Genomic DNA, 275,468 nt, shown 5'->3' with positions numbered 1-275,468 from the left:
CTGGAGCATATCAGTTTGATCCTCCAGTAGCCTCAGCATTGCATCCTGCCTCCTCTCATCATGCTGCTGCCACCTATCATCTTGCTCCCACCACCTCTTCTCTCGCGAGGTCCTTCCTGTCCTCACGTTCATTTTGTGCTTTCCTGGACTCTGACATTGCTTGCCTCCACACATTCTGCTGAGCTCTTTCAGTGTGGGAGGACTGCATGACCTCAGAGAACATTTCATCGCGAGTGCGTGTTTTTCACCTTCTTATCTGCGCTAGCCTCTGCGACGGAGATGATAGGGGGAGTGTGGAAACATTTGCAGCTGCGGGAGGAAAAAAAGGGAGAGCAGTATTTAAAAAGACACATTTTAGAGAATAATGGGTAGACTCTTTCACGGTGAACCAAGCTGTTAACATTACATAGCACATGTGCTTTCGGTACAAGGTTGCCCCCACAACACACACACACACCCAATTCTCTGGGATGATCGCTTCACTCCTCCCCGAACCGCATGCCTAACAGAGGGGATGATTTCTTTTCAGCCACAGACAAACAGCCCAGCAGGAACGGCCACCTCTGAATGTCCCCTTAATAAAATTCCCCTATTTCAACCAGGTGACCAGATGAATGATATCACTCTCCTGAGGATAACACAGAGAGATAAAGAACAGATGTTGCTTGAATGCCAGCAAATACTGGAAACATACACTGCCATGCTTTGTTATGCAATGATTCCAGACTACGTGCTACTGGCCTGGCATGGTAAAGTGTCCTACCATGGAAGACAGGATAAGGCTGCCCTCCCCAGAAACCTTTTGCAAAGGCTTTGGGAGTACCTCCAGGAGAGCTTCATTGAGATGTCCCTGGAGGACTTCTGCTCTATCCCCAGATTTAACAGACTTTTCCCGTAGCTGTCTTGGCCGCGAATGCATCCCAAGTTTTCAGGGCAAATTAATCATTAAACACGCTTGCTTTTAAACCATGTATTATATTTACAAAGGTACACTAACCAGAGGTGCCTTCTCCGCCTTCAAGGTCCTGGAGCCCACCTTGGGAGGGTTGGGAGTGTACTGGCTCCAGGGTGATAAACAGTTCCTAGCTGTCGGGGAGAATGGGTTTCATCCTCATCATCATCATCTTCCTCGTCTTCAAAATCCTCATCCCTGTTGCATGAGACTCCCCCCTTGCAGGAGTCCACGTACAGGGATGGGGTAGTGGTAGGGGCACCACCTAGAACTGCATGCAGCTCATCATAGAAGTGGCATATCTGGGGATCTGACTTGGAGCGTCCGTTTGCCTCTGGATTTTTGGTAGGCTTGCCTGAACTCCTTAAGTTTCACTCGGTACTGCTGCATGTCCCTGTTATAGCCTCTGTCCTTCATGCCCTTGGAGATTTTTTCAAATATTTTGGCATTTTGTCTTTTGGAACGGCGGTCTGATAGCATGGATTCGTCTCCCCATACAGCGATCAGATCCAGTGTCTCTCATTAGATCCATGCTGGAGCTCTTTTGCAATTCTGGGACTCCATGGTCACCTGTGCTGATGAGCTCTGCATGGTCACCTCTGCTGATGAGCTAGCCACACAGGCCAAACAGGAAATGAAATTCAAAAGTTCCCAGTGCTTTTCCTGTCTACCTGCCTAGCGCATCTGAGTTGAAAGTGCTGTCCAAAGCAGTCACAATGGAGCACTCTGGGTTAGCTCCTGGAGGCCAGTACCATCGAATTGCATCCACACTACCCCAAATTCGACCTGGCGATGTCGATTTCAGCGCTAATCCCCTTGTCGGGGAGGAGTACAGAAATAGATTTTGAGAGCCCTTTAAGTCGACAAAAGTGGCTTCATAGTGTGGATGGGTGAAGGGTTAAATTGATCTAATGCTGCTAAATTCGACCTAAACCCGTAGTGTAGATCAGGGTTCATTCTAATGGGTAACAGTTCCATTGTTCCAGTAGAATGGAGCTATGATAGTTAGTCATGGTTGCTGACAGGGAGGCAGTTCCTCAGGTATCCTGGGCCAGAAACATGGAGGGCTTGGAATATCAGGAACAAGGGTGAAATCCTGGCCCACTGAAGTCAATGGAAGTTTTGCCTTGGGTTCAGTGAAGCTAGGATTTCACTCTGAGATCTTTAATTTTAATCTTAGACTGTATCCCACAGGGAACCACAGCAGAGCAAAGTCCTCGGGGAAATGTGCTCTCAGTGGGCCCCTGTGCTGCTAAGTGGGCAGCAGCTTCTGCATTCTGAACCAAGTGGACCTTTTCCAAGGGTGGCCATTGCATTCCTAAGTATAATTAATTTTAAATCATCAAGTCTCAGGGTCGCGAATATGTGGATCACTATGGCCAAATCCGAGTCCAATAGGATAGGTCTCAGGCCATGCATAGAAGTTGCTGTTTTTAGTGAGCATAGCTGTTTGGATGTCTAAAAGCAATGTAGCCTTCCTCAAGCCACTTGAGCCTGAGGTCCTGAAAGGAATTTACACCTGAGTTTCCACATTCTTCCCTACAAGATTCCCTTATCTTAAAGGAATGGAGTAGGAAGTCAGACTTCTTGCATCTTATCCCCAGGATGTTTCTAGAAGTTTATTGGGGAATTTGGGGTGGGGAGTGCTATCTAAAGTGACATGCAGTTGCCTTATCCAACACCCTCATCCTCTCTAACTGGAGCCTCTACCTCTGTGTGTCTATGGCTACCACCCCTTTTACATGACCATTTCATGTCTACCAGCAACCCCTTCTCCTGGTTTATGAGGCCCACAGCCTCCAGTGACCTCCTTGCTTAGATGGGAAAGTCATCTGTATAGCCAAAAACAACTTTTCAAACAGGAGGAATTAGGAAATTCAAAGCAGCATGGCTCATTGCACCACACTCAGATAAGGATTTGAAATGGGACTTTGGCTGGGAGGGAGGGGATGTGCATCTGGTGCAGAGCCCCTTGAAGACTGGGGTGTGATGTGATCACATAAGCCAATAGCTGAAATTGCCTCCCTGTGAAAATTTCTGTGGCCGCAGCAAACCTTGGAAGCTCATAGTATCTCAGAAGCAACTTGTTAAACATGTTGCTGTAAGTGCGAAGCCTGATAATAGTGTAAGTCCACAGGGACACCACATGGTGGCACTATCTACCTATAGCATTTCAATCTGAACAGCTCCCTCCGACTTCCTTTACTAGAAGCAATGTCTGGGTTGCGACAGAAAAATTGTTTTTCACTGTTTAAGTGTCCCAAATCCATTTGAATGGTGAATGACCAGGAATGTCATTCAACAGAAGCACAACAGTGAATTATATAAGCAGGTAGATTATATTTGATCATTTATGATGCTACAGAACATTAGTAATTAAACGCAACCCTCCAAACCACGGCACAGAGCAGGGAGTTAGATGGTACTTTGCCTAAAAGAGTTTGTCAATAATTCGCTACTGTCATCACTGCATTTTGTACCCCAGAGAACAATGTCACAAGGCTTTCCTGTAGCTGCTGCTGCTTGGATCCACCAGCTATTCCCCCGACCCTGCAAAAGGGGCACTGTTTGTTCAGATCCCATGAAGGGTACTCCAATCCTTAACCACAGTAGATTCCATTGCTGCAGCTCTGGCCTGGGGGAGGATTTTGTCTATCCAGGGCATGGCATGGCTGGATTTGGGATTTAAATTTTTGATAGAAGTACTGCTGACAGAACATCTTCCTTTAATTAAGCAGGCACCCTGGAAGTGAAGTCGTAGGTCCCAAACTACCAGTGATATGTGTTTGTTTTATTTTCTAAGAAGATATTTTGGTAGTTGAATTTCTACCAAAAAGCATGATGGTAAAGGAGCTGGAATGACTGTGCTGAGGTCACGCCCTCTGGGACCTGGCAGAGCCACCTGGATGCTATCACTGGGACTTTTTCTTTTATAATTTTTCTTTCTTCCATCATATTTATCTACTTCTGTGATGTTTCAGGGCCCTGCCAAGAAGAGATGCAGGACAATAGTGCCACCAGCCTGCAGTCACAGCTCCTATTGACAGCGATGTTAGTGGAAGATACAAAGGCACCTTTGACTAAGGTGGAGCTGGGGAAAGTGTTAAACCCAGAGAATGCAACTGCAGTATGCAGAAGATGTCAGGGCCTCAGAGAAGTCTATGGTGAAGCACTCAAAAATCTTGTGGGGCAAGGTGTCTGAGAGAGGCTAGGGGTTAAGAATTGGGGCATTTTGCTGATGTAGCCGTGGAACCAGAAGGGAACCTGAATGGGGAGATGACAGGAAAACTTGGGAAAAATGAACTTAAGGGACAGCATGTGAGGTAGAGAGAGCATCTCAGGGGTATCTGAAGAGAGCAGGGAGGCCTGACCAGCAAGCTATCTCTGCCTGCTCTTTGGTGGGACCGGAGCACTATGAGAACACAGCCTGGAAGTGCTGCTCTGACTCATCCCAGGACACAGTTCTGCAAGGACAGTAGAAAAGGAGAAGTAACTGCTGAGCCCTGAATGAGGGGGGAGGGAGGTGGGCCCATGGAAGCTCAAAACAGGGAATTTTAGTCTTACTCATCATATTATTTTTATATTTGGTTTTTCATATGTAAACCTCAGTGTTTCTGTCAGCATGTTAACTCTGTGTGCACCACAGGGCCAGCTGCTCCCTTACTCCTTGTTCCATAAATATATGCAGTATCTCCAGTCTGGAACTCAGCTCAGCCAGCTGCTTACTGGATGTTTGTAAGGAGCAGTTGGGCAGCCTGTTCTTCTTGCACTCAGCAGACTGCAGTGCCTTGTAGGAAAGGAAACGGGAGGGTGGGCCCGGGCTGAGAAAGATTCAGCAGCTGTCAGGAGGAGGCAGAGGGGCTGAAATAAGTTAGAGGTGAGGAGTGAATATGTGAGAGATTCAGTAAGGGTTCAGCCTGAGAAAGTGCTGCTCTTAGCTTCAATCCCTAGTGAAATGGAACAAATATGAGAAAAAAAATGTTATCAGGAGCATATGTGGCCATGAGCTGGGAGAAGGACTGGGGGCTCATAAAGATTAGATCTACCAGACCAGCTCATTTCTTTCTTTGCCAAAGTTACAGAAGGAGAGGGTGTAGAGGCTGCAGTACCATGTAACAGAGCTGGACATTAGTAATACATTTGACACAGGATCTCTCAAAATCTCACAGAATTAATTACAACTGTCTTGGTTCTGAGCATGGCAAAAAGGTATCCTTTTGGGCTCACTGCATCCCTCCTCTAAGGCTAGGATCACCCTGCCCCAATTTCTACACACTCCAGACAGTTTTCTCCTGGGCTACAGAGTGAAGCCTGAACAGTGTTGCCTGCACTTTCAATTCACAGAGCACAGGCTGGAATCCCACAGATGTACTTCTGCACAAATGCTGCGGACATGAATATTATAGAGCCAAGAGTACGGTTCCCTCTAAGCTGTGTGTGTGTGCGCACGCACACAGATCCTAAACCCCGCGCACACGGCGAAACACAGCGCACAAAAATTTGCACAGAAGAAATTTTTTGTGCACAGAAGCCTGTCAAATATTAGAGGGAACACTGGCCAAGAGTCACACATTCAGACTCTGAGTGCCGTAATATCTACGCCTCCTCCCTGCCCAAGTACAGTGAGATCCATACCCCCGAGTGCACGTGCCAGCAGCACCCACATACCAGGACAATAGGGTCAGGACTCACACTCCCAGACTCCAAGTGCAGTAGGATTTAACCTAAAGGATACTAATTTTAGGGTTCACCTTTCTGGCCTGTGAATGCACAAGGATCTGTAACCCAAAGCACAAGTGCTGTGATTCAGAAGGCACTCTACCTCAGACCATGAGGGCCAGAACTCATTGCCCAGCCTCTTAGTGCAGCAAGATCCACATCGTTTGGTATTATCCTCTCAAATTTCAGGTGCATGACAATTTACACTTCAGTGTACTAGGGTCTACAATCTGGCTCTCCACCTCTACAGAGGACAAGGTGGAGCAGTATTCAGTGATTTACGTTCCTGCCCTACAGCCCTGAGTTGAAGTCCTCCTTGGGTCACAAGTAAGAGTGCTCTCAGTCGAGTCTCCATTTAGGTAGATGACAGAACTACCCAATAATTTGCCACCATTAGCACTTATGGGAGAAGAAAAAGGAGGACATTCCTGCCAGAAACAGACTGTTTGAAAAAGACATTCTCTAGAATGGAATATTTCTCAAAGGTGGGAGTAGGCCCTAGGCCTTGGGCCTTTCCACATCTCTCTATTTCATTGCTTGTTTGAAGTAGTAGTAGTCAGGGCTGACTCCAGGCACCAGCTTTCCAAGCAAGTGCTTGGGGCGGCATTTAAAATGGGGTGGCAGTCCGTGTCCCGCGCAGGCAATTTGGCGGCAGCTCCGCCGCTCTTCCCGCCATTGCAGCTTGTGGCGGTGGCAATTCAGCGGTGACTGCTTGGGGCGGCAAAATTGGTAGAGCCGCCCCTGGTAGCAGTGAAATAAACCTGGAATTAAAATTAGAGCATTTGGATGAGAAGCTCATCTGAGAAGTTTTAAAGTGAGTGAAACAAATCTTTTTTCTTTTCTCGTTAGAAAAGAACCCCAGGACTGGATAGCAGGGCGTGGTGTAAGTCAAGATTAAAGTGCATTGGCAAAGAGGTGAATGGAGGGGGGCCTAGAACAAGAATAGCAGGGAGTACTGTAGGTCAGAATTGAGGCACATTAATTATTATTCATTGAACTACAGCAGGGTACTCAGTGCTGTACAATACATTTAGGCCCAGTCTATACTTAAAATGTAGGTCAACATAGCTATGGTGCTCAGAAGTATAAAAAAATCACTCCACTGACCGTCGTAGCTATGCCAACCTAACCCCAGTGTGGACGCCGCTAGATCGACGGAGGAATGCTTCAGTTGACCTAATTACCCTTGCTTGCAGAAGTGATGTTCCTACAGCAACGGGAAAACCCCTTCCATCGTTGTAGGCTGCGTCTACACTACAGGGTTATGCTGGCATAGCTATGGCACCCTAACTGGGCCACTCTAGTCCCCCGTACTGTAGACGTGGCCTTAGGAGGACATAGTGCTTGCTCCAAGATGTGTGTAGTCTTGAGGTGTGTCTGTACGGCAATCAGAGGCGTGACTACAGCGCAGGCAGCCACGCCCAAGCTAGCTTTGAGATATAGTTGGATCAAATAACAATAGCAAAGTCACACGGCAATATGGGCGGCAGCAGTGCAGGCTAGCTGCCTGAAGACGCACACAGGGTCCCAGGCAGGCTTGCGCAGCCTGTGCTGCCGTGGCCTCCCAGCTATTGCTATTTGAGCTTAGCTAGATCAACGCTACCTTGGGTCTGTCTACACCGGGCTGCAGTCACACCTCTGATTAGGGACTATTCAAGCTGGGTAATTTGCAGCTGGAGGAGACATGGGTGTCTCTTTGAGCTGTGAATCACACCCACAGCTTGAAGTGTAGGCACACCTGTTGGTCAGACAAACAGTACCATGCACATGCAATATTCAAGGTGATCAGTCTCAACCCAGCAGTTTTTTTCCCATTGTTATGATCATTGTTGGAAGGTTTCACACAAAAGTACATTTACCAGAGATATCTTAATGAAAACAGGGAGGAAATTCTAAGTGTAGGAGGCCTCATGGAAGAAAGAACAAAGCAGCCAGTGGGAAAAAGCTATGAAGAGAGATATGAGGAGAGAGGTTCAGGAGGAGGAAATGAGCAGGAAAAAGGGGCAGAGAAGCCTTGAAGATGAGGACTGACAATTGAGCTTAATGTAGTTTCATGTCAAAGGTGAGGGGAGACAGCAAAGGGATCTGAATACGGAAAAACACAGTCAGAATGGAAGGAAGGGAAAGTGATGTTAGCTACAGTATTTTGGATGGACAAGAGACACTCATATAGCGATGGACAGAAGACAGACAGGGAGGAGCAAAGCCTGTTGCCAACTCTCATGATTCTATCATGAATCTCACAATATTTGGTATTTTTCTTAAAGCTCTAGCTCCTGGAGTCATGAAGTTATGTGAGGAGCTCAGCTTTCATTTTTAAAAAACATTGCAGCCCTAATGCTTGTGGAGAAAAGCTTCAAAATGTAACCCCTAAAAATTGAAAAAGCAAAGACAAATAATAATAATCCACAATTACTTTAAAAGCCACTGATGATTTTTTGAGAGTTGTCTTTGGAATGCTTAGGGTTGACAGTACTGTGAGAGGCAGGGAGGTTGGAGAGGAGGAGCTAGCAGGAGTTAAGACATATTATTATTTTTACTACATTGAGTCCCCATTATGTTGGGTGCTACACAAGTAAACAGTAAGAAACATGCCCTGTGTGGAAGAATTCACATTCTAGATTAAGACAGGCTCTAGCACTTGCATTCACAAGCCCTGACCAAGTGCATCCACGCAGCAGAGTCTGTTCTGCAAAACCCCTGACCCCAAAGATCACGGCTTCTGAAGCTGAGAGCTTATCTACAGCCCCCAAGTCTCAGCATTGCCACAGACCCTGTCTGCACTCTGGGGCCTGACTCCCCTAACACTGGGCTTGTTCTACACAGCTGCCCACCCCTGATAACACAGCTGGGGAGCCCAGAGGAAGTTGTACAAGACTCTTTTGTCGACACTCTTTCCCACACAGACCATCTCCTGTCTCCCTTCTTACTGTAAATTGACATCAGAGCTGCTGAATCATGAAATGGGAGTCACAAAAATGTTATTTATGCTGAAGAAACAAGGCGTCCTCCCACTCATCGTTTCCAGCCTGCCTCAAAGTTTAGCCCCTGACTTTTGTCCTTCTAGCCTCTCTGGCTCCTGCACTTGGGCTATAGCAGGCTGAGTTCCCCTCATTTGCCCCAGGATGTAATGTAGAGTTCAACTGCCACCAAGGGTCGAGACAGTCCTGCACTGGCCTGCTAGAAGATTGCCCTGAGCAGCAGATAGTGCCTGGGCAGCTACTCATGAGGAACCATGTTAAATGGAACCAGGCTTTGAGATATTCATCTGACAAAGGCAGAGGCCTGCACTATGAGGTGGCCTCCCACACTCTGGCTCTATCTGCACTATAAAAATATTTTGTTAGAGTTCCTAGTTATACCATGCTTCAGTCTTGAGCTTGTAGATGGGACTGAACCATGGCATGGCTTTGCAGTGTTGTAACTGGATCCCCTAACACAGTCATTTTGGAGGAACTAGGGAAGACAGAGTGGTGCATGGGAAAGGGGGCAAGGAACAGAAAGGTATGAAAGATACTAGGGACGACAGAAGGACAGAAGCAGGGAGGCAGGAAGGGCATGAAAGAGAGTCCCAGAGATAAGGAGGCCATGGAGAATAGAATTGGAGGCAGGAGTTAAGAAGTTATGGAAAGAGGGGGGCATGTTGAGAGTGTGCAGGGGAATAGGGTGGGTCACCGCAGGGGGATGAGGGGACCAGAGAGGTACGGGAAGGAACAGGGAATGGCAGAGTTTTTTATCTATATGAAAACTTTAGAATGGTTAAAATTTTCTGGAAATAAAACTATAAACATTAAAAGTTTTTCAGGAGGATAAAAGCCTTCCTCCTAGCCAAGTATCCCACCCAAGTATAACTTCTGTACCCCTAACAGCAATACCTCTCTTAGGGATTTACTATGGTCTGCAAGAGGGCCTGCTTTGATTATCCTCATAAGATCTGTAAGAGCAGAGCTTCTACCAGTGGACCTTATATACCAACCTGATTTAAACCTTTGGTGCTAATTAAAAAATTCCAGGGAAATTCACAAACAAAAAGAGCTAAGGTTGATATTTTGTTTCAATAGAGACTAGCTACCTTCCAGATACTTCTGCCCCAACAAATACTTTCTCTCCAAAAAATCTTGGAAGAAAATGTGGAAAAAGGTTAAAGGATCCAGCCAGTTTTCTATTGACATACAATGCTTTATCATTCACCATCACCCCACATGACCCACAGTGTCTACACATCCTTAGCACCCTAATATTTGCATAATATATGCAAAAGTCATAATAAATTACTATGTGATTATGAAATTCTATTTCCTAGACAAATAATCTATTTCCAACATATTATCACACTAACATTTATTATTTTTATTATTTTTATTATTGCAGTAGCCCCCAATTAGGATGGGAGCCTGATTATGGTGGGCACTATATAAAACACACAGGAAGATATGGTCCCTGACCCAAAAACCTTGCTATCTAATTTGAATTAAAATGCAACAAGTGAATGAAACAAATGAGGAGGAAAGGTGAGAGAAAGGATGCGGGTAACAGTAATAAGATCATGCAGTTATATAGGTGAGTGACATGCACAACTTGATGGTTCAAATAATATTAAAGTTTTATTTTTTTAAATAAATCTACCTCTTCTGAGATGCAACTCAATCTGGCTGTCATTGGTTGGCTGACTCCTTATAGGCTAACAGCATACTACATTACTCTCTACAAAAATAAAAATATCTACATATGTTAGTTACTATGCAATCTAGTTAAAAATAAAGTTGAAACTCTGCACAGACTTCACCATCTTGTAATCTACCTATTACAGAGCACCAAACAGATCAATCGTTCCAATTCTATTTATAAAATATTCTTACTCCAACGAATTATCACACTTCATGTGCCCTTAGACTATATGTCTTCTGAACTCTTTACTGCACACTTAGACTATGTATAAAATAAGTATTCCACTGAAACATAATTTCAACCTTGACATTTTTCTTTGTGATAATACTGCTTTAGTACTTATACAGATGTTTTATCCATAGATCTGAAAGCATTTTGCCTTTCTTTGAAAGCAGCACTATCTCCATGTTACAGATGGGGAACCAAGTCACAGAGAGGACCATACCCTCTTATATTAACATTTACAGTTTTATTTCCTTTTACAAAAACCTAGCTTTCCATAATGTGTGTAATTGGGAAACTGCTCCACAGAGACAACATAGGAGGAGGGAGAGAAAGAGATGCTAGTAATCAAGGTGATCTCTCTGCAGTGATGTGAGGGGCAAAGGGAAGAGAGAACAGTTTCTCTATAGAGTGGGAGTGGGGAAAGTAGTGCATTAGAGTGGCCTTACTGCAAAGAAGGGGAAAGGCAGAGCAAAATGGTGGGGTGATTTTGTTTTGGAAAGTGGTTTTGCTGGAGGCAGCAGATCAGTCTCTGTGTGGGGGAGAAGTTATTTATAGCTTCCTGCCTCCCACCTGGGTTGCTTGAGCTGGAGACACATTGTTCTCTGCACTTGGCAAGTGAATAGGTTTGAGGGGGAGGAGGATGGGCTTAAGAACAACACAAGATAATGAATACAGTAAAACCTGCCAGCAGCGATCACTCATGGGAATTAGCAAAAGTGGTTGCTTGTAAGAGGTGGTCTCTCTTCAAAGGTCTGCTGTAAAATGGGCACTTTTATGATGTACAGAAAGGCTACTATTGTTTCATGTTTAATTTTAATCGCCTTTTAAATAAACATTACATACAGTATACAATACAGTATAGTACTGTATTTAAAACCCCTCAGTGGGTTTATTAATACAGTAGTACAGTATACAAAAGTACACAGCATTTATCAAACTGGGGGTGTGACCCAAAAGAGGGCCACGAGCCTACTGTAGGGGGATTGTGGTATTGCCACCCTTACTTCTGCGCTGCTTTCAGAGCTGGGCGGCCAGAGAGCAGCAGCTGCTGGCTGAGCAGCCAGTTCTGAAGGCAGCACTGCCACCAGTAGGGTTGCCAACTTTCTAATTGCACAGAACTGAACACCTGAGCCCTGCCCCTTCCCCAAGGCCAAGACCCCTGTCCCGCTCCTTCTCCAAGGCCTTGCCCCCTGCTCACTACATTCCCCCTTCCTCGGTGGCTCACTCTCCCCCACCCTTACTCACTTTCACTGGGCTGGGGCAGGGGGTTGGGGTGCAGGAGAGGGTGAGGGCTCTAACTGGGGGTGCGGACTCTGTGGTGGGGCCAGAAATGAGTGGTTCAGGGTGAAGGAGGGGGCTCCATGCTGGAGGAAGGGGTCAGGGTGTGGGAGGGAGTAAGGGCTCCAGCTGGGAGTGCAGACTTTGGGGTGGGGCAGGGGATGAGGGGTTTGGGGTGCAGGAGGGGGCTCCAGGCTGGAGGGTGGGGCAGAGGGGTTCAGGGTGTGGGAGAGGGCTCTGGGCTGGGGCAGGGGGTTAGGGTGCAGGGGGGGTGAGGGCTCCATCTGAGGGTACAGGCTCTGGTGTGGGGCCGGGGTGAGGGATTTGGGGTATAGGAGGGGGCTCTGGGTTTGTGGGGGCTCAGGGCTGGGGCAGGGGTTGGTGCTCGGGGTTGGGGTGCGGGCTTACCTCTGGCGGCTCCCCATCAGTGGCGCACCAGGGGGTCTAAGGCAGGTTTCCTACCTGTCCTGACTCCGTGCTGCGCCCCGGAAGTGGCCAGCCAGTCCGGCTCCTAGGTGGAGGTGCAGCAGGCAGCTCTGCACACTGCTTTCGCCTGCAGGCACCATCCCCACAGCTCTCATTGGCCGCGGTTCCCGGCCAATGGGAGTGCAGAGCCGGTACTTGGGGCAGGGGCAGCACACAGAGCCCCGGGGCTCCCCCGCCTGGGAGCTGGACCAGCTGGCTTCTTCCAGGGCGGAGCATGGAGCCAGGACAGGTAGGGACTAGCCTGCCTTAGCTCCGCAGCACCACTGACTGGACTTTTAACGGCCCAGTCGGCGGTGCTGACTGGATCCGCCAGGGTCCTTTTCAACCAGGTGTTCTGGTCACCCTAGCTATCAGCAGCAGCTCAGAAGTAAGGAAGATCGGTTTCTCCTACAGGTTTGTTTTTATGCATAGGAGTAAGAAAATGTGGTTGCTGGTCACAGATGACAGGTTGTCGCTCTTCACAGTTAAATTATAGAGGAAAAACATTCCGTGGCCTCTGCAAGTAGTCACTTGTGACAGGTGGTCTCTCTTCAGAGGCAGTTGCTAAGGCATGTTTTACTGTAACATATTTGTCAAGACAGTCTGTAATGTCCAATCATGGCTCTTTAAAGATTTCCGTCAAGTGCCTTCATAGTTTACAGTTTAACAAATTGACTGTTCCTGTTTTTTTGCCAGAGAAGTTTTGGACACCAAATGGGCATGAGCTTTACCCAGCCACACACAGGGCAGCCCACATCTTGAATCATGTCCTTGGAACTGATTTGAAATGAGTTAGTTCATCAGCGGGGATATTTTGAGGTCAAGATGACCCAGGTGTTGGCCTGCAATACAACATCTAAAACGTGGGCTTGTCTTTCTCAGCCTTGTGATCCACTCCCATCTCTAGACATTGTGAGAAATTAAAAATGGACCATAAAGCAGGACTAGAATTCTGAGAGCTTAGAAGGGAGCTTTATCCCTTAAGAGACAATCTGGGATGGTAAATTAACTGAAACTGCTGTAGAGCTACAAAGAAGGCCTTATTAGAGCAAGCCATTGTTCTGGGTGATATAGGTCCAACAAAACCTAAACATTTCTTGCAAACACAGTAATGTATTGCTAACTATGTGGAATCTAGATGATGTAAACTTCTCTGCCTGTGAACCCAGTTCTATTACAGGATGGGCCAAAGGTCAGATTTGCAATAATGAGATTCAGAGAGGCTTCTTCCCTTTTAGGGCATTTGGGGAGCACCAGTATCAAAGCATTCAAGTCTAACATGAAGGAGTCTCTTTTGAAGAGCCTGCTAAAAGGGGGCTGGCCCTGCCAACAGGCAGGGAGATGGTCTCAATGCACTAATGGTTCTTTCCATCTAAGTTTCCTGTGCATGTCACAGCTGTTGGTTTGTGCAGCTGTCTCAGTATGTTTCTCTGCCTGCCCCACATGGTATACATAAACAGCTTATCATTTTATGAACCAGACTCCAGTGACCATGTCTCCTTGGTCTGCTTTACAAGAAATAAGCAATGCTACTCCAATATCCCTCAGGATATTTTTGTTAGTAATTACTAAGAATTAAAATACTCATTACTCCTTGCCCTGCATGGGCCACTTTTAAAGAGACAGGCCCAACCAGTCAGGCCAAGACTCAACCCACTTCAGATGGGATGGGTGGGGAAGAAAGATAAAAAAAGCCATTTTCTGCAGTTTCCTATTAATTAAAAACAGTATATATCAACTTAAAGGAACAGTTTGTACCATATATGGATCAAAAGCCTCCCCCATCCACCACATTTCTCCTCACCCCTGCAGGCAACCTCCATGAGTACCCCCTTCTCCCAAGCTTTAGATTTTGTATTACCTACACCTGTTTCATATTTATTCCAGCCACATAGGTTCAGGAATCTCCCCTGAATCCATAGTATTGGAAGGCCTCACTCTCCTACGAACTCCAACAGCCCCCAGACCCTCCCCTTTATGGGGATCCTTTGCAGGAAGCCAAAGAGGAACGCATCAGAGTTTCCTTGCCTCACTGTCCCCTTCCAACAGATTTCTCATCAGAAATCTGAGGGGAGGGGGTAATGTGACCTCATGGTGAAGGAGCTCTCTCCCAACCTCCATGCATTATGGGTACGCCTCTTCCCAGCAGCTGGGGATATTCCTTTGGGTCATGAGTGACTTCAGACAAGCTGAGAAAGCTGCCAACACCTCTTCACTCAAGCTCATTCCTTGTATTTCATTCGGCACAACCTCCTCTCGCCATCCAAAGATTAATGCAACACACTAAAAAAAAAGAAATTACAGACTGGAACCCTGTTCCAGATACCCCCCAGAACCCACAAGCCCCAGTATGAAGTAGATTGGAATTGGTTCACAAGAGCTTCACCCCATAATTCCCTGTCCCCATTCTGCACACTGATCACGTGTCCATGTCCCCTCCCCTCCTGTGTATGCCCTTTGGGTGGACAGACCTCAGTTGCTAAGTGTTGCCTCAGTGTAAAGCAGCATTTGGTGCTTGTGGTGAGGGGAGGAAGCTGGCTGTGAGAGATAAAGGCTGAGGTTAGGAGCAGACTGACTGTTATGCTTCTGGGGATTTGCTGCTCTTTGTATAACCTCTGTGTGGCTGAGTGATACAAATCGGCATTAACTATTCTGATAAAATCCTTCCACCAGGGACAACCAGCAATCGCATCTCCAAATCCTATATTGAATTAAGTTATTACTGCCCTGACATTCCAGTAAAACCTCCCAAGGGGGAAGCATTAATTTTCACAGTGATATTACTGGGAGAGGAAGAAACAGTCTTCATGACTCCTCTGTCTTGGGACTCAAAGATTGATGAGAAGAAAGGATTGGGCCAGTAATTCAGAAGTGCTGAAGGAAACAGCAGACTTCTGGGAAATCCCAGGATTTCCTCAGAGAAGAAGAGTCAATGAGAGTGTGTGTGTGAAAGCACCATTTTCTCCCTCCTTCCCACAAGGGTCAGTGCCACTCACTGTGAAAGAGAAAGGCTCAGAGAACCAGAAGCAACCCATTTAGCTGTCCCTCTGCTGTGCCCCAAGGTCCTCCTTCACTCAAACCAACCAGCAGAGTAGAAATGCCTAAGTCATGACATTTATTATTTGAGAAAACATAGTTCTATGTGGGGATTGGACTGGCACACACTGGAACAAATGCATGACAGAAATGCTTTGGCTACAGAAGCAGAATTCTCCTGTTTTTCTGCAAACCTTAATGATTTGCCTCCTCAGGGAAAAAAAACCCCCAACTTGTCTCCCACCTGCAAATGGGTAAGAGAAGACGGGAGTGAAAATAAGGCTAAGCCTGACAGCACTGACTTCTTTAAGCTCCCCTCTTCCAGGCTGCTTTGGAGCACCCTAGTGCCATTTTGTTCCATGGAAGGTGCAGTGGAAGAGGAAGGACTCTCTGAAATAAATGATTTTCTCTTTGAATATCCTATAAAAATCTGCATCCTCTGTGGAAGACAAAGTGGCATAAATGTCAGGGAAATCAGAAACCTTGGACTCTCATGTTAGGGGTACTGAGAATGGCTTGAACCTGAGGGCTTTAAAGGAGGAACATCAAAACTTACAAGATCCTTAACCAAAAAGGAGGCTTAACCCTTAGTGGAAATAAATCAGAAAACACTGGAGAACCAGATGAGGGTTCGAATTGGCTTCCTCAGTTAGGGTTATGGAAAAGCTTCTTCTTGAACACCTGAAAACTGATACCACTGAGGAGTCTATTTATGTTCAAGGGACCTATTAGAATCCCATGTGTAAGAAAGGGAGAACCATAATTGTATCTAATTGTAATCTTTGACAAAAATAATTTTAAAGATGGCTAAAACTGCAGGAGACTTCACCTAACAGGGAAACCAAATCCTAATCTGTCCTGATTTGAGTCCCATCACACATGCCTGACATAAGGCATTTGTTCCCTTCAAGAGAGAATTTGGTAGCAAGAATAGAATTATTTATACTGTGAAAAGCTCTATGTCATTCACAAGCTTTTGGGATGCTAAATTTGCTAAGGCTTTGTTCTAAACAATCTATAACATTTATGTAGGATGTAGACTGCACCAGAAAAATGTAAATTATTTTGTTCAGTGAGGCAGCTGCAACAATAGTACTGGTGATGTAAACTGTAGCAAGCACCATGCACAATTCTGAGTAAGCTTAGACAGCATGCTGGTAAAGCGTCTGCTACCAAGGGAAGCATCAACATCACTTCTTACACCCTAAGTTTCTGATTTTCAGAGATGCTGAACACCAATAACTGCAGCTGAAGTCAATGATAGCAGAAGGTGCTCAGCATCTCTGACAATCAAGCCCTAACTCTCAGAAGAGGGCTGACGTGTTTTCTTTATCCCCTATACACGTTATGGCTTGGTCTACACTAGCAATTTATCCACACCCCTGAGCGATGGAGTTATACTGATCTAACTCCCAGTGTAGACAGTGGGAGGTGGATTATCTACGCTGACAGGAGGGCTTCTCCTGTCGACATAGCTAGCGCCTCTCCCGTTAGTGTAAGCAGCATCTTCACTGAAGTGCTTCAGCAGCGCAGCTGCACCGCAGCAGCCTTTAAAGTGTAGACAAGCCCTGTGAGATAATAGCAGTGATAACAGATCACAAAATCTCTAGCCACCCCCTACTCAAATCATGGACAGACTTACTATCCATCCTCTTGAAATGATTGTTTTATTTTTCTCTCATTGTTATACTAGCTCTAAATCAGGGGTGGGCAAACTATGGCCTAGGGGCCGCATCCAGCCCTTCAGATGTTTTAATCTGGCCCTTGAGCTCCCACTGGGTAGTGGGGTCCAGGCCTTGCCCTGCTCCATCACTCCAGCCAGGGAGTGGGATTGGGGGCTTGCCCCACTCTGTGTGTGCAGTGGCTCCGCGCGGCTCCCGGAAGCAGCGGCATGTCCCCCCTCCAGCTCCTACATGTAGGGGCAGCCAGGGGGCTCCGCATGCAGCCCCTGCCCCAAGCACCACCCCCGCAGCTCCCACTGGCCTAAGTTCCCAGCCAATGGGAGCTGCAGGGGGGGGTTGCCTGCGGATGGGGAAGCGTGCAGAGCCGCCTGGCTGCGACACCGCATAGGAGTTGGAGGGTTGACATGCCGCTTCTTCCAGGAGCTGCTCGAGGTAAGTGCCGCCCGGAGCCTGCACCCCTGACCCCTACCCGAGCCCCAACCCTCTCCCCCAGCCCTGATCCCCCTCCCACCCTCTGACCCCCTCAGTCCCAGCCCGGAGCACCCTCCTGTACCCCCAACCCCTCATACCCAGTCCCACTCCAGAGCCCGCACCCCCCAGCCAGAGCCCTCACCCACTCCTGCACCCCAACCCCGTATTTCGTGAGCATTCATGGCCGGCCAAACAATTTCCATACCCAGATGTGGCCCTTGGGCCAAAAAGTTTGCCCACCCCTGCTCTAAATAATACTGTACTCCAACTGAAATAGGAGAATATTGTTTCTTTGGACCTAAATTTTTTTTTTCTTAAGGCAGAATCAATAAACTGACCTAATTTCCTGAAATATCATTGTTATTATGCTAGCCTTTAATTGTAGTTATTGAAATTGGCAAGGCTGTACTTGCTTCTAAAACTGCATGCATGTCTTAAACCTTAACTGTATTCCACTCTTTTCTGCTTTTTATTGCATTTCCTTTTCCTGTATGTCTATCAATAAACACACTCACATACAAATGACCTCTCTATTATGGAGTGAGTCCTAATATAAAAGAGTTTGAGCTTAGTAGGAATTAAGTGATAAGTGGGAAATGAAAGTAGTGACTACCAGAAGTGAATTACAAAACACAGAACAATCAAAATGATTAGCTGAACAGTGATCAGAAGACAACAAATGGAGTTTCAGAGAGGGAGGGTTACAGAGTGACTTCCTATTTTCAACTAGAAGCAAATAAACATCTTTGAAGCAAACAATAGATGGACTATAGAATGGCTTAGCAGAGCTGCAGTAGTGCAAGCCAGCCCCATGACTTCCACCAGGGTTCTGGGTGGGTTTTTAGAGCAGCTTGTTTCTTGCTGCTCAGTCACAGTTGCAAAGTTTCTCACCTTGTACATATGGCAACAAGTTATAGAGCAAATCCATCTAACCACCTTAGGGCTCCTGATTCTTTCCTGGTTGTTGATTTATATCTTCCCTTCTAGAAATGCAGGTAACTACTACTAAAATTAGGCTTTTAAACATTTCAACCAAGGAACTCCTGCTGCCTCATTAGGCCTAATTACTTGTTTAGTAGAAGGCAGAACCTCAGGTGGCTGTTTCCCTCTACAATCCCAGAAAAACTTACTGAGGTTCCTGACTTCCTCAACAAGGGTTTTAACCCCTTTTTCCTGGCATGGTATGGAGTTTATCTGCACACGTGCCATCAGACCTTCCACGCTTATGGAAGGCCCAACAATAGACTCCATTCTTACATCCAGCTGAACGACAGCCCCCTCACCTACAGTGAGATGATGAACAAACACAAAAGAGTGGCTCTAGACCCAGATTTTGCAGAGGGGTGTTCTGTCAGCCAACCTCTTGATTTATTTTTTTAGAAGTCTGAAAATGACCAGCAGCCAGTACACACCAGAGAGGGGTATTAAACCAGCACAAAAAGAAAAGAGATGTGTTAGTATTGAAACCAGTCATACTGTTGCTCTTTGAACACACTTGAAATTAAAACTTATCCATAGTAAGGGAAAAAACCAAACAGTTATGAGCTTTAGAAAAATTCCAATGTGTGTGCTGTTAAGAGAGTTAACGTAATGAGGGGAGTTACAGGGCAAACTGAAGTCCTGCTGAATGACTGTACAAAACGGAAACAATCTGTATAAAATGAATTACATTTACTTCAAACAACAACCTGCACTGAAAGGCATCTCAGAACTATTATACATTTCTCAACACTGCAAGCAATAGTCTAGCTAGAGGACAGAAGCCCAGGCAGAGGACAGAACCAAATTATGAAGTGGTAAAGTGTTGCTGAATTTTCTGTGGCCAAATCCCATTTTCCTGTCTCCATATTATAAGAGGAATGGAAATGAGAAAAAAAGAGATGACCCAGCATCCAGGGCAGAGAGATGTGAGTATTACCCGCAGTGCTGTTTACCATGTTCCTTGGTTATGTCCAGGTCAGATTGCTCAAAGGGATTCTGCACCTAACTTTACTACCCAAGTGAAATCACTCCTTCTACCTGGGGATTTTTCTCCCATGTTATATTTATATTGATCCCAACTCTCTAGTTACCTTCCATATAGGATTCTTAGGACTCCAGTAATATGGATTTCTCCATCCTCCATTCTCCATTGGTGTTGATGACACCACCATTCTCCTTGTCTCACAATCTAGATATCTGGGGATCATCTTAATCTCTTCCCTCTCCTATTCCCCATACATCTAGGCCATGTCCAAATCTCACCATTTCTTTCTCCACAACATTTTAAGAATCTGACTTCTTCTCTGTCCTGACAACTAAAACACTTCTTCTAGCCCTGATCATCTTCCACCTTGATTACTGCAACTTCTTCCACTGAAGCTTTCTCAGTCCCCACATCACCCCCAGTGCATTCAAAATACAACCACTAAAATAATTTCATTTGCCCACTACCCCATCCCTGTACTGGCTCCTCTCTGACCTGCAGATCAAATTTAAATGGCTTCTGATCATTTCCAAGATCCACATTCAGCTACCACTCAGCCTACATTTTGGATCCTTTCCTGATCATGTCCCTCCTGTCCCTTTGCTTGTCACATGATGCCAGCCTTGATAATGTTCCATTCATCTCCTTCACCCATCTCTGACTCCATGTCTTTTTCCACACCACTCCCTATGGATGGAATGCCCTGCTCAATGTAATTCATTAAGCCACGAACCCCCTCCTCATGTGTGTCCCTCCTAAAAAACCCCACTTCTTCCATGTCCCATAAAGAGCAAGTTAATCATTACAATTACAAGTATAAAAAAAGACAAACAATACTCTCTGTCTTCTTCATTTCTGTCTTTTATGTTGTCAGTCCTTCAGACAAGGGGCTGTCTCACTGTTTGTCTTGTACAAAACTGAGCACATTGTTAGGATGAAACAAAATAATGGACAATAATAATAGTCTCCAGAATCCTAGTAATATCATCTCAGTATAGGACATTCAAGCAATAATAATACAGAGGAATAACATTTCCTGGCTGTTAATGACCAGTTAGGTAATGGGCGTGAGAAACTGAAAGCCAGGAATTGCACAGACATAAAGGGGTCAGCAGATTTCTTGTATCTTTCTTGCTGTAGCCTGCAAAGTGTTCTGTTAACATTTTGCAATAAGCTCAGCGGCTCAGTGTTTTGGGGTGGGTGTACGAACGCACCACTTCCTGTGGTGGCCGTTGTGCTTCCTGTTTTCTCAAGACTGATGGAGACAAGCTGGCGGGGCTGCTGATTTTGAAACAGGGGCAGCTGCATGATTGTCTTGTGAGAGGTGGGAATGAATCACCACTCCATCCTTATAAAAATCCCAATTTTTTCTGAAGTTGGAACGCTAACTCTGTAGGGTTTGGGCTACCTGGTTATGCATTAAAAATGGAGGTGGGGAATGCCTGCCAACATCAAGAATTCAAAAATAATGTGTCACACCTCAAAAGATCATAAGATTGGCTTAAAAATCATGAGATGTTTTGAAAAATAATTTTGGGTTTCATTTTATTTGTCTTCTGTTTTTTGAGCTCTTAGGGTGCATATGAGTCACGTGTTCAAGCTTTTCTTCACAACCATAAGAGGTAAAAACTTTTTTTTAATAAGAAAAACAAATATCATATCTCATGATAAAATAATAAGTGTTGGCCACATTGGATATGGGGGTGGGTGGTTAGTGGAGCAGAAATCCACCCTGATATATTCTCTTGACCAGTGATTGGCTTGTCTGCTAAAGAGCACCAGGCTGTTACTACAAATCTGGATTTAAAAACAACTTTGGTAGAAAGTTGATTGTATTGTGGTGTCCAGCACAAACAGAGCCTAGAAAATGTGCAATGAGATACAGTACACATTTGTCAGCTTGTTGGTGAAAGAGGGGAACTACCCTGTACTCCTATCCACTGGAATTGTCCCGAAAATAAACATTGTTCCGTGGGTGCAAGGATAAAAGATGTGCACTTGTCTTGCTGCCACTCTCTCCAGTGATTATAATTAAAGTTTTAGTCCATATAAGATACGTTCCTTGTTCCTATACAGTGGACTTCCACAAATTGTATGTATTTGCAAATAATAGAGCTGGCCTGTGAGGGAGGCCCTCAAAACTGAAATGAACATTTGGGTCAACATGTGCATGAAGGAGGAGAGGGAAGAAACAATTACACTCATACTGTATACCCAGCTCCAGAGACATCCCCATGGCCTTGTCTAGATTACGATTTTGAAATGTGATGTTAGCACTTGTTAGCTAACAAGAGCTCAGGCTGAGTTCATACCTACAGGTAAAGTGGGATTATACTCAAGTGACTAACCTAAAGTGCTGCAGCCACACTGCTATTTTTAGGTGCTCACTCAAGCAGAGCTAGCACGTGTATGTCTACCTGAGCTGGGAATTACATCTCCCTGCTGCTGTGTAGATATATCCTAACTCAGCCATCTTTGCACATGTTAAAGACTTTTGAAACAAGCTAACATCATACCTTTTAATCCTACACTAGACATGGCCCAGGCTCACAATCAACTCCTCAGTTTCATACCCAGAGCCTATGTCAGTACTGCTGGGCCCACAACCAGATCTAGAAGCACCACTAGGGCTGTGGACTGTTCCAGATCTTAGGAGGCACCATCAGGGCTGCGGCCAGTTTTACTGGCACCTCTTGGCTCACTTGTGTTTCTGCTAATATTTTTTACCGTGTGTGGAAAGCATGTTGCCGAAGCCTAAGTTTAAATGAATGCAGCCTCTCTACATCCCCCGTCTCTGAGTGCAGACTCTTCTGTGCCAATCCCCTCCCCCTTACTCTGACCCCACCTTTAGTCCATCTAACTGTCCTTCACTCATTCCCTCCACCTCCTCCCTCTGTACTGCCTCACTCTCCCTCCTCAATCATTTAATACCCCACATCCAGGGCAGTAGCTTTGTCAGCGGGAGAGTATCTCCCGCCGACAAAGCGCTGTCCACACTGGCACTTTTTGTCGTTAAAACTTTTGTTGGTCCAAGGTGTGGTTTTTTCACACCCCTGACCGACAAAAGTTTTAATGACAAAAGTGCAGTGTAGATATAGCTTAAGCCTCTTCCTTTTCCCATCCCCCACATTCTCTCTCTCTCTTTCACTGTGTAGTCCAGTCTAGGCTAGGTTAAGATTGCGTTCTCAAAATACCACTTAAGACCTAGTGTAGATGCCGTTTAGCACCTTTAAAACCAGGTGAATTGACAGGGGTCAATCCTAGATTTCCACCTAGAGTCAACTGATCAACTAACCTGGTTTTAAAAGTATTAAACTGGTCCTAAGTGATGTTTCAAATGGGTACCAAATAATATCTAAAATGTTTTTAAATAATTTTTTTTTTACTTTCTGTAGGCAAGGCCTGTGTGCATGAAAGAAAGAGAAGAAAGGAAAGGAGGAATAGGGGAAAGGGAGTTCCAAATCACTCTTCCTTCTGGCTGGAAGGAGCAGCAGTGAAAGGGAGTCATGGGGCTCCTTTCCTTCCCACCCCTTGATGTGCTCCCTCTAGAGGCTAGCCCCTGATAGGATAAGAGCCTGCTACTTACATCTACTACTTCTTGGTCCTATGATAAGGTCTTGTGCTTTAGGTGCTGATGGTCCTATATTCAATCCTGCTGATGATCATGGTATTCATATGTATGTTGCTGAGGATCTGTTTAACATCAGAGTAGAATGCTCCTTGTACTTCCCACTATGAAGGGAAGATACAGCATAGGCATCTGCTTGCACAAAATCAGTCTGAAGCATAAGCTACGCATCCATTTTTAAAAATGTTCCCAAATACTTGCATGTCAAGTCCTACTCCCTGCACCTCACCTGTCTTACCTCCTGCTCCTCCCCAGCTTTTAGTTATAAAATCTTTGACTGCAATTAATGTGGCGGAATGTCCACTTTTCTGAACTTGTATCATGGGCCTCTCCTTTTCATGGGGAAGTGAATATGAAAGAGAAGCTTTGGCTTTCTTTCCAGGCACTGCATTTGTTTCACTTTCTCCTCACCTACTGAGACAACCAGAAGCTGCCTAAACCCAGATGGGGGTCCCTAAGCTCCCATCGTATGGGATGGGGACTTCAGATCCATGAAGAGAAGTGCAGGAAATAAATCTGTTAGAGAGATAAAGTTGCAGTGATAGTGTTTCCCATGGAACTTTTGCTTTAAAAATTCATGACACTGCACACAAAGGCTGTATTTGTGAGAAGAGGATACAGGAATGGGCAAGAGATACAGACAAAATGAATTAGGTACACAGGGATTCATTCCCATTTACACTAGGGCCACTTACCACTGCTTCTGAACAGCAAAAAGGGGCTTGACAGGAAATGAAAATCAGTCCCTGTGTGTCTGACTCATTCTGTTTGTGTCTCTTGCCCATCCCACCTGAGGTAGGCACACAGGCACTGATCCCCATTTATGCTCAGGAGCAGTGTAAAGCAGCCTTAGTGTAAATGAGAATCAGACCCACAATTTCCATATTTGGAATAAAACTGAAAGTCAGTGCAAAAGACAAGAGTTGGATGAAACCAGTGAGAGCTGCCCTACTTGTGTACACTGTAAAAACGATAATACTGCTTCTTTAAAACAGGTTCCCTTCTTATCTCACTCTCATTCTGACTCTGCTGGCTTCCCTCCTTACCAAAACTGGCACTGGCAGAGGACAAGTAATATGCTGCCAATATTTAAAACGGGGCGCCCACAAAATATTCACTCTTAGCCTGTGATAAATCTCTTGTACCACAGGCTTGTGTGTGCTACTAACATGCATAGTGAGGGACCAGGAAATCTATTCATTTGCTTTCCTATTCAAATGCTTTTTTATAAGCAGAACCAAGATGTGAGGGAGCATAATTCAGCACCAAATTGATGAAAAATGCATTTGTTGGCAATATTTATAAATTTTATACTGAAACATAAACAGAGGATACAGGGGAAACAATGTTTCACTTGTGTAATTAGAAGGTTCTGGATCTGAGGAGAATCCTTCTCAAGAAATATTTTTGAAAATACCTACCATTTGGTGCAACCTAATCCATTACACAGAAAATACATTTTCTATCCAAAAGTTTTTATGAGCCCCAAGGATATGTAATTTCTGGCAGGGATGATTTATCAGTATCCCAGGAGAGAATGAGTCTATCAGAGGAAGGGGAAAAACAGTTAGTCACCTGTGCAGTAACCATGGACTTATCTAAATGGAGAGTTAGTGCGCAGCAAGCTGGGATGTAAATCTAGAGCACTTTAGCCTGCTGTGCACTATTTGGTTGTGTGGACATTGCTACTGTGCACTAAAAGTTCTGTAATGTGCTGTGAAGCAGTAGATCAAAGCACATTATGGAAGTTCTAGTGCACAGGAGCAGGGTCCACACAGCCAGTTAGTGTGCAGCAAACTACTGCACTGTAGGTTTACATCCCAGCTTGCTGCGCACTAACTCTCCATTTAGACAAGTCCTATGAGTCTTTAAGATGTTTGGTCCATGTGGATGCCACTCATGGTATGTGCATGGGTTTGGAACCTTTGGCCAGTAGTGTCTGTTGGGGCAGTGCTTGCACCTTGTCTACACTTGCACTCGCTGCCCAAAGAAATAAAAGAGATGTGCAATCCCAACTGCCACTCAGTTCCAAAAACTGATCCAGAATCCCAGAGGAGAAAGGAACACCAAAGTTGTGCAGAAGGAAAGAAGTTCATGAGATCCATGTGGACAAAACATCTAATAGAACCAGTTACTGCACAGGTGAGTAACCATTTTCACATCAAGTATTTGTCTATGTGGATCCCAGTCATGGTGACTAGCTAGCAGTTTCTAACCATTAGGAGAGTCAGAAGAATTCTAGCTAAAGAGATTGTAGGAATACTCTACTGAATCTGGCATTAGATCTAGCAGACAGGTCAAGGAGTAATGTGGTGTAAATGTGTGCACTGATCTCCAAGTTGTAGCCCTACAAATATCTATTACAGGGACGTTTCCAAGGCACGCTGAGTAGACTGCCATAGCCCTGGTGGAATGGGCGTTGATTCCTATAGGAAGGACCTGCTAACTGAGAGCACTCATTAATATATTACCTGATCTACTTAAATAACCTCTGGGTGCAGACAGGTTGCCCTTGACATGTATCCCCTTGTTCCAAAAACAAATAGAGTGACTTCCTGAATTGTCTAGTCCTATCCAGAAGGAGAAAGCCCTCATGATATCTAAGGTGAGCAATTTAGCTTCATCTAAATTGGAACGAGACAGGAAAAAACAGTTTTATGGACTGGTTGAGGTGAAAGTTGGTGGCCACTTTAGTTAAGAATTTTACATGGGGTTTTAACATCACTTTATTCCTATAGGCCATCACACAGGGAGGATCTGCCACTGGAGCTTCTATTTCACTGACCCTCTTTGCCGAGGTGATAGCCACAAGGAATGCAATTTTAATGGAAAGGTGGCATAGCAAATAGTCTTTCACAGGTGTGAACTGATGACCCATCAGGTCATTCAGAACTATATTAAGGTCTCTAATAGGAAGGAAACCATGAACCAGCCCTTTGAAGAATTTGCTGACTGTAGGGTATAAGCTTTCAATGGGAGAATAAGATTGATATCACAGCTAAGTGAACTCTAACAGAGCTGATGGTACGACCCAACTGTTTCAGGTTAAGGATGTCCAAGATCTTAGAAACTGGAGCCTGTGTGGGGCTAAGCCTTGCTGTGAAACCCATACAGAAAATGATGGCCCCCTGTTCTGTGCTATGATGGTTGGTACATCCACGGGCCACAGAGCAGCTTATGTCAGTCATGTTCAGTCAGCCAACATTCAAGCTGTCAGGTGCAGTGATCTGGAATTGAGGCGAAGGGTCTGCTCTTGGTTCTATGAAATCAGATCCAGAATGTCTGGTAGTGGCTGAACATGCAGGGGTAGCAAGTCTGTCAGCCAGAACCGTCTCAGCCAGTATGGTGCTGAGAATAATAAAATATCTGCATCCTGCCTGACTGTTCTGGTGACCCTTTAGATCAAGGGAGGTGGAAAAGCATATCTGTAAGGCCCTACCAAATTCACAGTCCATTTTGGTCAATTTCATGGCCATAGGATTTTAAAAATCATAGATTTCATGATTTCAGCTATTTAAATCTGAAACGTCACAGTGTTGTAATTGTAGGGGTCCTGTCCCAAAAAGGAACTGAGGGAGGATTCACAAGGTTATTATGGGGGGGTTTGCGGTACTGCTACCCTTACTTCTGTGTAAGCAGAGTCAGGATGGGCTCCACCCTGACATCTGGTGGTGAGGTGTGGCAAGTTGTGGAAAAGAACTTCAGGGGCTGATCTCATTTGCATAGGCACACCCACCCCGCCTAGAATGAGGCCATAACTGCCCAAATGGTCACTTTGGCTGTTGTGGGATCCCCAGTGTCTTTGTTATTGGGGCGGGAAGAATAAATTGTTATTACCCTGATTATGGGAACTGTGCTTGGCCTTTTGTTATGATGGAGGGACTCACCATCAACTGAGTAGCACTCGCTAGGCAAGGGACATGGGTTCCAAAACTCTGTGAGGGGAGAGAGACTTGAGACAGGTATTAGTACCTGGTGGTGTAGGCCCCTTTGTGAGGGCCTGAAGCACCAATTGCACCTCTGTCTCTCTCCACTGTGGAATGTCAGAGCTAATTTTGGGTCTATTAAGAGTCTTCCTACAGGTACTGTGCTGCATTCACTTTGGCCTTATAGTGCACCAGCACTAAGGCTCCCACTACTATGAGCTGAAATCACTGAGAGCTGAAATCACTAAGCACTGTGTCAAGTAGTGGGGAGCCGGAAGATCTAGAGTGCAGTGGTGCTGTTCGTGGCTAGGCTGGCAGAGTGTTCGTGAGACGGCGAGGTGAGCTGTGCAGAGCGGAGCTGTTCGTGAGACAGCGGCGTGTTCGTGAGACAGCGAGCTGTGCAGAGCAGAGCCGTTCGTAAGACAGCGAGCTGAGCAGAGCTGTTCGTGAGACAGCGAGCTGTGCAGAGCGGAGTCGGTCGTGGTGGAGCGGAGCCATTCGTGAGACAGCGGCGTGTTCGTGAGACGGCGAGCTGAGCAGAGCTGTTCGTGAGACAGCGAGCTGTGCAGAGCGGAGTCGGTCGTGGTGGAGCGGAGCCATTCGTGAGACAGCGGCGTGTTCGTGAGACGGCGAGCTGAGCAGAGCTGTTCGTGAGACAGCGAGCTGTGCAGAGTGGAGCCGGTCGTGGTGGAGCGGAGCCGTTCGTGAGACAGCGGTGTGTTCGTGAGACGGCGAGCTGAGCAGAGCTGTTCGTGAGACGGCGAGCTGTGCAGAGTGGAGCCGGTCGTGGTGGAGCGGAGCCGTTCGTGAGACAGCGGTGTGTTCGTGAGACGGCGAGCTGAGCAGAGCCGTTCGTGAGACGGCGAGCTGTGCAGAGCCCTGTGGGGCAGTCAGCTTCAGGACACGTAAGGTGCCCCTTACCTCTTTCCCCCACACACAGGCACATTTTAGCCAGACTGGGGAGTAACACTATGCAGATGAACTTTTGAACTCTGGGGCTGGACTTTTTGGACTTTGGGTGATTTGTGGATTGCTGGACTCAAGAGACGTTTGGGTTCTGGGACTCAAGAACCCGAGGGAAAGGATGTGGCCCAATTTTCTGGGGTGGGTCTTTGCTCATGGTTTGGTTAATGAACACTAGTTGTGGTGTTTCCCCAATTTAATGCTGATGTCATTTACCTCATGTTATTAAAGATTCTCTACTACACCGAGACTCTGTGCTTGCGAGAGGGGAAGTATTGCCTCTTTGAGGCGCCCAGGGGGTGTGTAAGATTTTCCCAGGTCACTGGGTGGGGGCTCGAGCCAGTTTTGTATTTGCTTTGATGAGAGGGAACCCCTGTGTACTGAACCCGGCCCTTGCTGCTATCAACTTGGCTTGGCAGAAGGGTTACATCTGCACTGCTGCTGGTGGCGGCGCTGCATTCAGAGCTGGGCAGCAGGACAGCAGCAGCTGCTGGCCGGGAGCCCAACTCTGAATGCAGAGCCACTGCCAGCACCAGCACAGAAGTAAGGATGGCATGGTATTGTATTGCCACCCTTACTTCTGCGCTGCTGACTGCAGAGCTGGGCCCTCAGTCAGCAGCCACCACTCTCTGGCTACCCAGGTTTAAAGGCAGCAGTGCAGAAGTAAAGGGTGGCATGGTATGGTATTGCTATCCTTACTTCTGTGCTGCTGCTGGCAGGGCATTGCCTGCAGAACTAGGTGCCTGGCCAATAACCGCTGCTCTCCAGCCACCCAGCTCTGAAGGCAGCAGCACAGAAGTAAGGGTGGCAATACTGCAACCCCCCTAAAATAACCTTGTGACCCCTCTGCAACTCCCTTTTGGGTCTGGACCCCCAATTTGAGGAACATTGGTCTCCCCCATGAAATCTGTATAGTATAGGGTAAAAGCACACAAAAGACCAAATTTCACAGGGGGACACCAGATTTCACAGTCCGTGATGCATTTTTCATGGCCATGAATTTGGTAGGGCCCTTCATATAGGACATCTTCTGTCCATGACAGTTGAAAAGTATCTGGGAGAGATCTCAGGCTTGTGCCCCTGTAGCAGAACGGTGGGCATTTGCTGTTGCTGTTTGTTGCAAACAGGTCTATTTGCAGACATCCCCATCTCTGGAAGAGAAGTTTCAGAACGGTCTTTGAGTCCATGCTGAATATCTCCTGCTGAGTAAGTCGATTAAGTCACTGCTTACTCCAGAAAGTGAAGGATTGTTGGCATTACTCGGTGCAGTATGAGCCAGACCCAGAACCTGATTGTTCTTGACATGGAGGGAAAGAGCACGCCCCAGCTTGTCTGCTAATATAGTATATTGCTGTGGTATGGTCTGTCAGGATCTGGGGAGTAGCATCCTGAGAAGAGAGAGAAATGCTTTGCAGCCTTGACATATCACTCTGAGCTCTAAAATGTTTATGTGCAGACTGGACTACTGTGCTACTCATAGGTCTTTAGTCTGCAAGTGACTGAGGTAGCTCCCCATCCTAGGATGGAGGCATCTGCCGTTAGTGTCACTGAAGGAGAGTGGATATGTAATGGTACATCTCTGCAGACTGTAAGTGGATCTGTTGACCAGTACAGGAAAGACAGCAGTTAGAGGAAGAATGACCCTGAGTTCCATAGCATTTTGGGTTCATGTACTGGCCTCAACTACCCTTGTAGAGGGTGCAGGTGAAGTGTGGAAAGTGGCATAATGTACATGCATGAAACCATGTAGCCCAATAGTCGCAGACAAGTCCTTTCTGTTATAATGAGATGTTTGTGCAAAGAGGATATTTGTTATGTGTGTGGTTTAGTGTGGCCCCCATAAATTCCAGTGATTTACAATTAGGCTTGACTTGGCATAATTTACTTTCAGACCATGGAATTGAAATAGGTTGAGTATAATATTCTGTGCATTGGAAATACCCTGGGGAAATTCCCTTTGACAAGCTAGGCATTCTGATATGGATATATATGAATGCCTTGACATCTGAGGTGGGCTGCCACTACTGCCAGCCATTTTGTGAAGACTCTCCAGGTATGTATATATGGTAAAACAAAAACTAGCAGCAGTGAGCCTCAGAGCCTGGGTCTACAGACTTGGGCTCATAGGGCTTGCGCTATGGCACTAATAATAGCCATGCAGACATTCTGGCTTGGGCTGGAGCTCAGGGTCTGAAGCCTGGGGAGGGGAGTGGGTTTCAAGAGTCCAAACTCCAGCCTGAGTGTTACACTGCTATTTTTAGAATGGTAGCACAAGCCTAAGTCTGTAGACCTGGTTCTGAAACACTACAATGTTTGTTTGTTTTTGCAATGCAGACTGTCACATCTGGGGCATGGGAAGTCTGACCTAGTGGTTGGAGCAGGATTTGGGAGTCAAGCCAGCTCAAATACCAGGGAGTCAGAGCCCAAGGCAAGCCAGAGGGCAACTCCAAGAGTCAGGTGTCAGGCAGGGTCAGGTTACTAGATCAGGAGCAGGTAATGCAGGAGAGGCAGCCCTAAGCAGGGAGAACTCAGTTGTATGGACAACTTCTTGGTCCTCTGCTTGGGTTAAATAAGAGCTGGGAATCAATCAGGGCCCCCAGAGTTCCACCAATCAGATTCCTGGGCTGGAGTCTTTGTCAGAGTTCAGCTTCTACTCTGGCAACTGATTATAGGTGGCAGGTTGGAACTGTCTAGCTCCTAAGACCATTGTGGACCAGAGTTCAAGAGCTGTGGTTGCTGATATCACCCCTACCCTACAGGGTATCCTCAGGACTTTTTGTGGTGATGCTTATGGAATGCTTGCCCAAGTGCAGGACCGTGTACATTTTCCGCAGAATCCCAGATGCATTGCTCAGGACCATACCAGACCCCAGTCAGTAGGATACCAGAGCCTGCCATGATTACGTTTAGAGTCCAGGATATTGTGAATCACATATTCCTCATGGCCTTTTACCTGTACTGGTGTAGAAGGTGGCTGGGTCTTGTGAGGGGAAAGGGTTTTCTATGTAGTGTTTCAAAAGAGAGACAAGGTGGGTAAGATAGTATCTTCTATTGGACCAACATTTACACGAGAGAATCTTCAGACAGCGGGGTAGTTGGAGTTCAAAAGTGACTGGATTAACCTGTTGCAAGATCTTAAAAGGGCCAAGGAACTGAAAGTCCAACTTCTGGGCAGGTCTGTGCCACACTTTTGTGCCAGCGCATAGGGGCCCTGCTATCAATGCTGGTCCATATACTGCTTACAGTCTGCTTTTGTCTTTTACAGGTGCTGTTTCACTTCTTCCTGGGCCCAAAATAAACAGATCTACCAAAGGCCACATCAAAAGAAAAGGAGCCAGAAAAATGTAACCTTCTTGGCAAGAAGGCCTACTCCTCAGCCATGCTCCAGATGCACATTGCCAACTACTGGCCCTGTTGGCAAATATGCCTTTCTGATATTTGACATTGTCCCCATTATTGGAGAAACTGCCTCAGGATGCCAGATTGGGTCTCAATAAAAATATTTGAAGCCCTGCTGTGACACTTGACACCTCCCATCAGCCTCTTTGGAGATTGAGGGGATGGATGCTGCAAAGAGACATAGAGTTTTTGCTAGTTCTAAGATACTTTTATTAATAGGCCTGGCTTTTCTGCATCGTTGCTTGGGTTGCAGGATGTCAAATCACCTGTGAGTTTTGTCCTGGACTAGGTGAAGCTCTATATCCAGAGTTTCAGCACTTGTACCAAGCAGATCCTAAAACAACTTGAAATCATCTGGAACAAATACTGGGTCAGAGCTGATAGCCTCATCCAGAGAGGACAAGTACGGAGGAGCTGATGGATGGTTTGAATTCGCCTCTGGTTCCTCCTGATTTTCCTCTTCTTCTTGTGCCTCATGCTGTTCATACCTAGTCAGTGTGTTAGTTGGCGGGCATGGATCAGCATTTACATCGCACTCCCCATCAGTACCCAGCCCAAGCCAGGGAAGCTAATGATCTAACTAGTGGACCAAATTCAGTGATAAAAACTGGTCATGTGCCACCTGAGGCATGTTGGACATATGGTAAGAAGAAGTGCGTTTGTTGATGTCACTGGTGAAGGGGATCTTTGTGGCCTTTTAAGGAGGTCTAGTTGAGTAGCAGCTCCTATTAGGTTTTGTAGGGGATCCCCACACCGACAGCAGGTCCACAGTCTTATTCCATAGGGGCAAGATCGGTGAGGAAGAGGATCCCAGGATGGAGGGCTCCAAGGATGTGTGTCTTTGTCATAAATTGGTGGAGGACTGGAAGGAAGAGGAACAACAGAGTGGCCGTTAGACTTCATCTGAGATGGCCATGAGGGCAACCCTGGTGCTCTTGGTCTGACTGCATTCTAGAAGGGCATATAGAGTGTGGTGCCTAAGGTGCTTCCCTGCTGGATTCTGAGAATGTTTCTGAGGAAGAATAAGTGATCAGTGGAGGTGCCAATCTCCCTGCTGTCAGAGGAATAATGGCACATCCCTATGTCACAGGGGTCTTGTGTGGGTAAATGCATTAAAAACTGTGAAACACTTTGAGATCTACACATGAAAAACACGAAATAAGAGCTTGTTATTGTTTTATTATTATTGTGGAATGGATATAATTTCAGTCTAGCCCTGCAGGCAGGCTCAGTGCTGATATAGTACAGGAAGGACACAGTACTGGAGATTCTGGTGCCAAAGCCAAGGTTTGAGATTACAGTGCCAATGGTACTGGTTGCTATTTATTCAGTATAAAAGGCTCTGGTACTGGGGTGGAAGACACCTTAGTATGTGTGAAGGTCCCAGACACTAAAGACTAATCGTCCCAAAGGCTTTGGTGTCAAAGCAGTCAGTAATGAGAGGAGCAATACTGGGGTTGCAATGATTTTGTGCCTGGACAACCTTTTGCAACTGGGTTCAGCATCCCAGCTCCTAGGGGATCATGTGACTCATGACTCCTCTTCTTTTTCTTTTTTCTCAAAGGTTCAGAGGACGAGGGACCAAAGTTCTGGCCTATTACTCAGTACTGGAGGTTTATGGACACAAGAGGTTGAGGTAGGTGGAGCAGCTACTGAGCATGGCCTTGGGGGTCACAAGCTACTCTTAGGAGCAATGGAAGCCCTGTCTTCAGTACTAGTGGCCCTGGATAGTGGGGTTGAATCTCAGCTCACTGGAGCACTATGAGATTGTGACCCCCTTAACAAAGTGTCTGTGGATTGGGTATTTTTTTGTTTTTGTTTTTTTGCTATGGAATCCCCTTGTTCAGGGTCTGAAACAGCTTATTTAGATTGTTCAAGAAAAAAGAGTTTAAGATTGCTTTGCTGAGACTTACAAGTCCTGGTGACTTTACAGATGGAAGACGTCTCAGGGCTGTGTTTTCCACACCAACGCAGAAGAGGCATCATGTGTGGCTATCTGATAAAGACACAGGTAGCACAGCACCTGAAGCCTGATACCTTAGGATCAGTGATATAGTGGGAAGATGCTTTTAGGCCAGAGGCCTAACTGAATAAACAATAATATTTTAATTTTTTGCCAATTGGCAAAATGATATTAATAAAATCCTAACTGACACCAAACTAGAGAATAAACTAGCCTAGGGAGGTTGCGGAATCTCCATTATTGGAGATTTTTAAGAGCAGATTAGACAAACACTTGTCAGGGATGGTCTAGATCAGGGGTTCGCAAATTTTTGGCCCGAGGGCCACATCGAGGTGCGAAACTGTATGGAGGGCCAGGTAGGGAAGGCTGTGCCCCCCAAACAGCCTGGCCCCTGCCCCCTATCCGCCCCCACTCACTTCCTGCCCTCTGACTGCCCCCCTCAGAACCTCCAACCCATCCAACCCCCTCCTCCCCACTCCTTGTCCCCTGACCGCCATTCCCAGGACCCCCTGCCCCTAACTATCCCCCCGGGACCCCACCCCCATCCAACCCCCCCTGCTCCCTGTCCCCTGACTGCCCCGACCCCTATCCACACCCCCACCCCCTGACAAGCCCCCTGGGACTCCCACGCCCTATCCAACCCCCCCTGTTCCCCGACCCCTGACCACCCCAGAACCTCTGCCCCATCCAACCGCCCCCTGCTCCCTGTCCCCTGACTGCCCCCCAGAATGCCCTACCCAACCTCCCCCCGGCTGCCGTCCCTTTACCATGCCATTCAGAGCGGCAAGAGCTCGCAGCCCCGCTGCCCAGACAAAGCCAGTTGTGCTACCCGCACGGCAGTGTAACTAAAGGGGAGGGGGGGCAGTAAGGGAGGGGCTGGGGGCTAGCCTCCCCGACCAGGAGCTCAAGGGCCAGGCAGGATGGTCCCGCGGGCTGGAGGTGGCCCGCAGGCCATAGTTTGGCCACCTCTGGTCTAGATAATACTTAGTCCTGCCATAAGTGCAGAGGACTGGACTAGATGACATCCTGAGGTCCTGTCTAGTCCTAGAATTCTATGATTCTATGATAACTGAGAAATAGAGGAATTTTCTGTTAAAGTTCTGCTATGGGATAAGTGGAGCAGTTACTTAGTTCCAACTCACTGCCACAGGTGATAAGAAGGAACTGAATTGGGGTGGAGGGGTAAGGAGAGGCAGGCATATGTGCGGCCCCAATGGACACTGCGGGCCAAAAGTTTCAAATCTATGTGCATGAGGCACATGTGCACCAGGAGTCGGATCCACATGGACAAAACATCTCAAGAAAGAATCAGGGGCAATATAAGCACACAGAGAGACACACAGACATAAGGGCCAGGAAAAGACAAACAGAACCAACCAATCCTCTCAATTAGTGGGTTGTCAGTGTGATGGCCCCACCCCAGTCTTGAAGTTGCAGATTTTGAGTACACAAAGGAGGACCAGTTACCTCCACATCATATTTTGGTGAGCCATCTGGGGCTGAAGCACATGCTTCAGACAAGCTGGGAGGGAACAGTGGAATATAGCAGAACTATTCTCCTGCAAGACATTTGGTACAGATGGGTGATTCAATCACTGGAATCTCTCCAATTATTACCTGCTCAGCTCATGCTGGTGGTTTGCGGATGGGAAGCAGTCTCCCAATTTTCACAAAGCAGGAATGGTGATCTAGTGGGAAGCTTAGTCCCAAGGAACATCACACAAACCCTTTAAAGGAGGAGGGTATTCGCAGATGTTTTTCTAATAAATTTATATTTATTCACATGCTACTGAGCAGCACACACATACGTATAATAGTTCCCAGGGCTGGAAGGGGGATTTGCAGCGGTAGTGCAGGGAAGAGTCAGCAGTGTGGGGCTTTCAGCTCTGCAGGGTTATTGCACGGCACAAATAAAAGCAGTTCACAGCCACATCTATTTAAAAACAAGTAAAGAAGTGAAGTTGCTTTTGGTTGTACTTTTTTCTCTTTCCCGTTGTAGCTTCCTCTTTCTCTTCACCAGCTCAGCACTGCTGGCAGCTTTTTATAAACCACGATTCCTACTGCTGTCAGCTTGTTTGGGAACTCCTGTTCAGTTCAGCAGCTAATGCAGGGGGGTTGGGTTTCACTGCCCAGTGGATTTGCCTTAATTTTTGTGCTCAAAATCGTCTCACTATTGCATTGCATCAGCAATGGGGACCCAAAGTACTCTGCGTATAGCAAAATAGCTATGTGTAGTTACATTCAGTGTCCAGAATGTTCTGAAGAGAGATGCCTCTGACACAGGGACACAGAGGTCTTGTACTGAACATGCACCATTAAGCACAGTCATAAACTGACTCTGGAGGGGAGATGCATCCTCACAGATGGTGAATTAGTGTCAACAAATCTACTAAAGAACCTATGCAATGCACATGGGAATGATTGCCCCGGTAGGCTGAACCATGTTTAGCAGATCACTAGAGAAGTTACTCTGGGTTGAAAGAGCTACTCAGTAATCTGCACTGGGCCAGTGCAGTGATATCCTGGCCAAATCATTCACTGTTAAGGAAGGAGCAATGCTGAGAAGGTCTTCATTTGTTAAGAGCTGGGAACAGCTGGGATGGATGAGCAGGAGCAGCACTGACTAGGAACATCTAGCACGTGTTTCACTCAGGAGCAGTGACGAAAAGTGGAGAAGGAGCAATAATTGTGAGAGAGGGATAGCTAGGTAGGAGAAACACGGAAGAACCCTTTGCCTTGCAGCGGGGCTAGGAACAGTTGGAATAGATGCATGGACAAAAGAAATGCTAAGAAGGCCTTCACCCTGTGAGGAGCTATGGCTGGATGGACAGCAGGGCACTGGTGAAGTCTTTGAGGTGTTCTCTGAATCCTCCACAAAAGGCCAGCTCTACCAAAGAGTAGACTGGGTACTCATATGGGGCAATTACAGGTGGAGAAAGATTTCCCTTGTACATGTTTGCCACATAGGAGGGACAGACTTATAGTTTGCTGAGGGCAGAAGAGATCCCTCGCGCCAGTGTTGATGGGAGGGAGGGGTTGTGGGAAGGCTTTTGGCTGGAGTCTGATGGTTTTAGCAGGGAAATCCATACCAAGAAAACCAAATCAGCTGGCTTCTCTAAGTCATGATTCAGAAGTCTGGGGGCTGGTCTACACAGAGAACTTGCATGAATTTAACTACAACTAGTTTGTAAATTGTTTGAATTAAGCTAAAAATATATTACCCAGTTGTAAACTGATTTAAATTTATCCACACAAGGGTTTTGACTATTTTAACTATTTAAAAACTCATTTTAGTTAAACCAGTGAAAGTTGTGTGTATAGATAAGGTCTTGGATTGAATAGACAATGAAACTGTATACCCCAAGCCGAGGGAGGGCAGAGAAGAGCACATGAGATGGCTGATGAGAGATGCAGCTCAACTTAGCAGAGAACTAAGTTTTACCTCATTTCTACAGCTGCCCCCACATTCCACATAGTTGCAGCAAACTCATGGTATTGCAAATACAGCAATAACTGTCCAAAATCATCATGTTATCTCCCAGATTTGTAGGCAAAATTGCTCTCATGAGACAAAACCAATTTGAAGGTTTGTCTCCTTGACTAGTAGGAATTCTGCACATTTGGGACAGAGCCAGCTAAGTTATAAATACCCAGCCTTAGTTCTAGTTTGGTGTCTGCTCCTCAGTCTCCTGCCATCTCCTGCTATGAAAAGAACCATTTCCCTTTTCTTAGTGACCACAGAAATCATTCAGGGAATTTCCAGAGAACAGTGTGCAGAGTCTGATTCACTTTAACCCCCCAAAATATTTTAACCCCTTCTGGGAATTGCTGTAAATTGATCCAGTTCCACACGTTAAGTTACCTCAAGTTCCCCTTTCCATCTTTTCTTGTCAACCACATAACATGCTCAACATCCTAAACCTCACACACACACAATCTCATCTCACAGTGGAATGTAGTCTTCATTAAGTCTTGGGTTTTCAACATTGTTAAACCTGTGTGCTTCAGATCTGATCTGTGGGAGAGGTTCTGCCCTCCTGCATCGAGGAGACTTCAGCTTCAACAGATACATACAGACATCATGGCCTACTTTTCTGAGGTGTCTTCCTGCATGTCTCACTACCAACATAAACGTAACATGATCAAAAGTAAACTCTTGATTTTTTCCTTCCCCTCTCCCTGCTGTCTTTGTTACTACAGACAGCACCCCCAGTCTCCTTGCCACTCAGCTCTGTAATTTGGGTATAATCTTTGACTCCATTCTCGCCAGAGGCATACATTCAGGCTCTGTCCAAATCTTGCAGCTTCTTCCTTCATAACATCTTTAAGATCCAGTCTTTTCTCTTTGCCCATACTACTTAAACATTCATCCATCTCTCATCTTGACTACTGCCACCCTCCACCTCTCTGGCCTTCCTTCTCTCATACCATATCAGAGGTGCATTCAAAAAGCTGTTGTTTTATCATCTTCCTGATTTGTCATTCTGACCACATCACCCGCTCCCCTTTGAATCCTCCTAATCTGCTGTATCAAATACAAGCGCTGGGCCTTTTCTTTAAGACTTTTCAAAATTTAGCCCCTACCAATCATTTGTTCATATAATTTGCTCTATTACCTTTTACCCCATATTCCCGCCTCTAGCTGTTGAGTTTTAATTTGAAGAATCACTGAATCATAACAGGGTAGAAAAGTTGTGTTAAAAGAGATTGGACTTTAAGAAAAACCTTATGGCAAGTTGGACTGAAACATGATACAAGTATGTGAAGCAGTGAGAATGCCAGCAGACAGGAAGTACCAGCCCACAGAGAACAACACAACCACATGAAGAGTACAGTACTATGAGCACAGCAAGCATCAATTGAAAAAACTACACCAAACAAAAAATTAACATCCGCTTTTTATAAGGTCAGTGAGCCTATGTCCCTTGTATCCATGGGGGAAGGTGTTAAAATAATAACCAAGGGGTGGTCCTAAGGGACTGAATGGCTTAAAGTCCAGCTACTTACCTCTTCTAGGCCAATTCTAAAGTTCTTCAGACTGTCTGCGTTGGACAAGTTTACAGCTCCTTCAGTAAAAGATGTTCAGATTTCTGCTGGCCATTCCATGTTTCAAGGAATCTGAAGTACAGAAGAATTTCAGCAATGCAGATGCAGAGTTCTGCAGAGGCTAAGGATTCTAACTGATGTCAAATTTAATTTATTAAGACAAAGTTTACCTAAGGCTCCAAATTAATTTAAAACAAATGCATTCAAAGGAAAGGCTGCTCACCAGCAAGTAGTTCTTTGAAAAAAATGTAAATATAGATCCACACTGCTGAAAGAGCATGTGCTTCTATAACCAAATCAGATGCCTTTGGAAAGTTATGAGCACTTGAAGCTGCTTGCATGATTTCTTCCCTGTAGAGCTGAACATTTGGAGTAAGGTTCTGCAAAGAGTTATGACTCCTAATGCTTCAGTTCCTTCTGCTTATTCAGAATCCCAGACAAACCAGTTGTGCTGGAGAGTGGGGAGCATAGACCTATACAGACAATTTATTCAAAGAATTATAGTTATTTGTGAGTTACAGTTCTTCTCCTTTGAGTACTGTCTATATAGACCCCCCACTTCTAGGGGATTACTAGCAGTAACAAGTTTTAATAGAGGTGAATCTAAGGAATATTAATTAAACAATGAGTGTTGGATTGCTCTCTGGAACAGGCTTTTACATATAACTGCCAAGTCAAGAGAGAAATGTTGCATAAACGTGAATAGAACTCTAGGTAGCAGCCAACAAAAACATTTCTGAGACAGACTGTAAAGGCTGCTTGGGCCCTAGTGAAACGTTGTAAGGCTTACTGGTACTATTGTAGCTACAGGTTTGTATACCATGTGTGATCCACTTAGAATATATCTGAACAGAGATTATGTCCTCCTTGATATGGTTCAATAAAATAGAAGATTTACATATGGTTGTAGTCCTATCTGCATAATAGCTACAGGCTCTTTTTGCATCTCACTTATGTATCTTAGCTTCTCCTGGCAAAGTGTGTGTCTTAGGGAAAAACAAGTAAATGAATGGATTAGTTCAGATAGCAATCAGAGACTGCCTTAGATAGGAATTTGGGGTGTGGGTATAAGACTACCATATCCTTATGGAATACTCTATAGAGGGTTGTCAACCATTAGTGTCTGAATCTTACTGACATTACTGGCTGATATTATTACTGGCAATGCAGTCTTCAGGGATAGATGGCAGAGTGAACACTCTCGCAAAGGCTCAAATGTAGGCTACTTTAACTACCTGGGAAGAAATAAATACAAAAGTTATAAGAAGATGGAGATTTATACACAAATGGAAAGGTGTAAATCCTTCCTTTTAAAAATCTAACTGACATATATTAAGATGGTAATCTTGATTATGCCTTAAGGATGAAAAAGGGGTTATAAAGACAGTAAATAATCCAGGAGAGTCCAGTGGAAGGCAGATGCTGAAACCATCTGGATTGCCCAAAGTGAGATCGTCTCTGCTTTGCTTCAATATTCTATTTTATGGACAATTTGCATCTTTCCAATACAGTTCTGTAGAAACATTTTTGATCATTGTAAACCACTGATTCTCAAACTGTGGCTCCTAGACCCCCCCAGTCCATGGAACCATTTTTAGTGATTTGCAAAAAGAAACTTTGAGAACCAAGGAGTTTTGGGGCTTGAAGGGGCCGTGAGAAAAACTTTTTGTAAGGAATGGTCTGCAGCATGAAAAGTTGGAGTAGCACTGTCCTAAACAGTCCCTCTCCCTCCTTGGTGTTTACCAAAGTGCATATGTGCGTTTGTGTCTATGTGTACTTCTTCCTGACTCTAGTGAGCTACTCTGAATCATGCCGACTAATAACCCTTTTCATTTGTACCTTGGTAGTGAAAAAAACGGTTACTCACCTTCTTGTAACTGTTGTTCTTTGAGATGTGTTGCTCATATCCATTCCACGTGCGCAGTCATCAGAAAGCTTTTCCCTTAGCAGCTCCCATCGGGTCAGCTGTGGAGCCCATTGGAGTGGCGCCTTCATGGCGCTGAATATATGACCCAGCCAACTCAGCCCCTCCTCAGTTCTTTCTTGCCGGTTACTCTGACAGAGGGCTGGGATGGTGGGTATTGGAATGGATATGAGCAACACATCTCGAAGAACTGTTATGAGAAGGTGAGCAACCGTTTTTCTTCTTTGAGTGATTGCTGATACCGATTCCAGTTAGGTGACTCCCAAGCCCTACTCTGGAAGTGGGGTCGTAGTTATGGAATCACTACCTGGAGCAGCACTCTGCCGAATGCTGCATCATCTCTGGTGTGCTGGATGATGGCGTGATGAGAGGTGAACATATATATCAAGGACCACGTTGCTGCCCTGCAGATCTCTTGTATCGGGACCTGGGCTAGGAACGCCGCCAATGAAATGTGGAGTGTGCCATAAAAGCCGGGGCTGAAACCTTGGCTAGCTTGTAGCAAGTCCATATGCAGGACGTGATCCACGATGAGATTCTCTGAAATGAGACCGGGAGCCTGTTCATCCAGTCTGCCATCACCACGAACAGCTGGTTTGACTTTCGGAACGGCTTTGTGCGCTCGATGTAAAAGGCTAGTACCCGCTGAACATCCAGGCTCTGTTCTCGGATATTATCATGAAGCTTAGGGAAGAAGAAAGACAGGAAAATGGCCTGGTTGATGTGAAAATGTGACACCACCTATGGAAAGAAGGCAGGGTAAGGTCTGAGTTGTACCTTGTCCTTATGGAAAACCGTGGGGGGGGGGGTCGGAAGTGAAGGCCTTTAACTCTGACACCCTCCTTGCTGAGGTAATCGCGACCAGAAAGACTACCTTCCACAATGGGTAGAGAAGGGAGCAAGTCGCCAGCGTTTCGAAAGTGGGCCCCGTTAGTTTGGAGAGGACCAGGTTAAGGTCCCACACAGAGACTGGTTGTCTAATTTGTGGGTATAACTGTTCCAGGCCCTTGAGGAAAGGGGCAACCAAGGGGGTGGCAAAGACGGAACGCCTGGTCCGCTCCCAGGTGGAAGGCCGAAATGGCTGCAAGGTACACCTTGATGGACGATGCTGAAAGACCCTGCTGTTTCAGGTACAGTAGGCACTCCAGGGTGAGTGGTATGGGTGCCTAGAGTAGAAGTGTGTGATGCTGAGCACACCAGAATGTAAACCTTTTCCACTTTGCTAGGTATGGGGCCCTAGTGGAGGGGTTTTTGCTGCTGAGTAGGACCTCTCTTACTGGTTCTGAGCACAGGAGCTCCATGGGATTTAGCCATGAAGCTTCCAGGTCATGAGATAGAGGGACTGGAGGTTGGGGTGATGAAAGCAACCTGGTCGTATGTGATCAGGTCCGGAAGTAGTGGCAACGTGATCGGGGCATCCACCGACAGCTCCAGGAGTATGGTGTACCAATGTTGGAGAGGCCACACCAGTGCCACCTGAATCATCTGTGGCCCTTTCTCTGCAGGCTTTGAGTAGGACCTTGCGTACGAGAGGGATTGGCGGAAAGGCGTACAACAGACGTCCTGCCAGGGAAGCAGGAATGCGTCTGCAAGCGAGCCTGGGCTGTGTTTCTGAAAGGAACAGAATCGTGGGAACTTTCTGTTGCTTCAGGTGGCAAACAGATCAACCTGGGGAATCCATCACCTCTGGAAGATGGAGTGTATGACATCCGGGCGGATGGACCACTCATGATTGTGGAAGGATCTTCTGAAGTGGTCCGCTAGTTCGTTCTGAACTCCTGCGAGATAGGATGCCTCCAGGTGAATGGAGTGGGCTATGCAGAACTCTCAGAGCTGGAGGGCTTCCCAACATAGGGGAGAAGAATGGGCTCCACCCTGCTTGTTGATATAAAACATGGCAGTGGTGTTGTTCATCATAACTGCCAGGCACTATCCTTGTAGCTGTGTCTGAAAGGTTTGGCATGCTAGTCACACAGCCCTCAACTCCAAGATATTGATATGGAGTGAGAGCTCGTCCTGCGACCATAGGCCCTGCATTTGGAGATCTCCCAAATGTGCGCCCCATCCCAGAGCTGATGTGTCCATTACCAGGGACAAGCTGGGCTGAGGGCTGTTGAAGGGGACTCCCTCGCATCCTGTCTGAGGGTCGAGCCAACATCGGAGGGACTTGAATACTTGCTCTGGCACAGTGACCACGAGTCCAGGCTGTCGCACCCCGGGCAGTAGACCAAAGCGAGCCATGCTTGGAAGGGTCTGAGCCTCTTTCTGGCATGCCGGACCACGTAGGTGTAGGCTGTCCTGTGGCTGAGGTGACTCAGGCATCCCCTTGCTGTAGTGGTCAGGTATCGCCTGAGGCCTTGAATAATATCTGTCATCGCTTGGAAGCGGGCCTCTGGCAGAAATGCTCTTGCCTTTATCAAGTCCAATACTGCCCCAATGAACTCTATTTTTTGGGTCAGTAACAAAGACTTGTTCACATTGAGGAGGAGACCCAGTCTCTTGAATGTGGATCTGACCAATCGGACTTGAGACTCGACCTGTTCCCTGGAGTGTCCCTTGAGCAGCCAGTCATCAAGATAGGGGTATACCTGCACCTGCCTCCTTCAGCCGACATGCACTTGGTGAACACTTGGGGGGCTGTTGACAGGCCAAAGGGAAGGACCATGAACTGATAATGGTTGTGGTCGATGACAAACCTGAGTAATCAACTGTGTGCAGGCTGTATAGCTATGTAAAAGTACGCGTCTTTCATGTTGAGGGTGGCATACCAGTCTCCCGGATCCAGAGAAGGGATAATAGCACTTAGGGAGACCATGCGGTACTTCAACTTTTCCCTGAACTTGTTGAGTCCTCGCAGGTCTAGAATGGGTCTGAGACCCCCCTTTCCCTTGTGGATTAGGAAATAACGGGAATAGAATCCCTTGTCCCTGAGCTCCTGAGGAACCTCCTCCACCGCTCCAATGGCAAGGAGTGCCTGCACCTCCTGGATTAGGAGTTGCTTGTGAGAAGGTTCCTGAAGAGGGCCGGGGAAAGGGGGTGGAAGGGAAGGGAGGGGCAGAATTGGAAAGAATATCCCACTTCTACCATGCGAAGAACCCAGCTGTCCAATGTTATCTGGGACCAAGCATGGTACAAGTAGGATAGACGATTCAAGAAACAAGGGGAAGGATCCAGTGTCATGGCGGGTGCGCCGTCCTCAGGTGCACCTTCAAAAGGCCTGCTTTGAGCCCATTGATGGCTTGGTCAGGCTCTAGCCCTGCCTGGACGGAGGATGGGAAGGTTTGCCCCTGCCATTCCTACCCTTCCTCCTATAGAAGTCCTGCCTCAGCCGAGGAGGATAGGGGTATTGTTGTTGTTGCGGTTTAAAATGTTTGCGTTGGGTTGCCGGGGTGTGCATGCCCAACGATTTCATGGTCGCCCAGGAGTCTTTTAGGCTATGCAGCCTGGAGTCCATTTGCTCCAAGAACAGGCTTGTCCTGCCAAATGGCAGGTCCTTCAGGGTTTGCTGCACTTCCAGGGGCAACCCGGATGCCTTTAACCATGAGCCCCTTCTCATGGCTATCCCGGAAGAAAGGGTGTGGGCAGCTGAATCTGCAGCATCCAGTAAAGCCTGTAAAGACGTCCAGGCCACTGCCTTTCCCTTATTAACTATAGCCGCAAATTTGGCTCTGGAGTCCGGTGGAATCAGCTCCTTAAACTTCAACATGGAGGCCCAAGAGTTGAAGTTATATCTACTGAGGATAGCTTGCTGGTTAGCTATCCTCAGCTGCAGGCCTCCAGTTAAATAGACCTTTCTACCGAAAAAGTCCATCCATTTTGACTCCTTTGATTTGGGAGTCGGTCCCTGCTGCTCCTGTCTCTCCTTTTCGTTAACTGTGGCCACCACTAAGGAGCAGGACTGTGGGTGCAAGAAGAGGTATTCATACTCTTTAGAGGGTACGAGGTACTTCCGCTTAACGCATTTAGTGGTAGGCACGATAGTTGCAGGGGTCTGCCACAGGGGTCTTAATGTTGCCCTGGATCGTTTTTATCAGTGGCAGAGCTATCCTGGATGGTCCCTCTGGTGCCAAGATGTCCACCATGGGATTCTCAGGTTTAATCACCTCCTCTACCTGCAACCCCATGTTGCGGGCAATCCTGCAGAGCAGGTCTTGGTGGGCTCTGTGGTCAATTGAGGGGTGGTCCCAAGGCCGAAGCCCCTGCCATCGCCTTGTCCGGGGATGAGGATGACGAGGCCAGAGGTGATGCAGGGTCTTCCTGACCCTCCAGCTCTCTCGCGTCCTCCTGACCAGTTCCGAGGACCTCAGCACTGACCGTTGTGACAATGGCAGTGGCCTGAATGGGCGGCGGGCCTTGTGCTGGCATCGTCTCAGAACCCCAAGGCATAGGTCTGTCTCTGGATGGTGGGGGTGCTCAACTTTCAGAGGCCACCGACTGGGAGCCCCTGAAAAAGTACCCCTGGGCCAAGTGGTAAGCCCAGGGGGTCCAAAAGGGACATTGTGCAGCTGGCTGCCACTGGGGGTGCCAAAGCACCACACCTGTATAACATTGGTGCCTGTCCGACCTGAGCTGGCTACGTCACAAGTAGAAGGATTCCGAGTCTGACAAAGCCAACCTTGACTGTAAGGGCCACGCCCGGCGGCAGTGGGTATTGTGACAGGGACTGGTGGCGAAGGTCTGGTGCAGGGGATTGATGCTGAGGATCCAGTGCCTCGGACCGGTACTGAGGATCCAGTGAAGGGGACCAGTGCTGAGGATTTGGCGCCAGGGACTGGTGTCGCTCCACCTTCAATGTCGGGGTGGGTAATCGCCACCCCGATGGTGCTGGAGAACCCCACATGGAACCCGGTGCCAGCAAATGGTGCTGTGACAAGGGAGATCAAGAGCAGTGCCATGGGGAGCGGTGCCGAGTTGGGGCGGGCGACTGTCTCATCCTAGCCAGCTTGCCTCTAGGCCAGGGGTAGGAAAAGTTTTTGGCCCGAGGGCCACATCTTGGTGGGCAAATTTCATGCAGGGCCATGAATGTAGGGCTGGGGCAGGGGGTTGGGGTGCAAGAGGGAGTGCGGGGGTGTAGGAGGGAGTGTGGTGTGCAGGAAGGGGCTCAGGGCAAGGGGTTGGGGTGCAGGAGGGGTGCGGGGTGTGGCAGGGGCTCAGGGCAGGGGGTTGGGGTTCAGGAGGGGGATCAGGGTAGGGGGTTGGGGTGCAGGAGGGAGTGGCTCCAGGGTGGCAGCAGCGCACAGCGGGGATAAGGCAGGCTCCCTGCCTGCCCTAGCCCCGTGCTGCTCCCAGAAGCAGCTGGCACCACGTCCATGCAGCCCCTGGGGAAGGGGGAGCAGAGGGCTCTGCGTGCTTCCCTTGCCTGCGGGTATCTCCCCCGAAGCTCCCATTGGCCACGGTTCTCCATTCCTGGCCACTGGGAGCTGCGAGGGGCGGTGCCTGCAGGTGCGGGCAGCATGCGGAGACCTCTGCCCCCCCCCCCCTCCAGGGGCCACAGTGCCAGCTGCTTCCATGAGCGGTGTCGGGCTGGCAATCCCACGGGCTGGATCTAAAGCCCTGATGGGCCAGATCCGGCCCACGGGCTATAGTTTGCACACCCTTGCTCTAGGTGGTGCCGGTCGTTGTGGCACCAGAGGCTTGACTCTGAATACCATGGGATGAGGTGCCATCATGGCAATCAAGTCCCTGGCAGCTTCAAAAGTGTCCGGGGTAGAGGGCAGCTCTAACTCCTCCACCTGGCACTGCCTTTCAGGAGTGTTGCTGAGTGCCGGACTTGACGGTCCCCTTAACGGGACCAAAGTCAACGGCACCAACTCCTGTGCTGTTGGCACCTAGTGCTCCTGCATAGGACACACTGCTGCCGTGCCCACCGGCACCACTGTCTTTAGCACAGGGAAACAACCCCATCAGTCCTTCTATGCCGCTTGTGCGGCACTGGGGAGTCGGAGCAGTGCTGGGTTGTCTCCGCAGCCTGTGGTGCTGGGGAGTGCCGGTGCCAAGGGTCTCTTAGGCCAGAGTCCATCCTCAGCGCCGTGTCACATACGGAGGCCAGGGCGCTCCGCATGGACACGCTTGGTGCTGGGTCCTGACAGTCCACAGCAGGCTGGGGGCGAAGAGCGGACTCCATCAAGAGCTGTTTCAGATGGAAGTCTTGCTCTTTCTTAGTCCTGGGGCGGAATGCCTTGCAGATCCTGCACTTCTCTGTCTGGTGCATCTTCCCCAGACACTTCAGGCACAAGTCCTGGGGGTCGCCTCTTGCAATAGGCTTACTGCAGGTTCTGCAGGGCTTAAACCCTTGGGACCGAGGCATGCCCCAGAACCCAAGGGAAGGGAAGTGATTGGGAGGTAAACCCCACACCCAATACCTTATCTACAAACTACAACTATATATACAAATTAAACTACAAACTAACAGCTACTATACACGCTAAGAGAAGCACTTGCTACGCAAGCAACTGCAGTTCCAATGACCATCACTGGCGGTAAGAAGGAAAAAGGAGGGGCTGGATCAGCAAGGTCATATATTCAGCGCCACTCCAGGGGGCTCCACAGCCAACCTGACGGGAGTAGCTAAGGGAAAAACTTTCTGACAACCATGCACACAGTGCGCGCACACCTAATTTGAATCTATATGAGCAATCACTCAAAGAACTATGAATTCTTTCCTTGTCGGTCTAGGAGTAGATAGTTCGCAATGGGAGCTGCTGGGTGCTGAGCACTTTTGAAAACCTAAATACATATCTAGGTGCCTAAGTGGGAGCTGATGGGTGCTGATCTTTTTTGACAATCTGCACCCTATTTTTTTTAATCTTGCCTCAGTAATACTATATAACCACATCATACCGCCAATGGATATCAACCTTTCTGTGGGTGGCAGATTGGGATGGGCTGTGAACTTCCCTCTCCAGGGCTAAGAGGTGAAATTTGTCTCCAGATGCTTGAAAGGCAGCAAGTTTGTGTGGACAGGAGATCCTGGTTCAGAGATAGAGTAGACCTGGTCTAAATCCACAGACTATTGCCAGTATAGTAATGTCAGTTACAGGTGTGATTTTTGGTGACATTTCTATATTAGCAAAAGCCCTAGTGTAAATGCAGTTATACTGGCATAACATTCTTTGTCGGTATAGTTTACTTTGTTCAGAGAACTGGTATAAGCTATACCAGCTAACACACTTTTATTTTATTTTATTTTATTTTATTTTTTTTTTGCTATACCAGCACACCTTTTCTAGTGTTCTAGGACTTGGAGGGGAACTTCAGTGAGGGATAGAACCTCACATAGATACAATAGAGTATGTCTGTCAGTGGTGTCTGTGTTCAGTTTGTTAGGCTACCTAGGTTCAAACTCCATATCTGTAAAGAAGGGGTAACAAATTCCTCTTTAGCCAGAAGACTCGCATCAGTTCTTGCCCTGCTCTTGTTTCCACCATGGAAATAAAGAAGTCTTTGTATTTTGGTGTTACACATTGGGCCTCAGTCGTAGCACATGTAACAAAGGGTTAAATAGAGAGACCCATCACACCTCAGATGCAGGGAAAATGTAAGAGACCTGACGGGAACCTTGGCTCTTAGGAGTGTAGGGTAAAGTCCTCATGGCATCGTGGCTCTGAGGATGGTATACAGGGCCAACAAGCCACTTCAGCCCTGAAGAGAGAGTGCAAATCCTACGGACAACACAGCTGTGGGGACGGTATACAAGCCCTGTGGGATCCTAGTGTGCATAGAGGCCATGTCTCATCATCACAACAAAGCTCAGCAGCACAGACTGCATAAAGGCTCTTTTGTGACAAGAGTCACCAAGATAAAAGGAGGCAGCGACCTGTATGTGGTTTTGGTAGGAAGAAAAATTACCTTGTGAGCACCAGGCAAGGTTTGAGGTAAAGGGACCTCAATGTGATGTGGCTGTAAGTTAAAACCCTTCTGTTCTGGTAGCTTGTGGTTAGAGGTAGTTTGAAGAATACATGGGTAGAATTGGGGGTGGGGCCACTTAAAATGTGCCTCAGTCATATACACTAGCAGGGAGAAATGTAGTTTAGAGAAGGGGTTTTCTGTAATTTAATTACATTAAACCTCTTGTTAAACTTTTCCAGAGGTTTATCTTCCAGTTTAGGAGTTATTCCCAAACTCTCAACAAGGCAAAAGCTGCCTTAGTCTTCTTCAAAGCAACTTCAGGAGCCTTTTCAATAGATGGAGTACACTCTGTGTGTGAGGAGCACCAAACACTATGTATCCAGTCTTAGAGTTGTGTGGACTTTGTGTGGAAATATGCTTTCGACTTACATCCTCCAGATTATTCAAAATACCATTTCTAAGCTCATCTTCCTCTTCCATTGCTCTGATTCCATCACCCCCAATTTTGAATACCTTTACTGGCTCTACCTCTCTCATTTGACATCAAGTTCAAACTATTTGTTCTCATCTTCAAGACTCTAAATAGTTCTGTTCATTCCCACATCTCAGCTCTCAGCTCCTGCCACTCACCTACTTGTACCATGTGCCATTTCCACTTATTTCAGGCAACCTCTGTATTCTTCTCCAATAAATGCATCTGCTTTTTCTCACCCTTCCCTGTTGCCTTGAATGACATCACTGTCTTGTATGCCAGGCAGCTTCCTTTTCCTTCTTAAAATCTATCCTCAAATTGACTACTTCTGACTTTCTAATGCTGCCCTTTACCCCTAAACCAAATTAATAAAAATGCTATTTTCAAATAGATACAAATATTTAAAATTACAAACAAACAAACAACCCTGGAACAATCTCAATACAAAACCAAGGAACCTGTGATTACCTTAATTTGTGTAAACCTTGGCCTTCATTTACCTGCTCATCTTGCCTCTTGTTTTTTCTATGTCTTGTACAGTTGGAGATTGGAAGCTTTTCAAGGCAGAGATTATGTTTTATCTGTAAAATGCCATGCACTGTATAAAAACTAAATGATATTAATAGAGACCCTGGGACCCAGCACTTTGGTTGGAGACAGAAAAAAACCCACCTGAGTTTGTCTCTGATGGGAACAGATAGTGAGAAAGAGAAAAATCAAAATAATTCTGAGAACTTCTTTATAAGCACTTGGGTCTTTTCCATGGATGTGTCTGACAGAGTGCGGGGGGGTGGGGGGGGTGGGGGGGGGAAGGGCAGTGGGATAAGCCTCTTGCATTTTAAAATTCATGGCCTGATTAAAACTATATCTATACAATGGTGTGCTATTATATTGTAACCTGGAAACCCATCTGTAGTTCCACATATATACATTCTAATCTCATAAAAGGTTCAGGCATCCAGAGAGGCTGAGCCAAACATACATCCCGTAATAGGCATCCTTTTAGGACTGAGCAATGATGGATACACTCTTAATTCAAAGTGTAGCTGAATTTATTAAACTACTTACAGACTCATTTGCGTTGGAAAGGACCTCACAAGTGACTTTGAACACAAAGATAACACAGTGATAGATCTGGTATAAAAACACAGATTAGATAGTCATCTAGGCTGAATCACAACAGGTTTGTTATTTTCCCTAACCAAAATCTAGTACTCTAAATGAGTGTTTTGTCTTAGCCTTGAACATTTCAACTGAGGGTGATTCTACCATCTTCCCTGGTAGCTTGTTCCATTGCTGGACTGTTCTTAGAGTTACAGCATTCTTCCTTCTGTAGCTCAAGTTTTATGACTTCTTATTCTGTTCTAATTGACAAAGTACAATAATTGGCACCTATCCTCTTTCTAGCATTCCTCTGAGTACAGTGAAGCTTGTGCAACACATTCATCCTTATTAGGTAATTTCCTGTCTTAAATGACGGCCCCAAAGTATCTTCCAATATACTGACTACAATTGAATTTAGTCATTAGTAGAAGGCCACCTGAATTAAGCATCACTTTTAACTTGTTTTACCTTCCAGTGGGTGCTTAAGATGTGTTTCACTGTATTAACAGTCAGTTAGCATGTCTTCCCTATACATGATGTCCAGATAGCCAAGACTACTTTTGTTCAGTTTATCGTCTATTATAAGCACAGTCCAACCAGTTATCCATATTCAAGATTTATGTATTTCACTGTGCCTTCACATTTGTTTTTAATTAATTTTATTTTATTGATTTCTGATAATTTTTACAATTTATGATCACCAATGTGCTTTATTTTAACCCTAGTCTTTCAAGTACTTTTGATCCCTTCACAGACATGCATCATCAATAAATTTGATTAGTGAACTCCCCTCTACAATCTACAAGTCATGAATGAAAATATAAATAGGATTGGACCCAGAATGGCTCTCTGTAGGATCCTACTTGACAGAGAACCATTAATGAGGATTCTACATTTGATTTTAGCTAATTTTGTATCTCTTTTAGAGTAGTTACATCTAATCTATATTTCTGTAGTTTTCCTTTTATTCTTATGAACATCAAGGGCTACCCAGCTGCTGCATTCCCTTTACCCACTAAGCTTGCTACCTGTCAGAGATGAAGGTGGTCTTTGATGTGAACTATTTAGCAGCTTGTTTTCCTCAAAGTAAATGACAAGATTTTCTGGTGCCAACAAAACAGGAATGTGATGCTTAGGTACCAGTCAATAAGGAAGAAATTCAATCTTGGACATCAAGAGTTAACCTCCCATCATGTCCCAGCCCCAGCCCATTGCTAATATGGTTTGTTTGTTGGGTTCTTCAGGGCTGGGAAAGAGAGGAACTTGTGACCGGCCTTTGGTTTTACCAGTGTAAGAGGGAGGAAGTTTGCACTTTAGCTGAAATTCCCCTTCACACATAGTCCCAGGTGAGCGGTGAGCATACTCCTGCCAAAAGCAGAACCTGTGGCACAGGGCATAGAATGAAGGGGAACAATCCAAATGACCACAATTCATTTTTCCAAAATAAGAACAACTAATTGCAAGATGAGGAGGCATTTTGCAGAGCTAGAAAGAATGTCAGCTCTACACAGGCTGCAAGGCTTCAATCCTCACACCCTGCTCCATGCCTCCTCATTTTCCTGCCAGCACCAGGCACAGTGATAGGGCACATATTTTCAGTGCAGCCACACTTAAGTAAAACAGCAGGACAGAGAGAGGGAGGATGATGTATGGGAAGAAGGGCTGGTGCAGAGTCTGCTCAGGAAAATGTTAGGATCTGAATCTTCAGATTCTTTACACAAAGGGACAGGTACACCCTCCTCACTGAGTTTCAGAGCCTGGGCTGCAGCCTCAGTCTGGACATCTACACTACTATTTTTAGCCCTGTAGCGTGACTGAGTTGACCTGGGCTCTGAGACTTGCTGCCACAAGTCTTTTTTTGCAATGTAGATCTACCCAAAAAGGGACACTTTTCCACTCCCCACTAAATGCTTTCCCTTTCCACAATCCAATAAGTTCAGAGACCTCAAGGAAACATACGAAGGGTCTTAACCACTTTCAATGAATCACTTAACTCCACATCAGAAGTGGTTATTAAGCAGTGTCCATGGAGTTCTCTTCAGCCTTTTGAACAACTTAAGACCATATCTTTGAGCATGCATTGCTCCCAGAAAGAGGTATCATGGACACTGAGATATGTTGCTGCATCACTCCAACACAGGGCTACCATTAATGCAGGCTCATGTCACTGTATTACCATCATAAGCAGAGTCACTAACTCAGATCTGTGTCACTGCATTAAACCAGAGAGCTGTAACATCACTGTGCTTCAAACTCTACTTATATGAAGCATTCTGTTCTCTCACCGTCAATAAAAAACACTGCACCAGTATGCTTGTTTACTGGTGGGGCCTGCGCTGTTGGTTATGTAGTAAGCACCTGCCTATGGCAGATCTGGCTGGTGACAGACTTCCTGTTTCAGCACTACAACTCCTTGAAATGAGATTTATGCAAACTGGGTTTGAGGCTGATGTGATGTCACACTGAGCTGATACAGCCCAGGGACTATCTCCCTTCTACAGACATTTGATAAAATCAGGAACTTCAGATAAGTCTAGGGAAGGTTCTCACCTCAGAACCTATTACAGAAAAGTATGAAAGTTAATTAGGGCCCGTCTCCTATCCTGAGATCCATCACAACAAGGGGACTTCAAGGAGTCCAAAGATCTCACTTTTGTTGTGTTGTGTTTTTTTGTTTTTTTGATGCAATTTTTAAAGTCAGTTATTCTGGATGTTTGAAAACTGAAATTAGAAAATTCACTAAGAAGTTGGCTGAATGTTGCAAGCTTGCAAAATGGAAGGATTTCCCCTCATTTCCCCTGTGAGTATATGGGGTTAATTCCAAATATGGCTCATTGGGTTCAGCAACAAAAGACAAAGCAAATTAGGATTTACTATCTGAGAATGCCTCTCTTTTTGTCTGTGTTTGTAATGCCTGAAAGTTGGGCTCAGGTCAATGTATAAAGCTAGTGACAAGTTTTCTAATGAATGGGAAGTTAATGTTTGCTCTCTGAACTTGTATAGTTTTTGAGTATTTTTATATTTTATAGACGTAACACATCAGTAAAACTTTTCTCCAAAGTTGGCTTTGTGGTATAAAAGCTGGGTTTTGTTTGAGGTTGTAATTATTTATAATCTGTATACTTAAACATAATTTTATGTATTTAAAATATCTGCCAGTCTGTGAGATAAAAGCAACCAAGTGCTGGTTTTATATTTTGGAAACTCCACGGCTGCTTGCTGTTTGCAAGGGACAAGATTCTAGTCTCTGGATTCAGTTTCTATAGATTTTGAGATTTTTATTTTAAATATGAGTGAAATTTGTGTCTTTGAAATAATCCTAAATCTCCCCTACTTCACTCCACCCATCTGTGTATAATAGGGTTGAAAATTTTCCTTTTTTGGAATATAAAAAGTCAGCTGGAAAGTTCAAGATAAAACCTTAACTAAATCTCTATATTTTTTTCCAGAGACACAAACTTTCCTTTTTATAAGTGATCATTGGATTTTTCTGTCCCTTTTGCCTTTGAAGCTTTGTTACACTGTTAACTCTTACTTTAAAGTAATTAACTTGGGGATTATTGTTTATTAAGAAAGTTGTTTCACTAGCCTGCTGTTCAGACACACCAGCTTTGTAATGGGGAGTTTCTGAATTAGAATGGGTGGGTGATGGCCCTGGGTACACTTGTTAACTCTGTAAAAGTTCCAGAGAAGTCAAATGAGGGGATTTTATTGGGCACATGCTTTACTTACAGGCCATGTGTACTCAGTTAGGAGACAGTACAGTCCCAGGGACACTTTGGCAAAATTTGTACCAGGTTTTCTCTTTGCCATCTCCCATCGCGCTACCCATCTTCCAAAAAGATACTCCTTTTAATTGCTTTCAGTTGCTGGCATCCATGATGATAGCAAAATGTGTGTGACTGCAGCAGGATCTCTCTCTTCATACACTATTGCAACATTTCTCATACAAGAACCATGGAATCCATATCTTCGTAACTAAGTAGCTAAGCCTCGGTTTATTAGGAAAGTTGTTTCACCAGCCTGCAGTTCAAAAACACCAGCTTTGTAATGGGGAGTCTCTGAAGTAGAATGGGTGGGTAATGGCCCTGAGTATACTTGTTAACTCTATATAAGTTCCAGAGAAGTCAAATGAGGGGATTTTATTTGGCACATGCTTTACTTACAGGTCATGTGTACTCAGTTAGGAGACAGTACAGCCCCAGGGACACTTTGGCAAAATTTTTACCAGGTTTTCTCTTTGCCATCTCCCATCGCGCTACCTATCCTCCATAAATATACCTCTCAATTACTTTCAGTTGTTGGCATCAATGTTGCTAGCAAAATAAGTGTGACCGTAGCAGGATCTCTCCCTTCACACACTATTGCAATATTTCTCAGATCATGGAGATCATGGAATCCAATAGTTACCCCCTGGGTGGAAGGAACATGCAAAATTATTAGTGTCCCATGTTGCCTACATCAGTCCAGTCAGTCTGTCTGTGAATCTGTCAGGATCATAATTTGAAAAGGATTTGAGTGAATTGAATGAGTATTGAGATTTCCACTGTTCTCCATAAATGACTCTGGGCTTGTTTTGAGGTCATGCCACAATTCTGAATTCTCCAACAAGCATTACTATAAAAACTGACCGAATCTTCCCCTGGAGTCTGAGGAAAAATAAAGAGAAGGGGTTTCCTGACTGCTCTAACGGTCTCATTCACCTATAACCCTCTTTCTCAGGAGCCTCTCTTCCACTCTCAAATTCCAGGGTGTGGAGTGAGTGAAAATCCAGCACCGTCTACCCATTATTATAACCTTTGTTAATCCATTCAGATTGGAGTTCTAGCTACACTCTGTTCAGAGGAGAGACGACTATTTGTAGTGGAAATAGAATCACATCTTATTGAAGCATCTGACAGAACAAATATTTTTTTCTGATTTATGTGATTAAAATATTCAAAAATAGATTACTTTGTATTTTCCACAATTTTTAAATTTTGTTTTGAGTTTAGGTGCTTTGCGTACCAGCAATTTGAGCACACACAGTTTCACTGTAAGTGGCTGGCCCACTGGGACTCTTTAGGGGACAGACATTAGCTGTTTATAGAGTCAGCGTTTCTGTGAAGTGACACTTCCCTCTTCTGTCCCTCCCCTTTCAGTTTAGGGTGTGTCTGTAACTGCCTTCCTCCTGATTTGGCTAGAGAACCATTAGGCTTGATTTGGAAAGTGATGGTTGAATATGGTTAAAAGTCACAGTTTCTTTCTTTGGAGGTTAAACAATTAATGTGGAAGACGCAGTGGGAAGAATCCTATAAACTAGGACAAATGTTCTCTCTAGTGCAGTTCTGGATCTAACCACTTTCACACCAAGTCAGAAAGGTCTACAATTGTAAACCTCTGTCTTGTGCTGCCCTGAGATGCCTGAGAATCTCTAAGGAGCTGCCTGTAGAACCAACAGTTTTGATGTGAAATTTTGTGTGTGAGAGAGGGGAAAGAAACCCTCCATATACAGCATGTCTAGCACACCTGCATTTCCTGCGTGGGCCACTGAGTCTGTGGAGTGAAGAGGTTAACATGATTTTCCCCTTTCTAAAAAAGAGTTTTGTAAATTTTTCCAAGGAAATAAGGTTGAGTTTGTCCATAAAACCAGTCTCAGCTGCACATCATGGGGAGTTGTGTTGGGTATTTTTGAATCACACACAAGGAGAAAAAAAACAAAACAAAAACCCAAACAGAATTCAGTAAATGTACAATCTGATTGAACCATATGACAAAATCTTAGACAGAAAAATATTCAGACTATTATTTGGAATTCAGTTGGACCACTTGCAGCTCTTCTCAACTTCTGTCATTTACACTGTCCAAATAGCTTTGTAGCTCTTTTCTTGCTGCAGTAATTTTATCTAGATTTGCCAAGCCAAGGGGTAGGGTGGGGCAATTCTCCCTTTAATGTCGATGACATATTTGATTTATGTGTTTGCTGAACACTTGCTTGAGGTTGGAAGATAGTCTTGGATGACCTACTGAAGCTCAGGGCATGTAGGAAAGGAGACCACCTTCAAAGCACAATCAGTTCCTAGCAAACCTTCCTGTCACCTTCCTCAAAGAGCATGGAATTCTCATAATACACATGAGTTAAAATCTCTAAAAAGTAACATGTGCTGCTCTTTTGTTTCCTGTCTGGAAAAAGCTTTCAGATCAATGTGCATCCTAGAAGTAGTAATGGCTTAAACGACCTGGTAAATGTGTGCCTGGTTGGGGGGTTCCAGAAGAGGGCAGGCTACCCCAAAGTGTGTGGTGGTGGGGAGGCCAAGAGACCATAGGAGCACATGCTGGTGTCAATGGGAGAAGGAGGCTCAGAGAAAGCTCATCTCTCTTCCTGATGATAGACAAAAATATAAGTTTAATGAAACCTAAAGTAGAAACTAAACGGTGATTTAAGGAGGGATCTTTGAGATGAATTCTATGAAGGATAGATAAAACATTCAGTCTTACTATGACAGAGTTCATCAAGGAAAAGGAGAGAGAAAACAGAAATTGTCATCAATTTATTATTGATCTTCACATATTAGTCATCCCATCCATACAGCTGAGAGAATCTACTTAGATACGTTGGTGATAGGAAGTTCCATTTTAAGGTCCTTGTGAGGAGCAGACTGGCATGGGGTGCAAGAATTAATATGATATTTTTTCTTTGTCCAAGGGGGCAGTGACCAGGAAGGCCAATAAACCACAAGGCAGAGAATCTAAGGCCAAAATTTTCAAAATAGGATGTCTAAAATCAAGGCATCTAAATTCATAAATAAATAAACCTACATAAAAGAAGCCTGATTTTTAGAGGCACTGAGCACCCACAGCTCACACTGGAGACAATTAGATTTCTGAGTGATAATCATGTCACGTTTAGTGAGGTGTCTAATTTTGAATTACCCAAATTTTTCTAGTCCTGGTGGTTTTTTAAACTTTTTAGACTTTAAAATCATATTATTCTGATTACTCTCTTGCCTGTTTATTCCCACTTCATTTCTGAATTGGATTTCAGTTGGCTGTATCTCAAAACTCTGTGCAGCTAGAACCAATGCTGACTGGCTTAATAATTGTACTGAATTTATAATACTAGCTTTCAAATAGGAGAAATCGTTAATTTTTTTTACCTCTAGGAGTTTGAGAGACTACTGGCTGCTAAAAATTATACTGAAATGGGGGAATATGGAAAATTTGCTACTTGATGATTTTCTTTCTGGAACTGACCTCTTCTCCCATCAGACATTTGCCCTGTGCCTTTCTGATACTGATTGCAGCACAGACTTCATGTGACTCTGGAGTTCTCTTGTGAGGGAGGCCTTGGGGAAGAGGGCAGTCTCAGAACAGAAGTCACCAGGTAACACATTTTCTCTGTGTTCCCACCTCACTCCCAAATTTGGGAAATCACTAGTAGTAAGGAACAAATATTAGGGAAGGAGAAGCAAGTAGGAAAGAAGAAAGTTCTCTCCCTTATCTAAAACTGGTAGTATTTATCTATTTTGGGACCACTGCTTGGCCTTCCTGCCAAGGGATGCTTCTTCAGAGATATGAATGTGAAGTTGGTTATACTTTATAAAACTTTTTACGGATGACAGGTGGCAGCTTTACAGATTTCCTCTGTGGTGGCTGAGGCCCTTTCTGTACAGGATGCTGCTGTGGAATGTGTTGAATGACCCGTTCTGGAACTTGTTTATGTGTGGCTGAATATGTTTCAATGATACAGCACTTGATCCATCTAGCTGTGGAGGACTGGAATGCTTTCAGACTCAGGTAGTTGGGATGAAAGGAAACACACAGATGTTTTCCTGAAATGATCTGTATTACAAAGGCTAATGTTTTAACTGCACTTTGCATAACTAGCATGTACAATTCTTTTTCTTTTGTGTGTTGAAGTTTCTCTCAAAAAAAGTAAGAATTATTTCTTATGATTTATGAGTGGGGGGAGAGTCAGTGGTGGTTACAAATGACTAAGAAGCAGCACTAAGGCTCATGTCTTCTAAGAGGAGAGATTTCAGAAATTCTTACTGACATGACTGTATCCAGGCTGCATGTATATGGAAACAAAATACAGTGAGTTAAGTTGTAGAGACAGTGGAAGCTAGAACATCAGTTCAGAACATTATCAGCCTCTTGAGCTTTAATACAGACCAGACTCCTGTTTTTTTCCCCACTATGAAGAAAATATAGAGTACAACACTCAGCACCTTTTCTCTTGAGGGACTGTTACCATCATTAAGCTGTTGGAGGTGTGAGAAATCAGGATTACTTGATATTTCTGATCACTTGTAGTTGGAGAGGGCATGAAGAAAGGATGTGGAGGAGAAACCAAGAGGACCAAAGAGTATCCATGCTGTCCTCTGTCCTGTACCCACAGATCTGAAATCTGAGAGGTGGTATATACTGCCCTGTAGGCCTATTTCTGGATGGAGGCAGGTTCCGTTGCAGTCATACTGATCTGGAAGGAAGGGTTAGACTCATTGTGATCTGGGCTTCCCTTCAGTGTTTTGGGACTAGGTCTTACCCGTCAAATAAGAGGAGTCCCTTTTCTGGTACCTCTGTTTGTGGGTACAAGTGACTACAGGTACAGCTTCTGTCCTGTATAAGAGCCTACTGTCCTTCTTGACTTTTGCTTTTCCTGGTTGTTAGCTACCACTTTATCAAGCTTTTCCTGAACAGTTGTGCCTGAGAATTTTGAGGCATAGAAGATTTGCTTTGAATAAATTATCCACTGGCCAACAAGTTAGTTCTATGGATTCTCTAAGGCCATGGCAGCAATCTGTCTGTCTCTTTAGCATTGTTTTTTATTCAGTTGTGGCTTTTTAAGGCATCTCATTAGAACATTCTAACAGGTGGTGCTAACAAAGTACATGGTGCCAGTGAGGCTTTGAAGGACACTGAAGAAGCTTTGAAGTCCCTTCCAAGGTTCAATTCTATCTTTCTATCCTCTTTATCCTTTGGGAAGAAATCGCCCTCTATAGGAATTGCCACGTCCTTTTCCAGAAGTGCCACTGCTGCATTGATCTTGGAGAAAAAAAGACTTTGGGTTCTAGGACGCCTGTAACATTTCAGTGCTCTGCCATCTCACCCTTTCCCCTTTGTTGTGAGTTTCACACTCCTCCCTACTGCCATCTTGGAAGGAGTAAATCAATGAGGAAAGGCAAATTCTGTTTTAGTTTTCAATGGGAAATACTTCTCCCATGTGCTAACCTGCTCATCTTCTTGTTCTGACAGACTCCTAATGGCAGCCATCACCTTGTTTTCCCCAGGTACTCCCCATGTTTTCAAACAAATCTGGGGGGGTGGGAAGGTGGAAGAGAGAACCTCTCCTGCTTCTCTAGCTTGGTTTTATCATAATCCAAAGCTAAGAGTACCCTTTTCTTCAGGTGAGGAGATAAATCTAATGACAGGAGATGAGGGTCTGGAATACTTTCTGACTTTTTCCTGTTCTTTTGCCTTTTTTTTTTTTTTTTTTTTTTGAGGTGGTGGTCATCAGTCCTTTGAGCAGTTGCTTCACTTTTGGATCTTAGTCATCTTGGGTGGGAGGGAGCTCCTAAGCCACAGTACACATCGACAAATACACAAGTAGAGAGGAGGAAGCACAGAGGGGCAGCCCAAGGACTCCAGAGCTTCTTTTTGGGAATAAGGAGAGTCAGAAAAGATACTAGATTCTTTCCCAAGTGACTCAATTACCTACTTAAAAACCTGGGCTGCGACCCTGGAACTTTCCCCTTGGATTGAATTGGATTGAGGGTAGGTGAGTTTGGGGAGATTTTTTAATTTAATTCTGAAGAGTGTACAGTCAGCGAAGACAGTCAGTTCCGAAAAGACTTGGCTGTTTGGGGAGGGATGCATAAGCCCTACCAAGTCAAGTCTAGATGCTAAGCTCCTTCCCCTGCTCACAGCAAGTGGAGCACAGGCTGGAAGGAATTATGGCAGACATCCTCCTTTGTAGATCCTGACAAGGCCTCCTTGTGCTGTTTGCATTCCTCTGCCATGACGAGGGAGGAGAAAACAAACAAGGGAAGGAGCATGGCAGGGCTTCCCATTTGGGGACCAAAACCCCTAAAATTTCAGTCACCTAAGGGAGAGAGGACAGAGAGAGGGGGAAGGATTTTGATCACTGCAGCTCCAAATTTTGATTTAAAAACTAGGATTGCAATAGAAAAGTGGGATCACTGAGCAGCCAGTCTGCACTGTTAAAGGCACAGAATCTAGCAGAAGGGATGTGGACAAGGCTGAAAAGCCCTGTGGCATTTTCACAAAGAGAAGTGTAGCCCAAATATCTCAGGCTGGGGGAGAGGTCAGAATGTAGAGGCAAGATATTAATTGGAATGATGTTTTAAAAATGAGTGTCATCTAATTTATTAAATTATTTTCAATATTTGCGTGGCTCTGAATGTTAATTAAGCAAAACATCTCAGGATAAGAAAAAAATATAGAAATGTTTATATTTATCTCCAAACTGTAATTTCCTCTCGCAGCAAAGTCTGAGAGGCTATTCATTGTACTTGACATTGTAAGAATTTCCTGTTTCTGCAGAAAGAAAGTACTATGACAAAGTTATTTGGACAAAAGTTTAACAAAGTCCACTGAATACTACTGCTATGTTATTTTTCTTGAGCTTGGAAATGGGAACTGCTTGTGATGTCAGCAGCAGTCTAGACACCAGGGATCTACTAGATAGTGCTGGGAATGGGAACCACCAAAGAGAGAAAAATTAACTTTTTTTTTAGTCTGGTGAAACACTGAGTTATGCATAACTAATATTAAACACCACCAAATTAATTAAAAATACCTTAATACATTACATGATATACATGCTGTAGTGTCCAGTGTTTGGGATTTTCCAGGGAACTGCAAGACTTCAGGGAGAACAATACAAATGCTTACCGCATCCGTGAACTTTTCTGAACACTAGTCCTGGACAAGTGATCAGAAATGAAGTGTTTCAATCTTGTAGTCCCAGCATGACCACCCACTTGTATCCACCCACTAGCAGTCACAAACCTCAGCACCATTCACACAGACCACCCACAAGCACCCAAAGCCAGCATTTAAGGCAGGGGTCTGCCTGCACTGGTGATGGGGAGGAGGGAGGACAGTGGGTATCAGCCAGTACTAAGGAGGAGGCATGCACCTGTGCTTGATTTCCAAGAGCACACCTTTCCTACAGCATTACACAAGTCCTTGAATTATTTTTCTTTCCAACTGCTAGCCAAAGGACTATCTCCTTGGGATCTCCTTGTCTACTGTATAGATAGCAGCAAACTCATTTCCCATTGGCTCCCAGGAGGTGAACTTCCTTTTTTGCAGGCCACTTTTTGGTTTCTTTTTTTTCCTCATTCCCTGCTAGTAAAATAAGAACTTTTGAAGACCCTCCTCTGCCCATCCCCTCCTTGACAGATAGTGTCTTGGCATCCCCCTTCCCCTCATGTGCCTAACTGATCTAAATAATTGTGAAAGAGCTTTGTCCAAACTCTCAGGCCTAATCATTCCTCCTCTCTCTGCAGCCCTCAGAAGACGTGGTATCCTATGAGTCAGACCTCTACCGTCAGCCCCATGACTATTACCAATATCTCAACAGTGATGGAGAGAGTCACGGTGGTAAGTTTGAAAAAATCTCCCTGAAACATGCTACATTTTAGGATCCTGGAGAAGACAGATTTAGGGCATTCTGGGAGGAAGCAAAGATGCCATTTATAGTATATGGAGTAAATACATGTATTTTTGAATTAGTAACAATATTTATTCATCTAACACAATGACACTGTTGCAGCCTACCAACTATATCATATGCTTCTATAAAAGAACTTCAAAAGGCATTGAAATCATACATAAAGCTTCTAGGAGGTCTAGAATGTTGCAGCCAGACTATATTCTTGCCTCAGAAGGTGGAAACACAACACCTTTATCCTTCATTGTCTCCATTGCCTTCCTATCTATCTCTCAATCCAAATCACTCATTCACCTAATTTCAGAATGCTCCATGGACATGGATTTGTTCTACCCTACTTCTCTGACCTCACTTCCATCTCTACTTCTCCTCTGACTTCAATTTTAACTATTCAGTTTGCTTCTTCAATCTCAAATGTATTTCTCTGAGCTCTTGACCACCTTCAATCTCACATAACCCACTCTTCTATCTTGACCTTTCCAGGGTGCTGTCCCACCTACCTGAAACTTTCACCCTCCCCCAGACCCTGAGAAACTGCCTCTCTTTAAATCTGTTTACACCTGCCTTTTCTCGTTATCTTACAACTGATTGTATGTAAACCGGTTTACTTTGAAACATATGTTAGTCTGTTGTTTCAACTTATACATGTGATATCCAATTAATGTTGAATTAGAGCTGTTGTGTTCCTGTAGCTTGGAGGGCCCGTTGGTGTTTTGGCTAGGATTTAATTTGGTGGATTCCTATATTTTAAAAATCCTATTAGAATTAATTCTGGGCTTTGCTCTGGTGGATGTAAGATCTCCTTAGTGTTCGAGCTGAGCCAAGTCTGGACTCTTTTGACATCATTAATGTGATAAATGCAGGAAACAGTTCAGTCTGTATCATCTGAAAGTGTGACCATTTTCCTAGTTGCAGTGATCACTAACTGAGCACATCTCTGCTGATCCTTCATTACTATATGAAACAAACCACAATTAATAATTAATACAAAATATTTCCTTTTTGATAGTTAATTTGTGAAGTATTTTCAAATGTTCTGGGGGCACTGAGCTCAATACGCACTCTGAAGTGAGACCACCCCTCACTGAGTGATCCACATCTCCTTCTGCAGCACAGCATCCCACCAGCACCATGCTGGGACATCAGAGTTAGTACTGACTCAAAGAGAAAAGCATCCGCTACTGTACCACTCATAGCAGTTCCTCAGATTTCCCTGGAAGGTTCCCATCCACGTAGTAATCAGGGCCATCCCTACTTAGTTTAAGAGATCTAACAAATTCACAGCATAATGTACTATGGCTAATAAGAGAGATGGCACAGGGCAGCAAGTTTCTGAAGAGGCTTGGCTCATACCTGGAACGTTTAATTAAAAAAAAAACAACCTACCTACATCTGCTCTTGACATTATATTCACAGACCAGATATGAAATTTCTAATTGCACACTAAATAAGGGACAGAGTAAGGGAGTAATCCTATCTTGACCCAACTACTACTGTCGCCTTTGTGAAGTCATATTGGTCAAAATAATCAAATTTGAATGCCTAAAGAAAGGCACTTAAATCCAGAGATGCAAATTCAGGTGTTTTACTTTATACACCCAAATTTGAAAATGTTGACTTTAACTGCTCTACCTCAGTTTTCACATCTGCAAAATGGGGATTATACTCATCTATCTAACAGAGTGGTTGTGACAGTTAAGTAGTTAATATTTTAAAAGTCCTAACACTCAACAGAATGCATGCATGTGTGTATGCGCCCACACCGCCCCCGCCATACATCCACTCCTTCCAACCTTGGCTCCAATTCCGCATATCGCTTAAGCACATCTTTAACTTGAAGAATGTGCTCAAGTCTAACTGAAAATCAACAAGATTTAAGTACATATGTAAGTGCTTTGCTGAATCAGGGCCCTAAGGACAGGCCCCCAGTTTATATGGACATTTGCCCCTTGCTAAACTTTTCTAAATGTTAGCAACAATGCAAAATCTCCAACACATGCAGCTGGGTTTCAGTTCTCTTACTAGCGATGGTTAGGCGGGAACAATACCTCACAATCGCAACACACATTTCATATAAATTATTTTTTATTTGTATTATGGTAGCACCGGTAATTTGCCACACATTGTGAGGAGGGATATGAAGGAGCACAGGAAAGAGACTTTACAACCTATTTTAAGGGGTATGTTCTATGTGGGCTTGGCTACACTTACATTTTATAGCGCTCTAACTTGCTGGCTCAGGGGTGTGAAAAATCACCCCCCTGAATGCAGCAAGTCAGAGTGGTTTAAAGCGCTAGTGTAAACAGGCTCCGAGCACTGGGAGCAGCGCTCCCAGCGCTCTGAGCTAATCCCCTCGTGGAGGTGGATTACCAAGAGCACTGGGAGAGCTTTCTCCCAGCGCTCGCGCATGACCACACTCACACTTCAAAGCGCTGCTGCAGGAGCTCTCCTGCGACAGCCCTTTGAAGTTTCCAATGTAGTCATGCCCACATGTAAGGAGTGTTGTGGAGGAAAGTACAAAGATGGTTGTGGGATAAATGGACAAACAAGGAGTCAGGGCTGGTGATATTGATGGAGTAAAAGGGGTGTAAACATGATAAAATACAAGAACAGATTAGTAGCGAGGGGCAGAGTTGTGAAGAGTTCATTAAGGTTAAGATGTATTCCAAAAATATATCACAAGGCTTTTTCAAAATCCTCAGGACAGCCCTGGTGTGATTATGGTGAGCAGCAAACCTCTAAAGTTGGAGCTATAGCAAAATAATTATTAATTATTTTTACTAATGCTTTAGTAAGCCAGTAAATATTGTGTAGCACATTTTGTAAGACTGATGCAGTCTTAGGGTATGTCTACACTTCGAGCTGGGGGTGTGATGCCCAGCTCAAGGAGACATATACTAGTTCTCATTGAGCTAGCATGCTAAAAATAGAGCATAGCCACACCTACAGCATAGTCATAGCATACCATATATATCTAGAATCTTGGAAGGGCATGTATGAGGGATGGCTAGCCTATCCTGTTGCTCACACCACTGTGGCTACCCTATTTTTAGTGCACTAGCTCAATGAGAGCTAGCATGGGTATGCCTCCTCAAGCTCGGTATCACCCTCCCCAGCTCGAAGTGCAGACATATCCTTTTTAATACGAGACTTCAGTGTAGGAGACTTCACTCTCCTGTAGCTCTGTCTCTGTGATTAATTTGTTGCTGAGCAGAGGGGAGACCACCAAGTTTGTGTGAGAGAATTAAACTGTTGTCAGTGCTAATGATTTCATATTTTATTGCCATTTCATGTTATTCTGCGTTTTTCTTAAAGCGCCAGGTCCTGGAATAATTTGATTACATAAGAATCTCCCTTTCATTTTAAAAAAAATTTATAGCCCTCATAGTTGCAGAGAAAAGCAAACATGAGTCCTAATAGTCCAAGACCCAGAAGACAATTAATAAAAACAAAACCATATATTAGGTCTGTCAATTAATCACAGTTAACTCACACGATTAACTAAAAATATTAATTGCGATTAAAAAAATTAATCATGATTACTCGCAGATTTAATCACACTATTAAACTACAGAATACCAAATTAAATTTATTAAATATTTTGGATGTTTTTCTACATTTTCATGTATATTGTATTCTGTGTTGTAATTGAAATCAAATTGTATATTATTTTTTATTACAAATATTTGCACTGTAAAAATGATAAAAAAAAAGAAATAGTATTTTTCAATTCACCTCATACAAGTACTATAGTACTCTCTCTTTGTTGTGAAAATGCAATTTTCCAATGTAGATTTCTTTGTTTGTTACATAACTGCACTCAAAAACAAAACAAAGTAAAACTTCAGAGACCACAAGTCCACTCAGTCCTACTTCCTGTTCAGCCAATCACTAAGACAAAAAAGTTTGTTTGCATTTACAGGAGATAATGCTGCCCTCTTCTTATTTACAATGTCATTAGAAAGCGAGAACAGGCATTTTCATGGCACTTTTGTAGCCAGCATTGCAAGGTATTTATGTTCCAGATATGCAAACATTCATGTGCCCCTTCATGCTTCAGCCGCCATTCCAGAGGACATGCTTCAATGCTGATGACGCTTGTTAAAAGAATAATGTTTTAATTAAATTTGTTACTGAACTCCTTGCGGGGGGGACTGTATGTCCCCTGCTGTTTTACCCACATTCTGCCATATATTTCATGTTATAGCAGTCTTGGATAATGACCCAGCACATGTTGTTCATTTTAAGGACACTTTCACTGCAGATTTGACAAAACGCAAAGAAGGTACCAGTGTGAGATTTCTAAAGATAGCTACAGCACTCAACCCAACGTTTAAGAAGCTGAAGTGCTGTCCAAAATCTGAGAGGGACGAGGTGTGGAGCATGCTTTCAGAAGTCTTAAAAGAGCAACACTCCGATGCGGAAACTACAGAACCCAAACCGCCAAAAAAGAAAATCAACCTTCTGCTGGTGGCATATAACTCAGATAATGAAAATGACCATGTGGCAGTCCGCACTGCTGTGTATGGTTATCGAGCAGAACCTGTCATCAACATGGATGTATGTCCACTGGAATGGTGGTTGAAGCATGAAGGGACATATGAATCTTTAGCACATCTGGCTCGTAAATATCTTGCGATGCTGGCTACAACAGTGCCATCAGAACACTTGTTTCAGGTAACATTGTAAACAAGAGGCGGGTAGCATTATCTCCTGCAAATGTAAACAAACTTGTTTGTCTGAGTGATTGGCTGACCAAGAAGTAGGACTGAGTGGAATTGCGGGCTCTAAAATTTTACATTGTTTTATTTTTGGATTCCGTTTTTTTTGTCCATAATTCTACATTTGTAAGTTCTACTTTCATGATAAAGAGATTGCATTACAGTATTTGTATTAGGTGAACTGAAAAATACTATTTTTTTTTACAGTGCAAATACTTGTAATCAAAAATAAATATAAAGTGAGCACTGTGCACTTTGTATTCTGTGTTGTAACTGAAATCAATATATTTGAAAATGTAGAAAACATCCAAAAATATTTAAATAAATGGTATTCTATTATTGTTTAACAGTGCGATTAATCATGATTAATTTTTTTAATCGTTTGACAGCCCTAATATATATATAACATAACACATCTGTTAATGAAGAGGGGTCACTGTGTTTTACCCCTATCAAAAAACAAATAAGCAAAAAAATAAAAGTAAAGGAAATGAGGGAATATATAAAAATAAAATCTCATGATTTGGGAGGGCTGACTTATGATTTTTGAATGCTTGGCATTACTGAAATGATCAGATTTGTTAATTAGTAAAGTGAGAAGTAATGAGATTATATATAATTATAGACAAGGCGGCATTACTTGGGCAACATGGCATTTCTCTGAGAAGGGAATGATTCTGCAGAGAATCAGAAGTACATTTTGCAGAGCCGCTCAGTATTTTCCCTCATTTCTTTATTTTTACTTTTTTGTTCATTTGTTTTTTGATAGGGGTAAAACACAGTGACCCCTTTTCATTAACAGATACTTTTCTATAGCCCACTTTCCATCCTCCTAGTTGTCTAGCTAGTATTCGCCCAGCAAAGGCAAGAGAACATCAACTCCTCTGGGATGAAGGATGCTAGAGAGGTTCAGCTATGTTTTCTAATCCTGGACTAAAGCCATCATATCTGCTTTGGATATCAAAGCCTTTAGATTAGGGCTGTCAAGCGATTAAAAAAAATAATCGCGATTAATTGCGCTGTTAAACAAGAATAGAATACCATTTATTTAAAATATTTTTGGATATTTATTACATTTTCAAATATATTAATTTGAATTACAACACAGAATACAAAGTGTACAGTGCTCACTTTATATTTATTTGTATTACAAATATTTGCACTGTAAAAAATGTATTTTTCAATTCACCTCAAACAAGTACTGCACTGCAATCGCTTTATGATGAAAGTTGAACTTACAAATGTAGAATTATGTACAAAAAAACGGCATTCAAAAATAAAACAATGTAAAACTTTAGAGCCCGCAATTCCACTCAGTCCTACTTCTTTGTCAGCCAATCACTCAGACAAACAAGGTTGATCACAATTTGCAGGAGATAATACTACCTGCTTCTTGTTTCCAATGTCACCTGAAAGTGAGAAAAGGTGTTCGCATGGCACTGTGTAGCTGGCGTTGCAAGGTATTTACGTTCCAGATGCGCTAAAGATTCATATGTCCCTCATGCTTCAACCACCATTCCAGAGGACGTGTCCATGCTGATAATGGGTTCTGCTTCATAACGATCCAAAGCAGTGCAGACTGACACATGTTCATTTTCATCATCTGAGTCAGATGTCACCAGCAGGAGATTGATTTTCTTTTTTGGTGGTTCGGGTTCTGTAATTTCCTCATCAGAGTGTTGCTCTTTTAAGACTTCTAAAAGCATGCTCCACACCTTGTCCCTCTCAGATTTTGGACGGCACTTCAGATTCTTAAACCTTGGGTCGAGTGCTGTAGCTATTATTAGAAATCTCACATTGGTATTTTCTTTGCGTTTTGTCAAATCTGTTGTGAAAGAATTCTTAAAAAGAACATGTGCTGGGTCATCATCCGAGACTGATGTAACATGAAATATATGCAGAATGCAGTTAAAACAGAGCAGGAGACATACAATTCTCCCTCCAAGGAGTACAGTCACAAATTTAATTGATGCATTATTTTTTTAAAGAGCATCATCAGCATGGAAGCATGTCCTCTGGAATGGTGGCCGAAGCATGAAGGGGCATATGAATGTTTAGCATATCTGGCATGTAAATACCTTGCAATGCCGGCTACAAAAGTGCCCTGCGAACGCCTGTTTTCACTTTCAGGTGACAATGTAAATAAGAAGCAGGCAGCAGTATCTCCCGTCAATGTAAACAAACTTGTTTGTCATAGCAATTGGCAGAATAAGAAGTAGGACTGAGTGGACTTATAGACTCTCAAGTTTTACAATATTTTGTTTTTGAGTGCAGTTATGTAACCAAAAAAATCTGCATTTGTAAGTTACACTTTCACGATAAAGAGATTGCATTACAATACTTGTATGAGGTGAATTGAAAAATACTATTTCTTTTGTTTATCATTTTTACAGTGCATATATTTGTAATAAAAATAATAATATAAAGTGAGCACTGTGCACTTTGTATTCTGTGTTGTAATTTAAATCAATATCAAAAATGCAGCAAAACATCCAAAAATATTTAATAAATTTCAACTGGTATTCTATTGTTATAAGTGTGATTAATCGCGATTAATTTTTTTGAGTTAATCGTGTGAGCTAACTGTGATTAATTGACAGCCCTACTTTAGATCAATTATTGCATCCCAGTAGGCCAACATCCTCTATGTGTATAAAGACAATGAGTTCAGGGCTCATTACTGTCCTTCCTTTAACCTTTCACTACATAAAAGACCAAAACAAACATGGTCTCCATGTCTCTACAAAAGAGAATTTTCTCACATCCTCTTTCACTTCACATGAGATTTTTCAGAATGACTCCAGAGTGCAAATACAGCTTGGCTTTTACTGACACTCTCCTTGAGCCACAAAGTACACACTTTCATTTCTGGAGTGTTTCTCTCCTTTCTTCTCCCCTCTCTCCACCTTTGCATCTTTCTGAACAGTAGGGAACAACTACACCTCATTACCAACTTCAAACCAACAAAGAACTTATAAGAAAAAAAAAGTCCAACTTAAACTGATAATAGTAATGTCTGCAGAAATGGATATTTATAATTCCCCATCTTCTGCTGCACCGTGCTGACACCTGATGTGGTGCATCATACCTATCCACACTTGAATGCTCTGATGGTAGGGATACTTGGAGACAGACATGGGGATTTATCTTTCAATATCACGAAAATATATTGGATTAAGAAAGTTTTTCTGAAGAGCAGAATTGATTGATAAATAATTCACGAAAGAGAAATAGGAACTGTCTTCCCTTCACAAGGGTTGTTGCATATATGGGAGCAGTATTATGCATATGTGGGTACAGTATTGTGTTACAGTAACTTATGACATGGTGTGGGTTTGTTACCTATCAGTGTGGTAACTCCCGCGATGATGCATAATTATCATCATCATCATCATGTCTGAATTGCAGCTACTTTCTTATAGTACTTCAGTAACGTGTTATGTTGTTGGCATCCTTTCGTCTCTGAGGAGACAGTGGGAATTGCAGCCTATGATGTACATGGTTTGCAATGTCTCATGTGACTGAATAGTCCAATCCAAGATTTGCATGATCTTTGGCAGGTATTGCAAATGTATGTATCTTGGTTGAGAGCTGCTTGCTTCCTAAAGGCTCTTTTCTTTTCAAGCTGTAATACCCAACTCCAGTCATGGACTTTGATGCCTTGATGGAGATGATGGCGCTACTTGTTACACAATTCAAATAAAAACGGAATTCATTCTTGAATAGGCCAGGTGACAGTGATTAGCAGGGGTGGGAATTAATAGCATTCTAAAAATTAATCTAGCTGTCAAGAAGAGCCTTAACAAGGAAGTTCTAGAGGTAGCAGAGGCTTTGACTCAAGTTCCAACAAATGAAGAGACATCCTGAAATACTGAAGAAACAACTGCTATGAAAAATAGCTATGGAAGGATTCAAGGAAGCCTGCTGGGACGCATGCTCAGTGTTCCTACTTAGGAATGAAGATTACAAAGGCTGCTTATGTATTAAGCATAACTCGTTACCTCTTTGGTAGCCATGGTTACTGATGGTTGGAAGTTCCACAGATGAGGACATGATACTGAGGACACCCAGAGTTTCATCCTGCGGTCAGTTACAGCATCCTCTCTAATCTTAGTTGCTACATTGGGCTGCAGAGAGGTGGTCTTTGAAAAAAGCCAGCCGAAGCCTATTGAGGGGTTTTTAAAGATTAACACTAGGCCCCTCCAGCAGATCCAGAACAGGCTGAGAAGCCAGCACAGAGCACTGTTATACTATGCTCTCATCAGTTTGTCACCCAAAAGGTGGGCTTCTGCCTGCTGGATCAGTTGGAACATCCATGGTCAATCCTAGATAGAATGTGTTGTCACAGTCTAGACTGGTGAAACTGGTGAATGGATCATTGTAGCTAAGGCTGCATGTGAAAACAAAAGGCTCAATCTGCTAGCTAGACAAATAAGCCTCTTATATGATATCCCAAATCCTCCTATTGGAACATTCCGCCTTAGGTAACCTATGGACTCACACTCTCACACAGCCCGTCATACCCTGGACTGGATTCTGATGTTAGATTTGAACATTAAAAAAATGGCAAGAACCATCCTATATCCTACTCAGACCACTTCCTCTTCCAGGAATAAATAAAACACTCTCACAAAGCAAGGCAAGAAGCAACCACCCTCATGTTTCCCCTCTGAAAATTGCCAAATTCCAGACCTTGCTAACAGAAAAACAAAGAGCACAAGGAGTAGAATTAGTGAGGCAATACAACTACTGCTTGACTACATTGACTAGACTCCCAAACATCCCCTTCCACACATATTGACATGGATGACCTGTGATAGAAAAAGTAGAAAGGAAGAAAACAAGTATGGGTGGCCAAAAATCATTTGATACAAACAGACCCAGACAAATAATTTCTACAGACCTTTGCCACTGTCACAAAGGAGCCAAAGGGTATGTTTCCACTGCAATCACAGGGTGTGATTGCAGCTGAAGTAGACATACCTGAGCTAGCTTTAATCTAGCTAGCTTGGGTCCTGGAGCATGCTTGCCCCTTGAGTAATTACCCAGGGTTCCAAGTGGGCTTGTACAGCTTGTGCTGAAGCATGTGCTGCTGAGGCTTCACTGCTTCCATACCCAAGCTAGCTCAGGTACATCTACTTGAGCTGCAATTGCACTGTGATTGCAATGTAGTCATACCCCCCAAAAAAACCCTACTTCTCCTCTGCCATATAGCAGCACATGTTGCTGTGAACACATCATCCTGGGGTTCTCATCTCTGCACCGGCTCCCCAGTGAATGCAGAATCCAATTCAAAGTTAGTGGTCTGATTTTGAAAGCTCTCCATGGGATTGACCCGAGCTACCAGAGAGAGCTAGGCTAAGTGACAATTAAAAGTATTTTGGAAGAGCACATGATAGTCTGCAAATATGTGATGGGTGAGACAAATGATTAAAATGGTACAAGGGGCTAGAACAAGGAGTAACGGGGTAAGGATAAAAAAGGGAAAATTCAGGGTGAATATCAGGAAGGGCTTTTTGACAATTAGACATATTAGATGGTGGAATACTGTCAAGGGACATGGTGGAAACCCCATCAATTCAGACAGTTAGTGCTAGATTTTAAAATCTGAGTACACGCAAATTTGTGCTATGAGTGAAATGGAGCTTGCAAAGTCTCCAGCTGTCCCTTGGCAGATTCTAAATTATGCATCACCAATACAAAATTCTGCACACTGAAAATTTGGGGCAGCATAAACTGAACAATAATCCAAAACTGAGATCTGTGTTGACTTTAAGGACAAGATAAATAATGCAAGAAATAGTGTACTGGTTTTCTTAATCTTTTTAATTAAAAAAAACCCCTTTTTGAATGTATCTGAATCTGTCACAGAAATTTCTAGTGTGCCACAGAATTTAGTACTGCCATGCTACAGAAATGAGGAGGGCTTGCCTCAGAATTTAGGCCCACTGTACAACAAAGTAAACAGGACTTACCAATAGCTCCTCTTCCCCCATCTCATCTTGTAAGATTCTGTATATGCCTTTGTGTGTGTGGCATACTGAGGCATGGTTCCATGCAGAATCTAGCAGTATACCATGTTCTTTCTGCCACAGAGATGTGATGGGGCCAAGTGGAAAATGGAAAAGATTATTTGTGGGGAGCAATCTGTAAATTTTTTCTCTCTCCTTCTCACCCCACAATGAGGAAGACTGTGATGACATTGAGAGGCAAGAAAAATTACTGGAACATACTAGCCCACGGGTGAAATTAAAAAAAAATGTACTTGGCCCTAAAAGAAGCACCTTTACCTTTTGTCCAGAGAGCAAAGGGTTAGCATTTACCATTTCTGCAACATATAATATATTCCCTTTGAAACCTATTGGGTTCCTGTCTGATGGTATCATACTACTGAAAGTTGCCATAGGATGATTGGCCCCCATCAAGGCCATCTTGGAGATGAGGAGGCCTTGTTAACAGGCAAGATAATTCATGTAGAGTGTTATTTAGGGGTCTGATCACTACACACCAAGGGGAGGAACAGGAAGTGAAAGGTTTGATGAATGCTGCATGTTACTTACCTCTATATTAACAGAGAATTGTTCTTATTTCCTTTAGACCATTACTGGGAGTATCACCCACACCACATGCACAGTGAGTTTGAGAGCTTCGGGGACAACCAGTTTACAGAACTCCAGAGCGTACAGCCTCCCCAGCTGCAACAGCTCTATCGGCACATGGAGTTTGAGCAGATGCATGTCCTAGACTCGGGGATCCCAACCACACATATTGGCCTCAACCACCAGGTATGGTTGTCACCTTTTGCACAGAATATAGGATGACAGTAAAGAGCATGGAACAAGAGGCATCAGAGACTGAGCAGTGTTTTGCCAAAGGTGTTAGTGAAATGCAGGGTACAAGTTATGGATCTTGACATAAAACTCCCCAAGGAAAGGGTTAAACAGAACGCCTGGCCTAGAGTTCCACAGAAGGGCTGGCTACAGCAACCACACGAAGACAGTCACTAAGGAAAAGTGTGGGTTAAGCACATTTGTCTGGATGACAGCTCACAGGCTGTCTCGTCACTGCTAAAGGAAGTGTGATTTTTTTTACAGCTGTGTAGAGAAAGGGTAATTCTGTTTCACAGAGGATTTTGATATTTGGTTTCATTCCAATTTGCAACATCAACAAAAATCAAATATTCCAAAATTCTCCACAAATAAGAATGGAGCCCCAGCTCTGGGGCAGTCTACTTGGCAGGTTGCCCTGGAGCTGCAAACCCTGAGGTCCCTGACTCGAATGCAGTCTACCTGTCAGGTTGTTCTGAAAGCCACAGATCCTGGAAGCTCTGGCTCCAAGGTAGTTCTATAGATCTGGACACAATGGTGTCTTAGCTAAGGTTTTGCAAATGGAATTGCAGTTTAGGGCTGACCATAAATTATGAAACACATGTTTTGGTGATTTTCAACACCCACCCATCCCTTGTAACACTTTAACAAACATGCAAAATTAAGGACCCACCCACTCCCTAATACATTACGTAATTCATGGAAGCCCTTTAGCTATTTTAGCCATTAATGTTCAGAGTAAATAGGACTCATGTATGTATACTGTTTTAATTAAACAGCCTAGGAGAAAATACCCCGTGTCTATGTGGCTAATTTTTCTTCCAACAGGAAACTCATCCACTGCAAAGCCTCAGAATCTACCACACAGCAAACACAACAACAGTATGTGAAATGTATAGACTATAGGGTGCAGATGAAAACAAACAGAATCAGGTACTGACAAAAAGACAGGGGGAAAAATGCCTGGGACACCACTCTGCGGGGAGCTTCAAGCTCTTCCGGTTCCAGCATTTAGACGAGCTGCTGAAATTCAGTGACTGACCATTATGTCCATCCTAAGGCTGAGAATGAGCATTGACCCCACCTTGGTTTCGTTATAAACATCACAGAAGGGCAGCAGAGAAGGAGATTTTGCCTTGTTCCACTCACCCATCCGCCTTGTCTGGCATTTTGGGACAGAGGAGATAGGGCTAATCCATCCATGCAAGCCAAAACAGGGAACGAATGGGTTACAGAATAGACAAGTTAGATCTATTAAAGATGACAGGGCCTGATGAAAATCATCCTAGGGTACTTAGGGAACTATCTGAAGCAATTTCAGAACCCTTTGCAATTATCTTTGAGAACTCATGGAGGATGCACGAGGTCCAAGAAGACAGGAGAAGGGCAAACACAATACCTATCTTTAAAAAGGGAAACAAAGAAAACCCAGGGAATTATAGACCAGTTAGCCTAACTTCGATACCCAGAAAGATATTGGAAAAAATTAACAAACAATCAATACGTAAGCACTTAAAGCAGTGGTTATCAAACTGTGTGGGTTGGGACCCCAAAGTGGGTTGGGACCCCATTTTAATGTGGTAGCCAGGGCTGGCTTAGATTTGCTGGGGCCCAGAGCCAAAGCCAAAGTCTGAGCCCCATCACCCGGGGCCAAAGTCGAAGCCAGTGGGGCTTCAGTCGTAGGGGGTGAGGCTCAGGTTACAAGCCCCCTGCCTGGGGCTGAAGCCCATGGGCTTTGGCTTTACTCCCTCCCCTGGGGCAACAGGGCTCGGGCAAGTTCAGGATTCAGTCCCCCCTCCTGGGGTCATGTAGTAATTTTTGTTCTCAGAAGGGGGTCGCGGTGCAATGAAGTTTGAGAACCCCTGACTTAGAGGATAATAGGGTTATAAGGAATAGCCAGCATGGATGTTAAGAACGAATCATGCCAAATCAACCTAATTGTCTTCTTTGACAGGGTTCCTGGCCTAGTGGATAGGAAGGAAGCAGTAGATGTGATGTACCTTATTTTAGCAAGGCTTTTGACGCAGTCCCACATGACATTCACATAAGCAAACTATGGGAATGTGGTCTAGATGAAATTATTATAAAGTTGATGCACAACTGGTTGAAAAACTGAACTCAAAGAGTAGTTACTAATGGTTCGCTGTCACACTGGGAGGACATATCTAGTGGGGTCCTGCAGGGGTCAGTCTTAGGACCAGGGCAATATTCAATATTTTCATTAATGACTTGGATACTGGAGACATCAAGCTGGGAGGGGTTGCAAACACTTTGGAGGCAAGGATTAAGTTTCAAAACGACCTTGATAAATTAGAGAATTGGTATGAAATCAATAAGGTGAAATTCAGTAAAGACAAATGCAAAGTACTACACTTAGGAAGGAAAAAAAAATCAAATGCACAAGATGGGCAATAATTGGCGAGGTGGTAGTACTGCTGAAAAGAGTCTGGTGATTACAGTGGATCACAAATTGAAGGTGATGCAGTTGTGAGAAAGGCTAATATAATTCTGGGGTGTAATAATAGGAGTGCCATATATAAGACAGGGGAGGTAACTGTCCTTTTCTACTCAGCACTGGTAAAGCCTCAGCTGGAGAACTGTGTCTACTTCTGGGAGCCACACTTTAGGAAAGATATGGACAAATTGGCGAGAGTCCAGAGGTGACCAACAAAAATGATAAAAGGTTTAGAAAACCTGACTTATGGAGGGAGGTTAAAAAAACAAACTCTGGGCATATTTAGTCTTGAGAAAAACAGACTGAGTGGGGACCTGTCTTCAGATATGTTCAGGACTGTTATAAAGAGGATGGTGATCAACTTGTTCACTGATGGTAGAACAAGAAGTAATGGGCTTAATCTGCAGCAAGGGAGATTTAGGTTACATATTCGGAAAAAACTTTCAAGTACAAGGGTAGTTAAGTTCTGAAATAGACTTCCCAAGGGAGGTTGTGGAATCCCCATCACTAGAGGTTTGTAAGAACTAGTTGGACAAACACCTTTCAGGGATGGTCTAGGTTTACTTGGTCCTGCCTCAGCACAAGGGGATGGACTTGACAACTTCTCAAGGTCCCTTCCAGCATTACAATTCTATGTTCTCCTCAAAGAGTAATCTGGAGTGCAGCTGTAACCTACTGGTGAATGTGGTTTACAGAGCTCCCTTTGGGCAGAGGCTATGAGTGTTACAGCCCCCAGTTAGGGAGCTTTAGCTCAAGCTATAGCAGCTCATGAATTTAGTGCTGAGAGCTGTGGTTTAATCCCCCTAAGTGTTGGCACACATGGCGGTCATCATACAACTACTGTTACAAGGCATTTTCAAGGAAACAGAAGCAGGAGGCCAACTTTCATCCTCATGCTGAATGTGCTAGTCACTACACTCACTACAGTCATGCGAGATCAAAGCAGTAGTTTGTTATTGCAGGAGGGACATACAAGAACTTAGCTACCAAAAAAAATTGGAACAGTCCCATTATTTTGTGAGACCAAATCTGAGCTCCAGATTGTTCTTGGACAGGTCTTCTGGAGAAAGTTTTCTTAGCTTGCTGATAACAGCTCTCAGCAGACAACACTGTAAGGAAAAGGAAAGGCTACGTGGAAGAAGAAGGAAAGAAGAGTGGACGGAGGAAAAACAAATAAAGAGCATCAATTATTAGGTAGCAGCAGAGTGTGGAAGTAGCCAGCAGTTTCTAAGACCTCCTCTCTCCACGATTGCATTAATCATCTGCCTCTGCAAGCACCCCCAACAGGAACAGTGACTCATTGTGTAATATTTTCAGGATATCGTACATATCACATATACTGAATTTCACACACCGGTGCAATATGTGTTACCAAAAGTATAGCAGATATGGAAAGTATATATAGTATGGGAGAAACTCATTCTGCCTCCTGAGGCACTATCCGCATCTTATCCCTTCCCCTTTCTTGAGGCATCATTCATCCTTCCTCTCCCACAATACCATCCCATACTCTTTTCCCCCCACCTCCAGGGGCATTGTTTGGCTTTGTCTTCTTTCCCCCTTTTGGTACCACACTCACCAACCACCTTCCCCTTCTCCCTCCAGAGGTACCATTCCCCATTTCTCTCCTATCTGCTCATCTCCCACCCCCACCCCCACCTCTCCCTTCCTTCTCATCCCTGAGGCTGCAGTTTGTTCAACTGTAAAACACTAAAGGTGACTCTGTGGTGAGGTTTGGAGTTTCACTCTGGGGCATCTGACAGGAAACTTACACACACTCTTACCCAATCATGGCCCTTCCTGCCATGCTCGCCTCCAGCCAATCTGCCAACTCACTAACCGCCAGCCACTGCACCCTTCAACCAATCCACTTGCACACTCCTTATTGGGACATTTCAGGATGGTTTGAGACTCATCAGAAAAGTTCCAGTCATTCAGTGTCTGACCCCAGACTGGGCACTGTGAGTCATGAACAGACCATGCACTCCCCACCACATCACCTAACCCTGCGCTGAGGGAGTCATACGCAGAACCCCTTTCTCCCACACAGTGCTGGAGGGAAGGGAGGGTGGTTCAAGAGACCCTCAGTCTTCTGGGTTATCAGTTTAACACATTTCACCAGCATTGTATTGCATGTGGTGTTTTGTGGGGAGTGGAAGAAGTGACCTGCTTACTCCCCTACCTCCTGCACTATTTGGACCCACACGGCAATGTCCCTTCATTGGTGGCAGAGGAGAGATTTCCTTATTGTTAACCTCTTGCATGGTCTGTGTACCTTGCCTGCCTAACTTCCATGTGATTCACAGGAGGATGTAATATACCTAATGGTCTCACTATTACAAAAACGTGAGGAGACAGTGCCCATATTTTCTCCTGCACAGAGATCTGTTTGGCACAAGGGGTGGGGATGGCAATCAAAGAGCAGCTCTCGCATTCCCAAGATCCATCTGCTCCAACCCTGATGTAAAGGGCTGTACTAGCTTATGCCAAGGGATCACAATTCAGTTAAGTATTGGCAGAGCAGAAGTACACTCCACCCTGTCATTGACATACCCCCAACACCAGGCATTTAGCATAGGAACTAGCTATACCAGGTGTCAGAGTAGCAGCCGTGTTAGTCTGTATTCGCAAAAAGAAAAGGAGTACTTGTGGCACCTTAGAGACTAACCAATTTATTTGAGCATAAGCTTTCGTGAGCTACAGCTCACTTCATGCCACAAGTACTCCTTTTCTTCTTTCTATACCAGGTGAGAGGTCTACATTGGGGAATTCTCAGATGGCCAGTTAGGGTCTGATTCCAGCCATTTAAAATCACCTAAGTGGTGCAAAATCTTACCCAGTATGGTACATCCCTCACCTTAGTGCCGACCATTCTCCCTCCTCAAAGCAGGTGAGGAACAGAGAGAGCTGCCCCCAGGCCAGGCGGGATATGCTCTTGCTATGTTAGAACCTTCTCACAATGCCCAATCTCTTCAGCAACAAGAAAGGTAAAAGAGTAACGGATATATACCAGATAGACAAGAGGAAGATACAGTAAACAGCAGCCAGTTTTAAAATGGCTACTTTGTGGCTACAAGTATTTAGACTTGCCAAATTTAAATGGGCTCCCTAGAAAGTCTTACTAAGAAAAAGATCCAAAAGAGGGTGGCCCTGGACTGGGGAAAGTTAACAAGGACCAGGAAGTCACCAAGAAATGTGCTGCTTCTGTATTTACCCATAATATCACAAGCATCATGTTCCCCCCTCCCCCCCGCCCATTTAAAGGTGATTGTTGTGAATCCTTCCCAGAAGGTCTATCTGGAGAAAACTCATCCCAGCAACTCCCACCCACAGGAATAATCTGTCACCCAAAGACACCTGTTAAATGAATATACTGTCTCCACATTAGAAAAGTGGTGGAGTCTCATCCTGTCAGAAAAATAGATACTTTGCATGACTATTGCCACATCCCTCTAAGAATTTCCTTTACAAGCAATACATCCACCACCACACCCATAGCAGGCAGGAAGATACCACAGTGATGGGCATGTAGACCTGATTAGAGAGAAGTATCTCTCTTGTACAGGTGAGGAAACCAAGGCACAAAGAGGTGCCATGATTGTGCAGGGCCTAAACTAGAACTCACTTCTTTCTTCCACTGCTTCATCCTCCCTCTCTTAAACGGGCCACGACTGCTAAGGACAGTTTTTGTTCAACTTGATTGGTCCTCTGAATAGGTTTAAACCATACCATATTTAAGTGACAACAATTAAATCTCTACTTATGATCTTAAATAATCTCATGCACCTGTCACTCTCTCCCTCCCTTTCTGTTAATCTCCCTTCACACCTACCCTTTCATTTTTTGCCCCTTGCTCTGTCACTTTCTCCTCCTCCCACCATTCTTCCCCTCTTCTACAGGTCTCCTATTTGCCTCGGATGTGCGTACAGTACTCCTCTCCACATCAGCCCAGCTCTGATGAGGAGGATATGGAGAGGCAGAGCCCCCCTTTGGAGGTATCAGATGGGGAGACTGATGGTGTGGACCCACGTCCTGGAATTATACATGGAGAGCCAGGTCAGTAAACCCAGAGAGGCTGCATTGAGCCACAAGAGTGCAGACTGTATTGGTATGATGTTGACGGATGGTACTGAAGAATTAACTGTGTTTGCCCCTTCACCCAACCTCTAGAAGCCTCAGTTTCCTCTGGCTCCTCACCCACTTTCTTATCTTCTGAAACCTTTGTGGCTCCATCCCCATCTCTCTCTCTCTCTGATCTTACCTCTCCTTGTATACCCTTCTTTTCTGCTCTGCTGATTCTGGCCTCATTTCAGTCACCCCTTGGTCCTTTCCTCCGCCAGAAGTTGATCTGCTGCCTCTGCTTTCTGGAACAGTTGACCTGCCTCCACCCCTCTGGCTCCCCATCCCTTTCTAAAAAGCACTCAGAACCCATCCCTTATATGCAGTCTATAAATAGAGTGTGTTGGCTAGTTACCCATACTTGATTCATATCACCAACCCTTCACACCTCTCACAGGGCCTGATCCTAACCCCACTGAAATTAATGGGAGTCTTTCCACTGACTTTAGTGAACTTTGGATCAGGGCCCTAGGCCCCTGTCCCTACCTATTCTAACTTTTTATTGCTGTAATAAATACCTAACATTAATATAGAGCTTTATATGTTGAAAGTAATGCACTGGTTTTAATCCTCAAAATACCTCTGGAAAGTAGATATTATCCCCATTTTATAGATGGGAAAACTGAGGCAGTGAGCTTACGGGTCTGATTTTCAGAAGTGCTGAGCACTTACAACTTCACTTGAAGTTGATAGGAACTGTAGATGCTCAACTCCTCTGAAAAAAACCAGATAACTCACTTGAGTTGCCCAAAACCACAAAACAAACCGGTGTCAGGGCTGGGGCTAGATCTCAGGAGTTACTAGATCTTATACCTGTGCTCAGTGCACCAGGCCACACTACATCCTGGCATCATCTATCTCTATAACTGCTGTACATTGAAGAATTTCTGTGAATAGCCTGTTAGCAAAAACAACAATATGAACTGTGCAAGTTTCCTCATTCCATGCTATACACTTGAAGCCATGAAGCTGTCTCACTACTGCCTTCTCTCTCTGACCCTCACACAGGCAGCAAGAAGAAAATCCGCCTGTATCAGTTCCTTCTGGACCTTCTTCGAAGTGGAGAGATGAAGGACAGCATCTGGTGGGTAGACAAGGAAAAAGGCACTTTTCAGTTCTCCTCCAAACACAAAGAGGCACTGGCACACCGCTGGGGGATCCAGAAGGGCAACCGCAAGAAAATGACCTACCAGAAGATGGCACGGGCACTGAGAAACTACGGCAAGACGGGGGAAGTCAAGAAGGTCAAGAAGAAGCTGACCTACCAGTTTAGTGGAGAGGTAATGGGAAGGGGAAGCACTGATAGGAAGCATTATCCTCACTGAGCACAGGCCTTGGGACCCTGAGCAAGCCAAAAAATGAAGACCTCCTGGCTGGATATTGGCAGAGGAGACGGACGCATCTTTCTCTTTGCTTCATGTGCCCACTTCTCTACCTTGTCAGGGCTTTTAACGTCCGATATTTCTGGTACGAATTCCCTTCTTCAGCACTTGAGAATCCTACAGATAAGAGAATTCTGCTTCCATCCAACAAGCTGGACAGAGTTGGGAAATTTTAAAAGTGTATAAATATATTATTGTCAGAAAATATTTGTTTGATTGTGTTGTAATTAATGGATACGGCTGATGAAGTTTTGCCCTTCAAAGGCAGTGCTGTGTCATCTTCAGTGACACTGCATTGGCTTACAGCTTTTAAACTAGCATTAATACAGGCTCTGCCGCAGCTCTCAACAGCTAGAGAGAAGTTTGCAGATCTTGGAAAGATACCTGTTCTGTTTAAATAGTAATAACATGTATATATTTAATAAAATTTGATATAATGAAGTCTTGGTGTTTGCATGACAGATGGCTGCTTCACAAACTAGTCTCACTTGCATTTACACAGTATCAACTCAAGTATGGTAACTGGGTATAGAGCAGAACAGGTTCATGTCTCCATGGGCTTCTTGTTTCCCTGGAAATGTTGGAAGCATTCTCAGACTATGAAACAAAAGTGAGTGGGGATCACAGTATAGGAGGTTGTAAAATCCTAAAAGTCACTAGGAACCTGAAAAATGCACACACTAAAGTCTCAAATCACCACTGCCATGCATCCTGTATCATCATTTACACCTGTGCATATTAAATGCAAAGAGGGTACAACACACTACCAATTCAGAATTTTCCACTCACTTATACTGATGGTTGCAATTTACAGCCACACATTGCTTTGAACATAATTGGCTTACATTAACCCATGTTGGGGTATGTCTACACCCCAGGATTTATCTGTACATGAAACATTACAGCAGCACAGCTGCAGCACTTCAGTGTAGACACTATCTACACTGATGGGAGCGGTTCTCCTGTTAGCATAGGTAATCCACCTCCCTGAGAGGCGGTAGCGGGGTTAGGTCGGCAGAGCTATGTCTTTCAGGGGCATGGATTTTTCACACCCCTGATAGATGTAGCTATGCCAAAGTTAAGTTTTCAGTGTAGACCAGCCCTTATTCCTCTTTCACTCATCCTCTTTCTTTTGCTCCTTCCTAGGCTATGTCTACACTGCCACTTATGTCAGCAAAATGTATGTCCCTCAGGGGTCCGAATATTCCACCACCCCTGAGCGACATAAGTTATGCCGGCATAAGCACTAACATTCACAGCTGTCCCACAGACATAGTTCATCCACCCCAACGAGTGGCGGTAGCTATGTCGACAGGAGAGCTCTCTCCTGTCTGCACAGAATGCATACATGAGAGATCTTACAGCGGTGCAACTGCATCAGGATAGCTGTACCGCTGTAAGTTCTCTAGTGTAGACATAGCCCTGTTTGTTACATCCACTGTTGTCTTAATTTAGATTGTGAGCTCTTTTGCACAGTGACTGTCCTTTTACTGTGTCTTTTACAGTGCTTAGCACAATCAGATCTTAACTGTGGCCTTTAGGCACTATTGTAAAGCAAATAATAAACTAATAACTCTGTACTGATATAAGTTACTTCACAGTGCAAAGTATTAACCAGCTTTACTGGATTCCATAAAAACAAAACCAAACAAACAAAACCAGCCAATTTTAGAAGAATGTTAAGACTTCATGGCTCTAGTTAAGCTCTCAAAAGTTAGGAAATGTCACGGTTAAGATACCATGTGAACGTTTATTCCGTCGCCCCTCCCCCTCCCCCGCCCGTGTACATGTATTACAATAGTCTAGTTACGTGATCACAGCCTACCAAATAATTTTTCTGCAGCCTGAAATACATGAGGTATCTTGACAAATAGTCCGTGAGTATTGTTCAAGATGCATAGTATATATTCACAGCTTATAATATGCACCTTGCATGATTGTAGGAAAAACTGTACAGTTGGAAGGTGTAACAAAGATCTCTAAAACAGCTGGAAGAGAGATTACATACCATAATTCAGGAGAGCAGACCAGACTGAAAGCTGGAATTAAAGAGCCTGGTTCTTATTTAAGCATATTCAATAGTGACATAGGCTGTCAAACATGGTGATCAGGAAGACATGGGCAAATAAGAAACTTTAGTTTCTTAGAGCTTGATCCTGAGAGGTGCTGAGCACCCTCATGTCCCATGGAAGCCTGTTGGGGACGAGAGTGCTCAGCACCTGCAGGATTGAGTCTTTAAAGTTATATTCCACATTAGTCAATTTTGTCTGTAGTAACAGTCCCATTGGGGAAGTGAAGAGACTGATGTCATCACTGTGCAGTGGTAATTCCCTGGAACCAGACAGGAAGAAGCAGCTGCTTTAACAAAATGCACAAAGTGGTTTTTTCCAAGTACGTAACTTTTTCCAGTGTCTTGATTCAGGAACATGACAAATATATTTATTGATGCTAGAAATCTGAGAATTACAGCTAGCCAAGAGTTTCCGAACTTTATTGACAGCAGCAGTTGCTAACAGGGGGATTGTTTTTTCTTTTAATTTTCTAAAAAATCTTGAAGCCTGTCTTTAAATCAGTGCTCTTCAGAAATCTATTTGCTGTTAGTTGAGCATTTATATGCTCAGATGGTGTCATGTTATAGCAGAGATTGTAAAACTGTCCTAAGGGAAGCATTTTATAATTTTAGAAGCAACTCAGTGATCTGCTTTCTATATCGCACAACACTATCACCATTAAACTTAATTTGCCTCATTGTGGTAGACTATATGGGCTGATACCTCTATTGGTCCAGAGACAGTTCTCAATGGAAGGCCGGAACAACTCCTACCAATGACTGTCTTCAGGATTTCTTCAGTGCTGATTTTGAAGTTGAGAGCTTCTTCCCTGGTCATGTCTTTTCTCTTTGGCACTGAGGGTGACTCAGCTCCAGGAACTGTCTAGGAGCAAGACATTTGTACCTCTCTTACCTGAGTTAAGAGGAAAGAAGAGAATTCCTCATGAAGATGTGAGTTATGTCCTCATCCCAAACACAGCTGGCAGAGCACAACTGGCCTAGAATAGCCTCACAGTCGCTGATATCAGAGCTTGGTAGACAAATATCATTTCCTCTTACAGGGAAACTATGATGATTCAAACAGAGCAAATCTGTGATAGACAATATGTGAGAATGGCTGGAAGATCTTAAATGAGGTATTTCAAGCTCACCAGGGAGTTCTCTCAGATATCAAAGTTCCCATTTGCTTTTCTGTTTCTCCAAGAAGTAGCAGAAAGAGAAAATAACAAACATTGAAATTCAACAAAATTCAAATTTAAAATGAAAAAACTCTGATGAGCAATTAGAGATCTGACAGCCAGAACTCTGAAGGAGGGGAGGCCTGAGCGCTTCCTTAAAAATATGACTTTCGAGCAGTTGCTTTGATCTCTAATATAAAGCTTCAATGCCTACCGTAGTTTTAGGTCCATGAAATATGGAGCTAGACTCTGCGTGGGGATCTCTGGAAACAATTTCATGGGGAACAAGAAATATTTATTGTTAAAACATTTTTTGCAAAGAATTCTGAATGTAATTTTAGCAAGTAGTTTAAAATAATGGTGTTAAGCTCCAAAGCCAAGATCTTTTTCTCTTCCTCAAATTAATGTTTTGAAATATTTTTAGAAACAATATTAAATCCCCATCTGTGTCGGGTTAGATTTGTCATCTGTAGCATAGGGGTTTGAATAATCAGGTGCCCCAGCTGCCAAGGGAACCAAAAGACGTTTTTTCTCTGTAATAGTATCTGTTATATCTCATCCAGCTGAACTGTTCTAGATAGCTGTCTGTCTGATGAAGCTGAATTGCCTCCATCCCATCACACACTCAAACAGGAGCTGTTCTGCTATTTTACAGAGAAAGTTTGAGCAAATATGTGACAGCTTCACTAGCTTCAAGGAGACTAAGATGAAGTAGAAAACAGTGACCTTCCCATCTTCTTTGGCTGAGTTTGGCTCAGTCACATGGGTGCTGAAGGAATTTAGTCTGGACAATAATCAGCAAAGTGAAACCATGATTAGTAAAACCTTGTAGGAATATCTGACAGCCACGGCTGATGGAAGTCATCAATGACTCCCTCAAGCAGAGTAGTCATTCAGCCTGCAGATATGAAACATATTCTAATCTGGTCTGAGTTCAAGAAACCCATTCTTCACTTTATCTGTCTTAATTACTGTCCGGTTCCTAATCAATCCTTTGAGAAATATTATTCAAAGAAAGTATTAGCGAGCTGACTCTAGCAATATCTATCGTCTTACAATGTTTTGACCCTTTCTGATGAAGCATCAGGCTAGGAGAAACTGTGATGGTTGCATGAGGGACATTTCACTTATAGCCATAGATAGAGGTAGAGCATTTATGCTAGTACTGTGCAACCTATGAGCCACCTTTTGACACCAACAGTCATGAGATGCTGCAGTTCTACCTCAGACTCAGCATAAGCAGGGCTATGGGGGGACAGGAGAGTGAAGATGTGGAGCGGAGGAGATGAAGCAGGGAGGAGGTGAGGGAGAATGCAAGAAAAGGGTGCGTTAGGGAGGCCAGCGCTATGCAAAGGATTAGGGGGTGGGGGGTTTTGGTGAAGAGGAATGAAGTCTCTGGGCTTTAAGGATTCCATCTAAGCTCCTGTCTCAGCTCCCTGGGCAGCACTGCAGTAGGACTGAAACTGTGGTCTGAGAAGTCTTTCAAGCACTGATGTCTTGGTGCACAGGGACTGGACTCCCCACTCATACCAGAGTTTTGTCGGCAAAAGGCAGCTTGTGGTGGCAAAACAGTGGAGGTGTCTATACTGCAATGCCACTTTTGGCGACAAAACTTCAGTTTTGGCCACAAAATAAAACCACCTTGACGAGAGACATAGGGCTTTTGCGCAAAAGGTTTGTGGACAAAGTGCCAGTGTAGATGCTACCATTCATTATGTTGACATAACTGGCCTCCCCCAGTATCCGACAATGCCTGCTGTGGCCACTCTGCTCACTGTTTTGAACTTGGCAGCCCTGCAGGCATGCACCCCTCTCCTTTCAAAGCTCCGGGAAGCTTTGACATTTCTCAATCTGGAGAGCTCACAGAGCTGCTGAGGAGGTTCTGGGAGCACTCAGGGACTCACAGAATCATAGGCAGACAGGCAGACTGGGCTGCTGCTGCTGAGGGGGCGACTGCTGTGCTGTGCAGAGCCAGGGACTGATGGAGTAGAGGTGTCCCCTTCCCCAGGATTGGTTGTTCAGGCTGCTGTCTGAACTTAAAGAGACAGCATGCCAACACACTCTCCCCCACCACACACACTTCCTTTCTCACATATACACTCCCCTCCCCCACAATCTCTCACACACTTCCCCAACACGCACTCTGTTCCTGTCACTCCCTGCAACACACACACACTCTCCCCCTCTTCTCCCACACATACATGTCAGTTGAAAAGCAGCTGACAATCTAGTAGGATGCCCAGGGAAAGATGGGATTGAGAAGCCTGCATCATGTGAGGCTGTACCTGCCCCATGAGTCATTACAAACCCTTCCCAAAGCACCCTATGGCCAGCTGCACAGTGGCATAGCTACCCACAGTGCACTGCTTTTTGTGTTGATACATGAGCTGCTAGTGTGGATGCCCTTTGCCGACACAAGGAGCATTGTGTGGACATGCAACAGTGGTTTAATTAAAGCACTTTAATTAAAGTGGCATAACTTTTGTCAACAAAACTCTGCAGCGTAGATAAGACCTTAATGCTGTTAGGGTGCCTTAACTTTACATTTCTATACCTTAGCATATTGGGGTTTCTTTTAAGTTTAACATTAACTCGATTTCCTGAGTTTGTAAGGCTTGTTTCCGGAATAATTACAGTACCTCTAAATTACTGATTATGAATTCTAAACCTTAACTGCTGTTTTGTTTCTTTAATCTGGGATTATAACCATGGGCGGCGGGTATCATAGGCTGGGGGAGGCTGTGCCTCCGCAAACAGCCTGGCGTGCTCCCCCCCCCGGTCCCCCTTCTGCAGTTCCCGGCGCTCTGCCCTGGCCCAGGCTGGCTGGGATTGGGGCTGGCTGGTCTGCCTTCCGCAGGGACTCAGGGCGGCTGGGGCTGCACTGCCTACCTGGCACTCGGATCACGCTGCCCAGCCTCCCAGGCTCTGGGCTGGGGGCACTGCGGCGACGTTGCCTGTCCACCCAGGGAACCAGGGCTGGGAACACTGAGGCTGCATCACCCGGCTGCCTGGCGTTGGGGCCGGGGGCAGTGGTGGGGGTGCTGAGGGCTGCTGCGGAGGAGGGAGGCAGAAGGAGCAGGGGGCAGGGCCTCAGGCACAAGGGGAGGAGCCAGGGGCTAGCCTCCCTCAAACAGCCAGGTCATGGCCACTCATGATTATAACAGAGAATGTTAAACCAACTTTCTGTTTAAAGCCTGGCAGTTTTAAGTGCTCTAAAATCTGAATGGTTAACCAGATTGCCTTGAAATTTGGTGTGCCTCATGGGGACATAGGGTATGGTCAGTGACCCAAATCTGAGGCCATTTGACCAAGCATAAGTGCTGACTTTCTAATTTGCCAGGGGGTGCTTGACCCCCGCTCCACCCTAGGCCCTGTCGTCACCCCACCTCTTCCAACCCCTGCTCCACCCCCATCCTGCCTCTTCCCGCTCCCTCCTCCCCTGTGCCCCCTGCTCATTGCTGAACAGCTGATTGTGGCGGTCAGGAGGCGCTGCAGGGGGAGGTGGTGCAGCTGATTGGCGGGGCCGCCAGTGGGTGCCGAGCACCCACTATTTTTTTCCCCGTGGATGCTCCAGCCCCGGAGCACCCACAGAGGCAGTGCCTACGTGACCAAGGGATTCTAGAGATACAGCCCCTGCTGGAGGTTGGGGGGGGGGAACCCCTTTCTTAAAGTTGAAACATTCTGGCAATGTTCCCCCACACACAGATATAGCTCTTCACACCAGGGTCTCAAATGTACCAGGGTTACCCCAACAGAGGGCATGGCCCCCACCAACCCTTTTGGGGGAAAATATAATTAAAATATTTGTGACAGGTTTGGCCACAGAGACCCCCTTTGGACTGTCATCTGATATACTGAAATTATCTCTGAGCCCGTTTTCCACTGCCAGCTTGGGACTCCAGAACCCTGTCTTGTTGAGCCAGACACGCTAGTCTGCTGCAACACAGACCCAGGTCTGGTCCGCACCCGCAAAGCTGCAGACTTTAACCAAAAACTGCTCAGCAAGTCACCTATCTCCAGCACCCAGACACCCAGTTCCCAATGGGATCCAAACCCCAAATAAATCCATTTTAATCTGTATAAAGCTTACACAGGGTAAACTCATAAATTGTCTGTCCTCTATAACACTGATAGAGAGATATGCACAGCTGTTTGCTCCTGCAGGTATTAATCACTTATTCTGGGTTTACTAATAAACAAAAGTGATTTTATTGAGTATAAAAAGTACGATTTAAGTGGTTTCAAGTAATAACAGACAGAACAAAGTAAGTTACAAAGCAAAATAAAACAAAACATGCAAGTCTAAGCCTAATACATTAAGAAACTGAATACAGGTAAATCTCACCCTAAGAGATGTTCCAATAAACTTCTTTCACAAACTAGACTCCTTCCTAGTCTGGGCCCAATCCTTTCCCGAGGTTTAGTTCTTGTTAGTTCCAGCTCACGTGGTAACTAGGGGATTTCTCATGACTGCAGCCCCCTTTCTTCTGTTCCACCCCCTTTTATAGCTTTGGCACAAGGCGGGAATCTTTTGTCTCTCTCGGTCCCCACCCCTTCTTCTAAATGAAAAAGCAACAGGTTTAAGATGGATTCCAGTTCCAGGTGATATGGTCATATGTCCTGGGAGACCCCAAGCCTCCATTCTTTCCACCTGACTCACCCAAACACAGGAAAGCTGGCAAGTAAACAGAGCCATTTACAACCAATTGTTCTAGTTAATGGGAGCCATCAAGATCCGAAGCCACCATTAATGGCCCACACTTTGCATAATTACAATAGGACCTCAGAGTTATACTTCATATTTCTAGCTTTAGATACAAGAATGATACATACATACAAATAGGATGAACACACTCAGTAGATTATAAGCTTTGTAATGATACCTTATAAGAGACCTTTTGCATGAAGCATATTCCAGTTACATTATATTCACACTCATTAGCATATTTGTATAAAACATATGGAGTGAAACATCACAATATTATTTGAAAAAGTTTACTTTTCCAGTTAGCCTAAGTATAGACAAGTCCTTCGTGAGCCTATGTCTACGCTACAGAGTTTTGTTGACAAAAGTTATGCCGTTTTAATTAATTAAACTGTTGTTGCATGTCCGCACTATGCTCCTTGTGTCGGTGGAGCGCATCCACACTAGCAGCTCTTGCATGAACACAGAGAGCAGTGCACTGTGGGTAGCTATCCCATTGTGCAACTGGCCGCAGGGTGCTTTGGGAAGGGTTTGCAATGCCTCCTGGGGCAGGTACAGCCTTGCATGATGCAGGTTTCTCAATCCCATCGTTCCCTGGGCATCCCACTAGATTGTCAGCTGCTGTTCAACTGAAGTGTGTGTGGAGTGCGGGAGGAGACTGTGTGACAGGGAACATGTGTGTGAGGGGAGACGGAGACAGAGACAGAGTGTGTGTTGGGGGAATGTGGGAGGGACTGTGTGTGAGAGAGAGACAGAGAGTGTGTGCTGTCGGAGTGTGTGTTGGGGGAGAGTGAGTGTGTCGGCATGCTTTCTCTAAATTCAGACAGCCTCCGGAAGCAAGCAGTTCTGAGGCAGAGTGAGGGGGACACCGCCCCACATCAACACCCACCGCACCCACCTCCCTCCCTGCTCTGCACAGCACAGCAGTCTCTCTCTCACAGACACACACCCACCCCTGCCTGCCTGCCTCTGTGTTTATAAGTTCAGGAGACAGCAACATTCCCCATTAATGATTTGCTCTTTGCTGCCTGAGGTCACCTGTCACAACTTCTTGGAGCTTTGAAAGGAGACGGGCGCATGCTTGCAGGGCAGCTGAGTTCAAAACAGTGAGCAGGCCAGTCATAGCGGGCATTGTGGCATACTGGGGGAGGTCAGTTCTGCCGATATAATGAATGGCAGCATCTACACTGACGCTTCATCGCTTTAACTTTACCGCAAAAAGCCCTATGTCTCTTGTCAAAGTGGTTTTATTTTGAGGCCAGAACAGAAGAGTTTTGTCGCCTAAAGTGGCATTGCAGTGTGTACACCTCCACTGTTTTGACACCACAAGCTGCCTTTTGCCGACAAAACTGTGCAGTGTAGACAAAGCCTTACAGCGCTGCAATGTCACAGCTGCACAGCCACACTGCTTAGTGAAGATACTGCCCTATGCCAACAGGAGAGCTTCTCCCACCCGCGTAGTACCCCACCTCCTTGAGACGCAGTAGCAGTGTCGATGGGAGAAGTCCTCCCATCAACATAGTGCTGTCTACACCAGGAGTTAAGTCAGTATAACTGCATTATTCAGGAGTTGGATTTTCCACTAATTGTAGTATAGACATCCCCTGAGAGTTCAAATCTAACCCAGGGCAGAAATCTGAAGTAAACAAACAAGACAGATTGTCTCTTGATTTTTTATTTTGGGGAAATGTAATCTGAATACAGCAGAATATTCAAAAGGCACTAAAACTGATTTTTGAAAAGATACTGAACTAGACAAAAGCAAATGCTCACTGGGAGGGGTGGATGGTTAGGGTAGGAGAGTAGATGGGAATGGGGGAGAATACAGACAATGGAATCTGTCAGCCCCACATTCTACTCCCGTGTGTGCCACAAGCTGCTCCCCCTCTCCCTTCATGTCAGCCAAGTTCTGGAGGCAACTTGCCTATATGTATGTGTAGGGGTCAGAACCCCTGTCTCTTTCCCCTATGTGAGCTGAGATCTGGAGGTCCCTGCACTCTTGGAGTGTCTGATCACCTCTCCCTCCCGGCACTCATGTGTGTGTCAGGACCTGAGGGCCATGCCCCATCTATGGGGTCTGACCTCCCCATCCCTGCCCCACTCCTATGAGGCAGGATTGAGAGGGCTTGTCTTTCTGGGGGATATTTGAACCCCATCCCTATCCATCCACCCATGTGAGCCAAGATCTGGGGAAGCCCTGCCCTGCCCTGCCCTTCTGGGTGGGGAGCTTAGAACAGACATGCTCAGAGCATGCACCAAGAACATACTGCAAAGACTGGGGTGAGGACCTGAGAACAGGTATGCTTCACACATATCAGAAACTCCAGCACTAGGGAGGGGAATGCCCACTGACATGAATGGAGCAGTTCACAAGTCTCAGAGCTATTGTTTCAGGCTGTATTCATTTCTATTGGATATTTTCTTTCATCTGAAACATCTCATTAAGTTGAATGGGCCATTAATGCCTCTGTGAGCCTGCTAGGCTGCTAATGTACATGTTAAGCTCCTCCCATCTACTCTCCTCTTATTTCATACAATATTATAATGAAGCGCCAGGCTCAGCTCTGCTCCAGCTATGATTGGGAAGCCCTTCCCATTAAAAGAACCATTTTTTTTAGTACTCTAAAATCCATGTGCACATGGATTGTCTTGAAGTTTGCTACACCCCAGATAGGGTTAGTGAATGATCCAAATGTGGGGTCATTTGAGCAAGGAGCTCCTGAGATACAGCACCCCCCACCTCACTCCCAGGGTTGGGGAAGGAAGCATTTCATTAAGTTCACAGATTCCAGAAACTTAAAAGTTTGAAACCCATCCTGGGCAGAAAGCAGAGGATGAATTGTTAAACATTTAAGAGAAATCTGCCTGTCAGTCAAGGTTTTTTGAGAAAAGTAATCTGAGTACATCAGAACACTGAGGGAACAAACTATTTCTGAGAAGAAAATAAATTACACATGCAAATGCTCACTGAGAGGGGAGAAATGAGTAGGGATGTAAGAGTAAATGGCCTGAGCTCTTCTCCCTGCCTCCTGTGTGTTCTGGGGGACCCTCAAGGATGGGCAAGGAGAGAGGCTCAGGCAGCCCATGTGAGCAGGGATTTGGAGTGAAACAGAGAATGAAGGTAACACAAATGTACACATTTGAAATCCAGAAAATGAATAGTTAAGATACACATCACCCTGGTGGGGGAGCTAACCAGATTGTGTGAGGGAGGGGTGGACTGAGTGGACCTGAGGGATGGCTGGGGAAGCTTGGCTCAAGCAGTGGCTGGTGCAGGTGGTGTGTAGTGGGAGTGAGGGGGCCCAGCAGAGTGTGTAGCTCAGGCTACAAAACCAAGGTAGCATGTGGCCTTCTAGTAAGCTGCTGCATATGACACGTATGTAGCAGCATGGGGCAGCAAACAGCAAGGAGTAACACTTCTTACATGGCTATATGCTAATAGATTCTACAGTGACAAGTTATCAACAAATGGCCTGGGAAGAGGAGGGGGAACTACAGGTGAGTCGCATAATACGCGCATTTAACTTATGCAAATTCAACTATACGTGCTCGGCAAAAAAAAAGAAAAATAACAAGATACCTGTAAATAGTGTGGGCGATTCCGCCCACCATTCCACTCAATGAGTGTATGCCCCAGAATGAGCGTGAGATGGGAGATGTGAATCTGCTGTTCCCTCAGTCGGTCTCAGTTCCTGCATGCCTCTCATAGTGTGAGTATCTCACCACGCTGAGTGTGATTCTAGTGTTTAAAGATACTTATTTTTCATACAACATGGCCCCTAAACGCAAGCCAACTACTTCATCTGGTGCTTAGCCAAAGAAACAGCGATCTGTTCCAACGCTGGAGGAAAAACTGGCTGTGTTGGACTTATTGAGAGATGGTACGTCGGTCTCCAACATGGCGCGTAAATATTGCTGCAATGAATCTAACATCCGTTCCATCAAGATTTGAGAGAGAGAAATTCGTCAAGCCTTGGCATCAAGTGCTCCAATAACTGCTAAGGTGACAAGCCAGGTGCGTGATAAGACTTTAGGGAAGACTGAAAAGGCATTAAACTTATGGCTGGAAGACATGAAGTCAACGTGTGTCTATCGATGGCAACACGTTGCGAGAAAAGGCTCTTAGCCTCTACGCGCTGTTCAAACCTCCCACCGAAGAGGGACAGCCTTCTGATGAGAAGGAATTCAACGCCACCCGAGGTTGGCTTAACAGTTTTAGGAACCGCTTCAACCTCAAAAACGTGCAGACTACTGGTGAAGCTGCATCTGCCAATGAAGAGGCAGCAAAAACCTACCCCAAACAATTAAAGAAAATCATAGAAGAAAAGGGCTATCTTCTGGAACAAGTTTTTAATGCTGACAAGACTGGGCTCTTCTGGAAAAAAAATGCCCAACCGCACTTACATTTCGAAATCAGAAGCCCCTGGCTTCAAAGCAGCTAAAGACTGTGTGACTGTGTTGTTTTGTGGCAATGCAGCTGGGCATTTAATAAAGCCGGGCTTGCTCTACAGGGCTGCAAATCCCTATGTCCTAAAAGGCAAGAACAAAAGTCTCCTGCCTGTGTTCTGGCAATCAAATAAAAAGGCTTGGGAGACGGCAGCATTATTTCTGGATTGGTTCCACAAGCCTTTCATTCCGGAGGTCAAGCGGTACCTCGAAGAGAAAGGACTTGACTTTAAAGTGTTGCTGATTGTAGACAATGCTCCTGGCCACCCTGCGGCACTCCGGTTTGCGCATAACGACGTTGAAGTCGTCTTTCTCTCCCCCCACCCCATACCACCTCCATCCTCCAACCTCTCAACCATGACGTGATTCGCTGTTTCAAGGCCACCCACAAGAGGCTTATGTTCTCACGGATACATTGCATTATCGATGCTGATCCCAATCTTAATGTGATGGAGTGTTGGAAGTCCTTCAACATTGCCAGTTGCATCACTTATATTAAACAGGCAATGGATGCAACCAAGCCTGAAACAGTCAATGCATGTTGGCGAAACCTATGGAATGAATGTGTGAATGATTTTAAGGGTTTCCCGACCATTGACAAAGAAGTGAAACGCATTGTTCAGGTGGCCAGGCAAGTGGGTGGTGATGGCTTTGTCGACATCCTTGAGGAAGAAATTGAAGAATTAATTGAGAGCCATAGAGAAACATTGACTAACGAAGAGTTAGAGGAACTGATAAAATCGTCTACAGAAGACGAAGATGATGACGATGAACAGGAAGAGCCAGCAAGTTGGAATCTTCATAAATTTGCTGAAGCGTTCCAAGCAGCGAAACACTTGAATGATTTCTGAATATGATCCCTCTATGGAACGAAGCCTCAAAATCACATGTAGTATTACGGACGATTTGAGACGGTATCAAGAAACGATTTGAGACGGTATCAAGAGACAACAGAGACAGTTGCAGATGACCATGTTTTTCAAGGAAAAACAACAAGCAGCAGATGAGCCTATGCAATCAACTTCTCCAGCTGAACCAGAGCCAACCACTTCTTCTATGACTCGCTCTCCATCACCTCCGTCTCCTGGATCGACATCAAGCCCTGACGACCCCCTGTAATTACCCCCTGTAATTAAAAATACAGTACTGTAAAATTATATTTTGCATATGTATTCTTTAATATATACTGTACATATACTGTACATATTATACTGTACAGGGTTGTATACACAAAACCATGTACAGTATACTGTACTCTATGGGCAACTTAAGGGATTTTCAAGGGTAATTTTGACTATACGTGATTTTCGCCTTATGCGCTGAGTTTAGAACCTAACCCCAGTGTAAGATGCGACTCCACTGTACTTGTTGCAGGGAATGGTGGAACAGAAGATGGAGATGGACAGAGACACACCGATCTTCTTGCACACACTTAGTTACGGCAACAACCGTCCAAGGTCTTGGGACATAGACCATGGATGAGATTTCTCTCACTGGCCCTGCTAGCAAATATACACTGAAAACATTTTATAGCACAACCATTATCTCCCTTCCATTATGTACAGGAGAGGGGACTAGGGAGGAATGGTAAGGAATCCCATGGTAACCATGTGGTCTAGAGGAAAGACTACTGGACTGGGTCTATTCCTAGCTCTGCCACTAGCCTGCTGTGTGACCTTGAGCAAGTCACTTCACCACTCTGTGCCTCAGTTTCCCATCTGTAAAATGGAAAACATGAGGTAAAGCTCTTTAAGATCTACTAATGAAAAGCACTATATAAAAGTTAGGTCTTTTGATTATTACTTAGCCATGATACCAAATCAACTGAAAACCTAGGAAAGAACTACAACTGTCTAAATTACCATTAAATCCTACCAACAACAGCTTTCTGTTTAAAAAAAACCTAGGAAATTAAATAGCAAAAACTTGTGTTAACACAGAATTAAGATTGCTGGGTGATAGCTCATGTTTTTCCAGAATGTCAAGTTCAGCAAAACAAAAGCTTCTGAAAACCAAGAAATACAGAGTTAAGGTAAACACCCAGAAAACCTTAACTCTGTCCTCTGATGTCTTAAAACATCCATCACACACACACTCCCCTTTTCACTTTATCGGACCGGCACTACCTGAACTTGCCCTACGCTCAAACACTGTGCCTACTCCCGCAACTAATACAACAGTTGTAAAATGTAACAACCAGTTCATATCCTTTTACAACCCCTTTACACAGGATACTACCTAAATCTACCCTTTCCCTTCCTCATCATGAAATCAACAGACTGCTCTCATAACCCACCTCACTACTCTCAACATCCATGGAAAGAAGACCTATGCCCTGCTGCTCACACACAACCTACAAGATTCTGTACTGAAATGATGCAGGCCAGAACCCCAAGGTACACATGCACCTCTTTCCTTTGGTAACATACATTGTGTGTGAGGGGTGGGGACTCAGACCCACATCTCCTCATATGACAATCACAGCTCTTCCAAGATGCTCCAATTTATTCCTCCACCATTCAGTATTGCTACACCCAAAATAGTGAATGCAGCAGAAATGTATGCAGATAATACCCAGTGTCTATTACCAGCTCCAGCGTGGCAGAAATGAGGTTGCATGGGCATCTACCATAACTACAAGTATCCCTGTTCTTTTTTCTGTATTTCCTGGTTTTCAGAAGTTTGAGTTTTGAAGAACTCAATGTTCTGGAAGGGCACAGGCTATGATCGGGCAACCTTAACTCTGAGTTAAAGTTTTTTTGCCATTTAATTATAAAATAATAAAAACAATAGAGAAGGTAGTTTTATTTATTTTTTTAAATAATGTAAGACCAAAAGGATTCCCAATTAAATGAAAAGCAATAAATTTAAAAAGAATAAAGGAAATATTTGTTTAGACAACATACTTAACCTGTGTAACTCATTTTCATACAATACCACTGGGTACAAGCATTTGGCAGGATTCAAAAATGGCTTAGCTATTTTTATGGATATAAGAATATCATCTGCATTTAAACTAAACTAGTTAGGATACAAATACACAAGCTACACACACCACACACAATTACAAGACCATTATTAAGATTGCAAAGTCAAGCACTTAAAAAGGTAGGAAATGCCAGAATTAAAGTTGTCTGTGCAACCTTATCTTGGCCCCCTTGTGCATTATGATATGTGTATCTTTAATTTCCTAATCACATGCTATTTTTTCCCACAGGACTTCTGCCTCATTCAGTGCACGCAATGAATGGTGCACACTCAATGAGCAGCTATTCAATATTTTGTTTTCTCCACGTTGTTCAATGTGCGGTCCCATACCTTATTTACCGTAGACTATTCAGTCCCAACTCTGAAGATAGAATTATTAATTTCCTCAATGGCTTTTGTATGGTGCTGATCACTACAGTGTCTGAGTGCTTCACAAACATTCATGAATTTTCACAACGTACCTGTGAGATGAGGGGGTGTTATTATCCCCATTTTACAGATGGGGAACTGAGGCACAGACAGATTGAAATCAAAAGTATCCACTAATTTGGGGTCTGCAGTTTGAGAGGCCAAAGACCAAGTTTTTCAGAATACTTAACATTATATAGAAATTTGTGTGTTCAAAACACAGTTCCAAATGACTTCAGTTGCAGCTGTGAGTGCTTAGCATTGCAAATCAGACTCCGGGGTCTCAAGTCAGGCACTTACAAAATGAGGAACGCACCATTCGTAACCACCTGTGAAAGATCTGATTCAAGTGACTTGCCTAGTATCACATATGAACTCTGTAACGGGGATATAGAGTCCAGTTCTCCAGGTCAGCATTCAACTGCCTTAAACATGTGACCATACTTTCTCATAGTGGAATCCTATTGATAATGCATATGCAGAAGCGGAGCCAAATTAAGGTTGCAAAGACAACCTTAATTCTGGCATTTCCTGACTTCTGAGTGTTTGACTTTGCAACCTTAATAGTTTTGTGCATTTAATTTCCTAAGATTTTTAAAAAGCAAATAGAAAAAAAAACAGCAATTCCATCATATTGACACCCACATGGGTCATCTGCAAGACTGGAACCTTTAGATTCATGGCCCATACTTAGAGCCCTGCAAATCGGCAGGTATCCACTTTATATCCGTGGACCATTTTTGCGGATAGCAGCGCAGATGTGGATAAGGATTTTGTATCCGTGCAGAGCTCTGACAGTGAGAGCTGGGCAGCAGCTGTGAGAAACCATGGCCCAGACCCTCCACCTGCCCTGGGCGGGTGGCCTGGGGGACAGGGACACAGGCTGGGGGCTGCTCAGGCCCCCCACCGAGGGCAGGTGGAGGGTCTGCCACGCAGCTGCCCACAGCTGCCCACCCGGCTCTTACTGTGGCTGGGCTGAGTCCAAGCTGCCCCACCCGCTGACCGGAGCCAGGTTAGGGAGAGCCATGCTGTGGGGAGCATGGGTCCCTCCACCTGCCCTGGTCAGGGGACCTGGGGGCCAGGGACACAGACTGGGGGGCTGCTCAGGCCCCTGACCCAGAGCAGGTGGAGGGTCCGCCATGGCTCCCCACAGCTGCCCGCCTGGCTCTTACCATGCCCAGGCTGCGGCTCTGAGCCCCCCTCTCCCCATCCCGGCAAGACCCGGAGAGCCACGCTGGCAGCTGTGGGGGGCCTGGGTCCCTCCACTTGCCCTGGGTGCGGGGCCTGAGCAGCCCCCAGCCTGTGTCCCTGCCCCCCAGGCCACCCGCCCGGGGCAGGTGGAAGGACCTAGGCTCCCCACAGCTGCCAGCGTGGGTCTCCCCAACCCGGTTCCGTCCGGGGCGGGCAGGACACTCGGAGCCACAGCCCGGCCACGGTAAGAGCCGGGCAGGCAGTTGTGGGGAGCCGCAGCGGACCCTCTACTTGCCCAGGCAACTCCTGGGCAGCTCCACAGGTCACCGCCCTCGCTCCCCAGCCAGGCCAGTGTGGAGTCCAGCAGACCCCGGCCATGTCACCACCCCCCTTAGGCTCCCCGCCTGGCCGAGGGCAGGTGGAGGGTCCGCATCTCCACACGGGCTTCCTACTGCTGCCTGCGTAGCTCTCCCCAGCTGGGCTCCAGCAAGGGGATGCCTCGGAGCCTCAGCCCAGCCACGGTAAAGTAAATCTGCAGACAATGTTTGCAGATCACGGATTTTTGTATCCGCACGGGGCTCTACACATGCTTTTGCCACTTGAGCTAATGAATGAGCAATGTGGACACGCACTAGAGGGACGTGGGACACACGCTTTGCCAGTGGATTTCACAGGTATTTGCTGACGGCACAGGAATAGTAAGACTCAGGAATCCTGGGCTCCATTCCAGGCGTTCTCTAGTGGGCCTAGACTCTTTTGTCCATTGCTCCCAAGCATGACTGCTTCTGCCCCATCCCCTCCAACCTGTCCCTGGTCCAGTCTTGTCTCTTCCCCAACTCAGGCTCTTTGTCCAAATTCCATTCTCTTTGCCTACCAAGTCCCACTCTCCACTGCTTAGGCTTCTCATGCCAGTCCCAATCTTCTTGCCCAGCAAGTCCTAATCTCTACCCCCCAACTCTGAGTTTCCTTGTCCAGCCATTCCCAGTTCCCCCACTTCAAACCCCCAACTATTTGTACCCAGTGTCATTGTCCAAGTGGTCCCTGTTACTCCCCTCCCAGCTTCTCCTCCAATCTCTCTCCCCCACTACCCTGGCTTCCTGTGGCCCCCATCCCCTCTGCCTCCCAGTCCCAATCTCCCTCCCCAGGATTCCTGTCCAATCTTAGTATCATTGTCTCCCACCTTCTTGTCCAGTCCCTTTGCCCAGCCACTCCCTGTTCTACCCACCCCCCTGCACCCTAACTTCTTGTAAAATTTCACTTCCCTCCTCTTACCTCACTAATTCTTAGTACCAGACTCCATGCCCAGCCAGCTCCAGATTCCCCACTACTCCAGCTCCCAGTCCCAGATTTCCACCCCTGTTACACACACACACAAGCTGCCAGCCCCTCTCCTCACCTCCCTCCCAGGCTCCTTGTCCAGATCTACTCCCTCTTTCCCATGAGGGTCCAATTCTGCCCACTTTGCATTTGATTCAGACAGCTTTTTCCTATACGCTGTTTGGGTCCACTAGGGAGGTCACGGAGCATAGGGCCCTCAGCTCAGTTGCCTAGATCTAAATCCAGACCCAGGCCCAGCCAACTGCTGCAATTACAGGAAAAGTCCTGTTTAGTCCTGGGATGGAGCATGCACACAGCAGAAAGAAGCAAAATTGCCTGAAGATTCTAACACCTAAGAAGTCTCTACTGAGCAGGTTCAAACTGCAAATTTTCTAAAGCTTATAACTCGGCCAAATTAGAGCATTTTTTCACAAGGATGGCAAAGGGCCCATCCCTGACAAAAAGGCCTTTTCCCTGCCAAATTTCAAGTCCCTGATCTAAAGAATGGGGGTCATTAGATATTTTTCAAAGGAAAAGTTGCCAGAATTCTTTTAACATGGGGAAAATGTCTTTTTTCCCTAGCCTTGTTCTTAGAAATGGCAAAATGCTTGTAACTGAAATTTTCTGCAAAATAAATAAATAAATATATAATCAATCAATCAGCCTGAGGCAGACACCTGGCATTGTAAATTTCAGCCAAGATATTTAGACTGCCAAAGTTGTAAGCAACTGAAAACAGGGTCTTATAATGGGAAGTGTTGGGCAACCGTAATAGGCCATATCACCAGCTCTGCCTTTAAATAATAAATTATTAGGTTTAATGGCATCAACGAAGCACTAGCTGTATGTGGTCAGGAAAAGACATCACATGGCCATTGCAAAATTTCTATTCATTTAACAAAAACAACACACACTTTCCTCTGAAGCAGCTGGTGCTGGCCACCAGAGTTCTGGACTAGATAGACCACTAATATCTCCTGCTCAACAATTTCTCAGAGTGACAAGAGATGCCTTACCTTTACCACTCAGTCATTGCTCTGGCAACATTCCAATAAAATTCATTATATTTTGCCTCCCTAAATCCTTGCTTTAGTTTCATATAACCCTAGGTTTTTTGTTGTTTTGTTTCCTAAAATGTTGTCTAGTGCTGCAGTGCACTGTTAAATTGTTGTTGCAATTCACTTCAGAAATGGCTGTATTTCCATGACAGGTGAAGTGATTACTATCATACCTCTAGTTTGCAGAGAACTTTTGGTATTAAAGGTGCTTTATAAATAAATATAATGCAATGTAGAATGGCCCAGAAAAACGTATATTTATTATAATTACAATGCTGCCATCTAGTAGCCCGCAGAGTAATAGCAGGGAAAACCTTTAACTTTCAGTACCAACATATTTTTCCTCTGAACAGCTTCATATTTCACAGTAAATATGTATTTAAGATAAAAAAAATTGAGAAGCTGGAAATGTGGAATGGGATTGTTTCCATTTACCGAGTCTAGTCATTGTTCTCATGACTAGTTTACAGCAAGGAGGAGTGAACTGATTTCTTCCCAATTACAAACTTGATTCTAAATCCAGGAGTTGGGGGGGCGGGCGGGCGGGCTGGCTGGAGAAAACAGCCAACACGGGTCCTGATTCAGCAAGGTACTTAAGTGTGTCTAATTTTAAGCACATGAACAGACACACTGAAGTCCATGTTTAAAGTTAGGCAAGTGTTTAAATACTTAAGACATTAAATGGCTTATAAAATTCAACTCTATAATGAGATGGAAGGAATAGATTAAATGAAGCATTGAATAAAGGCAGCCCCAGGGAATAAGACTGTAGACTAAATAATGGATTGTTTTTGAAACAGGAGAAAGTTTATAATGATCAGTGAAGTAATGAAAAGGTGAGAGTCTCCACAACACTGAAAGTCTTCAACCCCGAACTTGGTATGCATGTTATATAGATAAGCAAAAGGAAGGGGATAGTGAATAGATGTCCTAGTATAGCCCAATAATTCTACTTCTGAGACCCCACCAGGCAGCTCTGAGATAAGCATCTGCACATTCCTGCTCCTAGCTTTGTTCTCTGCATTGCTTCATGAAAAGACAGTTACTTTTTCCGTAACTGGTGCTCTTCCAGATGTGTTGCTCATGTCTATTCCACAATAGGTGTGCGTGCTCATCACGTGCATCGGTGCCGGAAGTTTTCCCCCTAGCAGTACCCGTAGGGGGAGCACCCCAGCGACCCCTGGAGTGGCGCCTCCATGGCGCAGTATAAGGGAAGCTGCGTGCTCCCCCCACCCTCAGTTCCTTCTTGCGAGACAACTCCGACAGAGGGGAAGGACCGGTGGGATGTGGAATAGACATGAGCAACACATCTCGAAGAACACCAGTTACGGAAAAGGTAACTGTCTTTTCTTCGAGTGATTGCTCATGTGTATGACACAATAGATGATTCCAAGCTATATTTATTGGAGGTGGGAGGAGTTCACAGATCTCCAGGACGGAGTACGGCCCTGCCGAACCCGGTGTCATCCCTGGTTTGGGAGAAAATCGCATAGTGCGAGGTAAACGTGTGAACCGAAGACCAAGTGGCAGCCCTACAAATATCCTGGAAAGGGACGTGAGCCACAAAGGCAGCCAATGAGGCCTGGGCCCAAGTCGAGTGTTCCTTTACGATTGGTGGCGGGGGAACACCCACCAGATCATAACAGGTGCGAATGCACGAGGTGATCAAGTGGGAGAGGCACTGGGTGGAAAACGACCAACCTCGCATGTGTTCAGCTGAGGCAACAAACAGTTGAGAGGACTTCCTGAATGGCTTCCAGGTAGAAGGCCAGCGACCTACACATGTCGAGCGTGTAGAGGCGGCGTTCCTCACTGGGCTCGTGCAGCTTGGGGCAGAGGACAGGCAGGAAAATGTCCTGGCCCAAGTGATAGACAGAGACCACCTTAGGGAGGAACGCGGGGTGTGGGCAGATCTGAACCTTATCCTTATGAAAAACCGTATACGGGGGTTTGGAGGTCAGGGCCCTGAGCTCCGAGACCCGCCTGGCTGACGCATAGCAACCAGAAAGGCCACCTTCCACAAGAGGTGAGACCAGGAGAACGTGGCCAGAGGTTCAAACGGGGGCCCCGTGAGACGGGATAACACCAAGTTCAGGGGGCCTAGCATACGGAAAAAGACGGTCCAATCCAGTGATGAGCTGCCAGAAGATGAAGAACCGGTTCCTTTAGTTGCTCTGTGCCTTCGGCGGCAATTCGGCGGCATGTCCTTCACTTGCTATGGGTCTTCGGCGGCACTGAAGCACCCGCCGCTGAAGTGCCGCCAAAGACCCGGAGCAAGTGAAAGATGTGCCGCCGAATTGCCACTGAAGGTACGGAGCGACTAAAGGGCCTGCCGCCAAAGTGCTGCCGAAGGCCTGCCATGCTGCCGGATGAGTAAAAATTCTTCAGGGGAGCCTCCCCAGCCGAGAGCTCATGCGGGACAGACAGGATGGGAGCTCAGGCGGGACAGCCACCCCTTTAACAACCGGTTCTAAACCGGCTTCAAAATTTAACAACCAGTTCACGCGAACCAGTGCGAACCAGCTCCAGCTCACCACTGGTCCAATCCCTTCAGGAATCGTCCAGTCATAGCATGGGATAACACAGTGTGTCCCTGCACCAACGGATGGAAGGCCGATATGGCCACCAGGTGCACCCTGACCGACGAGGGCACCAGACCCTGGGCTCTAAGGTGAAGGAGATAGTCCAGGATAAGCTGGATCGGGGCAGCCACTGGGGAAACACCCTGCTTGGCGGCCCATCTGGAGAACTGGGACCACTTCGCCAAGTAGGCACGGCGAGTGGAGGGCTGCCTACTTTCCAGAAGGACATGCTGGACCCCCTCCTAACATGTCCGCTCCTCCCTGCCTTGCCATTGAGCAGCCACACTGTGAGGTGGAGAGCCACTAGGTTGGAGTGGAGGAAGCGGCCCCGGTCCTGGGAGAGCAGGTCTGGGTGGAGTGGCAACGATTGCGGCGGAGCCACTGCCAGGCCCATGAGGGTCCCGTACCAATGCTGCCGGGGCCATGACGGGGCAATCAGGAGAACCCGTGCCTTGTTCATTTTTACTTTCTCCAGGACCCTGCTGATGAGAGGGAACGGGGGGAAGGCATAGAGAAACTGGTCCGACCAGGACAGGAGGAAGACATCGGAGATAGCGCCCTTTTCCAGACCCTCCCTCCCCCGAGCAGAACCAGGGACAGCGCCGGTTCTATCTCGTCATGAATAGGTCCACCTGGGGAGTTCCCCACACTCAGAAGAGCTGGTGAGCCACTTCCGGGTGGAGAGACCACTCGTGCTGGGAGAAGTCCCTGCTCAAGTGATCTGCCCACGTGTTGCGGGCACCCGGCAGGTGGAAGACCCTCAGAGAGATGTCGTGGGCTATGCAGAAGTCCCACAGTCTGAGGGCTTCGCGGTAGAGGGCGGAGGATCAGGTCCCGCCTTGCCTGTTGATATAGAACATCGAGGCCATATTGTCCGTGAGGACCCTGACCACGTTGCCCTATAAGTGCGAGCGGAAGGCCACGCATGCCAGATGCACCGCCCTGAGTTCCTTGACATTTATGTGTAGAGATAGCTCTGGGGCCGACCACAGCCCGTGGGTCTGAATGGTCCCCACATGGGTCCCCTCAACCCAGGTCTGACGCATCAGACACCAGCTCCAATGACGAGGCCCTGTCTCGGAAAGGGACCCCTTGGAGCATGTTGTTCGGGGTGGACCACCACCGAATGGAGGCGATCACCGGGTTGGGCACGGTGAGGACCTTGTCCATCCTGTCCCGGGCCTGGGAGAACTCCAAGGCCAGCCAAAGCTGGAGGGGCCTCATTTGGAGCCTGGCATGGTGGACCACATATGTGCACGCCGACATGTGACCCAGGAGCTGGAGGCATGCTCTGGCCGTTGTCACAGTGAACTTTGTGACCGTGTTGATGAGCCCCTTTAGGATCTCGAATCTGTCCAGTTGGAGGGAGGCCGTGGCCAACGAGGCGTCCAGGAGCACCCCGATAAACTCTATGCAATGGACTGGGACTAACGTGGACTTGGTGTCATTTACTAACAGGCCCAAGGCAGCACATGTGGACAGCAGAAGCATCACATGATCCAGCACCTGCGACCTGGAGCTGCCCTTGACCATCCAATCGACCAGGTAAGGAAAGATCTGGACCCACTGGCGCCTGAAGTAGGCCACTATCACCGACATACATTTTGTGAACACCCTTGGGGCAGTGGATAGGCCAAACAGGAGGACCATAAATTGGTAGTGATTCTGTCCCACCAGGAAATGGAGGAAGTGTCTGTGCCCCTCAAATATGTGGATGTGGAAATACGCGTCCTGCAGATCCAGGATGGCGTACCAATCCCCTGGATCCAGGGAGCGGATGATGGAGGCCAGGGAGACCATGTGGAACTTGAGTTTGACCATAAGCTGGTTCAGATTCCACAGGTCGAGGATGGGCCCGAGTCCCACTTTGGCCTTCAGGATAAGGAAACAGCAGGAGTAGACCCCCTTGCCTCTGAACTCCCCGGGGACCATTTCCACTGCTCCCAGGTCTAGGAGCCGCCCCACCTCCTGGTCTGGCAGGGCTTCGTGTGAAGGATCTCCCAGAAGGAACGGGGGTAGGGGATGGTTGGGCGGGGGCGAAGCAAACTGCAGTGTGTAGCCTTGGGAGACCGTGTTGAGGACCCAGCAGTCTGAGGTTAGTCGCGACCACTACGGGAGGAAAGCTCACAACCAATTGCAGAAGGGAAGCTTTATTGAGGGGGGATCCCTTTTGGGACCTGTCAGGGTTCCCCCCGGTGTCCCATCAAAACCGCCTTTTCCCTGCCTGCTTGCCCTTGGAGGAGCCAGGCTGCGGGGCAGGCCTTGACTGCCACCGAGGGCGCCTCTTATAGTCTCTCGACTTTTTATAGGCAGCCTCGTATTTAGGCTGGGCAGCCGGAGCAGGAGCCTGCTGCGGCTTAAACTTAGTTTTGGCAGGAGCTGGAACATAAAGACCCAGGGTCTGCAGGGTCGTGTGGGAGTCCTTCAAGCCATGCAGCTGTGTATCCGTTTGTTCCGCAAACAGAGCCTTGCTGTCAAACAGGAGATCCTGCATGACTGACTGTGCCTCACTGGACAGCCCGGACAGCAGGAGCCATGACGCCCTTCTCATGGACACTGCCGAGGCCATGGATCGAGCTGCCGTGTCCGCCGCATCTGACACCACTTGCAGGGATGCCCTGGTAGCAGCTGCACCCTCCTCCACCAGCACCTTGAACTCTTTCTTATTGCACTCCTGGAGGGAGTCCTCGAATTTGGACAGCGAACCCCACAAGCTGAATTCATATCTGCCCAGGAGAGCCTGGTGGTTTGCCACCCGCAACTGGAAACTTGAGGATGAATAAACCTTTCTGCCAAAAAAGAGTCCAGCCTCCTTGAGTCTTTATTTTTCGGAGTGGGGGCTGGTTGTCCCTGCCGCTCCCTGTGGTTGACCGAGTTGACCACCAGGGAGCTGGGCATCGGGTGGGTGTAGAGGTACTCTGTACCCACCAAGGGGCACAAAGTACTTGCATTCCGCCTTCTTCGAGATGGGGGCCAGAGAAGCTGGCGTTTGCCACAGGGCATTTGAAATCCTTGCCACCCCCTCATAGAGGGGCAAAACCGCCGTGCCTGGTGCCAAAGATGACAGTACATTGAACAGGGAGTCTGAGGGCTCCTCCAGTTCCTCTGTCTGGAGGTGAAGGCTCGATGCCACCCATTTTAAGAGTTCTTGTTGGGCCCCAAAGTCCACCTGTGGGATGGAGGCTGCTATCGCCTCATCCGGGGAGAGCGAGGAAGGAGTACGGTGCTCTGGGTATCCGCCGGCACCAGAGGGTCCACCACCTGGTCGGTCTCCAGGCACAGTGCCAAGGATGTATGTCCCACCGACCCTCTCCTTAGGGGCCTGGAGAAAGAGGCCGATGGCGCCTCTGAGGCTCCGGCTACTGAGTGGGCCCCCATCGGGGGCTGCGTCAGAGGCCACAGTGCCCGCTGGTACCACTGTGCCAGCCACTGGGCCCGGTGCCACTGCACCTGCTGTGGCACCGAAGGCCCCGGCTGTTCGGCCTGCTGGCCTGGCCCATGGAAGGGCGACTACGAGTGGAGGCCGGGCTGACAAATGACCTGCCGCTATCACGGGACTGGGAGGAACAGTGGGGCCGGGAGCGGCATTGCCCAGGGGACCGCAATCTCGATGCGGAGGACCGGTACCGCCTGTAGCTACTGCTCCATGATCTGCTCCAACGGGCGGACCCGTGACGGCATGGTGCCGGCGATCTACGCCTCAGGCTGCAGAGACAGTGCCTTGGTGGAGACTTGGAGCGGGATTCCGAGTGGGAACGGCGACAATGTCCGTGCCACGACCAGCTGCGGTAACCCCAGTGAGACAAGGACCTCTGGCAACATCTGCCTTGGTCCCGTCGGTAATCGCTCCGTGGCATGGAGCGGTGCAGGGAGTCCCAGTCGGATGGTACCCAACCAGACAGTCTGGTGGGAGTCGAGGACGAGCCACGCGGACTGCATCCCAAACGGTCGCTGGGCGGAGAACAGCATCAGGAACATTCCTGCAACCGAGACTGGTGCCACACTGGGGACAACTGTGGAGAACCCAGCTGTGGCTTGCCTCTGGAGTGAGGGGGCCGACACCGGCAGCGCTCCTGATACCAGCATGGTCATGACGTCTCTGGCTGCTTGCAGGGCCTCTGGCGTGGACGGCATCCAGACATCAGGGGAGGCCTGGTCCGACACAGTCGGGCTACTCTGCTCAACATGAGTCGGAGGCCTTAAGACCAGAGGGGATCGAGGACTGCCTGACATGGGTCTAGTCTGTGCCCCTGGTTTACCTCAGTGCTGCTGCGAAGAAGGCACTTTCTTAGCCTTCTTATGCCCCATAGACGGGGAGCGGTGCCAAATAGTCGAAGACACCAGGAGGTCGCCGCGCACCAATGCCACGGTGCCTGGTCCCGACTCGGAGTGGCACGCCAGAGCCGGGGTCAGCGCCGACTCCATGAGAATGGCCCGGAGCCTAATGTCTCTTTCTCTCTTAGTCCGAGGTTTAAATGACTTGCAAATTTTACAACGATCACTGATATGGGTCTCACCCAAACAGTGTAGACAGTCTGCGTGTGGATCACTCCTTGGCATAGATCGCCTACAAGTGTTGCACGCCTTAAAAGCCGGGGCATGGGGCATTCCCCGGCCCGGGTACTCTAACTAAATGAACTAACTGTAACAGCTAACTAACTACAGGTATTAGCACTGAACGAACGAAAAGTTCTGGGGACGAGCTACAGCAAAGCTGGAGCAGCACAGTTCTGATGCACCTTCATCGGCAGCAAGAAGGAACTGAGGGTGGGGGGAGCACACAGCTCCCCTTATACCGTCCCATGGAGGCACCACTCCAGGGGTTGCTGGGGTGCTCCCCCTATGGATACTGCTAGGGGAAAAACTTCCAGAACTGGTGCACGTGGTGAGCCTACACACCTATTGTGGAATACACATGAGCAATCACTCGAAGAAGAATGTACAACTTTCTAATTAGAGAGACAAGGTGGGTGAGGGAATATATTTTATTGGACCACTTTCGGTTGGTGAGACAGACTTTTGAAAGCTTGTCTCTCTCACCAACAGAAGTTGGTCCAGTAAAAGATATTACCTCACCCATCTTGTCTCTCTAATATCCTTTGAGCAGCAAGGCTACAACATTGCATATAACTTTCTACTATAATACAGGGCAAGCATGCTCAATCTCTTATTTTATTTACTGGTTGCGCCTGTGCAGGTTAGCATGAACTGCCCTTAACTTGCCATAGGAAACAGTGACTCACATATCAGAAATGGGATATTAACCGCCCTTGGAATTTAATCTTATACTAGTGATTGAAGCACCTTTAAAGGGAAACATGGCTTGGCTCTTTCACAGGAATTGCTGTAGGGAAATAGATTTCAGAGTAGCAGCTGTGTTAGTCTGTATTCGCAAAAAGAAAAGGAGTACTAGTGGCACCTTAGAGAGTAACCAATTTATTTGAGCATAAGCTTTCGTGAGCTACAGCTCACTTATGAAATGAGCTGTAGCTCACGAAAGCTTATGCTCAAATAAATTGGTTAGTCTCTAAGGTGCCACTAGTACTCCTTTTCTTGTAGGGAAATAGACAACTGTAATTCTTGTATCAGCCATGGGGTGGCAGACTTTTCCTCTGCCTGTCCAGATAGAGGTGTATTCATCATTTTAAAAGGGAGGCAGTGATCTCTAGCATGTATGCCTTTATCAGACTTATACCTGACAATTTTATGGATAAATCTCTGAGAATGAGCATTTAGCAAATGAGGATGTTTCAATTTCAAATGTCAAGCCTTTTAAGTGCTTTGGGATAGACTAAGATATGTGGTTGAGATTAGGTAAAAGGGGGCAAGTATATAAAATAATCAATAGTATGGAGAAAGTAAATTGGAAGTTTCTGTTCTCTGTGTCTCTTATCACAGGCGAAAGGGGACAGTCTATGAAATTAAAAGATGGAAAATTCAAAAACAATAAAAAGGAAATACTTTCAAACAATGTGTGATTACCACAGGAAATCGTTGAGTTAAAGAACTTAACAAGATTCAAAAAGGGAATGGATACTTACATGGACAGCAAGAATATCCAGAGTTGTCATAATTAACAACATAAATTTGGGAAAGAATATTAAACCTTGTGCTTCAGGGTGTAAGCCAGTCTATAATATTAGACACTAGGAAGAGACCCAATATAGAGGGCAGCTTATTCTTCTGCTACCTACTGCAGGGTTCTTAAACCTTGCTCTGAAGCATCAGGTACTGATCACTGTCAGAGACAAGAATCTGGATTAGTGGGACATTGGGTCTGATCCAGTGTGGCAATTCCTAAATGTATACAAAAAGAAAAGGAGTACTTGTGGCACCTTAGAGACTAACAAATTTATTTGAGCTCATGAAAGCTTATGCTCAAATAAATTTGTTAGTCTCTAAGGTGCCACAAGTACTCCCTTTCTTTTTGCGGATACAGACTATCACGGCTGCTACTCTGAAACCTAAATTTATACATAAATACATTTCATCTCAATCTACATTTACAGATTTATTTTCATTTATATGGTTTTTAGTTGATGTTAATACAAGTGTAAGATTTTGTTGGTGGTAAACAAATCTGTATGGCTGAACAGGCTGTAAGGCCAAGATCTAGCAAAGCACTTAAACACATGATTAAGTGCTTTACTGGATCAAAGGCCTAAGTGCATCAGTGAATACTCTTTCAATAAAACACTCTCAAAGAGAGAGGAAATGACCTTCATGGTGCAGAATACTTGATTTTGGGAGGGTCTGATGGGGACCATGTGGAATTTACATATAGCCAATGTGGCTTTTAGTTAGCTAATTTTCCTTGTAAAAAACTATTGTTTCAGGAAACACCTGGATTGGTGTGGTGGTGACATCTGGGAGACACAGGGGCGTACAACCTAATGGGTCCTGGTTCATTTCTGTGTTTTCTTTCAGAGGGGACTCTGATGACTTAAGTTAATGCCTCTTCCTATCACATGGGGAATTTAGTCAACTGGAGTTGGGTGAAATAAAATATTGACAGAATGCACAAATGGGAACAAAACCAGTTTCTGGCATTAGATCTGGTCTCACTAAGTGAATATATAGTCCCAAAACAGCTCAGGAAAGAAGAGGGAAAAATCCTCTGCCCTATGACAGACATGAATGCTTAAATCATTAAGAAGAAGAAAAGTGATCAGGAATTCGATTGGCCACAATTGTTAGTTTTACTTTATTGAAAATGCAAGTAAATAAATGACAATGCTTGACACACCAAAAGGGCAGTACTCAAGAGAAGTTTTCTGGGGAGGATCTGCATGAACTTCGACAGGGTTCAGCTGAATTTGAATGTTAGGATGCATCTTGCCCACATCTGGATCTTATTGAAATGGTACTCGAGTTAAAAAAAAAAAAAAAAAAAAAAAAAAAAGGATTTTCCAGCTTCCAACAGGTTTGTGTTACAGGGGTGAGGGAAAGTTGAAGCTAGTGTAGTGCTTGCCATTTTTGATTGTATATGTCAGAAATCTGTAGGTCTCTGGAGAAATTTGTTTCTCCCTGAAGAGCCATCCTCAGATCTAATGATCTACATTTAATAAAGAAGAAATGAGAATGAAGTTCTTGTTTGAGGAGTTATTCAAGACTGACACAATTAGAACATTGACAAGGACTGAAATAGGACAGATAATATAAATAGATGCACAGATAATTACAGAACTGGTATATGGAACTACTCATTGTCATATCTAGTTTAAATGACTGCTAGAAACATGGAGAATGTCAGATTTCTTGACATGGCACATATCCAACTGGGGACTAGAACATACGTGGGCAAAGAAAGATGCATGCATGTGATGTGGAGAAGCAGAGAGAGGAGCATAATTCTGGGCACTGAGTTTGTACCAGCTTCCCAACAAAACTGAAGTGTCCATTCTTGGGTGGTTTGAACTGTCTGGCTCCAGGACTTGGCTATATTTATCCTGGCTGATATATTCTGTCAAATGTGCCCTGCTGTTGATAAGGTGCCGCTGGTCACAAGAGTGGGGGAATCAAAGGGGAGGAGCAGGATGGGGGCTTCCAGTCAGTGTTTTTTAAGGGGTCTCAAAAGTCCTGCAGTCTCATTCCAGTTCTGCTCAGACCCTGGCTTCGAGGCACCACTGGGAGCTTCAAGAAAGAAAAAAAATCAAGATGCCAGAGCCTGCAAAGAAAACAGGTAAGGACAACAACTGAGAGAGAGAGAGAGAGAGAGAGAGAGACACTGAACATAGCCTGGCTGAGAGTGTGACTGCCAAGCAGAGCAGCTGTCCCTATATCAGAGAAACGAGATGCCTTAGAAACAAAGTAGAGAAAAAAATAAATAAAAAAGTGATGATATTTTGTAAAAAGTTAATAAAAAAAAAAAGAGATGGATTCAGAGAGCTCACAGGGAGAAGAGGGATAAGTTCACTCAGAAACTCCCATCCAAGTAATTAGCTCCAGAAGCTTTGGCTGAGGGGAAAGGACAAAAATTAAACTGTTCCATTCAAATTCCTTTTACTTTTCACTTCCTCTCCTAGGCACCGTCAGGGCAGTGAAAGCAGCTCATAGTCCTTCTCCTGGGTATTTTTCAGACAATAAGCAACAGCCTTTGGTAGAATTTTTGGGCATAAAATCTCCAGCATAAAGACAAGGCTCATAGCAGCTGGTTCATATTTTGCTCTCTCTCAGACAGGCAGGCACACTATAGCTCTAGGGAAACAGGGAACTCTGAGGGGTTTATACATAGAATCACAGGGTTAGCAGGGACCGCAAGGGTAATCTAGTTTAACCCCCTGCCAAGATGCAGGATTTGCTGTGTAAACCATCCAAGACAGATGGCTCTCCAGCCTCCTTTTGAAAACCTCCTGTGAAGGAGCTTCTGCAGCCTCCCTAGGCAGTTCCCTTTCCTCTCCTCCCTGCTCCAGTGAGCCAGAAGATAACTTCTCCTCTTTTGAAATAGGTCAGAGCAGTCTACCAACATCAGGGAGGCAGCTTAGTACCCCTCTCCTACTCCGACACCCGTAGAAAGGAAGCATGCAGAAGGAAATAGATTTAGAACATTCCTAATTATTCCCTTGATTTAATTTAACATTTAGAACCAAGAAGCTAGTCACAGACCACCTGCTTATGTTGAAAGAGGAGAGCTATGAGAGGTGTGGGGAGAGGGTGCAAGTTACAGGGAACTTCTGTAAGAAGATACACCACCACTCCCACCAGTAAGGCAGAGGTGGGTGAGGAGTATTTAGAGGGCATCTGCCCATGTGAGTCAAAAAGAGGACCATGAGAACACTGTATGTTCACAACTAACTTCAAAGAAGGGCCTGAAAGTTAGTTATGGATGTTTGAAAATAGTGTATAGGAACATGCAAAAGTAGAAAATTATACTAAATCTGAGCATTTACACTTAAGGGCAGAATCTGCTCTCAGTGAGACTGGTGTAAATCTGGAGTGATTCAGATCAGAATCACTCACATACACTGTGCAGGTCTGTTCAGGTGTACATGCGACTTTTTAAAAGCACACATTTTTCAGGGATTGTCAATAGCAGCTGCTTAGTGTTTATTGTAAGCTATTGGAGGCTTGTGTACAGCTTGATGGATGTTCAGTTCCTTAGCAATATCCTGTTAGGGTGGACAGAGAGGAAATCTTCCCTACTTGTTCAAACCTAGATACATTAAGAAGCACTTTTGGTTGAAACATTTGGTATTTTATGTCCTCTGAGCAAGCCACATTTGCTGCCTCTGGCAATTACACTAAAGAATTCCAGAGACCCATGCCTCATAAATAAGGGCATGTGTCCAGACCAAGGGAAGTGCCTGGCAGACAGAATATTCAGAGGGCTTATACTCAAACCAGCTCAGTAAGAGCCTCTTCATCATGAACCAAAACATCCTTAAACACAAACTATATCCTTCATGTAGGTTTTCTGGTATTTTTCCCCTTATTTCTAATTATTCAATAAAATACATTATTGCCAGTGATTCTATGAGGCATCATTCAATTTCTTCACAAAACAAAGGACTGAAGCGGGGTTATTCTCTCTAAAAGCATTTACGACTTCTGTGTGATTTCCAGTTTGAAAAACCTCTTAAACGTTGATTATTGTCAGGATCTATAGAATTCAGACCTAAAAGCTTTAAACAAATATAGAACTGACTTCTTGAAACTGAGACAGACACTTTATTAGAATAAACTTACATTTAATGGAATAAAGGGCTTTTTTCCCTAAGTTCAATAAACTGTCAAAGTGCTCTTTCAGGGCTAGTTATTTAATATTGATTTGAGATATTATTGCTAGAATCATAGTAATAACTGATTTATAATCTCCCTGTTATAATGCATATGCACACATGCAACAAGCCTTTGATAGCTGCAACTGTTTGAAACATTTGCCAAACTTTTTATAAAAGCAAATCAATAATAAAAAATGTTTCCCCCTTTTCTCTCTTACATGGGAGAAGTAAAAACAGGGTGGGGTGGGATGGTGAGGGGAGGGGAGGAAGCAAAAGTTACACTGGACTTTTATCCAGGATTTTACACATAGTAACTATTTTATCATCTCATGACTTGTCGTGTCTAGAAGCCTATTTGGAACCCACTAGAAAGCTAAGATTCCAGCTTTTCCATTGATATACATACAGCATTAATTTCTAGCCCAGCAAAGTTATAACATCTCAGATCATGATATTACAAGAGCCTTATAAATAAGAGTTACTATCGTTTGTAGACCTTTAATAAGATTAGTAGTACTAATCTTTGTCATTCAGATACATGTAATTAGACGAAGGTTTCTAACCATCAGAGGAGTGAAGTTCTGGAACAGCCTTCCAAGGGCAGCAGTGGGGGCAAAAGACATATCTGGCTTCAAGACTAAGCTTGATAAGTTTATGGAGGGGATGGTATGATGAGATAGCCTAATTTTAGCAATTAATTGATCTTTGACTATTAACGATAAATATGCCCAATGGCCTGTGATGGGATGTTAGATGGGGTGGGATCTGAGTTATTACAGAGAATTCTTTCCTGGGTGTCTGGCTGCTGAATCTTGCCCACATGCTCAGGGTTTAGCTGATCGCCATATTTGGGGTCGGGAAGGAATTTTCCTACAGGGCAGATTGGCAGAGGCCCTGGGGTTTTTTTGCCTTCTTCTGCAGCGTGGGGCATGGGTCACTTGCTGGAGGATTCTCTGCATCTTGAATTCTTTAAACCACGATTTGAGGACTTCAATAGCTCAAACATAATAGGTTGAGGATTTGGTACAGGAGTGGGAGGGTGAGATTCTGTGGCCTGCGTTGTGCAGGAGGTCAGACGAGACGATCATAATGGTCCCTTCTGACCTTAAAGTCTATGACTCTATGTACATTCACGGGGCCACCTCCTCAACCGGAAATGCTCCATTGAAATCAATGGAGCTATGTCAATTTACAACAGCTGAGTATCTAATCCCATGGTAATTAAGGCATCCTGACTTTTTAGAGTGTAGGGTTGAAAATATAGTATTAAGGAATTTACTAATGCTAAGCATTTTTAAAGATTATTTTATCTATGCTATATTTTAAGAGTATCTTGTGATGTAGCATGAAAATTATATACTTATATGCAGTATAAATTAGAATTAGGCTCTATACCATGTTCATCACCTTTGTATTAAATACCTACACAGATAGACCCTTCTACCACACTATCACATTATAGCTGTTGTGCCTACTAAAGGGTGCAAAACAGGTTCCATTTTAACCCATTTGTATGTACACTCAGAACTTTGACTTTCATCTTTTGTAGTCAAGCTGCACTTTGCAAAAAATTCTATCTTTGAGCAGAGACCAAATATGAAAAGTTTAAACTCAAAACAGCCAAATGGGATGTTATGAGACAGTCAGAAGAAAGTGAACACCCCACCACCACCACAAGCATTCTCTCCACATCTCAAATGTTTTTGAGAATAACAGTTAAACTTTGATACATCAAACTTGTCATGTAAAAAGACCTTTAAAGAAATATGCGCTTTGTAAAATTTGGAAGAGAGTCTAGGAATGCTGAGCAATTCTGAAACCTGGCCATTTATATTTAGTTACCTAAATATAGATTGAGAAGTATAGAGTTAGAGACTTAGATTAGAAAATGTTGGCCAAGGTTTATAATAGAACTTGATTGCAACCTTAAGCATGGAGAAGCTATAGCAGAGGTGGGCAAACTGCCCAGCCCCTGAGCTCCTGGCCCGGGAGGCTTGCCCCCGGCCCCTTCCCTGCTGTTCCCCCTCCCCCGCAACCTCAGCACACCACGCTGCCGGCACAATGCTCTGGGCAGCTGAGCAGCGCAGTTGCAGAGCCTCGGCCTGACCCAGTGCTCTGGGTGGCGCGGCTCTAGCGCTGCCAGCCACCGGTGCTCCAGGCAGCGCGGTAAGGGGGCAGGGGGGAGGTCAGAGGGCGGGGAACAGTGGGGTTGGATGGGGCAGGGGTCCCAGGGGGGGCAGTCAGGAATGGGGTGGGGTCAGGGGACGGGGTGGTAGATGGGGCAGGAGTCCCAGGGGAGCCATCAGGGGGCGAGAAGCGGGGGAGGGAGGGTGTCAGATAGGAGGCGGGGGCCGGGCCATGCCTGGCTGTTAGGGGAGACACAGCCTCCCCTAACTGGCCCTCCATACAATTTTGGAAACCCAATGTGGCCCTCAGGCCAAAAAGTTTGCCCGCCCCTGAGCTATAGCCACTACGTAAGACATAGCTTGTAAACCATTATGTAGATTATAAACCGTTTGGGGCTGTGCTTGCATAGTGCCTAGCACAATGGGGTCCTGGTTCATGGGCTCCAGTATGCTATGTAATACAAATAATTTCCATCACCTTTTCTTTTGTAGATCTGAAGGTTAATCATTGTCCCCAATTTACAGATGGGATATTGGAGGCACAGACAGGTTGAATGTCCAAGGTCACACAGGAAATGTGATTACTCCCAGTCCTTTGTAAATTCCAGTAACATGAGAAATCTCAGTGGCTGAAATAGAGGAAAATAGGTTTGAGAGGCTTTATAGCTTTGATCAAGTAATGGTTAAGCCTGTATGTGCAAGAAGCCACTTATCTCTGACTAAGGTATTTATAGCTCCTTCATATAGTTCAAGAGCAAGGAATTTACAAGCTCCTTGCTAAAGTTTGTGGAGCTTCTAACCTGCACAGACCTAACTGCTCCAGTTCTTATCTTAAAGGAAAGAAGAGGGAGGGAAAGGAAGTGCAAAGAACTAGTATTAACTGTAACATTAAACTTGCAACATCAAAACCTCAACTATTCAGGAATTTTGAAAATTAATGTTTTTTCTGAAATGTTAACTTGGCTTTGTTGCACATGTAATCATTTTACCATAAGATACACAAGATGTGCAATAAGGCCAATTTAGCACTGCAGGAGAAACCCTAATTTTTGGTATTTCCTAATTTTTGTGTCTTTGATTTTACAAATTTCATGTTCTCTGCATTTTCTGCTTATGCCCATCACAAAGCTCTAGTGGAGCTTCCAGTCTGCTTACTGCAGGCTGTCTATGTGATCATATAAGTGCCATTCTTTGAGTATACAGTCACTTTTTTATTCTAGTGAGGTACGTGTGTAGTAGTTTTAAAACATTACTAACCATATCATAACCCATAAAAGCACTTACTTTTCTTTGAAAGAGTAGACTCACTTGAACCTCCTTGTGGCCAGGCCTGGCAGCTCCCTCCCCATTTAGCACTCTAGCCCTCAGCTGGTCCACCTTTACCCATGACTCAGCCCTCCGGCTTAGTCATGATTTTAAGTCCACACCTTCCAGGGTAATAAAGTCCCACAAACAGTTCAATGACGTTAAAACAAGGCCTTCAGCACCAACGCCAGGCACTGTTCATAGAACCACAGAATATCAGGGTTGGAAGGGACCTCAGGAGGTCATCTAGTCCAACCCTCTGCTCAAAGCAGGACCAATCCCCAACTAAATCATCCCAGCTAGGGCTTTGTCAAGCCTGACCTTAAAAACTTCTAAGGAAGGAGATTCCACCACCTCCCTAGGTTACACATTCCAGTGTTTCACCACCCTCCTAGTGAAAAAGTTTTTCCTAATATCCAACCTGAACCTCCCCCACTGCAACTTGAGACCATTACTCCTCGTTCTGTCATCTGCTACCACTGAGAACAGTCTAGATCCATCCTCTTTGGAACCCCCTTTCACGTAGTTGAAAGCAGCTATCAAATCCCCCCTCATTCTTCTCTTCCGCAGACTAAACAATCCCAGTTCCCTCAGCCTCTCCTCATAAGTCATGTGTTCCAGTCCCCTAATCATTTTTGTTGCCCTCCGCTGGATGTTTTCCAATTTTTCCACATCCTTCTTGTAGTGTGGGGCTCAAAACTGGACACAGTACTCCAGATGAGGGCTCACCAATGTTGAATAGAGGGGAACGATCACGTCCCTCGATCTGCTGGCAGTGCCCCTACTTATACAGCCCAAAATGCCATTGGCCTTCTTGGCAACAAGAGCACACTGCTGACTCATATCCAGCTTCTCGTCCACTGTAACCCCTAGGTCCTTTTCTGCAGAACTGCTGCCGAGCCATTCGGTCCCTAGTCTGTAGCGGTGCATGGGATTCTTCTGTCCTAAGTGCAGGACTCTGCACTTGTCCTTGTTGAACCTCATCAGATTTCTTTTGGCCCAATTCTCTAATTTGTCTAGGGCCCTCTGTATCCTATCCCTACCCTCCAGCGTATCTACTTCTCCTCCCAGTTTAGTGTCATCTGAAAACTTGCTGAGGGTGCAATCCACACCATCCTCCAGATCATTAATGAAGATATTGAACAAAACCAGCCTGAGGACCGACCCTTGGGGCACTCCACTTGATACCAGCTGCCAACTAGACATGGAGCCATTGATCACTACACGTTGAGCCCGACAATCTAGCCAACTTTCTATCCACCTTATAGTCCATTCATCCAGCCCATACTTCTTTAACTTACTGGCAAGAATACTGTGGGAGACCGTGTCAAAAGCTTTGCTAAAGTCAAGGAACAATACGTCCACTGCTTTGCCCTCATCCACAGAGCCAGTTATCTTGTCATAGAAAGCAATTAGATTAGTCAGGCATGACTTGCCCTTGGTGAATCCATGCTGACTGTTCCTGATCACTTTCCTCTCCTCTAAGTGCTTCAGAATTGATTCCTTGAGGACCTGCTCCATGATTTTTCCAGGGACTGAGGTGAGGCTGACTGGCCTGTAGTTCCCAGGATCCTCCTTCTTCCCTATTTTAAAGATGGGCACTACATTAGCCTTTTTCCAGTCATCCAGGACCTCCCCCAATCGCGATGAGTTTTCAAAGATCATGGCCAATGGTTCTGCAATCACATCCGCCAACTCCTTTAGCACTCTTGGATGCAGCGCATCCGGCCCCATGGACTTGTGCTCGTCCAGCTTTTCTAAATAGTCCCGAACCACTTCTTTCTTCAAAGAGGGCTGGTCACCTCCTCCCCATGCTGTGCTGCCCAGTGCAGAAGTCTGGGAGCTGAAGACAGAGGCAAAAAAAGCATTGAGTACATTAGCTTTTTCCACATCCTCTGTCACTAGGTTGCCTCCCTCATTCAGTAAGGGGCCCACACTTTCCTTGACTTTCTTCTTGTTGCTAACATACCTGAAGAAACCCTTCTTGTTACTCTTAACATCTCTTGCTAGCTGCAACTCCAGGTGTGATTTGACCTTCCTGATTTCACTCCTGCATGCCCGAGCAATATTTTTATACTCTTCCCTGGTCATTTGTCCAATCTTTCACTTCTTGTAAGCTTCATTTTTGTGTTCAAGATCAGCAAGGATTTCACTCTTAAGCCGAGCTGGTCGCCTGCCATATTTACTATTCTTTCTACACATCGGGATGGTTTGTCCCTGTAACCTCAATAAGGATTCTTTAAAATACAGCCAGCTCTCCTGGACTCCTTTCCCCCTCATGTTATTCTCCCAGGGGATCCTGCCCATCAGTTCCCTGAGGTTGTCAAAGTCTAAGTCTAGGGTCAGTATTCTGCTGCTCTCCTTTCTTCCCTGTGTCAGGATCCTGAACTCGACCATCTCATGGTCACTGCCTCCCAGGTTCCCGTCCACTTTTGCTTCCCCTACTAATTCTTCCCAGTTTGTGAGCAGCAGGTCAAGAAGAGCTCTGCCCCTAGTTGGTTCCTCCAGCACTTGCACCAGGAAATTGTCCCCTACACTTTCCAAAAACATCCTGGATTGTCTGTGCACCGCTGTATTGCTCTCCCAGCAAATATCAGGGTGATTGAAGTCTCCCATGAGAACCAGGGATTGCGATCTAGTAACTTCCGTTAGTTGCTGGAAGAAAGCCTCATCCACCTCATCCCCGTGATCCGGTGGTCTATAGCAGACTCCCACCACGACATCACCCTTGCTGCTCATGCTTCTTGTCCTCACTTCCTTTTCCGACAGCTCTCTGTCATCTCTGGCCCCTTCTCTGGGTTCATGCCATCTTGACAGCAGCTAAAACAGGAACCCAGGCCCTCCCATTACACGCAGTTCCAGCCCAGGGACCCTAAAACCAGCAGCCAAGGACAACTCCATCCAACTCCTTGCCACAGCCGCCCAGGACTTCTTACTATTCATAGCCTTTCCAGGTTAATCCTTCTTGGCTCTCAGGGCCCTCCCTAGAATTCTCTGACAAACTCAAACCAAAAGTACAAAATCAAACAAGTTTTTATCTTTCTCAGGCTTGGCCTTCCATGCCTATTAAGTTCCCCTTGCTGTCCCCACCCCCAACCACTTCCCAGGACTCTCTCCTTGAAAGTCCAGATTATGCCCTTTTATAAGGGTTTACCATTGGAGCCTGCATCACCCCCCAGTGGCTGATTCATCTTTCTCCTGGCCTCTTACCAGAATTGTCTGTTCAGGAGAAGATACCACGGCTTACTCTCTGCCTGGGCTTCCTCCTTGACCCTCCTGGTTTCACTACTTACTCAACCCAGAGAGCGACTACTGAATTTCACCCTCCAGACCTCTTCTGTGCTAAACTTCCTGCCTTTTGTACTATCCAGCTCCTTCTCTAGCTCGGTTTCATCTCTAATTATTCCTAGCTCACCCTCAGAGGGCAGCCTATTATATTAATTGGCCTCTCAGGCCCTTTCATAGCCTGTGTGTGGTACACACTCCACCACACTCCCTTTCCTTCATAGGCTGACCTCTTCTATCTAACAGGGCTCAATGATGACATGAAATCAACAGCATAGTGGGGGAGGGGCCTCATTGAGTGAGAACTTACAACTCCGGGGTGAAGAAGGAATCTAAATATAAACAAAAAATCCCACAACAAGTTTAAAATCTCCTGTGTGGGCTATGCCTCTTCTGTACTACACTTTGAAACATTCTGTACATGACTTAAAAATTCAGTAGTTGTAGGGTATGGTTTTTCCCCTTAATACTTGTGCCAAATTATTCACAGAATATAGGTGACAACTTAAATTACACACAAATTTAATAATCTTTTTCATATATAATGTCTTTTTATGACTAGAGAGAGATACTTTCCTGGCAAGAATGGAGAACACCCATCAACATTTGAAGCAAACAGGATTTGGTCTTCTTGCAGAACAAACACTAGGTATGTCTACACTGCAATAAAACACCCATGGCTGGCCTTGGTCAGCTGACTCAGGCTCGTGGGGCTAAAATATTGCAGTGTAGATGTACGGACTCCGGCTGGAGCCTGGCTCAGGACCCTCCCCCTGCATGGAGTCCCAGAGCCCAGGCTCTAGCCTGAGACAGCAAATATACTGCAATTTTATAACCCTACAGCCCAAATCCCCTGCAAGCCCGAGTCAGCTGACATTGGCCAGCCATGGGTCTTTTATTGCAATGTAGACATACTCACTGACTCCTAAACTCATGACTTGGCAGAGGCAAAAAATGAAGGAAATGATTTATTAGTGCTTAAATAATATACTGTGACAAAGCTCTGTCCTTGCCTCCATGGGTCCCGCATTTTGTTGAGGACTTCGTTAGCCTCAGAGGCTCACTGTGACCCTCCACATAACCCTTCTCTCTCTAGAGACAAGGGTCACAGTCTACTGAGCCATTTTCATCATAAGCCAGCGAGGGAGGTGAGGAGAAGTTATCCTTCCTTGCACAGTCTCTGTTGTCTCCCAGTCTCAGTGATTAATCGGGGGCAAAGGTCGGGGGGGGGGGGGAGCCCGAGCCCACCCTCTACTCCGGGCTCCAGCCCAGGGACCCTAATAGTATCAGCTATGGTAGCTGACCTTTTAGAAACATGACATGTACAATTCCCTGGGCTACTTCCCCCACAGTAGCCCTCACTTCCTCAAGCTCCACTTCACCCTTACCTCAGGGCCTCCTTCCTTGTGCCCGATATGGTGTGTACTACTCATTCTCTCCAACAGCGCAACTTCCTCCCACAGCTCCTGACATGCACACCCACCTGACTGACTGGGAGGCTTTTAACTAGTTTCAGCCAGCCCCTGATTGGCTTCAGGTGTCCCAATCAACCTAGCCTTCTCCCTGCCTTCTGGAAAGTTCTTAATTGGCCCCAGGTGTCTTAATTGACCTGGAGCAGCTGCCATTTCACTTACCCTGGTACCAGGGATTTGTTTAGCCTGGAGCTAATATATCTATCTCCCACTACTTTTCCATAGCCATCTGGCCTTGCCCTGTCACATATCTTCCCCCCACCCCCCGCTCAACACCATAGAGTTGGGCAACTTGGGACACCAGGCAGCATGCTCGTGACAGACCATCAGTGTTGCCATGGTGCCATCCAGCCCTGTGCCGTATGCGGAACTGGAATGGTTGGAGGGATAAGAACCACCTGGTGACTCTTGCATTCTTTTCCTTATTCCGCTGCATCCAATGGAGGGTGCATGGTCCGTCACAAGAGTAAATCGCCGGCCTAAGAGGTAATAACGCAGTGTCTCCATAGCCCATTTGACAGCAAGGCATTCTCTCTCGACTACTGCGTATTTCTGTTCTCTTGGGAGAAGCTTTCTGCTCAGGTAGATGATCGGGTGTTCCTCTTCTCCCACCATTTGCGACAGAACTGCCCCCAACCCCACCTCGGAAGCGTCTGTTTGTAAAATAAATTCCCTGTTAAAGTCCGGGGCTATGAGTGCGGGGTCATTACAGAGGGCCGTCCGAAGGTCTGTAAATGCCCCCTCTGCTGCGTCGGTCCACTTTACCATGTCTGGACCTCGGGCCTTCACCAGGTCCATTAGGGGACTTGCCCTAGTGGCAAAGTGGGGAATAAAACGTCGGTAGTAGCCTACCATGCCTAGGAACGCACGGACCTGCTTTTTTCGGGTCGGCCGGGGCCAGTTTTGAATTGCCTCTAGCTTATTCATTTGGGGCTTCACTATGACCCTTCCCACAATATATCCCAGGTACCTAGACTCTGCTAGCCCTATGGCGCATTTAGCGGGATTAGCAGTGAGGCCAGCCTGCCTTAAGGTGTGCAGTACTGCCTCAACTTTCTCCACGTGGGCTCCCCAGTCTGGCGTATGGATGATGACATCATCTAGGTATGCAGCTGCATAACTAGTATGGGGGCGCAACAGCTTATCCATGAGGCACTGGAATGTAGCCCGGGGCCCCATGTAGCCCAAAAGGGAGGACGGTGTACTGGAATAGCCCATCCGGGGTGGAGAATGCTGTCTTTTCTTTAGCTTCTTTGTTCAGAGGAATCTGCCAGTACCCTTTTTTCAGATCCAGTGTAGTCAAGAATCGGGCACTACCCAGTCGGTCAACCAGTTCGTCGATGCGTGGTATGGAGTATGCATCAAACTGGGATATTTCATTCAGTTGGCGAAAGTCATTACAGAATCTCATGGTACCATCAGGTTTAGGCACTAGAACAATTGGATTGGACCACTGACTGTAAGATACTTCAATAACCCCTAATTCTAACATTTTCTTTACTTCGGCCTTGATTTCTTCTCTTTTGGCTGCTGGGATTCGGTAGGGTCTCAATATTACCTTGGCTCCAGGGATCATGTGGATATGGTGATAGGTCTCAGTCATCCGCCCTGGTTTTGTAGAGAACACATCTCAGTTGCGATTAATCATGTCGGCTGCCTCGATCTTTTGGATCGGCGTCAAGTCAGATGATATCCTCACTTGCTCGTGTAAGTTATCCTCCTGTGGAAGGGTCTCCTGCATGACTAAGCATGCCTCTCGATTGTGCCAAGGTTTTAGAAGATTGATGTGGTAAATTTGCTCCAATTTCCGGCAGCCTGGCTGCCGCACCTTATAGTTCACCTCTCCCACGGCTTCCATTATTTCGTAGGGTCCCTGCCACTGGGCAACAGTTTACTTTCTGCTGTGGGCACCAGTACCATCACCCGATCCCCTGGTTGGAACCGTCAAAGCTTCGTTTGGTGGTTATAATGGGTTCGTTGGGTCTCCTGTGCTCTCTCCAAGTGTTCCCGTACAATGGGCGTAACTCGGGCTATCCGATCTCTCATCTGCAGTACATGCTCAACTATGTTCCTTCCGGGATTTGGCTCCTCTTCCCAGGCTTCTCTGGCTATATCCAATATGCCCCAAGGGTGGCGCCCATATAGTAGTTCGAATGGAGAGAAACCCGTGGAGGCTTGCAGAACCTCCTGGATGGCGAACGTGAGGTAAGGCAATAAAGTATCCCAATCTTTCCCATCCCGGCTCACCACTTTCCTGATCATGGCCTTGAGGGTCCTATTAAACCTTTCCACAAGGCCATCTGTTTGCGCGTGGTATACAGAGGTCCGTAGGGCTTGTACATGGAGCAATGAACAGAGATCTTTCATCAACTTGGACGTGAAAGGTGTCCCTTGATCAGTCAATATCTCCTTGGGTAGCCCAACCCGGGCAAAGATCTGTACTAGCTCCTTAGCTATTCTCTTAGAAGCTGTGTTGTGCAGGGGAACAGCTTCTGGGTACTGGGTTGCATAGTCCAGTACAACAAGCACATGTTGGTGGCCCCGAGCTGTCTTCTCTAGGGACCCTACCAGATCCATGGCTACCCGTTCGAAAGGAACCTCTATTATTGGAAGAGGTATCAAAGGAGCCCGCAAGTGCGGGCGAGGGCTATGTAACTGACACTCTGGACAAGAGGTGCAGTATCACCGGACATCTTCATGTACTCCTGGCCAGAAGAACCTCTGCAGAATCCATGACTGGGTTTTCTCTACCCCTAGGTGTCCTCCAAACAGGTGACTGTGGGCGAGACTCAATATGGCTTTTTGATTTTTTTGTGGCACCAGAAGTTGTTGTATCTCTTGCTCCTGCATCTGCACCACGTGGTACAGGAGATCTTTCTTCACTATAAAGTAAGGACCTTCCCATCCACGGGTATCCCATCGATCTCGGCCACCTCTTTCCTGGCGCTATCATATCTGGGATCCTCCGCCTGGTCCCGCCCAAAAGTCTCTCTCCCGGGACTAACCTGCCCAAGCTCCCAGGGGCCGGCTTCTGCTTCTTCCAATGGCTCGCTGCCGTCATGGCTGGGGGCAGCTTCTGGCTCACCTTCTGTGGTGGAAGTTTCTCTGTTGTCCGCTCGCGTCCATCTGCCTACTAGGGAGGTCTTCTGGCCCTGGGTCAGGATCCGGGTTCCCAAGGCCTTCGCGGCCTTCCTCTCTTTTTTTGTCTTCTGGGTCTTTTGGGGGGCTGAGAACAGATCCTGAGAAATCTCAGCGAACATCGGGGATTGACATTCCACCTGTGATGAGTCACTGTCCTCAGGGTCCCCACCTCCCTCCAGCCTCTCCGGGGGGAGTAAATTATCAAACCCTGGATAGTCCCTCCCAATGACTACAGGATATGGGAGTTTAGGAACTACGCCCACGGTCACCTCAATGGGGTTTCCCTGAACCTCTATCTCCACTGGGATGGTGGGGTAATAGCTCACGGCCCCATACACGCACGTCACTGCTCTGCATTTGGCTCGTAGCAGCTGACTACTTTTTACCAACTTACCCGATATGAGTGTGATAGCACTCCCAGAGTCCACAAGCGCTGTAGTCTCTGCTCCATTTATCGTCACTGGCCTGGTATAATTATGCGGGGCTAATGCGACCCCTGCGAGGTGGATAAGGGAGCATGGGACCTCCCAGGCCCCCAGGTTACATTGCATAGGCTTCTCGGTGCTGGGGCACTGTGCTGCTATGTGTCCCCACTCCCCACATGCATAATATCTACAATTGCTTTTAATCACTCCCCTATCCCGGGTGTTAGGGGGTTTAGTCCTGGGGTTCCCCCCACTCAGGCCAATCCCTTCCTTCTGCGGTCCCCGCTGGTTTTTGCCCCCCCACTTCTTCCACCTAGGACTCCCCGGGGGTTTGGCTGCCCAACCTTCCAGGGTTGGGGTCAGGTGCTTGCTTCGAAAGGGGCGTTCATTAGGTAGTTGGGTCAGTTCCCTGGCTGTCATCCGTCTTTCTACCAGTGTGATCATCTCGTCGTACGTGGATGGATCGTTCTGGCCTACCCATTTGCGGAGATCTGGCGGCAGTCCCCGCATGTAATGGTCTGTGACCAGGGTCTCCAAAATCTCCTCTAGCCTGCACACCTCAGGCTGTAACCACTTCCGCGTGAGGTGTATGAGGTCGAATAGCTGGGACCTCGGCGGTTTGTTCTCCTGGTATTTCCACTCATGGAACCTCTGAGCCCTTACCGCTGCCGTTACCTCTGATCGTGCTAGGATCTCTGCCTTCAGACGGGTATAGTCAGTAGCATCCGTGACAAGCAAGTCAAAGTAGGCCTTCTGGGCCTCTCCATACAAAAAAGGAGTGAGAATGCTGGCCCACTGCTCCTGGGGCCACGCCTCACGCTGAGCAGTCCTTTCGAATGAGAGGAGATATGCCTCTATGTCATCTCCTGACGTCATCTTTGGCAGACAACCAGTGGCCCTCAGGGTTCGCGTCCTGTCGGACCCCCGGGCCTGGGTGGTGAGGATCTTCAGCTGGTCCACAACCTCTCTCAAGAGGGCACGATCTTGGGTCGCCTGGCTCATCAACAATTGATTGGTTTCCTGCTGTAGCTGCATAGACTCCTGTTGTGCCATTGCCTGAACCTGGGTGGCCTCCTGCTGGGCTGCCGTAGCTTGTACCAGAACTCTTACCACCTCCTCCATTGTGGTACAAAGCAAACAAACAAACCAAAAAAAAACAAAAAACACCCCTCTTTCTTCTGCCACGCTGTGAACAAAATCCCACTTCTTACACCAGTTGTGACAAAGCTCTGTCCTTGCCTCCGTGGGTCCTGCGTTTCCTGGCAGATTTCGCTAGCCTCAGAGGCTCACTGTGACCCTCCACGTAACCCTTCTCTCTCTAGAGACAAGGGTCACAGTCTACTGAGCCATTTTCATCATAAGCCAGTGAGGGAGGTGAGGAGAAGTTATCCTTCCTTGCACAGTCTCTGTTGTCTCCCAGTCTCAGCGATTAATCAGGGGGCAAAGGTGGTGGTCGGGGGGAGCCCGGGCCCATCCTCTACTCCTGGCTCCAGCCCAGGGACCCTAATAGTATCAGCTATGGTAGAAACATGACATGTACAATTCCCTGGGCTACTTCCCCCACAGTAGCCCTCACTTCCTCAAGCTCCACTTCACCCTTACCTCAGGGCCTCCTTCCTTGTGCCCGATATGGTGTGTACTACTCAGCCTCTCCAACAGCGCAACTTCCTCCCACAGCTCCTGACATGCACACCCACCTGACTGACTGGGAGGCTTTTAACTAGTTCCAGCCAGCCCCTGATTGGCTTCAGGTGTCCCAATCAACCTAGCCTTCTCCCTGCCTTCTGGAAAGTTCTTAATTGGCCCCAGGTGTCTTAATTGACCTGGAGCAGCTGCCATTTCACTTATCCTGGTACCAGGGATTTGTTTAGCCTGGAGCTAATATAGCTATCTCCCACTACTTTTCTGGCCTTGCCCCATCACAATACTTATAGAGAAATTTGTCCTGCTACCTCATTACATGCTTCATATTTTCCTCAGCATCCTAACTGAAAATTATCCTGCCATTCCCTAAAGTACTCTCGAAACCAAAGTCTGCAGCCTGGCTCTGGAAGTCTGACCGGGGCAGCTGCTCATCAGGAACTAACAGAGCTAAGACCCATCAATAACGGTATAGCATTGTGATGCCATACAGTCCCATCTCCAGCTACTGGGGGACTCCTGATGGGGCTGGAGCCCCTGGAGTATGCAGTAGAGCTGGTTGTCACTACAGGACCCTTGCTCCTGCAGCAAACAGACTGGAAGCAGGAAAGGGAGGAGTAACAGCACATCTTTTGTAGGGATATTTCAGATCACAGGCTCTTTGCTTCCTCTCTCCTTTGGAATGGGATTTTGAACAAAATTGTACACACCTCCATGTGTGACATTTCATGCAATTTTTAACTGGCTAATTTGCATAATTAGAATTAATTTGGATATAGCCATAAACATCAGTTTTGGCAACTGTGTGGATTTAGTGCTGATGAAGGATACTTGTGGCATTACATGTCCCTCACAGGGTAATCCCTGAGCAGTGGGAAAAGGCAATAGGTAGAAAGGACCTTCTTCTTGGCTCTTCTCAAAAGAGATGGGATGGGAAGGCTTGTAGGGAGCCAGAGATGACCAGGGAAGTATGAAGGGGTGGCAGTTGCTGAGAAGGTTGGTACAGAATGGTGGTATTTCGTTTCTTTCCTTTTATCAGCCCCCTGCCTCTACCTTGTCCCCCACAACAGCTTGTCATCTCTGTCCTCTTCAGCAGCACCTGTCATACATCATCTTCGGTAGCTCCTGTTCCCCCCTTTCCCTCCTCCTGTAGTGCCTCCCTGCTCCTGCCTGTAAGGGTAATGAGGCTTCCTCCTTGCCTCTCTGCTGTTCCATGTGGCTGAGAGCTCACAGGCAGTAAAGAGGGGCTAGAAAGGGTGTCAGGCCACCTAGTTGCTTCTTCAGCAGGTGCCACAGCAGCTCCTGGTGGCAGCCAGTCTGAAGTGTAGCCCAAGCCCTCCTGTTTGCCCAGGGCCCAGCTGAATGTGTGATGAGGTCAGAGTTGCTGGAATGCCTAAGAGGCAGCTTGCATTTATGAATGTCACACAAATGCATGTCATTTGGCAGGTCTGCCCTGGTGAGGGATGGTATGAGAGAGGAATACAGTGGAGACGCATCTTACGCAGGGGTTAGGTTCTAAAGTCAGCAAGTAAGGCGAAAAATCTCATATAGTCAAAATTACCCTTGAAAATCCCTTAAATCGCCCATAAAGTACAGTATACTGTACATGGTTGTCTATACAACCCTGTACAGTAAGGTATAAATATATAATGTGTACAGTATATTGTCATAAATATAAAGGGAAGGGTAAACCCCTTTAAAATCCCTCCTGGCCAGAGGAAAAATCCTCTCACCTGTAAAGGGTTAAGAAGCTAAAGGTAACCTCGCTGGCACCTGACCAAAATGACCAATGAGGAGACAAGATACTTTCAAAAGCTGGGAGGAGGGAGAGAAACAAAGGGTCTGTGTGCCTGTCTCTATGCTGCCTTTGCCGGAGATAGACCAGGAATGGAGTCTTAGAACTTTTAGTAAGTAATCTAGCTAGGTACGTGTTAGATTATGATTTCTTTAAATGGCTGAGAAAAGAATTGTGCTGAATAGAATAACTATTTCTGTCTGTGTATCTTTTTTGTAACTTAAGTTTTTGCCTAGAGGGATTCTCTATGTTTTGAATCTAATTACCCTGTAAGGTATCTACTATCCTGATTTTACAGAGGGGATTTCTTTACTTCTATTTACTCCTATTTCTATTAAAAGTCTTCTTGTAAGAAAACTGAATGTTTTTTCATTGTTCTCAAATCCAAGGGTTTGGGTCTGTGGTCACCTATGCAAATTGGTGAGGCTTTTTATCCAACATTTCCCAGGAAAGGGGGGAGTGCAAGGGTTGGGAGGATTGTTCATTGTTCTTAAGATCCAAGGGTCTGGGTCTGTAGTCACCTAGGCAAATTGGTGAGGCTTTTTACAAAACCTTGTCCAAGAAGTGGGGTGCAAGGTTTTGGGAAGTATTTGGGGGGAAAGACGTTTCCAAACAGCTCTTCCCCAGTAACCAGTATTTGTTTGGTGGTGGTAGCGGCCAATCCAAGGACAAAGGGTGGAATATTTTGTACCTTGGGGAACTTTTTGACCTAAGCTGGTAAAGATAAGCTTAGGAGGTTTTCATGCAGGTCCCCACATCTGTACCCTAGCGTTCAGAGTGGGGGAGGAACCTTGACATGGTGGCAGAGCGGTGGGATTAACCTGAAATCATTTTGAGATCCAGTTGAGATTTTTTGAACTAGAAATACAGATTTTAAAAAAGGAATTTTTTTTTCGTTTGGAAAGGAAGTCCAGAAAGCAGCTGAAACTGAAAGCAGCTTGTTTTTTCTCTGCTTTGTGGCCAAGCAGAGACAAAAGGGGATTATCTTTGTGAATTCCACATTTTCTCTGCCTGGAGGCAGGGTACTTAACTCCTGCAGGGAAATTCACAGTCTTCCAACCCAGAGTTTTTTTTTCCCTAAAAGTAAACGGGGGGGGGGGGGGGGGGGGGGGTGTTCTACCCATTTGCCTGGAGACAAAAGTGGCAGGGTTTTGGTTTTTTTTAGGATTTTGATTTTTTACAAGGAGCACAAGTTTGAAAAGGAAATTTTTTTTTTCCTTTGGGCTGCTGGTAAGCAGGTTTCCAAGTAGTTGGAGGTTTTTTGCTTTGATTTGGGCCCAGAGCAGAGACAAGGGAATTGTCTTTTTCTGTAGGCTGACAATCACTATCAGAGAATAGGTATTCTATTCCAGCACAGCAAAATTTTACAGCCAAGTTTTGTTGGTTTATTTCTAAACCTCGGGTGTAAAGTTAGTTAAAAACAGAGAGGTTAGAATGACAAAATCCACGGCTCGACAAAAGCTGGAATTAGCCAGATTTCAGGCTGAGGAAAGACAAAGGGAACATGAAAGACAGATAGAACTCATGCGGCTGGAGAAGGAGGAGAAGGAACAAGAAAGGGAGGCAGCAAAAGAGGCAGAACAACACTAAGCAGCTGCTCACAGGAGAGCTATGGAAGCAAGGGACAAAGAAATGGAGGAGAAGGAAAAAGAGAGGAAGCATGTGGAGGAGATGGAGAAGATAAAGGCTCAGCAGAATATCCCAACAAACCCTAGCAATCCTTCTCCAAGTACCACTTCCCATCCCAGAAAGTTCCCCACCTACAAGGCAGGCGATGATACTGAGGCCTTCCTAGAAAACTTCGAAAGGGCCTGCCTTGGGTACAACATCTCTACCAACCAATACATGGTAGAGCTGAGGCCGCAGCTCAGTGGACCCTTAGCTGAGGTGGCAGCTGAAATGCCTAAAGAACACATGAACAAGTATGAACTGTTTAAATCCAAGGCGACAGTCAGAATGGGGATAACACCCGAGCAGTCTCGTCGGAGGTTCAGAGCCCTAAGGTGGAAACCAGACGTGTCATTTACCCGACATGCCTACCACATTGTGAAACATTGGGATGCCTGGATATCAGGAGCAAGTGTTGAATCTCCAGTAAATTTGCCCTTCCTAATGCAGATGGAACAATTCTTAGAGGGGGTTCCTGAGGAAATAGAAAGATAGATCCTAGATGGGAAGCGCAAAACTGTAATCGAGGCAGGAGAGATTGGAGCCAGATGGGTGGAGGTGGCAGAGAAGAAGAAAACTGGTCGCAATTGGAGCGGAGACCAGAAGGGACAACCCCAGACCACACCCTATTACCAGGGGCCGCCCAAGGCCCCACCTACCTCCCAAAGAACCCTCCAGACACCTTATCGTCCCACCACCCCATTCTCCAGCAACCCACCTCGCCCCAGTGACCCGTCAACTGGACGATGTTTTAAATGTAACGAGCTGGGGCATGTAAAGGCCAACTGCCCCAAGAACCCCAACAGATTACAGTTCATTGCACCGGAATCACACCAGAGGTCCGCAGGCCCAGATACCTCCCAGATACCCTTGGAGCGGAGGGAAACTATGAGTGTGGGCGGGAAGAAGGTCACCGCATGGAGGGACACCGGAGCACAAGTGTCAGCTATCCATGCTTCCTTAGTGGACCCCAATTTAATCAACCCAGAGATCCAAGTGACAATTCAACCCTTCAAGTCCAACTCATTCAATTTGCCTACAGCCAAGTTGCCTGTCCAGTACCAGGGCTGGTCAGGAACGTGGACTTTTGCAGTCTATGATGATTATCCCATCCCCATGCTGTTGGGGGAAGACTTGGCCAATCATGTGAAGCGGGCCAAGAGGGAGGGAATGGTCACCCATAGCCAGGCTAAACAAGCCGTGAGGCCTAGCTCTATTCTGGAAACTTCTATCAGGACCTGGTCAGAGGTGATGGACCCGGACCCCAGGCCAATGTCTGCAACAGCAGTAGTGGATCCAGTCCCAGAGACCCAGACGGAACCAATCCCAGAACCGGAACCAGCCGAACAACCAACACCAGACCCATTGCCAGCACTGAATCCAGTACTTGCAACCTCAACACCAGAGGGCCCCATCGAACCTGAACCGGCAGCAGCCTATAACCCTACACAAGTGGCTCAGCCGGAGCCTGAATCCCAACATAGCGCACCAGCGGAAAGCGGTTCACAGTCAACGGAAACAGCCCCATCCCCTACATCGCTCCCAGAGGGACCAAGCATAGGTCCAAAATCCAATGAGGAATTGATGTCTCCAGCATCAAGGGAACAGTTCCAGACCGAACAGGAAGCAGACGAAAGCCTCCAGAGAGCTTGGACAGCGGCACGGAGCAACCCACCGCCTCTCAGCTCTTCTAATCGATCCAGGTTTGTTGTAGAAAGAGGACTTTTATACAAGGAAACTCTTTCTGGTGGACACCAGGAAGACTGGCATCCTCAGAGACAGTTGGTAGTTCCAACTAAATACCGGGCCAAGCTGTTGAGCTTAGCCCATGATCACCCGAGTGGCCATGCTGGGGTGAACAGGACCAAAGACCGTTTGGGGGGGGTCATTCCACTGGGAGGGAATGGGCAAGGATGTTTCTACCTATATCCGGTCTTGTGAGGTATGCCAAAGAGTGGGGAAACCCCAAGACCAGGTCAAAGCCCCTCTCCATCATTGAAGTTCCATTTCAGCGAGTAGCTGTGGATATTCTGGGTCCTTTTCCAAAAAAGACACCCAGAGGAAAGCAGTACATACTGACTTTCATGGATTTTGCCACCCGATGGCCGGAAGCAGTAGCTCTAAGCAACACCAAGGCTAAAAGTGTGTGCCAGGCACTAGCAGACATTTTTGCCAGGGTAGGTTGGCCCTCCGACATCCTCACAGATGCAGGGACTAATTTCCTGGCAGGAACCATGGAAAACCTTTGGGAAGCTCATGGGGTAAATCACTTGGTTGCCACTCCTTACCACCATCAAACAAATGGCATGGTGGAGAAGTTTAATGGGACTTTGGGGGCCATGATATGTAAATTCGTAAATGAGCACTCCAATGATTGGGACCTAGTGTTGCAGCAGTTGCTCTTTGCCTACAGAGCTGTACCACACCCCAGTTTAGGGTTTTCCCCATTTGAACTTGTATATGGTCGTGAGGTTAAGGGGCCATTGCAGTTGGTGAAGCAGCAATGGGAGGGATTTACACCTTCTCCAGGAACTAACAATCTGGACTTTGTAACCAACCTACAAAACACCCTCCGAACTTCTTTAGCCCTTGCTAAAGAAAACTTACAGGATGCTCAAAAAGAGCAAAAAGCCTGGTATGATAAACATGCCAGAGAGCGTTCCTTCAAAGTGGGAGACCAGGTCATGGTCTTAAAGGCGCTCCATGCCCATAAAATGGAAGCATCGTGGGAAGGGCCATTCACGGTCCAGGAGCGCCTGGGAGCTGTTAATTATCTCATAGCATTCCCCACTTCCAACCGAAAGCCTAAGGTGTACCATATTAATTCTCTAAAGCCCTTTTATTCCAGAGAATTAAAGGTTTGTCAGTTTACAGCCCAGGAAGGAGATGACACTGAGTGGCCTGAAGGTGTCTACTACGAAGGGAAATGTGCTGGTGGTGTGGAAGAGGTGAACCTCTCCATGACCCTTGGGCGTATGCAGCGACAGCAGATCAAGGAGCTGTGCACTAGCTACGCGCCAACGTTCTCAGCCACCCCAGGACTGACTGAACGGGCATACCACTCCATTGACACAGGTAATGCTCACCCAATTAGGGTCCAACCTTACTGGGTGTCTCCTCAAGCTAAAACTGCTATAGAATGGGAGATCCAGGATATGTTACAGATGGGTGTAATCCGCCCCTCTGGAAGTGCAAGGGCATCTCCAGTGGTTCTAGTTCCCAAACCAGATGGGGAAATACGTTTTTGCGTGGACTACCGTAAGCTAAATGCTGTAACTCGCCCAGACAACTATCCAATGCCACGCACAGATGAACTATTAGAGAAACTGGGACGGGCCCAGTTCATCTCTACCCTGGACTTAACCAAGGGGTACTGGCAGGTACCGCTAGATGAATCTGCCAAGGAAAGGTCAGCCTTCACCACACATCTCGGGCTGTATGAATTTAATGTACTCCCTTTCGGGCTGCGAAATGCACCCGCCACCTTCCAAAGACTTGTAGATGGTCTCCTAGCGTGATTAGGAGAATATGCAGTCGCCTACCTTGACGATGTGGCCATATTTTCGGATTCCTGGGCAGACCACCTGGAACATCTACAAAAAGTCCTTGAGCACATAAGGGAGGCAGGACTAACTGTTAAGGCTAAGAAGTGTCAAATAGGCCTAAACAGAGTGACTTACCTTGGACATCAGGTGGGTCAAGGAACTATCAGCCCCCTACAGGCCAAAGTGGATGCTATCCAAAAGTGGCCTGTCCCAAAGTCAAAGAAACAGGTTCAATCCTTCTTAGGCTTGGCCGGTTATTACAGATGATTGGTACCGCAATACAGCCAAATCGCCGCCCCACTGACAGACCTAACCAAAAAGAAACAGCCAAATGCTGTTCAATGGACCGGAAAGTGTCAGAAGGCCTTTAACAAGCTTAAAGCGACACTCATGTCTGACCCTGTACTAAGGGCCCCAGACTTCGACAAACCGTTCCTAGTAACCACAGATGCGTCCGAGCGTGGTGTGGGAGCAGTTTTAATGCAGAAAGGACCTGATCAAGAATTCCACCCTGTAGTGTTTCTCAGCAAAAAACTGTCTGAGAGGGAAAGCAACTGGTCAGTCACTGAAAAAGAATGTTACGCCATTGTCTACGCTTTGGAAAAGCTACGCCCATATGTTTCCACCTGCAAACCGACCATGCTGCAGTGAAGTGACTTCACACTGTCAAAGAAAATAGCAAAAAACTTCTTCGGTGGAGTTTAGCTCTCCAAGATTTTGATTTCGACATCCAACACATCTCAGGAGCTTCTAACAAAGTGTCTGATGCACTCTCCCGTGAAAGTTTCCCAGAATCAACTGGTTAAAATCGTCCTTGAGATGTAGAAAATATTTAGTCTTTATGTACTTGGTAGTATATTTAGAGATGCATGTATCTTATTAACTCCGTTTTTCCTAGAGCTCCAGGAAGAAATCCCAGCCAGTGTTTCACCCTAACTGAGATTTGGGGGGCGTGTCATAAATATAAAGGGAAGGGTAAACCCCTTTAAAATCCCTCCTGGCCAGAGGAAAAATCCTCTCACCTGTAAAGGGTTAAGAAGCTAAAGGTAACCTCGCTGGCACCTGACCAAAATGACCAATGAGGAGACAAGATACTTTCAAAAGCTGGGAGGAGGGAGAGAAACAAAGGGTCTGTGTGCCTGTCTTTATGCTGCCTTTGCCGGGGATAGACCAGGAATGGAGTCTTAGAACTTTTAGTAAGTAATCTAGCTAGGTACGTGTTAGATTATGGATTTCTTTAAATGGCTGAGAAAAGAATTGTGCTGAATAGAATAACTATTTCTGTCTGTGTATCTTTTTTGTAACTTAAGTTTTTGCCTAGAGGGATTCTCTATGTTTTGAATCTAATTACCCTGTAAGGTATCTACTATCCTGATTTTACAGAGGGGATTTCTTTACTTCTATTTACTCCTATTTCTATTAAAAGTCTTCTTGTAAGAAAACTGAATGTTTTTTCATTGTTCTCAAATCCAAGGGTTTGGGTCTGTGGTCACCTATGCAAATTGGTGAGGCTTTTTATCCAACATTTCCCAGGAAAGGGGGGAGTGCAAGTGTTGGGAGGATTGTTCATTGTTCTTAAGATCCAAGGGCCTGGGTCTGTAGTCACCTAGGCAAATTGGTGAGGCTTTTTACAAAACCTTGTCCAGGAAGTGGGGTGCAAGGTTTTGGGAAGTATTTGGGGGGAAAGACGTTTCCAAATAGCTCTTCCCCAGTAACCAGTATTTGTTTGGTGGTGGTAGCGGCCAATCCAAGGACAAAGGGTGGAATATTTTGTACCTTGGGGAACTTTTTGACCTAAGCTGGTAAAGATAAGCTTAGGAGGTTTTCATGCAGGTCCCCACATCTGTACCCTAGCGTTCAGAGTGGGGGAGGAACATTGACATATATAATAAAGAGCACATATGCAAAATATAATTTTACAGTACTGTATTTTTAATTACAGGGGGGTAATTACAGGGGGGTCGTCAGGGTTTGATGTCGATCCAGGAGACGGAGGTGACGGAGAGCGAGTTGTAGACGAAGTGGTTGGCTCTGGTTCAGCTGGAGAAGTTGATTGCATAGGCTCATCTGCTGCTTGTTGTTTTTCCTTGAAAAACATGGTCATTGGCAACTGTCTCTGTTGTCTCTCGAGCTGCTCAAACATTTCTTGATACCGTTTCAAATTGTCCGTAATACTACGTGTGATTTTGAGGCTTTGTTCCATAGAGGGATCGTATTCAGAAATCATTCAAGTGTTTCGTTGCTTGGAACACCTCAGCAAATTTATGAAGATTCCAACTTGCTGGCTCTTCCTGTTCGTCATCATCATCTTCGTCTTCTGTAGACGATTTTATCAGTTCCTCTAACTCTTCGTTAGTCAATGTTCCTCTGTGGCTCTCAATTAATTCTACAATTTCTTCCTCAAGGATGTCGACAAAGCCATCACCACCCACTTGCCTGGCCACCTGAACAATGCGTTTCACTTCTTTGTCAATGGTCGAGAAACCCTTAAAATCATTCACACATTCATTCCATAGGTTTCGCCAACATGCATTGACTGTTTCAGGCTTGGTTGCATCCATTGCCTGTTTAATATAAAATGATGTAACTGGCAATGTTGAAGGACTTCCAACACTCCATCACATTAAGATTGGGATCAGCATCCATAACGCTACGTATCCATGAGAACATAAGCCTCTTGCAGGTGGCCTTGAAACAGCGAATCACACCTTGGTTGAGAGGTTGGAGGTGGTATGGGGTGGGGGAGAGAAAGACGACTTCAACGTTGTTATGCGCAAACCGGAGTGCCGCAGGGTGGCCAGGAGCATTGTCTACGATCAGCAACACTTTAAAGTCAAGTCCTTTCTCTTTGAGGTACTGCTTGACCTCCGGAATGAAACACTTGTGGAACCAATCCAAAAATAATGCTGCCGTCTCCCAAGCTTTTTTATTTGATTGCCAGAACACAGGCAGGAGACTTTTGTTCTTGCCTTTTAGGACATAGGGATTTGCAGCCCTGTAGAGCAAGCCCAGCTTTATTAAATGCCCAGCTGCATTGCCACAAAACACAGCCACACAGTCTTTAGCTGCTTTGAAGCCAGGGGCTTCTGATTTCGAAATGTAAGTGCGGTTGGGCATTTTTTTTTTCCAGAAGAGCCCAGTCTTGTCAGCATTAAAAACTTATTCCGGAAGATAGCCCTTTTCTTCTATGATTTTCTTTAATTGTTCGGGGTAGGTTTTTGCTGCCTCTTCATTGGCAGATGCAGCTTCACCAGTAGCCTGCACGTTTTTGAGATTGAAGCGGTTCCTAAAACTGTTAAGCCAACCTCGGGTGGCTTTGAATTCCTTCTCATCAGAAGGCTGTCCCTCTTCGGTGGGAGGTTTGAACAGCGCGTAGAGGCTAAGAGCCTTTTCTCGCAATGTGGTGCCATCAATAGGCACACGTTGATGGCTCATGTCTTCCAGCCATAAGTTTAATGCCTTTTCAGTCTTCACTAAAGTCTTATCACACACCTGGCTCGTCACCTTAGCAGTTACTGGAGCACTTGATGCCACGGCTTGACGAATTTCTCTCTCGAATCTTGATGGCATGGATGCTAGATTCGTTGCTGCAATATTTACGCGCCATGCTGGAGACCAACGTACCGTCTCTCAATAAGTCCAACACAGCCAGTTTTTCCTCCAGTATTGGAACAGATCGCTGTTTCTTTGGTGGAGCACCAGATGAAGTAGTTGGCTTGCATTTAGGGGCCATGGTGTACGAAAAATAAGTATCTTTAAACACTAGAATCACACTCAGCGCGGCGAGATGCTCACACTATGAGAGGCACGCAGGAACTGAGACCGACTGAGGGAACAGCAGATTCACGTCTCCCATCTCACACTCACTCTGGGGCATATGCTCATTGAGTGGAATGGTGGGCGGAATCGCCCACACTATTTACAGGTATCTTATTTTTCTTTTTTTTTGCCAAGCGTGTATAGTTGAATTTGCATAAGTTAAATGCGCGTATGATGTGACTCAGCTGTATTGGGAGCATGGAAGTGTCCGATAGGAGAGACTTCAGTGCTGAGGATCATAGAAATGTAGGGCTGGCAGGGACTTTGACAGGTCATCTAGTCCAGTCCCCTGGTTTTGACGTGTCAAGTGGTCAAGAGTAGGCAGAAGAAGGATTCTCAGCTTAAGTGTGGGTGAAGGGCCGGCGTGAGAAAGTTGAGCTGATGGGGGCTAGGGATGTTTTGAGCTGGCAGGGAGATGGATTAGGCTAATAGGATTGTGTGCAGAAGAGAATAGAATCAATAAGGATACTGGGGTGTGTGCAGACAGTAGGGGGAAATATAAGGTAGAGTAGAACCTCAGAGTTACGAGCACCTTGGGAATGGAGGTTGTTCATAACTCTGAACAAAATATTATGATTGTTCTTTCAAAAGTTTCATAGAATCACAGAACTGGAAGGGACCTTGAGAGGTCATCTAGTCCAGTCCCTTGCACTCATGGCAGGAGTAAGTATTATCTATTATTAAGGCTCCATGTCTGTCACGGATTCTGTGACTTTCCGTGACCTCTGTGACTTCTGCAGCAGCCCGTGCTGAGCACCTCGTGCAGCCCCTGGGCCAGTCACATTGGCTGCTGCTGGGGCAGTTTTGGGCCCCCTCCTGCTACCCAACAGCAGGAGTTTGAGTGGGGGGGGGGCGCTCAGGGCTGGGGGTGGCGCTTACCTTGGGGGAGCTCCCCGGAAGGGCGACAGGAACTCCCCTCCCTCAGCTCCTAGCTCCACATGCTGTTTCTGCCCCTGCAGGCACCGCCCCCAGAGCTCCCATTGGCCATGGTTCCCAGCCAATGGGAGCTGCAGAACCAGGGTTTGGGGCGGAGGGGAGGCAGCATGTGGAGCTAGAGGTCGCTGCTTCCCAGGAGCTGGATAGGGAACCTGAATCTTCTTTACATAGGAGAATCCAGCCCTCTGTAGTAGTTTTGCAAAAGTAGTTTTGCAAACCCAGTTTCTCAGGTGAGCTTTTGGGTAAATCCAACTCCCATTTACTTCAGTGGGAATATTTCCATCGACTTTAAATGAGAGTGGATCAGGTCTTTAGGAGGAAGGTTCAGAGACTGAGAGTTGCTCATAAACCCTTACATGTGTATTTAGAGCTAAGAAAGGAAACAGGAGACTGATGTGATGGAGAAGAAGTTATCAGTGTGAATATAGTTCTGGCTACCAATTCATTTTTACTGAGTTGTCTAGTGTAAATGTAAGAAACATAATCCTCTTGCAGGATCTGCAATAGATCAGAGAGCTCCTATCAGGAACGTATGTCCTGAAATGTTGCTACTTTTAGGTTGAAACCTTCACAAGCCACAGTATTAAGTAATTAATATATTTATGAATTCTCCTGTGGCTAACGGGATGGTGATAATGATGGAACTTTTACAAAGATATGGTTTCAGAATAACAGCTGTGTTAGTCTGTATTCGCAGAAAGAAAAGGAGTACTTGTGGCACCTTAGAGACTAACCAATTTATTTGAGCATAAGCTTTCGTGAGCTACAGCTCACTTCATCGGATGCATACTGTGGAAAGAGTAGAAGATCTTTTTATACACACAAAGCATGAAAAAAATGGGGGGTGGAGGGAGGTATTTTTTCCAGTAAAATGTAAAAACAAAGGTGGTTTGTCTTATTTGGATCATTTTTAATATATCAAAAGAAGTTAAAAAAATCTTTGCAAGTCAACTTTAATTCATGAAGGTTTGTAAATCAGCTTGAAACCCACTGACAAAGGTGCTATAGAAGTGCAAAGTATTATAACTAAACAAAGGGCATGGGTCAAATTATTTGCTGGTGTAACTCCACTGAAGTCAAAAGAGGTATGCCAGCAGAAAACGTGGCAGACCTATCTAGATGGTGCACAATGGACAGATAGTATTACTAGCAACAGATCAGCTATAAGAAGTAGAGTGCATGGGGAAGCATGAATATGACCTAAACATTTTAGAGTATTTCACACTTCAATTCATTCATATTTAAAAAGTGGAATCAAAAGTTTAAAGCTAGTTCCCAGATTTACTGAGGTGTATTTGGAAGCTAAGGTAGCTGCCCGCATTAAAAAAAAAAAAAAAAAAAAAAAAAAAAGAGAGACATGAAATTTGCAGAAGTGGATATAACTAAATAGGCAATGGAATTTAGAATTGATTATGAACACATGATCAATGAATGGGGAAAGTCAACAAAAAGGTGCTATTTATTAAAAAATATTCAAAGTATGAAGAATCTTGATAGTCGGTGTTCTTAAATATCTGCACATTTTGTGGAGATTAACAAATGACAAGAGATTTGACTAGTCCCCTAATCTGAACATAAGTAATAACTCTGAATCACAATAAAAACTTCACATTCCCAAATAAGGAGACAGGATGCCAATGAGCTGAAGTCACCTCAGTGAGGCAAGTCAGGAGATGGTACATGCTCCAGACATGCCCACCATGTATGCTATTTTGAGTATGCATACCAACCAGAACGAATAATCTGCCCTTACACTTGTCCATCTTAGTCACTTTATTGTTACTTGAATTCTCAGCACTGAGGAAACCACCAATTTAAATAAGGGGACATGTAAAGGAAACTTTTGATACAGCATGTAATTAATTAGCAGAAATAGTGTCAGAGTATTATGTAGGCAAATATTTTAGTAACTTTCAATAACAGATTAGACATTTGAATGCAGATAGGTGGGATAAAATGATAAGGCCCAACTTTAGGGTGGTTTTATCCTGCTGGAGAAGGCTTGAGCATTGGCCACTATCAAAGACAAGATAGCAAGACTAAATGAACGACTGGCTTATTCTGGTACAACAAGGGGTGGTATACTGAACTACATATGCCTCTTGTCTTCTGGTATGGCAGTAGGAATAGATACTGAACTAAATGGTGTTGGTTTCTTACAGTACAGAAATTCTTACATTCCTAAATTTTTTTTAAATGACTGATGTTTACTCTCTGGAGATTATTCTTTGGTTACCTGTAGAAACAAAAGTAAATCAAATTTTAGGAGAGAAATTTAAGGCTGAAAAAAGTTGCTACTTAAATATTTGTTCTTCAAAATGTTAGCATGAAAACAAATTCTTAAATTAATTTAAGGTTTAAATCCATCTAGATGGAACTATTTTATTTATTTCAATTTAAAACAAACAAAAAACCACACTAACCAGAGTTCTAGGCTCGTGTAATTTTGAAAAAATAAAACTATACCTCACCAGGGGTGTGCCCTCTATAGGTTTGTCTACACAGCAAGTGGCAGCAAGTCTCAAAGCCTGGGTCAGACTTGAGCTCACACTATAGCACAAAAATAGCTGTGTAGACATTGCAGCTCAGGCTGGTGCTCAGACTCAGAAGTCTTTCCCTAGGCTTCAGAGCCTATCCTGAGCTGCAAAATATTCACAGCTATTTTAGCACTGCAGCATGAGTCCTGTGAGCCAAAAACTGTCAATCCGAACTCTGAGACTCGTTGCTGCTCACTGTGTAGATGTGCCCAAACGAGATCAAAGAGAGGTCTCATTCAGCTCTCCTCACCGCACAGTCTTAAGGCATTATTTCACACCAAGGCAGTCAGTTAGAATAATCACTTATACTGACACAGTGAAAAATTCTCAGAAGTGGCTAAGAGCTTAGGCACTTGTGAAAATTTTGCCCATAGTGCTTTTCACCCCCAAAAGGATGTTGGGGTGCACTAACCACTATATACACACAGGAATCACTTCACTCAATGAAATTAAGCTACCCTGCAATGCAGTATCTCAGGGGTAGGCAACCTATGGCATGTATGCCAAAGGTGGCAAGCGAGCTGATTTTCAGTGGCACTCACACTGCCCGGGTCCTGGCCACTGGTCCGGGGGGGGGGCTCTGCATTTTAATTTAATTTTAAATGAAGCTTCTTAAACATTTTAAAAACCTTATTTACTTTAATATATAACTAAACTATTGTTGTATGTAAAGACTTATAGAAAGAGACCTTCTAAACACATTAAAATGTATTACTGGCACGCGAAACCTTAAATTAGAGTGAATAAATGAAGACTCAGCACACCACTTCTGAAAGGTTGCAGACCCCTGCAGTATCTGTTTAACACAAATTAAGGTAACAGTTAAGACAGGATGTGAATGTGAATCCTGTATCTAAAAGAAACTGCATGGGAAACCCCAGGAGACAGCTTTATGTGTATGTACTGCACCATCATGACACATACCATCACACCCAAGGGGAAGAATTAGAAAATCACAACTGTACAAATATTGGTCTGAATAGAGGTACAGGAAGACAGGTAGTGCTTCTGACTTAAGCAGGGTCCTTAGTTTGGGAACAGTTTTCAATCCATTATGTATTATTTCTGACAATATGGATATTTGACACCTCAATTACAGATAGAGTCAATTAACTGAGATCTAAAGCTAAGTCTATGCAGAGTCCTGTTAAATTGGCCTGACCATTCCACAGTTGTGGAAATGGTTATATTCATATCTTGCACAGGCAGATGGGAGGTGGATTGTGGGGGAGGGAAGGCAGACAAAAGCTGTTGTACACACAAAGTCTGACTACAAGAAAATGTGAACAGGTGAACCCTCTCTTTTTAGCTTCTGCTTTCACCAAGAAGCCAAAGACAACAGAGGTAGTGGAAGGAGACACAGCTGTGTTTGAAGCAGAGACTGAAAAGACTGGCATCAAGGTGAAGTGGCAGCGAGCTGGAGCAGAAATGTGTGAAAGCGAGAAGTATATCATCAAGGCTGAGGGGAACAAACATTCACTGACTATCAATAACATTGGAAGAGAGGATGATGCGCCATATGCTGTAATTGCGGGGAGTTCCAAGGTCAAATTTGACCTCAAAGTCAAAGAGCCAGGTATGGTATCTCCTAAACCACTATAGCTTATTCAGAATTGCCAACTCAAGCATTCAGAAATCATGAACTGGGCCCATAAGAATGAGATTTTAATAATAAATGGGGGGTTTACATTTATTTGCCCTCTGGTGCCTGAATCTCACACAGAAGCAAATTGTTTTTAAAAGTTCATAAGTTTCATAAAAGTTCATCATTTTTCATCACTGCTGTTTCTATGTACATCACAGAAGCCAAAGAGTAGAAAAATTATTCTTAAAACATCTAAAATTTGATATGTCAAAATTATGGCATTTAAAAATTCAAACATCTCTTTTGAGAGAGAGAGAGAGAGAGAGAGAGAGAGAGAAGAAGGTTCTTAGCCATCACAGCTCAAAGCGTGGTAAAGGTAAGCTATTCTTATCTGGTTAGAAACTCCGTAAGGCTGGTATCTTCCAAGGCAGTGCACCTTCCAAGCTCTACAAGACAATAGACAACTTCCTGTGCATTTCCTAAGGCTCACTGAAGAGATGCTCCTCTGCACAACTCTCTCAAGTATATCCAAGAAATACATAGCTTTCTGTAACCTTGCTTTCCATTCCTTTTCAGAAAAGTCTGAGGCAGTTCTTCATACTGAAGCTGTTTCTACCCCAATTGTCTCAGACTCACCTACACCAGCAGAGACACAACCAGCAGAATGCACCACGAGTTCTGAAGGTTAAAAAAAAATAATAATAAGATGCTAGGACTAACCTTAATTCAGTGGCTCTCAATCTTTCTGGACTATTGTAGCCCCTTGCAGGAGTCTGATTTGTCTTGCGTACCCCCAAGTGTCACCTAATTTAAAAACTACTTGCTTACAAAATTAGTTAGCGGTTGACACAAAAGTGTCACAGCAACTAATACTGAAAAATTGCTTACTTTCTAATTTTTACCATAATATAAATATTGTACTTACATTTAATTGTATGGTATATAGAGCAGTATAAGCTAGTCATTGTCTGTATTGTAGACAATGGTAGAGATCATCCTTGAATCGAGGGATCACCAATCAATCATGTCTGTATAGTTTGTACTGACTTTGCTACTGCTTTTTATGTAGCTTCTTGTAAAACTAGGCAATTATCTAGATGAGTTGATGTACCCCCCTGGAAGACCTCTGTGTACCCCTGGTTGAGAACCACTGCCCTACTTGATACATTGAAAGAAAGAATAGGGACAAGGAATCCCAACGTTGATGGTGGGGGAAAACAGGACCAGGAGGAAGAAGACAAGTGACAAGCCCCAGCCAAGTGGGAATAAGGAGCTATGGAAGAAACAGGAAATATCTGAATGGAGAAGAATATTGAGGGAAGCATTGAAATGATGTAAAGGACTATATAGACTAGGACAGAGGCTGAAATGGAAAGATAGTTAATAAATCCAGATATTTGTTTCAGTTCCAGCTCCTGAGGCTCAGCCAGAGCTGCCTCTGGACCCTGTTGGTCTCTTCGTGACACGGCCTCAGGATGGAGAAGTGACTGTTGGTGAGTAAAAGCTGCTTTGCTACTACCTGGATACTACCTTTATCTCTCTATATACTGTACAATAGCAATGATCTAACAGAAATACTAAACATCACTCACAGGCTTATCTTAACCTGTCTCCCTTTCAAGGTGGGAACATCACATTTACTTGCAAAGTAGCAGGTGCCAGCATGCTGAAGAAACCATCAGTGAAATGGTTCAAGGGAAAGTGGATGGACCTGGGAAGCAAAGTGGGGAAACATCTCCAGCTGCATGACAGCTATGACCGAAACAACAAGGTACAGCCAGCGAAGCAGAGCTCTCAATCTCTCTCTCCTAGCCACTAACCTTTGTTCTGGGGGAAAGATCTCTTCCCTAGTAGTGACATTTTGGTACTAAGGTGCCCAAAATGGCGCACAGTATTCTAATCATAGATAGAAATCTATAGTCAGAGGATCTAGACAAAAGTAGAGGCACAAGGTAGATACTATCACTCCTCAGTTCCATGATAAATGATAAAAGATTTGGAAGACAAAGATTTTTGGGGAAATGTTCAGCATATGTTCAGTCTGGAGTAGAGTCTGAGCAGAAGTTTGGTAATTGTATGAATACACAAAGGCATACCAGAAAGAGGACAGAAACACTCACTCAGCAGTGAATACAGAATAGGAATGCATACAGCCAGGGAAAACAAAGAAATGTGTAAAAACCCCACATAATTCTGATAAAAATCAGTTTAACAATTTGCTAACAGTGGTAGTGAATAACAGGAACATCCAATATAACAATAGTAAGGATTTAAAAAAAAACACAAGTTTGGAAAGCATCTAAACTTTAATTCTTCAGAGTACAAGCCAACCTTTAATTAATTTGTTTTAGAAATAAATGCTCCTTGTGTGCACACGTAAGAGGGTTCTGCTCACTGCTGGGGCAACTGCATGTGGCTGCATCTGGGGAATTAGCTCTGCCTGGACTGACACACCCTTCTGTCACTCACTAACTCCATGGTGAGTCTCTCTCTCAGAACTCAGGGTGCTCTTTCCTTGTCACTTGCTCACACCACAGCCCCTCTTCCTCTCTAGGAGTCGCAGTGCTTCCTCTTTGTGGCTTGGCCCTCCAGCCAGGTCATTATACAGTTTTTCCCTTCCAGAAAAGTTTCACTGGACTAGGTGCCCAAGTGCCATTCTAGCCTGTTGTCCCATTCAATAGTATGCCACTTTCCCACTGGGGGAACCAGGCCCACCTGCTACTCCAGGTTCCAACCAAGGGACCCTACAAACAGCACAGACCTTGCCTGCTAACATTTCCCCTGGGCTTCTTCCTACTTTGCCATCTACAGGCTTTCTTCTCCACCACCCCTTTGGGTAAACCACTTCCATAAGGGTCAGGATCCCAGGCCTTCTGTTTCCTTTTCCTTACCTGCAGGTTTTATCCTTCTCCCCTCACTAGAACAAGAGAGTGACTACAGACCTTCACAGTGCAGCCCTCTTCTGCTCTCCACTCCCAGCTTTATACAAGCCGCACCTACTCCTGTCTAGATGGGCCCATCTTCAATTAGTGCTTGTCAATCAAGCCTCAGTCTTCCCCAGGTGCAGCCTATCACGTTAATTAGCCCCTTCTGAGCCACTTTAATCCCTTCAAGGGTGGTGTGGGGTTGAACATCTCATTGCAGCAGGTTAATCTATAACTGCCTACTCCAGGGTTCCTTGCACCTGACTCTCAGGCAGCTGGTATCGATCACTGCCAGAGATAGGATCCTGAGTTAGATGGACCATTGAACTCATCTAGTATGGCAATTTCCATGATCTTATTGCATAATTATCCTCACAGGAATATTCAGCCACCCATACATTGGTGCTGAAATTAACTGCTTTATTACAGTGGGTAAATTATCATAAATCTCTCAACAAAAATCCATTCCCACCATAAATTAATCTATAATGTGAATTCTCTAGCCCAGAGACAGACAGACAGACACCTGGAACACAAAGAAGTCTGTAGTGCGTCACTCTCTCTTCCTGTAGGGATCACGCTAGCGTTATGGTTTGTAATATACTTGCTATGTGTATGCATCTCCACTTCCCTCTACTGGATGCAATAGGATAGATTTGCCCATCAGTAACACCAATCCTTCCGAAGGCTGAATTTATGGAACTGCTCTATTAGCTGTAGATAGAGGCCTACATTTTTTGGAGATGGAGGACCTGTTCCCCTTGGCCACAAGCGTGCAGCTACTTTACCTGATGAGTGTGGTGTCTGTATGTATGCAATCACAGACTAGTACAACAGTAGGATTTGCTGCTATCAACATCCTATCCCCTGGAAAACCTCTGCAGATAATGTCCTTTAAGTGTTCAAAATGGATTAGAGAAATTTTACCTTTATGACAACGCCTCACCCAGCCACAAGTGAGACAGAGTTGCACGTACAGGGAACAAAGTGGGTTTTTTAATGAATTCCAGCCTTTGTCTATCACTGTTAATGTTCTGGTATGCTATACTTGTTTCTATGCATTTTTATCCTTTTATTTTCTAACTTCCCTTGCTCTGTGGGCTGATCTATTTTTTTAGGTTTACATCTATGAAATGCACATTATCCAAGCAAAAATGACTTATGCAGGGGGGTATAGATGTGAGGCGTCTACCAAGGACAAGTTTGATAGCTGTAACTTCAGCCTGATTGTCAATGGTAAGATTATATGATTACAGAAATGTGTTGCTAAGTCAGGGGTGAAAGTGGGCTGGTACAGGCTGATATGGCGTACCGGTAAAAAGTGGCCACTGGTACCAGCCCATATGCAGACAACATTAAAGTGCTGCCATGGCAAAGGACCCTGCTTAAAGCGCTGCCGTGGCAGCACTATAATGTCATTGCCCCTCCCTGCCCCGGACTGCCAACAGGGGGCGAGGGGAGGGCAAAAGGGGCTGCTGCCCTGGGGCCGGAGATTTAAAAGGGCCCGGGGCTCTCGGGCGCTGCTACTGCGGCAGCAACCAGAGCCCTGGGCCCTTTTAAATCGCTGCCGGAGCCCCGGGTGGTGCAGGCCAGGCAGTGCGGATGGGCTGGCTGAGGGAGGCTGACTCCCAGACCAGTTCCTTCTGCCCAAGGCCCCGCCCCTTCCAGGGGCCCAAAGCCAAGCCCCCATACTGGTACGAGTTTAATGTTACTTTCACCCCTGTGCTAAGTTAGGTTCTATCTAATCCCCACTCTGTCCTCCCTGTGTACAGAGTAACCTCTCTCCCCAATAAACAGTAGCCACCAGAAGAGGGTGTAGGTCCAGTCTGAGAGAAACTGGCAGAGATTTATGTAGGCCCAAAACTAGAATAGCAGGAGTGCTACAGATGCAGATTGAGATGCATTAGCAGGGCTATGAAGGAGGGGGGTGGCCTCTAAAAAGAAAAGTAGTATGTAATTCAAGTCAGGACTGAGATGTACTGAAAGAGCAACATGAAGTAAGCAAAAGGAGAATTAGCCTATATTTTCCTTGGCTTTATCCAGGCTTCAGTCCCCACTTCCGTGAGCGCTAAATTCAGTAAAAAAATTTTTAAAAGTCTGAGAATTAACTCCAGTTCTAGTTTGCCAAAGGCTATGTACTTGAACATGAAAATTTGAAAAGAAAAAGGAAAAAAAACTTGGAAAAGTTCAGAAAGCTAACACTATTACTTCCTTTCCTCCTGCCAAATTCAAGCACTGCAGGAGCTTCTGGCAGTATAAAATTGCAACAAGAATAGTTGACTAGTTTTAGCAAGGGATTTACTCTAAACTGTTGCTCTTGTGTGCCAGTGATTAAAAGGGAAGTACATTTAACTATCTATTTACCTCCAGTGTAGAATAGGTCACCAGGGATTTCGCTAAAACAGTGTGAGCATGGTTCACCCTTGCTAGTTCAATATTTGCACCACTCTCCTTCTTTAGGGGTTGTGTTGCGGAGTGGTAGCTTTAATTGGTGACTGGAGCTCCATAGGAGCTTCACAGCACAGGCACTGACTTTTGTTTTTCCCAGTGGGTGCTCCACCCCCATTCCACTCGGAAGCCCTGCTCTCGCTGGGCCTCTTCCTGCCCCTGCTCTGCCCCCTCACCCAAGGACCCCTCCACCCACGCACTGCTCCCTTCCTGAGTGCCTCCCACCAGCCACTTGCTAAGGAGCAGCCAGCCCCAGGGGCCTGTCAAACAGCTGACTGGTGGGCAGCCAGCCCTGGGTCTGGAACCACTATGGCTGGTGGGTGCTGAGCACCACCTATTTTTTTACATGGGTGATTGAGCACCAGAGCACCCATGGAGTTGATGCCTATGCCTCACAGGCAGTGGCAGACCAGGAATGCATTGAGTCAGCACTGCTCATTTCTGAAGCAGCACTGGTTGGCTGCAGGACCCATGATGGTATAGGGCATAGGTTGACTTTCAGTCACTGGAGGCTCTCTACCCTAGGCTATGCCAGCAGTAGCTGGTTTAAATTGGAGATTAATCAAACACTTTATATGCAGCTTCCCAGCTGTAAACCTCTCCATGCTTCTATTAATCAAGGGAATTTATCTTCTGCCTCCACAGATGGTAATATTACCATTAATGAACTATAATCCATTTGGACCTTCTCTAGCACCTTTCACCCGAGGATTTCAATGCATTCATTATGTCAATATTCAGACCAGATTTTACAGAAGACAATATGACTTTCCCACTGTCAAACTACAAATTAATGTGAAGCTTGAGGTAGAACCCCAGACAGTTACTTGCACTAACCATGGCTACCGTTCACTAAGTGATTAATCATAGTTAAAATATAAGATCTTTGAAACAAAAATGGCGTGAAAGGAAAAACTTTTGCAGTGGTGCTGTCTCTTTTTCAAGAACACACTCAACTGTTTTCCCACCTTCCTTTTCCATTGTATGCCACACCAGAAGCACCAGGAACAGGAGACATGGATATTCGCACTGCCTTCCGACGAACGTGAGTAGGAAGCTTGTGCTTCCATGTGGAATTCATTACCTTCCTAGACAAGATCATGTAAGAGAAAAACTATTGTACAAATAGCTATTATTACAAAGATATATGTAAGTCTATAGTGTAAGTGTTTCTAAGGCTAAAATGCCACCCTTGACTCCTAGACATCATCTAAAAGAGGTTGGCTCCTTACTATGCAACAACAAACCCGATCTTCAATTATTTCAGAGATAATGAACATAATTTCTCTAAGAATTGCACTAATTATTTTTTCTACAGTGTGAAAAGAGTATTTCAGGTACAAGTCAACAGGGGCGCTAATGATCCTGTGCTAATGATCCAGGCTGTATGACTTGGACCAAGCAATGCTTTCCAAAATGGTTTAGTTGAGCCTGAGGATCCACTTGTGTCTTAAGACACTCTTGCACTAGACAGGGATCAAGAGTTTGGACATAAATACTATATAGCTGATTACAGTATGGTTATATTTAATTTTATTAATGTTTTGTAATTTTATTACAAGTGCAATCAATGAGATTTTGAATGTATGTGTGAATGGTCAGGTATATATACACCTCCTAGACTATTAAGAGCCACATGTAGGGTTGCCAGGCATCCAGGCCAGTAGAAGTCTGGTTGGCCGCAGCACCCGCGAGGCAAGCAGGCTCCATGCCCAGCTCCACGCAGCTCCCAGGAAGCAGCTGGCATGTTTCTCCAACTCCTAGGTGGAGGGGTGGCCAGGAGGGCTCCACGCGCTGCCCCCACCCGCAGGCGCTACCCCAAGCGCTGGCTCCGCAGCTCCCATTTGTCATGGTTCCCAGCCAATGGGAACTGTGGGGGGTGACGCATGTGTGCAGCGTGCAGAGCCCCTTGGTCACCCCTCTGCCTAGGAGCTGGAGAGGCATGTTGCCACTTACCAGGAGCTGCTTGAGGTCAGCGCCACCTGGAGCCTGCACCCCAAACCCCCTCCCATGCCCCTGCCCCAGCTCAGAACCCCCTCCCACACCCAAATTCCCTCCCGGACCCTGCACCCCCTCTGGCACCTCAAACTTCTGCCCCAGCCCTGAGCCCCCTCCCACACGTCGAACCCCTTGGCCCCAGCCTGGAGTCTCTTCCTGCACCTCAAATCCCTCATCCCCAGCCCCACCCCAGAGCCCTCACCCTCTCCCACACCCCAATCCCCTGCCCCAGCCTGGTGAAAATGAGTGAGTGAGTGAGGCTGGGGGAAAGCGAGTGACTGAGGGAGGGGAGATAGAGTGAGCGTGGGCCTTGGAGAAGGGGCAGGGCAAGAGTGTTTGGTTTTCTGCAATTAGAAAGTTGGCAACCCTAGCCCTAGGGCATTGCTTAGGTGTTGAGAAAGGCCACTCTTCCCAGATCTGCAATAAATTCTCAATTGACCTAGGAACTCTTAATAAAGCTGCCCTGACCTCTACCGGTTAAATTGAAAGAACTGTTACAGATTTTTGGTAAAGTTTAGGAAGTAACTTGCAACTGTATTCATTACTGAACACTCATTACTGAACACTCATTTATCTTGTGTGTAAATCAGAATGTTATTTCCCTAAGTTATCAATAAAAACCACTCCAAGAGCCATCAACTGTAACAAGTACAGTTTTTCAGGGCAATATGTGCTATCCCTCAAGGAATTTTAACATGATCTTTACTGTGCTCCCAATAGCTACAGTGAAATTTATCACTCCAGCACTTACATTTCACTTGAACCAATTTTCCTAATACAGGAGAAAATCCAGCACAGTCAATTGCTTGTGCTTTTCCACAAGTTATTATTATATGAGATCTGCCTTTTACACTCTACTCTGTCACAAGGAACCAAGAAAAGTCTTGCAGAGTTTAACTAAACAGTAACTATGGAATCCATATGTGCAGCTGGTCAGTCCTGCTGTGATACAGGCTGATTCCACTTGAACATAATTCTACACGGCCAAGCCTTTGTTGTCCTTTATTTAGCATTCAATAGTTCCTCTTTCTGCTAGCAGGATAACGAAAGCAACAAATCTAGTACTAGTGAGTGCAATGTGGGTGTAAAATCCTAACAAATCTTTTGGATTTAGGGAGTTTCTGGTCAGCATGGAGGAAGCATAACTCCTTCCCATCAAAACCCCCGTCACAAAACAAATAACCATATTTATCTTTGCTCTGTCAGTGAGCCAGAGCTGAAGACTGAAGATTCCTTCCTCCTTTACTAGACTGTATTAGGAAGTCTCTGTGAAGGGACTGCACCAGATTTTCATTTACTGCCTTTACTGTCCAGCAGAACGTAAGACACAAAGACACTGCATTACACAACACCTTTTTGCAGAGTCTGACTATGATTCAATGAAGGCCCAAGATTGCCCGGCCCATTTGATTGGCAGGATATTTAGGATTCATTTGTCTCTATGAAACTGAAGGGAGGTATTTCGACAGCCAAGCAAAAACTTGTAGATGACTCAAGATATTCCTTACGACAAGCTGTGAACGTACAGGAGGGTTAGAATGTCTGACCCCACCATGCAGCTGCATGGACTAGGCAGTAGCAATTCTCCTTTTGGAATGGAAAAGGCTCCTTTGGGACAGAGCACTTCTAAAACTATTGCATACTTGCCAGTGGAGCTTGGAGTTCGATGATCTTAACTTGTTCTATGAGAAGGCTGCAGAGATTAAACTGAACTGCATAAATCTAAAATGCTGTTTTTTGTGACTCTCACTCAGGAGCCTGGTGGGAGGAGGAAGACGGATGTCTGCAGCCTGTCTCAGGTAGCCCAGGTTTCTGCCAGCAGTCCCAACCCTCAATGAACTCTCTCTCTCTGATCAGTAAAGAGAACCAGAACTTGTTGCAGATTTAATTTTGAACATCTGAATTTATTACAATAAATAAATAATTATAATACTTAGCTCTTATACGGTGACTAGAAAACACAAAAACAATGATCATGTGAGACAAGCATAAAGCAATGAGAAGAGTAGAGCACTTTGATGCTTCAGTGAGAGAGATTCATTTACAGGAAGAGCACATGCTGGACATATGGCATCCTCTAAGAACTGTGACTCTGAAACTGAATGCACGTCTGCCCTTCTATCATACACACATCCTGATTATACCTCCCTCACTGCTCCCACACAAATTCTCACTTGGATACGAAAATATACCTGTGTGCTATCCCATCCCCCTCTGTTCCTAGTGCTTTCAGATGTCCTATTTTACAACTGTATAACTCTTTAATTGCATTTCAGAAGTTAGAAGTTAAGGAAGTTTCAGAAGAGCTCAGCAGAGCTCAGCTCCCATTTAGGCATCAGAAAAAGTGGCTACTTTTTTCAAAATAGGTAGCAAGGATTTTCAAAGAACTTAACATATTGGGTGCTGAGATCTTTAGAAAAATCTGGTCATAAGTGTCAGAATACAGAGGATTTCCTCCTGCAGCAGGGGTTGGATTAGATGATCTCCTGAGGTCCCTTCCAACCCTGATATTTTAGGATTCTATGATATTCTATGAATAGGAGCTTCTAGGTGCTCAATTCTTTAGAAAAATCTACCTGAATTGTGGGTGCTGATCATTTGAAAATCTAGCCTTGAGCTATTTTGAAATCTGGCCTTACATTAGTGACTTTATCTATGACTAAAGCCCTCTGCCATTCAAGTTTTTCTTATCTATCAGTCAATACACCCATCAACATACTAGAGTGTCTAGGCACCACATAGGGAAAATTAACCCATGCAGTGTTGTTCTATTCTGAAACCAACTATGTAAAAATGGCACTTTTGTAATCAAAAGAGCTTTCCCCAATGCATGTTAAGAATCAGATCTGACTAAAATAAGTTTTTACTGCTGTTGACTCCAATTAACCTGGCACTGTCAATGCAGCTCAGAAGGTGGAAGCTGGATTCTATTCCCTCTTTATCAACAAAATTGTTTACTAAATTTCAATCTGTTGAGGCTGTTTCTTGCATTTGCTCGTGACACCTTGAGTTTCTCTGGCCTACTGTCTACTGGCATATCTGTCTTCAGCAAGATTACCTCCTTGTAAGCAATCAATACTGGCAAATATTGGAGACAGAATAATGGGCAACATGGACCTCAAGTCTGATTCAATATGGCAATTCCTATGTTCTTAAAGCAATAATGTATGCAACACAGGATGTCACTTGAGGGCCATATTAAAAAAATACATAAGATACTGTTGTCTTAACGCTGTCCCAACTCATAAAACAGTTTCCACACCCCCACATCTAGTCCCCAGAAAGCACTTATGATTCTAAAGCACTTTCTATAGTCCCCAGAAAGCACTTATGATTCTAAAGGAAGATCCCAGCAATACTCCACAAATTTGCTGGAGCATGTGGGAAATGTGTTTATTGGACTACTGATTATATATGTGATATCTTTTCTTTTAATTCAGAAAAAGGGGGATTACAATTCTACTAATCTAGATTACTATGTGCCACTAAATTAGTCACAGTGTAGGGGCAGGAGAAATTCAGGGTCAGTAAGTGCACTTTTTAAATTTATATAAAGGCCAACAAATAGGAAGAGAGAATCTCCAGATTTCTAAAAGAAAATGGCTGCAATGCCAATGAACATTCTAGAGTCATTGTGAAACTATCTCCTACTTCCCTTCCAATGATACATCTTATGCTTACGAGAAAATTCTGGCCAATTCATTCCCCATCTCCTTGTGACACTATTATATTTTTCTGTTACTGTACAGTGCAGAGGGACATGAAGAAGGTGGAGAGCTGGATTTTAGTGCCTTATTGAAAAAGAGGTGAGTGAAAATCTGCAATCTTAGAACAATAAACTAACCAGTTAAAGTTTCACCAATTCATAATTCCCTTAGCATACCCTAAAGTTCATCTAGTATGGAGAAACTGGGACTGGTAGATTTGTGACCTCTCCACAGACAGCAATACTTCACCATTTCTTACTGCATCTCTAGATTGTGTCTTCACCAGTAAAAAAGGTGTCTCTTACAACAGAGATAGATAACTTGTAAAAAAACCACACCTTTTTTTATTTGTGAAAATACAGATGTAGATACTGGGACTAGAGTAGCTGTAAGCCTTCTACAGCACCTTCTGCTGGAAAAATGTAAGGACTGGAACAACTGCCTTTGGGATGTAGTGTTTGTCTGGAGTTTTCTATTCTCCTGAGTTGTCATTGGGATTGGAGAGTTGGGGAAATCAAAAATCTGTTTATAATAAACAATTGTGACTTTTCCAATTCTGATTCTTCTTCCTGGCTTCCCTTTCTGGCCTTCTCCCACTCCCCCCACTCCTTTTTTTAATTTTATGACATCTCTTCCCTTTCTCATCCCTCACTGCCTTCCTCTGATCTGCCTACCTCTTTTATCCTGCCATCTCAATCTGGACACACTGCTTCGGATTCTGTTGTCTAAGACAGAGAGTAAGATTTCTATTTCATCTCATTATAAAATGCATGAGACAGACTGAATAAAAGATTCATGTGGTTTGAATAATGCATGAGACTCCCCTTCTCACATGTGGAGCATGGCAAATTCCCTAAACCCCGACAACTTGGAGGAGGGTATCACCTACTGATTTCCAGTCCAGAAATGCTTTTAAACAATTAGTTCTCTTGGAAGTAATGAGGGGGGAGATTCAATCCGTGACCTCTCCTACACTTCTTTTATGTTTCAACCACCCCTTTCTTTTAAAGGCACTTTTAAATTAGGCTTCAGTTTCCAGATTCTCTTAATAGTCCAAGATTTCAGTTCTATGTTCCTAACCCATTTGCACAGAAATTAGAGATAGAAAAGACTTCTTTGATCACAATTAGTCCATTCACCTAATTTAGAAGTCACTGCAGGATTGTTCCCCACAAAAAATGGTTACTTACCTTCTCGTAACTGTTGTTCTTCGAGATGTATTGTTCATGTCCATTCCAATCAGGTGTGTGCGTGCCATGTGCACACCAGCCAGAAGATTTTTCCCTTAGCAGCGTCTGTAGGGTCGGCCTGGGCGCCTCCTGAAGTTGCGCCTTCATGGCACCCAATATAGAGCCCTGCCGACGCCCACCCCCTCAGTTCCTTCTTGCCGACTGCTCCAACAGAGGGGTAGGAGGATGGGTATTGGAATGGGCATGAACAACACATCTTGACAAACAACAGTTACGAGAAGGTGAGTAACCATTTTTTCTTCTTCGAGTGCTTGTTCATGTCCATTCCAAACAGGTGACTCTCAAGCCAAAGTTCAGGAGGTGGGGTCGGAGTCATCCACTGATTGGAGCACAGCTCTTCCAAAGGCTGCGTCATCTCTGGTCTGTTGAGTGATTGTATAGTGCGTGGTGAAAGTGTGTATGGAGGACCATGTTGCTGCCCTGCAGATTTCCTGTGTGGGGACCTGTGCCAGGAATGCTGCTGAGGAGGCCTGAGCCCTGGTGGAGTATGTGGTGATTGGTGGAGCGGGCACCTTCGCCAAGTTGTAACACTCCCGAATGCACAACGTGATCCACAACAAGATACGTTGTGATGACACAGGGAGGCCTTTTATTCTATTGGCCACCGTCATGAATAATTGGACAGACATTTGGAACAGCTTCTTTCTTTCAATATAGAAGGGTAGCGCCCTATGGACATCCAATGAGTGAAGCCTCTGCTCCCTGCAGCTGGAATTTGGTTTAGGATAGAATACCGGAAGGAAGATGTCCTGGTTGATGTGAAACTGGGAGACAACCTTAGGGAGAAAAGCCGGGTGAGGTTTGAGTTGAACCTTATCCTTATGGAATACAGTGTAAGGGGGCTCTGATGTAAGGGCCCTGAGCTCCGACACTCTCCTAGCTGAGGTTATTGCCACCAGAAACGCCCCCTTGTATGAGAGAGAAAGCAGTGGAGCATGTCGCCAGTGGCCAGTCCATAAAAGGACTAGATTAAGGTCCCAAGCCGGGATAGGCTGTCATACTTGTGGGTATAGTCTGTGAGACCTTTAAGGAAACGGCTGACCATCAGGTTCGCGAAGACTAAGTAGCCATCTGCACGGATGGAAGGCGGAGACTGCAGCCAAGTGAACCCTTATCAATGATATGGACAGTGCCTGTTGCTTAAGATGGAGGAGGCAGTCCAGTATAAATGGCACCGAGGCAAGCGTCGGAGACTGACTGCTGCTCCGACCAGACAGAGAATCTCTTCCACTTGGCAAGGTACGTTGCCCTTGTGGAGGGCTTTCTACTACCAAGAAGAACTTGCCTGACTTGATCAGAGCAATTCAGCCATGGAGCTTCCACCACATTCAGCCATGGAGCTTCGACGCAGTGAGGTGGAGCGATTCACGGTTCGGATGCCGGAGGCAGCCGTGATCCTGTGTGATTAGGTCCGGGACGAGTGGTAGGGTGACCGGAGTTGCTACGGACATTTCCAGGAGTGATGTGTACCAGTGCTGGCGTGGCCGGAGCTATCAGTATCACCAGGGCTCGGTCCCTGTGGCTCTTGAGGAGCACCTTGTGAATGAGAGGAACCGCGTATAGGAGACGGCCTCCTCATGGAAATAGGAATGCATCCGTAATGGAGCCTGGGTTGTGACTCAGGAAGGAGCAGAATAGCTGACACTTCCTGATGTGTTGTGTGGCAAACAGGTCTATTTGGGGAAAACCCCAGAGTTGGAAGATTGAGCTCACGATGTCCGGCCAGAGGGATCACTCGTGGCCATGAAAAGACCGGTCCATCAGCTCGTTCTGTATCCCAGGGAGATATGATGCTTGCAGGTATATCAAGTGCTCTACACAGAAGTCCCACAGCATGAGGGCTTCATGGCACAGGGGAGAGGAGCGTGCACCCCCTTTGTTGATATAAAACATTGCCGTGGTGTTGTCCGTGAGGACTGATACACATCTCCCTGATATATAGACTCTGAAAGCCTGGCATGCAGGTGCACCGCTCTCAGTTCTCTGACCTTGATAGGCTGACCTCACTGTGCCTGAGACCAGAGGCCTTGTGTCGTGAGGTCTCCCAAATGTGCCCCCCCCCCCCCCAGATCTGACGCATCTGTCACTAATGAGAGGGATGGCTGGGGGCTGGTGACGGGGACTCCTGCACATACTACCTGTGGGCCGAGCCACCACAGGAGGGAGTCTAGTATTGGGTGAGGCAGGGTTACCATGCTGTCCAAAGTGTCCCAAGATGGTTGATATACTGACGCTAGCCATGACTGGAGTTGGCGAAGTCTAAGTCTGGCATGCTGTACTACATAGGTACAAGCGGCCATATGCCCCAGAAGTTTCAGGCAATTCCTTGCTGTAGTGGTGGGGGACTGCCTGAGGCCCCATATGATGTCACCCAGTGACCGAAATCTGGCTTCTGGGAGGTATGCTCTGGCTTGAGTCAAGTATAGTACTGCTCCTATAAACTCTATCCTTTGCACCAGGGACAGTGTCATTTTGGCCTCGTTTAGAAGGAGACCCAGTTCGTTGAACATCCTTCTTGTGAAGCCAACCTGTGCTTCCACTTGAGATCTGGAGTGGCCTTTGATCAGCCAGTCGTCGAGGTATGGGAACACCTGTACCTGCCGCTTGCGCAGGAACGCCGCAACGACTGCCATGCACTTGGTGAATACCCGAGGTGCTGCTGACAGTAAACTGATAGTGGCTGTTGTTCACCACAAACCTGAGATATCTTCTGTGAGGTGGAATTATCGCTCTGTGAAAGTACGTGTCCTTCAAGTCGAGAGTGGCATACCAGTCTCCTGGATCCAGTGAGGGGATAATGGAGGCCAAAGAGACCATGCGGAACCTGAGTTTCTTGTTGAATTTGCTGAGTTCTCGCAGGTCCAGGATGGGCCTGAGGCCACCCTTGGCTTTCGATATTAGGAAATACTGGGAATAGAAGCCCTTGCCCCTTTGCTCCTGAGGAACCTCTTCCACTGCCCCTACCGAGAGAAGTGAGTGCACTTCCTGCATGAGAAGTTGCTCATGAGAGGGGTCCCTGAAGAGGGATGGGGAAGGGGGCTGGGAGGGCACAGAATTGGATGGAAAATCCCCTCTCTACCATGCAGAGCACCCAGCGGTCCGAGGTGATACATGACCGTGCATGATAGAAAGGGGACAGTCAGGACAAAAAGGTAAGAGGTTGGATCCAGTTGCAGTACTGGTGTGCCATCCTCGACCACACCTTCAAAAGGGTGGTCTGGGGCTGGGGGGTGGCTTGGGCTGGCCCAAGCCTTGGCCTGAGGAGGGGTGCTGCCTCCTTCTACTGCTTCTATTCCTCCTACGAGGAGCGTCTTGGCAGTTCTGAAGTTGGTAGAACCCAGAGGGAGGCTGTGGCTGGAAATGCCTACATTGAGTGGCTGGTGTATGGAGCCCCAAAGATCTAAGGGTGGCCCTTGAGTCTTTTAGGCTATGGAGTCTTTTATCCATCCTATTGGAAAAAAGGGCTGAACCCTCAAAGGGGAGGTCCTAGATTGTTTGCTGGACCTCGTGAGGGAGACCAGAGACCTGCAACCAGGAACCCCTCCTCATTACAACCCCTGTTGCCATAGTACGTAAGGCTGCACCTGCTGCATCCAATGACGCTTGTAAGGAAGCTCAGGAGACCAGCTTTCCCTCCTCCACCAGTGCCGAGAACTCTGTACAAGAGTCCTGAGGCAGTAGCTCCGCAAATTTGGCCATCACAGCTCATGTGTTGTGTGTATATCTGCTCACGATGGCCTGTTGATTTGCAATGCGGAGCTGTAGTCCCGCAGTGGAATAAACCTTCCTGCCAAAGAGGTCAAGTCTTTTTGCCTCCCTATTCTTAGGGGAGGGTCCCAGGTAGCCCTGGCACGCTCATTGATTGGCGGCGTCAATGACCAGGGAGTTGGGGATTTGGTGGGTGTATAAATGTTCATATCCCTTAGAGGGGACAAGGTTCCACCTCTTGTTCCTCTTGGCTGTAGAAGCCAGAGATGTAGGGGTCTGCCATACCATAGGGTTTTTGTTGTCTCTGTAATCGTCCTTATTAAGGGCAAGGTGATATGAGAGGGACTGGAGGGTGTAAGGATGTCGATGACAGGGTCAGATTCCTCCACAACCTCCTCCGCCTGTATGCCCAGGTTCTGGGCAGCGTGAGGTAAGAGCTGCTGGAGTACCCTGTTATCGTCCAGAGCTGGGGCCGTTGACATCCCTGCCACAGCTTCATCTGGGGAGGATGAGAAGGAGAGGCCTGGCAGCGGGCTCTGCTCACTCCCTTCAGTGCCCCGTGGGTCTCATGGCAAGTGGTATTCCGAAGCTTGTGGTGCCGGAGCTGCTGGGGGCGGAAATATCGGTGCTGAGGCAGGCGGTGCCAAAGTTTTTGGTTCTGGCGGTACTGATATCGTTGACGCCAGTGGTACCGATGCTGTAGCCGCCAATGGTGCTGCTGATGGGAGAGTCGGTGCCGGAGCTGTAGGGGACAACTGTGATGTTGGTGGCGCTTCTGTCGGCGGTGCCGCTGCCAGCGGTGCTGGCGGTGGGACGAAGGATGCCGAGGACACCAACGCCAACCTGGATCTTGAGCTGTGGATCTCTCCCTGGCTCTGGTGATACGCCCAGGGTGTCCAAAAGGGCCACTATGTCGAAGGCTGCCACTGCGGAGGCCACGGTGCCAGGTAGGGCTCATGGTCACGGAGGGATCTGGACTTCCTGCTCCTGGTCCTATCGGAGCAATAGGACTCTGCCTCCACCTCTGAGGTCTCCGAATAGGAGGACCACGGAGGAGTGGTACTCTGGGCTGCCGGAGAGCGGTGTTGAGAGGTCGGGGACCGGTGTGGCTCCCCTGCGTGGGTGGGCCGTGCGGGGGAGAGGTGCACCGGGGATGGAAATCAGCGCGACATCATCACTGGTTTGCCCCTTGACTGAAACTGGGGCCGCGCACTCACCGGTTACTTGTCTCTCCTCTGCGAGGAGGATGGTGCTGTGAGGCGTATAAGGTCCTTGGCTGCCTCGAATGCTTCCGGCATCAAGGGGAGCCAGAGGTCATCATCATGGCAATCCGGGGACTCAACTGAACCCCAGGCGGGGCAGGAGTCAATGAGACCCTGGTGGACTGGAGAGACGAGGTGGCCTGGCTCGAGACACTCTTCGATGCCACAGGTCCCTTGGTCTTTAGAGGGGGAAAGCGACCGCTATCCAGCCTTTTCTTCTTTTGTGGCACCGGGGACTGAGAACGGTGCCACACCAAAGAGCATTTTTTATGGGCAGAGCTGTGGCGGTGCCATGAGACCTTAGGATCCTTGCTCGGCAACAGCTCGCACACCGTCAGCACCGGAGCGTTGAGTACCATCAAGGAAGTGCTTGGCGTCAGTTCTGCGGACCTGGGGTTAGAATGCCATTTCCATTAGCAGGATCTTAAGTCTTTGATCCCAGCCTTTAAGGGTCCTAAGGCGAAAACCCTTGCAGATCCTGCACTTGTCCTTTTGGTGGCTCTCCCCAAGGCACCGTAGACAAGAAGATGCAGGTCACTCTTGGGCATAAACTTGTTACAGTCCTCGCAGAGTTTGAACCCTGGGGACCGGGGCATACCCCAGAACAAGGGAAAATGTTGTTGTGGGGGGAAACCCCAAGGATCACAACAACTACAACAGCTAACAAACTATTTACAACTATTTAACAATGAAGACTGAAGAGGAAGCTTCCAAAAGCGCCTGCAAAGCAAGAGTGACAGTTGTTCCAGCGAGCCGTCACCAGCAGTAAGAGGGAACTGGAAGGGTGGGGGGTCGACAGGGCCCTATATTGGGTGCCATGAAGGCGCAACTCCAGGGGGCGCCCAGGTTGACCCTACGGACGCTACTAAGGTAAAAATCTTTCGGCTGGCGTGCAAGCAGTACGCACACACCTGATTGGAATGGACATGAACAAGCACTCAAAGAAGAATATATATTAAAATGTTTTGTTCAGTATACTCTTAAAAATTCCAAGTGATGGAGCTTCCACCACTTTCCATAGAAAATTATTTCATAGTCTGGTAGATCTCCCTTGCTTTACAACTAAAGTTTCCTTTGCTCATCTTCATGTAATTGCTGCTAGATATATTCCTGAGGATCACCACGCACTATTCCCAGGGGTGAAAGTAAGTCGAGTGACTTACCGGTACTCTGGGGCCTGCTCTGGCTCCTGGAAGGGGTGGGGCCTAGGGTGGAAGGGGCGGGGTTGAAGGGGTCAGAGCCAGCCGCAGTCCACCCTGTAAGGTAAGTGCCCCCCCCCACCGGGGTAGCAGCAGCAGCCCGGGGGTCTGGGGGCTATTTAAAGGGCCCGGGGCTCCCCTCTTCTACAGCCCTGGCCCTTTAAATAGCCGCAGGAGCCCTGGGGAAGCGGCGGGGCTCCAGCGGCTATTTAAAGGACCGGGGCGGCAGAGGCAGCTGGAGACCCGGCCCTTTAAATAGCTCCTGGAGCCTCCGCTAGCCCAGGGCTCTGGGGGCTATTTAAAGGGCCCGCAGATCCCCTGCTTCTACCACCCTGGTACTTTAAATAGCCACCGGAGCCCTGGAGTAGCGGCGGCGGGGCTCCAGTGACTATTTAAAGGGCCTGGGTGGTAGAAGCAGGGGAGCCCCAGGCCCTTTAAATAGCTGCCGGAGCCCTGCAGCCACTACTCCAGGGCTCCAGCCGTGGGGCTCTGGAGGCAATTTAAAGGGCCTGGGGCTCCAGCCACTGCTGGGAGCCCCAGGCCCTTTAAATTGCCCCCTGGGGAAGCCGGGCTGCCCCAGTACGGTGCACCGGCTCTTGCCGGTACGCCGTACCGGGGCATACCGGCTTACTTTCACCTCTGACTATTCCTCTTCCTCAATATTTAAAAACTGCAAATTATTATTGACAGATGTTCCTGAGTTGCTTTTTCTTGCCAATTTATATGTAGTTAACTGTTTCAACTTTTCTTCAATGCGCTATTTAGCCAACCCTCTGTTCTTGATTCTGGCCTCAGCCTCTGCTCATGTGTTTTGGCTCCATTTATAATAGAATGGAATTGTGTTTATGTAGATTAAGATCCAGTAGAAAGCAAGTAGCAGAACTCTTAGTAATACAGGATTGAACTTGCAGTCTGTAAATTTCTGCCTCATGGGCCTCATTTATTTTCAGATATACCACATACTACTGTGCCAACTAGATAGGGACTCTGCCCTCATAATGCTATCATAGACAGCATTCCTAAATAGGTGGAGCCTGCTGGGAGAGGCTGGAACTACAGTAATTGAACTATCCAGAGCCATTACCTCTATACCAGTTGTTTCTCAACTGGTGGGTCATGATGACCTCCAGAGGGATCAGATAAAGCAATCATGGGGGAAGCAAGACACTGAAAATGCTATTACAATTCTAAAGCAAAGACAATAAAAATTCCAGAGTAACTTCAGAGTGGCCAAAGCCTTCAGAGTTTGTGAGGTCAAATGCAGTAGTTTTGGTAGCAGTTGTGTGGATTTTTAACTCTTATTTTAGAATAAATGAAGGGGGTCATAAGCATTTTTACTTCAAATAAGGTTTGCCAGTCTGGAAAGTTGAGAAACATTGCTCTGTACCATTCCCTAAAGTGACACCAGCTGGGAGAAGAGGGAAGTGTAGGAGTTAAGAACACCTCTAATGGAGCCTTCCTTCTGCTTTCATGGTCAATTTTAGTGAACAGCAAGTACAGACAGAATTTTTTAAAATAAATAAATAAATAAAAGAGAGAGAATAATCTCCAGTACTTTCATGATTTTTGACCTACTGGGTTAGTTAGTTATCATTAATATTAAACTAAAAACCATGACTCAGGAAATTATGCTTTTAACTATCACTGCATTTTTACTCCGCATTAATAACTCCTGAAAGACACCAAGCCTTTTTATGGGGTGAATATATGCTCCTTTCAAAACACAACTGGAGAAACAAACAGGTTGAAGAACTCTCAAGAACTGCAGAGAGACAGAATGCAGGAATGACACCTCTGCCATCACCTTCTACTTCTGTTCCACCTTACCCATCATCAAGTACTACTCTACCCAGATGACGCACATGTTCACTGTCACGGAGAAAACTTCATTTTATATTGTGCAGGAGTTGTATTTTCTGGCCACTGTAATTTAATTAGCTGGTGTTGACACACAGGTGCCATAGGCCACAGAGAGGTCATGGGGAAGGGGAAGGGAACAGTTTTCACACTAGTATTAAATAGGATAGTGAAGAGACCTTGAAAGAGATGACAGCTGACAGGGTAACAGGATAGGAAGCAAGCAATCCAGGGTAACAGGATAGGAAGGAACCATCTCTGGGATGTACAAAACTATTTTTAACATCCTCACACGTTTAAAAAAATATCAGCTGCCTGTACTGTTAACAACAGGTTCACTGAGCTTCATCTTAATGTCCTCAAGTGCACGGTCAACCTACGAGGTGATCCCTGCAGCTAAGACCCTCAACATCAGGGAGAATGACTTTAGGGCAGGAGAAACCTAAGGAGACCAAAGTCACCACATTAAGAGCACTCCCCTTCCTGAAATGCTTAGCCTGGGAGGATGTTACTCCAGCTGGGTGGGAGAGGTCAGTCTATTTCTGTGAATACTACAAATCCTTACTGGAACTAAAAGAATGTTTTAATAAAGTTAAAGTGGTGACAGGGAGCATTAGAAATGGGGAAACATGAAGCCCGGAACTTACTGGAGGAGACAGGGACATGAATTCTGAAGGGTTATGAACAGGAATTTCCTGCTTCTAAGTGCTCAATTCTACACTATTTAAATGGTGATTCTTGGCTGTAAAATAGCTTTTTTATTATGTAGTGGCAATTTACAAGCCAGTCCATGCTCTGGAAAGTTACAAAACACTTGCTCTTTACAAACAAGGCTGAGATTGCACTTTGGGGAACATTCAGGTCCCTTGCATTTTAGTTCACATAAACATGGGTTTACGGTGGGCTTGACACAGTTAGGGATTCTTGATGTATGATTTTTATTCAGTTACATAAATATTTTGGACGTATATACAATACCAACTACTTAAAGGTAAGTCTTGCAGGACCCACAGCAAGATCTCATTAGTCCTTACAAGTGCTGTGGGATTTTTGTTTCAGTTATTATTTATGCAACAACATTGGATTACATGACCAAGTACAAAACAGAGAGGGAGACAATTGGCCAAATTCTCTGCTTGTATAAACAGGTGCAGTGCCATTGACTGCAAGGGAAATTTTGACCAATTAGGCTAGCAAAAATTTGGCCAATAGCCTTTACCCCAAATATTTTTAAGATGATTTATAATTTAAGAAAGCACCTCTACCAACCTCCCACAGGCATGAAGTCCAGTCCACAGATGATGATATGGTTTACATGAATGAGGCAATATTACAAAATATATATATATATAGCTTGGCTACACAATAACTAAGGTGGATAAGATAATTCTCTATAATTATAGAGGCATATAAACACCAGGAATGGAGAGGAGTTTTTTAAGGTGCTCCAACTGAGTATAACCAGAAATAATGGGATGAAACTGAACAATGGAAAATTTAAGTTGATGGTCTCCTTTAAGTTTAGGGAGACCATCTTGACAATGAGATGTATTTGGTTGGGGAAAAATCTCCAAAGTGGAAGACTTATTTGCATTTAAAAAATAACCTAGACAACGTATTTGAACACAATATGAATAATCCTACCTTAAACTTTCAGGTGGACAGTGCATACAGGTTAGCTGGAGAGAGAAACTAGATTTGACCTAATAGGGTTTTTTTTACATTCTATGATTCTATACTTATTTTTGAGCCACTGTTTCCTCAACAGAGCATAATTGCTCCAATGCAAACCTCACATTTAAAACTAGGAAACATGTATTTAGACAGTATTATAAATGTTGCTTGTTCACATTATCAAGAGCTAGCTAGCTCAGAGTGCTTCGTATGTTGAAAGATCTTAGACTATCTGGTAAATGGCCTGTTCTTTTGGTTGGCAGGGCACAATTTTTAATTGTGCCTTGCTAGGCAAAATACAAATAATTTACCAGACACAAAGAAACCAGTGGGGATATGTAGTGGGGAGGGAGCTGGCTGAATTTCTGGAGGACGTAATATGCTCTAGTGAAGAAACATCTCCACTGTGGCCTGTATTTGTAACAGAATACTGGCTGGAGATCCAACCAGTCAATCCCGGTAATAGAGGATGTTAAACCACCTTAAAGAACAATTCTCTAAGTATAAGACTTTACATGCCAAGTTTCAGCTCAGAATGACTGAAGTGCAAGCTCCAAGCTGGACACGGATACTGGAAACCCTGACACTCGATTGCGGCACTATAATAATAGTAGAAATCCTGTTACAAACACCTTCCTAAGAAAAATACTGGAATATTAGAACCACCTTGTTAAAGATGCACCCTAGACTGACCCCACTAACCCTCCATGCTCCTTTCACGCAGTGACATTCCTCACGGAGATTAATGGGAGATATTCCTTCTCTGTAGACATTCACAGTATATCATATAAATGAAAACAAAACTAAAGAGTCCTCTAAGTTTCCCTTCACTGCATGCTTCATAGCTTGTGTATGATTTGGGGGAGGGGAAGGGCCTGGGATTCATTACTGAACACAGCCTTATTACATGGGTATATTCTGCTGCACTGGAATCTGCTTGATCCTGGTGATATCAGAAACAAGCTCCACCTACAAGGAGTTCTAAGAGGTGCTGATTTTCCCTCCAGGATTCTGGAGCCTGCATGTCTTGTCATACCTCTCTCATCCTTCAAAGGAATTCACCATACCGTCTTTTGTGAGAAATCCATTGAAAGACGTCAGGCAGAAGGTCCATTTTTGGAATGAGGATAGTGACGTAAATAGCCTCACTTTGCCCTATGAGGCCATCTACCAGTAGCAGAAATAAATTGTGGTGTTTACATCTGCAATATAAACTGTAAGATGGAACTCTACAGAGTATGGGAATGAGGCTGATTTCACTAGAAAAATGCATTTCTTCTTGAGTATATTTCAGTGCAATATATCCATCTCCCTGCTGCTGAAATGCAGGCTTTTTCTGCTAAGGGTGGAGATGATGATGGCTCTGTTGTATTAACACATGTTGCCCTCTTTCCTGCCCATGGGGATGCTGCATGCTTTTCCAAATGCTTCTCTGCATCGCTCTCGAGTCCAGCAGCTTCTTGCGCTCAGTAAATCGGTAAGTTTTTAATCAATCTTCAAATAATATATACTGTGACAGGAGCATAATGTTTTTCACACAGCAGATCAGCCTACTTCTCATTCAGGTCCTACTGTACCACAAGTTAACTCTCCCATAACCACCAGCTCTTTGGGCAATCCATAAGCTGAGTGGCCCATTGTAAATAGTGTCTTGCTAGCTAGAACCTGCCAATCTAAGTGTCTTTCAACTCTAAGAACTGATTATAGACAACCCTTCCCATCACAAAACTGATCTTCACTTTTAAAGATGAACCAGGCCTCACTTTAATAAAGAAAAGGAATCCTGGGAGATAAGAGGTGAGTCCCTATCTTATAGACATGAGCGTGGGCCTCAGAAGATCTGGGCTCGTTTCCTGGCTCTGCCACAGATTTCACGGGTGATCTTAGGAAACTCATCTCTGTGCCTCAGTTCCCCATCTTTAAAATGGGGATAATACTTTGTCTTGCCTAGATAGACTATAAGCTCTTCAGGGCAGGAACTGTCTCTAATATGCATATATACAACATCTACCACACTTAGGCCCTGATTTTGGTTAGGGTCTCTAGGCATTTCTGTAATAATAAAGCTAGACTGCTGACATCTAATGCAGGAATGGCTTCACTTAAGCAATGCATAGCTTGCCAAGTTTATGGCTTCTTTGGAAGTTCTTTCTAGTGTGTCATTCTAACGTTCTACTCCTCTCCTAGCAAAAGTGAGCCAAAAACTGAATTACAACCTGATGTTGATGTCTGGGACATCCTGCGGAGAGCTCCTCCTTCTGAGTATGAGAAAATTGCTTTCCAGTATGGCATCACAGACCTACGGGGGATGCTGAAACGCCTCAAACGCATAAAAAAGGAGGAGAAGAAAAGTACAGGTTGGAGAGCTGTATTTCTTCCTAAAATATCTGTTCTTATCTTATTTTGGTCATGGGTGTTTCCAATATCAACATCAGGGGAGAGGGACATGATTTAACTAGTTCTTCCTACTTTTCCTATAGTCTTTTATACTTGAGATGCCTGTTCCCAAAGATAAGACCTTCACCAGGTCTTCTGAACTACCTCACTATGACTCTTGGAGATTACATACCTTCCTCATTTTGCTAGATTTCCCCCAGTATTATGATAACACTCTGTTCTGTGCCTTAGCCAGCAATGGTTCCTTTAAACAGGAGTGGTCAATTTTATCTTCCGTAGAAGACAAGGACTTCTCAGCTATACCCCAGACACCATGGCTTATGTGATCTAATGGGTCTTGTTTAGACTAGGATTTAAAAGTGGGATGTTAGCTAACATTTTAAAAGTCTAGTGTAGACAAAGCACACTACCTTTAATATGTTATCAAGGGAAAGCCTAGTGAGAAATTTAGGCTTTGACTCAACATGTGCTAAACTGGTTAAATTACACACTGCCTTATCTATACTAGATTTAGAACATGCTAATTAGCATGTTAGCTAACATCATCCTAGTCTATATCAGGCCTCAGAATATAAAAATAGAAAAGGATGGAGGGTGAAGCTTAAGGCATTTGGGAAAGAAAGGTAGAAGGGAGTACGGGCAGATATGGAAAGAACAGAGCAAGGATTAAGAAGATAAACCAATAGGAAAGGTGATAAAAACCTCCTTTCCTTTCCTGACTTCCTTTCCTCCAGATTAGGCTGCAAAGAAAGGAAACATAGCAAAGAAAAATTATTAAAATCTCCTTTTTGTAATGGTTCTTCATCTCAGCATTCCTCCAGAAACTGGATCCTGCTTACCAAGTGGACAAAGGACAGAAGATCAAGCTAATGGTTGAACTTGCCAACCCAGATGCTGAAGTGAAATGGCTGAAGAATGGACAGGAGATCCAAGTGAGCGGCAGGTAAATTAGAAAAGAGACTGGGAAATCCAGCCTGGAGAGTGTTATGGTCTGGAACAACTGTAGATACCAAGCCATCTTCAGGAAGGGGAGACTATAAAGAAAGCAGGGGGAATATCAGGCGGGAAAGGGAAAGATGGAGGAAGACTATGGCTGTGTCATTGTGGGTGCAGTACCAGTTAACATGTGAAATGACATTCAGTTTGCAGTTCTCATCACTGTTTCTTTTCTCCTCCTTGCCCCATGCTCACTCTCTGCACATGGAATTGAACATTGTCATCTGCCCACTTAGCAAGTAAGTCCTCAGATTATATCTTACTGTTTATGAATGTATTTAAGATCCAGTGAGATTGTCCTTCTTGTGATATGGGACCTATTTAGATGTAACAGGACATCAGTTACCGCTGAAGTGATTTTGTGCTGAAGTTCTGTTGGGACATAAGTGGGGGCTAATCAGGCCTATAGTGAGGCTACATGGGAGAACACTTGTACTGGCTGGCATTCTAGCAGCCATTAACAAGAAGGGCAATATCCTTGTGACGCAGCCCTCGCTTGAGGTTGGTTGGGGAGCACTGCCCAGTGACATGCTGGGGGAGGGAGGGTTGTTAATAGGGGAGCCTGGGCCCTTCCTCTCCACCAGGCTCCAACCCAGGGCCCTTTGAGGGCTATCAGTGATCTGACAGCTTGGAATTCTTAAGGCAACCCTCCTTGGGCCACTTCCTATCACCTCCCTGCAATTGTCTTAAGGTCATCATCTGGGGTAAGGCAGCATGAGGGTCATCTGCTCACCACAAGGCACCTCCAGACAGCAGCATGTAGCAAGGTCTTTCTTCCCTCTCAGGCAGAAACTGCCTCCTCCTGTGGTATGGCCCAGCTCAGTCCAAGGGCTTTCCCCTGCTGGGGTAGTCCAAACACAAATAAAGGGGACCAATGAAATCCAGAGTTCATATGAGAGGGAGTGCTTCCCTCTCAAACTGTCTCTGCAGCAAGCCCTTTCTTCCCTCCCTCAGGGACAGATATTTGGACCGTTGTTTAGGGAGAGATTCTACCTTCCCTCAGCTCATCTCTTGTGGAGCTGCCAGTATCAGGTGTGCTCTCTTCTTTGGTCTGCCACCACATGAGCTGCTCCCCTGCCTTTTAATTCCTCCTCCAAGTGGTGCATTTGCTACAGATGTGGCAGGGCAGGGCTGTCTGAACTCAGAATAGTTCCTTAACCCCTTGCTGCTCAGTGTGAGGTTTGTATACCCCGTCACACCTTGCTAAACTCTCTCTTGTTGTTGTAAATAGTTCTCTGTGTCCCCCCATCTCTCACTAGCATTCTAGAAGCGGATAACTCTCAAACAGTCTTCCTCTCCCCTTTGCCAGGTAGGGTGGCTGGTACAAAGTCCTTCCCACTCCTCTCACCCAGGCCTTCCCTCCCTTCTCGCATGCGCCAGAACAGGGTGGCTGGCTCTAAGGGACAGACTTCGTGAGAATTACACTTAGATTCTGTTTGCATTTCTTCAGATATATTTTTGAGGCTGTTGGGAATAAGAGGATCCTGACTATCAATCACTGCTCCCTAGCTGATGATGCAGCATATCAGTGTGTGGTTGACGAGGAGAAAAGCTTCACAGAACTATTTGTAAAAGGTGAGTAACTGCCAGCAAGAGAAGCAGATCCACGCTAATACCATTTATTGTTATGTCCTGCTTCTCTACTCTGAGGATATGTGTACACTACGAAATTAGGTCGATTTTATAGAAGTTGATTTTTAGACATCGATTTTATACAGTCGATGGTGTATGTCCCCACTAAGCGCATTAAATCGGCGGAGTGTGTCCTCACTACTGTGGCTAGCATCGACTCATGGAGCGGTGCACTGTGGCAAGCTATCCCACAGTTCCCACAGTTTCCGCTGCCCATTGGAATTCTGGGTTAAGCTCCCAATGCCTGATGGGGCAAAAACATTGTCGCGGGTGGTTTGGGGTACATGTCGTCAGTCTCCCCTCCCTGCCTCCCTCCGTGAAAGCAACTGCAGACAATCATTTCGCGCCTTTTTTCCTGGGTTACCCGTGCAGACGGCATAGCATGGCAAGCATGGAGTCCACTCAGCTCACCGCTGCTGTTGTGAGCATTGTAAACACCTCACACATTATAGTGCAGTATGTGCAGAACCTGGCTAAGAGATGGCAGCATGAGGACGATTGTGAGGAGGACATGGACACAGACGTTCCTGAAAGCATGGGATGTGGCAATTGGGACATCATGGTGGCAGTGGGGCTGGTTGATACAGTGGAACGCCGATTCTGGGCCCGGCAAACATGCACAGACTGGTGGGATCGCATAGTCTTGCAGGAATGGGATGATTCCCAGTGGCTGCGAAACTTTTGCATGCATAAGGCCACTTTCCTGGAACTCTGTGTGTTGCTTTCCCCCACCCTGAAGCGTAGGAATACCAAGATGAGAGCTACCCTGACAGCTGAGAAGCGAGTGGCGATAGCCCTGTGGAAGCTTTCAACGCCTGACTGCTACCAGTCAGTCAGGAATCAATTTGGAGTGGGCAAATCTACTGTGGGGACTGCTGTGATTCAAGGAGCAAATGCAATCACTGACGTTCTGCTATCAAGGGTAGTGACTCTGGGAAATGTGCAGGTCATATTTCCCAGGATGGCTTTGCTGCAATGGGTTTCCCTAACTGTGGTGGGGCGACAGACGGAGCGCATATCCCTATCTTGGCACCAGACCACCTTGCCAACCAGTACATAAACCGCAAGGGGTACTTCTCAATGGTGCTGCAAGTACTGGTGGATCACAAGGGACGTTTCACCGACATCAGTGTGGGATGGCCGGGAAAGGTGCATGATGCTCGCATCTTTAGGAACTCTGGGCTGTTTGAGCAGCTGCAAGAAGGGACTTAATTCCCAGACCAGAAAATTACTGTTGGGGATGTTGAAATGCCTTTTGTTATCCTTGGAGACCCAGCCTACCCCTTGCTCCCATGGCTCATGAAGCCATACACAGGCAGCCTGGACAGTACTAAGGAGCAGTTCAGCTATAGGCTGAGCAAGTGCAGAATGGTAGCAGAATGTGCCTTTGGACGATTAAAAGCTCGCTGGCGCTGTCTGCTGACTAGGTTAGACCTCAGCGCAACCAGTATTCTCATTGTTATTACTGCTTGCTGTGTGCTCCATACTATCTGTGAGAGTAAGGGGGAGACATTTATGGCGGGATGGGAGGTTGAGGCAAATCGCCTGGCATCCAATTTTGAGCAGCCAGACACCAGGGTGATTAGAAGAGCACAGGTAGGCGTGCTGCGCATCAGAGAGGCTTTGAAAACCAGTTTCATGACTGGCCAGGCTACGGTGTGACAGTTGTGTGTGTTTCTCCTTGATGCAAACCCACCCCCTTTGTTGATTTTAATTCCCTGAAAGCCAACCACCTGCCCCCCTTCGATCACAGCTGGCAAAGGAAATAAAGTCACTGTTGTTCTGAAACCATGCATTCTTTCTTTATTAATTTTAAAAAAAAGGAAGATAACTGATAAGGTAGCCCGGGGGGTAGGGTGGGATGGGGGAGGAGGGGAGGAGGGAAGGACAAGGCCACATTGTTTATTGTAGCCACACTGCAAATCAAAGCTGTTTGAATGACAGCCTTCTGTTGCTTGGGCGATCCTCTGGAGTGGAGTGGCTGGGTGCCTGGAGCCTCCACTGCCCGAGTTCTTGGACGTCTGGGTGAGGAGGATATGGAACTTGAGGAGGAGGGCAGGAGATTGTACAGTGGATGCAGCAGCAGTCTGTGCTCTTGTTGGCTTTCCTGTAGCTCCACCAGATGCCTGAGCATGTCCATTTGCTCCCCCATTAGCCTCAGCATTGCATCCTGCCTCTTCTCATCGCACTCACTTAATGCTTTCCTGGACTCTGCCACTGATTGCCTCCATATATTCAGCTGTGCCCTATCAGTGCGGGAGGACTGCATGAGCTCAGAAAACATGTCATCGCGAGTGCGTTTTTTTTCACCTTCTAATCTGTGAAAACCTCAGGGACAGAGATGATAGGGGGAGCATAGAAACATTTGCATCTGCAGGGGGATAAAAAGGGAGAGTAAAATTTAAGATGATACATTTCTGAGAACAAAAGGGAGACTTTTTCACAGTGAATTAAGCAATTCACAGCAGACAGCACATGTGTTTTAGGTACATGGTCACATTTTGCCTTTTATATTGAGCACCTGCCAGTATGGTGACACATCACACACAGCTGGGCAACAGAATTCGGTTTCCAGGCTGCCATGGTAAGTCAAAGGGTACGCGGGTTTGGCTTCTAACGCCTTCATAACATGTGGGAATGTTTTCAAACTGCAGCGTCCTCCTTTCCCATAGCAAGCAATGCCGGTTGGGTTTGCCATTTAAAAGGAGGGGCTGCAGTTTTCGGGTGGATGTGCAGCCCTCCCCAGAAAACCTTCTGCAAAGGCTTTCAGAGTACCTCCAGGAGAGCTTCATGGAGATGTCCCTGGAGCATTCCCACTCCATCCCCAGACACGTTAACAGACTTTTCCAGTAGCTGTACTGGCGGCAAATGCGTCCCAAGTCTTCAGGGCAAATCAAACATTAAACACTATTGCTTTTAAACCCTGTACTGTAGTTACAAATGTGCACTCACCAGAGCTGCCTTATCCGGCTTCAGGGTTGGGGATCCTGCCTTGGGAGGGTGTTGGCTCCAGGATGATGAAAAGGTCCTGGCTGCCGGGGAGAATGGATTCACCACTTGCCTGCTGTGCATTCTCCTCCTCCTCATCCACAAAATCCTCCTCCGTGTTGCGTGAGACTCCCCCCTTGCAGGTGTCCATGGACAGTGGTGGGGTAGTGGTAGAGTACCCCCACAGAATGCCATGCAGCTGATCATAGAAGTGGTATGTATGGGGCTCTGACCCAGAGCGACCATTTGCCTCCTTTGACTTTTTGTAGGCTTGCCTGAGCTCCTTGGCTTTCACGCGGCTCTGCTGTGTGTCCCTGTTGTAGCCTCTGTCCATCATGCCCTGTGCGATTTTGGCATATATATTAGCATTCCTTCTTTTTGATCAGAGTTTGGCCTGCACAGATTCTTCTCCCCATATAGCAATCAGATACAGGATCTCCCGTTCGCTCCATGCTGGAGCTCGTTTGCGATTCTGGGGGAACTGCATGGTCACCTGTGCTGCTGAGCTCGCCACGCTGACCGAACAGGAAATGAAATTCAAAAATTCCTTGGGCTTTTCCTGTGTACCTGGCTAGTGCATCGGACTTGAAAGTGCTGTCCAGAGTGGTCACATTGGAGCACTCTGGGATAGCTCCCAGAGGCCAATAACGTCGATTTGCGTCTGCACTACCCCAAATTCGACCCAGCAAGGTCGATTTTAGCGCTATTCCCCTCGCCGGGGAGGAGTACAAAAGTCGATTTTAAGAGCCCTTTAGGTTGACAGCACGGGGTTGCCTGTGTAGATGCATTCATTATAAAATCGACCTAATGCGGCTAAATTCGACCTAACCCTGTAGTGTAGGGCTGATACTAGTTAATCTCACAGAAAAGGACATTCTTAACAACAGAAACAGATTCTATTATTTACTGAACAACAAGGCATTTTTCTTCACAGTTAAATGAAGGCAGCAAGCAAGTTACAAGCTAACATAACACCTGAGTGCATCATAAAAGGGAGACAAAACAAACTTTATGACATATCAGATATTAGGCTATTCCTGCAGAGCATTGTGCTCAGTTTTGGTCATAGTGCGTTAGGGCCAGATGCACACCATGAGCCCTTTCTATCTGGAACTGTTTCTGTATTAACATTCATTCAGGCTTGTTAAAATAAAATTACAGTCCCAACCCCTTCCCCAACCTACCTGCAAAATGATCAACAATTAAATGGTCAATGCTCACACTGCAAGTGTTATCTTTAGACTTTAGTGTTAACACCCCATGAGATTAGTGGAGGGGGTAGAGCAGGTTACACTTGGTTCACATTTAGAAGACTGTATTTGCAACAAAGAGGACTAGAAATATACTTTACAAATAAAGCTTATCTGGTATATAAGCTAAATATGTTACATAGACTGCACAAATATGTCAAATGGGCCAGGTTTTTAACACCTCTGAATTAGGGTTATGAAGAATATAAATGAGAAATGATTAATCCCTCATTTTTATTCTGTCCCATAATGTAAGAACAGAAGAATCATTAGATAAAATTAATGGTATGAACTGGCATAGCAAATTGTATGCTGCCATATGGTGTGCATTGGTGGGTGCTTTGGAATGGATGAGATTAGTTCACTGTTCCCTAGTTACTGTAGAATGAAAAATGTCTTACCTCAGATCCTGTCCCTTTCCCCCACTAAGATGCAAATGAAGTGACAGGGATCTTAGTACTCTTTGTGTTCCATTATCCAGACCCTGTTTAAAACAGGCTTTTTCATTTCCAGAGCCTCCAATCCTGATCAGCCACCCATTAGAGGACCAGGTGGTGATGGCTGGAGAGAGAGTGGAGTTCGAGTGTGAAGTGTCTGAGGAAGGGGCTGCTGTGAAATGGTAAGGGTAATGTAAGAAAAAAAAAACACCCAGTGCACACTCCTGTGTGGGGGACTCTAGGGCTGATACCATTAGTGTGGTTATATTGTCATGAGTGGCTGGGGCCTGTCCCTGAAGCAATGAGGAGAGGGACAGGGTGGAACCCCACACCCACATGCCTTCAGGGTCAGAAAGAGAGGAACTGAGAATACCCCATCCGCCCACCTAACAGGGCGAGGAGGAGAAGGAGAGAGGCCAGAACAGATCATAAAGTGATAAAACAACAAATGTAAGGGATACTTTATGATGTATCCAGAATTTCTCACTCTATAATTCTAGCATTCTATCAATATACTTGTTTTGGAGTTTTCTATAGAGCCTATTACTTTACGGTCTAAGTGTTGCACAGGTTCATTAGATCTGCATGGCAAGATCCTAATGGACTTAATGGCATCTTCTGCTCTTCTGGTTAAATGGGTTCAGAAGCACTGTTGCCAGTGGTTGGAGGTTTTCTCCCTACACAGGGCACAAGCAAGCACAATGCCTTTGAGGGCTCTATAATAAGCATTAAGAAGTGGTTTCTACATTTCCTTTTGGGAGGTGTAAGCATATGACCCCCCCAGCACCAGCCCTAGGTGGCCAGCTAGTGCAGAAGGGGGCTAACTCCCCATTTCATAGCCACCTATCTATGTCCACTCTGGATTGTCTGTAGTACCCCAGTGCTCACAGAGCACAAGACCTAGGGTGTTGGCATCTCCTGCACAGATGTGCAGCACAGGGATACAGATTCTGGCCCTTAGAAACCATTATTGATGGTTGATTCTGAGACTAACTCAAACTAGGGCAGAATAGAAAAAGTGGCATAACGCCATCTTCAGGGAATGTGTCAGGAACCCTCAGAGAAGTAGTAGCAGCTCACAGTGTCAGGGACAGGAACTCTCAGGGGAGCAAGGAGTGGTTTCCAAGGCAAAGGAAAATACCTTCAAGGAAGCAGACACTGTCAAAAGGGGAAGGGACTCTCAAGGGAGAAGTCAGCATTCCTCAGGACAAAAGCCTTTCCTCTCCTCTCCTCGTTGTCATCTTCCCTCTGCACAACTCCTCCCCATCAGCCTTCCTCACTGGTTTTTACTCCTGGCTCTCTCTTTCTCTTCACAATCTCCCCCACTCATCCTTGGAGACTTCACCTTCCATGTTGACGACCCATCCAACCCCTTAGCTCCAAATTTCATCACCCTCATGTCTTCATTTGACCTGCAGCCCTGGTTCAATTCTCTCACTCACCAGAAGGACTATTCACTTGACTTGGTCTTCATCAAGCACTGCTCTCTCTCTGATCTCTCTGTTGCTGGGTTCCCCCACTCTGGCCATCACCTGGTCTCTTTCATCCTCACCCAGCAGCCCCCCAACTCACACCCTGTGACTCAGCCTTTCCATGACTTCCAATTGATCAGAACTGATGACTTCTCATCTGCTCGGCCCTCTCCTCCCTGTCCTCTCTTCCATCATTTTGGTTATTGATTCTCTCCATGCATTGCTCTTCTCCATCCTGGACTCTTTAGCCTCTCTCTCCCATTACAAGAGATCCACCCTACCCAACCCAGCCCTGGCTCACCCCCAACATTCCTTTCCTCCCCTCCTGCTCTTGCACTGCAGAGCAACTCTGGTGGAAAACCTGTGATCAGGCTGACTTCCTCCATTAGAAATTCATTCTCTTCTTTAGTTCTAACATCTTCATAGCTAAACTTTACTTCTCCAACTTAATTGATTCATGCCCTACAATCCCACCTGCCTTTTCACCATCTTTGACTCACTCCTCAAACTCTCCCCTCTTCCTGTCTGAGAGAAAACTGACAAAATATGATGTGACCTTCCTCTTTCCCTCATTTCACCTTCCCTTCCTCCTTTCCTCTCCTACAATTCTCTCCTTCCCCCCATTTACAGATGCAGAAGTTTCTCACCTGCTCTCCTCCTCTAACTCATTCCTCTGGCCCAGTAACTCCATCCCATCCCATTTCTTGATCTCTCCCAGGTGCTCACTCTCATCCCCTACCTTACTCTTCTCCTTAACCTCCCACTCTGCTCTGGCTCTTTCCCCTCACCATACGAACATGCTTTATTCTCTCCAATATTAAAATAACCCACCTTGACCCCACTTTCCTCTTCAACTGCCCCAACTCCCTTTTCTCTTTCATTTTAAAGCTCACTGAACATGTTGTTTACAATTGCTTTCTGGAATGCCTCTCCTCCAATTCTGCCCTAGATCATCTCCTATCTAGCTTCCATCCCTTCCACTCAACTGAAAATGATCTTACAGAAGTGTCTAATGACCTCTTCCATAGCCAAAGGTCAGAACTAGTACCCCATCCTCAACTGTTTTGAGCTGTCAGCTGCTTTGATACTGTCACTCATGCTGTTCTTGAAATCTTGTCCCCTCTTGGCTTCTGTGACTCTGTCCTCTTGTAGTTCTCCTTCTACCTCTCTAACTGCTCCTTCAGCGTGTCCTTCAGAAGATCCTCCTCATCCCCCCCACCAACTTTCTGTGGGTGTTCCTCAGGACTCTGCCCTTGGTCCCTTTCTTTTCTCCCTCTACATTTTATTTCTGAGTAATCTCATCTACAAACCCAAATTCAACTTCCATCTCTATACAGATGATTCTCAGATATACCTCTCTACTCCAGACCCGTCTCCTTCTGTTCAAAATAAAATCTCAGCCTGTCTCTCTGATATCTCCTCATGGCTCTCTAGCCATCAGCTCAAGCTCAGCATGGCTAAAACAGAGATTCTAACGCTCCTCCCTAAATCCTCCCTGCAACCTCCTTTCTCAATTACTCCAAACTGGGGGTGTGATACCTAGCTCGATGAGACATATTCACACAAGTGCTGATTGTTCTAGCACACTAAAAATAGAATGTAGCTGCGGCAGTGCAAGTGGCTAGCTGCCCCAAGTGTGTGCCCATCAGAGATGCTATGTATGTACTTGGCATGGCTACTGCAGCCTCGTGCACTGTCGCAGCTAGATTCTATTTTGAGTGAACTATCTTGATCAGGGTTAGCACAAGCATGTCTCCTCAAGCTGGGAATCACACTGCCAGCTAGAAGTGAAGACATATCTACTGTGGACAACACCAGCATCTGACCTGTCATTCAGGCCCATAACCTAATGTCATCTTTGACTCAGACCCCTCTTTAGGTCATCACAACCAGTCTATGTCTAAGTTTTGATGATTCTTTCTGACTAAGATCTCTAAGATACCACCTTCCCTATCCATCCACCCAGCTAAAACTCTCAGCCAGGTTCTCATAATTTTGTGTCTGCAACTTTGATGACATCACCCCCTCTTTGAATCCCTCCACTGGGTTCTTCTCTATGGTATCAAATGTAATTTACTTGTTTTCACTTTCATGGCCTTTCAAGAGCAATCCTCTCTCTATCTCTCATCTCTCATTCAGTATTGAAAGGTTGACACCCACCTCTGATTGGCCCATGAAGCCAGGCTTCCTTGCCCACGTGTTACATTTTCAAACAAGCACCTTCATTCTTCCCATGCTGCCCCTCACACTTGGGAGAAGCTCCCCATGATATCACCAAATCTAATTTGTTATCTTCCTTGAAGTCTCTCCTCAAAACTCTCCTCTGCTGTGAAGTCTACAAAAAACTTGACAACTGTTAGGCTGCTGATGGGCTGAGACCACTGCTGATAATGCTGACCAGCACTGTCTCATTGTTTCCTTCTACTTCCTGTCCATACGTCTGCATCCCTCTGTTGTTTCTTGTCTTATACTTAGATTGTACGCTCTATTCTGTGTTTATAGACCTAACACAATGGGGTCCTGGTCTATGACTGGGGCTCCTGGGTGCTGGAATAATATAAATAATAATGCACCTATTCTCTTGACCCTGCAGAGTCAATCATTATGCAAATTAGGTTTGTGAGATTGGAACGAGGGGCATTCAGTTCAGGGAGCCCAGCATGTTCAGCATTTTGGTTTACAGGAAGCTGGAATGCTAATCATGCTTGGAGAAGACACTGGGCAATTCTGACATACCAGTTCTTACATGTTGTCCTCACTTAGTTTCTTTTTCATATGGAATCCTCTCATGCTTGTTAACAGCTGCCGGCACAAGGCTGTCAGCCTTTCCCATAATGCCCAAGTCATTCCTGGAGAGTGCTATCTTCCATCTGCCCTCTCCAAGGAAGGAACTGAGAATTTAAATAGACCCCCGCCCCAGAGCTGGCTAGAGTGTATAAATTACTCTGTTAAAAATACATGGGTGTGCACACACATTGTTGTGTAGTGTCCACTTACAGATACATGGTGACAAGGCATGGTGGGGGCATTGATCTCTGTCCCTCCCGGAATACCATGCAATTGCTACTCTCTGATACTGTGCTTCAGAACCACTCCCCAAAACAGACCCACCACACAGCCTTGATATCTGTGGAATGTGCATTTTATCAGACAAGGAAAAAGGTGCAGCTGTCTTTGCCTAATAGGGAGTAAGCAGTCAGATAGAGATCTCTCAAATACACAGTAACTGAGTTTGAGCAGTTAGGAATACAATATATAACATTTTAATGTCTTTTTTCACCATTTCAGAGACTCAGTAAATGCCCCTTTTGTCAACACCTGGACTAAAGGGATAAATGTCATCACCTGGGAAAAATATCAAATGCCATATGGTTACTTTAGGGAGCTGTTTAAGTAGTTTAGGCCCTGCAACAAGGCACTGGGCCTTGGGACACATGTGCATATCCCAGTGTTCTGTTACAGCCTTTGGGCCCTTTAAAACTGGGAACTGTAATCACAGGTACATTAATAGGAGCAAGTATGTGGCCTATAGGAAGACAGGTATAAGACTTCCTGATTCTCAGGAAGGGTCAGCAGAGGCCACCGGTCAGTGTTGGACTAGTGCGGGGCTCTCCATAGTAGTTGGAAAGGGTTACTAAAGGGGAAGTATGCGTGTTCTCCCTCACCAGCTGCCTGAAGCTGGAAACGCCTCAGGTGGTTATTAGCCAGTTATATAAGTTAATTTATTCTGACTTTAAGTTTGTGTTTTGGAAATAAAGCAATCCCTGAGAAAAGGAATGTAACGAGATTTGTAGCTGGGGTGTATTTTTTCATCCCTGGCTGGTGAATGTGCACACTGGTTGATAGGCCTAAAGTGAAAACAGCTGTACTAACTGCCGTAATAACAGTTCTGTCTGTGTTCTTATATGGCCTCCATGACTGTTGTATCTGAGCATGTTACAAACATTAATGAATGTATTCCCACAGTATGCCTGAAAAGTATGGAAGTGTCCTTAAACCCACTTTTACAGAAGGGGGACTGAGGTACAGCAAGATTAACCATTTATGGAGGAAGACTGTAGCACAGCTGAGAATGGAGCCCAAACCTTGTGAGGCCTAGTCTAGTGTCTTAATTGTACTGTCATCCTTTTCTCTCTCTTCCCCCCTCCAGTCAGCAATGACTACATTTCTACTTCAGATGTGGTTTTGTTTGTTTTTTTTGGTGGTAGCATACTGTTGCAAAACTAACTGAAAAGTCTGGAGGTTCCCTCTTGAGGTTTGTAGTTTCCATTGTTCCACTGATTGTCTGTAAAGCCCTATGCAGATAATATAATTTTATATGGCATCAGCAGTGTGCTAGCCACTTAACTAAATAAATGAAAGTAATAATGCAAAATATCCACTACTCCCTCAAAGAAAATTAAAAACAAAAACCACAATAGCAGTACTTATGCAGACAAAAAATAAGGCCAGATTCTACTATTCTTCTTCACGCTAATCCCTTATTCCTCAACTAGTCTTGTTTAAGACACTACTCAATGCACGTAACTTAGGGTATGTCTACACTTAAAGCTCGAGGGGAAATAACTGTACTAGCTCTGATGGAGCGAGAGTGCTAAAAACAGTGTGTAGCTGCGGTGGTGTGAGCAGCAGAGTTGCTTCAAGTACATACCTAGAATTTTAGATGGATACGTACTTGGGGTGACTAGCCCCTCATGCCACGGTGGCTACACTCTATTGTTAGCATGCACGCTCAATCAAAGCTACCATGGGCATGCTGCTGTCTAGAGCTGGAAAGTACACCTTCCAGCTCAAAGTGTAGACATATCCTAAATCTGTTCTCCATTGTTTAGGCCCTGATCCTGCAAATGACTTGATCCCAGCAACTTCCTTCAGTGGTGCTCCACACGGGAACAACAAAGATGTGCCTGCACATATCTCTTTGCAGAATAGGAGTTCTACTGCTTTAGTCCTCGCGCAGCTGGCACTACAGTTTGTTACCAAACAAACACATTCACTAATCTGAGCTCTTGTATTCTGGTACTGGGGCACAGTTAAGGAAACAAAAAAACAGCAAGGAATTTCTAAGTCCATTAAAAGCACAAGAGAAAGAAATACATTTTTGCCAAATGAACAAGCGCAAACCCCAAAAGGAAAGAAATGTGAATATACAATTTGTAACAGCACTATCTTAATAAAATAAAAACATGTAAAATGAATTAAGAATATTTGCAGAAATTTCAGGCTACTTATTATAAAATCTTTATGTTATTTGTAAACTAAATAGTAGGGTTGTCAATTAATCGCAGTTAACTCACGTGATTAACTCAAAAAAATTAACAGTGATTAAAAAAATGAATCACCAGTAATTGAATGGTTAAACATTAGAATACCAACTGAAATTTATTGAATTGAAATTTATTAAATATTTTTCACTTTGTATTATTATTTTTATTACAAATATTTGCACTGTAAAAATGATAAACAAAAGAAATAGTATTTTTAATTCACCTCATACAATACCGTAATGCAATCTCTTTATCATGAAAGTGAAACTTACAAATGTAGATTTTTTTTTTGTTACGTAACTGCACTCAAAACCAAAACAATATAAAACTTTAGAGTCTACAAGTCCACTCAGTCCCACTTCTTGTTCAGCCAATCACTAAGACAAACAAGTTTGTTTACATTTACGGGAGATAATGCTGCCCACTTCTTATTCACAATGTCACCTGAAAGTGAGAACAGGCGTCCACATGGCACTTTTGTAGCCGGCATTGCAAGGTATTTATGTGCCAGATATGATAAAACATACATATGCCCCTTCATGCTTTGGCCACCCTTCCAGAGGACATGCTTCCATGCTGATGACGCTAATTAAAAAATAATGCATTAATTAAATTTGTGACTAAACTCCTTGGAGAAGAATAGTATGTCTCCTGCTCTGTTTTACCCACATTCTGCCATGTATTTAATATTACAGCAGTCTCAGATGATGACCCAGCACATGTTGTTCGTTTTAAGAACACTTTCACTGCAGATTTGACAAAACACAAAGAAGGTAGCAATGTGAAATTTCTAAATATAGCTACAGCACTTGACCCAAGGTTTAAGAATCTGAAGTACCTTCCAAAATATGAGAGGGATGAGATGTAAAGCATGCTTTTAGAAGTCTTAAAAGAACACTCCAATGTGGAAACTACAGAACCCGAACCACCGAAAAAGCAAATCAACCTTCTGCTGGTGGCATCTGATTCAGATGATGAAAGTGAACATGCGTTGGTCTGCACTCCTTTGGATCATTATCGAGCAGAACCCCTCATTATTATGGACCCATGTCCTCTAGAATGGTGGTTGAAGCATGAAGGGACATATGAATCTTTAACACATCTGGCATGTAAATATCTTGTGATGCTGGCTACAACCGTGCCATGTGAACATCTGTTCTCACTTTCAGGTGACATTGTAAACAAGAAGCGGACAGCATTATCTCTTGCAAATGTAAACAAACTTGTTTGTTTGAGTGACTGACTGAACAAGGAGTAGGACTGAGTGGACTTGTAGGCTCTAAAGTTTTACATTGTTTTATTTTTGAATTCAGTTTTTTGTACATAATTCTACAATTGTTTGTTCAACTTTCATGATAAAGAGATTGTATTCCAGTACTTGTATGAGATGAATTGAAATGTACTATTTCTTTAGTTTTTTATAGCACAAATATTTGTAATAAAAAATAAATATAAAGTGAGTACTGTACACTTTGTGGTCTGTGTTGTAATTGAAATCAATATATTTGAAAATATAGAAAACATCCAAAAATATTTAAATAAATGGTATTTATTATTAACACTGTGATGAATAGCAATACATTTTTTTAATCACTTGACAGCCCTACTAAATAGGGAAGAGTTTTTACAAAAGCTTTATGCCAATGACTTGCTGTGTGACCTTGATCAAGTAGGTTCTCTGCTCTGTGCTTCAGTTTCCCCATATGGAAACTGGGAATTATAATAATTACATACACTCCCAGGGAGTGTTGTGAGGCTCAGTAATGTTTGTAAAATACATGGAGATCCTTGGACAAACAGGGTGGGAAAAGTCCAGAGTAACTCCCCTCTTCATGTAAATCCCTCCTAAAATCTCACTTCTTCTATGATGCCCACAAGTTATGAGTTCATAATAAGTAAATAGTAATTAATAACAACAGTTAAAATGAACCTTAATCAATTTAATCTTCTGGATTTTCCACTGAGTTCTGTCTTCTCTATGTCAGTCTTTTAGACAATAAGTTCACTGGGGGAAAGGATTGTATTTATCATTGCCTCCTGTATAACATTCAACACATTGTCAGGGTTAAGTATATAACAAAAATAATAATTAACCCTCTTGTTCTAGGAATCAGAATTTCAGTGCAAATGAACTGTCAGCAAGTAGTGGTGTCAGCGCTGTGACTTTTGTTACTGTGTGAAATGCACAGTCTTTTGCCACTTAGGTCACCATCAATCCAGCACTGCTGTCCTGTGCCCCCAACCCTCAATATCATGCAGTTGACTTTTATCCTGCCCCAGAAGGGAGAGAGTGAAGCAGAAAGCAGAGTGACAATACTGTTTGGTACTGCAGGGAAAAGGATGGAAATGAGCTGAAACGGGAAGAGACATTCAAGTACCGGTTCAAGAAGGATGGGAAAAAGCATTACCTGATCATTAATGAGTCAACCAAGGAGGACAGCGGGCACTACACCGTGAAGACCAATGGTGGGGAGTCAGTTGCTGAACTGATCATACAAGGTAAGTGTGACGTTCTGTACCTTGTGGGAACACCCTACATCCCCCATGTTCATCCTTATAATATGATGCTGTGGTATCTAACGCAAAGTTTGTCATGTCGGGTGTCTTTGGAAGGCTCATGATGTACTGATCATTGTTGTTATGGTAATGTTATAGTATTCGTTATAGGTTGTAATTTCATGTATATAGTTATGAGGCTGAAAATGTGTCCTCATGGCTTAAAGCAAGCCCAGGCAAAAACTCTCCAAGAGCAGGGGGACAATTCACACCACATCAGGGCATGTATGGGACAAACCCAGCACAGCCTCACAGGAACAAAGGACACTGGCCTAGGCAACAAGAAAGAATCTGTTGGACTTTCAAGTGAGTCACCCCTCTTTCTTTGGTCTGTTTGGGACTGCGATGAAGTAATGCTCACCTGACTCTGAAGGGGGGGGCAAAGCCAAGAGGGAAGAACGAACACGATAAAAGGGAGAGATGTTTGCCATACTCTTGCCTCTCACTTCCACCTCCATCTACAGACATCACCACCAAGCGACTGAAGTGCTGATCAAAGGGGAGAGCCTGGCTGAAGGGCAACCAGCCAGCCTGTGGTGAGAAACATCTAAGTTTGTAAGGGCTCTGAAAGTGTAAAGATCAGCTTAGAATGTGTTTTGCTTTTATTTCATTTAACTAAATCTGATTTGTTATGCTTTGATTTATAATCACTTAAAATCTATCTTTGTAATTAATAGATCTATTTGTTTATTCTATCTGAAGCAGTGTGTTTGGTTTGAAACATGTCAGAGACTCCCCTTGGGATAACAAGCCTGGTACATATCAATTTCTTTGTTAAATTGACGAACTCATATAAGCTTGCAGCGTCCAGCGGGCATAACTGGAAACTGAAAGACAGAGGTTCCTAGGGTTGTGTCTGGGACTGGAGATATTGGCTAGTGTCATTTGGTTGCACAATCCAAGGAGCAGCTTACGTGCCAGAGGCTGTGCGTGAACTGCCCAGGAGTGGGGGTTCTCACAGCACAGCAAGGTAAGGCTGGCTCCTAGAGTCGAGGACTGGAGTGACCTAGCAGATCACCGGTCCAGATAACACCAGGGGAATGTCACAGTAAGTTACAGGCAATGCCAGATAATCAGGGAGGTTGAAATGTGCAAGAGGGCTTTAGGTAACCTTCTCCATAACGGGATGAGAAGGTTAGTCCTTATGCCTGGAGAAAAATTAAACTTTAGCTGGGGAAATGACCAGAGGCCTCAAGGAGACAGAAGATTGTTAGATCTGTGTGCCAGATGTAATAGATATCCTGACTGCAACAGGTGCCTGGCTACCAGCCCTGTTAAATCCTGCGTACTGTGGATTTCTCTTCACATTTCACCTCTCAACAAACAGCATCCTCAGCCCTGGCTCCCTCTCTTCTTTAAAAGCAACATCAACATTTTACTGTACAAACCAACCTTTGACCTGCTGATGTTTGTGTTGCTTCCTCCCACAACTCACAACTCTAGAGAAGAAGCTGGAAGTGTACCAGAGTATTGCAGATCTGACAGTGAGGGCACGGGACCAGGCAGTCTTCAAGTGCGAAGTCTCTGATGAGAATGTGAAAGGAATCTGGTTGAAAAATGGGAAGGAGGTGATCCCAGATGAGAGGATAAAGATCTCTCATATTGGCAGGTGAGTCCTGCTTCAGAAAGCTTGGACAGGATTGGGTATGACACTAAAGTCCTCTCAGGATAGTGATGAGGAAATGAATATAAGCCAAGATCCTGTTCTGGCTTCAGCTAACCATTCCTCCCTTCTGTGATCTGCCTGGTTGTGTGCACCACATGTACAGTACTGGCATGTATGTTATTCTGCAGGTGTGCGTATAGTATGTTGGTCTACATCTGAACAATGGAGCATCAGCCCAGATTCTCAGCCTTTACTCTGCCTTTCATTTTTGGGGGGATTTAAATTGCTTAGAGACCACACTGATGGTCACTTTAGAATAGACATAATCAAATAGATTGATACATTAGATAAGGATAGACAGATATCAGTACCGAGAAGTAAGTCTGTGTTAATTTACTATAGTTTTTCATATATATAGCAGGGGTCTCAAACATGCGGCTCACGGGGTTATTTTCTGTGGCCCGCCAGCTCCCCGCGGCTCCTCCGCGCCCCCCCCCCGCCCCGAGTTTACCTAGAGCGGCTCCAGTCCTGCACGCACCAGGGGCAGGGCAGGCTCCCTGCCTGCCTGCCCTGCCCCCGCGCTGCTCCAGGAAGTGGCCAGAACCTAGGGGAGTGGGGGGGGGCACAGGGGTCTGTGTGTTGCCCAGGCCGCTCCTACAGGTACCTCCCCCGACGCTCCCATTGGCCGCCCTGCCCCCGGTGCGCGCCAGGCTGGACCTGCCCCCCGAACCCCTCCTGCAGCCGAACTCCCTCCTGCACACTGCATCCCGACCCCCTGCCCTAAGCCCCCTGCCGCACCCCTCCTGACACCCCAACCCCCTTCCCTGAGCCCCCTGCCGAACCCCACATCCCTCCTGCATCCCGACCCCCTGCCCTGAGCCCCCTGCCACACCCTGCACCCTGACCTGAACCCCCTGCCCACACCCCACACCCTGAGCCCCCTGCTGCACCCCACATCCCTCCTGCACCCTGACCCCCTGCCCTGAGCCCCCTGCTGCACCCCACATCCCTCCTGCACCCCAACCCCCTGCCATGAGCCCCCTGCCACACCCTGCACCCTGACCCCCTGCCCTGAGCCCCCTGCCGCATCCCACATCCTGACCCCCTGCCCCACCTGCACCCCAACCCCCTTCCCTGAGCCCCCTGCCGCACCCCACACCCCTCCTGCACCCCAAGCCCCTGCCCTGAGCCCCATGCCACACCCTGCACCCCTCCTGCACCCCCTGGGGGCTGGAGTGCGGGCAGGGAAGGGGTGGGAAGAGCAGGGCAGGGGCGGGGCCTCATGGAAGGGGTGAAGTAGGGGGGTGGTCAGTGGTGCGGCCCTTGGGCCAATATACTAGTCCTCATGTGGCCCTCGTGGTCATTTGAGTTTGAGACCCCTGATATATAGTATATACTCATACACACACACGTTTAGACGAGTAAAATTTTCTAAATTGCCTAAAATTACTTAGGGTCCTAAGTCTACTGAAAGTTAATGGGACTTAGGCTCCCAAAGGATTGTTTTGATGTGCTGTCTGCTGAGTTTACAAGGAGGGGGATGGTGAACTAGCCTGCACTTTTTTTGCCATAGTGTTGCTTGAGTTTACAATATCCTTGAGAGGAAACTGGTTCTGTTTGCCCTAGCATGTTGATTTGATACTGGGAAGTTTATTAATGGCTTGCTGTGTGCTGCAACCTGAATGCCCTCATTCTCTGTAGCAGTGTACCTCCTGACTAAAGTTAAGAGATTCACATGCTTGTGTATATTTTTCAGAATCCATAAGCTAACTATTGACGATGTAACCCCAGAAGACGAGGCTGACTATTCTTTTGTCCCTGAAGGATTTGCTTACAACCTTTCTGCCAAACTCAGATTTTTGGGTGAGTGTTGAGGAATCTGGTTCCTCATATGTAATGGGAATACCATGGGCCTTCCAAAGAAGGAATTATCCATATATAAGCACTATAGGGAACTGTGGGACCAAATCATTTAATTGATTATACCAGGAAGCTGTATGGCAATTTCCCTTCCTGATGTATGAACATGGCACATGTATTTTGTATTGTTATAGAGCTCACAGTGTGCTAGGCACTTTAATACATAGGAAGAAATGGCCTCTGCCCAAAAGAACTGACAGTCTAAGGCCCAATCCTGCAAACATTTACATATATGAATAACTATTCATGTGAGTAATCCTACAGATGTCAGTGACTTGGATCATCCCATTTAGATCCTTGCACATAGATCCTTTACAGCAGTGGCTCTCAACCTTTTCAGACCACTGTACCCTTTTCAGGAGTCTGATTTGTCTTGCGTACCCTCAAGTTTCACCTCACCTAAAATCTACTTGCTTACAAAATCAGACATAAAAATACGTAAGTGTCACAGCACACAATTACTGAAAAATTGCTTACTTTCTCAATTTTACCATATAATTATAAATTAAATAATTTGGAATATAAATATTGTACTTATATTTCAGTGTATAGTCTATAGAGCAGCATAAACCAGTCACTGTCTTTATGAAATTTTGGTTTGTACTGACTTCACTTGTGCTTTTTATGTAGCCTGTTGTAAAACTAGGCAAATATCTAGATAAGTTGATGTACCCCCTGGAAGACCTCTCCGTACCCCCAGGGGTGCACGTACCCCTGGTTGAGAACCACTACTATATGGACAGGAGTTGGGGGTAGGGTAGTCTCCTCCACTGCACTGTCCTTCCTTTCTCCAGACCTCCAGAAAGGCCTCTCTGTGCATCTACCCTGGGAGACAGAGTGGAGTCTGGGTAGCCCATCAGATCTCACAGAGATTCCTCAGAAAAGATAATACAGTCCAATGCTGTATTACGTTTTTCAGTAGGGCTCAACTGATGGATCCCATAAGCTGGGGATCCCATAAGACTCCAGCCAGGGAAAACCCTGGCAGTGTGGCTTCAATAGACTCCAGGGTGAGGAAGAACTGAACCCAGTGTGGAGACACAGGCCCTCCAAGCAGATGGCTCTGGCCTTCAACAGACCCTACTAGGATCCATCAGGTTTGGACCAAGCCCTGCAACCTCTTCTGTGTGAGGGGGATCCCACCTAAACACAGGTGCAGGGAGATATTCCCCCCCCCCCGTAGATATTTCCACCCCCAGAGCACCTTTCCATGTGGGTTATGCTGGGAGGTTTTCTTCTTAATGTATGTGTAAAGTGCTTCAGGTGGCACGTGACCAGGATTCATCACCAAATTTGGTCTACTGATTGGATCGCAAAGAGGGGAAGGGACAGAAACAAACAAACAAAGTGATTAGGCTGAGGACTGGCACATGATATGTTCATTCCTTTTAATATACATGTAAAATAGTTCCAAAATGCCCATAGCCACTCTTAGTTTCTCTTGTTTCTCTTTCAACCATTGCTTATTTACAATCTCTATGTATTTTTAACCCTTGCATATACTATTGCTATTATTTTGTTTTTATCCTAAACATTTTCCAAACTTTTTTTAAAAGTTGCTTATTTTCTATTTTTATTTTTCTATATTGTTTTCTTGTCATTTTATATGGGTCTGATCCTGCAAATACTTACAGACTATAGCTTTGATCCTGCAAAAACTTATTCATTGGGTTACATTTACTTATGCACGCAGTCCCAGAGACTTCTATGGGTCTACGCATGAGTACAGTTAAATATGTGTGTGTTTGCAGGATTGGGGGTTTAAATCACTGCCAATAGGATTACACATGGGAGCAAAGTTATTCACTTGAAAAAGTCTTTGCAAGCCCTATTCTATTTTTTGTATTATTTTCTTCTTGTTTTACCAAGCCAGTTTCCAAAATACTATATATTCACCCATTGATTTACATCCACTGAGAGATTATTTAGTATATTATTGTTTTAAAATTATTTTTGGTCTGCTGATTATATGAAATTTAGCTATTTTCAGATCCATTTTTTTTCCCTTTCCAGAGATCAAGATTGATTTTGTGCCAAGACAAGGTAAAAACAATGTTCATTATTGGAATATGTGAGTAACATCTGAACAAGTCATCTTGTATGCTTTTCAGTAGCAGAACCTCTTCAATTTTTAATGTAATATCTGAGAAATGCCTCCTGTTTCCTGCAAAGCATTCAAACCACGTTGAAAAATATTTTATTTTCTCCACTTTCGCTACAGAACCCCCCAAAATCCATCTGGACTGCATGGGTCAAGCAGCCCCTGACACTATTGTTGTGGTGGCTGGGAACAAACTTAGACTGGACGTTCCCATATCAGGAGATCCAATACCCACGGTCATCTGGCAGAAAGTAAACAAGGTAATGTGTAGTCTGACAGTGTGGCTAAGGCAAACAGGTCATACCAGGAACTTCTTCTCTTTTTCACATATGATTTGAATTTCCAATTCTTACCTAAAAAACTTTTCCATATCCCTTCAAATGTAGAGTTTCTAAACAAAGACATTTCTAAAACAGCGGCAAGGCAGCACCTGGTGATTTAGTTGATTTTGCTGTAGTCTTCTTGAACAGTGTTCTTTTTCTAAAGTGTTTATTTTCAGCACGGAGAAAACAAAAGGAAGGCAGTGGATGTGTATGGTAGCCTTTCTGCCCTTCTTTCTCTACTGCACATCAGCATAGTATCTGCATGCCTAGGGAGAGGGCTGCCACCATTAGATTACTGTCTTCTCACATCACAGGAAACAAGTAAGCCCTGGTCATCAGCCCTCCCCACCACCTATGCCTCACAGGAAGGAAATGTTCTAGAATCTCTCCTTTCCCATCCCGAGTTCTTTTGGTCAGTTTGTGAACAAATGGTACTTTCAATATCCTACTGAATGTCTTAGAAGCAGACTCATCTATACCAGCAGCCAGTTCTGTTGGGCATTCTGCCAATTTAGACTTTGTGAATTTAGAGGATACCTGCTATTTTACCTGGTTGTTGGAGTAATTGCAGAAGGACAAAATAGAGGAGTATAAAGTAATACTGCGCCAATGGTACTTACTCCTTTTATGGTATTTGCTGAACTTTTTAGACCTTTCAATCTCTCTTCTTTAAGAGTGAAATGCTACTTCTTACTGCCAGGTAAATGTTCCTTTTTTTTGTTGATAGCAAAAGGCTGACCTCTTGTGGCAGTCATGTCTGGTAAGAATTTCATTTTGAGACCTGCCTCTAAACATGAATGCAGTAAAGACTCTGCCTCCAGTTCACTCATATTCCCATCACCCACTCCTAAATAAATCATAATGTTTTCCTTTGCAACCCAGAATTAGGAAATTTCCTTCAGTGACAAGATGGAGAGGGAATTCAATCTTCTGAAATATTATCTTCTGATCATCAGTCCACAAAAAAATCCAGAAAACAGTTCCTAGAATAACTTTGCCTCTAAAAACATATGCAGACTTCATTATTATTTAAAATTAAAATTATTAATATTATCCCACAGAGGAAGCTAAGACCCAAACCAGTCTTACCCCTTCCCCCAGCTCCAGAACGGGCAGCGAAAAGGTCCCATTCCTTCCCCGGGAATAGTAGAGCCCATACAGCCCCACCCTCCCCCCTCAAGCCAATGAGTTTGTGGAAAAAAATCTTCTGGGAGGGATTACCCAAAAAGTTTTCAAGAACAGAGTAAATCAGCTGCAGCAGGCAACTTTGGATGAGATATAAGACATGAGTAAATAAGTAAGGAAGACCATGAAGGACCATGAGGACAAGAAATTGAACTTGATGCAAAGGAAGCATGGGGACTAGTGGAGGAAGGGCAGTAGCATAACTTCAGAGTATCTAGTTTGGCTGGTGTTAAAGGGCTGAATTTATTCCTTTCTGTAAAAGATGTTCATAAACCCAATACCCCACTGTACAGAAATATTTTGCACAAATACATAAGCCCACTAACCTACTACTTTCATGGGACAGTGACTGAATCACATCTATCTATGGCATCTGCTGCAGGGATCTCATAAACTTTGGTTTACGAGGCTATGAAACTGGTCTTGCTGATGCTTCCTTTAATTCTATTTCACTCTGGGAATGCATTGACCATTTTGGTTTTTTTTATCAGTTAATTTCCTTCTCATTTTTGTTCATTCATTCTGATCTTCATTTTTGTCACATCTCCCCTGCCAAGCAGCCAACATACCCTGCATAGATCCTTCTTCTCTGTGTCTCAGACACAGCTTGACCAACTCTGCTCAATGAGATCTTTCTGACTCTTCATACAATCATAGAAGGGTAGGACTGGAAGGGACCTCAATAGGTCATCTAGTCCAGTCCCCTGCACTCAAGGCAGGACTACGTAATAACTAGACCATTCCTGGCAGGTGTTTGTGTCACCTGTTCTTAAAAACCTCCAGTGATGGAGATTCCACAACCTCCCTGGTTAATTTGTTCCAGTGCTTAACTTCCCTGACAGTTAGAAAGTTTTTCCTAATGTCCAACCTAAACTGCCCTTGCTGCAATTAAAGCCAATTGCTTCTTGTCCTATTCTCAGAGGTTAACAAGAACATATTTTCAGCCTTCTCCTTGTAACAACCTTTTAATGTTTTTGAAAACTGTTATCATGTTCCACCTCAGTCTTCTCCTCTACAGACTAAATAAACCCAATTTTTTCAAGCGTTACTCACAGTCATGTTTTCTAGACATTTAATCATTTTTGTTGGTCTCCTCTGGATTTTCCCCAGTTGGTCATCATCTTTCCTGAAATGTGGCGCCCAGAACTGGACACAATTCTCCAGCTGAGGCCTAATCAGCATGGAGTAGAGTGGAAGAATTACTTCTCATGTTTTGCTTACAACACTACCTGCTAATACATCCCAGAATGATGTTTGGGTTTTTTGCAACATTGTTACACTGTTGACTCATATTTAGCTTGTGATCCACTATCAGCTGCAGATTCCTTTCCACAGTACTCCTTTCTAGGCAGTCATTTCCCATTTTGTATTTGTGCAATAGATTGTTCTTTGATAAGTGGAGTACTTTGCATTTGTCCTTATTCAATTTCATCCTATTTACTTCAGACCATTTCTCTAGTTTGTCCAGATAATTTTGAATTTTAATCCTATTCTCCAAAACACTTGCAATCCCTCCCAGTACTGGTATTGTCCACAAACTTTATAAGTGTACTCTATAGCCATTATCTAAATCATTTATGAAGATATTGAGCAGAACTGGACCCAGGACCTATCCCTGAGGGACCCTGCTCAATATGCTCTTCCAGCTTGACCGTGAACTACTGATAAACTACTCTCTGGGAATGGTTTTCCAACCACTTATGCACCCACCTTATAGTAGCTCCATATAGGTTGCATTTCCCTAGTTTGTTTATGAGAAGGTCATGCAAGACAGTATCAAAAGCTTTATTAAAGTCAAGATATGCCACAACTACTGCTTTCTCTGTATCCACAAGGCTTGTTACCTGTTAAATTAGGTTGGTTTGACATTAATTTGTTTTTGACAAATCCATGTTGACTTTTACTTATCACCTTATTATATTCTAGGTGTTTGCAAACAGATTGCTTGATTATTTGCTTCATTATCTTTCATGTATTTCTTTGCTCATCTAGAACAGCTGCAATGTGCTAAGCAATGCTGATTCCATGGATTCCCCAGACTCCAGCAGTGATTTAAGTAATGAGAGCAAGGTAAGTTCCTTATTATTTATACAAACCCATTAATATATCTGGTGTATTTACAGACAAATGGTCCTGCCAAGAGGAGCTTAAAATTTAAAGTATATAGGAACATAGGCATTAACATAATGGATCAGACCACTGTCCATCTAGGGCAGTGTCCTGCCTCACAGTGGCAATTATCAGATGGTTCAGAGGGAAGCACAAGAAACCCCTTAGTGGACACTTATGGAATAACCTGTCTGTAGGGGCAAGTTTCTTCCTAACCACCATTGTTTAGTGATGGACTTTTGCCCTGAAGCATGAGGGTTTATAACACTTCTAAATATTTTTTGTAAATTCTGTTTTACGTAACTCTGGATATCTAACCCTTTTTTGAGTCTTAGTAAAGATATCTAGTTGAAGAGATTAGTAGGATGCAAGGAGAGATGACAACAGGTAAAGTGATGGGAATGTGAAGGACACAATACAAGATCATGACGTTACCTGTTTTCACATTAAATCCCTTTTATCCTGCATTAATTTTTGTTACATTGGTGTATGTGTGGTAGTCAGTCAGAAGAATTATTTTGCTATTTGTATTACATTAGAACTCAGAGGCCTGGGTCAAGATTGGGACCCCATTGTTCTAGGCACTGTACATACACATAGGTCTTGGACAGTCCCTGTCCAAAGGAGCATAGAGTCTAAAAATTCAAGGATGTGACACAGGGAAAAGGAAAAGGATACAACAAAGTGGTGATGGTTATGCTTAGACATGTTAGCACTGATCAAATGGTCAAAGTATTTTTAATTAAGTGGGAGCAGGGGTGATGTGGGCATCCAAAAGCCCTGAGGATGAGGAGGTGACAGTAACAAAAATGGAAGATGAGGGCTTTGACAAGGGTTTTAGTATTGTGGATAAAAACAAAAGGTCAAAAGTTCAGATCTTAGAAGTGTCAAGGAGGAAGAAGCAACAAGATTTGGACACAGACAAAATGTGTGGGCCAAGGGAGAGAGAGGAGCAGAGGATAATCCCCACGTCACAAATTTGAGACTTTGAAATGCAATAGGGTCTTTTTAACTACCAATGGTGCTTACAGAGCTTTAAAAACCAATTTCTCCCCAAAGGAGAATGTTCGGAGCTGTTATTGGCTATCCACTGATGTCCTGTTGTTCCTACAAAATAGAACCTTAAAACAGAAGAGAACTTCACTGATAGTTTTTCAGTGATATTGGTAATGGTCGGTGTCAGAAAGACTTACATGTTGCTGCAGGCTCAGCATGTTTATGCAAATCCCTGTTCCCTTCATTCAGACACAGCATTAGGCTCTTCTGTTTCCACCCTAGATACAAATGACTTCACTTGCTGTTTTCAATGCCCACAGCTTCTCTCTGAATCTGAAGGTAGAGTTCGTGTAGAGATGCATGAAGACCACTGTATCTTCATCATTGAAGGAGCAGAGAAGCCAGATGAGGGGGTTTATAGAGTTACAGTAAAGAACCCAGCAGGAGAAGATAAGGCTGATATCACAGTAAAGGTTATTGGTAAGTGACTGACAGGAATAACCAGTCTCTGAAAAACTCTTGAGTTCAGTGGGACAGTCCTACCCTCATTCCTGTAAACCTGAGAGCAGCTCTGACTCTGAGTTCAAAGAGGTGAAAAATGACCATATGGGAGGAATATGTTTTATAAAACTTGACAGAAATGTTTTTTCTAAGTAGCTTCCCTTGTATTCCCCATCTGGGAGGAGAAAGAATCGTTCCCATTCATAAAAATTAGGCTATATGAATATCCTTCCCTTCCATTTCCCTACATTTTTGAATGTCAGTGATCCAGTCTCTTCTCTCAGTGGGGTTTATATGTCTATAGAATGAAATCACTTTTTGCGATTTTGTTGTGTAAGTTTTCAAACAGAAACTGCTTTATTATATGTATGGTAAACAGTTAATGGAATGAAGGGATATGTACATATGGTATAAGATATTAAAAAGGACTGGAATTATTTAGCCTACAAAGGAGAAGAGCTAGAGGGGAGTTTGACTGAAGTACTCTAGATTATGAAGGGTGTTGTGAAAATCAATCAGCTCCTTCTTTATATCCTGGCCTGCATTATAAGAACAAGGGCAAACTGAACAAATTTAGAAGTGATAAAAGGAAATGTTTTTTGCATGCCATATTGTAAACCTAGTTCATTGCTGTATGAGGTCATTGGGACAAATACTAAGATAGGTTCTTTATATTATTAATTTCTGTTCTTAAATAAGGTAAGATAACATACGTGCAGCCATTGTATTACACATACTAACTAACCTCACTTCCCAATAATGCCTGGCATCACCTGGCTCTCTCTCCATGATATGAGCATTTCTTGGAGAGCACAAGAAGTTTGGTTTGAATCTGACTATTGTCCACATCAGTGCCTAGTCCAATCTGGTACTGAGGACCCTTAGATGTAATCTGGGCAAAGCCACCATTTTCTGCACACAGCAGGCTCTAAATGAGGATAACTCACCAATCCCTGTGAAATACAAGGACTTTGCAAATGTATTTGATAAAAATAATACTGATGCTCTGCCCCCGCACAGGTCCTATGACTGCCCCACAGACCTCCAGCTAGGGGCCAAAATCCCCTTTGTGCAAAATTTATCCCATCAGAATCTCAACTCAGGTTCCTACGGGAGTATCTTGATGAAAATCTGGCAAAAAATTTTATCCATCTGTCTGTGTCCCCCACTGTGGCCCCAATCCTGTTTTGTCACAAAATGGATGGCACCCTGCACCTCTGCGTATACTATTGAACACTGAACAATATAACCATCAAAAATAAATATCCCTTGCCATTGATCAACAAAGAAGTAGAAAGGGTCAGCTCAGCAAAAATTTCCACTAAAGCACCTATCACATGGTCTGGATCCGAGAGGGCGATGAATGGAAAACAGACTTTCATACTTGGTATGGACATTTTGAGTACCTCATGCTGCCTTTTGGTCTCTGTAACACCTCCACCATGTTCCAGCATTTGGTTAATGATATCTTCAGGGAGGTTCTGAACCAGTTTATCATAATCTATCTAGATGACAGTCTTATTTTTTCAGAAAACCAAACCTTGCACCACCAGCATGTCCAGTTGGTACTTGAATGTCTTTGAGCAAATGGCTTATATGGGAAGCCTGAGAAATGTGAATTTGATCACACTGCTGTGGACTTCTTGGGTTATACCATCTCTCCCAGTGGAATAAGTATGGATCCCAAAAAGGTTTCTGCAATTTTGACTTGGGCAACTGCCAAGAGCATCTGTGATATCCAATGCTTACTAGGATTCGCCAGCTTCTACAGATAATTCATCCAAGGATTCTCAAAAGTGGTGTTTCCAGTTACCCAACTGCTACAGAAAAACTCCACTTTCAGCTGGACACCAGAAGCCCAACTGGCTTTTGATTGGCTGAAGAAAGCATTTACTTCTGCCCCTGTCTTAGTACACCAAGATGCATCTAAACCGTTTTGTTGTTGAAACAGAGGCTTCCAATTACGCAATCAGGGTAGTATTATCTCAGTGATGTGATCCTCAAATGACCTCCATGCTTGTGTCTTTTATTCTAGGAAATAGACATCTGAGGAACAAAATTACCAAATGTACAATAAGGAATTACTGGCCATCAAGGCTGCATTTCAGGAGTGGCACCACCATCTAGAAGGTGCGCGCTTTCCAGGCAACGTCTTCACAGATCATAAAAACCTGGAACATCTCTGAATGGGCACAGCCCGCAACCAATGTCAAATATGTTGGCCCCTTTTCCTTACTAGATTTAACTTCGACATGATCTACCAGCCCGCAACCCAAAATGGTGAACTCAGTGCATTATCCTGCAAGGGGGAGTTCCTAGATAAAGGGGATAATCCTCTTGAACCTGCCATTATATTGAAAGCCCTGCCATTTTGTGAATGTGCTCCAACGTTGATCTTTTGGCCTTGTAAACTCCTCACTGGTCAGTGATCTCCTTTCAGTGAAATGGATGTCAGCCAATTCTGACCTAAACTTCTCAGTCAAAAACAAGTTACTCTGGTTCAAGGATCGCCTTTATCTCCCTGATGGATCACCCCATCTAGCTGTACTCTGGCTATGCCACAATTCCCTGCTGGCAGGCCATTTTGGGTACTGAAAGACAAAGAAGCTGATCTCTCACAATTTTTGGTGGCCAAAACTATTCTCCTCCATCAAATCTTTACACTGCTTCTAGGGACACATGCAGCTGGATGAAGACCCCCACTGCCAAACTTCTGGGTGTCTGGATCCCACTTCCACCCATATCTCAACCTGGGGCCTTGATATCATAGAATCATAGAAGATTAGGTTGGAAGAGACCTCAGGAGGTCATCTAGTCCAACCCCCTGCTCAAAGCAGGACCAACCCCAACTAAATCATCCCAGCTAGGGCTTTGTCAAGCCTGACCGTAAAAACTTCTAAGGAAGGAGATTCCACCACCTCCCTAGGTAACACATTCCAGTGTTTCACCACCCTCCTAGTGAAAAAGTTTTTCCTAATATCCAACCTAAACCTCCTCCACTGCAACTTGAGACCATTACTCCTTGTTTTGTCATCAGCTACCACTGAGAACAGTCTAGATCCATCCTCTTTGGAACCCCCTTTCAGGTAGTTGAAAGCAGCTATCAAATCCCCCCTCATTCTTCTCTTCCGCAGACTAAACAATCCCAGTTCCCTCAGCCTCTCCTCATAAGTCATGTGTTCCAGTCCCCTAATCATTTTTGTTGTCCTCCACTGGACGTTTTCCAATTTTTCCACATCCTTCTTGTAGTGTGGGGCCCCAAACTGGACACAGTACTCCAGATGAGGCCTCACCAATGTCGAATAAAGGGGAATGATCACGTCCCTCGATCTGCTGGCAATGCACCTACTTATACATTCCAAAATGCCATTGGCCTTCTTGGCAACAAGGGCACACTGTTGACTCATATCCAGCTTCTCATCCACTGTCACCCCTAGGTCTTTGTCCGCAGAACTGCTGCCTAGCCATTCGGTCCCTAGTCTGTAGCGGTGCATTGGATTCTTCCGTCCTAAGTGCAGGACTCTGCATTTGTCCTTGTTGAACCTCATCAGATTTCTTTTGGCCCAATTCTCTAATTTATCTAGGGCCCTCTGTATCCTATCCCTACCCTCCAGCATATCTACCTCTCCTACCAGTTTAGTGCCACCTGCAAACTTGCTGAGGGTGCAATCCACACCATCCTCCAGATCATTTATGAAGATATTGAACAAAACCGGCCCGAGGACCGACCGTTGGGGCACTCCACTTGATACCGGCTGCCAACTAGACATGGAGCCATTGATCACTACCCGCTGAGCCTGACAATCTAGCCAACTTTCTATCCACCTTATAGTCCATTCATCCAGCCCATACTTCTTTAACTTACTGTCAAGAATACTGTGGGAGACCATGTCAAAAGCTTTGCTAAAGTCAAGGAACAACATGTCCACCGCTTTCCCCTCATCCACAGAGCCAGTTATCTCGTCATAGAAGGCAATTAGATTAGTCAGGCATGACTTGCCCTTGGTGAATCCATGCTGACTGTTCCCGATCACTTTCCTCTCCTCTAAGTGCTTCAGAATTGATTCCTTGAGGACCTGCTTCATGATTTTTCCAGGGACTGAGGTGAGGCTGACTGGCCTGTAGTTCCCAGGATCCTCCTCCTTCCCTTTTTTAAAGATGGGCACTACATTAGCCTTTTTCCAGTCATCCAGGACCTCCCCCGATCGCCATGAGTTTTCAAAGATAATGGCCAATGGCTCTGCAGTCACATCCGCCAACTCCTTTAGCACTCTTGGATGCAGCGCATCCGGCCCCATGGACTTGTGCTCGTCCAGCTTTTCTAAATAGTCCCGAACCACTTCCTTCTCCACAGAGGGCTGATCACCTCCTCCCCATTTTATGCTTCCCAGTGCAGTAGTCTGGGAGCTGACCTTGTTCGTGAAGACAAAGGCAAAAAAAGCATTGAGTACATGAGCTTTTTCCACATCCTCTGTCACTAGGTTACCTCCCTCATTCAATAAGGGGCCCACACTTTCCTTGACTTTCTTCTTGTTGCTAACATACCTGAAGAAACCCTTCTTGTTACTCTTAACATCTCTTGCTAGCTGCAATTCCAGGTGTGATTTGGCCTTCCTGATTTCACTCCTGCATGCCCGAGCAATATTTTTATACTCTTCCCTGGTCGTTTGTCCAATCTTCCACTTCTTGTAAGCTTCATTTTTGTGTTCAAGATCAGCAAGGATTTCACTCTTAAGCCGAGCTGGTCGCCTGCCATATTTACTATTCTTTCTACACATCGGGATGGTTTGTCCCCGTAACCTCAATAAGGATTCTTTAAAATACAGCCAGCTCTCCTGGACTCCTTTCCCCTTCATGTTATTCTCCCAGGGGATCCTGCCCATCAGTTCCCTGGGGGAGTCAAAGTCTGCTTTTCTGAAGTCCAGGGTCCCTATTCTGCTGCTCTCCTTTCTTCCTTTTGTCAGGATCCTGAACTCGACCATCTCATGGTCACTGCTGCCCAGGTTGCCACCCACTTCTACTTCTCCAATTCTTCTCTGTTTGTGAGGAGCAGGTCAAGAGGAGCACGGCCCCCAGTTGGTTCCTCCAGCACTTGCACCAGGAAGTTATCCCCAACACTCTCCAAAAACTTCCCGGATTGTCTGAGCACTGCTGTATTGCTCTCCCAGCAAACGTCAGGGTGATTGAAGTCCCCTCCGAGAACAGGGCCTGTGATCTGGAAACTTCTGTTAGTAGTCCAAAGAAAGCCTCATCTACCTCTTCCTTCTGGTCTGGTGGTCTACAGCTGACACCCACCACGACATCACCCTTATTGCTCTCACCTCTAAACTTAAACCAAAAACTCTCAACAGGCTTCTCTCTGGTTTCATACTGGAGCTCTGAGCAATCATACTGCTCTCTTACATAAAGAGCAACTCCTCCACCTTTTCTCCCCGGCCTGTCCTTCCTGAACAGTGTATACCCATCAATGACAGTGCGTCAGTCATGTGAGTTACCCCACCAAGTCTCTGTTATTGCAATCATATCACAGTTCCTTGACTGTGTCAGGACTTCCAATTCTTCCTGTTTGTTTCCCAGGCTTCTTGCGTTTGTGTACAGCAGGGGCGGGCAAACTTTTTGGCCTGAGGGCCACATCGGGTTTCTGAAATTGTATGGAGGGCCGGCTAGGGGAGGCTGTGCCTCCCCAAACAGCCAGGCATGGCCCAGCCCCTGCCCCCTATCCAAACCCCCTGCTTCTTGCCCCCTGATGGCCCCCCCAAGGACTCCTGCCGCATCCAACCCCGCCTGTTCCCTGATGGCCCCCCGGGGACCCCTGCCGCATCCACCCACACCTGCTATCAGGCCCCTGAACGCCCCTGGGCCCCCCCGCCCCTAACTGCCCTCCTTGCTGCCCCATCCAACCCCCTCCTCTCCTTTCTGACTGCCCCCCCGGGACCCCTGACCCAGCCAACCACCCCTTCTCCCTGACCACCCCCAGACTCCTCGCCCCTAACTGCCCCTACCCCTAACTCCGCCCACCCCATTCAACCCCCCCCTCCTTCCTGACTCCCCCCTACCCCATTCAACCCCCCCTCCTTTCTGACTCCCCCCCCCCGGACCCCTGCCCCATCCACTCCCCCTGCTCCCTGTCTCCTGACCGTCCCATCCAACCCCTCCTCTCCTTCCTGACTGTCCCTCCCGGGACCCCGTCCCCATTCAACCCCTGTTCCCTCTGACTGCCCCGACCCCTATCCACGCCCCTGACCACTCCCTGGAACTCCCCTGCCCTCTATCCAACCCCCCCCCCACTCCCTTACCGTGCTTCCTGAAGCACCAGTGGCTGGCAGCTGTGCCACGCTGCGCAGCACAGAGCACCAGGTCAGGCCGGACTCTGCAGCACCGCTGCCCAGAGCATTGTGCCGTGCAGTGGCGTGGCTCCGGGGGAGTGGGGACAGCCTCCCGGGCCAGGAGCTCAGGGGCCAGGCAGGATGGTCCTGCGGGCTGGATGTGGCCCTGGGGCTGTAGTTTGCCCACCTCTGGTGTACAGGCACCTAAGATAACTAGCCGATTGCCCTACTTTCTCAGTATGAATCAGGAGGCTTCCCCTGTTGCACCCTCCTCTTTGTGTTTCCTCCTGGTATCACACTTCCCCACTTACCTCAGGGCTTAGGTCACCATCTCCTGGCAAACCTAATTTAAAGCCCTCCTCACTAGGTTAGCAAGCCTGCCTGTGAAGATGCTCTTCCCTCTCTTTGTTAGGTGGATACCATCTCTTCCTAGCAATCATTCTTCCTGGAACAACATCCTATGGTCGAAGAATCCAAAGCCTTCTCTCCAACACCACCTGTGCAACCATGCATTTACCTCCACAATTCGATGGTCCCTATCTGGGCCTTTTCTTTCAACAGGGGGGATGTACGAGAACATGACTTGCGTCTCAGACTCCTTTATCCTTCTTCCCAGAGCCACGTAGTCTGCAGTGTCCTGCTTAAGGTCATTCTTGGCAGTCATTGGTGTCCACATGGAGAAGTAGAAAGGGGTAGCAGTTAAATCGATAAATAGATTTAATCACTGACTTCCCCACTTCTTAGGGCTGCACAGCTATACTGATCGTTGTCAACCTCCACTCCAAAATGGTGCACTTTTTGCCTTGTCAGAAGATCCCAACTGCACAAGCAATGGCTAACTTATTTTTCAACCACATCTTCAAGCTCCATGGGTTATCAACTGAGATTACATCCAACTGTGGGCCACAATTTGTCTCCCATTTTTGGAGAGAATTGTTCAAACTCCTGGAAGTCACCCTACACATTTCCTCTGCCTACCACCCCCAGATGGATGGACAAACAGAACGGATAAGCGAAATTCTAGAAAAATGTCTTCACTGCTTCATCAACATGACTGGATCAGGCTCTTGCCTTTTGCCAAGTTTGCTTACAATAACTCCGATCACAAATCAATCTGCCAAAGTCCCTTCTGTTTCAGTTATTGCTTCCAGTCCTGATTTCATCCATCTGTACCGCCAACCTCCCATGAGACCCTGCGGCCTCCAATTTGGTTGAACATCTCCACCACATTCAAGAGGAATTAAAATCACACAAACTCAGCCAAAGAGGACTACAAACAATACACTGACCTCCATCGACAGGATATGTCTCTCAGCTCAGCACTTGGACACCTCCCAACCCTCAAGGAAACTAAACCACTGTTATCTTGGCTCATTCCAGATCATTCAACAGATTAACCTCATGACCTTCAAGCTCCAGCTACCACGTACCATGAGTGGATACATCCAGTATTCCATGTTTTCTTGTTAAAAATATGTGGATAACTTATTTCCTAGATACACACAACGACCTCCACTCCCAGTCTCAATTCAGGAGCAGAAAGAATATGCAGTGGCACAGAATTCCCCCAGGAGTAGCAAGAGGCAACCTCTCTCTGCAACAGCTCCCTCTGCCTGCCAAATTATGGAACAACAATGATGCATCTCAGGAATGCACCTATTCTGCAGGCCAGAGGAAACATGTTATGACTGCAGCCGTCAAAACCTTGGTGGGGTATGGGCAGATTATACAGAGGACTATGCAGCTAAAATTTTGTATTTCACAAAGATGTGTCTATATATGTGTAGATTAAGAAATATGAATAATCAAACATAATTTAAAGTAAAAGCAACCTAACCTAGAAGCATCAAAGAGCAGGGCACAGTCTGGACTGAGGTAATGACTTATACTGTATCTGGTGCTTAGATGCTACAGATCTAGATCTGCACATTAGAAATACCATAGACAGACAGACAGTGTCTTCAAAATGAAGGAGGAGAGATCTCTCACTAGGTTTGATTTGGTTGTGCGGATATCCTTGAGATATATAATGTGGAAAAATGCTCAACAAAAATGTTTAATAACATAGCTGATGGCAAGGGTAATAATTTTGACACTCCCTCTCTCATACAATCTTCAGACGTTCCTGATCCTCCAGAAGCTCCCAAGATCATCAATGTTGGAGAAGATTACTGCACAGTGCAGTGGCAACCCCCTAAATATGATGGAGGCCAACCAGTACTGGGTAAGAGTTGCTAAAAAGACAGAGTCCTCCGCAGACTCATCTATACCAGTTACTAGCCCTTTAAAATGAGACCTGGGGCCTTAATCAGCATATTCATACAGAAATCAGATATGCTGGCTCTTAAAACTGAGAGATGCACACTACTCATTCTCAAGCTATCGGAATCCTGGCTCTTTAATCTTGGGGGCAGAGTGCCTTGTATCTGCCCCATCTAAATCAGGGACACGTTTCACTGACAGACTTAAGTCTGTGTTTGGACAGGGGCACAAATGGGAATGTCTAGTGTCAAGGCAGAAGGAAACTAAAGTCAGACATTCCCATTCCACACTCTGAAACTTTGCTGAAGTCTATAGGGTCTGGACTTGCTTGAGTTTCCTTGTTTCAGCACAGTACACCCTTTATGAAGCCTCATGAGAAGCACTGTAGCTATGGATGATCTACTATATTCCTCCCTTTTAACTCCTCATACTATATTCTAGGAGAGTAGAGTTTGTATTAGATCTTTGTTTTTTCCCAAAAGAAAGGAGTAACTTCTATAGGAGTCACTGGTACCCTGTGCAGGAATAACAGGACCTGCGAAGTGTCCACTCCAGCCACCAAGGAGTTAATAGCTTAAACTATTAGATGTGAAGAAACACACCAGCAGTTGCCATGTTGCTGTTATCAAAAGCTCACAAAATAGTTTGAAAAGGTCACACCAATGCATCCGATGAAGTGAGCTGTAGCTCACGAAAGCTTATGCTAAAATAAATTCGTTAGTCTCTAAGGTGCCACAAGTACTCCTGTTCTTTTTGCGAATACAGACTAACCCGCCTGCTACTCTGAAACCAATGGTTCAGTTATGTGGAGCTGCTTTCGGTTGGGTCAGGTCATTTAAGTATTGTTTTCAATCCCTAATTAAAGTTTTAGCTAATATCATGTCAAGGATTTTGCTATCAGCAAAACTAGAACAAAAACTGCAAATACTATGTTTAGTGATAGTTAAGGTTGCAGCAGAATTCACTCTTTTCATTGAAACCCTTAAAAGTATGAAAATAAGAAGTTAAGGGGAAAGATTTGTGCATTCCCTTCCATTTTCATATTGCCCACAACATTATCTTTGATGCATTCCAAAACTCCATAAGGCTTTCATGTCCATCTCCAACAGATAACAAAAAGCAATACAACTTCATTAAACTTACACTCGCTAGCACAAAATCTTAAGTGACCTCATATGCTTTTATATCAATAGATCAGCACGTCTGACTGTCATGCTTTCCATGTGTTTGGAAAATTATTCTGCCTTAACACTGTAGAGGTCACTGATACTACTATCACTGTAGTTTTTGTTTACTAATTTCCTAGGTTTTTATGGTTTTGATGTACAACAGTGGATAGCTTCCCACAGTCAGGTGAGAAATGGAGCAGAACGTGCCTGGGAATCAGAGGGAGAAACTGTGTTGCTGAAGCTGCTCCTGAATACATTGATACTCCTGAAGAGTGAGAGAGACTGAGGTGTACATCAGAAAATTATTTGTTTTATCCCCATTGAGAAGTTTTTAATATTTTATCCCCTTTTAAAAGTTACTGAAAGTAAGTACACCATGAGAAACCCTCCATGTTTAGAACTGATTACATAATCTATCAGCTGGAAGGAACCTCCGTGAAGAAGTCTGTGTCATCACTTGCTTCTAAAACCCTCCAAAGTCTTGCCTGGACTTCTGAAAATTGGATACAGCCAGCAGCAGCTGCAGGGTATGTGTGTCTATATTACACTATGCAGTGTAGTCATAGCTGCTTCGGTCTCAGGACATTAGAGAGACAAGGTGGGTGATGGAATATGTTTTATTGGACCAACTTCTATTGGTGAGCGAGACAAGTTTTCGAGCCACACAGAGCTCTTCTTCAGGTCTGGCATTACACTAGCAGTTTTATCTATATGGATCTCCCATCCCCACCAGTATGAAGCATGCCACTCAGCTTGCCAAAATGCCCATGTGAAACACCTGCTGGTATGATGGCTGCCATCTTGGCCAACAATAGGGAGTGAATCAGTGACCTCCAGAGGTAAAAACATGAGTCTTTACACCTTATGCTAAAGAGCCAGCCTCTCAAGCTGAGACCTGTCATAGACTCACAGCCTCTGTAGATTAAAAACAAAGCGCGGGAGACCCTCTGACAGCAGGAATCCGGGCTGAAGGGGGAGTCGCAGCCTGCCCTGCTCTGACAGAGTGGGAGTCTGGACTGAGAGCCGGAGCCACAGCACACCCTGCTCTGACAAGCAGAGCCCGGGCTGACAGCTGGAGCCCGCCCGGAGGTGACAAGGGGAACGGTAGCCTGCCCTGCCTGCTCTTGCCAGTGGGAACCACAGCCGCATGGGGCACTGCAGGGCTCTTCACTAGTCCCATGAAGGGCGATCTTAGCAACTGCGAAACGTCAGACATCTGTTGCATGTTTTTTTCCCCCAAGAACTTAAAAACATTATCAGCAAGAAACAGCGAGAAACAGCTTATATGAGAAATGGATCGTTTTGTGACAAAGGGACAAAAGTGTACAACACAAGCCAAAGTGAGGGCAGAAGTGGAAGTTCCAGCAAAACGCAGAAGAGAAAAATACGACAAAGCTTATTTCAAACTGGGCTTTACATGGTGCTGGTCCAGCGATGCACCAAGGCCTTAAGGTGTTGTAGGCGGCGATATACTGGTAAATGACAATATGTGGCCCTGCAAGCTATGCATCTCATTACCAGGACAAAAAAAAGTTGTTGAAGTCTAAGCACTGTTAACATGAACGCTACTGAGGCTTCTTACCATGTGGCTTTGTGCATTGCCAGAGCTGGTAAGCTGCACAACATAGGTGAGAAACTACTACTTCCAGCTGCAAAGGATATGTGTGGTGATGATAAAAGAGAAAGCAGCATCACAGCTAGACTTTCTAATGACACAGTTTCTAATGACACAGTTTCACACCGTATTGCGGAGATGGCCACTAATATAAAAGAGCAGCTCCTAGAAAGTGTTTGTCAGAGCCCATATTATTCAATTCAGATAGAGGAGTCTACCGATATATCAAATGCTACACAGCTACTCGTTATTAGTGGTTATCTGGGTTTCATGAATTAATACACTGGGTACCTAAAGCCCTCCTTCCTTTTTTATCCACCTACCTATGCTAGTCAGGCTTCTCACTATTAACTGCAATGAAAACAAAGTATGGCTCCCGGCTTTCTGTTGAAGATGACTTATGTCTCTTCCTTTCTACACTGCAACCCTGAATTCCACTACTTTGTACAGCAAGGAAACAAACACACCCCTTCCACTGATAAGATAGGGCTGATTGATATTATACTGAATTAATATATCATTATTTGGTGTCATGTTTCCTAAAATGTTTGTGAAGTTTTATTTTAGCTGCTTCCATTTGTACTCTTTTTGAACTTAAAATTAACACTTCTGAAACGCCTACTGATCTATAATTGATCAAATCTTTACATTTTTATTATTTTTTGCAACATATAGGATTTTCAGTTTGTTATATTGTTTTACTAAACTATGGGGAGGCGTAGTCATTTTTTTCATAGCTCACCAAGTCTGATTATGTCAAATTTTGAGAACCCTGCTATATAGGATAACCCAAGCTGATTTAGTCACTCTGAAAGGTAGTGTGTTGCTGTGGATAAGACTGGGATTTATCATGTTAGGGTATGTCTACACCGTGCCAACTGGCTTGTGCTATGGGGCTGTTTAATTGCTGTGCAGATGTTCGGGCTCAGGTTGCAGCTGAACTCTGAGACCCTCCCACCTTGTAGGGTCCTAAAGAGAGGGCCCCACCTGGAGCCTGAGCATCTATACTGCAATTAAACAGCCCCTTAGTCTGAGCACTATGAGTTTGAGTCAGTTGGCGTGGGCCAGCCACAGGTTTTTCATTGCAACGTAGACATAGCCTAACATGACAAACCCCAGTCTTGTCCAATGCACCACACAGAGTGACTAAAATCAGTTTGGGTTGTCCTATCTCTACAGGATAAACCATGACCCTCTCCGAAAGCCAGGGACAGAATCCAGGATTGCTGATCACCAGTATTCTACTGCTGACTAGTGTACCTATCCTTAGAGACCCAAGTTATGAGCCTAAGGTGGCCTTGCATAAGATCTCTGCTAGCGTATTTTTAAAATAGAGGGGAGTCTTCAGCAGCGATTCCCTAACCATCTTCTAATTTGGGGTTTATGGGGTTAGTCAACAATAAGGGTATTGAATTGCATTGGAATTTAAACAAAAGTAGGAAGAGGTGAGATTTTAATTATTGGCCTTGTCTTTCCAAGACCAGGAAGTTTTCCTGTACACTACATGGGTATTTATTGAATCTCTCTCACTCATGTTTCAGAGTAACAGCCGTGTTAGTCTGTATTCGTAAAAAGAAAAGGAGTACTTGTGGCACCTTAGAGACTAACCAGTTTATTTGAGCATGAGCTTTCGTGAGCTACAGCTCACTTCATCAGATGCATAGCATATCGTGGAAACTGCAGAAGACATTATATACACACAGAGACCATGAAACAAAACTTCCTCCCACCTCACTCCCCCGCTGGCAACAGCTTATCTAAAGTGATCCTCAAGTAGAGCCATTTCCAGCACAAATCCAGGTTTTCTCACCCTTCCCCCCCCCACACACATACAAACTCACTCTCCTGCTGGCAACAGCCCATCCCCCTTTGAAACCCCTCTTTTATAATGCGCATGATAATCAAGGTGGGTCACCTCCAGCACTAATCCAGGTTTTCTCACCCCCCCCCACACCCCCCCCTCACTCATGTGTTTCTTTGTCTCCAGGAGTGAGTGACAGCGCTCAAGCCAAAACAGATTTATCATCAAATTAATTAAGCAGGTTCATCTTGGAGCTAATATTTACTATAATTACTAAAAAGTTATAAAATCCTCTACAGACAAAAGCTACCAATTTATGATTGATAGTCTAGCACATATAGGGCAACAATGTGGACAAAGAACAAGTCCCAGAGTGTGTCAGATTTCTTGGAGAAGCAGACAAAAAATGAGCAAACCAGTGAAAAATTGCCAAAGGGGGTGATTTTTAAATTCTTCTTATTCTCTCTGTATCAATTCATTTTTTTAAAAAACACCATGAAAAATTCAAACAGTGCTCAAAATTTATATTCAATGTTTTATTTTTTGCCATGTCAATAAGATTTTACAAAACACAGGTTTGAAGTTCTTGTTAAAACTGAACTTTGTAATGCAACCTTAGCTAAAGTGCAACCACTCCATAATAAACAACTGAAGATTTTAATGGGAAAAGTTGACAGTGGTGTTAGGCTGTCTTGAGTAGCTCACAGGTGTGAGTGCCAACCTCAGGGCAGACTGTCAAAAAGCAGGGCACAAACCCCAAACTAGTTGTGAGTTCTATACTTAGATTTCACCAACCAAATAATAAGTGTGAACTCCTCAAGCACTACAGCAGCCTGAACATGGAGTCTCAGATAGTCCCCTTCAATACTCCAGTCTATTTTACCACCCAAGCAAACCTGCCTTTGTGACAGATGGTCCCTTATACCAAAAATCACAACAGTGTTCAGGTTACTCCCAATCCCAAAGGACCAGACACTTATCCCAGTTCAGTTGCACCTTAGACCTCACACCAATGATAACATTTGTAGCCAATCCTATAATTAACTAAAGATTTATTAACTAAGAAATAAGAGAGTTATTTACAAGGTTAAAGAAGGTAAACATACACACACAAATTAGTTACAGTCTTAGGTTCCAAAATGCAATAGAAGGTGCTGTGATATGCAAGCTTTCTATGTCCTGTAGAGCTAACCAAGGCTAAGCAGATTGGGGATCCCTTGCTTATGCTTAGAAACTACTGCTCTCTCTAAATTCCAAGCAGTATAATGATACAGGGATTCTCATTCCCTTCCCCCATAGTTCAAACTGATGGGACAAGTATTTGCACCTGTCTCCTCTTCATGGGGGTGTGTGGGACTATCAACAAAATCTTTGTACTTTGATGTTTTACAATGGCTCCTTTGGTTTCAATGGGCCTTCCTGTGTGCGGGACCAGCACATCACATTAATTAAAGATTCTTTCCCATTTGGTGAAATTTCCCATTTCTCATCTGTCATTGTTCCATGAGGCCTAGGGGCCTTGGCATAAGCTGGCATCTGTCTCCCAGCGTCAGAAGTGAAAAATGTCAGGGGAAGTCATAATAATAGGATGTCACTCAAACCAAACTAGAATGATAATATTTGTTCTTTTAAATTATCCTCCATGCAAGAATCTCAGTGCATTTCATATACAAATCATGTGGGAAGATTCATATAGTTTAAGGCCAGATGGGACCTTATTCAGAGGTCATTAATTTTCACCCTGTTACCCCTACATTGAGACCAGTAACATGCATTTAATAAAGCATAACTTGTGTTTGGTGAAAGCACAACTTCCAGAAAGTTATCCAGTCTTAATTTGAACACAAGAGATGGAGACTTTACCACTTTCCTTGGTAATTTGTTCCAACAGTTAATTATTCTCACTGTTAAAATTTTTTGCCTAACTTCTAATTTGAATTTATCTGGCTTCAGCTTTCAGCCACTAGTTCTTGTTATGCCTTTCTCCACTACGTTAAATAACCCTTTAGTGCTTGATATTTTGTCACTATGAAAGTACCTATATGCTTCAGAGTAGCAGCCGCGTTAGTCTGTATTTGCAAAAAGAAAAGGAGCACTTGTGGCACCTTAGAGACTAACCAATTTATCTGAGCATAAGCTTTCGTGAGCTACAGCTCACTTCATCGGATGCATTCAGTGGAACAGAAACACCCCTATTCAATGACTCCCCCTCATTGATAACTACTTTTTGAGATCTGTCAGCTAGCCAGTTCTTAATCCATTTAACATCTATTGATATTGCATAATACTAATTTTTTAATCAGGATGTAGTATGGTACTCAGCCAAACACCTTACAGAAGTCTAAATATATTAGATCTATGCAGTTACCTTTTTCAGCTGAACTTGTAATCTCTTTTAATTTTAATTTAAAAAATTAAATCAGATTGTTTGACAAAACCTATTTTCCACAAAACCATTTTGATTGGCATTAATTATATTCCTATCCTTTAACTCTTTACCAATTGAATCCTGTATCAGCTTATCCAGTATTTTGCCCAGGACTGATTTCAGGCTAACCTGCCTAAAGCTAGCCAGGTCATCCTGCTTGCCCTTTTGAATAGTGGAATAACATTAACACGCTTCCATTCTTCTAAAATTTCCCTAGTATTCCAAGATTTATTAAAAATTAACACCACCAGGCCACAGATCTCCTCAGCCAACTCTTTTAGGACTCTTGATGAAAGTTATCCAGGTCTAATGAATTAAAAATGTTTATCCCTACTAAATGTTGCCTAACATCCTACTCTGTACTAATGGGCTGGAAAGTACTTCATCATTCTCATATGATATGAGTACATCATCCAAATATAGAAAAGAAATGTTTACTGAACATTTCTGTCTTTCCAGCATCATTATTAACAAATTTACCATCTCTATCTGGTAATAGGCCTACACTATTTCAAATCTTTACCTTCACATGAGGCGCTCATGCCTTAATTGGTTCAGTGATTAATGAAGAATACTTGTTCCCAAGCCATGTAATGGGTCTAGAGAGGGCAGATGGGAACTCTACCCTTTCTCAACTTTGTTTACTATTTTTACATACTATACATAATAGAATACTATTATTGTATAGCATCGAGAGTGTGCTAGGTGCTTAACAACAGACACAGAAAGGCGTCCGCAGCTCCAGAAGAGCTACAGTTTAAATTTCCAATGTGATCAAACAAATGAAGATGTCAAATAGTAGAGGGGGAACAGAGCATGGAAGGTGGAGAGCAACAGCAATTTAGTTATGTGCACATCCTGGCGATTCATTTACAATTATATTTCTCTCTCTCTCTCTCTCTTTTGTTTTAAAGAGGTTTCTTATTGCCTTTTATTTGCTTACTTGCCACTCTCTCTGGCTTAAGACAATTTGACTGAAAAGGGAAATATAGTGAAAGAAATGGTAAATTCCAGCAATGTGGGTTTCCTCCCTTCCACTGTTGTTTCTGTTGAGAAGGATGGTGTCATCATATTCCTTCTCAAAAGCTCAGGCAAATTTCAGGTCTTAGAACACAGAAATCAAATCTGATGACAAGAACTAACGGCAGTGTAGAGTGGCTACTACTGGGCCCAGCAAGACTCTGGAGCACAGGAGGTAGATAGTACTGGATCCCACCTAGGTCCCCAGAGAGGAGGCTCTGAAGTGCAAACTCAGGAGAGTTGGGCATGGATTGGGCCCCTCCATACAGTCAGAAGGATGGTTTTCCTTTTCCTTCAGAAAATTATGCTGTCTCAGCCACTTCTAATTCTTGTACATCACAGAAATTTTTTTCATTCATAGGATACATCTTAGAGAGGAAAAAGAAGAAGAGCTACCGGTGGATGCGGCTGAACTTTGACCTTTTGAAGGAGCTGTCATATGAAGCCAAGCGAATGATTGAAGGTGTTGTTTATGAGATGCGGCTTTATGCTGTGAATTCCATTGGCATGTCCCGGCCTAGCCCTGCCTCACAGCCCTTCATGCCAATTGGTGAGTTTCATCATATGGTACAGTATCTCTCTGACCTCAAAGAAACAGATAAATGAACTCTCACCTTCTCATTCCACCATCTCTAAAAAGAAAAAATGTTTACTTTTTTGAGACAGCTAACTAGTCATTTGATATTTTCTCTCCCTTCCATACTTCTCACCCTTTTTTCTTTAGAGAGACAATGTGGGTGAGGTAATATCTTTCTCGGGCCAACTTCTATTGGTGAGAGAGAGAGAGACAAGTTTTCAAGCTTACACAGAGCTCTTCTTCAGGTCAAACCTTTTTTCTTTGTCATTTTTCTCTTCTCTTTCCCCCATTCCCTTCCCTGGGGAGCACAGAGATTCTAGTTTCATGAAATTGCTGATGAATTTCTAGCTGTTATAATTAGAAGTGTGAGAGCCAAGGCCGGGTCTGGAGAGGAGAGGGAACTAATTAATAGCATTTTCCCAGCCCCTCTCAGCTTCCCCTATTCCCTTATGGGTGCAAATATCATAGTATCCCTCCTCCTTTAATCCTAGCCCCTTCCAGAGCTACAAGGCTAGTTGATTAAGAAAATATCCGAGGAATTATTTTCTATAAATAATTCCTCTCAACCCAGCAGTACAGTGTCTTCAGCAGTCCCTGAGCTGGGAGCAAACTGTGTGAGTCTCCAGGAAGCCAGCCATTGAGGGCTTTAGAAACAGCAGTAACAAAAATACCAATAGCTGGAGTCTGAAATGACTAAAGTGGCCCAATCTGCAGACTGTAGCCAGGGGGAACAGTCTTCTGAAGGAGACAGTGTGAAAGCAAAAGGCCATTGCAAGGGGCCAGGAGGGCAGGATGAACTGCAAGAGGGGTCTGTTAACTCTGGACTTCAGTCACCCAACAGTTGGGCTACGGAGACAGAAGGGAAGCAACAAGAGCCATCAAGAGGAGCTACTGAACAAAAAGGTCCAAAGTTTTCATGGAACAGCCAGAGATTTACTAGATTAGGGATAAAGCCTGAGCCCATTGCTTCAGAGAATAGTATTTGGGTTTGCAGTATGTTTTGTATAGTCATGTGTGCTGCTAATTATCTTTTCCTCTTGTGTATGGTGCCCAATCTTTATCTCATTTTGCAAATGAAGGCTGTTGATGAAATGCAGCAACAGCAAGGAACTGGTTAAAATCTGATTTTTTTACTAGCAGTAATAAACTACAATGCTAATAATATAATCTAAATCTATTAAACAGTGTATTAAACTGTACTGAGCTTACAGCATAATTGATATATTTAAAGCAATATTTAAAATGTTTAAAATATTCCAGAGCAGTTCAGTTTATGATATATACATATTTGGTATGGCAAAAATAATTTATTTAAAATGTGTTCTGCCATACCATATAACTTAAGTGGTATGTGAATGAGCCACTGTATTAATACTTTGGTACACAGTTTACATCTTCTCACGTGTATTAGGTTCTCTGCAGTCCTTTTATGAAATGTGTCCCAAATAGAGTATTTTTTCCACAAGGGATATAAAATGCTAGAAATGCACAATCTGCAATTCCAATCTTCAAGTAACTCCTCAGAGCATGTGCCCTGGGGATATCCTACTTAAATATCTATCTGGATGAAGAAGGGATCAGATAACAACAGCTGGAAAACTTCTCAATACAGTGTTTCAGCCATGCAATATATGACTTTAAGCAAGTTCACTTTCAGCTCACATTTTTGAATTATGGTTTTGGTACTGGTACCTAAATCTAAGTTTTGTTTTCCTGAGGCCTATTCAGGTTTCAGAACTCTTTAGCAAGACTTTTCTTTGTTTTTTCAAATGAGTAGAAAAGAAGCACACCAAAGATAAGATGAGACACTAGGACTGTATTTAACTGCTGTTCTTGCTGAGCTATGAAGTGCAGAAGACTCATAGGGCAAGAAGCCCCTGTTCTGAGGGGGCATGCTGATAAATTTAGCAGAAGTGAAACCCCTGACACCAAAATGTTTTTTCTCATGTTTCTGTTTCTATTGCACAGACCAGACCTAGTTGCACTTGTAAATAAATATGGATACTATGGGCCATTTTTACCACTGGGGTAAGCCAACATACCACTACTGAAGTAAAATGTGTTACACCAATTTGTGCCATTGATGAATTTGGCCCTGTCTATGTGAATTTTACCTGGTAATAGTCAAGTCATAAGTGCAGTATACAAATTGTACAGATATTGTTTTTTCCTGTTCCCCTGCTCTCCTCAGCTGAAAAGCTGATTCATTTCTCCAGAGCTCTAGTCTCTTCATCAGCTTTTATCTATAAAGGAATTTATGCACAGCAACTGCTATCTAGCTAGACTTCCTATGTTACTGTACAAGTATCTTGTATTCCTCCTTGTCTGGGTTTTAGTCACTGACTCTTCCATCAAGTGGAGCGACAAAGGTTACATTTTAGAGCTGGGGTTTGATATGATTCTATATCATTTTGACCTCCTGCCCGCCCCCCGCTTAGTAATATAATTCATACACTGATCACTCCCTGTATATCTACCATGTTCTCTCACTTATAATCCTATATCTCAGGATTTTACTTTCTACTTATTTTCTTTTAGCTCCCCCAAGTGAACCAACTCACTTTACAGTGGAAGACATCTCTGACAGCACTGTTACCCTGAAGTGGAGACCCCCTGAGCGGATTGGAGCAGGGGGACTAGATGGCTACAATGTGGAGTACTGCAAAGAAGGATGTGAGTAAGCCCTAGTACCACAGTATTGATTGAGCATGATCAGTCAGAACAGAATAACTAAAATATCACCATAACTACTACAGCTTCACAACAGCAGCACTACAAATAAGTACATCCAGCATCATTACATTAAAGCTTACCACTAACAATGGTGGATGTGATCCCAATATAATTATCAAGCATTGCCACATTTACTTCAGCATTCTCATAGTACCATGATATAATCATATCAACCATAACATTGTTGTCACACCATCATCTTCACAATAATCGTCACACAGTACTTGCATTTAACCACAGTATTGCCAAAAGACTCAGTGCATCACTGTAATCATCATCTTAGCATTTCTGCAGCATCCAACCCAAGTCAAACAACCCATATTATCTCTACAGACAACACATTAGCAATGTCTTTTTGTTTTACGTATGTACAACAACCAGCATTTTGGGGTCCTGGTCCTTGACAAGGGCTCCTAGGTGCTACAGTAATACAACTAAACTAAACTAAGCTAAATAAGTAAGTAAACACAAGGCCTGGTCGACACTAAAACTTAGGTTTACCTAGCTCCATTGCTCAGGGCTGTAAAAAATGTTGCACCCGCAGCACCATAGTTAAGTGGACCTGCTTCTCTGCCCCTATCCTCCCAATGTAGACATGCCTAGGCCATGGATTCTTCTATTGACCTAGCTACTGCCTCTTGGAGAGATGGATTATCTTCGTCCACAGAAAAACTGCTTCTGTCAATGTAGGAAGCATTTGTACTAGGGCTGTCAATTAATCGCAGTTAACTCACGTGATTAACTCAAAAAATTAATCAATCACAATTAATTGCAGTTTTAATCGAATTGTTAAACAATAGAACACCAATTGAAATTCATTAAATATTTTTTAAGGTTTTTCTACATTTTCAAATATATTGATTTCAGTTACAACACAGAATACAAAGTGTACAGTGCTCAGTTTATATTATTTTTATTACAAATATTGGCAGTGTAAACATGATAAACAAAGGAAATAGTACTTTTCAATTCACCTCATACAAGTACTGTAGTGCAATCTCTTTATTGTGAACGTGAAACTTATAAATGTAGGGGGTTTTTTTTTGTATAACTGCACTCAAAAAAAAAACCCCAATGTAAAACTTTAGAGCCGACAAGTCCACTCAGTCTTACCTCTTGTTCAGCCAATCGCTAAGACAAATAAGTTTGTTTACATTTATGGGAGATAATACTGCCCGCTCCTTGTTTACAATGTCACCTAAAAGTGACAACAGGTGTTTGCATGGCACTTTTGTAGCTGGCATTGCAAGGTATTTACGTGTCAGATATGCTAAACATTTGTATGCCCTTTCATGCTTCCATGCTGATGACATGCATTAAAAAAAGAATGCGTTAATTACATTTGTGACTGAACTCCTTGGGGGAGAATTGTATGTCCCCTGCTCTATTTTACCCACATTCTGCCATATATTTCATGTTTTTGCAGTCTCAGATGATGACCCAGCACACATTGTTTGTTTTAAGAACACTTTCACTGCAGATTTGACAAAACACAAAGAAAGTACCAATGTGAGATTTCTAAAGATAGCTATAGCACTGGACCCAACGTTTAAGAATCTGAAGTGCCTTCCAAAATCTGAGAGGGACAAGGTGTAGAGCATGCTTTCAGAAGTCTTAAAAGACCAACATTCTGATGCGGAAATTACAGAACACGAACTACCAAAAAAGAAAATCAACCTTCCGCTAGTGGTATCTGACTCAGATGATGAAAACGAGTATGCTCTGAATGGTCCGCACTGCTTTGGGTATCGAACAGAACCTGTCATCAGCATGGACGCATGTCCTATGGAATGGTGATCGAAACATGAAAGGGACATATGAATCTTTAGCACATCTGGCACGTAAATATCTTGCGAGCCAGCTACAACAGTGCCATGCAAACACCTGTTCTCACTTTCAGGTGACATTGTAAACAAGAAGCAGGCAGCATTATCTCCTGCAAATGTAAACAAACTTATTTGTCTGAGCGATTGGTTGAACAAGACGTAGGATTAAGTGGATTGGTAGGCTCTAAAGTTTTACAATGTTTTATTTTTGAATGCAGATTTTTTGGTACATAATTCTACATTTGTAAGTTCAACTTTCATGGTAAAGAGATTGCACTACAGTACTTGTGTTAGATTAATTGAAAAATACTATTTCTTTTGTATTTTATAGTGCAAATATTTGTAATAAAAAATAAATATAAAGTGAGCGCTGTACACTTTGTATTCTGTGTTGTAACTGAAATCAGTATATTTGAAAATGTAGAAACCATCAAAATATTTAAATAAATGATATTCTATTATTATTTAACTGCGTGATTAATTGCAATTTTTTTTTAATTGCTTGTGTCAGGGTTCCTTCCCCACTCTGAACTCTGGGGTACAGATGTGGGGACCCGCATGAAAACCCCCTAAGCTTAATTCTACCAGCTTAGGTTAAAAATTTCCCCAAGGCACAAATTCCTCCTTGTCCTTGGACGGTATCACTGCCACCACCAAGTGAGTTAGACAAAGATTCAGGAAAAGGACCACTTGGAGTTCCTGTTTCCCCAAAATACGCCCCCCCCCAGCCCCTTCACCCCCTTTCCTGGGGAGGCTTGAGAATAATATACCAACCAAATAGGTAAACAAGATGAGCACAGACCAGACCCTTGGGTTTTTAGGACACTAAAAACCAATCAGATTCTTAAAAACAGAACTTTATTATGAAGAAAAAAGTAAAAGAAGCACCTCTGTGAAATCAGGATGGAAGGTAGTTTTACAGGGTAATAAGATTTAAAACACAGAAGTCTCCTCTAGGCAAAACTTCAAAGTTACAAAAAAACAGGAATAAACCTCCCTCTTAGCATAGGGAAAATTCACAAGCTAAAACAAAAGATAATCTAACAGATTTCCTTGCTTTACTTACAATTTTTGTAATCTAGATGCTTATTTCAGGTAGGGTTTTAGGAGATGGTTTTTCCTGCCCTGGTCCCTCTCTGTCCTGGAGAGAGCAACAAAAATAACACAAACAAAAAACCTCCCCACACAGATTTGAAAGGATCTTCTTCTCTTATTGGTCCTTTTGGTCAGGTGCCAACCAGGTTATTTGAGCTTCTTAACCCCTTACAGGTAAAGGAGGGATTTTATGCTACGCTTAGCTGTATGTTTATGACAGCCTGACAGCCCTAATTTGCACTACAGCGCTACAATGGTGTAACTGCAGCGCCACAGCTATGTCACTGTAGTGGTTCTAGAGTAGACATACCCTTAATTAAATACCACAGTTACCCTAATCTTACTTGATACCATATGTCTATGGTTACCAAAGTATTACTGCAGCAAGTCTAGAATCCTCATGTTCATGGTATCTTCACAACATCACCATTATCATGTCATCAAATCAACTGCTGCAGCAGCATCATAATCATAATCACCACAATCACTGTAGCATCAACATGGAATAATGGAATATAGAATCTTCTCTGTTACCAATCACCACTGACAAAGCAGCTGTATCTCTTAAGGTCACTGCAGTACCACGTTACTATATGGTGATGCCATGTAATCTGTATTAGGTTCTTCTAAAGTGTCTATTCACTAGTATCTATTCACTAATGACAGGTTATAGAGTAGCAGCCATGTCAGTCTGTATCAGCAAAAAGAAAAGGAGTATTTGTGGCACCTTAGAGACTAACAAATTTATTTGAGCATAAGCTTTTGTGAGCTACAGCTCACTTCACTGCAGAGTTACCAGAATCACTGTTACATCATCACAGCATGACAACAGTGCTATTAGTATCATGACTTCTATGCTGTTAATATTACTGAAGAAGCAATAGAAATTCTGTCCTCCTACTGCCATCAACTTGTAAAAATGCAGAAAAAAATGAGGTGATAAATTCCATTATTTGCACTATTGTTGTTAGAAGCATGTTTCTGTCACCATAGTATCCAAGTACCATATACATAGTTAAGGGATATATCAATTTCAGGAAAGAATTAACCTAACTCACTGCCTCCCTGTTAGAGCCACTCCCTTCCACTTTTATGAAATCAGTTGCAAAGAAAGCCCTCAACAGTCATCACTAAACTTCCTGAAGACACAGTCCTAAAGAAACTAGAGGGAACTTTAGTTTAGAAAGTTTGTATTATTTTAAAAGAGAAACCCTTTTCTTGCAGCTACAGAGTGGGTTCCAGCTCTTCAGGGCCTAACTGAGCGAACATCTGCACTCATTAAAGATTTGGTCACCGGGGACAAACTCTACTTCCGTGTCAGGGCTATAAACCTGGCTGGTGAGAGCGAACCAGCTCTAACCAAAGAGCCTGTTACCATCCAAGAGATCCTGGGTGAGTATCTGGAGTGAACAAGTATCACTTATCTATTTCCTTCAGGACAATTCTAATAATGTCCTTTAATGGAAAGTATGCAGTGTTGTTGTAGCCATGTCAGTCCCAGGATGTTAGGTGGGTGAGGTAATATCTTTTATTGGACCAACTTCTGTTGGTGAGAGAGACAAGCTTTCCAGCTACACAGAGCTCTTCCTTAGGTCTGGGAAAGATTCTCAGAGCATCACAGCTAAATACAAGATTGAAGAGATAGAATGTGTGCTAACTACTTATGCTAAACTAAGGGACCATCAGGGTGAAATGGCCCGTTAACACCCCGGTAGTAATAGGATAAAAAGGGGGGTTAGTGAGTTAACAGATTGTTGTAATAAGCCATAAATCCAGTGTCTTTATTAAGACCATGATTTTTTAGTCTTTAGCAAAGTTAGGAATTTAAGCTCCTAGGTTTGTCTTTTGAAAGTGACAGGTTTCAAAGTGGTAGCCATGTTAGTCTGTACAAATACTCCTCGTTTTATTGAAAGTGTGCATATTTCCTTTGAGGATGGGGAGATAGGTCAGATATAGAGTGATCACTTTGTGAAAAGTGTTCGCCCACAGTTAATACAGTGTTTTTGTCTTTTATACTTTTCCTGTGTGAGTTCATTCGAGATCATAGTGATTTTCTGGTTTCACCCACATAGTTGTTATTGGGGCATTTAGTGCACTGGATGAGATAAACCATATGTTGTGATAGGCATGTATAGGACCAATGGATCTTAAAAGGTGTGTTGTGAGGAGTGCTGATCATTGTAGTAGTGGAGATATGTCCGCAGGTTTTGCTTTTGTTGTTCTGGTGGGATTTGGTGCTACTTTGAGTTGGTGTGTCCTGGTCTATGGGGAGCCTGCTTCTGATGATGAGCTTGGTCTTCAAACAGCCCTCCAACCTCTCTGGGTGAAACGAGACAATCACTATGCTCTCAAATGAACTTACAGAAGAAGAGGACAGAAGACAAAAACACTGTATCACCTGTGGGTGAACAGTTTTCAAAAAGCGATCACTCCGTATCTGACCTATCAGCCCCATCCTCAAAGGAAACCTGCACAACATTTTCAAAAGATGAGCCTGGGAGCTTAAATTCCTAACATTACTAGACGCTATGGCCAGGTCTACGCTACACACTTACTTCAATATAACTATGTCGTTCAGGGGTGTGAAAAATCCACACTCCTGAGCGATGTAGTTATACCAACCTTAACCCCCCATGTAGACAGTCCTAGTCAACAGAAGAGCTTTTCCCACCGACATAGCTACCATCTCTCGTGGAGTTATTAAGCAAACAGGAGAGCTCTCTCCGATCAGCTTAGAGCATCGTCACCAGACAGTGCACCCATACCAATGCAAGTTTGTAGTGTAGACCTTCCCTAAAAATCATGGTCTTAATCAAGACACTGAATTTATGGCTTATTACAACAATTTGTAACCCACTAAACCTCCTTTTTGTCCTATGAAACGGGTTTTAATAAGCTACTTCACCTTGAAACGTCTCTTAGAATATGTGCTAACTACTTATGCTAAACTAGTTGTTGGCCTTGTATTTAGCTGTGACACACTCAGTACTTTCCCTAGACCTGAGGAAGAGCTCTGTGTAGCTTGAAAGCTTGTCTCTCCTAACTGAGAGGAAATTCTGGGATTGGTAGGGTACACACTCTCTTTAGCGTGAGGACAGCGAGCAGGCATTCTCTCACTTGAGTATAACTCTGCCCATATTCTAATACTTGACAGTTCTCTCAAGTTGGTTCTGAACTATTCATTTCCTAATTCTGGAAACATACAAGAGAGGTAACAGGATCTGGACCATAGTCAGTATATTTTTATTCATATTTCAGTTTTTAAAATGTTTACATTTTGCTTCCTGAAATGGTTGTCTCAAAGTCTGACTAAGAGATGCTTTATTTATTTAATTATTTATTTTATAAGAGTATTCTTGAAATAGATTGGTATGTTAATGACAAACATTCACACTCCTGCGAACTGAGGCCAAGGACTCTCTGGATAAAAGCTGTTATCTGCACTTGCATGTGCTACTTTGTTGATTACCATCCTATCACCACTCAATAGCAATAAGTTTTAATTCATTTGACTGCAGTCCAAAAGATATTAAGAGCTGTTAACTGCCCATTCCTCACTCTTGACTCACACAAGATGCCTACCAGAGTCCCACTAGTGTAATGAACTAGAGTTATAGAGCATCTGAAAACCAGTCAGATATAAGAACGAGTACTCCAAATCCAGGCTTACAAATTCATTCTATAGATAATTTATATGGATGAGGGAAGAAGAAAAGGTAAGACAGAGTATGCAAGTGTCAAGGTTCCTTCCCCACTCTGAACTCTAGGGTACAGATGTGGGGACCTGCATGAAAGACCCCCTACGCTTATTCTTACCAGCTTAGATTAAAAATTTCCCCAAGGTACAAACTTTGCCTTGTCCTTGAACCGTATGCTACCCCACCAAGCATTTTAAACAAAGAACAGGGAAAGAGCCCACTTGGAGACATCTTCCCCCAAAATATCCTCCCAAGCCCTACACCCCGTTTCTTGGGGAAGGCTTGATAAGAATCCTCACCAATTGGTACAGGTGAACACAGACCCAAAACCTTGGATCTTAAGAACAATGAAAAATCAATCAGGTTCTTAAAAGAAGAATTTTAATTAAAGAAAAGGTAAAAGAATCACCTCTGTAAAATCAGGATGGTCAATACCTTACAGGTTAATCAGATTCAAAACATAGAGAATCCCTCAAGGCAAAACCTTAAGTTACAAAAGGACACAGCTTATTTTACCAGCCATTAAACAAAAGAAAATCTAACGCATGTTCTAGCTAAATTACTTACTACCTTTACAGGAGTTGTAAGGCTGCATTCCTGATCCGTTCCCGGCAACAGCATCACACAGACAGACAGACCCTTTGTCCCCGCCCTCCCTCCAGATTTGAAAGTATCTTGTCCCCCCATTGGTCATTTTGGGTCAGGTGCCAGCGAGGTTACCTTAGCTTCTTAACCCTTTACAGGTGAAAGGGTTTTGCCTCTGGCCAGGAGGGATTTCATAGCACTGTATACAGAAAGGTGGTTACCCTTCCCTTTATATTTATGACAGCAAGAAAAATTCAAATGAGCCGGGATTTGAAAAGACAGAATACACTTTGCAATGAGATTCCCACTTGTAAAGGAAAAGTAAGCTGCCACAAATTACTCCCTTGATGCTGAGTAATGAAGTGCAACTCCTTCCACCGCTGGTCACCGAGGTGTTATTGAGCCACTCCACAACAGCGATGCAAACCCAGTGGCTGATGTAGTGTTGGGAGGAGGATTGGAGGATCTGTGCAGCAGCAGTTTCCCTGCCTCTCAGCCAAGCCTGCCCATGCCCTACCCCCTTGTTGCTCTACAGATGGGTACCCAGTGGAGCTGAGCTCCACAAAGAGGTGCATATACTATGCAGAAACCTCCAGAATCTTCCTTCATTCAGAGGAAATGCACTAGTCCTGCTAGCAATTGAGCCTGCATAAGTACAGAAACAAGGGCAAGAGTTGCTGTTACAGATGAATATGCACAGGAAATTATCAGTTTTCCCAACTGTATGAGTAGCATTCATTCTGATTTTCTCATGCTCACAAGCACTTTGTATTGATTCCCAGTCTTAGGTATAAACGCTGTCTCCATTGGTGTTTTTCCTTCATTTTCCTAACATTTCAAATAACCAAATATGACATCTGTCTTTATCAACAGAACGTCCCAAATTCTGGCTGCCTCGCTATCTACGGCAGACTCTGGTGAAGAAAGTAGGAGAGACAATCAACATTGTGATTCCCTTCCAGGTATGTGATTGATTCAGTTTTGACATGGGTCTCTTTAGTTGCTTATCTAACAGATTATTTTTTCCTTACCCAAGCTCCCCTGCTGGCTGGCCACTGGTTCCTAAAAATGATGGGCTCGTGTGACCTTTAACCTAGAATCAAATCTGATAGTAGCCCTATATGGTTGGATAGTTTACAGTAAATAAAGAGGAGATATGCAGCAAGTTAGGCCAGTCCTCACACTAGACCAAATTCAGTTTGTTTACAATAGTGTAAGTCTGGAGTACATCCACTGGAATCAATGGATTTACTCCCGATTTACATCAGTGTAACTGAGCAGAATTTGGCCCTCTGTTCACAGATCAGATAGCAAGCAGTGAATAGCAAAGAAGGGTCCAATGATCTAATGGAGAGAATCAAAATAACAATGAGCCAGAACTGGCTTTATGTATTTAAGATATATAGTTCAAATTCAATTATGTTTAAATATATTTTAACACAAAGGATTTTTTGTTGTTGACAAATAATAATTTTATGTATGTCCCTCCTGTTAGTTTTTGTTCTGATAAGTTATTTAAAATGGAGTGTTCCTGCCCTGCGTCATTCACAATACATTGTACAATCCGCACAATGAATAAGACAAGATACCAGCTTATGCTCATGCAATTAAAGATGTACTATAACGCCAGGCAATAGAGTTAAAGTTGTGAGCGCAAATTTAAAGAAATTATATAATGAGGCAGTGCTGTCTTATTTCATGTCCTCAGTTTGATGGCTTTTACTACAATCCAAATTGCACATGCACGGCACCCTTTATCAGAAAAAATGGCACATGTCCAAAGTAAGATTTTTAACTCCTTATAACCCTTTTTGATAGTATTAATTATGTGCCAGAGCTTTGTATAGGCATCTTTTTATAATTTAAATAGAAATAAATAAATAACCTGGCCAAATCAAATTAAAATATTGCACTTCCTTAAGGACTTGCTTGCCAAACTTCACATTTCTAAACCCTGCTGCTGAGGTACAACAATGGGTTAAGATTGTTTCCCTCCTTCCTCTTACTGAAAAACAAATGAACCATTTAAAATCAAATTCTCAATGCAAATGTGAAAACTTCAGAAAGTGACAAGCAACTAAAAATGGGGGGTTATAATGGAAATGCTTAGTCCACCTTACCTATAGCTTTCACTACATGCTCCAGTTGTAATAAATAATATACAATAGTATTTTTAACATTTCACATTAAGGACAAAATATTAAAGAAAAAAGACAACAAAAATCAATCATGTTTATTACATTTAATTAAAAAAGATAAGTACTCAAAAACATCTTAGGAAGGAAAAAAATCTACATAAATTTCAATCATCAAAAGTTTATTTCATACAAATAATTGTCATCATTCACACTGATATAAAAATAATCAACAGGGGGAAGAGCCAAGCCTTTAGGCTCAGCTGAATGTGAGGCTGCATGTATCTGTGCTACCTCAGAAGCATTCCGAAGGAATTGTGACTTTCTTCCCTGCTTCCTTCTTCCTTGGGAGGGGAGAGCTACACCCCTGGAAAGGGGTGTATCTTACTTCTCCTCTTGCATGCACCTTGAAAAGAGTGTAAAGGAAGAAAATAGTGGCTTTTATGGCATCTATGTATACAATGTGGCTAGGATACTCATTAACAGAGTATGTTTGTTTATGCATCTCTGTGCAAATAAGCCTGCAGAGAGAGGTGTTCAGAGTTTACACACATGTACGGTGTCTACGTGTTCATTAGAAGTGTAATCTGTATGCATGAGGCAGATATGAATGTCAGTGCTTTGTTGGGCATGTATTCAAAGTGTGAAAAATTGCATGGCAGATTTTCAAAACTGCATGTGTGCAACTACATACAGTTACTGTGTGCATGCACTTGAAATTATACAGAGTGTATAATTAACTAGGCAGTTAAATCACTTACTGGTTATCTGTGCGTGCACTTGCTGCAATTGTATAAGCAATCACAGTAATCACATATGCCAAAGAACATATATTTCTGTATGTGAATTTATGTCAGGATGAGCATATACAAAGAAGGATGGTCTTCTGACTGAGGCATAGGACTGGAAGTTAGAACTTGCAGATTCTATTTCTGAATTTGACACTGACATTCTGTGTGACCTTAGGCAAATAATTTGATGTTTCTCATTTTCCTCATCTAGAAAATGAAGAAAATGATACACCTTTAGTGTCAGGTGTGGGTGTTTGTGGAGATTAATTCATTAAGGTTTGTAAAGCATTTTGAAATCTCAGATGGATGGAGTTAGAGATACGCAAAATATCATTTCAGTAAGGGAAAGAATGTGTATATACAGTACTTATAAAGTGCATATGTTGAGGATGGATGGGAAGTGGGAGTAGTGTATGTACAGATGAGTGGAATCTATATAAAGTACAGTTTGCATGTGTTGTGGCTTGTGGTTTCCAGGTTATACAAAGGGGTTTATATGCATGGGGATGTACCGTTTCAATGAGCAGTGGAAAGTCAGAAATTTGAAGCAACTGTGATATGTCATGTGTGAAGTTGAGACATACGGAGTTTATGTCTTATGTCTGAACTGCATGCTTAACACCGCTACCATGAAATTAAATGCTTACCATTATTCTTTCTCAAGTCCCTCACCCCTAAACTTTCTAAAGTATTTTTTCACTGATTCATAGATTCATAGATATTAAGGTCAGAAGGGACCATTATGATCATCTAGTCTGACCTCCTGTACAATGCAGGCCACAGAATCTCACCCACCCACTCCTGCAATAAACCTCTCACCTATGTCTGAGCTATTGAAGTCCTCAAATCATGGTTTAAAGACTTCAAGGTGCAGAGAATCCTCCAGCCAGTGACCCGTGCCCCATGTTACAGAGGAAGGCGAAAACCCCCCAGGGCCTCTTCCAATCTGCCCTGGAGGAAAATTCCTTCCCGACCCCAAATATGGCGATCAGCTGAACCCTGAGCAAATGGGTAAGTTTCACCAGCCAGATACCCAGGACGAATTCTCTGTAGTAACTCAGATCCCACCCCATGTCTAGCCACATATAGAATGCAACATTTTATAGGGCAGACAATTTTGAGTTACTGTTACTGACACAGTTGAGTTACTGTTAAATCTTTAAAACATTTTTAAATTGAAAAAAGATATAATTTTGCTGCTGTGATAACTCAACAGCTGAAGGAGTTTTCCACAAAACATTTTTTTTGGTCTGAAACCAAGAGTGGAAAATTTCAACTCAAAAGAATTCTTCATAAAGTTGTAAGTGAAAACAAGTTTAATGAATGTTGATTTGTAACCTTAACTATAGCTCTCACTAAGGTAAAAGCTCTGAAGGAACTTATTAAATCATATTTAGACTACAATATCCAATTTTTATCACCTTTTCTAAACAAAAAACAACAAAAGGAAAATAAAAATAAAGATTGAGAGGTTTAGCTTCTTCAGGTAGGCTAAAAAAATTAGGACTGTACTTGCTAAAGAAGAGGCACTTCAGAAGATAAGACTGCAGTATTCAAAATACAAAAAGAGATCTGGAGTACATAGACAAGCCTCTGAATTAATGCTAAACCTCTGTGAATAGAAGACACAATCAGGAATTGAGGAGCACTGTCTGATGGCACTGTAAGTCAGAATCCTGTGTTCTATTCCTGTGACTGAGTCTCTGACCTTGTCAAAATCACTTATTCTCTATGGCTCCATCTGTAAGGCTAAGATTTAGTCATGGATATTTTTAGTAAAAGTCATGGACAGGTCACAGGCAATAAACAAAAATTCACGGCCAGTGACCTGTCCATTACTTTTACTATAAATACCCATTACTAAATCTCTGCTCTTAGACCCCTTTGCTCGGGGGGCGGGGGGGCCTGCTTCAGCAGTGGGGACTGTCTGCCGTGGGGCGAGGGGGGGTGTCCGAGGCCCGTGGGGACTGCTCTCCCAATATCCTCCAGAACCGCCCCTGGATCTGCTGCTCTGACCACCTCTGGGATCGTCCTTGCTTGGGCACTCCCCGGGCTGCTGCTCCAGCTGCCTCCAGGACTGCTATTGCTTGAGCAGTCCCTGGGGCCAGCTGCTCTGGTGGCCCTGGGGTCAGCCGCACCAGTTGCTGTAGCTGCGGAAGTCACAGAGGTTGTAGAAAGTCATGGAATCCGTGACTTCTGTGATGTCCAGACAGAATCGCAGCCCTACCCATCTGTAACATGGGAATTCTACTATTCAGCTACCTTATAAGGGTATTATTAGGCTGAATAATGTTTGTAAAGAAATTTGAAATCCTTAGATGAAAAGTGCTACAGTAGGGCAAAAGCCAAGTAATTAGTAGACCACGCCTTTTTTATAGAGCGCTGTAATCTTGTGGGACATCCTGCCAAGAGGAGGAGGTTTGTACACTTTTATTCCAAAATTAAATAGACAGGTACTAGAAGTAGTATTATGTGCTATTATTGGGGACTCAAGGTATTCCTTAACTGCCTTCCTGCCCATCATATATCTGTAAATATTAGTTTCTAAAAAACATTGTTAGAAAAAATCACTTCTCTATCTCCCTTCAGTAAAGCCCCTGAGGCTCTTCTGGTGTGCCATCCACCTACTCTGCCTCTCACTGTTCCCTCCAAGATTAGATATTGCTCATTACAGAAATCCAATCCTCCGAGATATGAATTAGGAACATGCTTTCTACGGGTTCATGCTTTTCACAGTCTATAAATAAGAGTATCGGGATATGAAAACCAACAGTGCAAACATTTGCCCTATTTCATTAGTTACTACAGCATCTTAAATAAGGGGTTATAGAAAAGTGCCTACTCAACCATACTATAACTACAGCAATTGCTAAGCTACATTTATGACTAAGAGGGCACTTTCATAGTAAGTTTCTATTTTGAGCTAGATATAACTTTCAGAAAAAGCTGCTAAAATTTCTCATGGCTCTTCGTTACTGAAAAAATTTAGGGACAGATCTTCTGCCTCCTCTAATCCCTTTGAGCTATTCCATTTTGCAAACAGGTTGGAAAACCAGCCAAGGACCTGGCCCTAAATGTTTTGGTAAATAATAATTTCAGTCCAAAAGGTAATTTTTTCCCTTAAAGTTATAAGTTTCTTTATATAAGTCCCCACCTTGCCAGTCGACATAATACATGGCAGTGGTATTATATGTGAAGATCTTGAGAGTGATAAAATTCAACTGAGGAAAGAAAGATTTGCAAGTTAAACTGGATTGCTCTGAGCTCCAGAACTTTTAAGTGTAGAGAGGATTCTTTGTGCCTTAAATATCATGGATAAACACCGCACATTTGGGTGAAGGCAACTGACACCCCTTCCTTCTGCAGCACTAGTGATTGAAATGGGACACTTTGCATACCATCTCTGGTTTGTCCCAACTAAAACCTCTCCAACGCATCATCAAGGATCTACAACCTATCCTGAAGGACGACCCATCACTCTCACAGATCTTGGGAGACAGGCCAGTCCTTGCTTACAGACAGCCCCCAACCTGAAGCAAATACTCACCAGCAACCACATACCATACAACAAAAACACTAACCCAGGAACCTATCCTTGCAACAAAGCCTGTTGCCAATTGTGTCCACATATCTATTCAGGGGACACCACCACAGGGCCTAATCACATCAACCAGACTACCAATGTGATATATGCCATCATGTGCCAGCAATTCCCCTCTGCCATGTACATTGGTCAAACTGGATAGTCTCTACGTAAAAGAATAAATGGACACAAATCAGATGTCAAGAATTATAACATTCAAAAACCAGTCAGAGAACACTTCAATCTCTCTGGTCACTTGATTACAGACCTAAAAGTGGCAATTCTTCAACAAAAAACTTCAAAAACAGACTCCAACGAGAGACTGCTGAATTGGAATTAATTTGCAACCTGGACACCATTAACTTAGGCTTGAATAAAGACTGGGAGTGGATGTGTCATTACACAAAGTAAACTATGTCCCCATGTTTATTTCCCGCCCCCCTACTGTTCCTCACTCGTTCTTGTCAACTGCTGGAAATGGCCCACCTTGATTATCACTACAAAAGGTTTTTATTCTCTCCTGCTGGTAATAGCTCACCTTACCTGATCACTCTCGTTACACTGCGTATGGTAACACGCATTGTTTCATGTTCTCCATGTATATAAAATCTCCCCACTGTATTTTCCACTGCATGTATCCAAAGAAGTGAGTTGTAGCTCACAAAAGCTTATGCTCAAATAAATCTGTTAGTCTCTAAGGTGCCACAAGTACTCCTTTTCTTTTTGTGGATACAGACTAACATGGCTGCTACTCTGAAACCAGTCCCTCTTTAGTCACCCTTTGTGGGGGAGCAGAGTGGACACATAGGTGCATGAAGCCATATGACCCAGGAGCCTTAGGATGCTATATCTGTCTTATTATGGGCATATTTGAGTATTGTAGATGATATTCAGGCTGATCCGCTGGCTAGGTTGGAATTTAAGGCCGTGCCTCTGAACTCCAATATTTCAGAAAGAATGAGTGTTGATTTTGGTAATCTCAGAGACCCAGAAACTGGAACAATTTCCTGAACTGATGAAGCATCCTGAAAGGATTTGCCTTGAATCAGCAGGGATACATGTGGATTCCCGCTCTTCTGAAATGGACTGTAATTACTGTTGAGCATTTGGTGAAGACCTCTGGAGCTGTGATATGACCAAATGGAAAGATCCAATATTGCTACTGTTGAGTCTATGAAACGGAGGTACTTCCTATGAAACAGATAGATGATAGTGTGGAAATATGTGTCCTTTAAACTGAGAGCAGTGAACTACTCCTGCATATCTAGGTAGGGGAGGATGGACAGTAAGAACTTAAGATGAGTAAAAAAGTATACCAGATGCCTAAAATCCAGGATAAGACTTAATCCTCCCTTCCTTTTGAGAATCAGAAACTAACAGGAATAGAATCCTTTTCATTTAAATTGTTTTAAACTTCTTCTATGGCTCCCAGTTGAAGGGAAGAGACCACTTCTTCTTTCAAGTTTATCCTCAGAAGGGTCCCTGAAATGGGACGAAGAGGGAGGGAGGCAGCTATGACTGGAATAGGATGAAGAAACCTTGTCTGGTACTTTGAGAATCCACTGGTCTGAGGTGATTCTATTCCATGGCAGGAAGAAATAAGGCATTGCAAAATGTGGGAGAAAATGGAAGAGATCTGTAAAATGGTCTAGTCCAAGGCTCTCAAATTGACCATCAAACTTACTGCTTACATTCTAATGCAACAACTAATGATCCAGAGGACAGAGTAAAGATCCTGTTCCTAGAATAGTGTGGTTACTTTCCAGGTGGCTCAGCGGGTGTTTTAGTATAAATTCTGGCCAGACCTTTGCCTGAAGGTACTTGTATCTAAAAGAGAACTTCCTTGTAGTGGCAAAGAAAACCTAAAGGATGCTCTTGAGTCTCTCAGAGTAAGCAGAGAATCATCTTGATTTAAAGACCTCAGGACCTTCGAAGCACAACTCCTCGCTGGTGCTTCTGCAGCATCTTGAGAAGTCTGGAGGACTGTAGCTCAGAGGATCTTTGCATAGTTACCGCAATGGCAAATGAGAGGGCAGCTTGTCAGAGGCATTCATTGCTGCCTGAAGGGAGTATGTGATGTTGGCAGACCAGGTGCCAGCTCATGCCAATGCCCTTAAACCTCACTGAACACTTACAGATGCATAGCTGGAAACTAGTGTGTTAGCGTTTTTAAAATAGATGTTAAGTTTCTAAGAATGTGTTTAGTGTTTGGTCTTTATGAAATGCTTGTGCTTGTTGCTGCATTCACGAATATCACTTATAATATCTGTATTCCATATTATAAGGTAATATACAAGTGTTTGCTTTGTAACTATTAAAATGTTTGCTATGAAGCTGGAACCCCCCTCCCCAGTCAGGAGAGAAGCATTACCATGTGTGAAATACTAGTTTACCATGAGAGTTATCATCTCCTGCCCAAAAAAAGAAGGCATGCGGACACCAGAGAAATGATTGTGGAACATCAGGGAATGATTGTTGATTGTTCCCCCCCACACCCACAAAGAGGAGACATGCACAAACCTGCATTCCGTCACACGTTGAACTCTGGGGGAAGAGAATAAATATCCCTGACCAGAAGGAACTGCATCACTATACTGCTTGGAATTGAGAGGGCAGTATTTCTAAGCTTAAACAAGCGATCCCCAAGCTGTTTAGCTTGGGTTAGCCCTAAAAGACATATAGAGCTTGCATATTACAGCAGCTTCTATACCTTTTAAAACCCAACACTGTAATTCATTAGTATGTGTATATTTACTTGCTTTAACCTTGTAAATAACTCATTTCTTTTTCCTAGTTAATAAATGTGTAGTTAGTGTATTATAGGATTGGCTACAAGCATTGTCTTTGGTTTGAGATATGAGGTACAATTGACCTGGGGTAAGTGACTGGTCCTTTGAGACTGGGAGTAACCTGAATATTGATGTGATTTTTGGTGTAAGGGATCATGTATCACAAAGGCAGGCTTTCCTGGATGGCAAGATAGACCACAGTGCTTAAGACAATTGTCTGACTCCATGCTAAGTCTGGTATAGTGCTTGAGGAGTTCACACCTGATATTTCATTGGTGAAATCTAATTATAGAACGCACAACCAGTTGGGGGTTTGTGCCCTTGTTCTTGACAGACTGCCATGAGAGGGCATGCACGTTCTTGAGCCACTTCAGACAACTTGACAGAGTGAGACTTTGTGAGACTTTTTTTGCCTCATTTCTGGTGTCCTCAAGCAGCTGATCAAGAAGAGGAGACTAGTTTGTCCCAGTTGAATAAATCAGTTAACCAGCAAATGTGGTAGTACAGTGGATTGTAAGGTGCCTAATGAATAAGGGTTCCTGCCCAGAAGTTCTAGCGATGTACTTTTGAGGGCCAAATTGTTTGGATGTTTCTTAGGCTGCTGAAACAATAGGAACCCCAACGTACGATTGAAAAAAAGGACCCAAAGCACTTTTGAGGAGCTAAATATCAGCTATCTTGGAAGTGGCTGGTATTAATGGAAGTGTAGGTTATAGATATTTTATTGGCTCCAGAATGTCTTCATTTATGGGCACAGCCACTGTGCCTGACTGTTTGGAGCGAAATATATCAGTTTATGTGATTTGTCCTGCACTACCGAAATTCTAGATCCAAGGACGCTGCAGTTCTGGACAAGAGCTTCTGAAAGGCCTTGAAAGCAACTGGAGAAGGGAGTCAGGGACTGGTGGGAGGAACAGTAGCTGGAGTAACAGCCTCAACAGAAAACACATGAGGTTTCTGTTGTTAATCTTCCACGTGCTCTCAATTTCCTTATCTTCCAAAGAAAAGGGGCATTGAGATAGCTAGGTCTCCTAATTAATCTCAGAGGAGAAGGCAACTTCAGTCTTTTGTCAGTGTTTGTTCCCAGAATGACTTATGTTAAAATGGGGGTGTTATATCTACATTGCCCAGTTAGAACATGCTATTGACCCATGAGGATGGAAGAGAAATATCTGGAGGGGCCAGGAAATGGAGAAGCAGACAAAGAATCATATGTTCATCTATCAGTACAGCACCTGAAATTAATTCTTCTATTTTTATAGACCAAAAAAAAAAAAAAAAGAGACCCTGAAAAAAGCAAATCTGTTGTTGTCCAGAGAATAAGCATGCTCTTTTCTTCCTGCAGGGTAAACCTCGACCCAAAATCACTTGGACAAAAGATGGTCAAACACTAGACGCCAAAGAGGTGGGAATTCGGAACAGCACCACAGACACTATCCTGTTCATTCGAAAGGCTGAGCATCACCATTCAGGGACATATGAAGTGGAAGTTCAGATAGAAAACATGAATGATAAGGTTGCTATTACCATGCAGATAATGGGTAAGAAACTGGTGACTCTAAAGCTCAACATTTAAAATTGTGGAATTAGTATGTGTATCCTTCTGCACACAGAAGTAGAAAGTATGGATCCCAGCCCTGGTGGGCTTATGCATGATTTTACTACAGGTAGGAAATATGAATCCAGGAATTAGTATGCTGCTGTCATGATCCTTCTACACCCAGGGGTTGTAAATGCAAAAAATCATGGGACTAGTATGTGTATTATTCTACTCTTCCCAGAGTCAGAGAGGGGTGCTAATATATTAGTAGGAGGATTCTACTTGATTCAGGTTGTGAATTTACCCTAATTTTCTAAAAGAATTCAGAGAATACTTGTCTAATACAATTATAGCAGACAGAGATGGAAAGACCTATTAGATTAGATAAGGGCTTGTCTACATGATGCATTAGTCCACATCAGTGGGTGTAAATTTTAGTTCACATGAGCATGTCATGGACTTACTGGTTGTGTGGACACTGCTGGCACATATGAAAAGCTCCCTAGTGCATGTTAGTGTAGTTCTTCACAGGACTACCTTAACACACACTACGGAATGTTTAGTGGGTGCCAGCAGTGTCCACAAGTCCAGTTAGTAAACAACACACTAATGGTACACTAGGATTTACAACCCTCTGGTGCAGAGTAACATATCCCATAAGCAAGCCCAAAGACAGTCCATCCCTTGTAGCCCAGTGCAGAATTGTTCTGTACTGCACATTTCTACTCTCATTTTAATGGCACTTCCATAAATTCTCTTGGAAGACTATTCACAGACTAATATGTATCTCACAGTCAGCAAGAATTCTGTTATAGCTCTGTGTAACATACCAAATAATGCTAATGCTAAATACTAATAATACAAAATAATATTTTATCTTTGCTGTTAACCATCTACAAATATTTTAAGAGTAAAATGTTGCTTAGCCACATTATAAATATTGTGCTCTTCTAGGAGGAAAGGTTAAATCACTTCCTTCAGACCCGATCATTTTTGTTCTCCTTAAATTTCCTCCAATTTGTCAATATCTTTCTGGGAATGTGTAATTTTATTGAACTTTATTATTTAATATAATTTCTGACCGTTTAGAACTGATAATATGGAGCTTATTAAATACTGTTGAAAATTTTTAAAATTTTAAGATATATATAGGATAAAAATGGCAAGAGTGAGCACCTAATGGTTTTAGACACAAAGGACCTAAGGCAGGGGTGGGCAAACTTTTTGGCCCAAGGGCCACATCTGGGTATGGAAATTGTATGGCAGGCCAGGAATGCTCACAAAATTGGGGGGTGGGGTGCAGGAGGGGGTGCGGGCTCCAGCTGGGGGTGCAGGAGGGTGTTCCGGGCTGGGACCGAGGGGTTCGAGGACAGAATAGGGATCAGGACCTGGACAGGGGTTGGGGCGTGGGAGGGGGCAAGGGGTGCAGGTTCCAGGCGGCGCTTACCTCAAGTGGCTCCCAGAAGCAGCGGCATGTCCCCCTCCGGGGGGGGGGCTCCTACGCAGAGGCGCGGCCAGGCAACCGCACACTGCCCCTGCAGCTCCCATTGGCCGTGGTTCCCGGACACTGGGAGCTGCGGGGGCAGCACTTGGGGTGGGGGCAGCATGCGGAGCCCCCTGGCCGCCCCTGCACATAGGAGCTAGAGGGGGGACATGCCGCTGCTTCCAGGAGCCGCGCAGAGCAGGGAAAGCCCCCAAGCCTGCTCCCTGGCTGGAGCGCCAGAGTGGGGCAAGTCCCAGACCCTGCTCTCCGGCGGGAGCTCAAAGGCCGGATTAAAACGTCTGGAGGGCCGGATGCGGCCCCGGGCTGTAGTTTTCCCACTCCTGACCTAAGGCATGCTCTGGTCCTGTACGACAATACTAAGTATTTTCCTTCCAATGTTTGGTACATCTCATACCATAAAAATGACTTTATATAGAGAGAGTCATTTTATATATCATGATATATATAGTCATTTTATATATCGTAAAAATGACTTTATATTTTACATATTGTGACAAAGTTCCTGCTCTACCTTGGTGGGTCTTGTGCTTATTGGCGGATTTGCTCGCCTTGGAGCTTCACGGCAGCCCTCAGCTTGGCCATTTTTCTGAACCCACAGTCCAGGTCGACGACTCCTGTGTCTGACCAGGAGTTGGGAGGATTTGGGGGAAACCCGGGCCCGCCCTCTACTCCGGGTTCCAGCCCAGGGCCCTGTGGAATGCAGCTGTCTAGACTGCCTCCTGGAATAGCTGTGCAACAGCTACAACTCCCTGGGCTACTTCCCCATGGCCTCCTCCCAACACCTTCTTTATCCTCACCATAGGACCTTCCTCCAGGTGTCTGATAATGCTTGTACACCTCAGTCCTCCAACAGTCCATGTTCTCACTCTCAGCTCCTAGTGCCTCTTGCTCCCAGCTCCTCACATGCACACCACAAACTGAAGTGAGCTGCTTTTTAAAACCCAGGTGCCCTGATTAGCCTGCCTTAATTGATTCTAGCAGCTTCTTGATTGGCTGCAGGTGTTCTAATCAGCCTGTCTTAATTGTCTCCAAAAGGTTCCTGATTGTTCTGATTGACCTACTTAGCCTGGGGCTAATATATCTGCCTTCTATTACTCTCCTATAGCCATCTAGCCTGACCGTGTCACAATATATATATCAGTTGTCAGAGAACCATTTCCCATAGAAACTTAATGGCTGACAAAGTGTGAGTAATCTTATTACATTTATTAAGATGTACCAGGCCTGCAGGACTGGTGTAAGATTTCTAAATTCTTAGGTGGATAGCTTTGCCACAACATTAAATTTCAGTTAATCTCCTGCTGATCACCAAAAGGGCTTGAATACTTGCAGAGCCTTCTGCAGCCAAACCATGAATTTAAATTATTGACTCAGCCCCTCATTCATCAGAGCTGCCCTACTTCACTTCTGTCAACAGCACCTTCTGGTCTCCAGATTGGTATGTTCTTGGCAGGAGAGAAACGTGGGAGAAACAGGCAGGCTGTTTTTTATTGATGGCAGTGCTACAGTTGCTATGTAACAGCATGCATAGGTCAGCTGAAAGGGTGAGAGCCTAACCTGGCTGTCAAAGAACCAATACATCAATCACTGATCCTTTGATAAATCAGTTAATCTTCCTTGACAGATGTCTACTTGCTGAGGGATTAATGCCTACAGCCTCATGTGCTCTTACCTTTTGGGGACTGGGGTGAGGAAGCAGGCAACCAAAAACTGGACTGTCCTGAAATAAGTCCCTTTCATCCCCAGAGAAGAAAGAGAACTATACACTCTCAAGCTGTTTGAAGTGGCTCAAGAGTGTGAGTACCAACTTCAGGACAGACTGTTAAGAAGCGGAGCACAAACCCCAAACTGATTGGGTGATCTATACTTAGATTTCAGCAACCAAGTATCAAGTGTGAACTCCTCAAGTACTGTAACAGCCTTAACACAGAGTCAGAGAGAGTCCATTTGGGTACTTTGGTCTATATTGACAGGTAAGCGTGCCGTTGTGATAGATGGTCCCTTACACCAAAAATCACAATAATATTCAAGTTACTCCCAGTCCCAAAGGACCAGTTACTTGTCCCAGGTCAATTGCACCTTAGATCTTACACCCAAGAAAATGCTTGTAGCCAATCCTATAATACATTAACTAAAGATTTATTAACAAGGTTAAAGAAGGTAAACATACATACACAAATGAGTTACAGTCTTAAGTTCAAAGGATGGTAGAAGCTTCTATCATAAGCAAATTCTTTAAGTCCTTTATGACTAACCCAGGCCAAGCACTGAGGATCCCGAGATTATCCTGGAAGTTACTAGATCACAGACCCTGGTTCTAATGGGAGACTTCAATCACCCTGATATCTGCTGGGAGAGCAATACAGTGGTGCACAGACAATCCAAGAAGTTTTTGGAAAGGGTAGGGGACAATTTCCTGGTGCAAGTGCTGGAGGAACCAACTAGGGGCAGAGCTCTTCTTGACCTGTTGCTCACAAACCTGGAAGAATTAGTAGGGGAAGCTAAAGTGGATGGGAACCTGGGAGCCAGTGACCATGAGATGGTCGAGTTCAGGATCCTCACACAGGGAAGAAAGGAGAGCAGCAGAATACGGACCCTGGACTTCAGAAAAGCAGACTTTGACTCCCTCAGGGAACTGATGGGCAGGATCCCCTGGGAGAATAACATGAGGGGGAAAGGAGTCCAGGAGAGCTGGCTGTATTTTAAAGAATCCTTATTGAGGTAAAAGGGACAAACCATCCCGATGTGTAGAAAGAATAGTAAATATGGCAGGCGACCAGCTTGGCTTAAGAGTGAAATCCTTGCTGATCCTGAACACAAAAAAGAAGCTCACAAGAAGTGGAAGATTGGACAAATGACCAGGGAAGAGTATAAAAATATTGCTCGGGCATGCAGGAGTGAAATCAGGAAGGCCAAATCACACCTGGAGTTGCAGCTAGCAAGAGATGTTAAGAGTAACAAGAAGGGTTTCTTCAGGTATGTTAGCAACAAGAAGAAAGTCAAGGGAAGTGTGGGCCACTTACTGAATGAGGGAGGCAACCTAGTGACAGAGGATGTGGAAAAAGCTAACGTATTCAATGCTTTTTTTGCCTCCGTCTTCACAAACAAGGTCAGCTCCCAGACTACTGCACTGGGAAGCATAAAATGGGGAAGAGGTGACTAGCCCTCTGTGGAGAAAGAAGTGGTTCGGGACTATTTAGAAAAGCTGGACGAGCTCAAGTCCATGGGGCCGGATGCGCTGCATCCAAGAGTGCTAAAGGAGTTGGCGGATGTGACTGCAGAGCCATTGGCCATTATCTTTGAAAACTCATGGCGATCGGGGGAAGTCCCGGACGACTGGGAAAAGGTTAATGTAGTGCCCATCTTTAAAAAGGGAAGAAGGAGGATCCTGGGAACTACAGGCCAGTCAGCCTCACCTCAGTCCCTGGAAAAATCATGGAGCAGGTCCTCAAGGAATCAATTCTGAAGCACTTAGAGGAGAGGAAAGTGATAAGGAACAGTCAGCATGGATTCACCAAGGGCAAGTCACGCCTGACTAATCTAATTGCCTTCTATGACGAGACAACTGGCTCTGTGGGTGAGGGGAAAGTGGTGGACGTGTTGTTCCTTGACTTTAGCAAAGCTTTTGACACGATCTCCCACAGTATTCTTGCCAGAAAGTTAAAGTAGTATGGGCTGGATGAATGGACTATAAGGTGGATAGAAAGTTGGCTAGATTGTCGGGCTCAACAGGTAGTGATCAATGGCTCCATGTCTAGTTGGCAGCCGGTATCAAGTGGAGTGCCCCAAGGGTCGGTCCTCGGGTCGGTTTTGTTCAATATCTTCATAAATGATCTGGAGGATGGTGTGGATTGCACCCTCAGCAAGTTTGCAGATGACACTAAACTGGGAGAAGAGGTAATATGCTGGAGGGTAGTGATAGGATACAGAGGGACCTAGACAAATTAGAGGATTGGGCCAAAAGAAATCTGATGAGGTTCAACAAGGACAAGTGCAGAGTCCTGCACTTAGGATGGAAGAATCCCATGCACTGCTACAGACTAGGGACCGAATGGCTCGGCAGCAGTTCTGCAGAAAAGGACCTAGGGGTTACAGTGGACGAGAAGCTGCATATGAGTCAACAGCGTGCCCTTGTTGCCAAGAAGGCCAATGGCATTTTGGGATGTATACGTAGGGGCATTGCCAGCAGATCGAGGGATGTGATCATTCCCCTCTATTCAACATTAGTGAGGCCTCATCTGGAGTACTGTGTCCAGTTTGGGGCCCCACACTACAAGAAGGATGTGGAAAAATTGGAAAATGTCCAGCGGAGGGCAACAAAAATGATTAGGGGACTGGAACACATAACTTATGAGGAGTGGCTGAGGGAACTGGGATTGTTTAGTCTGCGGAAGAGAAGAATGAGGGGGGATTTGATAGCTGCTTTCAACTACCTGAAAGGGGGTTCCAAAGAGGATGGATCTAGACTATTCTCAGTGGTAGCTGATGACAGAACAAGGAGTAATGGTCTCAAGTTGCAGTGGGGGAGGTTTAGGTTGGATATTAGGAAAAAAATTTTCACTAGGAGGGTGGTGAAACACTGGAATGCATTACCTAGGGAGGTGGTGGAATCTCCTTCCTTAGATATTTTTAAGGTCAGGCTTGACAAAGCCCTGGCTGGGATGATTTAGTTGGGGATTGGTCCTGCTTTGAGCAGGGGGTTGGTCTAGATGACCTCCGGAGGTCCCTTCCAACCCTGATATTCTATGATTCTATGATTATGCTTAGAAATCTTGCCCTCTCAAAGTCCAAGCAGCATACAGACCCAGTTTCTTCTTGTCAGGAATTTTTATTCCCTTCCCCCATAGTTCAAGCTCATGGGACGAATCCTCGTGCACATCTCCTCTTCATGGATGTCGGGGAGCAATCCACAGTCTTTGTCCTTTAATGTTTCACAATGGCTCATTTGGTTTCAATGGACCTTCTTGTGTGCAGGACCCAGCATCTTTGTTAGGAATCCAGCCTTTACATTAATTAATGCTTCTTTCCTATTTGGTGAGTTACAGGACATGTCTACGCTACAAAATTAAGTCAACCTCACTTACATCAGCATACAGCCGCCGCAGTAATTACATCACTGGTGCGTGTTTACACTTTGCTCCTTGTGTTGGCAGTGAGCATCCTCACCAGGAGCACTTGTACCAACTGTGCTGTCAGTATGGGGCATTGTGGGACAGTTTCTGAAAGCCAGTAAAAGTTGATGTAAGCAATGCAGCATCTACACTGACACTGCGACAACCTAACTACATCGACATTGACTCTATGCCTCTTGCGGAATTGGACTTATTAAGTCAGCGTAGTGGGGCAGTTACATCGGCGGGAGTGAAATTTAATGTAGACGTTTACATACTTAGGTCAACATAAGCTGCTTTGCATCGACCTAGTTCTGTAGTGTAGACCAGGTCATAGTTAGAGGTTTGCAATGCATACCCTAATATAACCTGAAGTGAGATAAATACATGCAACATCCTACAACCATTTCATAAAGTCTAAATACTATTTTAATAATACTAACACACAGGTGAGCCAGACAGGTTTCCAGCTAGGCATTCATCAGTGTTCAGTTGGGGCCTAAAGTCCTTGGCATGAGCTGGCACCTGGTCTGCAAGCATCACACACACTTCCTGCTATTAACACGAGCCTTTGGTGTCAAGATAGAAACAAAGGAGAAATTGTTTAGAATGTATTCATTTGAGTATATACAGATTAGAAATTATTCATTTGTGTTCTTAACAAATATAACAGTCATCTGGTCCAATATTGTTAGGTACTGGTAGATTCACAAGTCGTGGGGTTGCTGTAGACGTTTTACACACAGGCAGGTACATAGGCATATGGTGTAGAATTGTTATATTCAGATGAATATGGAGGTGTTATTCAATATAGAAATGACAGGTTGACATTTTTCTTGGTATAGCAGATTGCAGTTTTTAAAACTTCCAATCCAATATGACACATTTCCACTTTTGAGGGGCAGTGCTGCTGCTATCGCTGTTTCTATGTTCTGTACTTCAGAAAGAGAGACGAAAAAGAATTAAGGCAGTTGTTGATAGATGTGGAGGTGGAAGGGTTTTACTCTGAACTGCTGGTGTGAAAGAGTGGGTGGAGAATGAGCAAGAGAGAAAGAGCGAAGCCTTCATCCAACCTGCAGCTCAACTCCAAAGATTAGCAGCTGGAAATAGCTGGCTTTAACTATTTTTGCCTTATTTCAGCATAGCCTTGATGGCTCATGTATGCCTGCGAAGTGAGTTCGTATACTATGCTTTGGCACAGAAAGCCACAGTATACCTAGCAATCCACTTAGGTTGGTTTAAGGGTTGAATTTATCACTGTCCTGTAGAATATCATCCCTTATAGACTTCAATTACACAAAACAGTCCTCCACAGTATTGGCTTGTTTCACTTAGCCAATTCATCTCAATTCTGGCTCTGTCAATTTTTTGCCCTATCTTTGCATCCCTAGGTATTTTTATTCATTACACAGAGTTGTAATTTTTATCCATTACATGACTAGTTGCGACTTCTCCACTCAAACTGATTTCTGAAATGGCTACAAAAATCAAAGTCAGAACCACTGTAGTAGCTGAACACATCACAAACACTGAATTAATCTTTCACGATACCCTGTGAGATGGCAGAAGTATCTGTATTTTACAGAGCCTGGAAACTAAAATGGAAATATAGTTCTGTACTTTTACCAATCATTTCCCCAAAATTCCAGGAGCCTTTTTAGTTAAATGCATTTAGATGTATTTTCTACTCTGTGTCTGGAATGTGCATTCCAAATCATCACTTCACACTGCTCTTGAGGGTGCAGAAGTGTTACCAGCAAACAACAGTTGGATCATTTGAAAGCTCCAAATATAAATAACCTTTGACTCAGTCCTTTGTGATTCTTTTCTATTCATGGTAGTACAGAATTCTCATCTCTTATTCAGCCAGGCAGTGAGGGGGGCTAGAAAATCATTCTATTTGTGTCAAAAGGCAAAGGAAAACTTAAAATTGGGGACTGTCTGCATATTGCTGGCATTTAAAACAATGTCTCATAATTTCCCTTAACAACTCTGGGTATATGTTAAGAAGGATGGAGGAGAGAATCAATCTTTATGGGACTTCCTGAGTGCTCCAGAGATAAAAGAGCAGTTTTCCATCACCACACACTGTTGTTGTCTTGAAAGGAAGAAATGGAGCCATTTCAGCACTTTACAAGGGGTTCCTGCCATCTCTTAGGCAGGACAGTTGCATAGGTGCTGGAACTAGGGGTCCTGGGGATGCTTTCAGATCCCGTGGCTTGAAGTGGTTTCCATTATAACAAATGGAATATTTACAGTTTGATTAATGGCTCTCAGCAACCCCACTATAAAAATTGTTCTAGCACCCCTGGACAATAGTATGATCTATGTAGAAATGCCACAGACACATTCAGAAATAAGAGCAAGAACTTTCTGCAGTTTGCAGGCAGGAGGTGATCATCTTTCAGTGCTACCAATGCTATCGTGGTTCTGGTTTGGCCTTAAACCAGGCTGCAGGGATGCAGAATATTGGTAATAGGTGTGTTTGGAGGCAGCCTGTAGCTAGTTTCTAAGTTAATTTGCTCAAAAATGAGAGGTCAATCAACAAGCAGTAGTTTGTTAAGTCAAAGTTAAATGTAAATAGGCCAGATAGTGGTATGCTTTAAGGTGGATGGTAGCTTTCTCTCATCAAAGGTGGTGTGGAGTTGACAATCTCTGTAAGAGTCCTCAGATGTCTTTAACTAGCCCACGATGGGCACAGATCAACAGTCAGTAGTGAATCAGATTTCTTCCAGCAGTCCTATAGTTTCTTGCTATGTGAAGGAGCTAAATTCCTTGGAAGGGGAAAGGTGTTTTAAGTCTCATGAATAACTGCTGGTGTCCTGATCTTATAATGTTGACAGGTCTTTGAAAGGAATTTGTTGCTGGGATATGAGGAAGCAGTTTGCATTAACAAGGTGGTTCACAATCTGGAAAATTTTACAGGGTGTTACATGTAAAGTTGACGATATATTAGCTAGAGTAGAGAAAAATCTTGTGCTGGAGTTTAACTGCCAGTTTTCTATCAGTGTCATTAGTTTCCTTTCCTACTGCTCCATCTTCTCAGAAATCCAAAATGATGTGCTGGGATGAATGCAAGGGTGCTTTTAGGTAGCAGTGTGGTCAACAGCAGAAGCCAGTGTACAAGGTCAAAGTTTCACCAGATCTTCCAGTTCTTGGTTCTTCAGTTGGGTATGGATTTCACTGAGGATGCTTCAGAAATTATCTGGGACTATGAGTTTATAGAACAGGGGCAGACTACTGATAAAACCTTCTTCCTGCATGATACCTACATTTTTATATCAATTTGAAGGTTATAGTGGACTGCCCAAGATAAAGGTCAATCCTTCAGTTTCCTTTGTCCACATCTAGACAGATGATCCAGTCTAAGGTGTGACTGTGTGTTTTACTCTTTCATGAGTCACCTGATTATATCATGGGGGTCTGAGGGTGGACATGATAGTGGAAAAGCCTGATGCCATTCTGCACATTTTAAAAGTGGTCAGGTTTAGGCTTGGAAGTATTTCCAACAGGAGCAAATTCTAAAGACAAAGCCCTCCTCTACTGGCTTCCACCTCCTGCAAGCTTCATCCTTGTGAAAGATAGCTGAAGTGATACAGATGGCAAAGAGGAAATGGTGCTCTCTAAGATAACAAGAACCTGGCCCATATAGGGCTTTGTAGAAAATTAGCATCTTGAATTTCACCCAGAAATGACTGTCCGCTATGGAAAAGAGAAACGCACAGGTGTAACATGCTCATGACAGCCCACCTATAGCCAGAAGGTGGAGAACCTCATTTTGTATTAGTCAAAAGTTCTTGGTTAGCTCTAAAGAGTGCATTGCACTCTTCTAGCCTAGAGGTATAAAAGAGGCACAGATAAACATGGTGAAGAAAGCATATTAAAGTACTTATCCTCTTGATCAGCCATGGATGAAAAAATATTTGCTGTCACTGATAAAAGCTGGGAGTCTGGTGCAGTGATGAATCTAAAAAGACCCAAGAGAATGAACCAGTTTAACAGTAGGTGGGCAGATACCCTCAATCAAGAGACAGGTTAAAGGTCTTCAAAATCTTTCTCTCTGCCAATCCACATCAACTCAATCTTATTTGGAGTGAGTTAAAGCCATCCAAATCACACTCTCTGGCTGACATTGGGACAGCATGGATATGACTGAATACTTCTGAAGACAAGAAATAGATCTAAGTACTGTCTGCAAACTGATAACAGTGTAGCCACTATATATCACAATGTTTCACCAGCTTTAAATAGATTGTGTAAAAGAGCAGTGACAAAACTCAGTCTTGTGGGACTCAGCTGAGTCACTGGGAGAAAAAAAAGAAGTCACCCACCCTCTGAAAGAAATGTGTGGACCCATTCTACCGATCCAAGGAGTTTAAGGATTTTGGATGCTAGAGTTGGCCTGTCACCACCTTTTCATTGATGTTCCCAGAGACAGGAGGTTAGAGACTTGGCAATATTCAAGTAGAACACCGGTTTCTTCAACAAGGGCAGGACTACAGCTTGTTTAAACGTTGCTTTTACCCTCCCATAGGTGAGACATTAACAATCTCTCCAATAAAGTGCTCAGGCATTCCTAAGTGTCTGGCCTTCATCAGTCTAGCTAAACATAGATCCAGTGCCTAGGTGGTTCAACACACTGCCCTCAGTGCATACAAGACCTCTCACTGAGAAACTGATTAATTCAGTCAGAGAACACTGTGTATAATGAAAGACTGGCAAAAAGAGTTAACTCCCATCCAACATCACAAAAACTTCTTGTTTGAGTCAAAGGATAAGTTAAGGTTTGGGTGATTCCTATTTTTGTTAAATGGATTGCCTGACTCTAAATAGCATGCAGAAGGATAGCATTAAGAATAGTGCAGGTACCTTAACTGACTTTTTTTTTTATTTTCATGTTTTAATTTTCAACTTCAACTTTCCATAAAATAAGTGTTTTACTTTGGGATAATTACACAACTTAGTAACAATTTTTTTCCTGCTTGGAAGGAAATGCTGAAGATCAAAGATCCTGAAACAAGAACTGAATTTGTCTGACTTGTTTCCTCTGTAGACAAACCTGGTCCACCTCAGAATGTGAAAATCATAGATGTGTGGGGATTCAACGTCGCTCTGGAGTGGAAACCACCCCAAGATAATGGCAATGCACAGATCTCAGGGTACACAATCCAGAAGGCTGACAAAAAGACAATGGTGAGAGACACTCAGGCTTGCCAATAATTCCTAAAGTCACTGAAATTGGGCGGGAATAGAGTAGGGCCAGGTAGAGCATGGAAGTAGGATGCTGAACCAGAAACTACATATTCACTTTCAGGGCTTGTATCAATTGACATGATTTTTTATTTTGTTATGAACAGACATGTTGAAATTGAGTAGAGTCATGTTGATTTCATCTGTGATTACTGGCACTAAAGCAGTCTCTGAAGACTTAGGAAGACAGACTACAATAGTTTACAAAGTTTTATATGCAATAACCATAAGGGATAGAAACTTGTGTTTTATGCACGTACATATACAATTTTGAGCCAGAATGAAGATCAAAGTAAGAAAATATATAATTTTTAATTTCCCTTAAAGGAATCTGTGTGCTATCACTTACTCTATCAGGAATTGTTATCCATTCCCAAAATCACTGTTGCTTGGTAGGCTGTCTTCTTCATTAACACTGACAAGGAAGGTCTCTACACCACAACTAGCACCATCTCTGACCCTTTAAACCTTTTTCAAGATAGTCTACTTTTTCTAACAATGTACAATCTCATTATAGGAATGGTACACTGTTTTTGACCATTATCGACGCACCAACTGTGTAGTGTCAGACCTGATTATGGGGAATGAGTATTATTTCCGTGTCTTCAGTGAAAATTTGTGTGGCCTGAGTGAAACTGCTGCAACAACGAAAACTCCTGCCTACATACAAAAGACAGGTAACACACATTCTTCAAAACACAGGTCACAAAAGACTGACTCATGGATAAGCCACAGTTAGCAAGTTGAGTAATACATTATAGACAGCAGAGTACAGAATTACTGGGCATAGGAGCAGAGACTTTTTCATTACTTAACACTGGGCACTTACAGCTTCTAATCTTTTAGACTCCTTATGTAATTAGACTGTGACATATTTTTTTATTTTCAGCCACAAGAATCATGAGACAGGCCCCCAGAAGTCATTAAATTAAAAACAAATTTTGGGGTTCTTATTATCTTCTGGGTTTTGAGTCTTTAGAGTACATGCTTTCAAGCTTTTCCATGAAACCATGAGGGCTAGAAACTTATTTTTTAAATGAAAACAGATTCTCACATAATCCTAGCACTCCAGGAGCTAGGGCTTTTAGGAAAAAATACCTCATTACATCACAAAAGTTGACAACGCTGATGTTTTAACACTACTGCTTTCCTAAAACAACATAGATAAAATAAAATTACAAGTAGACTGTGTTGACTAGGCAAGATTTAAGACAAAATTCTTACCAGATTACTCTGTCTGTTTGAATTGCAGGCACCATTTATAAACCACCCAGTTACAAAGAGCATGACTTCTCTGAAGCCCCCAAATTCACTCACCCCTTAGTAAACCGTTCTGTGATCTCTGGATACAATGCTACGCTCAGCTGTGCTGTAAGAGGAAGCCCCAAGGTACAGATTACAATAATTTTCATCTATATAATTGTGACAAGTCAAAAGCCTACTATAACTACCCTAAAATCCATGCCAGCTTCATGTAATTACACTGTTCTAATTATTGATCTACATTATAGGACACCAATCCCAGTCCATACTATCCCTCCACACCCTAGAATTAAATAGTGTTCCTGTGAAAAACCTAAACACCAACAAAAGCAATACAGTGATACAGCATGAAACCTATGTTTTTAAATGCCCAAGTCAGGACGTTGAAAATTACAGTTGGCATAGCAATGTTAACTCTGGCCCCTTCCATGTATATATTATAATTGGGTCTTTCAGCACAGCAAAGGACAATGCAACATACTATTCACTTAACAGAATGCAAAGGAAATACATCTTTTTCTATTACCTTCAGTGCACCTATGTAACTTTTTGTGTTTCTAAATGCGTATTGTGTGATCAAGTAGTAAAATACCCTGCTGTAATATGTATGCGCAAGGGGACAGCATTAAAAAAAAAAAAAAATCTCAGGCAGGGAACACTTTCTTCACTCTCAGTTATTTGCTGAGCTCTATTCAGGGTGAACTGTACTTTGTACCTTATTGATAGATATTAGGAAAAAGCATCAGAAAGAATATCAAGCACAGGCTAAGATTAGATTCAATCTCTGAAAGCAGACTGAACCGGGGGAGAAAGGGCCTTATACACACTTAAGAAATTTACCATGCTAAATAATAATTGTTCCTCCTCAATCAACTGAAACTCATCTTCTATCCAATACACAACTGTTTCAGTTACCACTGATTTTCACAAACACCCCAGATTATGCTTTTTGTGGTCATTAAATGAGTCAGTCATTTGGATGATTCTTCCTCCCATGTTAGCACAATTGATGCAAACCCCTGCTCATCCTGCCATCCCACAGTGCAAACAATCACTCCAAAGTGGCCTCTCTAAGACACCTTTCTGCACCTGCAATGCCAATTGTATGCTTGCCAGAAGACACATACAAATGGCTCTGTACACACTGGACAGCTGTTGTGCATCTTTTTCAGAGGCAACACTTCCTGGTGATAGAACTTTGACATTTTGGATAACTCTATACTATCAAAGATGTCTCGGGTATAAAGTATATTCCATGAACATGCTGCCACTAGGCAGATGCCAATATTCATGCCCAGATAGCACTGTGACATGAGATGGACATCCAGAAGGAGCAAGAGGGCTACCGACAAAAATACTAGGGTGGACAAAGTTGTTCAAGAACAGTAAAACTGCAGGTGTCGTTAATATGATTCAGCATGACTAGTATGGATGCACAAGACTCATCAAGCAGACGAGGCCAAAGACATACAATAACAAAATAGTAATAATAATACCTTTCATTAGTAGATCTCAAAGCACTTTACAAAGGAGATCAGTATCATTATTCCAATTTTATAGATGAGGACACTGAGGCCCAAGGCTGCTAATTCTAAAAACAAATCAGATGCCACAAAGGTTTGGTTCTTACTGTTTAAATCCTAGTGCTGCATTAAAGATTCCATTGGGTTTAGAGACAGAGGATAAACATGAGTCACAGTGCAAGAAACATTATTTTTATTTAAATTTTTATTCCACCATCTTGGTTGCAAAACCTTCTTTAGTCCCACACTGCAATCAGAAGGGAAAAACGTATCAGAAACAAACATACTTGATAGCCTGCATACATGCAGCTATCAATACTATGCACTACAACTGAGATTACTCATTACTAAGGACAGAAGAATCCCATGCACTGCTACAGACTAGGGACCGAATGGCTCGGCAGCAGTTCTGCAGAAAAGGACCTAGGGGTTACAGTGGACGAGAAGCTGGATATGAGTCAACAGTGTGCCCTTGTTGCCAAGAAGGCCAATGGCATTTTGGGATGTATACGAAGGGGCATTGCCAGCAGATTGAGGGACGTGATCGTTCCCCTCTATTCGACATTGGTGAGGCCTCATTTGGAGTACTGTGTCCAGTTTGGGGCCCCACACTACAAGAAGGATGTGGAAAAATTGGAAAACGTTCAGCGGAGGGCAACAAAAATGATTAGTGGACTGGAACACATGACTTATGAGGAGAGGCTGAGGGAATTGGGATTGTTTAGTCTGCGGAAGAGAAGAATGAGGGAGGATTTGATAGCTGCTTTCAACTACCTGAAAGGGGGTTCCAAAGAGGATGGATCTAGACTGTTCTCAGTGGTAGCTGATGACAGAACAAGGAGTAATGGTCTCAAGTTGCAGTGGGGGAGGTTTAGATTGGATATTAGGAAAAACTTTTTCACTAGGAGGGTGCTGAAGCACTGGAATGCGTTACCTAGGGGGGTGGTGGAATCTCCTTCCTTAGATATTTTTAAGGTCAGGCTTGACAAAGCCCTGGCTGGGATGATTTAGTTGGGGATTGGTCCTGCTTTGAGCAGAGGGTTGGACTAGATGACCTCCTGAGGTCCCTTCCAACCCTGATATTCTATGATTTGGGAGACTTTCCCTCCTGTACTCACAATGCTTCCCCTCCTGGCACCCAGGCAGCATGAAAGAGAAGGAGGAAGCAGAGGGATGATAAGGAGGGTGGAAGGAGGAGGAACAGACTAGGGGATAGGAGCAGAAGTGGACAGGGACAGACTTGGGGGATTTGAGCAGAGGGGGACAGAAGCAGGGGAGATGGTAGGGTACACAAGTAGAAGGAAACAGGGACAAAAGAATCTGTAACAGCCACAGAACACTCCCCTACAGAACCCAAAACTGAACTCAGGATTCCTAAGTCCCAACATTCCTTTGTCCTCAGCAAACAGGTGGCAAACTCACTGATAAAAATCTGTATCTCATCCCCTTTTAGTGACTGGCCCACAGTCTACCAGGAACTGAGATACCTCAAATGGTAGAGATCTGTGGTGAGGATTTAAAAGTGGAATCCTAGTGGTAAACCACATATGGATTAATATGGTTCCACATGGAGTTTTTTTTTTCCATTTGCTTTTTTAAAAACCTAGGAAATTACATACAAGATAAACTATGTTTAAAAACTGTTAAGGTTCAACCCAAAAGCTACGAAATGCCAGAACTTAGACTGACCATGCAACCTTAATTCAGCCCTCTTATGTGTATACATTTTTATAGCCTTTAATTACATGATCACATACTTTTTTCCTACAAGACCTCTGCCTCATTCAGTGCACAAGATGGATGGTGCTCAGGGTTTTGTACTAAACAACTCTGTTTTCTGCAGGAAATTGGAAGGTGTATAGTGAATGAGACAGCAACTGCAGGAGGATGGTCTGGTAGTTAAGACACCTGAATACCATGATGGAGAACTGAATTCTTATGCTTTCATCTGCCATAGTTACCCACTAGTTTCATAGTTTCTGTGTTCCTCCTTTTCTGGATGCCCAACTTGAGACACCAGGGGCCAGATTTGCACAAGTGCTGATCACTTACAACTGAAGTCAACTGGAGCTATGCTTTGAACATGATATAAAATGCTAATTATGCTGAAAAAAATCAGGCCCCAGATACCTCAAGTTAGGCAAAATTAGCAGGCCTCACAATTTTGGTCTAAAATATCTCTCTCAGTTCCTCATCTGTAAATGGAACTAATAATACCATATCATCTCACAGGCATGTTGTGCGGATAAATCCATTCATGTTTGTAAAGCACTCATATGTTATGGTGATGAGCACCCAAAAAAAAGCCCAAGAGGGAATTAATAATTCTGTAGACAGTGCAGGGTTTGTATAGTGTGCAGTAAACAAGATACAGAGCTACACACTGAATGAAGATAAAAAGAAATATTGAAAAGCTAAGTTATCTATTTTCTGAGCATTGTCCATCTAATGTAGTGAATGAGTCAGGGTCTCATGAAAACAACAGTATGGAATCATGTAATTAAAAATAGTATCATAGTGCACCTAAGGGGGCTGTATTAAGGTTGCACAGGCAGCCATAAATCTTCAACTTCCTAACTTTTGTTTTTATGTTCTTCAGCCAAAGATATTCTGGTACAAGAACAAAGTGGATCTCTCTGGAGATGCCAAGTATCGTATGTTCAGCAAGCAAGGGGTATTGACCCTGGAGATCCGAAAGCCTAGTCCCTTTGATGGAGGTTTTTACACTTGTAAAGCTGTGAATGAATGTGGTGAAGCTGAAATAGAGTGCAGATTGGATGTCAGAGGTAACCAGATTTCTGTAGACAATATTCTCCTTTAAATGAATGGATAATTAATTTCTCCAAAAACCACAGCTTCCCTTTAAGCAAAAATTGTTATATCTGTGGGGCAGAAGCTAAAGTCCATTGAATAAGTGAATGTCTCCATAGGAACAGGTGAAAATATGGTAGAATTCTGTGGTAGAACTTTGTTATATGTTAGGTACTACAGGACAAGAAGATGGGGAGCTATTAAGCTCCCATTGTTGTTAATATTCCAGAAGAAGGCATGAGACATTGGAATGAATGTCACAAGCTGAATTAATAAACAGTATGCTGTGGACAACAGCACTGTCCTATAGACCAGGGGTTCTCAAACTTCATTGCACCACGACCCGCTTCTGACAACAAAAATTACTAGATGACCCCAGGAAGGGGGACCAAAGCCTGAGTCCGCCTGAGCCCTGCTGCCCCAGGGCAGGGGGGCCAAAGCTGAAGCCTGAGATCCGCCGCCCAGGGCTAACGCCCTTGGGCTTTGGTCTCAGGCGGTGGGGCTGGGGCTGGGGCTGGGGCTTGGGCCCCGGGCCCCAGCAAGTCTAACGCCAGCCCTAGTGACCCCATTAACATGGAGTTGCGACCCACTTTGGGGTCCTGATCCACAGTTTGAGAACTGCTGCTATAGACAATACTCTACATTTCAAAACTGATATTCCTAAGAGCCTCAAAAGTGATGAGATACGATAGCTGTCAAAAATATGTAAATATAAGCTCTGTTACATTACAAGCAATTATAAAAGAGGATACTGATAACTTATTTTCACTACTAGCTGAAGTCAGACAAATGCTTAAACTTCAAAAGGGAACATTTTAGGCTAAATATTGTTAAAAAAACCATAATAAGAGTTATAAAGTACCATGAGCATGCATGGTGCTTTGCATACAAATATATTTCAGAAACATAACAAACTGCCAATAAGGACGCGAACAGAATAGCGATTGGTGGAGATGTGCCTTCTACACAGGGAGATTGACTTCTTCCAATCCAAATGGTATTACATCATTAAAAATTGTTATGCGTACAATCAAAAATGCTAGAAAAAATATGGTGCAACTATATTCCAGTATAAGAACAAAAACGTGGTAATTTGAATACAAAAGCAACAAGAGTAACTGTAGTTCACCTCAATGGAGAAAAGCAAGTACAGTGTTCTTTTTAAAACTAATAATAATATGGCCCAAGAAGAAAAAGGTGGTATATGGCCACTAGAGAGCCGGTCACTCTCTTCACAGATAGTTGCAGTAGAAAGCATTTTAGTGACAGAACATTTGAAAGTGAATGCAAATGACAAAGTTAAATGTTTGGAGGCGTATATGAGGAGTACTCCCTGTTAAACATGGAAAAATATTTAAAACGTAGTAATTGAAATTTTAAGTCCCCTTTTTCTTGGAGTCTGTCTTGGGCATGTTAAGTCTCCCCATGATTGTGAGGGAGAAAATGACCACTGTAAAATTCTCTCTCTGCCCCCATCCTCTTTTTTAAGCTTTAATTAGTGCTATGTCTTAATTTCGCAGTTCAGCTTCTATGGTGTGTCTCACTGTCTCTTAATTCTTTTACCTCCTCCAGCACCTCAGTAAAACTCTAAACCTTAGTTCATCACCAATTCAAGGTATGAAACAAAATAACTTAAGGAAAATAATTAGTTAGCATTGGGTAAAATAATGATAAATAAAGCTGGGTAGGTAGAAAACAGGTCCATTCAGAGCCATTTATGGAAATCCACAGTTTATGGGTCAATCAATAAGATGATTTTTTTTAAATCACTGCATTTAAATCATATTCCTGCAAAGTGCCTTTTTTGGACTCCCATTCAAGTTAGAGGGTATTAAAGACTCTCCTGCCCCTCACAGGCTTAAACAGTTTGTAAGGCTAATGGAATAATCCTACTGGAACATTTCCTTTTTTAATTTACTGAAAGTTGTTTGTGTAGGAGAACCACAGCAGTGGTTCCATGTGCACCACGAATTAGTACAAGGCTAATTTGTAACATAGTATCTGGATGTAGTAGTTTAAAAATCATGTTAAGTTTAAAAATGGTTGTTCATACATATATCTGAAAGTGTACAATGCACTTTAAACTTTTAAAAATAAAATGGTTATCATAAACATCACACTTGTTTGTGACCAACCTCTCTCTCTCTCTCTCTTCTCTTTCTGCCTCAGGTGGTGTTGGGCTTGGAATTTGAAGAGAAGGAAAGGACAAAAGAAGAAAATGAATAATGAGTAGACCCATGTACACCTAAAGCTCTGAGCGTCTTTAAGTGTCATTTAATGGGGGAGAAAGATGTTCTGTTTAGCTACACAGTTTCACGTTTCCCTTCTCAGAATTGTTGAAGTGTTATTGTCCCCAATAACCATGCAGGGGAAATAGAAATATTTTCTCCATTAACACTAGAGGTTCCCCTTTAGGACAGAAACATTAAAGCTAAATGCAAAACTGATCCACCACCCCCTCAAGTGAGCACAAACACTAACATCAACTCTCCAATGCTAAAATAAATCCTCTCCTTTTCCTCTTTTGTCACTTTCAGAATTCTAAAATTCCTGATGGAATACTTGTATTGCTCAGAAATACCTAGCAGGTCATTTGTTCTAGTGCTTCAACTTTATTACCCCACAAGACCCTAGATAAAAGAGAGACCTCACAGGGATCTCTTTCCTCTTCCAACCTCCAACACCTGATTCTCAAAATGTTTACGCCTGTGGACTCAGGAAGGCCTCTACAGATCCCAGCTTGTCCATGGAACACTATTTGAGAATATCTAGTCTAGGCTATCGCACTGCTTGCTGTATATAAGATAGTCCCTGCCAACTATTTACTAATCATCTTCTGGTTTGGTAAATTACACTAGCATGAACTCCTGTTTTTCAGATATTACTACAACTGAATTACAAACATCATGAAAAAACTTAAATTCAGAACTAGCTTTCTGTCTCAGGAGACACATTGAAAAATGCAGTCAGGAAGTAAAGCATACAAGACTATTTCAAACCACAAAGCTTATGATGAATTCAGCAAAAGCTGATTTTAATTTTGTATCATTTGTGGTTTTTCAAAGTTTATAAACTATTTTTACATGTTTTTCCAGACAGTTATGTTCTTTAGTTAGGTTTTTGAATGAGTTTTAAAAAAACAAACAAACCCTTTTGCCCCAACAGAGTCTCCTGCTTCTAACTTGCTAGTTTGCACTGTGTAATCTTTTTCAGCTTATAATGGTAGTTAGAAGTCCCTGACTTGGTATTACTCTCCTTTTACACTGGCGTAACAAGAGAAGGCAGGGAGAGGAAACCCATCCAGGAAGTGAGGCTTTATCAAAGAATTACATCAGTTTCTTCATATTAATACTCAGTGCTCCTGTTCTCACCTCCAAGATGTACCAGTGTTGATGGATGAGTATTTCTGACTCAGCACATTGTACCACACTGTGAAGTACATCTTCAAAATAAAGATACCTGTGCAGTGACAGCTGGATTAAGTGGTATTTTATTCACATATCAGAACCTGGAGGGATATATAAGCAACCACAATTCCTCTAAAACAAGAGGTGCTTTTGTGATATCTCCTATGAACTTTATTACTATTTGTTGGTTAGAAAACTTCAATTAAAAATATTGTGCAAAAATATTTACATTTTCCCATTTTCTGACCAGCTCTCTTATTTATCTGAATTTACTAGATACCACACATACAAATTGAGACACTCCATGTCATAAAGAACTTACAAACTGAATGTAAAGTGGACTCAAACCATCACCTCTGGCAACTATGTTGACAGCATCTGTAGAAAACAAAGGACTAAATTATAAACAGCAGCTTAACCTTTTAGCCTGAAAGAGGTCAAAGTGCTTTACAAACTGTCTTAATTAATATTTGAAAAGTGCTCTGAATTATTGTTTTGGAGAAGTAGTAAACTCATGCTACATTTTAGCGCAAGATTAAAAAGAACTCACAAAACTAACTCACAGTCTGAAGAAGATGGCACTTTCCCACTGAATTCTTATCTGCTGACTATACTCATACTGATTTTATGAAAGACAAGGGGATGTTCACTCACTATGACAGCTCCATCAGCAGTGGCAAGAAATGCATTTCCCTTGACACTTTCATCAGAGATATGTGTTTGTACCTACACAACATATTCATGAAATTCCACTATATAAATGTCAGAATACAAAACTCAGATAACTTAGGTACCAGTGATAGTACTTTCAAATGGCGTAAGACAAAAAGACAGACAAGCCTGCTCTGTGCCTGGAGGGCCTCACCGTCTAGTACATGTGAAGTCTAGAAACTAATGATAGCTAGTGCATAGTCTCCTTTAACTAAGTTGGTTGAGCTGCTGCTTTTAGATTTTCAGTTTCTGGAGTACAAAACCAAATTGGGATGGGTTACTTATACAATTTTTAGTGGCTCTTCTTAAGATAATGCAGTTCTATGACAGGGCAGACATGAAATAGCATTTGTTTGTCAAATTCTCAATCAAACAATAATAGGGGGCAAATTTAATAGTGATCCAAATGGGTTAAAATAAATAGCCATCATAATATAGTTGAGTTCCAAAAAGCAAAATATTGATTTTAACACCCAAATGCTGGCAGCTCCTCAGACACTGAAAAATGCTGGCAGCTTGATGCTAGTTTAAGCACTGACTGACGTGCCATGTGGCATGTCTACCCACACGTCACAAACCTAGCTAGCTAGGAAAATATCATACCCACATTCCACTACCACCATTCACCACAGACTACTTCCAGCACTGGAACTACACAGAAAAATCTGTGACAAATTTTCTGACAAACGGCCTCCTGTGTGCAATCATCTCTATGCTTCCAAGTCAGACTGCAAAGCAAGACTGACATCCTGTGGTCACTCTCAATGTCTGGGGAGTTGTGTCCTCCCGACAACAATTCCCCTTTCATTCACTCCCTTCTTCTATTTAAAACTCTTAGATAAAGCAATGATTTTTACAATACAGAGGTAAAGTTCCTGTGCAGTCTGCTTTCTATTAAATATTGTCAAGGAGAGAGTGAAGCATTTCTTTGTTCTTATTGGTGGCCTTTTACTTTGGACACTACTCATGAAACACAATATATAGTCCATTTAAAATTCACCCAGAAGTTAAGGAACGTGTCTATTTATATATCCTATAGTCTATTTGTATTTCTAAAGCACTTATCACCATGCTATTTAGGTGGCTGAGCGCAACGTCCACTGTCGCCAATGGCACCATTAACGCCGGGCGGGCCAGGCACGTCCCCCAGCGGGAGGGGCAGGGCGGGGCCCCGCGTGAGTGCCCCAGGAAGGGCGGGAAGCTGGCCAGGGAGCGGGAATCAAGACGGTTGCGTCCTCACCGCGCTCAGCCTCCTTGGGACGGGCGAGCCCGGCGGCCCTTGCGTGTTGCCGGGGGAAGGAAACGCGCCGCCTGACTAAGGGGCTGGCCCTGGGGTTCCCCCTCCCGCCCCCGGTGAGGAGCCTGGCCGCGCCTGGAGATAGCGCGCGCCCCCCCGGGCGAAAGACCGCAGCCAAGCAGTACTCCAAGCCGTAATCCCGAGGACCGCAGAAATGGGGGCTGCACATGCGCCTAGACGACAGCGCGGCAAGCGGGCGGCCGCGGCTCACGCCGGAGCGCGGGTCTGTGCGTGCGGCGGGGCGGGGCTGACTCGTGAGAACTAGAGGGGCTGCGCAAAGTGAACGAGGAGAGCGGGGCGCGACCTCCACGGGAGAGGCCGTTCGAGGAGCCGCGTCAGACACTCCAGCCCCTCCCCGGTCACCCAGGGCTTCCTCGCCCCCCGCCCCCACCTTTCAGATCAAAAATAGTCAAGGCCCCTGCTAATGCTGCAGACAAGAAAGCTGGGGTCCCTCCCCCCAACGCCCCACCAAGCGTGGCCCCTAAACCCTCCAATACCTAAATGCTCTCCCTTGGGGAGATACGTAACGTGGCCCTCAACGTTTGAAAACGGGTCGGGACTTTTCCACCCAGCAGGAGATGCAGAAAACAGCCTCCACTTTAAACCCTTCTTGCACTGATTGTTCCTGTAGTCAAGGTTTCGAGGTGCCCATGGCTGGTGCTAGACAATGAAGGAGATGGAAACTGAGATACAGGGAAGGTTTATCTTAGTAACAGTTTGAAGTTGATTATCACTCATGGGCTAGTAACAGACCTGCTGGGATCCAAATCTGCTTAATTTCCTGTGAGGAGTCCGGTGGCATCTTAAAGACTAACAGATTTATTTGGGCATAAGCTTTACCTGCAAAAGCTTATGCCCAAATAAATCTGTTAGTCTTTAAAATGCCACCAGACTCCTACTTGTTTTTGTGGATACAGACTAACACGGCTACCCCTCTGATACTTAATTTCCTGTATATTTCACATTCTGAAGCATAACTTCAACCTAACCATTTGTCTCTTTTCCCATCCCCTTTGTGGGGATGGAGCGGGATGTTAGAGTCAGCATGCAACCAGATATGTTAGGTAAAAACACAAGATACTTGTTCCGGAAGATTGCAACATAACACTACTTTATTTGTTAAAATCCAGAACGTTAAACACTCAAGAACCAAAAACACAGAAAGCAGACTGCACAGTAAGGCAGACTGGCACAGTTCACCCCACCGTGCTGTACAACGGCTCTTTGCAGACTGCAGAAGACCCAGATTGCACACTTCCCTGTAGAGCCCCCTAGACCGCAAGCAGGACCAGGAAATCCCTTATAATTTAAAGCAACAGCTTGTATTATGAATAAGGCTATTTTTGTTTCAGCCCCAGGGGCCAAGGGACTGCAGCTGGCAGCCATCGGGGCCCAGAAAGGATTCCAGCAATGGGACAGCCTCCTCATGGAGCCCTCTGCAAGATTCTAGCGACAAGCGACAGCCTCCTGAGGGAGCCTCCTCAGGGTTCCAGAGATGGGCTACAGCCTCGCGCAGTAAGGGGGGGCGGGGGGAGACAAGCACAGAGACAATTTGTTCTTCATCTCAAGGTGACCCTCCTAAATGGCCCTTACTGCCAAGTCGGAGCTGATAGCTCTACATAAGAAGGTGTCAAAATAAATTTGACATCGTAATGAGTTCCTATCCAATCTCTGCCGTACTACAGAACTAAGAAAATAATAGCTGGAGGGAATCCTCTTCCTGCATCTAAATCCTGAAAATCACACTGAAATGCTGACACCTGCAGCCGTCCTGGAAAGCTGAGGTGAGGTGGAGTGGTAAGACAAATGCTGCTGTTTTAGGGTTTCATCCTAGTTAAACCTTCAGTGTTGTACTAGAGAGAAAAGATGGGTTCTTTATGGCTTCTCCTAAGAGCTTCTCTGTGTGTTGAACCCTTGACATATTTCAGGCTGGTGTACAATTGACAAAGAAATTAAGGCTCCCTCACTACTATGAGGCCATGAATTGACACCTTAGCCTCTTTTTGCAAAAAGAAAAGGAGTACTTGTGGCACCTTAGAGACTAACCAATTTATTTGAGCATAAGCTTTCGTGAGCTACAGCTCACTTCATGCTGTACCTCACGAAAGCTTATGCTCAAATAAATTGGTTAGTCTCTAAGGTGCCACAAGTACTCCTTTTCTTTTTGCGAATACAGACTAACACGGCTGTTACTCTAAAACCTAGCCTCTTTTTGTTACTTACTCATAACTGATTAGTTTCTGATGGTGTGACCAGAGTTACATTGCAACTAATTAAAAATGTGTTAGGATGTGCACACTCCCACCATGGCCCCTTTGTGTTACATGCTGTACAAACACATCAGATAATACAGTCCCTTATTAAGATGAGTTTGTCATTGTATTCAGAACCCTTACAGTAATATTACTCAATAAAAGAGAACCTAAAGGAGAACACTGTCCAGGTAAAAAGAGCTTCCAAAGATTTTAGGCAGAAGTGACATAAGTACCCTTGTCTTAGTATTAGCTATGATATACATAAGGAGGCTTTCAGCACTGCATCCAGTTGGACACATTAGCACTGCTACCAGGAAGACGAGATGGATAAACTAAGGTCCTCTAGGAGAATCAACACATTGCAGGCAGTAGCAAATGAACTAAGCTAAGCAGCATGAAAGACATTTACTTTGGAATATATAAACTTTTTACTGAGGGGGCAAACTTATGTTGCCAAGAGAATAATTGCTTCCCTGCAGTGATCCCCCTAACTGATTCTTCAGAACAATTATAGGTCATATGAATTACTGCTTGGAACTGACAGTACATTAGTCCCAAACATTCCTGAGTGGAATAAACACCATCTAAAGAAAAATTGGTCCTTTTTTATAACAATAATGGATATTTGGTCCTCTGTGTACAAGCATTGGTGGGCACCTTAAATATAAATGATTTAGTTTACAGTATTAGCAAATAAAGCACTATGTCCAAGGTAAGTATGAAGCAGGAGGAGGAGGGAGGGAGGAAGCCATCCTCTACACTTCACAATTTCCCTGAAAAGAGCAAATATTAAAATAACGAAGAAATTAAGAGATGTAAGTGTGTACTGGCATTTGAAGGATGTAAAGATGCTCTTGTGATTAAGGCAAAAGACAGAGTAAAAAAAAAAATGTGTTCTTGTCTCTGCCACAGACATGCTCAAGGCTCAATCCTATTGAAGTCAATAGGAATGCCACCATTTACTTCAGTGAGTGCAGGATCAGACCTTAAGTGCCTCCATTTCCTCACCAGTAAATACTCAACTCACAGGGGCTTTGTGAGGCTAAATTAATGTTTGTAAATGCTTTGAGATTCTTGGACAAATGAGGCTAGAGAAGGGCAAAGCATTATTAAACACTAAGAAGGGTCAGGAATTGTTTAGGATTATCCACAGTATTATAACTAGGAGTAATGAGAATAAGGGCATGTCTTCACTAGCAATGTTAAAGTGCTGGCTGCGGCAGCGCTTTAATGTGTCTTGTGTAGTCATGGCAAAGCTCTGGGAGAGCTCTCTCCCAGCGCTCTAAAACCCAACCCTATGTGGGGAATAGCTCCCAGTGCTGGGAGCGTGGCTCCCAGTGCCTGTGCACTGTCTACACTGGCACTTTACAGCGCTGAAACTTGCAGCGCTCAGGAGGAGTGTTTTTTCACAACCCTGAGTGACAAAGTTGCAGCGCTGTAAAGTGCCAGTGTAGACAAGCCCTAAGTTTCCATCGGATCACCTCATGATATATCTGTGTGCATATACTAAACAAATGGTAAAATTCACCTCATCCCCACTTACCGATAAGTACCCTCAATCTAAGTTCAAAAAAAGAAAAATGAATGAAGAAATTTGTCTTACACCATGTCCTCTATTATTGAGCAAAGAAAATATATAAGTATCAGTAATAAATTTCCTAACAAGAAAGTCTTAATATTGCTTTTGTCATTTAAACTAGACAAGATAGAGTACTCAAGAATTTAAAGGTCAGGTTCCCACTTCAAAAGGAATTAACCCATATTACATACACTTTTTTGATAATTCTTTATGCGGTTAAATATATACCTCAATACATGCAGTCTACGCACAATGGCCAAGGTAAGGTTGTCAGAACCTAGACTTTTATATCAAATCTTCATATTTTGTTGCACTAATGTAGGTTTTTGCATTTAATTTTTTATAAAGAAAAAATTATAGTAAACTACTGCGTGTGCAGTCATTAAGAAAAATTCCTTGTCCTTGTAAATTGGATATTTAACTCATCTGTGGATGAACATATCTGCTAGTGTAAAGTATGGCACCCAATACAACAACAAAATAAATATATGTTCTGGTACAGTGCATCTTTTCAGCATAAAAGCAGGACAGGTACCTCATGGTAATAGAGAAAATTGTTTTTCTTTTTCATTAGAACCAATTCCTGTATGGCATTTGTGGAAGGGTTCAGCTTTTCCTGGTCCTCAAAGTCTGAAATAGTATCTTGTGGCGATAGCACTGAGGGATAAGGTAAGCATCCTGGATTTGATTCAATTCCTGTTCTAGTTTTAGCCCACTTTGCTTATGTAGCAGAAATAGTCCCAGGTTATGTGTGAACTGATTGTTTGACAGTCCCTGCTGGAAACATCACTTATGTTCTAACAATGCAGTAAATATAAATCACAGAGAAATATCATGACCTACACTGGACAGGGCTGCTTTCTAATTCAAAGGCCACTGCTAATTAATCCTTCCCATAAACTAAAGGGGAGAATACTGTAACCGAGCTAAGTTATCCTGAGCTAAAGAAGAAAAAAAATTCCCTCAGGCTCAAAAAATATTTTACTAACGTAAACTAATAAAGAAATCCTTTCGCCTGCCATTGGTGGAACACAGAAGGTGTTTAACTGTGCACAACACCATACAACAGGAAGGACAAAGAAGCACAGTTGTCAACTGCAGTGCAAATTTAAGGAGGTGGAATGTTGTCATTAGTGATTAAATTTGGCCAGGACACCACAGATAACATCAAGTCTTGGAAAAAGTGCCATAAAATTTTGAATGGCAACAAATAATCAGGACTTCAAATTTACATCTCATCCAAAAGACAGCACCTTCGAACAGCACAGTGCCCCACAGAACCATGCTGGGGCAATGGAGTAGGGCTGCCTCAGAGGGAAGGGGGTTATCTACCCAAACACCAGCATCCCTTCCTGTTACATATGTAATTGTTCCTTGACTCATCTAAGGGCCAGTTTGCACTGGGAGTATTTTTTAATCAATGTAGCTACACTGGTGCAAGCCCCCAGAGTCGATGCACTTGTGTGGCTTAACCCAGTTTAAAGCCAGGATAAACTACACCAGTGCAAGTCCCATATCACATTGGAGTAGCATATGTACACAGGGAGTTTGCCCTAGCACAGCTATGCTGATACAAATATCCCTACTATAGCTAAGTTCTAAGTTTTCAATGTCCAAGTATTCACCAGCCTGACACAGATGAGTTTGCAAGATCTTCCTAGTACCAGGTGATATTGCTGCACGCAGGAAACAAAGTTACAGAAATAAAATTACATGCCTGTTCAAAATAGTTTTAAATTCCTTTACTTTTTGCTTAATCTCTCTTCTAATCTCCTCAAGTGACCTCCCTTTATGGATTAAGTGCTTCGTTCAGGGTGAGATTCTCCATTGGTATAAATCAGAGTAGCTCCTTTGATTTTGGTAGAGCCACGATGATTTATACTAGCCGAAGGTCTGCCCTCCACCCCCATCTTTCTGCCCTAAATTACACCAGCGAAAGCTCCGTGATTGTCATTGGTGACATTCAAATGAAAATAAGCACAGATTTGACCAAAAGTATCTGAAAGGAGTTTAACAATGAGACAGAGTGCCCAATCTGGCATGAGCAGATCCTCTGGATCTCAGAAAATGTTTGCAAAATGTCTTTATTGATTGGTAATTATTTGGATAGCTTACCTTCTAAATTATACTTTATGGAAACGCATAATAATTAATTAGTACATAGTACTGACATAGTAGGTGGTTAAATTAATCCCAGCATGCATTGCATGCTGCAGGCCTCATTTCCTATGGGAAGGTGGTATTGTAGTTGTTTAGGTTGTTTCCTCAGGATATCTAGGAAGATAAATTCCAGACCCTGTGGTGGACACACCCGTGGAATGAGTCAGATCACCTCAGAGAACACTAAGTATAGGGTGAGGATAGGTTGTTTGCTTGTTTGTTTTTTAAATTTATTGTATAACATTCATTTCATCCATTCAAATAAAAAAAGACAACTGGAAAATAGCAAATTAATTTACAATGTCCTTTAAACTATTTTATACTACAGTGTTTCTTCCAAACAAGAAATAAAAGCCACAAATATATTCAGGAGAGGGAGAAAATGTCAGTTACATACTGTCTTAAAGTAGGAGTTCCAGACCCTGAAATAAAACACTTCTATCTCTTCTGCAAATGACACAATCCCTAGTGAATTCCAGCGGGAGGGTCCAGTTTGGATTAGAAATAACCTCACTGATATCTGTGAAGTGCTTTTCCAGTCACAGACCCCTATTTTAGGGAAACAAAAGCTGTCATTGAGATGTCCTCACTTGTGTCTAATCAGGGCTTACAGAGTTCTACATCAGCAGAGTATACTGAAACAGCATGAACTGGTGAAAGGCTGAGAGAAAGTAAAGACCAACATCATCCATTAGCTCCTGATTTAGAGAAGACAATATCCAGTGCCTGCTTTTGGTGACAGGCGTAGATGTTGACAATAAACAGTGTCCTAAAATCACAGATAACCAGCCAGCAAGCCATGGGCTCAATTACACTTGTAAATCAGAAGACTGAGGGGTTTTTTGGTATGTCATTCTTTATTGAAGTGCTGTTGTGAAATATAAACAAAAGAAAATAATTTTGAAATGTTGGAAGACAATATTAGGGGTTGTGCGTAGAAATACTATCCAGCATTAAATTAATTGTACAATGATTCTGTCCTATCATGCCCTTTTGCCATAAAGGATGACACTATTTTAAAATTTGGTTCACTTCAAATCCTATTATACTTCCATTATAAATACACTGCTAGTGACCAATTCTCTACTGGCCCCAGTTACACCTGTGCCACCCTGCTGCCTTCAGTGAGATTCCATGGATGTAAGTAAGGGAGTAAGATTGCAAAATTGTAGATGGTATGCTGCATCACTCAGCATTCATTTGTACACTGACTGCACATCATTCAGCACTCTTCAAGAACTGTCACAGTGAAAGAACCAAGGTACTATCTATTATCTTCAATTACAACAGTTCTTCTAGGATAGGCCTCAACGTCCACAAATATGTAATGGTACTCATATCTTCTGCTTTCAGGATTCTCTTTCACTTCCACGTGGACTGTCCTGTGCTTTCCCCATTCTGACCCCTCATGGCAGAAAGATAACCGCAGAGTAGGGAGGCTAATCCAGTAACTATGACACATCAGTGGGTAGGAAAGTTTACAGGGAGTTAAAGAAAGGGGGTGGGGAAGTGTTACCCTTGTTTACAATGGATAAAGAAGGCTTGAAACCTTTTTTTTGTTTTAGTTTACTTTTTACCTTAGAAATATTAAGAATATCAAGTCTAGTTTCTCCTGTTTTCCTGGAAGTCTTACATGGAGAAATGAAAAATATTGAGTAGGGGTGTGAATAGGAAGAATTTCATCCCTCATTCAGGTTGCACTTGCTTGATAGTTGATATCATAACCTAGTCATTGTCCAGTAATCCATACTCTTTTCCAGGACAAGCACGATCAATAAAATTTGAATTACTAATGTAAATCACAGACTTTTTTAAAAAATTGAAGGCTTTCATCTGCCTCCAGCTTATATATTTTACATTTCAGCCAAAATGAGAATGAGGCTGAGAATGAGGCTAGGGAAAAATGAGAATGAGTTCTGAGAATGAGGCTAGGGAAAAATATGTTTTGCCCGATCTTAAAAAATTCTTGAGACCTTTTCTTATAACAGTTCTAGCACTTCCTGCTTTGGAACAGGGACTTGAAATTTGGCACAGGGGGAGAGGTGACCTTTGCACCAGGGATGTGAAAATCCATCCACATTTGGACAATTTAGAAGTCTATGAAAAATTGCAGTTTATACACACTCAGATAAGCTAGAGCTTAACATTAAAAATCTCCGGAGTCCATCTTTGTTGAACATGTGTGAACCTCTCATAGCTCCCAGTGCTGACCAGACTGCTCATGTGTCATTCCCAGAGCACCCGAGCATGCTCCAGCCCTGGGCTCACCGGCTCACAAGGAGTTTTGCTGTAGAGACTGCTTCTTCCTAGCTTTCCTCAGGTGGAGTGGAGTGGAGCTGGCACCAGAAATGAGAGCAGGGTCTCTCTCTCTCCTTTGACACTCCCCCACATCCCATTACTGGGACCCAGGCAGCATGGAAGAGTAAACTATCTGATGTGAATGTAGAAGGAATGAGAATGGTGGGGGGGAGGAGAGGAGAAGTAGATTGGGAGGAGTGTAGTGAGACTGGGATTGAAGAGGTGGGGGAGAAAAACTGACTGGGATTTGTGGGGGGAACTGTGACTGATTGGGAAAAGAACACTGAGGTCAAGTGAGGAACTGGGCAGAGACTGGGACTCACTGGCTAAGGAGACTAGGAACCAATGAAGGGGGGGGAGAACGGGGGCAGGGAAATGAAGAGAGAGAGAGAGATCTGGCAACGAGCTGGGAGGTGGGGAGAGAAATGAGACTGGGACAAGGAGACGGGGAGGCAGATTGAACAAGGAGCCAAAAGAGGGAAACTTGGACTGGTAGCCAGTAGCGAGGTGGGGAGAGACAAAACTGGACAAGGAGTGAGGAGGGAAGAACTGTGACTGGCAGGGCAAGGAGACTGAGCATAAGGAGTTCGGGCGGGATGCAGGGTCTGGAGTGCCTGAATGCCTGGGGAGTGAAGACTGAGACTAGATAGGCAAAGAGAATTGGAGTGGGGGAAAAGACAGGACTGGGACAGGTTGGAGGGGATGGGGCAGAAGGGATCAAGCCTCGGGAAAATGGATAAGAGTCTGCCTACTAGAGCACGCCACACTCCTCTTCAGAGTCTGGAATGGAATCCACAATTCCTGAATCTCATCACTCCTCTGCTATCAGGAAATATGTGAAAAACTCACTGGTGAAGTGTGCATCTCATCTCCCCCTAGTGAAGATCTATATCAGTTACTTCATTAGATCACATGACAAAGGTCTGTGTGATGGATCTAAAGGTTCCACTCCTGCTGATGAACCATGTGGGTGTCAGTATACCCACCACATAATGACATTTGTTTTTTCAGTTTGCTTTTTTAAAAAGCTAGGAAATTAAACACACAAAACTATTTAAAAAATCATTATTAAGGTAGGAAGAGCCCCCTTGAGAATTTATGGTATAGTCTTTAATTACATGATCACATGCCTCATTCAGTCCACAAGATAGATGTTCAATTAATGAGTGGCTTTTCAATGTTTTGTTTTATTGGCATTGTCCAATATGTGACCAAAGGCCTTATTTACTGCATGCTATTCAAATCCTGCTCTGAAGACAGAATTATTAATTTCTTCCTGGGCTTTTCTATAGGATCTGAGTGCTTCTGCACAAGCATTAATTACATTAATTAATCTTTATAAAACCCTGTGAGATGGGGTTGGTGGTACTATCCCTATTTTACCGATGGGCAGCTGACACAGAGAAAGTTTAAAGTCAAAAGGATCCACTAATTTTGGGTGCCTGATTTGAGAGGCCTAGGACATGATTTTTAAGAGTACTTAGCATTAATAGCATTTAATATATTCAAGCACAACTGCGATTGACTTCACTTGCAGCTGTGAATACTTAGTACTTCTGCAAATCAGGCTGCAGTGTTTCAAGGTGGGCACTCAGAAAATGAACACACAGTTAGCAACTTCTTTGGTTTACGTGATTTGCCCAGTATCACATAGCAGCTGTGGCAAAGGCAGGAATAGAGTTCAGTACTCCAAGGCAAGATTCAATTGCCTAAAAATCATTAATCCTTCCTTTCTCATCCTGCAACCCCATCTAATGTGATACATACATTCCAATTTCTACTACAAAATGAGACAGGGGTACTGCACAACAGCCGCCTCCTTTAGTACACAATCCTCATTTATCCTCAGAGCAGGTCTATCCTGTGCATTGAATAAGGTGGAGGGCCTTTGGGGGGGGGAGGGGGGGGAAGAGTATGTGATCATGTGATTAAAGATAATCATAATACATACATACATGGGGGGCTGAATGCTGAAAATCATGTCCCAGCTAAGGGCAAATCCTATCACTGAGGGTATGTCTACACTACGAAACTAGGTCGAATTTATAGAAGTCGTTTTTTTAGAAATCGGTTTTATATATTCGAGTGTGTGTGTGTCCCCACAGAAAATGCTCTAAGTGCATTAAGTGAATTAACTCAGCGGAGCGCTTCCACAGTACCGAGGCTAGAGTCGACTTCCGGAGTGTTGCACTGTGGGTAGCTATCCCATAGTTCCCGCAGTCTCTGCTGCCTATTGGAATTCTGGGTTGAGATCCCAATGCCTGATGGGGCTAAAACATTGCCGCGGGTGGTTCTGGGTACATATCATCAGGCCCCCGTTCCCTCCCTCCCTCCATGAAAGCAAGGGCAGACAATCGTTTCGCGCCTTTTTTCCTGAGTTACCTGTGCAGACGCCATACCACGGCAAGCATGGAGCCCGCTCAGCTAACCGTCACCGTATGTCTCCTGGGTGCTGGCAGACATGGTACTGCATTGCTACACAGTAGCAGCAACCCATTGCCTTGTGGCAGCAGACGGTGCAATAGGACTGGTAGCCGTCGTTGTCATGTCCGAGGTGCTCCTGGCCACGTCAGCCGGGAGCGCCTGGACAGACATGGGCGCAGGGACTAAATTTGGAGTGACTTGATCAAGTCATTCTCTTTAGTCCTGCAGTCAGTCCTATTGAACCATCTTATGGTGAGCAGGCAGGTGATATGGATTGCTAGCAGTCCTATTGCATCATCTTCTGCTGGGCAGCCATGAGATGTGGATGGCATACAGTCCTTCTGCACCGTCTGCTGCCAGCCAAAGATGTAAAAGATAGATGGAGTGTATCAAAACAAGAAATAGACCAGATTTGTTTTGTAGTCATTTGCTCCCCCCCGCCCCATCTAGGGGACTCATTCCTCTAGGTCACACTGCAGTCACTCACAGGGAAGGTGCAGCGAGGTAAATCTAGCCACGTATCAATCAGAGGCCACACTAACCTCCTTGTTCCAATAAGAACAATAACTTAGGTGCACCATTTCTTATGGGAACCCTCCGTGAAGTCCTGCCTGAAATACTCCTTGATGTAAAGCCACCTCCTTTGTTGATTTTAGCTCCCTGAAGCCAACCCTGTAAGCCGTGTCGTCAGTCGCCCTTCCCTCTGTCAGAGCAACAGCAGACAATCGTTCTGTGCCTTTTTTCTGAGCGGATGCCATACCAAGGCAAGCATGGAGGCCGCTCAGCTCACTTTGGCAATTAGGAGCACGTTAAATACCACATGCATTATCCAGCAGTATATGCAGGACCAGAACCTAGCAGAGCGATACCGGGCGAGTAGGCGACGTCAGCGCGGTCGCGTGAGTGATCAGGACATGGACACAGATTTCTCTGAAAGCATGGGCCCTGCCAATGCATGCATCATGGTGCTAATGGGGCAGGTTCATGCTGTGGAACGCTGATTCTGGGCTCAGGAAACAAGCACAAACTGGTGGGACCACATAGTGTTGCAGGTCTGGGATGATTCCCAGTGGCTGCGAAACTTTCGCATGCGTAAGGGCACTTTCATGGAACTTTGTGACTTGCTTTCCCCTGCCCTGAAGCGCATGAATACCAAGATGAGAGCAGCCCTCACAGTTGAGAAGCAAGTGGCGGAAGCCCTGTGGAAGCTTGCAACGCCAGACAGCTACCGGTCAGTTGGGAATCAATTTGGAGTGGGCAAATCTACTGTGGGGGCTGCTGTGATGCAAGTAGCCCACGCAATCAAAGATCTGCTGATATCAAGGGTAGTGACCCTGGGAAATGTGCAGGTCATAGTGGATGGCTTTGCTGCAATGGGATTCCCTAACTGTGGTGGGGCCATAGACGGAACCCATATCCCTATCTTGGCACCAGAGCACCAAGCCGGTGAGTACATAAACCGCAAGGGGTACTTTTCAATAGTGCTGCAAGCTCTGGTGGATCACAAGGGACGTTTCACCAACATCAACGTTGGATGGCTGGGAAAGGTACATGACGCTCGCATCTTCAGGAACTCTGGTCTGTTTCAAAAGCTGCACGAAGGGACTTTATTCCCAGACCAGAAAATTACTGTTGGGGATGTTGAAATGCCTATAGTTATCCTTGGGGACCCAGCCTACCCCTTAATGCCGTGGCTCATGAAGCCGTACACAGGAAGCCTGGACAGTAGTCAGGAGCTGTTCAACTACAGGCTGAGCAAGTGCAGAAAGGTGGTAGAGTTGTGCATTTGGACGTTTAAAGGCACGCTGGCGCAGTTTACTGACTTGCTTAGACCTCAGCGAAACCAATATTCCCACTGTTATTACTGCTTGCTGTGTGCTCCACAATATCTGTGAGAGTAAGGGGGAAATGTTTATGGCGGGGTGGGAGGTTGAGGCAAATCGCCTGGCTGCTGGTTATGCGCAGCCAGACACCAGGGCGGTTAGAAGAGCACAGGAGGGCGCAGTACGCATCAGAGAAGCTTTGAAAACCAGTTTCATGACTGGCCAGGCTACGGTGTGAAAGTTCTCTTTGTTTCTCCTTGATGAAACCCCCCGCCCCTTGGTTCACTCTACTTCCCTGTAAGCTAACCACCCTCCCCTCCTCCCTTCGATCACCGCTTGCAGAGGCAATAAAGTCATTGTTGCTTCACATTCATGCATTCTTTATTCATTCATCACACAAATAGGGGGATAACTACCAGGGTAGCCCAGGAGGGGTGGTGGAGGAGGGAAGGAAAATGCCACACAGCACTTTAAGCACAGCACTTTAAAAGTTTACAACTTTAAAATTTATTGAATGCCAGCCTTCTTTTTTTTGGGCAATCCTCTGTGGTGGAGTGGCTGGTTGGCCGGTGGCCCCCCCTCCGCATTCTTGGGCGTCTGGGTGTGGAGGCTATGGAACTTGGGGAGGAGGGCGGTTGGTTATACAGGGGCTGTAGTGGCAGTCTGTGCTCCAGCTGCCTTTGCTGCAGCTCAACCATACACTGGAACATACTGGTTTGATCCTCCAGCAGCCTCAGCATTGAATCCTGCCTCCTCTCATCACGCTGCCGCCACATTTGAGCTTCAGCCCTGTCTTCAGCCCGCCACCTCTCTTCCTGGTAATTTTTTGCTTTCCTGCACTCTGACATTATTTGCCTCCACGCATTCGTCTGTGCTCTGTCAGTGTGGGAGGACAGCATGAGCTCAGAGAACATTTCATCATGAGTGAGTTTCTTTTTCTTTCTAATCTTCACTAGCCTCTGGGAAGGAGAAGATCCTGTGATCATTGAAACACATGCAGCTGGTGGAACAAAAAAAAGGGACAGCGGTACTTAAAAAGACACATTTTATAAAACAGTGGCTACAGTCTTTCAGGGTAAACCTTGCTGTTAACATTACATACATAGCACATGTGCTTTCGTTACAAGGTCGCATTTTGCCCCCCCCCCCCCCCCCACTGCGTGGCTACCCCGTCAACCCTCACCCCTCCCCGTGGCTAACAGCGGGGAACATTTCTGTTCAGCCGCAGGCAAACAGCCCAGCAGGAACGGGCTCCTCTGAGTGTCCCCTGAAGAAAAGCACCCTATTTCAACCAGGTGACCATGAATGATATCTCACTCTCCTGAGGATAACACAGAGAGATAAAGAACGGATGTTGTTTGAACGCCAGCAAACATACACTGCAATGCTTTGTTCTACAATGATTCCCGAGTACGTGTTACTGGCCTGGAGTGGTAAAGTGTCCTACCATGAAGGACGCAATAAGGCTGCCCTCCCCAGAAACCTTTTGCAAAGGCTTTGGGAGTACATCCAGGAAAGCTGCGAATGCCAGGGCAAATTAATCCTTTCACATGCTTGCTTTTAAACCATGTATAGTATTTTAAAAGGTACACTCACCGGAGGTCCCTTCTCCGCCTGCCGGGTCCAGGAGGCAGCCTTGGGTGGGTTCGGGGGGTACTGGCTCCAGGTCCAGGGTGAGAAACAGTTCCTGGCTGTCAGGAAAACCGGTTTCTCCACTTGCTTGCTATGAGCTATCTACAACCTCCTCCTCATCATCATCTTCTTCTTCGTCCCCAAAACCTGCTTCCGTGTTGCCTCCATCTCCATTGAAGGAGTCAAACAACACGGCTGGGGTAGTGGTGGCTGAACCCCCTAAAATGGCATGCAGCTCATCATAGAAGCGGCATGTTTGGGGCTCTGACCCGGAGCGGCCGTTCGCCCCTCTGGTTTTCTGGTAGGCTTGCCTCAGCTCCTTAAGTTTCACGCGGCACTGCTTCGGATCCGTTATGGCCTCTGTCCTTCATGCCCTGGGAGATTTTGACAAAGGTTTTGGCATTTCGAAAACTGGAACGGAGTTCTGATAGCACGGATTCCTCTCCCCATACAGCGATCAGATCCCGTGCCTCCCGTTCAGTCCATGCTGGAGCTCTTTTGCGATTCTGGGACTCCATCGTGGTCACCTCTGCTGATGAGCTCTGCATGGTCACCTGCAGCTTGCCACGCTGGCCAAACAGGAAATGAGATTCAAAAGTTCGCAGTTCTTTTCCTGTCTACCTAGCCAGTGCATCTGAGTTGAGAGTGCTGTCCAGAGCGGTCACTTTGGAGCACTTTGGGATAGCTCCCGGAGGCCAATACCGTCGAATTATGTCCACAGTACCCCAAATTTGACCCGGCAAGACCGATTTAAGCGCTAATCCACTTGTCAGGGGTGGAGTACGGAAATCGATTTTAAGAGCCCTTTAAGTCGAAATAAAGGGCTTCATCTTGTGGACAGGTTTACATCGATTTAACGCTGCTAAATTCGACCTAAAGTCCTAGTGTAGACCAGGGCTGAGAGTAGAGAATTGTAGATTCCATTCCCTTCAATTCTTTACTTTAACCAGAAGACCATCCTTTCTCTTCTCATTGTTGCCAACTGGAATTTATTTTTTTACACAGTCTTCACTGAGGCATGGAAAGCCACAAAAACACAAAGGAGGCCCATTTTGTTACATCATCAGAGTGACAGCAGAGCAGCAATGTGAATTACTGTATGTATGTTTCCAAGGAACTCAACATGACATTGTACACAGCATTTGTACAGAGATGGCGCTAAATAGGGTGTCTCCAAATATGCACTATTTACATAAACCACAAATGTGCATACTATTTACAGTAGATTCACACTTGCCTCTGTAATTTGCACCATCCTCGGGGCTTGTCTGGATGGGCAGATAGATTTACACCCCAAGCTTCTTTGCACTACCTTGAACTAGCTTGCCATGCTAGATATGCTGGAGAGTAGGGATAGGATACAGAGGGATCTAGGCAAATTAGAGGATTGAGCCAAAAGAAATCTGATGAGGTTCAACAAGGACAAGTGCAGAGTCCTGCACTTAGAACAGAAGAATCCCATGCACTACTACAGATTAGGAACTAAGCGGCTAGGCAGCAGTTCTGCAGAAAAGGACCTAGGGGTTACAGTGGACGAGAAGCTGGATATGAGTCAACAGTGTGCCCTTGTTGCCAAGAAGGCCAATGGCATTTTGGGATGTATAAGTAGAGGCATTGCCAGCAGATTGAGGGACATGATCGTTCTCCTCTATTCGACATTGGTGAGGCCTCATCTGGAGTACTGTGTCCAGTTTTGGGCCCCACACTACAAGAAGGATGTGAAAAAATTGGAAAACATCCAGCGGAGGGCAACAAAAATGATTAGGGGACTGGAACACATGATTTATGAGGGGAGACTGAGGGGCCTGGGATTATTTAGTCTGCAGAAGAATGGGGCGGGGGGGGGGGGATTTGATAGCTGCTTTCAACTATGTGAAAGGGGGTTCCAAAGAGTATGGATCTAGACTGTTCTCAGTGGTACGAGATGACAGAACAAGGAGTAATGATCTCAAGTTGCAGTGGGGGAGGTCTAGGTTGGATGATAGGAAAAACTTTTTCATTAGGAGCGTGGTTAAGTACTGGAATGGCGTTACTTAGGGAGGTGGTGGAATCTCCTCCCTTAGAGGTTTTTAAAGTCAGACTTGACAAAGCCCTGGCTGGGATGATTGAGTTGGGGATTGGTCCTGCTTTGAGCAGGGGGTTGGACTAGATGACCTCCTGAGGTCCCTTCCAACCCTGATATTTTATGCCCTAACTGTCTGTGTGGACCATGCTGCACTTCATTGAAAGTGCTCTAGTGCACTTTGATCTTCTCCTGTTTCAAAGCAGTGTAGATCAAAGTCCACGAGAGAACTTGCAGTGCAGGGTAGCAGGTTCATGGACAGATAGTGCATGGCATGCTAGTGCAAGGTAGATTTACACCCCAAGCTGCCAGGCACTGACTGTTTGTCCAGATAAGTCTTCATTCAGTTCCTTTTCCCTTCCCTCCCTAGAGTGAAAAAACAGTTACCAACCTTTCTGTAACTGTTGTTCTTCCAGATGTGTTGCAAATGTCCATTCCCATGTAGGTGTCTGTGCACTGCATACACAGGCACTGTCCCATGTATGTTGCAGAGCTGGTTCTTGCCAGTTCTATATTCAGATGTCATTTTAAGATGGCTAAAGGCTGGAGGGAGAGTCTTATATCCTTAACTGCACCTAAAACTACTCAAATCCAATTCTGATGGCTCCCATTGACTAGGACAATTGGTTGTAAATGGCTCTGTTTACTTAAAAACCTTCCTATGTATGTGTGGGCCAGCCCAGGAAGAATGGACGCTGGGGTCTCACAGGACATGTGATCATGTCTCCTGATACTGGAATCCATCTTAAATCTGGTACTTTTCCATTTAGAAGGAGGGGTGGGACCCAGAGAGACAGAAGATTCCCACCTTGTGCCAAAGCTATAAAAGGGGGTGGAACAGAACAAAGGAGGTGCAGTCATGAGAAAGCCCTTGTTTTTCACCTAGGATGTCTGTTGGAACTAACAGGGACTGTACCAGGGGAAAGGATTGGGCCCAGACTAGGAAGGAGTCAAGTCTGTGAAAGAAGCTTATTGGAACATCTCTGAGGGTGAGGTATTATCTGTAATCAGTTTCTTAATGTATTAGGCTTAGACTTGCGTGTTTTTGCTTTATTTCGCTCTGTGATTTACTTTGTTCTGTTATTACTTGAAACCACTTGAATCCTACTTTTCATACTTAATAAAATCACTTTTGTTTATTAATTAATCCAGATTAAGTGATTAATACCTGGGGGAGCAAACAACTCTGCATCTCTCTCTATCAGTGCTATCAGTGTTATAGAGGGCAGACAGTTTATAAGTTTACCCTGTATAAGCTTTATACAGAGTAAAACAGATTTATTTGGGGTTTGGATCCTATTGGGAGCTGGGTGTCTGGGTGCTGGAGATAGGAAACCTGCTGAGCAGTTTTTTGTTAAAGTCTGCAGCTTTGGGGGCGTGGACCAGACCCTAGGTCTGCAATTGGCTAGCGTGTCTGGCTCAACAAGACAGGGTTCTGGAAGTCCCAAGCTGGCAGGAAAAACAGGCTCAGTAGTAATTTCAGCACATCAGGTGACCGTCCCAAGGGGGTCTCTGTGACCGAACCCGTCACACCCCTTGTATAGTCATTGACTATTATATGGAGTGAAAATCCCATATACAGCAGTGGGGCTAAGAGATAACCCTTAAGCTTGCTTTACAGACAAACTTGAGTTATAAAGGGTAACTTTATAACACACACATCATGAAAATCTCTAGGAAATTTTAAAAAGTGGCAACTTGTACAAGATACGAGAGCCCACACTTTCCAGGGAAAACTGAAAAGAACACAGCATATCTGTGTTCCATACCTGTCACAGGCTCCCAGGTCTTAGTATTTAAGGCCTTCAGATATTTTAAGATGTGGTCTTTAAGGAGCATCCCTTATTCGCAACCCACAGGCAACCAACAAGGTCCAGGACAAAGCTTGTGAGGACCAGAGATCAAGGAATCTTGGCCAAGAACCACCACTTCTAGAAAACTGACTGGATGAGATAAAACTAATCCCAAGCCTAAGTGTTTTCAGAGCATGCTTTGATCGTCATTTTGCAAAAGAGTTCCGCAATAACAAGACAAGGAACAACAATAGGGAGCAAAAAAAGCAGTAAACCAAAACAGGCAAATCCAGGAAAGAAAAGAACAGAGACAATTCTTTGGACAGTTCAATATGAATATTAATTAGATTGAAATACTTGAAGAGCTCTGTGTAGCTCATAAACTTCTCTCTTTCACCAACTGATGTTGCTCCAACAAAAGATATTATGAGCCACCTTGAAATACTTGGACATTATGTGGCACAGGCCCCTTTTAGTGGTAAAAAGCTTGTATGAATATTTATATAACAGAAAATAGATCTCTCAGCCAGACTTAGCGGTATTGCACTGTTACTGCAAGTTATTTAAAATCAGAAAGGCTTGAGCTGATTTCCAAGGGCATAAGGGGAAGGGGCCCCTACAATCCTTGAGCTCTTATCACTGAGTAATCCTTAATCAAAAATTAAACAGAGTGGAAAATGTGAGAGGCATGTGCAATCTATAGTAACCTTTTTCCCCGCTAAGGAATGTCTATATTGATTGTTTGTCTTGTGAGATGAACCAGCAGTAGAGACCTTCAAAAGGTGAAAATGACTGTAAAACTGCGCTCACAAATCTGGCATGATCTAGAGACCACACTCAGAGAATAATGCTGTATAATAGACATCCAAGCAGCAGCTCTGTACATCTCAATGATGGAAACATTGCTGAGGCATGTAGTGGAGGCTGCTTTACCCACAGCTGAACATGCTGTAATCCCCACAGTTGGCTGAACACCTACCAAGTCACAGTATTCAAGTGTAAATATACGTATATGTACACACACACACACACACACTTAAATCGTGTGTTGAGATGGACTGATGCCTGGTCTTAACCATATATGCAACCAAATCTAGATGTGAATGAAGTTTGGAGGAAAATAGAAGCAGCTTAATGACTTTATTGAGCTTGAAACTAGAAACCACATTGATAGGAGTTTGGGGTGAGAACACAAGACCACCCGTTTCAGGGCCTGAATCTCACTAACACACCAAACTGATATGAAGAAACTCACTGTAGGGAAAGTGAAGATACATGATCAATGCTATGGGAGGTGGAAAGCTGAAACTGCAGCTAGGTGGGCTGAGCTCTGACACAGATTTAACAGCGTTAAGCATAGTAGAGAGTCCACTACTGTTTTGACTTTGGACTATGTAGGCTCTACCTCTTTCTGAACTTCCCAGGTGGGGAGACACTTCCATTTCATTAAGCAAGTTTCCCTAGTTTGAAGCTTCCTGCTTTTGGACCTCAGCAAAACACCTGATCTAGCTGTTAACCTGAGACATTTTGGATCCAGGTGGAGAATCTTGTCCTGACCCTCAGACAAGAGATCTCAAAGACCAGGAAGCAAGACGTGTAGTTCTGATATTAGTTCTAGAAAGTCAGAGAACCAAAACTGTCAAGGCCAGGTCAGAGCTATCAACAGCATCTTGCCTTGGTCCTGAGTTTATTATTCTCTAATGTAAACCAGCCCCTAATAGCTCTTACACTGTCTAGGATGGTGAGCAAGAGTTAGATGCTTAAATCTGACCCACCTTTCCCAGTATTCCATAAGTTTAAGGTCATACTGTACATTATAAATGTCTTTCTGGTGGCTTCTAATTCGACCTCTTATCAGTCCAGTAACCTTCCAGTTTTCTTCCCAAAGATTCACAACTTACCTGAGGAAGCTAGCTGCATAGATTAGGTATCAAAAGGGTAATACACTGTTATCTGGATAGGATAAAGCCTTTTAGAAGAAGTCTCCAAAGCTGTTAACTATCTTCAGGAATAGGTGCTTGGGAAACCAATCTTTGGTCAGACTGTCTAAATAGATCATGGAGAGACAAGGTGGACGAGGTAGTATCTTTTATTGGACCAACTTCTGTTGGTGAGAGGCAAGCTTTCGAGCCACACAGAGCTCTTCTCCAGGTCTGGTTGGCTCGAATGCTTGTCTCTCTCACCAACAGAAGTTGATCCAATAAAAGATATTACCTCACCCACCTTGTGTCTCTAATATCCTGTGACCAACACAGCTACACTACATAAACAGATCATGCTCTGTACTGAGACGTACAACAATGAGGCAGTGCAAGAGGGCATTAGGATTGACTCCATCAGATTCAAGCCAATTTCTTCAGCATACATGAGTTCAATTCACTCCCTTAGTCAGCATTACTGCCTCCAATTAGAAACCAAGTCAGATACTTTTTTCTGAAGAGTACTCCAGTTTTTATTTAATTAAATATTATTCAGCCCACCTTACTG

General features: G+C 44.5%; 2 protein-coding genes and 2 long non-coding RNA genes across 6 annotated transcripts; all 4 read left to right on the top strand.

Moving 5' to 3' along the window:
- Window positions 1-52,185: 52,185 nt before the first annotated feature.
- Window positions 52,186-81,360, top strand: SPI1 (Spi-1 proto-oncogene). The gene is made up of 5 exons (XM_007054278.4): window positions 52,186-52,535; window positions 61,252-61,345; window positions 72,734-72,921; window positions 79,318-79,474; window positions 80,546-81,360. Exons 1-5 carry the CDS (start codon window positions 52,491-52,493, stop codon window positions 80,860-80,862), a joined length of 801 nt encoding a protein of 266 aa, XP_007054340.1. The 5' UTR covers window positions 52,186-52,490; the 3' UTR covers window positions 80,863-81,360.
- Window positions 81,361-101,523: 20,163 nt separating this feature from the next.
- On the top strand, window positions 101,524-105,629 carry LOC119566208. Its single transcript, XR_005225287.2, has 3 exons — window positions 101,524-103,504; window positions 104,301-104,387; window positions 105,307-105,629. It is a non-coding gene; the product is annotated as an uncharacterized LOC119566208 (long non-coding RNA).
- A 5,246-nt stretch (window positions 105,630-110,875) lies between these two features.
- MYBPC3 (myosin binding protein C3) lies at window positions 110,876-252,071 on the top strand. 3 transcript variants are annotated; one of them, XM_037900228.1, is made up of 35 exons: window positions 110,876-111,024; window positions 142,067-142,333; window positions 142,919-143,026; window positions 143,749-143,835; window positions 143,965-144,113; window positions 146,385-146,502; window positions 148,711-148,759; window positions 151,467-151,511; window positions 153,462-153,518; window positions 154,154-154,156; window positions 165,823-165,846; window positions 166,557-166,726; window positions 167,577-167,709; window positions 167,999-168,001; window positions 169,213-169,337; window positions 174,146-174,251; window positions 183,141-183,307; window positions 184,808-184,973; window positions 186,727-186,833; window positions 188,904-188,933; window positions 189,112-189,251; window positions 192,492-192,569; window positions 193,925-194,084; window positions 202,551-202,655; window positions 211,088-211,276; window positions 213,842-213,976; window positions 218,182-218,349; window positions 222,114-222,202; window positions 231,884-232,079; window positions 243,747-243,886; window positions 244,461-244,620; window positions 245,196-245,332; window positions 249,329-249,515; window positions 251,113-251,155; window positions 251,710-252,071. In XM_037900228.1, exons 1-34 carry the CDS (start codon window positions 111,000-111,002, stop codon window positions 251,121-251,123), a joined length of 3,834 nt encoding a protein of 1,277 aa, XP_037756156.1. In that variant the 5' UTR covers window positions 110,876-110,999; the 3' UTR covers window positions 251,124-251,155; window positions 251,710-252,071. The 3 variants fall into 3 exon arrangements, with proteins under 3 accessions (XP_037756156.1, XP_037756154.1, XP_037756155.1); XM_037900226.1 differs by lacking the exon at window positions 251,113-251,155; XM_037900227.1 differs by lacking the exons at window positions 154,154-154,156; window positions 251,113-251,155.
- A 2,774-nt stretch (window positions 252,072-254,845) lies between these two features.
- LOC114022136 lies at window positions 254,846-261,919 on the top strand. Its single transcript, XR_003566357.3, has 3 exons — window positions 254,846-256,739; window positions 259,364-259,458; window positions 261,554-261,919. It is a non-coding gene; the product is annotated as an uncharacterized LOC114022136 (long non-coding RNA).
- Window positions 261,920-275,468: the final 13,549 nt, after the last annotated feature.

The sequence above is a fragment of the Chelonia mydas genome, chromosome 6 (genome assembly GCF_015237465.2).
Source record: "Chelonia mydas isolate rCheMyd1 chromosome 6, rCheMyd1.pri.v2, whole genome shotgun sequence".
Lineage (NCBI taxonomy): Eukaryota > Metazoa > Chordata > Testudines > Cheloniidae > Chelonia > Chelonia mydas.
The sequence above is the reverse complement of the archived record's forward strand: the minus strand, read 5'-3'. Positions and strand labels throughout refer to the sequence as shown.

What these genes read in the sequence shown, in the direction of transcription:
- SPI1 (XM_007054278.4), top strand. Translation starts at nt 52,491, where the DNA reads ATGTTGCAAGCTTGCAAAATGGAAGGATTTCCCCTCATTTCCCCT. An exon ending in ATATTGGCCTCAACCACCAG is followed by an intron (nt 72,922 to 79,317) that starts GTATGGTTGTCA and finishes CCTCTTCTACAG; the next exon opens with GTCTCCTATTTGCCTCGGAT. An exon ending in AATTATACATGGAGAGCCAG is followed by an intron (nt 79,475 to 80,545) that starts GTCAGTAAACCC and finishes ACCCTCACACAG; the next exon opens with GCAGCAAGAAGAAAATCCGC.
- MYBPC3 (XM_037900226.1), top strand. Translation starts at nt 111,000, where the DNA reads ATGCCAGAGCCTGCAAAGAAAACAG. An exon ending in CGCACTGCCTTCCGACGAAC is followed by an intron (nt 148,760 to 151,466) that starts GTGAGTAGGAAG and finishes ACTCTCACTCAG; the next exon opens with GAGCCTGGTGGGAGGAGGAA. An exon ending in AGGCTGACAAAAAGACAATG is followed by an intron (nt 243,887 to 244,460) that starts GTGAGAGACACT and finishes ATCTCATTATAG; the next exon opens with GAATGGTACACTGTTTTTGA.